The sequence below is a fragment of the Plutella xylostella genome, chromosome 24, assembly GCF_932276165.1.
Source record: "Plutella xylostella chromosome 24, ilPluXylo3.1, whole genome shotgun sequence".
In the NCBI taxonomy this organism is placed as follows: domain Eukaryota; kingdom Metazoa; phylum Arthropoda; class Insecta; order Lepidoptera; family Plutellidae; genus Plutella; species Plutella xylostella.
Genome location: NC_064004.1, coordinates 4,789,808 through 5,033,002, shown reverse-complemented (window position 1 = coordinate 5,033,002; position 243,195 = coordinate 4,789,808). Strand labels below are relative to the sequence as shown.

Below are 243,195 nucleotides of genomic sequence, written 5' to 3'. Positions count from 1 at the left end.
AAACTTTTTAAGGCGAAGCGAAGCTCGCGGATACAGCTAGTATATAATATATTCATGATTATGTTGGTCGATGGTTAAAAGGCCTGCAGAAAATAAATAAAGATTCACCTCGCTTCTAAATGCCGTTATCTAAAAGGCGCGAGGCGAACACCTCGTTAGTCGGGCGCCATTTTGTTACAAATTTAACCAATTTGTCGTCCCCCTGCGCCCTTCGCAGGTACGGTCAGCAAAACAGATGACCAAGAGTAGTACTTAAAACGCGTGTTGTAAACCTTTTTGCAGTTCAATAGTGTCAATAAATGATGATTATGAGTTCAGCTAACATAATTCCTGTGACATTCATAATTTTCCGAATTATGCACAAATAGCGAAATATTGTGTGTTATGTTAACCCGTCCCGCCCGGTGACCCATTGGTATCATCACGACCCATTACGTCCCCACTGCTGGGGCACGGGTCTCCTTCCAATGAAGGAAGGGATTAGGCCTAGTCCACCACGCTGGCCAAGTGCGGGTTGGTGGACCCCAACACAAGCAAGCTTGTGCTGAGAGAGTTATCGGGTAAGTGGGCAACCCGACTGTCAGATGTTTTCAAGCCGCCCGAAGGCCTCTGGACTAGGCTTAACGACTGCTGCCGAAGCAGCAACCGGGACCCACGGTTTAACGTGCCGTCCGAAGCACGGAAGCGTCCAGAAAAGCACCACTTGAAATTGGTCACCCATCCAATGGCTGACCGTGTCAGTTGTTGCTTAACCTCAGCGATCAGTTACGATCACTGAGGCCCGCTCGACTACGGACGCTTCATTTTTTTCCGACCCATTGGTAAAACAGACACAATAGATTTTTAACTGTCGCTGATTTCCCGGGATGTGAAAGGTTAATTATAATTTCATTAGATACGAGTTAATTACGACTGATAAACAAAATGTATAGAATATCCTTATAGGATATCTATACAGTGTGTTGTTTTTCGGACCCGACAAACTTGGGTGGTTTCTACGAGTAATTTTATCGAGAAAAAATCCCCATATGTGGGGGTCTAAGTAGCTTAAATTAGATTTTCTTCTTCTTTTAGAAAATCGTATCTCGAGATTTAAACGCCTTACGGACATGAAATAAAATGCTTTTATCCGCAAAAAGTCATTTCTATCCAATAAAAATATCCACAACATCATCATCATCATGTCATCTAACTCCATACCAAATTTAATTAAAATCGGTTCAGCCGTTTTGACGTGAAAAAGTAACAAACATACACACACACATACTCACAAACTTTCGACTTTATTATATGAGTAGGATATTTAGTTTCCTCGTATTCGTAATGAAAGCGCAGTGTTTAAGTTGGGTGAACTCCTTATTTACAGCGCCTTGGAGACTAAATAAAACGGTTTCATCCCTTGAGTAACACACACACGCACTCACGCCTTGTACTAATGTACTCCCTTGCGGGGTAGGCAGAGGTGCATTGCTGCACCCACTTTTCGCCAGAGTGTTATGTTAGTCCCAATGTAATAGGGGGCGGGCCTATTGCCATTTTTACGGGCACATCCAAGACCTGAGAACAAATATCTGTGTTTATACAAATATTTGCCCCAGCCGGGAATCGAACCCGGGACCATCGGCTCAGTAGTCAGGGTCACTAACCACTACGTAGGGAATACAATCCCGGCCTTTATTTGGGATCCCGGGATTTCGGGACTGGATGAAGACAATCCCGGGATCCCGGGATAGTCCCGGGATTAAGGTCACAAACAAAAACACGTCTAACGAATCAACGTTTTTAGGTTTATTGGAGACACAGTATTTATAATTTAACTTTGTCAGACCATACTTAGTTGAAAAAACCGGCCAAGTGCGAGTCGGGCTCGCGCACAAAGGGTTCCGTAGCAGCAAATATAATAAACTTATTATGTCATTACAGTTAAATCAACCTATCTCAAAAACTATAAGAGATACTTTGATCAAACCAAAAATCGTTGAAAGAGTTAATTAGCATGCATCACCTCTATTTTTTTTAGAATTTTATACCCCGTAGTTATAAAAATAGAGGGGGGGGGACATACTTTTTACGACTTTGAGAGCTGATATCTCAAAAACCGTTCACTTTAAGAAAAATGTTTTTTAGAAAACTTTATATCATTTTAAAAGACCTTTCCATTGATACCCCACACGGGTATGTACATCGAAAAAAAAAATTTCATCCCTCAGTTACATGTATGGGGGGCCCCACCCCCAATTCTTTTTTTTACTATTTAGTGTCATATTTTTGTAGCGGTTCATACAACACATATTCCCATCAAATTTCATCACTGTAGTACTTATAGTTTCCGAGTAAATCGGCTGTGACAGACGGACAGACGGACAGACGGACAGACGGACAGACGGATATGACGAAACTATAAGGGTTCCGTTTTTGCCATTTTGGCTACGGAACCCTAAAAACATATACTTCTTAAAAAAAGATAAACAATAGGCTACTTGACTCTTTAAAGTAGGTCTAATATGATTAATAATTGCTCTATTAGACCAAACAAAATAATCTATTATTTTTTTGGACCTTGCCAATTGCAAAACTTTAAATTAAAAGTTCTACTTTTCATAAACAGGCGAAAACGGTGTCAGCCATATTTGTTTATAAATTATCACATCTGTGACGTCACACGGGTAGAAAACAATCATTTCACATTTAACTAATGACAACAAAGCTACGAGAATACCCTTACATACAAATTTACCCTTTTTTGTCAATCCCGAAAATCCCGGGATTGGCAAATTTTAATCCCAAAAATTTCGGGACTGAAAAATGACCGGGATCCCGGGATCCCGGGGAGCGGGATCCCGGGCTTGTATTCCCTACCACTACGCCATTCGGTCGTCCCTTGAGTAACAAATAACAATCTAATATATTATGTTTCTGCCGACTGTACTTGGACTCTTGAGGGTGTATAATTAATGTTGTAGGTAGATCTAGGCATACCTAGGTCGCCCTGGGTAGTTGTTGCAAAATAAGTTTTAATTGTTTGTCATCACATGTAGGTTTTTTTAAACCCCTAAGGAATAAAGGGACTAATACGTTTGCCTTGTGTAGCAGGTTTAGGTATGTTACGTAACTACAGGTGTTGCAAAAAGGGTATAGGTACTAAGCCGACGGCGACGTGACTTTACTATGGAGAATGACTTTTTTTCGTGAATTTTGAAATTCCGATTTAATTTTTGGGCTTAGATATGCTTCACAGTGCACTTTAGAGATGCTTCACAGTGCACATGCGGGTTTCGGCTTAGTACTTATACCCATTTCACAACACCCTGTAGAAGTTAGCATTTTTTCAATTTGAAAGACGTAACGTAACGTACACCTACCTACCTACATTACTAATGTTCTTCCTCAAAGGGTAGGCAGGGGTGCACTGATACTACAGTAATTCGGTATGATAAGTAAAATTTTTTGATGCTAATTCCAAAACCGTTTCGAGATATTATCTTCTTAATAAGTGTCTCATTCTTATAAATTTAAAATATTCAAGGATTCCGATTATTTTAACAAAAATTAAAATATAATTTGTCCTTCAAGACGCTGCGCAAGGTTAAAGTTTCAACCAAAGAGAATAAAAATGTTTAATTGTTAAATGTCACTTCTGTCAATCTAAAGTGTAAATATTCACAGAGTTACGATCTTGATGACGTCAGCGGCTGCATGGTAGCGAATGACGTCATAAAATCGTCGAAGAGCCGATCTTTAATTATTTTTTATTAAATTAACGAGAGCAGTAAAATAAAAAATATTCAAATTAGTGTCTCAAATTCCAACATACTTCAATTTAAAATTATAAAAACAATCACCATAAAATTACTTAACATACCGAATAGTTTTTGACAATAACACAGAATAATATTAAGTATTTGACATAATTACGACTGGATTAAGTTATTGTTGCAAAGTTAGCTTGGTCGGACTCTAAGCAGTTACGGTCGTACGACTCTTCTGTAGCGTTCCCATTTTTCTTGCCGATGTTAATGTCGTGTATCTAATAATTAATTAAGGGGATCCCTAAAGCTAAAATGCTAAAGTCGGCTTGATATACTTGATTAGATTGGAAAAACGGTGGCTTCTATCACATTGATAAAAATATATTTTGTAGCAGAGGGTATACTGAACATGTTGGTTGCTTATAAATTGGTGCAGGATTATAATAAGTATGTTAAAAAAAATTGCAAACACACCATGTCTTTTGCCATTTTTTGACTTATTATGAAAAAACCCTCGAAATCAGAGGGCCCATTTTCATGGAATCTTATATGTATGTGTAGGTAATTAAATTCTTAACAAAGTTACCTTAAAGAGTTGGATTTAATGGACCAGAAGTCAACTTTTTTTGCAAAAAACTAATAAATTCCGGTTTAAAAATGATGACACCGTGACAGATTTTAGATTTCTTCAGTCGTCGCCCTGGTGGCGGCCTGTTAGGAGCGATACCCACGCCATTTTATTTTTTATCAAATATTTCACAAAAACTGATTAAATCAACAAATTATGACTACAAGTATTATAATACATATGCATTTGCTATGGAAAGTTAATTTTCTAATCATTTTAGATGCAGAAAAGCCGAAAATTCTTAGAAAATATTTCGCCTTTTCGATTTGTTTACATTTTTTACTATAGAGTTACAGATGCATAGATAAAGGTAAACATTGCACATAATGACACTTATTAGATTCTCCGAATAAGAACTATACGGTCAATGCAGTATGCCAAAGCGCGAGCCTGTTTATATTCTGAGGGGTAATTTATTTTATTTTAACGGTTGTGTATGGTAGGTAAGCTACACAATATACAGGGTGTTGAAAAGTAAGTTCATAATTTGTTTTATTTGAAACCAAAAACCGTAGTTAATTAAAAATATATATATTTTAAGATGTGGTAGTCTGTACACTACAGGTTGTTAAAAATAAGTAAGTATTTTTAAAAATTTAAGATCTAAAATTTACATAATTTTTTAAATCTATTTAACAAGCTTTGCAAAAAAGCGGTTAAGTGCGACTGTATCTCGCCATGAAAAAAATGAAATGTTTACTGTAGCTATGAATTTTATGCGTTACAAGTGGAATAAAATACCGCATAATATTATGTACAACTATGTAAGAGCCTAGTTTAAAAAAAAAAACTCATAAGAAAATATTAAATACACAGGTTTTTTAACCCCTGAAGGAAATAGAGGGGTGTTATAAGTTTAAAGTAAGGGCTGAATTTTTTTTTTAAATTAGGGTGATAGGTAACGTATATTTTTAATGATTTTTTCAAATAGATAAATGTTATACCATTTTTAAATTGCCATAAAATTACCTATAGTTATAGTTATAGAAAAGGGCAGGGCTACCAGTGCCCATTCGCCACTGCAACCTAAAAGATCTATAAATTATGACTCCCCATGCCGAGTCTCACTCTACAGGCCCAGGTCTTTTATAAACCTGATATTACCTATACCTATACAGGATGTTGCAAAAAGGGTATACTGTGCCGAAAGGGTTTGACTCAGGGGTTATTCTGAACAACTTTTGTTCTCCAAGTATGGAAATTCTCGAAAAATAAATTCGGTCTCTATAGTAAAAAGTCACGTGATCGAATAAGTTTCTATGTAAAAGGTTTTGTTACGTGAATTTTCAAAATTGTAGAAGAAAAGTGGATCAGAATGGCACCTAAATCCACTTTTGGCTAAGCTTTATACCCTTTTTTCAATACCTTGTATAAAATATCGTCAGCGTCACCTTAGATCGTAATCATCGTAACTCCTCGTGACCAAATTTTAGAGGAGACAAAAATACTGTTTTATTTGTAGTTCTAGTTGGCATACTACCCACCTAAAGTTTTTTTTAACTAGCCTAAAAATGATTTGTTTAGACAGTCTATCTTCCTGTTCAACCGCAGCCTGAGTGCCAGTGACTCAATGACCGAAAGGAGGCCATTAGTGCTCCTAAATAAATAAAGCAGGCCTGTAGATTATCTTTCAGTGTACCGACACATCTGATTGCTGTAAGAGCCTGATAAGCTCTTCGAACGAGTCATACCTCTGTGGTGGTACGGTTTCGACCTTTCGGACAGTCAGTTTGGCATCCGAAATGCGGATTCGAATAGTGGGTACAATACTTTGCGTTCGTTCACTGTCGGAGCAGGATAAGAACCACGGGCGAGTTGTTGCGCTGGCTGTTTGCTTAAAAATAGTAACCGCGTTCAACTCTATCCCCTAGAGGGCGAACCTTTAGGGCGGCTCTTGTATACCATCACTTGTCTTCTTATCTGCAGAAAATTGACAGAGGTCATACGTGTCTAACAAGTACCTACATTAAGGATGCGAAAAGAGAGGGTTTGTTTTCACAGAAGAAGTTCAGTTGCGGAGTTCCACAGCGGTAGGTCTTGGACCCCTCTGCTGTGGAACTTGGCATACAACGCGGTCCTGCAAATCAAGCTCGCAAACGGCGTTAGCACAGTGCATTTTTCTAATGTCACACAGGTCGTGAGGTAGGCTGAGAGCCTCCTTCGGGGATGACATCCCAATGATTCATTACGAAAAAATTGCTGCAGCTGTGCTCGCCATGCAGTGCATGGGCTACTTCCGAATCTGGGGGGCTGTTGCAAAGGAGTCCGTTGCCTCTATACGGTACGGGTTCCGTGTGATCTATGATCCTTCCGGGAGCACCTGTCTTGTCAAGTCGAAGAGAAAGGCTCGTATTCGACGCAACCTGCAGTACTGGTGGGATTGGTTGGAGGGCAGGACAGCAGGAAGCTGCAGCAGCCGTCATGCTGTGATTCGACGCATAGATGCAAAAAAAATTGAAAGTAACTTCATGTTAATAAAATATTAGATCTTAATTTAACAACATAACATTGCAAAAAAAAATTAACATTGTTGAGTATGTTATTGTAATTTACTAAAGTAGTAATAAAAACAAAGGCTTATTGCATAGTTTTCGTTCACGTTCGCCTACATCGCACGTTGTATATGAGAATAAAGGGTAATTACTAAGTTTTCTTGTTTAAAAATCACGGTTTGGGGTTTAGAGGAAAACAAATGGTAAAATGCGGAATACAGTTTTTTTTTTCGAATAAAGAGGAAAACATGTGAATTCAAAAAACGTTTCTATTGACACCAAAGAGTACTTTTCGCCGAGAAAAGCGGAGTTACAATGTTTGCGATCTAAAGTGATGATAGAACTAGAACTTATTTTTTCAGTTCACCTGCTGTTGAGTGAAATCGTAATTAGGTAAATGACTCCTTGACATGAAAATAACCTTTTTTTTATAATCGTTATTACAAAACCGTTTTTTTTAATACAGCAATATTTGTAGGTGTACTTACAGTGAGCAAAAGAGCGCAGCAAGGTGTAAATTTTTTGGTTTTTAAGAAACAAAAATATTATTTCTATCATATCCCAAATACACATAAGTACTTAAAAAAAAACACACACACACTCACGCCTTGTACTAATGTACTCCCTTGCGGGTTATTATTTTTCTGGTGACCTCCCCATATCCCTTTGCCAGCACCTTTTGTGACACCCTGTATATGCAGAGTTCGGCAAACTACTGTTCTGCTTTTGAAACACCAAAAAAAACAGGTCGGCTAACTAAAAGGTCACGTGACCAAAAAAAAATTATATGAAGAAGCGTTTTTTTCACGAATATAAAAAATTACGTAGGATAAAAGTTTTTCAGAGTGACGCCTGAGTAACGCCCTTTCGGCTAACTATACTTTTTTTATTTAATATTCTTATACCTCACACGGGGGCAGAGTTTAATACAACACCCTGAACTATTAAACTCTGATAATATTTTCGCGATTTTTTTACATTCTGATTTCATTTCCTGTCTTAGAAATAACATCAATAACATGCTGCACACGTAGGTTTCGGCATAGTATTAAACCCTTTTTGCAACAACCTGTATAAATATCGGCACGGGTACGACTTTATATATAATTAATTATTAAATATTAAAAATACTTTCAAATAAAAATAAATATTTTCGTATCACAAAACAATATTACTTACTTAGTATATTTTTAACAAAGTGGCATGTCTTCACTTTTATGTTTTCGAGTACTATGTTAAAATTTCATGTCATTGTCCGGAGAACGCCCCGCATACCTCAACCCCCCCTCACTAGATTTGACAGATTCTGATTTTCTTCCAGCTTTAGTGACAGCCTTAAGTAATTAAATTAATAATGTAATGACTAACAAAATAATTTATCAAGTCAATATCGAACCCGGAAAATACATGTTTACTGATAGTGGAAACCTATTTCGGCCTCCAACTCACAGACCGTGTGGCCTAATGGATAAGGCGTCGGACTTCGGATCCGAAGATTGCAGGTTCGAGTCCTGTCACGGTCGAATCCATATCTCTTTTTGGTTTTTTTATATTTTTTTTACTGCCCATCTGCATGTTGAGTGCAAGTTTTTACAACGTTCGAAGAGCGCTAAGTAAACGTTAATTTGTATGGCGCAGGAGAGTCGCCACCTAGCGGTAATCGCGTACTAACTCCGCGCCATACAATTTTGGGTTTCACTACTCAATCGATTACGAAAAACCTACACTAATCCCTCTGAAAGATATACGAGTACATACTTCATAAACGAGCGATAAGTGACATAAAAAATAAGTAATCTTCATCATCATCAGCTCGCAGTTGTCCACTGCTGGACATAGGCCTCTCCCAAGCAGCGCCACAAGCCACACCACACACTGTCCTTGCAGCCTCCTATTCGAAGTAGGTTCTGCCTAGCCGAATAGTATTTCAGGTAATGACCTATAGAGGTGGTTAAATAAGTGTAAATACTTGCACCAACATATTAAATCTAGATTTAGGTCCTGTTCCACAATGTCTGGTTAGTGGCTACTTGTCAGATAAAATACATGCTGTCACTGTCAAAAAAATAATAACAGAGGGTGACAGCATGTGTTTTATCTGACAAGTAGCCACTAACCAGACATTGTGGAACAGGGCCTTAGTGTCAAATTTTATATGGATTGACGTTTCTTAAATCGAGATTTGACACTTAAGTCTAGATTGAATATGTTTCTGAAAGTGGCCCTAAGTAAAGTTATGGTGGCAATGCAATGTAGAGAAGTGACTGAAAATTGTTTTGGTATAATACCTACTTTTAACAACGCACCTACCTACCAAAATCGAAGCCAAAGCAGTAGCCCTTGTTAAGAAAAAAGCAATTAAGGCACTAGCACACTGGGCTCGTTAGAGCGACACGTGCGGCGCGCGTGCGGTCAGCGCGCAATGTGCACCCGCCTTTATGTTCCTAATTTGAACGTTTGACGTTTTTAACAGCTTTTTAAAATAATTATGATCCGGTTTTATTTATATACTCAATAAGGTTGTGTATTGCATAATCTAATATCTACCCAACATATCTTACTTACTTACTTATCTAGTTAAGTACTTACTTATTTTTCGTTTTCATGACGTCGCGTTTCGGCAGGTAGGTACTTCAACTTATAGGTGGTAAAGTACTTTTTAGTTTGACGCTTATATGCTTTAGTTTCTTTAGAACTCGCTTCGCCTCGAAACTCAACTAAAGTTACTGCTAGCGCCACCTAGTGACGAGTAGCAAAACTACATTTCTCTACTAACTTTGTAAGAAAACCTAGACCACAAAAACTAGACGTTGGGAGTTGAGGGATGACTCTTACAAGATGAATTAGGTCTCGGCTCTCATACGTGAGGCTGCGGGTTCAAACCCTGCCATGTATATGCCTGCGATTAATACCACATACTCTTGCGGTGAAGGAAAACCTCGTGAGGAAACCTGCATAACTAGATCTAGCACATCTAGATATGTGAACCCATAGTGGACCAGCGTGGTGGTAAATGGCCCAAGCTTAGGCATACGCACAAAGGTTCCATTCGAGAGAGCCAGGTGCAGGTACTGACACCCCCACAGAGAATAGAATAGAATACATACCACTTTAATCGCACCACTGAGCTTGATAGTTTCAATACAAGTATTGAAACTATCATCTTCACCCTGCAAATCATGGAGATGTTATCAACTTAAATCTTAAATGCATAAAAAAAAACAACAAATTAAAAATACCTTTTTATTCTTATACCTTAACTTAACTAACCTAAATGTAAAATTAAAATGCAAGTTTCTTCATTAACAAATACATGTGTTGGTCCACTTCAAATCCGTGTAAATTGTTAGCATCTCCTTGCAGTCTCATAAGGAGGCCTCCAAAGGAGACATATGCAGCTAATCTCGAAGCTGGCTCCATTGTAGCTTCGTCCCCTTCTATCCTGTAATAAAAGATAGATATTTTGATGTTAATTTAGAGGTTGTGACTACTGTCATGAATCATGGGATCCTGGGTTTAAAACTTATTATTGTACTACTAATAGTTAATTTACGTTTGGATTTTTGGCCGAAAAATGGCAAACATTTTATATATTTATGATGGTGGATCATCTTGTGAATCCTGCGTAGATAACTTATCTGACAAAATCTTTTCATTTCGGAGGCAAACCCTAGTGCAGCCTTATTGTTCGTCACCGAAACGCTAAAAAGTTCATGTAATGTTCAAAAACTTATCGATAATCGTAAAAAACAACCAAAAACATGTCAATGTTGTGACAAAGCTAACCTATAAACTTTGCCGGACATCACGTATTCGAAGCTGTCGGCGCGGTTCCCCTCCGTCTCCAGCGGGTTCCATTCACCTCCATCAGGGTACCCGTTCTCTCTCAGAGTCGTAGCAAGCACCAGACGGAACTTATCACCCAGCTCCATAGGGTAAATCCACGAATTTATGTCCAAAATTAAGTCCATTTTGAAAGACTCTGATTCACAATGTAATCGACTGACACGGTCGAATTTCTTGCCTTCAGGGTCCATGTCTTTCACATTGAATATATCCTCGAATAATACACCAGCCATGGTGTTTGTTTTTATTGGAAATTAATGAAAAATAATTTCAAACTGCTCGGAAGCAAGCACAACACAAGTTTTAACACCACAGATTATCTGACTTAATTTGACAGATAAATTTGTGTTTTCTATTCTGTAGACGCCACGCCATCGTGCATTCTTGCCCGAGCATTATTATTTATTAAACCAACCCATGTTTTACCTTGCGAAAAATATATTATTATATATAAAAATATATTTACTGCAGTTGGGAATCAAACCCCATCTCCAGTCATAAAGCTGTATCCATAACTAATTTATAATTATTCCAAGAAATGAAATGTAATCTGTGCGCATCTGACCACAATGTGCGATGCTTGTCAAAAAGCGACATCTGACGGACTAAAAAAAGTTTTGCTAACCTCAAACAACAACGTTGCGCATCCCGCACGTGTTGCTTCTGCCGCATTCAAAAAATCATAATTTACAAACAGTGGACCTAAATAGGTCATTGAATTACTTATTAAAGTCCGCTCCGCCAGCGGCAGTGACTTGACAACAGACGCGCGATCACAAACAGAAATGACGGACGTTTTAGCACCCGGCAACGACGTGCTGTCTGAGAAGAAGAAGAAGAAAAACAAGGATGGCGTGTCCCTGGGCGCCTTCCAGAAGATCGGAGACTTCAAGATCGAGCCCTCCGAGAGCGTGGGCAAGCTGGACACGGCGTACTGGCCGCTTCTGCTGAAGAACTTCGACCGACTCAATGTGCGCACTAACCACTACACCCCGCTGCCCTTCGGACACTCGCCCCTCAAGCGGCCCATCGCCGACTACGTCAAGTCCGGCTTCATCAACGTGGACAAGCCGAGCAACCCGAGCTCCCACGAGGTCGTCTCCTGGATCAAACGCATCCTGAAGGCGGAGAAGACTGGCCATTCTGGCACCCTCGACCCCAAGGTCACTGGGTGCCTCATCGTGTGCATAGACAAGGCCACCAGGCTCGTCAAGTCTCAGCAGAATGCGGGGAAGGAGTATGTGGCGGTGTTCAGCCTTCACTCTGCTGTTGAGAGCATCAAGAAGGTCACTCAAGGGTTGGAGAAGCTTCGGGGAGCTCTGTTTCAGCGTCCTCCATTGATATCAGCTGTGAAACGACAACTGCGTGTGCGGTCTGTGTATGACAGTAAACTGCTTGATTTTGATGCGGAGAGAAACATTGGAGTATTCTGGGTGAGCTGCGAGGCTGGCTCATACATCCGTACCATGTGTGTGCATCTCGGTCTTTTCCTCGGTGTTGGTGGGCAGATGATTGAGCTGCGACGAGTCAGGTCCGGCATCCAGGGAGAAGGGGAGGGCATGGTCACCATGCATGACATCTTGGATGCTCAGTGGGCTTATGAAAACCACAAAGATGAGACCTACCTCAGAAGAGTCATCAAGCCTCTAGAAGGACTATTAATCGCTCACAAAAGAATATTCATCAAAGACAGTGCAGTTAACGCTGTCTGCTACGGTGCTAAAGTCCTGCTGCCTGGTATTTTAAGGTACGAGGATGGTATTGAAGTTGACCAGGAGATTGTAATAGTAACAACCAAGGGAGAGGCTGTTGCTTTAGCTATTGCATTGATGACCACATCCACAATGGCATCCTGTGACCACGGAGTGGCAGCCAAGCTGAAGCGAGTCATCATGGAACGAGACACCTATCCCAGGAAGTGGGGACTCGGACCAAAGGCTTCTAAGAAGAAGCAGCTCATCCAGGAAGGAAAATTAGACAAATTTGGCAAGCCCAATGAGAACACACCCTCCCAATGGCTGAACAGCTACGTTGACTACAAAGTTAAGAATGAAACTGAAAACGGTAATGGTAACGCAGATGAGGAAGGCGAGACAAGCAGGAAGAGAACAGCGAGCACTGCCAACACGGATGATCCCAACAACTCCGTAGAAGTTAAATCCGAAAAGAAAAAAAAGAAGAAGAAGAAGGATTTAGATGAGACAGCAGAGGGTGACACCACGATGGAAGCCGGGGATGTGACGCAAGACGGAGACGACTCAGTACGCAAAGAAAAGAAGAAGAAGAAAAAGAAAGACAAAGAGCAGGAAAGAGAGGAAGAATGAATGAGTACAGTGATATTTTTAGATGATATAATGTTACACAACATTCACAAGTTAAATTTTAAACCATAAATATTGTTGACTGTGGATTTTAGAGTTTAACTTGTGGATCAGCCTCTCATACGAACTTAAACTAAATTTATGTTTTGCATAAATGTCTATTTTGTTAAGCTGTTTTCTTAAATGCAAAGGATTGATTCCTTATGTTTTCTTAATTACATTTGACTAATGGTTGCCTTATCAGATTGTTGTCTTGCTATTTTTAATTGTTGAAACAACTTTAAACTAATATTTGTATATTTACGGGTATGAAGCATTTTTAAGTACCTATAATTACCATGTTTTCACAGTGCTATAGAGTATATTCTCTACTGTGTATTTGCCTTATAAGTGAGTTTTAATTATTCAAACAGCTTATACCAATAGCTTATGGCTTCTGGACATACCTAATAGTTTATAAGAGGAATACAGTCAAATGTAGATAGTTTTAAGTGAAAAATGTTTTATTAACTCGATGGAGACCTTGGTCTTGAATAAAGTTAAGATATGAATTAGAATTTTGTTTTTATTTTCACACAAATAGGATAAGTTTTGGATAGGTACTAAAAACAGTACAGTCAGCTTTATATGTAAGAAGAAAAAATACTACGAAAGGCGTTATTCACTTCAAAGTTATAGCACCTAACGTAGCATAAAGCCCTTGATGGATAAAAATACATGGCATTATTTAGTCTCGCTACTCGATACGAGATGGCGCTGTAAGTCACATAAAATTTACAAGTTTTATTATGTCGTACCATACGAAGTAAATAGGATAAAAAAATAAAACTAACAAATAAAAGATAATCCATTGAAGTTGTGAAACTAATAGAATCATTGATGACGTTTTTTACATTTTAAAATAAAAAAATGTAATAAGATATCTCTCACGCAACACGCAACCAATAATGTCTTTCTAATCTAATGTCAAAAATATTTTCTTTGATGTTATGTACACAAAACAAAATACTGTTTAGTGATTAAATTTTCTTGAGTTTAAATAATGAATTTGTAGTAAAACATTAATACAATGAACGTGTTTGAAACCTTAATAAATGAAGAGTTATTTTCAATTGAATATTTACAGCAAAATGACGTGTGTAGACTTTGCTGGTGCAAATCTGCGGAAAGAGAAATCGCTGAAAACATTACAGAAACTGAAGAAAACAATAGCGAACGGCTAGCGGACAAAATTAGTTACTGCTTGGACATTTTCATAGCACCAGATAGCGGTCCCAGCAAGGTCTGCCAGCCCTGTGTAGATAAACTCGAAATTTTCCACAAGTTCAAAATCCTATGTAAACAAATAGACTTTAAATTAAATGAACTGTTACAAAGCATAGACGATAAAACCTGCATATCGAAATCAGTAAAAAATACAATTCTGAAGGATGAAATTCATGATGAATGGAATGAAATAGATGCTGAACCTAAGACGGAATCCATTGACGAATTTTTGGAGCTCCTCTGCCCTTCTGACCCTGTCAGCGACGACGAGATACCTCTCAAACAGATAAAGAAAAAGAAAACAAACAAAAAGGTTAAATTAAAAAAGAAACTAAAGTCTTCTAGCTCCATCAAATGCTACATTTGCCTTATAGAGTTTGACACCGAAGAAGATTTCGTTTCTCATAATGCAATGTCCCACGGGATAGAAAAAAATGGTTTTAAGTGTTTTGGCTGTGAGAAAAGGTTCAAGTCTAGGCAAAGTAGAGTCGGCCATGAAACACATGTCTGTAAGTACCTTAAAGATGGGTACAAGTGTGCGAAATGTGATATATTCCTGCCTTCCCGCAGCTCTTACGAAAGACATTTAAACAGTCACAGAAGGAGTTCAACTGGTGCCCTAGATGTCGTTATAAAATGTACAAAGTGCTCAGAAAGTTTTAAAACAATTGAAGCATTGAAAATACACAAGGAAACTCACCAGCCGGTGAAGAAGAAATATGTTTGTGAGGTGAGAGGCAGCCTCTTTATTCTGTATTCATAAGGTACTTGTCCACCTATCGGTATTGTATGTATCGCACACATCACATCAAATGTTTTGTACTATGGATCCACTGTATTGGCACCATTGGAATTTTCTGATGCAACCTCTGCAGATTGGTGGTCAATTTTGTATGACATTCTAACCAATACCAATATGTGGATGCTTACCTTTACTCATTTGTTTCCGTAACTGATTATTAGATAAACTTACTAAAAATAGCCATTTGCTATACAGCTATTTACTGTGCTGTCCTGTAAAAATAGCAAAGTACTTATTCTGTTTTTATGAAAAAAAAAATACAAATTAAAAACATTTCTTCAAGAAACTATTATTTTATCTTTGTTCATAATATTTATAGCAACATCTTTTTATTTATGGATTATGTTTATGGATAACAATATTTTTCAATATGTCCTTACTGTTGAAGTAATTGGCACCAAATTTACATTAAATCATTTAAGTATATTAAATAGTCTAGCTGTTCCCGCCAGCTTCGCTTCGCCTTAAAAAGTTTTCCCGTGGGAATTCCGGGATAAAAAATAGCATATTTTCTTTCTCAGGGTCTAGACCATATATGTATACCAAATTTCATTCAAATCTGTTCAGTACTTTTGGCGTGAAAGAGTAACAGACAGACAGACTGACAGACAGACAAAGTTTCTTTCGCATTTATAATATTAGTTAGGATATCTCTTCCATCTAAAGGTTGTCTGGTAGAAATTGCTTAAGACATAAGGCCACCTTATTGTGTGAGTAATTTTATAAAGACTGAGTATTGTAATAGCTTTTTTATTTAGATTTTGCAAACATGCTATCAGTATGTGTACTATGAGCAGTTATGTTGAGAGACTTTGGCTTGGTAAGGTAGCCCTCCCAGTGTCAGGCACCGTTTATTATTTGCTTCTCCTTTGATAGGTTATACCATGTGTGCAGCCTCTTCAGACATCTGTGCCTCAAGTGCGAGTTTTTTCACCTATCGAGAAGTGAAATCGAAAACGCAGATTTGTATGGCACGGAGCGAGTACAGCTACTTACCGCTAGGTGGCGTCTCGCGCCATACAAATTTGCGTTTTGATTTCACTTCTGGATGGGCGAAAAAACTCGCACTCGAGGCTCTGGTCTTAGGTGGATTGTAATAGTAATCTAAAATCTATCTATCTATCATGGCAAGCAGATTGTCCGCTTTTAGCCTCTAAGGTGGGCTATTATGCGTGAAACACCTATGGCGTGACTAGCTATTAAGCCACCCAAGCTCACGCCAGAAAGCCAGTAGACAACCTAGGTTGCTTATGACTTCCCAGAGGGACCCCAGAGATCTGGAGGGTTGTTGATCGTAGTGTGGAATAGTAAAGGTAGACTGGAAGAAATCGCGTTAAAGCGATAAGTCCGCCTTTGTGTACATAGACTGTCAACCTGTAATGATCTGTACCTACTTTGTATGTTTCTATGTGTATGCAATAAAGAGTTTAAATAAATAAATATTTCCATTAACATTTCCAGAGTTGCGGCAAAGTGTTCACCCGCCACGACTACCTGTCCAAGCACAAGCTCACGCACTCCGGCGCGAAGCAGCACGTGTGCGCGCAGTGCGGCTTCCGCACCTCGCAGCGCTCCTCCCTCACTATACACATCAGGTACTTTACAGTGTTCTATCAGGGTAGCCTTAAGGTGATGTGTAAGGTTAACTAGACCAACAATTGAAAAAAAAATCACAACTTACACTTCATCATTTCATTTAAACAGCAATGCAATCTGAAATAACTTGTATCGGAGTATCTAGAGCTAAACTAGGATGTGCCACGCGCAGAAAGGACTGGCCAGTCAATCAATATACTTATACCAATTTTAGCAGTGTAGCTACTCAAGCCAATAGACCACCACTGTGCTCTGGACTAGATAAGGAACCAGATAAATGTCACTCAGGGAGGGTAATTTCATGCATACCACCATGAGTTAACTCATCTCTATACTTAGCAAAAGCCCAATTTAGATACCTTACTTATCCAATCACCGCTGGGAGCAAAGGGCCAAAGTACAATGCCTCCACTCCATAAATATATGACCTTCATTTAGTCCTACTTAGATCATCATCATCATCACGACCCATAAGATCCCGACTGCTGGGGCACAGGCCATGGCCTAGTCCACCACGCTGGCCCAGTGCAGGTTGGTGGACTTTCCTATTTAGATACTTAATACTTATTGATCTGTTTCCCCTGCCCCCGCAGGAAGCACACCGGAGAGCGTCCGTTCAGCTGTGACCTGTGCCCGCAGCGCTGCGTGTCCAGCTCCAACCTGCTGGCGCACCGCCGCCGCCACGGGGGGCTCAAGAACTTCGAGGTAACTCCGTCTATACTGCATTATTTATACTTGGCATAACAGGTAAACAGGGGGCTCAAGAACTTCGAGGTAACTATACTGCATTCATTGATATTTGGCATACAAGGTAAACAAGCTTAATGTGTCTGCGGATTCAAGAACATTGAGGTAACTCCATCTATACTGCATTATTTATACTTGGCATAACAGATAAACAAGCCAGCGCCACGGGGGCCTCAAGAATTTTGAGGTAAGGTTGACCTAGAAGCTGAATCTAGAAGTTTTAATCTAATAATCGCTAATGACGGCCGTTTCTGGCGGTATCTTCGGCAAACTTCTACATTCGAGATACCAGGGATTAGGAAGTAGGTCCTAAAAATTAGAATTAGCATGACGAGGTGGCCTTGGCAGTTTTTGAAAAAACGCTTTCAAACGGAAGTTATGATATTTATCGACTGGCGGCGCTAGTTTGCGTATAATAAGCACCTTAAGCTATAGTCAGGACAGATTTTAAGATATAATTTATGATTATTCACTGGAGGAAATTAAATTTAACAAAAAAGAAATAGGTAATAAAATCTTTATTTTTCCAGTGCACAATATGCAACAAAAAGTTCGGCTACAAAGCGAGCCTGGACGAGCATTTTGCGTCAACACACGACCGCTCGTCGACGCACGCGTGCCAGCTCTGTGGCGCCAACTACTCGCGCGTGCGCGGCCTCAAGCGCCATCTAGCGGCCAAACACAGAGTACACGACAAGAAGGAAGACAAAATAGGTGAAAAACTGCCTGAAAACACGGAGGGGAGTGTAGATGTTTTTAAAGACTGTGGAAAAGTAACGGAAAATACAGAGGTGTATAAAAATGTAGAAGAAGATTTCTTTGTGAAGCTACGGGCGGAGGAGTTTGTGAAAGTGACTGAGAACAGTGATGTGAAGGGTTTGCTGTGTAAATAAGAAAATCGGTGTAAATATGTAAGTTATTCTATCATCATTTTGTATTGTGGCAATAGAAAACTTAGGTAAACATGTAGGTATGTTATTATTTTGAAACCTTTCGCCCTTATGAGTCATTTAAATAAAATTACCATCATCAGCCTATAAACTTCCTCGTAGTCTTCCAAGGAGCATTACAACATTCTGGATGTAGGTATACATACATCACATCACATCTTATCACTGACCATAACAAACATGTAGTTGTAAGTGGCGCCATCTAGTGTCGAGTAGTAAAACTACCTCGTTGTTTTTTCTCGTACCTTTTTGTATCGTAGATACATCATAAGTATTCTTACTGCCGCTACACGGATTCCTTACCGACGTAGATAAACGTCACTATATCGTGATTTGCCATAAATACGGCGCTGTGATTTGTGGAATGCGCATTAAACGTGTTTATCGACGTCGATAGTACCTACAACTGGGATTTAAAAGCTAAATAGGACAAATTGAAACACAGACTTAATTTATTTACATTGATTTTATTATTTTAATACTTGTCTCAGATAAAAATAAAAACTTCGGGAATTTCATTCACTATACACAATCATTAAATGGTAAAATATAAATCGTCACCTAAGTTATTCAGTTAAATTAACTCATTTAAATCTTAGTAGGTAAATATGGATACATAAATAATACACACCCCCTCATTCATAGAATAGTTACAATACGTTTTAACTAATAAACTGTTTTGTCCCTCTCTGTCAAAGAACAAATTATTCTTTGTCGGAGAGGGACAAAACAGATTATAAGTTAAAACGTTCTGTAACTTCTGTATGAATAAGGGGGACAATATCGTTATCGCTCACAGCAAAATAGAGAGGTATGGTTTACCTATGATAGAAATAATTCAGACACAAATTGAATACATAATGCAGGGTGTCCCAGCTTAAGAGCACATCAGAAAGGTAACTCAAGTCGTTATTCTGTGGCCTTAGGGTGATTTATACCAAATAATCTCTCTTAGTCTAGCTCTGATTCTATCATGTCAAAGCAAGGGATCAATAGAATTAAATACGTTTAAATTTTTGGTGCAACCCAAAATGTAGGTTTATCATTACTGATCGGGTAGTGAAACCTTACGCAAAATTTTATGGCGCGAAGCTAGTGCAGCTACTAACCGCTAGATGGCGACTCTTCCACACCATCCAAATTCACGTTTACTCGCCGATTCTCATACGGTGTAAACTCACACTCACCATAACAAATTTAGTTCTATGGCTTTTAGAAATTTTTGAGACGAGTTGTGTCACTGACGACCGAAGGACGTAGTGTTTAGTGTCCCTGACTTCTGAGCCGAAGGTCCCGGGTTCGATTCCCGGCTGGGGCAGATATTTGTTTAAACACAAATATTTGTTCTCGGGTCTTCGATGTGCCCGTAAAATGGCAATAGGCTCGCCCTCTATTACATTGGGACTAAACATAACACTGGCGAAAAGTGGGTGCAGCAATGCACCTCTGCCTACCCCGCAAAGGAGTACATTAGTACAAGGCGTGAGTGTGTGTGTGTTGTGTCACTATCTTTTACATGTACCCTTAAACTGGGACCCCCTGTATATGTTTTTTATTGGCAGGCCGATTGCTTATTCATACATTATCAAATTCACTATTATTTATACCTAATCTACACATGAAAAGGAAAAGGATGGATGTATCTATCACTGACAATTTATAAACTAGTTAGCTACGTTAAGGTAAGACCCTTACACATTTAGATATTTTCCTAACATGTAATGAATGGTATAGTACCTACTTAATCAAAATTTTGACCAAAATCCTACCATCTTTAGAAGATTCAAACAATTACTAACCTTAGGGATAGTATCTACGGAATTGTAGTTTTTTTGTAATTTTAACATCAATTCGAAAAAAAAACTACTTTGCAAAACATGTTTGGAGGCAAAGACATGATAATTTTGGCACAGGTTTAAAAATTTTACACTTTTTTGGATTAAAAAAAACTATTACCTCTTTTAGATAGACTTTTGACTTTATGACCATTGATATTTACTAAAGTTATTTGCTTTACCTGAAAAACGAACTTTATATACTTACTTACTAAACTCTGTTTTTTAATCTCGACTGTCCCGCCAATAGAACGATACGTCACTTAGTCGCGAGACAATCGAATGTTGATAAACCTTTCTGAATCTGTCAATTTAGTATCTGAAATGAGGGATTTGCAATCTGTAAAACATTATGGAAGTATTTTTTACCCGGTGAAATAGTTTTTTTACAAATATTAATTGAAAAATATTTTACAAATTAATAAGTACTTAAATCTATTTACTTACCTACATATATACTTAATTTATTTTAAATTTACTTAGTTAAAATTATGTATTTTATAAATAAACTAAACATATTGTCAAATAGAGGAACTTCACTCGATTTATAGCTAAGTATGATTTTATATATTATTTACATTTTCAAAATATATTTTGACTAGTCAACTTTAAAAAACATAATATCGATTATCTACAAATAAAAAAGTTTTCTTTTAAAGATTTACTAGTCAAGAAACAGCAAAGTGATCACGAAAATAAAAAAAATAAAAAAAACGATTTCAGCTCCCCTAGTGGTCACTAGCGAAACTAAATGTAATGACTTTATGTAGTCTCGCTACTGCACGCTAGTAGAGCTGGGATCGTCTATTTCTTATAAGGAATCGAATTGAAATGCCTAAGAGCTATGTTTATTTAATTTAATATTAAGTATAGAATTTGTTCAAACTACTTCTAAACAAACTTATAGAAATTATAATTTATTACATTGTTTTAACTTAAATGCTTAATAAAAACAAAATACGACGAATTATTACTCATTAAAAAATTATTCAATATTTTCACACAATCTTTCATCTCATCTATGAGAACCAGAATATAATTATTCTGAGAAACCCGAACAACATAATTATACTTACAGTCCAACTGTAAAAGTCGTGACAACGGAAGTGGATCCTAACTAATTGTAAGATCGTATTTAATCGATCTGTTATATTTATTAAAGGAGAAATCCGTTAAACATCCATAATCAATCGGTATTTTATTTTTAATATGTATGTAAAAGTAAGTAAATAACCGATGATCATAAAAAGTGTTAGCAAAATAACACTCTTTGATGTCAGGACTTTATAGTTTGACTGCAGCTACTTTGTAAAATACAGCATGAGCCCTATGATAGCTGTCAATACATGCAATTTTATTGGCATTTTTAGGTAATATTCAAGATAAAACTTGAGTTATTCACCAGCCATAAGCATCTGTCAAGGAAATGTCATAAGATTCATGCTGTATTTAACCAAAAAAGTATTAACAAAAAAAAAAACTTTCAAATCATCGCTTCCGTCCGTTCGGAAATGCAGCGATCACAGGATTCGATACTATTTTCGAATCTACACAAACATATGGAAAAAACACATGTCACTTTTGGAACTGACAAATTTGCCTTACACTTTGACAATGACAGTTGACGATACTGTTCTTTTCCCATATGTTTGTGTAGATTCGAAAATAGTATCGAATCCTGTGATCGCTGCTCAGTAGGGCAGATCAATCTTCGTGAATTCTCCGTTCAGAAATCAGTAGGGCAGATTCTCTCGCAGAAAAGCCTGCTTCCTGTACCCGCGCTGCAGACACTTGCCCCACCACGAGCGCTTGGTGCAGATCTTGGTGGGCTTCAGCACGAAGCACTTGGTCTGCACCACGTTGAAGAACAGCTTGCCCACCATGTTGGACACGGAGGTGTCGGCCAGCTTGAGGCACGCTCGGAATCTGTGGAGGTTGTTTTTATAATGTTAAAAAAATTCAGAAGGTTAAGCGCCTAGTTTCACCAATAGTCTGTTAGAGCATAACCAGTAGTGGTTGACTTTTGACACATCTGTCATGAATTTTATATGGAGATGGCGTTTAATTTATAAATCAATCCCTGTCGGTCAACCAATAATGCCTGGTTATGGTCTAATGTAGTATGGTGAAATTGGCACTAAGTGGAGGTTTGTTTTAACCGAGGAAAGAACCGTAGTGAAAATCGAATCAAATAATTAAATTTAATCGAATCAAATAAGAACCGTAGTGAAAATCGAATTAAAATTGATGACCAAAAAAGATAAGTATTAATATGGAAAAAAAAATCGCTAAAGTTCAAAATTCTTAGAACAAAGGTTCTTTCCCCCCTGAATCATCCCCTTTCTACTTTCGGCTTATTATACACTTTTTGCAACACCCTGTATAAGCGCATTAGATATAAATGCTAGCTACCTAGTTTCCCCAATAGTCTGTTAGATCATTAACACCCTGTTATATAATAGCAAAGGATTAGTTCTTGAATTTTGGCAAGAAGGACTATTCTATTCTATTCTATTCTCTGTGGGGGTGTAAGTACCTGCACCTGGCTCTCTCGAGTGGAACCTTTGTGCATATCCCCAAGGTCTAAACTGCCTTCCTAAGCTTGGACCATTTCCCACCACGCTGGTCCACTGCGGGTTGGTGGGTTCACATATCTAGATGTGCTAAATCTAGATATGCAGGTTTCCTCACGATGTTTTCCTTCACCGTAAGAGCGATGGTATACATTGTACTTAAGTTAAAAGAACTCATTGGTACATGTCAGCGCCGGGATTCGAACCCGCATCTCTTGCTTGAGAAGCGGGCGCTTACCCGACTGAGCTACCACCGCTCTTCGGCAAGAAGGACATGGCGTATAATTTGTTTTAGATGACACTTACAATGACTATTGGGGAAACTAGGCCTAAGTGTAGGTTTTTATTATCCGGAGTGGAAATCGACTCAAATGAGCTCGTATACCTCTAGGTGCGGAGTAAAAACTCGCACTTCCCATGCTGTGAGTTTTATTTTCTGACCCCTTAGCATGAATTTTCATCGTGAACGTGAAGTAGAATTCATCCATATCCGTGAAAATTCATACGTCGTCAGTTGGGAAACTGGCAGTTAAACCTTAAATAAAATAGTCACCTTTCTTTATATTAGCGACATTTGCGTGTCATTTTATTTCTATAAGCGCAATAACAGGTGGGACCGTTCGACATAAAAGTCCAAGTATTTTTTACGTAGCCACGTCAACACGTTTGCAATAGTATTGGTCGTAAATTTGCGCCTAACCGCGGTATGGAATAAAATTTTTAATATGGGTGTTTGTTAAAGTGGTATGTTTAGCCGAAAGAGGGTGATTCTTTTTTATATTCGTGAAAAAATATTGATGACCAAAAAAGATAAGTATGTAGGTAATATGCAGAATTTTTTTTTTCGCTTAAGTTCAAAGTTCTTAGAACAAAGGTTGTTTCCCCTCTGAATCACCCCTTCCTACTTTCGGCTTACTATACACTTTTTGCAACACCCTGTATAAGCGCATTAGATATATAAACGCTAGCAAAATAAGCACCGACCTCCTTACAGAGGGAAACCTCGGAGCTCTTAATAAATTTCGTGCAGTGTGCAGTCGATAAATTGCATCCACATAAAATCGCCATTAAAGGCACTCGAGATGCGATTTCTGGACGAGACGGCAGCTGACAGCTGGCTGTGGACGCCAGCACTTTCACTCCAAGTGGTGGCGCCACTGATGCGTGTCTGATATTCTACATTCTGCGGCCGCTACACGGGCTCGTTATCGACGTCGATAAACTCGTTTAATGCGTGTTCAATTAAAGGGACTTATTTTTTTTTTCCCGAATTTGGAAATTTTCCCAGGAACAAAATTTGCTTAGAATGATGATATCTTTAGCTTTCCGCATCCAATCATAACCAGCCACCTTTCGCAAGTCGTCACTCCATCTAGCCGGAGGGCGTCCCACTACGTTTGCCTAGTCGCGGCCTCCACTCTTGTCGTGCTTTGGGAGAGGCCTACGTCCAGCAGTGGACTGCTATAGGCTGATGATGATGATGATGATGGTTTATATTACCTCATGCCGGCTTGACGTTAACTACGGGACACCCTGTATATTCCTTATTTTAACAGTTTCTCACACATACCCGCCGTACAGTTTTCAGAAACGACCGCTAGATGTCCCCTCAAACCGCTCTTTTTTTTATTTCCCCGAATTCCCGCAGTCAAATAAGTTCTCGTCCATCTGTACGTCTTTTACGGAAGTCGTTTCGCGCCATTGGTATTTTTTTTATATTATCATAACCATTTATCCCGTTTTTCGGCGGTAAAACCAACAGCAGATTTTATATTTTAACCCCACCGAAAATAGTGGATTATAATTCCACTATTTTCGGTGGGTACCGTGTACGTGTGTATCTGTCCGTGATAAAGTTGCTCTTGAGTCTTGACCTAGAACTAATGTAGAGATCTAATAATAAAAGACGATTTTTCATCAAAATCGGTGCATCAAAAGCAGTCTTCGTTGTCGTAAGAAGTTGGCAGATTTATTTATAACTAGCTGTTCCCCCGCGCTTCGCTTCGCCTTCAAAAGTTTTCCCGTGGGAATTCCGGGATAAAAGATAGCCTATGTTCTTTCCCAGGGTTTAGACCATATGTATACCAACTTTCATTCAAATCCGTTCAGTTCGTCAGTTTCATTCAAAATCCGTTCAGTAGTTTTTGCGTGAAATAGAACAGACAGACAGGCACAGTTACTTTCGCATTTATAATATTAGTTAGGATAATAATTTATCTTTGCCTGTATTTAAGACACGATATTTCATATACGTTTCACGTGTTTCACATACGAATATGAATTACCAATTTTTCTATGGTAGCGATTTTATTGGGGGAATTTGGCATACTTTTTTTATGAAGTGGTAAACTTAATCTGGGTCCCGGTTTTGCGTTATCCGCAGGTTAAGAAATTTCAATCGTAAAAAATGATCCAATATCTATTACAGTTACCGCACCTGTGTCGTTATATTATGGAAATCGCAGTTAAAATGAACATAATGAAAAAACCTTTGTAAAGAATGATTGACTGTGTTTTTATCCGGTTTAACAAAAACGAGGTTATAAATCTGTCTGTATGTTTGTTTCTGAACATTTGTAATTATAATAAAATTTTACTTTAACCCAAAAACTTAACTTTAGCCTGCAAATTTAATTTTCCTAGACTTATGTAGCATTATAAACTCACGGGCAATGAAAAAGATCCAGAGAGAAAATCACCAAATTACTCCTAAATGGAAAAGACGATCTGTGCTACCACAAAAAACTTTAAGCACTGTTTAACGAGTGTTTAAAACGAAATTTGACAGATTTTGTAGGCGTTTGACAGCTCTAAATATCTGCTAAACACTGTCTAAGTTTCTGTGGTAAGGTCCTATATAGCTTAATAATCTAAATAGGAAATAAAGAAAACGCGAATAAATAAATAAGTAAATTAATTATTAACAAGGCACAGAAAGCAGATCCGATGAAGTATGAACCAGCATTTCGTGTATATCAAAAGGGCGTCTATTTCATTGGTTAGTTTTTTCAGTTGTAGCCGTGTGAGCGTGTGAGTGGTCAGTGGAACTGAGCTGTTTCGGGATTACTGTAAAAAGCTGACAAAGCCGACTTGTTCTGTACTTATTGGGCGCTTAACGAGGTCTTTCGCAATTCTTTGTATGCACTTATGTTGGGCCGCACAGGGTAGGTTATTGTAGAGGGTACGGTAGAAAAAAAAGAAGAAAGACAAAAAAAAATGGAAAATAAAAATCTAATTTAAAAAAGTATTTTTTTCCTTTTTTTAGGCAAATTAAACAAGGTTACAATTTGAGTATCACTTGGAATAAATGTGTCAAAAATTAAGCTCTTACTCAGTTTTCGTTATGTAATAATTCCTAAACTGAAGTCACATTTATACACGGTGTTTAGAACGGATTTTGACATATTTATTAACTAAGCGTTTTTCAGTCTCTTGACAGCATTTACCTTAAAGGAAATGTCAGGATTTGATGGGATGGCTTTCAGTTTTTGTAATCCAAATTAGATCGTCATTTTACGAATTCTGTATAGCATTCAGGCACAAATAAAAAAAATAGCAGATACCTATTGTTAAAACTTAAATTTGGAATATAACAAATGACAAATGATATAATGACAAATGATATAAAACGGGGAATTATAAAACGAGCGACCAAAAAATTACTTTGCGACTGATGATGAAATACTGTTTTAATAACTTGAGCGGTATGAATTTGAGTAAGCGAAAAAATTACTAAACTGACGACGAATATTGATGTATAATAAAATCCAGAACGAACTTACAAAAAGTGGATTGTGATAAATCCATTTCAGATATTAAAATTTTATCCGAGCGACTTAATTACTAAGTGAGCGACTGGAAATACAGAGAGGGCAACTTCAATATTAAGATAGATTCGATTTTTCTAAGTGAGGTTATACTTAGCGAACTACTAAAAAGTTCACTTTGAGCAAAGTTTTGAATGCTGCTTTATTAATGATTATTGGTTACTGATATTCTATTTGAGGGCTTATGTTTTTTATTTTGATTGGACAAAAAAGAAAACGAGGCCGGCCCACTAAGTCCAAGCCCGCACTTATTTACCAGTGACGATGAGTAGTAGGGCTCCTCATACCTATCAATGTTTCTTAGTATTAATAAGAAGTTTTTTTTTAAGTTGACTAAAGCATCTTATTTTATTTTTTGTTCATTTGATTGAAATAAATGCATGCATATTACTTTTTTTACGGAGTAATTTAAAATTAATAACTATAATTTAATTATAATTTAAAATTAATAACAGGAGTTGTTTTATTTAATTACCCTTATATTTCAATAATAAAATTTCTCAACTAATAGAATAGTGTTTCTTCAAATAGTAATTTCCAAGGACTTTGTATACATATATAGCTATATATACAAAGTCCTTGGTTATTTCATATTATTTTTATTTTTTAAATGTGAGCTCATTATACTCATGCGCATTAGTGTATTTTTCAAAGTGGTTATTGTATTCGAAACACTTCATTTCAGATAAAATGCCGCTCAGTATAAAAAATACATTTGCCAAATATTGAAATAAATGCAGGACGTAACGTTGACACTCAAACAAATATTAGGTCGCTCAAATATTATGAAGCTGCTCATTTTGTATTTCAAGTAACTCAAATTAATGTTTTTAAGTTGCTGTTCTGTTGATTTCCCGTCACTCGCAGTCAGTCGCTCACTTAGTAATTCTATAACCCAAATTAATTAATTTTGACACTTAGAACTGTAATTTACAGTCACTCGTTTTATTGCTACCCATATAAAACTATCATATTACTAAACTAGATACCTATTTGAAATGAAATATCGTTTATTTGCCGTAGAATTTTACAATTACCTACTTGTCAATAGTTATATTTGTGCCTTTATTTATTTATTTACACTTTATTGTACAAAAAATTAATTTTTACTTGGAAACATTTAAAAATATAGCTAATAATTACTAATAACTAGCCTTTGTAGGTAAATGTTTTTTTTTTACATCATAAGTGGAATTGCTGTTCCCACTATAATATGTACGATTTTCAGGGTACTCTGTGCTTGTTCGCTTCATTTACTCGTTGTTAAGACCGCGCGGTTTAGTGTTGGGATTTCATCGACAAGTGGCGTGCACGATAGTACCCTAACTGTGTGGTTCCCACCACCGAAAATTAATACTCGCTCGTCAAATCAGACGTAACTTGTTGATACAATCACGGGAAATGAAAAGGTTCCAATGAGAAAAGCATCAAATTACTCCTCGCCTTCTGCAATATTGAAGTACATTTAACAGAGCATCAGGATATTATCAACTAAAAACATCATCAAACATATTTTGATCTGATTTTAAATTAAATGTTTGAAAAAATTGGGGTCGTTTGGTGACGGAATTTTGTGAGTGGAACCATTTCATTGCCCGTGACCCGTGAGTGTATTATGATTGTTAATTATTGGTATTGCTAATGTCGGTCTTGGTCGCTACCGTAGTAGCTGCTCCCCATATAGGTACGTACGTACCTATATGGGGAGCAGCTACTTCGGGCAGTAGGCGACTGACGCTAATCTCACTGGCCATTCTGGCAAATCTTCTTATTACGGTGACAAAGCCTAGTAGCCTTAAATTTATCATATCGCATTACTCATCAACATCATTATTCGACGAATAATAGAATAAGAAATACGTAGCGCGCAACTGTCGATAGCTATAATATCGACTGTTTTTCTCATCCCTATAACTCCTTACCCCGCAAAGCCATAAGTGGCTTAGTTACACTACAGCAGCCGTCAAACAACGAATCAATGCGGGTAGAGAGAAACAAAAGAAGGATTAGTTGCTATTACACGAAAAAAACAAAAATTGCCACGGGTGCAAATTGGGCACTATTTTTATTATGTTGAGACGGTCAAATGTGAGGAAATATGTTAATATTTTTATTTAAATAAAGAATTCTTTATTAACATGTTTATAGATATCAAACCTGAATGCACAAAATTTTATTTTGGCGATGTCTACTTAGGTATAATATAAACTATAAACTTTGCCAGTAGAAAATGATATTTACGGAAATCTTTATATTTAAGGTTTTTACAGCACTAAAACTAGAATCTGTGCCTTCAGAATCGGCATCTATGTCCGCATAAACCTACTAGCATGTTTCTCTAGAACATTTTCGATAATTTGTAAGCTATGTAGGTACCTAATAGCGTAACTAATAGCCTATTTATTCTTATATTCTAAGGTCCCTACATAATAATGATCATGATTTACCTAAACTTCTCTTTATAAACACATGAGCTTAAGCATGATCGTAGTGGGATGATAAAAGCATAGATTCCTACACCTACCCGCCAACTTTGCATGTCAAAGCGCGTTTTAACAATCAGATTATCAATTTAATATTCCGAGCACCAGTCATAGATAAACTAGACAACTGTCAGCTGTCAAAAGTTGCACTAATTTAATGGTGTCTAACATTAACGCCCACACCATATAACAGCATCGCAAAGAATATCATTTTAGAGCCTATCTCTCCAGAGATTACTGTACATACATTTAAGTATTTAGGTACTTTTTAATGATTTAAAAATAAACTGTCTGTTACTTGAAGAAATTGGAAGATAGATAAGAATTTATGAAAAGAGCCTAAAAATACATACAGCCTCCTAGTCATTTCTTAGCTACGTAAGTACGTACTAACGAACGACATACACCCAGATTTAACTTAATAAGAAGAATTATGTATTTCTATTGGCATAAAAAACACCCTCCCGTATTTTTAAAAACTCTATAATATTTCCTTTTCTTTTCGAGATATGACAGCTCGACAACAATGGCGTCGTTTCGCGCCAAACTTTTGAATTTCGAAACGATCCACGTCACTGGCCGCGCGATGACGTGGAAACCATAGACATTGTCACTGAGTTCTTATGCTGTTTTTGCCATAAATACCAACGAATAACAAGTTGTGATCGATAAATACAAGCAGGCAGGCTTCGCTTTCTATGAAAAAAGTATGTACTTACTTATACCTAAGCCAAAATAGATGGTAGAGTTCTAGAATCAGATAGATCATGCATTGTCCAGATGTCCAGTGCCTACCCAAACTTAATGAAACTTGGATAACTGAAAACAATTTAATAATCTTAGGTAGGTTTCTTATCTTAATCTTGGGTATTTTTTTGAATCAATAATGTTATTGATTCAAAAAAATAATTCTAGATCCAACAAAAAACGGCATAGGTATAAAAAGTATGGAAAGTCCAAATATTTTTTTGATTTTCATTGAGTTATGCACATAAAATTATGACTATCACTCTACATAACAGTAGTAAGCTATTAAGAATAGAAACTGTATTTAATAACAGCAAAAACTTATTTTTTCTACTATTTATGCGCCCTTCCCGCCAATTTGGAGCAACTGTCAAATGTGACCGCCATCTTTCTTTGCGTTCCGTTATCGCAAACTCGCTTGGCAGGATTTATAATGTGTAAGTAATGGTGCATTGTGCGCGGTTAAATACAGCGGTGACAATACATAAATTATGATCGGCAGAGACGGCCCAATAAGGGTGGAAGGTGAGGTTTTTCTTTGTAAGATAACTATTTTCTTGTTAATCGGAGCGGAAGGGATTTTTGTTGGTACGTTGGTATTGCCGGATTGTGTTGGCTGTAATGGCTTGGTAACTTTGTTGCGTACGTAAGTGTTGTGTATAGGTGATGATTATTGCAAAAAGTACATTGATATGTCTGAAAATTCAGGGTTACTTCTGTTATGCACTTTAGATTCACCACTCAACTTTAAATTAAATATATGATGCCCAAAAATGATTAAGACCTCTTTTGTCGACTGCATTTAACTTATTTTGTAAAATATAGCAACAGTCCTATGACGTTATGACAGATGCTTATACCTAGTGAATGAAGTTCAGTTTCACTTGAAAACCACCAAATGTCTGATGAAATGTATGGATTTGACAGCTGTCATAGGGTTATTCTATATATTATAAAGTACTAGCTGTTCCCGCGAACTTCGCTTCGCCTTTAAAAGTTTTCCCGTGGGAATTTCGGGATAACAAGACAGTAGCCTATCTATGTTCTTTTCAGGGTCTAGACCATATGTATACCAAATTTCATTCAAATCTGTTCAGTAGTTTTGGCGTGAAAGAGTAACAGACAGACAGACAGACACAGTTACTTTCGCATTTATAATATTAGTTAGGATTAGGATAGTGGTTACTGTTCTCACGCACATAGGTACAGTGGGACAAAAATACACAAATAATATGAAGTTGTGTGCGCCGGCGCGGGAGTGTGTTATAATTTATGGGCACCAATTAGGAGCTTAGATAGTATCGGAGGCCGTCCCGAGATTTTTTAATTGTCTCTTCATCTCTGGCTTGAGATGGTGTGGAGTGTACTTTTACATATATATTTTTTAAATGTTTTGATTCCATATTATGTCACGATATTTAAAAGTACTTATTAAACAAGATTATAAGGATTATTTAATAGAATATAGAATATCGCAAAAAATCTAATTTCAAGATTCTAGTAGTTTTGAAAGCACTTATTAAATTACAGTCTGTGTTCATCTATTCTATTCTATTCTGAGGGACGGGGGGGTAGAATCTCATGTACGTGGATCTCTCGAGTGGAACCTTTGTACATAAGGTAGAGTAAAATGGAGCAGCAAGCCTGGATGTTGCAGAAACGGAAATTGGCGCACTATGTACTATCAAAAATGGTTTGTCATAGCTGCCGGCTCCATACCTTTTCTTGTTCGTCTCCGTATCACCTATCTTGTATCCCGTCAGGGAGGTGATAGTCTTTATTTCTACTTATTTTATTTCATTTATAAACCATTTATTTTTATTCGTATTCTTTTACGTTCCTTTTGGAATGTGTACGGCTGTTGTCGGAGAAATGGCTCTATTAATAAGAGGGTGACATGTTTTTGATGATATTTAATTGAAGGTATAATTTACTTGTTCTGGAGTGGAGGCCGCGACTAGGCAAACGTAGTGTGGGACGCCCTCCGCCTAGATGGGGTGACAACTTGCGAAAGGTGGCTGGTTATGATTGGATGCGGAAAGCTAAAGATCGCGTCCAGTGGCGTGCTTTGGGAGAGGCCACGTCCAGCAGTGGACTGCTATAGGCTGATGATTATGATGATAATTTACTTACTTATATTATTTGACACACAGCAAAAAAATCAAAAACTCGAATCATGAGGCACATATTGTGTGGTTTTGATCTGGAAAATTCTTGACTACTATTATACTCATCTCATTCCTCAATCCAGTTCTTACAAAGTTTCCCTGGAATGAGGAGGCCATGGACAAGGATTGTGGAAGACCCAGGGAGAGCCCTTTGCCCAGCAATGAGACACAGGAGGTTAAAATAAAACTATAATACTATTTACATGATAAATTACTTTGTTAAGAAAGAGTGACCTCTTCTGGCACAGGTGCTTATGTACTTAAAAGAAGGGGTCAAGCTTAGTTTACTGAAACTTTTTAGCAAATGGATAAACGTTTTTGTAATTTTTGTATTTGTATGCTCTTGTCTTGATCAATGAAACTAGGTACCTAGATGAACTCTGGTCGAACTAAACCACTTTTCTCGAGAATATAGCCACTGAAATGTTTTTTATTTTTCATCCCCTCATGCAAAGTGACCTAACTGTGAACTTTTGTAGTTATGGAAGGTCGAAAAAAACTTATTTTTTGGTAAATTTGTTCTGTTGCACTCGTTGAATTACATTATTCAATTTTAATTCGCGACATACGTATATACATACTATTAGTGTGAAAGGCACACACATTTTATTACGTAATTGTATATACCATACTATTTTGTATTTACATATTCGATTTACGTACGTAGGTACTAAAATTTACTGCCTCTGAAATATTATAGGCTTCTACACAAGTTCAAAGCTATTTTAGAATAAGAATTACTTTCTCATAATAAAGTGCGGCTTACCGCACATAGAGTCGTTAAATCATCTATTGTTACAATGTTATAGGCACTAGCACATAAAAAGCAACAAACTATAAAATAGGTTTTACTAATTATGCAAAAAGTACAATACACGACACTTAAATAAAATTCAAACACACAGTATACAATCAAACATAAAAAACGAAAACAGCCCATGCAATACAAATATACAAAATTGCGTTTTTTACATCATAATTTATTTTTAAATATCTATTTTTTATTACTTCAGCATTTTTATATTTTTTCGCTCGAAAAACTAAAAAAAGCAACGACATCGATCTAAACAGCCAACGCACCTTTCGTCGCATCGGCAGTGCATCAGAGTGTTCACTCGCCAGTTATAGATTCCATACTTCTTCTCCATCCCTCCGATCCAGAATGGGCATCGAAGGTCGTGGACCCTGCAGCAGCGGTCTGTCCTGGCGTACCCCCCGAGCTGAGAGTACCTGGTCGCCGAGTATCCTTTGCCGCACCATTTCGTGCCTGGCACTCTGAGTATGTCCATTGCATCTCGTTTCGTTCTGTCAAGTTTTTTTTTTTTTTAATTTGACGTTGACGTTTGACGTTCAATGTAATGACCTCTTCCGGATTTACGTTTTTTAAAGTTTTAAATTTCGAAACCGTATTGTAAAGCGAGCCTACACGTCGTAAAAGAAAGTGGTTTGGACCTCCGAGAGTCGCCTGATTTCTTATGAATTACTGCAATAATAATGGATAGTTGGCGCTGCCATAAATCTGTTATGGATCCGGAGTGCGCTATAAACTTAGATTGACTATATACGGACAAGATGGAGTGTCTGTGCAAAAGAAAAGTCTCAACAATAACACTGCACTTCTACTACACTCACGGGCAATGAAAAAGTTCCATTGAGAAAATCACCAAATTACCTACTCCTAAACGGAAAAAAGTTACTTAATGACGCCTTCTGCAATATTTAACTACATTTAACGATGCATCAGAGTATAAGTAGTATATAACTAAAAACGTTAATATTTTTTTCAAATTTCAAGATACTTAAATACATAATAATAAAAATTGGTGTCATTTGGTGTCTGCATTTTGAAGTGGAACTGTTTCTTTGCCCGTGAGTGTATTTTAATTAGTTCGGATAGAAGATTAGTGACTTTATTCATTGTTACAATGGTTGTCATTAGGTTTGGCAGCAAACAAAATGCGGCCTTTTGCGGTTTTTTGTTTTGCTTTTGTATTTGACACACCATCTTGTCATATATTGTTAATCTAAGACCATAAAGCTAACGCCGATAGCTGGCGACTCGCAGCTGTGAATTGATCCATAGATCACCGCCACTTTATAGTTTTATTTGGATCGTAATTTTAGGGAAGAATGCGGCAATTAAATTATATGGCATGTGCATTTGTCCGTGTTACTGCCGCGTCATTTGTTCTGCGTTTGTTTACCGCCATATCTGCCACGTCGGTCTACAGGGTGTTGCAAATGCAAAAGTGGTATACTAAGCACTGGGTACTCAGGGGGTCATGCTAAACAACTTTTGTTCAACGACTTTTGGAAAAAAAAAATCTGCTGCATAGTAAAGTCACGTGATAAGTTTTTATGGAGAAGCATTTTTTAAGCGAATATCCAAAATGTGTTGTTCAAAACTTGTAAAAAACACCCCCTCGGTAACCCCATTTCGGCTTAGTATAGCAATTAGGCAACACCCTGTAGAGTCGCGCCACAATGGTGGCAGATCGATAGATATGTGGTATATAATACCTACGGCTCATACGTAAGGAATCAAGTTAATTAACCTTTGAGCATTGTATAATGGTATAGTCTAAGACTATTTACTGCAGTGTTTATCCTTAGAATGTGTATTTATGATACCCGTTTGCTATGTTTTTACAAATATATATTTTGTGCATTTTTTTAAATATGATGGTTAAAAAACCCTTCCACCAAAAAAAAAGTTAACACGAATTGTATCCGAACACAAACCAAAAGCAAAAAACCACAACCCAATTTTATTCACATTTATTAACCAAGTAAAAAATTTACACGTCCATGGTGCGTTCTTAATGATGGTGATAAAATAAAATGAAAAAAAAAAACTGTAAAAAAACCAATTTATCTACATTTTATTAAATCACCGCCAACCCTGGCCACCGTGACAAAATAATAAAAAAAAAACACCCCGCCTCACAGTCACGACCAGAAAAACTATCCAAGCAGTCGTGATGATTCCCTTGCTCAAAAAAAAAATAACCAAAAAAAAAACTGACCTCCTATCGCACCGACAGTGCGACACGGTGAAAGGTCTCATGTTGAAATATCCGAATCTTCTTCTAAACGCGCCGATGTTGAGGCGACAGTTGTCGTGGGCCCTACAGCAGCGGTCCTCGTCCCTGTCCGGGCCGAGCTCGTCATACCTCTCGGCCAGCTGGCCGGCGCCGCACCATTTTGTCCCGGGCAGTATAAAGTTCTCCCGGATCGACCTGGGCGACCTGTCATGTGGCTGGTTAGTCCAGTGTCGCGGCTTGAGACCTTCCCGGGAATGTAACATACGTTTTTTTTTAAGTACGCTTTTCATAGACTATAGAATAGAAAAAATAAGTTTTTTGGTTTAAAGAAACAGGTGCGTTGTATGCTAAAATATGTAAGGTAAGTTGTAAAATTTGTTAAAAAATTAAAAGGCAAGTGCAAAAAAACGTATGTTACATTTTTATTGATAGCAGGAAAGAAGAAGGTTTTCAATGTTTTGTGTTATAAGGTCAAGAGTGGTATTAAATATGTTAAGGTATCAAGTGTGTGTGTGAGAAATTAATTTAGAAATTTTAAAGCGTAATTAAATTTTGAATAAGTTATTAGATATTAATCCGAAAATTTTAGTACCACAAACAGGAAAAATATCAATAATTATCGCTATTCGTGTTGTGATTAGTAGAATTATGTCCATATTAAAATTTTATGATTTTTTTGCAATATAAGTCGTGTAATTTTAAAAATATAGTAATGTTTTTCTACTTTTGTTGATCGATTTAGTTTAAATTAGTCTGTTATTTTGTTTACAGTGGTTATAAATATACATGTATAAATGTACCTAATGAGTACTCTGATATAGTGAATTCTAATGTAATCTAAAGAAGATTAGAAATGGTGTTTACATAAATACTGAAGATGACGTGCTGTGTCGGTTGTTGTTGATAATGTTGTTTATTCCCATTAGCCTATTCTTAGAATAAATCATCATTGAACGGAAATTGTTGTGCTCGGAAGAAGTCATTGCATTGAAATGGTCATGGATATTTGGAAGTGGAGAAAAAAAGTTGTTGAGTTAAAAATATCGACGCTGAAAAGGCAGAATATTATGTGTAATTTTTTATTGATTATTTTAATGTAAGTAAAACCGATTTTAAAGTTGGTTCCATAATGAATATTAACTTATAAAATGTACTGTACATTTACCTTAGTATAGATAGAATCAAAAAATTAATTAGCAATGCATTCTGCCTATTCAGCGTCCAGTGACATAAAAAGTACAATAAGTACCAGCTGTCTTACGACCACTGACACAGCAATATACAATCCCTAAGCAGCATCGTTTATCTGTCAAACAGCTGTCAGATCCATACAAATTATGACAGATTTGACAAAGCACTGCTGCTAAGATTGTTGATTGCTAATGTGCGGTGGTGGTACGGTAGCAGCATGTTGCAGCGGCTGCTGCACGGGTTCGTTATCACCTAAATAAACTTTTTTTTTTTTTGTATACATTTTGGTTCCTGGCTCCCAAACTAGGATACCCTGTGCTATGGGTAGCCAGACATATTTCGTGTAACTGGTTTAATGCGCGTTCCACCAACCACAGCGCCGTATTTATGGCGAATCGCGATATAGGAACGTGTATCTATGTCGATAACGAACCCGTGTAGCGGCCGCTGCTTGGATGAATCGCTCAATGAGAGATAAAGTCCACACCAAAAGATCTTGTGGCACCATTGACAAGGCGTTTAAGGGTATTTGGTGAAAACTCAAAATAACTACCTGCTCAACTCTTGTGCGCCAATTTTGTTTTTATTTTCAAGCATATACTTTAATTCTTCATGTCGCTTTAAACACTCCACTTTCAGTTTGTCATAATTAAACCAACCGGCCACATCCGGCGGAAGTCGTTCACCATTTTTTAAGATGCGAAACGTGACGTTTCCAAAATGGCGGTAAAACTTCTCGTCTGACTCAGTAGCCGTGTCACCGCGCAATATTTTCGAGTTTTCCTCGTCCAGAGCTAATTTTAGTTCTTTCCTGAGATTTTTGAGGAAATTTCTGGCGGATTTCCTCTCGGTTATGTATTCGCAGTCTTGGATGTCGCCATGTTGGGAGTAGATTATTTGGACAAGATGGCGCCCGTCCGTCAGCTGTCGGAGTCTTAGCCCGGCTCTGTAACAAATAAAAGAACATTATTAGTCAAAATATTATTATAAATTTAGTTGTAGGTACAGGTGACCGTTAAAACTTTAATTGGTTATTTATTGTCATAAATATTTTAACCGTTACAACGTATTATTGATTAATTAAAATTAAGGGTCAAGTACCACGTCTGTAGCCAAGTCTACAGTGTAATTATTGAACTTTCTCAACGCAATAATAAATTTAACAAATAATAATAATAAAAGATGTAAGACGAGTCACTTCAGAATCTCAAACACGCCCAAACCATGTCACGCTTTCCAAGTGCTTGGTGTAATTCTTTAAACGAATTTTTGTAGCCTAAGTTATTAATATAGTCGTTACCAGTACGATAATGAAGGATTATTTTAAATCTTAATAATTACATACGTATGGATAAGTTTAAATTCAAATGTTGTAATCAGAATGACCCCTGGAAGAAATTAAGCTCTAATAGGATTTCAACAAAATTTTGTCACCTCTTAAGGTTAGGTAACTTATAACTTAAATTCATTAAGTATGACTAGTTTATACCTATTATTTTACGGGCTACTGAAATCTGAGATTTAAAAAATACGAATTTATAAGATGGTGTGTCTCATACAAAGCAAAAAACTGTCGCATTTTCTTTACAGTCAAACCATTTTAAGTTCAACCTTGTGATACTAGTTGTAACAATGAATAAAGTCACAAATCTTCTGACCGAACCAATCCTAATCCTAACTAATCCTAACTAATATTATAAATGCGAAAGTAACTGTGTCTGTCTGTCTGTCTGTCTGTTACTCTTTCACACCAAAACTACTGAACGGATTTGAATGAAATTTGGTATGCATACGGTCTAGACCCTGGGAAAGAACATAGGCTACTTTTTATCCCGGAATTCCCACGGGAAAACTTTTTAAGGCGAAGCGAAGCGCGCGGGAACAGCTAGTTCAAAATAAGAGCTCAGTGGCGGAAGTGGGGTGTTATTTTTTGAAACGTTTCTTTTGCAAATTTGCATCGGACACTTCTAGTTGTTATTAAAATATCATTGACCGAAATATAATTTTGATTTTATACTAAGGCCCTGTTTTACAATGTCTGGTTAGTGGCTCATGGCTCTGTTATTAATTTTTTGACAGTGACAGCATGTATTTTATCTCAAAGGTAGCCACTAACCATACATTGTGAAACAGGGGCTAAGTAAAATTGGAAACTACCCTACAAATGTGTCATTTGGTGGCAACATTTCGACGGAACGGTTGACCGAACAAACAGAGTAACTAGGAGGATTACGTACTCTTTGATAAAAAAAACAACAAACGAACGAGAGCTGCCGTGCAATCGGTACTTTTAATACACCGAGATAGAGTCGAGGTTAGCTCGGTAGGGCTATGAAACATAGTTCTTCGGGAGCTGGAGTCACCCCGGAATGCGTTTTATTATGCACTGTTCTGCCCCAGGGGATGTTTTGTACCCTCAGGATTGGTAGAAATATTTTGTAGGTACGGTCAGCTTCAAAATTATCTTGAACACTTCTGTGCCTAGTGTAAATACAGCGAGCAATGAAAGTACCTACGCCTCGGGTTTTAAAATTAACGAAAATGGAAAAACTTTAGGGTTTCTTCTGTAATCTACATGCAGTATCTGTAAAAGTTTCATGATAGTTTCCGCTAGAGGCGCCACTTTGTATGCGAGAAAACGAAAACTTTTATAGTTTTCTACAAACTATCAATCCTGCACTAGACGTACAGCTCTGGTGTTGGTCACCAATATGCTAAAAATAACCTCCTGATAATTTATGACTTCTTCTTCTTCTTGTCGTGTCGATGGCAACTGTCACTATAATGTACCTAACTACTAATACTAAAAATAATATGTACCTACTTTAATTTTTTTGCTGACGGTACCTACAAAGATAAGTCAGTAAATATCAGAATAAGTTGAAACAGATATCGTAACGATGCACAAATTGATTAAATGAAGCGTGGCGATGTGCGGGGGGGGGCGCCGCCAAACAAATGTACATGTGGCTCTCAAACTTTACATTTTAATGGTATACCTAGGCCTAGTCATCAAAATAACATGACAGACAAAAAATACTTTTATACCTACCTACTAGAAACTATTAAGGTGGCCTTATCTAGCGATCTTGTACAGGCAACCGTTAGTTGTAGAAAAAAAATACGTATTAACGTTTGCGTTGTACGAATGTTGAAAATTACGCTTTTTTATCACGTAACTTTTTACATCAATTCTTTTCACGAATTAAAAAAAAAGTTGCATGAGATTTGATTAATAACTCTATTACTACTCTTCTGGTATTTCTGTATTTTATTGAAGTTTGACCGAAGATTGAGAACCTCTCGTCAGAGTGCAGGATTCTACCCTGTCTATTTGTTAATGGCACTTTCGTCGATCTGCTACAGAAGTAGCTAACTAAGCGAATACTATTAATACCATTGGTATCAAGTTACTAACATAACACTCTGGCGAAAAGTGGGTGCAGCAATGCACCTCTGCCTACCCCGCAAGGGAGTACATTAGTACAAGGCGTGAGTGCATGTGTGTGTGTGTGTGTGTATCAAGTTACAAGTGCACAAACAAAAAATCAAATTAGCAAACTAATTTAAATTAAAATTGACACAATGTAACTAATCAAAATGTAAATAGATAAAAAAATATGCCTATTCTTTATTGTACAAAGGGTGAACTTAGTGCTAAAAGCATTTTCTGCCAGTATTTTTAGATTATTGTCCTGTCAGATTTTCGCGAAAATATATTTCACTTTATTTAGATGTAGGTAATGTAGGTATGTAGGGCACAGACTACTAATAGGAAACTTTTTTTTTACCTGGAACTGTCTGCACAGATTTTAACTCTTTCCAGCATCCATCCGGAAATTTGTAAAAACCCCGTATTTTTCCGAATAAAATTAAAACTATTTGTCTTTCACACCGTCTGTTGTTTAAACCGAAAAGTGTCGGTGAGAGCTTAGCCCGAAAGCGTCTAAGTGGGGTTTTTTCGAGAGCCAACCCCAACCCCGTCTGAGTGTTTAATCTTTATTGCAAGCACTCTCGGGGGATCGGCGACGTTTTGTGGACACCCTGTGTTCGCTGCGGTACCAGCGTTCCTGAGACGTTTTGTTTTCTCAACTGCTGCCTTATCGCCACTGACTGATGCATTAGCAATGCTTATTTTATTTATTTTATTTTACTATATTAGGAAAACTTAACTAATTTATTTAGTAGATAACAATAACATGGTAGCTTATGTTGCACAAGTTTCCACCTCTAGTAACCTTACTTATTATTGCCATTATTGTCCACAGCACGTAGGTGCAGCGTTGTTGCTTTTTTGACGGTCTTGAAAAAGGCTTATGGCTCTGCCTAGCTTGGGGTCGGATGGCTGTGTGTCAGATGTCCCCCACATATATTATTATTATATTATATTATTATGAAAATATTTGGTAAATATTTCTGGGGGCATCGAAGAATTAACACTATCTTGTATTTAAGACATTCAATATTCACTATATTTATATGGTCACTACTAGACAGTGTTAAGGAATTATGTTATTATTTAGGATTGGAGAACCCTTACGCATATAGAGACTGAATAATTTAACAGATTCAGTATTTCGTGTACCTCACAACTTTTTACGGTTGAGTTGCAGCTTTGCGAGACTTGGCTTATTTACAAGTTCGGTTTTTGATCGCCTTTCATTTTTCCATATCCCTCACACGTTAGGCGGTTTACACACTTCCGCGCGGATTGTGGATTTCTCATAGTAAATTTCCGCGCGGTGAGGCGGCGGCGGTGTGTACCTACGGTTTTCCTATATAAACTGTAATTTTTTCATACTATGATAAACCACCAACCGCGGCGGTGTGTGAATCGCATTAAGCTGCGTACATACCGGCCAAACGAACGCCAACGAACGGGCTTCGTTGACCTTCGTTGCTGCAATCTGCCCTGTATTATGTATGATAAATATCCATCGTTGGGCGTTCGTTGGGCGTTCGTTGGGCCGGTCTGTTTAGTAACGGAGGTCCATGGTACCGCAGTCAGCGGCCGGGGCCCGCGGTCAGGCGAGCGGCTCGCGGTGGGACAGTGTAGATTTACATCGCGCTGCCGCTGTCTCGTCAGACACGTCGCCGGTTCGACGCCCGACTTGGACACTGACTGTTCCTCGATACATACATACATACATATACAGGTGTTGCAAAAAGGGTATACTAAGCCAATTTTGCAACACCCTGTATATGCTCACGATTGTAATCCCCGAAGGGGTAGTCAGCTTTTCGCTGTACATTTGTACTCACGTGATAGGTCGCGAGCCGTATCGCCGTTTTTGAATGAGTACAATGCACTGAAGTTGTCGGGTAAGTGGGCAACGCGACGTCAAATTTTTTCAAGCGATACAAATAATCTTTTTAATCAACGTTAAAAACCTCCAAATTCAACACTCAAAGTAGCATACATTTTTAACGGGTATGGATAAAATATTAGGGGGAATAGTACCTACCTATGACCCAAAAAAAACAAATTGAAAATCGGTTCAGCTGTTCGGGAGGTACACTACCATAGACAGATACCTACACAGAGTACACAGACACGTTAAACTTATAGCACCTCTTTTCCGTCGGGGTTTAAAATATGCTATGTTATCCGTGTGTTCTTATTTTTCGAGTTTAATTTGCTTATTAAAAATAAACAATGAAATATTTCGCTCTTAGCGATAAGGCCGCCTAATTGTACATTGTTTCTATAGTGTAGATGAGCCCTTATGGTCGAAAGATTGATTATGAAATTCATTTATCTAACGTTGTCCGGATCGATACGTCATTAATTTATCTTATTTCAAATGTCTACCGCCGACTTCGTTTGTTTTTTGTTTGTTATTTATGGTATTGTATCAGAGATACTGATTGTTTTTTTTCTAGGTTCATAATACTCATAACTGTATTTATTTGAATCAGAAATTAATTTCGGTTTGCGCAATCGCCAGTGGCCCATAGACAAGAAACATTGTTTTAAAAAAAACGGCTTCCTCGCACCGTGTACTTACATGACTCACTCATATAATATTCGTGCAAAAACACTTTATGTCTGTAGTTGGTCTGAATCGGAAACTATAATGTGATCACCTGATGACAGGGTGACCATAAAAATGATTTTTGGAAACTGTTGGGCCATAAAAACTGTGTTGTGGTTGTGGCATAAAAATGTTAAAGTAAAGAAATTACATGATGCTTTTTCAAGTTTGTCATCCATTATCTAATAAATAAATTAACAATTATAGGCCCTGAAAAATATACTTACCTGTGTTTTTTTTTACTTGGTGCAAATAATCAAAAGTCCATCAAAAGAACATAATATAAATATACTTAATGTTCTTTTTTTTTATTAAATAACTACTATAGATATTGTCCCATGGTCGTGCAATACTGAATACAAAACATGGTTACCCTACTTTAAAGTTCAAAGCTCTGAGTTTTTGTAACATTTTTTTATTGTGTCCAGCAGATGGTCAGATCAATTGCCCATATTTGTGAGTTCACTTAAAACGTGAGGAATTTTTGAGGACATTTTGTATGGTTTTATTGGTCAAATTATACTTTGTCAAACATAATGAGCCCTATGACGTTTGGTTGACAGATTCATAAGCCTAGTAAAATAAGTTGGGTTTCCTTTGCAAAACTAACAAATGTAAAATAAAATGTATGGATTTGACAGCTGGATTTGCAGCAGTTGATGATTTGACACATTGGGCTCATGCTATAATAATTAACACATTGAATGCCGACTACGCAATATTGCGTAGTACGTACCATGTGGTACCTAGTGACATTAGGTACCTTCGGCACTCAATGGGTTAACAAAGTTTAGTAAGTAAGGTATATAAATTTGGTAAATAAAATGCTTATTATATAATTCTAAAATACCTAGTAACTATACCTGTGACTCATGCATCCCGCGGTAAAAAAAAGTTTGATGAATTATATTAGCTGGGAATCATCAGCGTTACCGGTGGTAGACTATGTCAATTTTGATAATAAGTATGAGTCCAATTTATAATTATTATTGTTTCCCACTTCTACGTGCCTACTTCCTTCGCCTCCCCAAGTATCTATTTACTCGCGACCACAAAACTGAGCATTTGCTAATTCCCGCCGGAGCTGGGAATCCATTTTGAAAGTTTGACGTTTAATTCAAAATGGCGGCGGCCGGCGACTAATCTTGTTTGGGAGTTCACACCGCACGCCGCGCCGCGACAAACGACATCACCCAGATTTGGGACGTCAATGTTCGACGGCTGCCTACATTTAAATGAATACCTAGAAATTGTGAAGACAATTATATTTTAAGCCTAAAACGGTTGGGGTAGGTCGGGTAAGGGTGTACCGCGCTACGCTTGCCTGTAGTTGGAGGGATCAGGAACCAAGTTTACCGGTTTTTCTTACCGGTTATCGGATTCAGCATTATTTTATGGTCCTTCAAAGAGTACATCATCATCATCATCATCAGCCAATAATCATCCACTGCTGGACATAGGCCTCTCCCAAGGAGCGCCACAATACTCGATCCTCGGCCTTCCTCATCCAACCACTACCGAATTAAACTACTTTTTATTTTGCACTCAAAGAATACAGCTGTTTTTATTAATTGTCTTTAGATGCGACTTTAATTGCGTTAGACCAGTCTATTATTTGACTTATCAGTTGCATAAAATAAAGGTAAACATCCACATATTATCATTATCGGAAAAACGGCGTCGGCAATGCCACGAAGTGGACGCAATTCGTGAGTATTTCTATACAAAGTTTACGGAATGCGATGCGTCCGTTGCGTGCGATACCGACAGGTGGACGCTTTAAAGTACTCTGCCAGTACATACATTTCTAAGAAATATTGTAAATTGTAATTACCTAACCAATGCGCTGGCTTAAACTTATTAAGGCCCAGTATACACTCCGGATACGGTTAGCAATCTACCGAGCCAGTTTGTGTGAATACGCCCTAATTGCTGCACTAATGACAGGTCAGATTGTGTACTTAGCTTTATTAAACTTACTGGAGTTAAAAAGGATGTGCATTCAATTAAGTATCGTGCGATGAAAGGTAAAGACACAGACCAGGTGCCTTCATATTTTTTGGTTTCATTGAGAGTTCTAAGTTGCTTTTCTGCAGATGCCCACAAATGAATGAGTTCGCTGATGAATGTATGTAATGGAATGTTATATAGAGAGAAGTATGAAAGTGAGTGTTATATACGTTAAATTATTATTGTAACGATTTGGGTTTTGTGTTCCTGTGATTTGGGTGTGTGTAGTTAAATAAATGCCATGACGAGCGTTAATTTATTTAACTCCGCTAAGGCCCGGGTCTCCTATTTACTCCGTAGGTCGCGTCAAGTGTCACCGCCGTGGGCCGCGTCACAATGTTCATTATGTCTACGCGCCAACGTCGGCGTGTGAGGGAGACCGCATCAGTACATTTCTATAGTGAGCATCGTGACGCGGCCTACGGCGTGACGCTGGACTCGACCTACGGCGTAAATAGGAGACCAAGGCCTAACATTTGTAAATAAAACAACAAAATTAGTATTTGACAGCGGTTTTCCCGCCCGCACATGACATATCGACTGTCAATCTATTCGAATTAGGAACATTGCTGTTTGAAGTGACGTTTCCGGTGCCGCGCTTTTCAACTTTCTTTTTTAAATTAGACTCTATGGTTTGGCTTCAAATTTGAAGTAACCTCTATGGTCTAATAACTGCACTCAAAATTTGCTATCCGCCCGCAAAAAAATTATGACCGAGATTGCTACACCTACCTACTATTGTTAATAACAGATACCGTAGCGCAAAAAAATTAACAACTATTATTATTTTGCATCATCATTGCTTTCTCTGTCTGTAGCCAGCCAGTGTGTAGGTGTGAAAAAGCGGCTCTCGATTGTCTATGCTTGATCGCTCCGTATAAATAGTTTCATTAGCTGAGCGGGAATGAATTGACACGTTTTAATGGAACATATCAATTTCTAAATCTTTTTTTAATTAATCTAGAAGCGTGTTCTATTTAATTCCTTCCGATTGAGCCGTTTCGGTGGAGCTTTGATCTTTTGGTTTAAAGAAAAGGACCGGTAATGTTTTTTTTGCTTTACGCAAAACTTACTTTACTTCCGTGTGATTATGTCGCGTAAATAAATATCCTAAATTTCAGATTTATAAATTATGTATGTAAACCTGATTATATTGTCCGTATTATTATTCCCATTAATTTAAAAGAATTTCGCCATATTAAATGGCCTGATTATAAAAAAACACCCGCCAATTTCCATTAGACTTTTCCCGCCTCCAGCGACTGTCACCTTCGCCCGATAGCGCATTGTTTAGCAAATGTCAAAAAGCGCGCTCGACTGTCAAACGTGCTTGTTCTCTTTTCAAATTGTCCGACTCGATGGGCATAGACAATGAGGTGTAGATTAAGAACACTGGCAGGCGAGGGAAAGATCGGAGACGCTCGCGTTCGAATCATAAATTTTAAAGGCCATGTTTGTTTTTTAACACAGATTTTGATATTATAGTTAGTGTATAGTATATTAATGAATCTACATTTCCTTTTAACATGTGTACACTACACCCAATCTTAATCTCTTATTCCTTCAATCCAAAAGTTGTCTGGCAGAGATCGCTTTTAGTGATAAGACCGCATTATTAAGTTGCAATTTGTTAATCTTATTAGGTATTCTTTGTTGGTGTACAAATAAAGTGTATTCTATCTATCTATTTTGATTTGATACTAATGCGTTGTAATTTAGGTCTTTAATTTAATTTACCCGTAACTTGCTTCAGACGTTCAAATGTTTTATATATTTTATACGCTTTTTCCGAGCGCTTCGCTTTGTTGTATAAAGTTCACGGGACTGTGGGAATTCCGGGATAAAAAGTATGTCTGGGTTAAAAGGACTATGTGCGTATGTGTTAATTCAGGATGTCCTAGGTAAGGTTGTAGGTATATGGCAAAATTTTTAAAAATTGGAAAAGTTGATTTTCCGTGAATCCATCCATCCATCTCATACAAACTTTCACGTTTACTACATTAGTTACCGGCAGCAGTCGTAAAGCTTAGTCAGAGGCCTTCGGGCGGCTTGAAAACATCTGACAGTCGGGTTGCCCACTTACCCGACAACTCTCTCTGCACAAGCTTGCTTGTGTTGGGGTCCACCAACCCGCACTAGGCTAGCGTGGTGGACTAGGCCTAAAAACCGTTCCCTGCAAGGAGACCCGTGTCCCAGCAGTGGGGTGATGGTTTGTGATGATGATGAACATACACTCACGGGCAATGAAATAGTTCCACTCAGAAAATTCCGGCATCAAACAACCCCAATTTTATCAAACATTTCATTAAACATTTGAACAAAATATGACCGTTTTTAGTTGGTCATATCCTGATGGTCTGTTAAATGTACTTCAATGGTGCAGAAGGCGTCATTAAGCTAGCCTTTTACGTTTAGGAGTAATTTGGTGCTTTTCTCAGTGGAACCTTTTCATTGCCCGTGAGTGTAGTAGGATGCTACCAACATGATGAAATCGTCTCTACACATGCGCCTACTCCGCACTCTCACTTAAGGTATCACATCTTTAGCCCTACACTTTTAAATGACCGCCTCCAGAGGGCGCGCATTGTAATAGAAAGAATAGCATAGATGCGACAATGCAGTCCATATAAGTAATAGAATAATAGCTTTATAGAAAACCAAGCGTCCGTAGTCGAGCTGGCTTCAGTGATCATATCTGATCACTGAGGTTAAGCAACAACTGGCACGGTGAGCCATTGGATGGGTGACCGTTTTCAAGTGGTTCTTTTTTAACGCTTCCGTGCTTCGGACGGCACGTTAAGAGGCCTTCGGGCAGCCTGATAACATCTGACAGTCACCTCTGACTACCCCTTCGTGGATTACAGTCGTTAGCATATGTATGTATAATGAATGTATGTAGAAAACGATGAAGGGGATAGAAAAAAAAGTGTCAAAAGATTAACCTTACTGCGTGAGCAAGTAAAACGGCACTCTACATTTTTTTAACCCGTCGAAAAAGAGGGGTGTTGCAAGTTTAACATGTCTGTGTATCTGTATACGTGTGATTCTGACTGTGGTCGTGTAGCTCCCAAACGACAGAACGTTACTTCGAGTGTTGTTAGCCATAATATACCAAAATCAGCTGAGCCGTTCAAAACTTATCGGACTTTAAAAGATGAATGTCGGGGATTTTTCAACGTAGGTTTATGTTGTGCAAAAAATATACTAGCAAAAGTTGAGAGTAATTAACTAATTATGCACAAACAATAGACATATCCATACTGCCCTCTCGCTCTGCACCACTCATTGTGTTGTGACAGAATCTGAGCGTGCATGCGAAATGACAATATTTCGCGACTGTACATGTACACTTGTACAGTCAGCAACAGAAATATGAGTTGAAGTTGAGTGCCACTCAAGCGCACACAAATTCATGAGATTCATGGTAAGACTCATGAGTTGACGATAGTTGAATCTAGAAATATTTCATCGATACATTAATTAGGTACCCGATGTCTATAAGTAGTAAGTAGAGTATTTTTCATATCACGTATCTATTCTATTCTCTGTGGGGGTGTAAGGTACCTGGCTCTCTCGAGTGGAACCGTTGTGCATATCCCCAATGTCTAAACTGCCTGCCTAAGCTTGGACCATTTCCCACCACGCTGGTCCACTGCGGGTTGGTGGGTTCACAATTCACATAGATGTGCTAAATCTAGACATGCAGGTTTCCTCACGATGTTTTCCTTCACCGTAAGAGCGATGGTATACATTGTACTTAAGTTAATAATAAAAATAATAAATAAATTCATTTATTTCAAGTAACCACGGACTCATAATATAAAACATTAAAAATTACATTTACACATTAAAAATACAATTTACACATAGAACACAAACAAAATCGGAGGAACAAATTAACAGAAAATTTTAAAACATTCATTAGGTACAAAAATATTATGCAGTAAAATTTAAAATAAATTATCAATAAGTAAAATAATATAAATAGAAAACAAAGATACTTTTCGAATAATATTGTCAACGTAAATAAAATTTATACAAAAACAAACATACAAAAAATCATAATAATTAAAATTATATATATTTTAATTAAAATTTAATAATATTATATCTGCCACTGTTCGTTGTGACATGTTTTTGACAGCAGTGGCGGATATAAGGACACTCCTCTTTGTTCGCAATCATCGCAAGGACAGTGTTGGGGCTGGCCCGCACCCTCCGCACCAAGGACGCGCAGCGCTTCCGCACGGTCGCGTTAAAAGAACTCATTGGTACATGTAAGCGCCGGGATTCGAACCCGCATCTCTTGCGTGAGAAACGGGCGCTTACCCGACTGAGCTACCACCGCTCCATATCGCGTATTAATCGTCAGTAAATAATAAAATTTAACTGTTTGCGCTGGGGTGTCCAATGTAGTTCTTTTGCTGACTGTACTTTGACATGAGATTCTGTGCTTTCACTAGGTACAGTCAGATAAAGCCATACATAAAACAACCAGCGCAAAATCTCAATATTTATTACTTTTCTGTAATGTATACTATTTTTAATGTACGTAACCTACCTATATTTTCTGCATAACATCAATCCAGACCAATTTTACTATCGTGACCTATTTTTTTAACTGGTCTAGCATTTGTAGGTCAGGTTTATGTTAAACACTAACATCTGGTTTCAGATGAAATATAATTAGGTACTAACAATGCGATACGTCCGTTGCGTACGATGCCGAAAAGTGGACTCTTACGTATAGGGAGATGATCATCAATCTGTGGACAATAACCGTCTCATCATCATCAGCCAATAATCATCCACTGCTGGACATATGCCTCTCCCAAGGAGCGCCATAGCACTCGGTCCTCGGCCTTCCTCATCCAACCACTACCGGCTACCCGCCGAAGGTCGTCAGTCCAGCGGGCAGGAGGGCGTCCCACGCTGCGTTTGCCTGTTCGTGGTCTCAACTCGTGAACTCGTCTACCCCAACGGTTATCGGTTCTTCGGCAGATATGAACAGATTGACCAGCCCACTGCCACTTCAGCTTGCATATTTTGAATACTGTCTAATAATGATTATAAAAAACGTCCTTCAGGCATATCACATGAAACCCGGCACTGTAACAATTCGCTAATAGACCAACAGAAAAATATTGACAACTATACTCCTTACGCCTGCCGCCTCCTTCCTCTCTTAGCAACAAGGTGCATTTCTGCGTGACCCGCACGCACAGAGGCGGAAGACTAAAAATAAATGAAAGAGACACGCACGGGTGTTGCCAAGTCGGTGGAGTGGTGTGATGTGAGGAGCATTTTTTTGGTAGCACCACGGTCAAGATGTCAATTTCACTTCAAACTTAAGAGTCCGCCAAAGTGTATTATTATTATTAAATTCTTTATTCCACATAAAAAAACATTGTACAAAGGCAAACTTAATGCTAGTAGCATTCTCTACCAGTTAACCTTTGGTCATGTCGAGAAAGTGGTTGGTAGTGCGATAGGCTGAGAGGAGAGAAGTTTATGTACTTAAATCGAGACACAGAGATATACTTACTTGTGATGTGAGGAGCATTTTTTTTGGTAGCATCACGGTCAATATGTCAATTTTACTTTAAACTTAAGAGTCCGCGAAAGAATAAATTCGTACTCTGAACTATCCTTAACGAATGGTATCTAGATACTTCTTCTTTCGTGTCAACACACGAATTTTTAAATTTGTCCAGACCAAAAAGAGGCAACTTTGATAGCATTCTGGTTGGCTGGAGTAAGTCTTCTCGAGTGCAGGTGGAAGGGCACAGGGGACAGGAGAGTAAGTGCTCCATAGTCTGGGGGGCGGTACCACAGTCGCCTAGGTTGATACCAACGGTATAGCCTCACTTGCAGAGATTGTCCTTACCTAGATACTAGGCAGACGATAGACCTGCAGATTCTGATATCACGCTTGCGAGTCACCTTTGACTATTCCTTCGCGGATTACAGTCCATGTATTGTATGTATGTACATACAAAACACATTCTTTACTCATTATGTACATCATCATCACGACCCATTACGTCCCCACTGCTGGGGCACGGGTCTCCTTCCAATGAAGGAAGGGTTTAGGCCTAGTCCACCACGCTGCCAAGTGCGGGTTGGTGGACCCCAACACAAGCAAACTTGTGCTGAGAGAGTTGTCGGGTAAGTGGGCAACCCGACTGTCAGATGTTTTCAAGCCGCCCGAAGGCCTCTAGGACTAGGCTTAACGACTGCTACCGAAGCAGCAACCGGGACCCACGGCTTAACGTGCCGTCCGAAGCACGGAAGCGTCCAGAAAAGCACCACTTGAAATTGGTCACCCATCCAATGGCTGACCGTGTCAGTTTTTGCTTAACCTCAGCGATCAGTTACGATCACTGAGGCCCGCTCGACTACGGACGCTTCACATTATGTACATACGAGGGGAGGTCCAAAAGTTCGCGGAAAAAGTATGTTACAAATAAATTTTCAAAATAATTTTATTTTTCTTTTTCTACATTAAGTTCAATAAACTCAAACTCAAACTCAAACTCAAAATTTTTTATTCATCGTACAAATATAAAATTTTCTGATGAACGTCAATTTTTACAAATTACTCTCCGTTCGGATAAGGGGGGGCTCTTTCTGTCTAAGGAGAAGAACGGAGGCAAGAAACTCCTGAGCCATCTTTTCAAAAAAAGACTTAAAACTAGTTGGTATACAATACATATAAGCTTAATAATTATTATTATAATAATATGAGCAGAGCTAACTACTTATCACAGCCATGCATTAACGTCCTCTAAGTAATCATCAATTTTATAATAAGCTTTTTTACTGAGTTTCTCTTTAATGTAACACTTAAACTTATTCTCTGGCATTTGAGCAACTTCTGCTGGAAGCTTATTATAAAATCTAATACAGTACCCTAAAAACGATTTATTAACTTTCGCCAGACGCATCGCTGGAAAAGCCAGCTTATGCTTGTTCCTAGTATTAATGTCATGATTACTGCCAATTGTATCAAAAGTTGAAATATTCTTTCGTACATACATTAAATTGGAAAAAATGAACTGACATGGAACTGTAAGGATGTTAATTTCTTTAAATAGTTCTCTCAATGAATCCCTGGAACCAAGTTTGTATATAGAGCGGATGGCTCTTTTCTGTAATACAAATATAGTTTCAATATCAGCTGCTCTACCCCAAAGCAAAATGCCATACGATAATAAGCTGTGGAAATAACTAAAGTAAACTAATCTGGCGGTTTCAACGTCGGTCAGCTGTCTAATTTTCCGTACAGCAAAAGCTGCGGAGCTCAACCTTCCAGACAATTTTTCAATGTGAGGTCCCCACTGTAACTTTGAATCTATAGTCATCCCAAGAAAGACAGTATCATTAACTAGGTCCAATTTATTCCCATCTAGAATAATGTTAGTATCGCATTGTCTAACATTCGGCAGTGTAAATTTAATACATTTCGTTTTCTTAGAATTCAATAGAAGATTATTAACGGTAAACCAATCGTGTATGTCAGATAGAATTGAATTAATTTCATTAAAATTATTTTCTCTTCTTTTAACTTTAAAAAGCAAAGAAGTATCGTCAGAATACATTTATTAGATCTTGCAATTAGCTTTTCTATACCCTCATAAAAATATTTTTTCGACTTCCCCTCAAAATGACTCGAAATTGCTTCCTTCAACTCTTCATCCACCGAAAATTTTCTACCCCTGAGCTCTTTTTTCAATTTTGGAAACAAATAATAATCGCTAGGGGCCAGGTCTGGACTGTAAGGTGGATGAATTAGCGATTCGTATCCACAATTGAATAAGGCAGCCGTCGCAGTGTGGCACTTGTGAACGGGCGCGTTGTCGTGCAGAAGAAGGACACCATGGGACCATTTTCCTCGTCTCTTTTCTTTGATAGCCTCCTTTAACTTTTGCAGGAGCGATGCGTAGTATGCTTCGGTTATGTTGACACCTTTTTCTTTGTAATCGATCAACAAAATTCCTGCAGTGTCCCAGAAAACCGTAGCCATAATCTTCCCGACCGATTCTGACACCTTGAACTTCTTGGGGGGTGGCGTACCTTTTTTATGCCATTGCATCGATTCTTGTTTCGACTCAGGTTCATAATGATGCACCCAAGTTTCGTCACCAGTAACAATTCGGTCCAAAACTGCAGCCGGTTCTTCACCACACAGCTCCAAAAAGTGCTTTGACGCGTCGACTCGCTGCTTCCTTTGAACGGGCGTGAGCATTCTCGGCACCCATCTTGCGCTTACTTTTGTCATGCCAAGATGGTCGTGTAATATTCTTAAAATGGTAGTTTCGGATACGCCAGTTAACGCAGATAATTGTTTCTTCTTTAATCTGGCATCCTCCACTACAAGTTTTTCGATTTTTTCGACGATATCCGACGTCGTGACCTCCACGGGGCGTCCGGAGCGGGGGTCATCTTCAATTGACTCTCTTCCATGTTTGAAAAGTCCATTCCACTTGTAGATCATTGTCTTCGAAGGACATTGAGTTCCGTAAACAGCTTCCATTTCTTCCATTATCATTTTTGGACTTTTTCCTTGTTTGGTGAGGAACTTGATGACGGCTCTTTGTTCAATTTGCTCCATTGTTGCAGTTTATTTCCGTTTAAGTTGTTGTCGGGGCGATAGTTCAGAGGTTAATGAATGTAAAGGGTTTAAATTTGGCTTATATACTCGTAATTAGTTGCTGATTAGTATGGTATATAATGAGCACAGTTACCCCCCTGCCTTCACTTCCATTCCGCGAACTTTTGGACCTCCCCTTACATACAAAAAAAACTTTCATCCTTCCTGTCGTTCCATGTAAGATTGCATTTTCCTGGTCTTCATTCGAGAGCCATCATGCTTGGATCGCCTTGTAGTATAGCAACTGCATTAGCAGACAACATGAATTAAAATAAAAACACGTTTCCAAACAGATTTAAATAAACAGTCGCATCTGACAAACGCCTTCTTTTTGATGTCGGCAGTCAACTCGGTACAAAATTCGCCTAATCAACGTCAGTGCAGCGATAATAGGGTCACTTTTACCAAACGCTAAATGTATTTAAAATTGTATTTAAGTCAAATTTTAAATACATTTTGTACCAACTGACACACGTTTGACAGGCTACTAAATACGTTTAGCGTTTGGTGAAATTCCACCTAAGATTCGACCTCCGTTTATTGCGTATCGTCAACTGTCACTGTCAAAATGTAAGGCAAATTTGTTAGTTCCAAAAGTGACATTTGTTTTTTCCATATGTTAGGTGGAATTTAACCAAACGCTAAACGTATTTAGTAGTTCGTAGTTCAGTTAGTACCTACAAAATTTATTTAAAATTTGATTTAAATAATATTTTATATAGGTACGGTCTACGTTTAGCGTTTGGTAAAAGTGACCCTTAGTTTAGTTTCGAAAATAGTATCGAATCCTGTGATCGCACCTCTGTACGGTTTGTTTTAATTTTACAAAACAACATGTGAATTACAGACAGACAACATGAAATTATAACAGACATAATACGTAATGCTACAGAGAGATGCGACTTTTTATGCATTTCTTTGAACACATGGAGGAGATATATAGGCCGTTCATTGTAGATTGTCGCTTTCTTTCCTCCAGGAGAATTTTAAAGAAAGTCATTACTTATTTGAGGTTACTACTACGCGACTAGGCAAACGTAGTGTGGGATGCCCTCCGGCTAGATGGGGTGACTACTTCCGAAAGGTGGCTGGTTATGATTGGATGCGGAAAGCTAAAGATCGCATCCAGTGGCGTGCTTTGGGAGAGGCCTACGTCCAGCAGTGGACTGCTATAGGCTAAAGATGATTTGAGGTTAGTTTGTCTGCTTCTCTATGAAACATTTGGATGTACCTATTTATATGAATCTGCCAACCTACTGTAAGTTATTCTAAAGGCACAATTTTTTTTTTATTATACTTAACATAATTTTTGGTTTTGACATTGCCAATTTTAATATTGGCGCCTTCAAAACTGTTACACTCGGTTATAATGTGACAAAGTTCCAGTGACATCAAATCCACTTCTAAACGGGGAAAAAACTAGCTTAGTGACGCCGTCTACAATATTGGAGTACATTTAACAGCGCATCATAAAAATACTACTAACTAAAAACGTGAATATTTTGTTAACATTTTAATTTAAATGAAAAAAAAAATGTTTTTTTTGGTGTCTCGATTTTGTGGGTGGAACTTTTTCAGTGACAAGCGTCACTGCCGGTACTGTAGCAGCGGGCATGCGCTTGCGCACGTAAAAACGAAATAAAAATATCTAGTTACAGCTCCGTCAGCCATCATTGAGCATATTTATACCAATTTTAATAATATTTCACATTACATAAACATAGCGAATTACTTAGGCCTTGTAAAGTTTGTATTTTAATCTCAGATAAGTACTAAATTGTCAGATTTGGAACGGTTTATCAACAGTGGATTGTCCCACCAATAGAACGTTACGTCACTTAATCGTGGGACAATCGACTGTTGATGAATCCTACAGAATCTGTCAATCTAGTACTTATCTGAGATTTAATGCACTGCTGCATCCACTATTCGCTTTCGTATTACAACAAACACTCACACCTTGTACGAGTACTAATGTACTCCCTTGCGGGGTCGGCAGAGGTGCATTGCTGCACCACTTTTCGCCAGAGTGTAGTATTAGTCCCAATGTAATAGGGTGCGGGCCTATGTCCATTTTACGGGCACATCCAAGACCTGACAACCAATATGTGTGTTTAAACAAATATCTGCCCCAGTCGGGAATTGAACCCGGGACCTTCGGCTCAGTAGTCAGGGTCACTAACCACTACGCCATTCGGTCGCCACTTTATAATTACTTACCAGAAAAGCTAGGAATAAGTTTAACAGATGTTTTGCGATGTCAAATGCCTTACTAGAGTCCGCCCTAGGCCCTAAAACACGAAGGGAAAATCGTGTCTGTCGTTTCGAATCTACGCTTCTACCGACAGACACACACATACCTATACAATAACTCTTTTTCCGTCGGGGGTTATATATGTGTGTTGTGATGTTATCCTCATGTTTAGGTAGACGTTTGATTATATGATTATTTCATTGTTTAACTTACAATATTTATGACGCTCGCCAGCCGCTAACCTAATTTCTTGCGGTTATAGTTTATCCGCAACATGCTGACATAGTGCAGCTGTGTCCATGTCTACTTGTCCACTATTGTCTACCTCTAGATTACAGAAGGTCGTATCAGGTGTCCTAAGTGCATTGTACTTATCCCAAAACGGCGATATGGTTCGCAACCTATCACGTGAGTACAAATGTGCTGGGAAAAGTGGGTGGCTCGCTTTGTGAGCCACCTCTGACTACCCCTTCGGGGATTACAGTCGTGAGTGCATATGTATGTATGTATATGTATCAGGTGTGTCGTTCGATTCACTGTACATTTGTACTTTCACGTGATAGGTCGTGAGCCGTATCGCCGTTTTTGAATGAGTGCAATGCACTTTGGTTGCACATCTAGAATCTAGATGTGCAGGTTTCCTCCTGATGTATTCCCTTACCGTAAGAGCAATGGTATACATTGTACTTAAATTCAAAATAAATAATTGGTACCTCTACATGTCAGCGCCAGGATTCGTACACACACACACACACACACACACACACACACACACACACACACACACACACACACACACACACAGGACACCGTTTTTTGCGTTGTCATTTGTTTCTGATTTAAAGTTTGCGTTGTTTCTACACTCACGGGCAATGAAAAACTTCCAGTGAGAAACGCAACAAATTACTACTAGACGGAAAAAAAATATTTAATAGCGCCGTCTGGAATATTTCCGTATATTTAACGGCGCATCAGAATATAACCAACTCATAACATAAAGATTTTAGTCAAATTTCCTATTACTTAAATGTTTAAATAAAATTTATTGAGGTCTATTCTATTCTATTCTATTCTCTGTGGGGGTGTAAGTACCTGCACCTGGCTCTCTCGAGTGGAACCTTTGTGCATATCCCCAAGGTCTAAACTGCCTTCCTAAGCTTGGACCATTTCCCACCACGCTGGTCCACTGCGGGTTGGTGGGTTCCATATCTAGATGTGCAGGTTTCCTCACGAGGTTTTCCTTCACCGTAAGAGCGATGGTATACATTGTACTTAAGTTAAAAGAACTCATTGGTACATGTCAGCGCCGGGATTCGAACCCGCATCTCTTGATTGAGAAGCGGGCGCTTACCCGACTGAGCTACCACCGCTCTACTTATTGAGGTCATTTGGTGTCAGTATTTTGTAAGTGGAACTGTTTCTTTGCCCGTGAGTGTACTACGGTGGTAGCAGAGGGCGTCCCACGCCTGGTTTCCGTGTGGTCATGTCGCGATGTCAGAGAACGCTTGTGCTTAAGCACTATAATATTTTGCAGCTCTTGTTTCCTGCTCAAGATTTACTCCCGTCGATGTTTCCAGGAATTGTTTAGCATAAAATATTTCCAGGTTATTTACGGCCGTGTGTTGGCTACAATGCGTCAAGCCATTTTATTTGGTTACAAAATATCGTACAATGCCACAAACTTGTATGTTCCGGTGACAGCTCACGTAAATGTGTAATATTTCTTCATTCTATAAGATTTTAAGCTTGTCAGTAGTGGTAATACGCTCTTGTGGTTTCAATAAACCCATCTAATCTATATCAATGTATAATTCATTAGTAATTAATGAGATATGGATCAATTTAGTTCGCTCTCACCGGAACAGATAAGTTTGTGGCACACTTATGCAGTCTCGCACATTTGAGTGTTAAATTTAAGTGAGTCAGCTATAACAGGGTGTTCCGACTGTACGTTAACACGGGTTCGTTATCGGCGTAGATAAACTTACTATATCGCGATTCGCCATAAACATGGCGCTATGATTGGTGGAACGAGCGTTAAATGAGTTTATCGATGTCGATAATGAACCAGGCAGCATGTACCTACTCGAAAAACACAGCTTTAATATGAACTAGCTGTTCCCGCGAGCTTCGCTTCGCCTTAAAAAGTTTTCCCGTGGGAATTTCTGGATAAAAAAGTAGCCTATGTTCTTTCCTAGGGTCTAGACCGTATGTATTATACCAAATTTCATTCAAATCCGTTTAGTAGTTTTGGCGTGAATGAGTAACAGACAGACACAGTTACTTTCGCATTTATAATATTAGTTAGGATTAGGATTAGGATAATTAGCTACTGAGCAGTTTATAACACAATTTTCTATTTATATACGGGCCGGGATTACATCTCTCAACAAGTGCGATGGTTTAATTACAAGTGACTAGTTTAGTAAACAGACTGTATGTCGGACGCTTTGCTAGGACTTTGACCTGTTTTCATAAAAATAGTAAGTAAAGTCCATACATACCCTGTATTTGTAGACTATTTACGTTGTAAAGAAATAATGTGACCAGCTTGCGCATAACAACTTTATTCAGAAACAGCTTATTAAATTAACCTATCCAGATAGGTAGGTATTTTCTGTTAATGAAACAGTTAATATGATATAATAATATTTATTATATGTATAGAACCAAATTACTCCTAAACGGAAAATGCTAGCTTATAACAATGACGCCGTACATTGAAGTACGCATCGTACGAACAGCGCATCAGAATAAAACCAACTAAATATTGTGTTTAAAAATTTTAAATTAAATATTTGTAAGACGACCGAATGGCGTAGTGGTTAGTGACCCTGACTACTGAGCCGAAGGTCCCGGGTTCGATTCCCGGCTGGGGCAGATATTTGTTTAAACACAGATATTTGTCCCCGGGTCTTGGATGTGCCCGTAAAATGGCAATAGGCCCGCCCCCTATTACATTGGGACTAACATAACACTCTGGCGAAAAGTGGGTGCAGCAATGCACCTCTGCCTACCCCGCAAGGGAGTACATTAGTACAAGGCGTGAGTGTGTGTGTGTGTGTGTGTGTTGTAAAATTGGGGCCGTTTTGTGGGTGTAACTTTTGCATTGCTTATTAGTGTAAAGCTGCGTACAGACCGGCCCAACGAACGCCAACGAACAGTTTACACAAATTACAGTTCGTTTTCAAAGAACATACTTAAAAAGGTTATCGTTTCAGAGTTTACATAGAATTATTTTTGCGTCATAACATAAATAAACACTGTGTTCATTATCATCCATTAATTAATTTATATCGTGAATGGTATCTTTGTATTTGTAGGTATTAAGTTAGTTGCCTAACCGACTATGCTATCGTTCTGAGTAACAGTAGGTGCCTAAACCTAGGGTCTATCTATGCTCATAATTATAATTATGTAGGTAAGTGCGATGTACTTAGGTATATTAGTTAAATGATAAGGAAAAATCATTCAACCCTGCTTTAACTGTATACCCCCGCCTTTTTTTTTAGAGATTTTCTTTACTTATACGATTATATGTAATTTATTATGTAGTGTGTTCGGAATGCTGATTTCGAATCGCAATGCAGTACCTACTTATCGCCTATCTGTCAAATATGACATTACTTGTATAGATCTGACAGATAAGCGATGCTGCTAAAAGATTGTTGATTGCTAATGTGTCGGTCCGGATACGGCAGCGGTACCAGTACTTATAATAAATAAATAAAAAAAAAACAAATGAATCCACAAGTAGGTAAAGATCTTACCCGTCAGCTCCGACGAAGGTCTCCTTGGCAGTAACACCGTTGTAATGTATCCGATTCTCCATCTCTCCGTCCACCAGTGAGTCAGTCATCACAAAATTCACTATTTCTTTATTCAAATGGCGCCTCAAAAACTTTATATCACTTAAAACTTCCCGCGCGGTGACGTTTCGCTCCCGCGCTGTCAAACTGACAGCCGCCTCTATGTGTCTATGCCGGTGTCTATGGGAGTCTGTGATGGTGTAGTTTTTATTCGCAGTGTATTCGGCCAGTTCGTCTTTGTCGTCGCAACTGGTCGAGCCAAGGAGGAAGAGAATGAATAGAGGCGTCCTCATCATTTTGCCCCACATTTTCACCTTGGAGTCGGCCTTTTTCTTCGCTTTTGGCGTTTTGAGTTCCATTTTGAATCTGGAAATTAGAGGTTCAATTAGTATCATTAGTAATTTTATCTTATTACCGTAATTTGTACCGTAGTTAGTTAATAATAAAGAATATTCTATCTATATTATATACATAATTAGTTTGAGGTACCTAAGTTATAACGTACTCCTATGTAAACTGTAATCAATGCATGTGGAACACATAATGTACATGTCAATGCTATAACATTACAAAGTATCCATAACAATTTTATTTTTTTAGAAATAAGACACCCTACTGCTTAATATGTGAAAAAATCGATTAATCATAAGAAATTCAATATGCAACCTTAATCCTATCCGTCCTTCTCACACTCATTAAACATGGCGAAGTCAAACAGAGAGCGTTGACTAATATTTATTTAACTATCCATTACAGGGCACGGTGGCCAAATTCTTAAGCGTTGTAATTATGTAAACAAGATGGAGATACCTACCTAAGTATTCTTCGGCAGATGCGACTAGCTTATTTGTCCAGACCGGGTTCCGTGGCGCAACTTGCGCCGGAGAACGTAAATAAATATTGAACCCGGGACCTTCGGCGTAGCAGTCAAGCTCAATAACCACTGCACCATCGGTCGTCTATAACGACGACGACATAGATAAACTCAAAGTTAGTAAGATCCTTATTTAAAATTTTACGCCTAATAAAGAACATTTCAATTTCTAATAAGTACTGTAAATTCCCGTAAAACACAGAGTGTATACCTGAATTATCACAAAAAAATTGAAACAACGATTAAGTCCGTCTTATAAATAAGACATTTGACAGCAAGGCTACGGCTCTGAGAGGAAAGCAGCCCCTAGATCCTTTCCTACCTCTTGAGAGATAGGATGCTGCAAAGACAATCTCTGCAAGTGGGGCTATACTATACCGTTGGTACCAACCTATGCAACTGTGGTACCGCCCCCCAGACTATGGAGCATTTACTCTCCTGTCCCCTGTGCCCTTCCACCTCCACTCGGGAAGACTAACTCCAGGCCAACCAGAATGCTATCAAAGTTGCTTCTTTTTGAACTAGACAAATTTAAAAAACCGGCCAAGTGCGAGTCGGGCTCGCGCACAAAGGGTTCCGTAGCAGCAAAATTACAGTTAAACCTACCTCAAAAACTATAAGAGATACTTTGATCAAACCAAAAATCGTTGAAAGAGTTAATTAGCATGCATCACCTCTATTTTTTTTAGAATTTTATACCCCGTAGTTATAAAAATAGAGGGGGGGGGGACATACTTTTTACGACTTTGAGAGCTGATATCTCAAAAACCGTTCACTTTAAGAAAAATGTTTTTTAGAAAACTTTATATCATTTTAAAAGACCTTTCCATTGATACCCCACACGGGTATGTACATCGAAAAAAAAAATTTCATCCCTCAGTTACATGTATGGGGGGCCCCACCCCCAATTCTTTTTTTTACTATTTAGTGTCATATTTTTGTAGCGGTTCATACAACACATATTCCCATCAAATTTCATCACTGTAGTACTTATAGTTTCCGAGTAAATCGGCTGTGACAGACGGACAGACGGACAGACGGACAGACGGACATGACGAAACTATAAGGGTTCCGTTTTTGCCATTTTGGCTACGGAACCCTAAAAATTTGCTTGTTCACTGACACGAAAGAAGAAGAAGTGCTAAGCTAAACATGTGTTAAACACTGTCTAAGTGTAAGGCCCACAGTTACATTGTACGAGACGCGACCTAGGCATTGACAAATATTTCGGTCGACAGTCTTGCGCACGCGCATCGCTGAACAAATGGAAATGGTACTGTCAGTTCCATTATACCAGGAGGAAGATCTACCTAGAGACGGGAAAAAATACTATGGTTTTAGGGTTCCTCTACTAAAGGTATAAACGTCTAACAGTCGGGTTGACCACTTAACTGACAACTCTCAGCAATAGCTTATGGCTTTTGTTGGGGTCCGCCAACCTGCACTAGGCCAGCGGCGTGGTGGACTAGGCCTAAACCTTTCATTCATTGAAAGGAGACCCGTGCCCCAGTAGTGTGATGTTAAACTGATATATAAGGTAACAAACACTTTACTCATTATTCAGTGTAAAAAATAGATAAAAATAATTGATAGTGAATGTGTATTGAGGAGCCGAGTGTATCGCAGCTGTTTCAATTGGCACTAGTTTTAGTATTTTTATTACTCTTACGGTATTATATAATGTGTGGCTTATTGTTAGTGTGTGTTGTGTTGTACTCTATCTCTACTAGACATTTATTGAAACTAAACTCAGAAATCAGTATATTTATTTTTAAACTCACCCGATTGTGATAATTAAGGTGTAGTTAGAAAGGAGAGAAAATTAGAAGCATTTCTGATGTTAAATTGTTATACCTATTACCTACCTATCTATTCTCATTTTACTACATTAAAACGAATAATCCGCTCTACTATTAGCCATATTTTATCAAAATCTGCTTAGCCGGTCAAAAGTTATGCGACTTTTTGTGCCAATTTCTCCATAGTCGAGTCGGTTAGAGCATAACCTGGGAGTAGCGGTTGACTTTTGACACATCTATCATGAATTTTATATGGAGATGACGTATAAATTATAAATCAATCCCTGTCGGTTGAACCGACTATGGAGAAATTGGCACTGAGATTCGTCGAAATATAATAGGTCCGTTTGGACAGCTCGAAAATGTATGGGATGACAGCTGGTGTAAACTAAATCATAAAAAATCTAAACAATAAGTAACTTTGGTGCTTCAAAGTTCTTTTTTCTTTCAACCGTTAAAAAATAAGCCAGATTATGTGTCTTTTTATGTATTTCATGAAGTAAATCAAGAGTAAATAGCAAATTTTTGTAGCTGTCCAAACGGGCCTATTATATTTCGACGACTGTAGTGTTGAATGTCGGGGTTTAGAACGTTAGTTAGGTTATTTACCGTACTGATGGAACAGACGACCGAATGGCGTAGTGGTTAGTGACCCTGACTACTGAGCCGATGGTCCCGGGTTCGATTCCCGGCTGGGGCAGATATTTGTTTAAACACAGATATTTGTTCTCGGGTCTTGGATGTGCCCGTAAAATGGCAATAGGCCCGCCCCCTATTACATTGGGACTAACATAACACTCTGGCGAAAAGTGGGTGCAGCAATGCACCTCTGCCTACCCCGCAAGGGAGTACATTAGTACAAGGCGTGAGTGCATGTTTTTTTTTTTTGATTGAACAGAAAATACTATGAAGATGACTCATATCTTCAGCATCACGGCTGTGATTGCGATACGGAATCTTTATCTAGGTATCGTCAGACCATCACGCCACTCGCGTCACACCACTAATCACTAGACAAATTACTGCGTTATGTATGACGAACTCAGTAATCAGGGATCCTTAGGGAAAACCTACCTTTAGTGCCAATTTCTCCATTCTCTCTCTCTCTGTCAGCCTTCTGTAGTCCACTGTTGGACATAGGCCTCTCCTAACGATCGCCACCCCAAACGGTCACCCGCCATCTGCATCCAGCGGCTTCCCGCTACCTTCCGCAGATCATCAGACCAACGGGTTTGGGGGCGACCGACACGCCGTTTGCCGACACGGGGTCTCCACTCCATTCTCGGTTAGAGCATAAGCAGTGGTTGACTTTTGACACATCTGTCATGAATTTTATATGGAGATGACGTATAATTGATGAATGATAACAGGTCGGTTAGAACGAGTGGTGATAAAGGTCCACGTTTCGGCAGCGTACGCAACGGACGCATCGCATTCAATATGCTTTGTGTAGAAATTCTCTTCATCGGCATCGCCAACGGTTCTACCTTTTTTGGCATAAGATTTATTTGCCTAATCTCGTATTGCATAGTAACGTTTGGTCAAAGTCTCGTTACGCCGAAAATCGTATGGCATAAATCTCGTTTAGTAAAAAGTTATTTCGCATAACATTGTTTAGCCTAATAATGGTATGGCCAAATCTTGAATAGCCTAATAATGCTATGGCATAGGTTTATACAAAGTAATAATATTCCTTTGGCTTTAACTTTGACGGAGCGTCTCCCTACATAGCGCAAACTGGTGCCTTGTATTGTTTCCGCTGTTTGGAAAACGCTCCGCTCCGCTTCGCTGCGCTCCGCTTTGGTTTTGATGAACAAGTGCACCTAACACGCTCCTCCTCGCTTTGCTCGTCGTCGCACCTATTTTTAGGTTTCGATCTCATGGGGTTTGTAATAATTATATTGGTGTTAAACTTTCGATTTTTTGATCACACTATATCGTGATTTTCGGGATGTAGGAGAAAAATACCACAATTTGTACATTTACTACATACTTAATATATTATTTATTAAGATAAAATTAGGAGAAACAAGATTATACATAGGTATAGACGAACATAAATTTGAGCAAACGAAACTTAGGTGTTTAAAGATTGTGCCTAAAGAGTTTTAGACGAAACGAGCCTTATGCCACATAAGTCTTGGCAAAGTGATGGTTGATGGAACAGGGCTTTAAATAAACAGGATTACTTTAGTAAATTAGTATTTATTCAAAAGTAATTTTGCACAAACATTACGTTACAAATTACAACCACAGAGAAGATAGATTACTATACAGTGGCGCCACCTGACGGGCGTGCGACTACAATAGAAATATAAATGTTTCGTTATACACAACAAACTTCAACACCTGCCCTTAAACTAAACATTTTATACCTAAACCAAGATCAGAAACACAATGTAAATGTTTATCTTTACTTAATGATTTTGTTAATACATCTGCAGGCATATTTTCAGTACACAAATATTCTAAGTTAACAATTTTATCTTTAACAACCTGTCTCACAAAATGATGCCTTATGTCTATATGTTTACTCCTACTATGATGAATTTGACTATTGCATAGTTTTTGTGCTGACTGACTATCATTGTACAGAGTAACTGGTAAATACATACCTATACATTCATTTAGAAAACTTCTAATAAACTTAGCTTCTTTAGCTCCCTCACATAAAGCCATGTACTCAGCTTCTGTGCTCGACAGTGCCACAGTTCGCTGCTTACGACTTTCCCACGACACTGTGGAAACACCAACTTTAAAAACATACCCTGTATAAGAGCGTCTGTCTAATTGATTTGACGCCCAGTCAGCATCAACATATCCTGTAACAGATAACACGGATTTTTCATATACAATATGATAGTCTAATGTACCCTTCAAATATCGCAGAATACGTTTTGCTGCTTTCCAGTGGGTGTCATTGTGGCAATTGTTGAATTGGCTTAACAAACTTGCCGCATGTGCTATGTCTGGCCGAGTACATACTGCTATGTACATGATGCATCCCATAAGACTTCTATAATTTGAATCAATATCATTCTTCTCTCCTTTTTCAAATTTCATGCCAATTTCTAATGGTGTGCCAACAGGCTTACAGTCTGACATATTAAATTGCTCCAATACTTTCATTATGTAATTTTTCTGATCAAGAGTAATCTTATTTTCTTCCTGTCTCAAGTTCATTCCCAATATATGATTAGCTCGACCAAGATCTCTCATTTCAAATGTCCTCATCAGTTCTTCCTTTAGTTTTTCTCTTTTTTTTTTTTTTTTTTTTTTTTTTAATTTTTTTGAGAAAATTAGTATTTATTCAAAAGTAATTTTGCACAAACATTACGTTACAAATTACAACCACAGAGAAGATAGATTACTATACAGTGGCGCCACCTGACGGGCGTGCGACTACAATAGAAATATAAATGTTTCGTTATACACAACAAACTTCAACAATGGTTCGGCCAAAAAAGTCTAGCTAGACCATACGAGTTATGCGAAATGAGTTTTGGTCAATAAAGATTATGTGAGATGAGCGGAACCCATCGCCAACACCCATACATTTATGACAATCCGATTGATGCGATACGTACGATACAGATAGGTGGACGATTTCATTTCATTTCATTTCTTAAGTACTTAAATTATTCATATGACCACAATTCCTCAAACAGGCAAAAACTACAACATATTTTTTTAAAGATTGAATAAAATATGGCGTTTATACAGCACATAAGGAGTATTATGTGGTTCTGTAAACTCAAACCCAAACTCAAATGTTTTTTTTCATCGCACAAATATAAATGAATACATGAACGTCATATTTTACAAACTATTCTCCAACGTAGTAAATCAAATGATTTGCAAATACGGAACCCTTAGTTCGCAAGTCCAACTCGAACTTTGCCGGTTTTTTTCACCGCGGCGTCACATATCAATCAAGATAACGGTTTTTACTGTTTTGGCATCAAGTTCGTTCCATGTTTAAATCGCAAAAAAACACCGTAACACATTGGCACACATAAGACTATGTAGGAATAGAAACGGCGTAGGCTATATAAGGACCTAGCTCATAAAATAGTAAAAAAACTTGGATAAAAAATTAAAAAAGTTTTTGATTGATTTTAAATATCGTAACAAACATACCCAGCTTTCAGAGAACGACAATATTTTGCTGCCAAAATAATAAATGAAAAATCACCATATTATGTTAGGGTATAGGTCAGTCATAAGTACCTAACGTTAATTAGGTAAAGAACATTTTTATGGATTTTCCTCACAATTTTATCGATTCTATAATTACTTTTCCTCATAGGATTTTCAATAATAATCGAATAATGCAGAATGGAGTACGGGATGGAGGGTCATCGTGTTGACATTGACATTCTGAATGTCCTCAAATTGGCGCGAAATAATTAAATTTAGAGGTTAAACAGCGAATTAAGGGCCAGCTATAGTGATAACACGAGTATTTTGAAGCCAAAAGTTTTCTGGTCGGAAATCAAAGCTTTTTAGCGAAATTTTGCATTTTTTTTAGTTTGTATAATTTTAAGAAACATAATATTATTCTTTAATAGGCCGAACACATTAATCAATAGGTATTTTTATTATCATGGGTAAACTTTTAATTTATGTTTTTAGATACAAGCCTAGTTATAAATAACATAAGGTATTTTGGTACGGTTAGGTTAAATACAACAGACTTTTTAATTGAAATATAATGATTTAAAAAAATATTCAATAATTAAATACATAAAGGAAAGGAATGGGAGATTTTCAACCATAGACAAACAACCATAGATTATAGATTACTTCATACTCAACAGCAGAGCATTTTTTTAGATGCCGGCTAAATAAAAAAATATATAAATTGAAAAACCTTAACAAAATATTAGTTAGACTGTAGTTATTTCCTGCTACCTGCTAGTCTACCTAAGAAAACTAATTGAACCTACCTTAACAAATAGAAATAACAAAGAGTATCGCGAAAAACAAAGTAGTTAATTATGCACTTAGCTAATTACTTTGTTTTTACTAATAATAAATAAGAATTTTTTTTTCAAAATAAACTCAATCTCTAATTAAGTTTTAAAATTATGTACCTGGTCAATCGCGCTCACTCGATATGAACAACTTTTGTTCTTTTTGTTCTATGAGTTTTGGAAATTTATGAAAAAAGGTCCTCCCATAATCCCTCCCTCCCTCCTATTTTTTAAAGTTACGAACTAAAAGATGACAATTAGTCAATTTATACGCGAATTTTCGAAAGTACTTAATAAAAAAAATTAAAGTTAACACTATGTCTGTATAGTTTACTAAAAAAACTACTCCAATTTTGAGACCAATATGACATTCAATATATATGACAGTCAAAAATCCAACACAATTATAAAAGTAAATAATAGAAAGTAGTACTTAAGTAATGAAATATATTTAAAATTTTAATTTAGAACATGATAGATGTAAGATAGAGCGCCATACCAAAAATTCGGCAGGTAAAATTTTATTAAGTTTTTTTAACTTATTATATTGTACCTCACGCTTAAATTTCAACTATATTTTTTTTATATACTATAGATGAACTACAAACGGTATCGAATAAAAAGGTGTTTGAACTTCCTATGGTTAAAAAACTACCTGCTTTAAATTCATCCGATCACTGAATATTTGTGGAATGAAAAAGTAAAAACTATACCTACGTTTTATACATGTACCTAGTAAATTGTATCTACTACGTGTTAATATAGGGCACGTACTAAAGTACCAAATGACCAACTGACCGAACTTTTTAAATACTTATTTGAAAAAGGAATAATTAAATGGTGCCAACTTACCGGCTCAGAATTAGGGCGATGACATTTCAAAACCGATTACACAACATCCATCATTGTTTCAGAACACAGCTAGTACTTTACACTGTCTTTACACACCAAATGTTTCACTTTTATCCCTCATTAATTCATTGTTTACAAGTTTTCACAAATTACTTTTCACTGGCAACAATTTGCGCACGCAAAAAGTTTGCACCCATTCGATCAAGTTTCACTCACTGGCCGGTCGGAAAAAAAAACTTGTATCGGTAATTCCGAAAAAGAAATAAATTATAAGTATGCGGCCTCTTTCGAAAGTCTGGACTCGTCGGTTTTTTGGCGGGATGTTTGACAGTTGCTAGTGTGGGCCGCGAGCGCGCGCGACCGGTAGCGGCGATACACTGGCCGTGTGTCGTGCGATGATGAATCGTGACTTCGCGGTGTGCGCTACGTGTGCAGGCAACGTGGGCTCCACGCTGGATGCTGCCCCCTTTATATGGATTACCGAATTCCTGAAGATTTGCATAGAGAAAATTCCGCAGGTCACTTAAAATTAACCCTACATTGGTACATAAAATTAAAACAAGGATTTTAAAAATATCTATTAATGATATGCCTGTTATGTAAACCTGTTTTATTTTGACAGGATGGTCCGGTTATTCAACTATATTTAGTATTTTTATTATCTGAATACTAGAATCGCAGAGAGAATGTTGTAAAAATCTGTGATGTAAGACGGTAGTTGTAGTTATTTATTAATAAAAGTGAAAACTCTAGACAAGTATTTAGTTTGTTGAGTTATTGATAACGTCATTTAAGATTGCTCTTGATTTTATCTTACAAAATGTGTGTAAATAATTGCATTTTTGTTTTTTACAATAGATAAGATTTAGCAGGAAACACGATGCGGCCTTCTTTACCATCTGGTTTGTAGTAGAGAAATTCATTTCATTTATTATATTGTTTTTTTTTATCACACAGACTTTCTTGGTAACTTCTCTACAAATAGTTCACGGATAAATTTTCAACTTAATGTGTAAGTATACCTACTTATTTAAGGTTATTTTCTATACTTTTTGTCATAAATCCGCCATAGTACAAAAAACTACTTATTGCATTATCAAATCCGAGTCTACAACCTCCTATACATATTTTTAAGGTGCATAAAATTATAGTACCTGTGTACGTGCTATACTATAATTGAACAACCTTAAATTTATTGAAAAGTTGAAAGTATTCTCAGAAACAATAACTGATTTGCTCTGTTAAAACTTTTGCATAACTTGATGGTAGTTTATTTATACAAAAATGCTACATAAATCTTTATTTAATTTTGGCCGTTGAACATGAACAGCCGATGCAAGATGGGGAAAAGATAAACAGACGTGCGGTGTTCCGAACTCAAATTTCGCAAAACTCTGACCAGAGACAATCGGATAAACTTTTTTTACAAAGTTAAAACCTTTTTGTATTGTCCAATACGGGTGCAGATCAACTCTATAGAGAATATAGAGATAGACACCCGACTAGAGATGAAGTTCTCTTAATGTTTTTAAATACTACGAACTAAGTTTAACATGATCTAATAATACACACACACACGAGCAATGAAAAAGTTCCAGTGATATAGCTAATAGCACCAAATTATTCCTAAACGGAAATAAAGAAGTTTAATGACCCCTTCTACAAACTACAGCCCCAGCATAGGTACTCTGTTAGATCATAACAAGGGATAAGTCGTTGACTTCTGGACATTTTTGTATTTTTGTATTTTGTAATTGATGACATTACAATGTGATGATGATGGTTAAATTAGGCAAGAAGTTAGTACATTTAACAGCGCATCAGAATATTCAGAATATGACCATCTAAAAATAAATGTAATTTAAGTGCATATAAACGCTCTGTAGGTCCCACTGCCGCCGCCGCCGCCGGGGCCGCCGCGAACACAATATGAAAGTAAAACTCTTATTCTTATAAGGCTGTATGATTTATATGCCCCTTGCCTTGACATCTTGTTCAAAAATAAGTCAGTAAATATGCAAGTACTTACGCTTTCCCAGACACCGCCTTGCCGCCATAATCGGTTGGAATTTAAGATGGACTCATAGGTGCTTTGTATCGCCTTAAAACGTTTTTACGTGGATAAACGTAAAAACAATCCTTTAAACTCGTCGAAATATATTTTCGCCAAACCCCGTAAGCTCCTACAAGCCGGAGCCCCGATGATGTGCTTTTTTATTGTAATTTAGAACACCTGCTAAAAATTCCAGCCAAAATATAAAAAATAGAGTTAAGTGCAGCTAATACCTACATAAGTTCAACTTAACAAAAATTAACTCAATTTTGGTATAGGTAGATCTATCTTAGCTACATACATATAAGTAAAATTCGATTGGACAAATCAAGAAAAAAATTAAAATTAACATTAAAATTTTACCTGGCTCTTCTTACAGACTACATTATTGTTACATTTGACTTTATTCACACACCGAATAAAAAAACGTCTATCTTCATAGAAAACGGTATCAATAGCATTCCACTTAACTGCACCCGCCAACCGCCATATTGTTTTTTTTTTCTTTTTAATATTATTTAAAGGCGGCGCTCTTTCAAAGTGGCCAGTGCGTTCTTTTATTGTAAAGAGTAAAGCCGTGCACACTTCTTTATATTGTGAAATTGACACCTCATTCTCACGTTGAGTGCTCACCTTATCTATGGTTGTATGAATGACATAGGATGATAGGAATACATTAGTTTAAATGTATGAGGGGTGGTTTTTAATTTTAATACCTGTTGAAGTTAACTGTTGCTTCAATAAAGCAGATGTACACTTGGGGACATTCGATTTGTAAGATGTTTTAATTACTTACACATTTGTCTATCGGTTGATAAGGGGCCTACACATTTTGTAAATATCATGTTCCGAAAAAAATACTTACTACCTACATGATCTTCTGGTCAAACTGAAAATAGGTACTCTCCCTAAGAAACATACCGTTTCTAACTAAGTAAGTAACGTATTTATATTTTTTCGGGAGCAGAACTTTTGAACCTCTATTTATACCTACATATATATATATATATATATACTAGCTGTTCTCGCGAGCTTCGCTTCGCCTTAAAAAGTTATCCCGTGGGAATTCCGGGATAAAAAGTAGCCTATGTTCTTTCTCAGGGCCTAGACCATACGTATACCAAATTTCATTCAAATCCGTTCAGTAGTTTTGGCGTGAAAGAGTAACAGACAGACAGACAGAAAGACAGACAGACACAGTTACTTTCGCATTTATAATATTAGTTAGGATATATATATATATATATATATATATACGCGATTATATATATATACTCGCGAGCAATGAAAAAGTTTTAGTGACAATAGCACCAAATTACTCCTAAACAGAAAAAGATAGCTTAGCGATGCGACGTCGTCTGCAAAATTAAACTACTTACATTTAACAGCGCTAACAATATTAACAACTAAAAACCTGTAAGTAAACCACATGTAAACACTAAGCAGTAACATCTAGTTCATGTGATTATTTTAATAAATAAATAAATAAAAAAAACTAAAAAGTTGACTTACACCGTTTACCTCTGAGGACAGAGTCGTAGGTACTTAAATATTTTCATAAAATTTTAAATTAAGGCCTTGTTCCACAATGTCTGGTTAGTGGCTACCTGTGAGATAAAATACATGCTGTCACTGTCAAAAAAATAATAACAGAAAGTGACAGCATGTATTTTATGTCACAGGTAGCCACTAACCAGACATTGTGGAACAGGGGCTTAATGTAAAAAATGGGTCTATTTGACGTCGCCATTTTGTGATTGGAACTTCATTGTTCTTTTCATTGCCTATGAGTGTATTAGTAACTTTTTTTGCAACCGATTTGTATCGATTTACATATATTTTAAAACACCCTGTATACAGGGTCCGGGGCCGCCCAGGCAGCTCTTCGACACCAGCCCAGTGCGTCCATGTTTGTCGACTCCTCCACTCTGGCGACGAAACTCAACAAACACATCAATAGTTATTAAAAGAAGTTCATCCTTCATTCTCAAGCTAAAAAAAAGGTTGGGTGAAAGAAAATGGTGTTGGCTATAGTTTAGCCGACGTCCTATGCTAAGTGCCAATTTCTCCATAGTCGGTTATCTAACCGTCCAGGGATGTTTATATCCCATTCCACGGGGAAAGACTTCTGATGCAAACAAAAACTACCATTATTCGAATGTAATAAGGGTCCTGTCAGATGTCTTTCCCCGTGGAATGTGATATAGTCAATTATACGCCATCTCCATATAAAATCTTGACAGATGTATCTAAAGTCAACCACTAATACCTGGTTATGCTCTATCTTACCGACTATGGAGAAATTGGCACTAAGAATTCTTGTTTTTAGCTGACATAAATTAAATTGCAATTAGATAGATAGAAGATAGGTATTTTTATACATACTACATAACCATGCCGAGAGCAGAAAGGAACATTAAGACAATGTCGGCGTTAAATCTACAACTATCTCTTTCTTGACGGTCGAATGGCGTAGTGGTTAGTGACCCTGACTGCTATGCCGAAGGTCCCGGGTTCGATTCCCGGCTGGGGCAGATATTTGTTTAAAGACGGATATTTGTACTCGGGTCTTGGGTGTTGATATTTATATTTAGTATCTATTTATCTATGTATTTGTGTAGATATATCAGCTGTCCGACACCCATAACACAGGTTCTGCCTAGCTTGGGGTCGGATGGCCGTGTGTGAGATATCCCCACATATTTATTATTTATTTCTGTGCATATAGTGTCAAAGCAAGGCATATACCATATAGTAGCTATACATTAACTTAGTACAGTATTTTATTTACCTACCAATAAGAAGTGTAGCTAATCCAGCTAGCTGTTTAGGTGTAAGCTGTTAGGGTTGACGTTATTTTTGTTTTTCACAAATGCACAGACACGTTCACTTATATCACCCCTCTTTTTTGTTGGGAGGTAAAAATCACCTCTAACCCATATATGCCCATAACTAGTTTTATTATCAAGTTGTTTTACTTTGGGATATGTTTAAGATTTAGATTCTAAGTGCAAATATGCAAAAAACTTAAGTGGATCGTTATTCGTTAATGACTCTCTGGGCATGGCATATATTATGTATGGGCTAGGGGGCCGTCCATTAATCACGTGAGGCTCAAAGGGAGTACGGAAAACCTCACGAAAAATCACGAGGGGGAGGGGGGGGTCTCGTTAGACATCACGTGTATTAATTTTTTGTCAGAATGCGCTAGGTATTTCTGAACCGAAATTTTGAACGGCGCAAAAATTTGAACGATTTGTTTGTCAAAAAATGAGAAAAATGACCTCACGTGATTAATGGACGGCCCCTAAGGTAATATTAAGTTGTCCGATTCTGATCATAACAACTCACTATTTTAATCACCTTTAGTTTAAACTACTTTAAACTATCAACTGGCAACCCTAAAGCTGAACTTTCATATGACGCGGCGGAACCCATTCATCCCTATTTGTCCGCCCGGTGTGGCCATGTGCGGACCACTTACCGCAATTATAGGGAAATCTGCGCTCGCCTGCCCTAGCGCCTTTTGTGGATGGCTGGGCTATTCCATCATTCAATAATATATTTAAAACTCGAAACAGGTTACTAAATTTTTAATAACTAAAGGAGAATGTTCATTTCCCTAAGGCGCCATGACCCAGAGCCAGAGCGGCCATTGATGAAACATAATATACTGATGTGTAGCCCATCACTACAGTACTTATATCCTGGTGAAAATTTTTATTATTATGAGGCATGGGAGAATGAAGATATGTTTTTTTTTAAACGTGGTTTAGATTTTTTTAAATATTTTTCCCTCATTAACAACACCTTTATTATTGAATAAAAATAGGTTTGGTTAATGGCTGCAAAGCGGGTCAGATTTGGCCATTCTCATTTAGGTTTAGGAGTGATACTTGTCTCAGCTTGTATCGCGGATCGCGGGCCTGTAGATTAAATTAATTCATTTTAGTTTGTATTTTATTTTATATTCCATTTGCCCGCGAGCTCCGCTTCGCCTTAACAAGACGTTTTACCGTGGGAATTCCGGGATGAAAAGTAGTCTAAGGGCCTGTTTCACAATGTCTGGATAATGGCTACCTATCGGTTAAAAGACATGCTGTCACTGTCTAAAAAATAATGACAGAGGGTGACAGCTTGTATTTTAACCGACAGGTAGCCATTATCCAGACATTGTGAAACAGGCCCTAAGTGTTAATTCAGGGTACCTGCTTCCTACAAGCCAAATTTCATGAAAAATATCCAGCCGTTTTCCCGTGATAAAATATATTATCCTAAACTTTCACATTTACATTATTAGTAGATTTGCTAGACAGGTGTACTTTTGTCAAGTGGGAGTAGACCCCCAGGAGGAGTACTAAAGGTGGAGTACGACGGTCGAATGGCGTAGTGGTTAGTGGCCCTGACTGCTATGCCGAAGGTCCCGGGTTCGATTCCCGGCTGGGGCAGATATTTGTTTAAAGACAGATATTTGTACTCGGGTCTTGGGTGTTGATATTTATATTTAGTATGTATATATCTATGTATTTGTGTAGATATATCAGCTGTCCGACACCCATAACACAGGTTCTGCCTAGCTTGGGGTCGGATGGCCGTGTGTGAGATGTCCCCACATATTTATTTATTTAAGTGACCCTAATGTTGTAGAGAATGTAGAGTTTGAATAACCCATCGGCGCGCGCTACAAATCTACGTTTGGAGTCGGTCGCTTCTTAGATGTTTAAATTAACTGTATTTTAATGGTTTTTATCCGATGTACTTATTATCGGTTTGTTATTTGAACTTTAGTATCGGTAGTTGATAATAATCTGTTCGCAGTAACTGAAACTTCTGTTTCACAATGTATGCATAAAGTTAAGTTAAAAAAACCGGCCAAGTGCGAGTCGGGCTCGCGCACAAAGGGTTCCGTAGCAGCAAAATTACAGTTAAATCAACCTATCTCAAAAACTATAAGAGATACTTTGATCAAACCAAAAATCGTTGAAAGAGTTAATTAGCATGCATCACCTCTATTTTTTTTAGAATTTTATACCCCGTAGTTATAAAAATAGAGGGGGGGGGGACATACTTTTTACGACTTTGAGAGCTGATATCTCAAAAACCGTTCACTTTAAGAAAAATGTTTTTTAGAAAACTTTACATCATTTTAAAAGACCTTTCCATTGATACCCCACACGGGTATGTACATCGAAAAAAAAAATTTCATCCCTCAGTTACATGTATGGGGGGCCCCACCCCCAATTCTTTTTTTTACTATTTAGTGTCATATTTTTGTAGCGGTTCATACAACACATATTCCCATCAAATTTCATCACTGTAGTACTTATAGTTTCCGAGTAAATCGGCTGTGACAGACGGACAGACGGACAGACGGACAGACGGACATGACGAAACTATAAGGGTTCCGTTTTTGCCATTTTGGCTACGGAACCCTAAAAAGTATTGGTGAAATAGGATTTTGATGGCAATCCAAACTAACTATGCAAACCAAATTATGTGTGACTCATAAGTCATCATTCCTAATAATCAAACTGAAAGATGATAATAACTTGTAGGTTCATCTTTTAATGACCTGTAAATTGAATATGAATAAACATAGTCATAACATTTTATATACTTACCATAATATTATGTATCACTCATTATTTACCAACAAACTCTTCTTTGTCATGTTCAATGTCATCCCAGAGATTAGCTTGTTATGTACGAGTTATGTTCTCGTAAGTAAATAGTAGATATACTTACTTTATTATTTGTTTTGTATATTACTAGCTGTTCCCGCGCGCTTCACTTCGCCTTAAAAAGTTTTCCCGTCGGTATTCCGGGATAAAAAGTAGCCTATGTTCTTTCCCAGGGTCTAGTCTAGACCATATGGATACCAAATTTCATTCAAATCCGTTCAGTAGTTTTGAGTGCGTGAAAGAGTAACAGACAGACAGACTCAGTTACTTTCGCATTTATGATATTAGTTAGGAAGGATTACTTACTTTACTTAAGGGCCCGTACAGGGTGACGTGCCGCGCCAATTTTGGGTTTTCAATGCTCTTCACACAGCACACGCAGTGACACGCACACATGTAAGTTTGCACAGTGGGTCGATAAACTTTTACTCGCCAACTTTATTGACAATTAGGTATGTTCAAGTACATTTTGGGTGATTTTAGGGTAAGTAGGTAAGTATAATTCTTACTTACACTGGTAGGCACCAGGAAAGGGTAGAAATTAATAGGGGTGCCACTTTACTCTATACTCGGAACCCGATTAGCTTTCTCAAACAAATGTGGTATTTACTTGTAGAAAGGTAACTACAAGTATTAAAGTGTAGATAATAAGTTTCGGGCATCCTCCAGCCAACTGAACCCCGACGACAAAGCAAAGTAAATACATAGTGTCGCAAAAGGGCTATACTAAGCCAAAAGGTGATGACTCAAGGGGTCATTCTTCTCTTCTTTTCTTCTCAACTTTTGTTCTAAGAGATTTGCAAATTCGCGAAAAAAAATCATTTTCCATGGTAAAAAGTCACATGTCCAACAAAGTTTCTAAAAAAATTCAAAATTCAAAATACAAAATATTTTATTTCGTAAACTTACATACTAGTTACAATAGTTGATGGGGTATCCTTTTAAGTATAAAGTACCTGTGCCAGGATACCCCGCTCTTCCATATACTAAGTACATTTTAAACAGTTTCTATGAAAAAGGTTTTTTTTTTGTTAATTTCCAAAACTCTTACTCCTTTTTACCCGACTGCCGAAGGAGGAGGGTAATGTTTTTTGATTGTATGTATGTATGTTTGTCTGTTTCTTTGTTCCCTCCTGTAGCCTAAACGGCTTGATAGATTTTGATGTATGAGGTATTGTTAGAAGCGTATTGATGGCGCGATGATTATAGGCTATGTGACGTTCCATTAAAATGTACATAGCGCCTATACTCTAGAGGACATAACGTGATGATCGAAAAAATAATAATTCAACTTTGCCGTGTAAGGTATCAAATGAAAGGGCTTGATTTTCACATTACAAAAATATGCATATTGAAGGTATTTAAATAACAACACCAAAATTATTGAAATTAAAAATGATCATGAACTACTAACGTAAAATTTCATAAAATAAAAACAACTAAAAAGTTACAAATAAAAAAATACAATTATAAACAAACGAAAAACCCGACTGTACGCTAAAAACATGAAAACAAGTCCCAATGTTAATGGAAAGTATCGCAGGCGGGGACCAACTTGACCGCCACTCAAGGCCGTTTTCTAAGTAACATTCAGCTAAATGGTGAACCCTCTGCTGGTCCCCACCTACGATACTTTCCATTAACATTGGGACTTGTTTTCATCTTTTTAGCGTGCAGTCGGGTTTTTTGTTTGTTTATAATTTGTTTAGTACACACGGCAACGTTAAATGGTTGGCAGGGCACACTAACGTAGGTAGTGTATGTGTGTGTCGGAGACGTCGACGTAATTATTTAGTTCTGGGCAACCCACACACGGATATTGTAAGCATGTAGTTGTGCCAGTGACAATGATTCATTGTTTTTATTATATGAAGCAAAATTTTGCATGGCATTGTAATTGATTGAATGGCTCAGTTGGTATGATACAAGACTTACGTTAATCGGTATGGTGGTTCAAATCCTACTGAACTTACAATATTCCTTTTTTGTTTTTTTTATAGATTTAATTTATTTTTTATTGATGGTTAATAATAGTATTGTAGTATATACGAATAAAAGCAACACAGAAAGTAAATGAAACAAGTTATTAAGTGTTAAAATTACCAAATTTATTCTTGCCGTAACATAAACATTAAGGATGTTACGTTTTTGTTGTTTTTCGTTTTAAAACATAGTTGTTGTTTATATTAATAAGGAAAATTTTCAATTAGCAGTTTAAAATCATAATAAACATCAGAAAAGGATGGACTGGCTGTTTTACTAAATTAAATAGGCAAGTCATTAGTTATATGAATCAACATGTTAATTAGCTAGAAATAAGATAACTTATTCTAACCTCAGTAACAATAACATCATTAACACATTGGCTTACCCATAATTGTAAATAATGATAAGTATTTAACAAAATAACTAAAATTTTATACAAATGGAAAAATAAAAATTACTGAGCTAACCCCAATAACTATAATTTTCACCACTTTTTCGCCATAATATCTTACGTCCATCCTTGTCTGACTTAAAGAACTTTTCATCACTAAATATCACCACATTGTTGCACCAATCAAAGTTTAAAATAGTCAGTCGCAAAACGCACTCTGTTTCGACGATGCTGATCGGCTAGATCAATTTTCTTCGCCGGCCTCCGACACCGCAACCCAGCAGCACGCAAGTGAACCCGTACGGTTTGTATAGATTATGTGTTGTGGCCGTAGAACGGGTGCTGCAGAACGGATCAGCGCTATGTGCAGCTACGATTTCTCGATGGCGTGGTGATGCATCCGTATAGACGACTACTGTCTACATGTCCCGAATCTGCGTATCGGTGAACCCATAATTGAACAGTTCTCCTCTGCAAACAAAAAAAACAAATACTTAGCTTATACAAATACAAATATTCTAACAGTCAAATAAAATATTTGCAATTCTATGTTACTTACCGTTAAACGTCTTGCGATTTCACTAATTGTAATGTTTTGTTCATATAAATACGATTATCTCCGCCTTTTTGAACGCCTATAGTAACTGCGAAGAGTAATTAATTAAATTGACAAATCACAAAGTGAATCACTTTGCAGACGCAGAGGTGAATTGTCACTAAAACTAAAAACAAATTTCGTTTATTCATATTGTATGAGGGTAGAATGGTTTTAATTCTCAAATGAAGAACGAATCATATATTTTTGGCGAAGAGAAATAGTCGACAGCTATGCAGCTTGTAGTCATTTGTCAGTTTCAAATATATTAATTTTATACTCAACAGCGTTTAAATTAACGCAAAATTTGAAATTAAGTTAAAAAAAGAATAACCATCCGTGGACTCGAACTCACGACCTATGTTTCATTAGTCTAACATTCTACCAATGAGCTACGAAGTGTATAGACACAGGCGGTGAAATTTTGCTTCACATCAATTTTATAACTATTTCACTAACACTACCGGTTCATATTTTTATGTCACAGCTGGTATACGGGCGTTTGTCTACGCGCAAACTCGTTTGTGCTGTTGTGTGTGTGTGTGGTTTGTTACTGGTGTGTAAACCGATTTCTGCGTTTATGCACACATAGACAACGTTAGTGTGCACACATACACTACGTTAGTGTGCCCTGCCAACCATTCGACGTTGCCGTGTGTACTATATACCGCTTTTTCAATACCTGTAAGTATTACAATATTTTTACTTAATTTTACTTAATATGAACGTCAACTGTCAAGTGCAAGCAACATCAGTGCTGCTTTTATTTGATTAAAAAAGTGTTAAATGGAACTGTAAAGTGATAAAAACAACTTAAATAGTTAAAGTTACCTGTGTAGTGCTATGGAAAGTGTTATCCCAACATAATATCCACAAATACTACAGATAAACAGTGATCAAAATAGACCAGTGACATTTACAAACTGACAATTATTTTTCTACCCTCAAAAATTTATAAGTTAGGGTTGCCAGCAATTAATAATTCCTACCAATCCAGTAGATTTACTGGGGGGTCCTGATCATGCCTCCACCCAAAGTACTTCTACAGACAGCAATAAAATGACCACTGAACCTCAAAAGAAGAAGATGATACAACAAATATTTCATCCCAGCCTATTTGTTAAAGAAAGTGTGAACTCTGAAATCATGGAAGATGAAATTAACGATGAATCATCTGAACATCCCCAGTGGCAAAGGGTACCCGTACTTAGGACCAATAAAAAGAGGAAGTTTGCGGAATCCCCATCCCCACCAGCAAATACAAGCAATAGATATTTAACTCTACCACTAGATGCCGCGGAAGGCGAACTACCAAAACGTGAGAATAAGCCACCTCCCTTGCTACTATATGGAGTGGAAGATGTCAATAAACTTGTCAGTACCATAGAAAGTGTTTTGAAAAAAACAGACTATGCAATAAAAATTGTATCAAAAAATCAACTGCGTGTCACCTGCAACTCTATTGATGCTTATAAAACATTGATGGTCCTTGTGAGAGAGCAGAATATGATTGGACATACTTTTACACCCAAAGCGGAGAGATGCTATCGCATAGTTATTAAAAATCTTCATCACACCACACCAATAGAAGCTATAAAAGAAGCAATAGAAAACACAGGAAATATAGTCAGGGGAGAGATCATCAATGCTCGGGTTGGTCCAAATAAAAGACCATCGACCACCTTCTTTGTTAACCTGGAACCCAGCACCAAGAACAAAGAAGTAAAGAATATTAAGTACATCTTTCACACCGCAGTCAAGATTGAAGACCCCATAAAACGCAGTACTGTGGTGCAATGCATGAGATGCCAGCAATATGGACACACAAAAAACAACTGCCTCAAGCCATACCGTTGCGTTAGATGTGCTGAATCCCACAAAACTAGTGACTGTCCAAATAAAGACAAGAATACTCCAGCAAAATGTGCTCTCTGTTTGGGAACTCATCCTGCAAACTACAAAGGCTGTGAGGTTTATCAACAAATCCACAAACGCAAGGCAACCCGAGCAAAAACTGTGCCAATTTACCAGCAAAGTACGAGTAATAATGACAAAAAAGTAGAGGAACAAGTACTAAATATTGAACTAAGTCCTAAACCGGGAAATACTAATACTAAAACATTCGCTGAAGCCACCAAAGGAAAAGAAACCAACACACCAAATGAGACTGAGCCAATAATAATCATGCAAAAACTTCTAATAGAGCAAACAAAGAAAATGGATATACTCCTGGAACAAATAACGTCCCTCGTTGGGCTTATGTCAACGCTAATAACTAAATTTATAAAATGAATACTCTCAAGATCGCCACCTGGAACATAGATGGTTTGTCTGCGAAGATCAAAGAAGCTGAAGTCCTAATAAATGAACACAAACTAGATATTCTTCTAATATCAGAAACGCACTTAACTAATAAAAATCAAATAAGAATTCCTAACTATAATATCTATACTACTAATCATCCAGATAGGACTGCTCATGGAGCAACAGCTGTGATCATAAGATCATCTATAAGTCATCATGAACTCCCACATTTTCGAAGCCATCATATTCAAGCCACTACTATTTCTGTACAGGATAAAAATGGAAACTTTAATGTATCATCTGTGTATTGCCAACCAAAGCCAAAAATCAACAAAGATATGTTCTCACAATTCTTCCAGACGCTTGGCAAGCGGTTCATAGCTGGGGGTGACTGGAACGCCAAATATATACACTGGGGCTCTAGATTAACTACCACACGAGGAAAAGAATTGAAAGCATGTCTAGATATGAAACATCTGGTTACACTTTCTACAGCTGAACCAACCCACTGGCCGGGAGATCCTAAAAAGCTGCCAGATACCATTGACTTCTTTATAACGGCAGGGCTATCGAGACTAAACTTTCAAATTGAATCATGCCTGGACGGCTCGTCAAATCATGTTCCAGTTATACTAACAATGAGTGCACTTGTCATGCATAGAGAAAACCGAAATTATATCTATAACAAACACACTGACTGGAACTCCTTTCGGGACTTAGTGGAAACAAAGCTCGACCTAAACATCTGTCTTAAAACACCTGACGACATTGAAGACGCCGCCTTGAATTTTTTCCATATAATTCAAGAAGCTTGCTGGATGTGTACACCATATCATGTAACGACACAGAAAAATAAACCTGTCCCACAAGAAATCAGAGCTAAGATTTTAGAAAAAAGAAAGCTGCGCCGTATTTGGCAAACAAGTCGCCATCCAGCAGACAAATCTAAATTAAATAAAGCTATTGTTGAATTAAAACAAATTATTCAGAACTGCTCAAATGAACTCCTACAAACTCAACTTGAAGGACTAAGTGCAACTAAATCCACTAACTATTCTCTCTGGAAAGTAACTAAACAACATGACCGCCCCCAAAAATCTAAACCGCCACTAAAACATTCTACACTTGGATGGGTGAGAAGTAGCCAAGAAAAAGCTGAAGCCTTTGCAAAGCACCTTGCTGTGGTCTTCACGCCAAATGCAGTATCTTCAGATTCAGAGGATAAAGATATAAACCTAGTGATGAGTCAAGACTTCCAGCTTGACATGCCGCTGAAACACACAAGCCCAAAGGAAATAGCTCAGCAAATATACAGACTGGAAAATGGAAAATCTCCTGGCTTTGACAAAATTGATAAGAAAATATTGACAGAACTACCCCGAAAAGGAATAATTTACCTTACAGCCCTGTTCAATGCTGTTATCCGAACTGGATATTTCCCATCTGTTTGGAAGATAGCTGAAATCACAATGATACACAAAGACGGCAAACCTCCAAATGAGATTACATCATACAGACCAATCAGTCTCCTACCAGTGGTATCAAAACTTTTTGAAAAAGTAATCCTGCGAAGGATAACTCCTGTCCTTACTGAACGATCAGTGATACCCAAGCACCAGTTTGGCTTCAGAAAGCAGCATGCTACTACTGAGCAAGTCCACAGAGTCTGTAGTACCATCAGATGTGCTCTTGAAGAAAAAGAATACTGTGCAGCAGCTTTTCTTGACGTCCAGCAGGCGTTTGATCGAGTATGGCACACTGGACTGCTGTGTAAGATAAAAATGCTCCTGCCGCACTCATTCTTCCACATTATAAAATCTTACATTGAGGATAGAATTTTCTACGTAAAGGAAGAAGACAGTATGTCCCAGTTTTATGAGATAAATGCGGGAGTTCCCCAAGGATCTGTGCTTGGCCCAATACTTTACTCAATATTTACATCAGATCTCCCTCAAAGTAAACGTGTTACGACAGCAACGTATGCGGATGATACGGCAATTCTGGCAAGTGATAAAATCCCTGAAAAGGCTTCACTTAATCTGCAAGAAAGTCTGAATGATATTCACAAGTGGCTTGAAAAGTGGCGAATTAGAGCTAGTGCAACAAAATCAGTGCAGATTACATTCACACTACGCAAGGGAAACTGTCCTCCTGTAAAACTTGGAGAAACGGAGCTACCACACCATGACACAGTTAAATATCTCGGTATGCATCTTGATCGTAGACTAACCTGGCAGAAACACCTGAAGACTAAGAGAGACGAAATCAATCTGAAATATAGGAATCTGAATTGGCTTCTTGGAAGAAACTCTAGGCTCTCAGTGGAAAACAAATTGCTTGTCTATAAAACAGTGCTAAAACCTGTATGGTCGTATGGAATCCAGCTCTGGGGTAGCGCAGCCATCTCCAATGTAAACATCATCCAGAGGGTACAGAATGCCATCTTGAGGGCAATTGGCAAGGCACCCTGGTTTATAAGGATCAGCGAACTTCATGAGCACTTGGGGATACCTACAGTAGCTGAAGAAATTCGCACTCAGGCTGGATCTTATAGAAACCGTCTCTGTAACCACCCGAACGAACTAGCTGCTCAGCTGACCACACCAAACTTCCAGCGTCGTTTGAAGAGAAGGGAACCTATGGAGCTAGCACACTCCTAGCGATGAAATAAAGAGGGGTCCCCACTGGGGGACTCTTTTCAATGCCACTAAACTTAGAAGAAATCTGCTCATAGTTCTGGGACTGATTGCAGATACAATGGAAAATGAAAAAAAAAAAAAAAAAACTTAATTTTAGGGTTTCGAACGTCAAAAGAAAAAAAGCAACCGTTATAGGATCTCTTTGTTGTCCGTCTGTCTGACTGACTGTCTGTCACCGCCCTTTTTCTCAGAAACGGGTAAAGATATCAAGCTGATATTTCGCATAGATGGGGAGTACCCCCAAAAAAATATTATGGTACTCCCTGTCCCACACAAGTAAATTGGGGCTTATATTTTTTCCAGTTATTTTGATGTGTATCCTTTTTTTTCTTTGTTGTATTGTATAAGTATATGTTTCTTTTCTTTAAATCTGTATTTTTTTTGTTGTTGCTGTCTATGTGTCGAATAAATGTATCTTTATCTTCAAATCACGCCATCTATCGTTTGTTTTTTTGTGGCTACTGTCTATAGAAGAAATTCCGTCATTGACAATTTTACGTTACGAATTTATTATATTTACATTTTCGTGGAGAACCAACAGCATTTTGTTAAAATAAATATAATAATAAAAAATATAAATAATTATTACTTATGAACACATAACAACTTGATGCCATTAACAGAATGAACTTAGTAAACCCAGTAAACCTAACACATCCAGAGGAAAAATAAAATCTCTTTCTCTCTCTCTGAAAAACATACTTAATAGCCCAAACTCGATGCTTTTAGCTATTAAATCTTTGAAATAAAATTCAGTCACCTCCGTGTTACTGCCCTCATCAGATCCTCACGACACCATGCCTCTCATGGTGAGACTGTGTTTTTGAATCCTAACCTAATCTTCCTACGTATTGTCATCACTTAGATCCATTCACTATATTCCTGCTCCTCATCCCAGGGCCGTGGGGACCGGAGGCACGTCAGCTTTTTAAAGACATCAGCAGCAGACTAATAGAAGTCTCAAGGGACCCTAGGGCTGGCACTTACCTATCACAAAGGCTAAGCATCGCTATATAGCGGGGTAACGCGGCCAGCGTCTTGGGTACCCTACCCGACAGTGGCAGCGATCTGGCCAGCATCTTCTTTTTAGTTTAATTTTATATTAGTTAGTTTTAGTTAGGCATTAATAATTATAATTTAATCAAGAAGTACCATGGACTTAACTAATAAAAAACATTATCATTTAATTTATTGAATATAGTATAAGAATTATGCGTCCTCAATTTCAAATCAAATTATGTTGGTGTCATAAAAGTTGAAAAAGTGCAATGACAACCAATGTGCAGTGATTTTGTGTCTGTACACAATTAGATCGCGAGCTGTCAGTGCTGCCTAAACCGACGTGACCCTTCTTTGGAGGCCATCGGCCGACTGAGTCAAACGTCGTCGCTTGTGTTTATGATTTTATAACACAGAAAGCTTGGGGGGCTTGTCGCTCACGTCCGTAGGTACAAACCCTAGTTACCCTACACGTGCCCCCTGGGTGGTGCTAACGAGTGACAACGCCGAATGTCGGGCGGCGGTAAATCGACCCGACCTCCTCTCCTAGCAGAGGCGGCGATCTCCCGCCGTAAAAAAGGAGAATCACCAACACGCCTGCCAAGCGCGGTGATTATGGCAAATACACCTCCTAATGATGGAAAAAACAAAGCCCCGGCCCCCAGTCCCCGGCAGCCCCGCTATCCCGGACTCCGGTAGCGGTCACGGTAACGGCGGGGCAGGGGGTGCGAAGAATCTCCGGCAGAGAGTCGGCTACCAGCCCAACCGACCCTTGCACCTGGCAACATATAACGCACGGACACTGAGGGAAGACGTGAAGATAGAGGAGCTGGAAGAGGAAATCAGCAAGTTAAAATGGGACATTATAGGGTTATCCGAAGTCCGACGAGAGGGAGAGGATACGGAAATTCTCCAGTCCGGAAACTTGCTGTACCACCGGGAGGGCGACCAACTGTCCCAAGGGGGTGTCGGGTTCATCGTCAACAAGTCCCTCGTCAACAACATCGTTGAAATCGGAAGTGTGTCGACACGGGTTGCGTACCTCATCCTGAGAATATCTAAACGATACTCAATGAAGGTCATACAGGTTTACGCACCCACATCTAAGCACACCGATGATGAGGTCGAACTTGCGTATGAAGACGTATCGTCTGCCCTGCGTAAGTTCACTACTCATTTCACGGTGGTGATGGGAGACTTTAACGCGAAACTCGGAAAACAAGAAGGCGGCGAGACGAAAGTGGGGTCACATGGATTTGGAGTCAGGAACCATCGTGGGCAAATGCTGGCTGACTTCTTGGAGAAGGAGGGCCTCTATATGATGAACTCCTTCTACAAGAAGAAGCCACAAAGGAAGTGGACGTGGATTAGCCCCGATGGGAAGACTAAAAACGAGATCGACTTCATATTGACGGATAAGAAGCACATATTCAATGATGTCTCAGTGATCAGTAGGGTTAAGACCGGCAGCGATCACCGACTCGTAAGAGGCACTTTGAATATAAACTGCAAAATAGAACGCTCCCGTCTAATGAAGTCCACGCTCCGTCCTACTCCTGCTCAAATCCAGGATCCCGAAAGCTTTCAGTCTGAGCTTTGCGACCGCCTGATATGTTTAGAGAATTGCGTTACAGTTGACGATTTAAACAATAGGTTTGTGGAAACTGTCCGAGAGGTAGGATCGAAATATTTTTCGTCCCGAACCAACCGAGGACCTCAAAAACTCTCAGATGAGACTCTGAGTCTCATAAGAGAACGGAGAGAAATGAGGTTGCAGTCTTCAGTTGATATGGTCGAATACAGACGTCTAAACAGACAGATCGCCAAAGCAAGACGTTGCGATATGAGACGCTACAATTGCAAGCGCATTCAAGACGCAATAGAGCAAAACAAGGGCTCCAAAGTCTTTGCTAGAGATCGATCTGTTCGGCAGACTCTGTTGACCCAACTGAAGACCGACACTGGCAACACCGTTTCATCAGTGCCCGAAATTCTGGGAGAAATTGAGAGATTCTACGGACAGTTATACACCACAACACAAAACCCTATTACCAGCGGTGCTCACGACAGCCGAGCGCCACTCACCCGACACTATACCGAAGATATTCCGGACGTCAGTCTAGACGAGATTAGTATAGCTCTCAAACAGCTAAAAAACAACAAAGCTCCGGGAGATGATGGAATAACGACAGAACTTCTGAAAGCCGGCGGTAGACCGATTTTAATAGCACTTCGGAGGCTGTTTAATTCCGTCATACTCGAAGGCACAAGCCCGGAGGCATGGAGCAGAAGTGTAGTGACTTTGTTCTTCAAGAAAGGCAACAAAGCCCTATTGAAGAATTATAGACCCATTGCACTTCTGAGCCATGTGTACAAGCTGTTTTCGAGAGTTATTACGAATCGTCTCGAGCAAAGACTCGACGACTTCCAGCCACCCGAACAAGCCGGGTTCCGAAAAGGCTATAGTACCATAGATCACATACACACGCTTCGGCAGGTTATACAGAAGACCGAGGAGTATAATCTACCTTTATGTCTAGCGTTTGTGGACTATGAGAAAGCCTTTGATTCTATTGAGCTCTGGGCGATGCTTCAATCCCTTCAGCGGTGCCATATAGACTATCGCTATATCGAGGTGTTGAGATGTATGTACAATGCTGCCACAATGTCAGTTCGATTACACGAACATAGCACAAAACCGATCCAGTTGCAAAGGGGCGTGAGACAGGGAGATGTTATTTCTCCGAAACTGTTCACCTGTGCACTGGAAGATGTTTTTAAGCTTGTAGAGTGGAAAAGACTGGGCATTAACGTCAATGGCGAATATATCTCTCATCTACGATTTGCTGATGACATAGTTATTATGGCGGAAACGCTGGAGGAGTTGGGCGAAATGCTCACAGACCTCAATGATGCCTCTAAACAAGTTGGGCTGAAAATGAACATGGACAAGACAAAGGTCATGTCGAACGAACATGTTTCATCATCGCCCGTAACTGTAGGAGGTGTCACCATCGAAGTTGTTGATCAGTATCCCTACCTAGGACAAGTGATCCGATTAGGTAAATCCAACTTCGATAAAGAGGTAGCTCGTAGAATCCAACTCGGATGGGCAGCGTTCGGGAAATTACGACACATCTTCACTGAAAACATACCTCAGTGTCTGAAAACAAAAGTTTTCAATCAGTGCGTGTTGCCAGTGATGACTTACGGAGCCGAGACGTGGTGCTTCACCAAAGGGCTTATCCACAAGCTCAGAGTTGCTCAGCGTGCTATGGAAAGGGCTATGTTAGGCGTGTCCCTGCGAGATAGGATTCGTAATGAAGAAATCCGCAGGAGAACTAAAGTTACCGACATAGCCAAAAGGATTAGCACGCTGAAATGGCAATGGGCTGGCCACGTAGCCCGCAGAGCCGACGACCGCTGGAGTAGAAAGGTTCTGGAGTGGAGACCCCGTGTCGGCAAACGGCGTGTCGGTCGCCCCCCAACCCGTTGGTCTGATGATCTGCGGAAGGTAGCGGGAAGCCGCTGGATGCAGATGGCGGGTGACCGTTTGGGGTGGCGATCGTTAGGAGAGGCCTACATATGTCCAACAGTGGACTACGGAAGGCTGAGAGAGAGAGAGAGAGAGAACACAGAAAGCCGCCATAGATATTTGTATGAAGATTTGAGGGAAAAAAATTGCTCAAGTTTGGGATTAATTTACACAAAATAGGTGTGTGTTTATTAAAAAACAAGGTATTTAGCGCCTAGTCCAAGCATTTATCTTTATAATTTGATAAGAATCATATGAAAATTCTTGATAATTACGACACAGTTGTTACAATACGGGAGTGTGATTTACTGGTTTTTCGTAATTAATTTACAGTTATCCATAAGCATTTACTTAAATTCGAATGATTCAGCACCTAGCTAGACTCTTCGGCTACCTGTGTGATTTTTTTCAAGGCTGTAGAGCATCATTTACTACATAATTCTATGACAATGCCAACCCTCGATTGCCTATTGCCGACCCTTAATATAAGAACTACGTAGGTAAGTATTATTGCGAAAAAGTTATTTGAATTTTGGTGTCCGAAGTCCACGACGACGATATAACTCCAGCAAACCGGAGGGCGTCCCACGTTTTGTTTCTTAGGTCTCTTCCTGAAGGTCTAGCACGGGGCGCAAGACGCGCACGTCAAGACGCGACAAAAGCTCTCTAGAGACTAGAGAGCGAGTGCGGCGGAAACAATTTGCGCGTCTTGCGCCCCGTTCTAGGCCTTCTAGATGCCACCCAGCTAGACTGGTGTGGGACGCCCTCCTGCTTCGCCTTCCCAGGAAAGAGTGTTGAGGAACAAAATATTGACTCATCATGATGAGGAAAAGTTATAGTAAAAATTCATAGATTCCATCGGGGAAATCCATGTAAAGTCTGTTTTTATACTCAGATACTATATAGATAGAATAGAACGATACGTCACTTTATCGCGGGACAATCGACTGTTGATGAACCGTTCAGAATCTGTCAATTTAGTATCTGAGATTAAAAAACTGACTTTTGGGGATCCTTAGACATAGATACAACCGATACGTGGTTTTTGTAGACTTAAAAACTCAAGTGTCATGTTTGATATCATGCATTATGCATTTTATTGACCTACATTCGACCTTTTTGTCTAATTTGACGACCGAATGGCGTAGTGGTTAGTGGCCCTGACTGCTATGCCGAAGGCCGAAGGTCCCGGGTTCGATTCCCGGCTGGGGCACATATTTGTTTAAAGACAGATATTTGTACTCGGGTCTTGGGTGTTGATATTTATATTTAGTATCTATCTATCTATGTATTTGTGTAGATATATCAGCTGTCCGACACCCATAACACAGGTTCTGCCTAGCTTGGGGTCGGATAGCCGTGTGTGAGATGTCCCCACATATTATTACATATTATTATTATAATTCGAATACCTAAGCAGACGTTTGGATTACCAAACAGTACGTATAGCGAACCTGAGACTCCACAGTCCACTGCGCAGTGTTTAACCAATACCTACACCAATAAAAAAAACAAACACTCACACCTTGTACTAATGCGGAGTAGGCAGAGGTGCATTGCTGCACCCACTTTTCGCCAGAGTGTTATGTTAGTCCCAATGTAATAGGGGGCGGGCCTATTGCCATTTTACGAGCACATCCAAGACCCGAGAACAAATATCTGTGTTTAAACAAATATCTGCCCCAGCCGGGAATCGAACCCGGGACCTTCGGCTCAGTAGTCAGGGTCACTAACCACTACGCCATTAAGTCGTCTGTACACCAATAATGTAAGTAAATAAAGAATCTATTATAGATAGATAGATAGATAGAATATTCTTTATTTGTACACATAAAAGAAACTTATAATCTATTATAATGTATAGGTATTTTATTTAGGTACACTAGGAACCACGTAACTTGACCGAAATGGTAGCTATTATGAATCACATGAACAGAAGAATGATTTTGAGCCAAAATAAACGATTAGCTCCATAGCGGCGCGAGGTTTTAACACAATCCTCCCCGCCTCATCCGGCACCTCCAAGGGGACCTGACAAGTAACTCCTTGGACATTGGTCAAGTTAAGTTGACCATACTGTACCTACGTAAGAAATAAAAAGTCCCGTACAGAGTCCACTTCGATGTCGTAACTCAAAATGTCTCTTATTATAAGATCGCTGTTCAGACGGATATGATTGATATTAATTGTAAGCGTCGATTGAAAGTCATAGGAATATTTTAAGTCGTTAGTATGAAACGTGAGGCCATCACGTGCCTGCTTAGGCCACTATTACTGGGAGGCAAAAAATATAAGTACTAAGTGCAAAGTACAGGCATATTAGTCTATGGTACAGGTGTATCTCTGACCAACGTAGGTATACTAGGTATAGATAGATAGATAGATAGAATATTCTTTATTTGTACACTAACACATAAAAGAAACTTACATAACTTAATGGCGGTGTTATCGCTTAAAGCGATTTTTTCAAGACAACCAATTCAAGGTATATTTGCATTGAATGACAGATTATTATGATACTCGCGATACAGGCTGTGCCTAGTGCGAGATTCCTTCTTACTGCTTCTATTTTACTCTGTAAACCAACTTACCTAACTAATTATATTATCTACTCCACTACTACCTACCTACTGTTCATTTCTTGTATACACGTGTATACAAGAAATGTTACATGGTGTCAAATGTCAATAAATGATTTTGATTTGATTTGATTATGATGATACACGATTAATTAATTATTCTTGTCCTTTCCGTGTCGGTGACAAGGGCTAGGGTTGGTTACCGACTGTTGTCGCACCATTAGCATAGCATTGTTTTTTTATAAATAAATAAAAATAAAATAGCACTCGACTACGAAATATGTAGCAGCATCGCCATTCTGTCAGTTCCATAAAAATTACGTCAGATTTGTCAGATAATGTCTGCTTAAGGTTTGTCGATTGCTAATGTGACGGTGGTGATAGCCCCTAAATCCAATCCCCGCCCCGTCATTTCAATGATTTTATTTCACTGTAGTTATTGTACCTTAAAAGAATTAATTACTATACTTACAGGGTATTGCAAGAAGGGTATACTAAGCCGAAACCTATATGTGCAGCATGATATATCTAAGCCCGAAACTGAATTCAGAATTTCAAAATTCGCGAAAAAATAAATCATTTTCCATAGAAACTTTGTTGATCACGTGACTTTTTTAATATGGAGAATGTTTTTTTTTCGCGAATTTTGAAATTCTGATTTCATTTCGCGGGCTTAGATATACCATGCTGCACATGTAGGTTTCGGCTTAGTATACCCTGTACTGCAATAAGTATAATTATTATACTGCAACTTGTGTGCCGTGCAGCCGACAGACAGACAGACAGAAATATTAAGCGTGCCGCTTTTAATTAACCAAAATATGTAGACACGTACAGTCGAGCAGAAAATGCGTTTGTAACTTTCAAAGACTGTATTTTTACTAGTTTTAGTCCAATTAGATTGTAGGTATCGGATTTATTTTTATTTTATTTTATTTTTTATTTTAGATTTCGGGGCTATTCAAATCCTATGTAACCGATATTACGTTAAGTTAAAAGAACACATTGGTAAGTACATATGTCAGCTCCGGGATTCGAACCCGCATCTCTGGCGTGAGAAGCGCTTACCCGGCTGAGCTACCACCGCTCTTAGAGCGGTGATTTCGGGGCTATTCAAATCCTATTTGACCGATATCATCTTCTCGATATACCCAATAAAATTGTAAAGGTTCAAATAAACATAATCAAAAATCAGAATCAAAGTTTTTCATTTAAAAAAAATGAGAGCCAAACAACATCGGATCACTTCTTTTGGTTAACCTTGTACATACCTACTTATGGCATTTTGTGGGTGGATTTTTTCAGTGTTGTAGTCGATGAGTGCTATATAGCTTCTTTAGACTGTAGGTACCTACCTACCTACTTAAATCTGTAGTAAGTAAGAGTATTTTCTCGGAAGCACTGCTGCGCTCGCCTGTACGTGCGCCGGCGCAGCGGCGAACCCGTTTTCGTCTCGATCACGCCACTATCGGACCACGCCGCGTCACGACTGGTGACGGGAGAGGCACTTCGTAAGACGTGTCGATAAAATTGCACGACATTAAGGCGATGTATATGCTTATAGATATACCTAACAAGAACTAGTGCCGCCGATTAAAAAAAATACACTGTTTCACAGTTTACACTTCCCAAAACTGTTTAAAAAACTTATTGCTAATTTTTAGAACCTACCGCTCATATCCTACCTAAAATGTCGATGTTCCGAAGTTGAAGCCAGTTACACGTCAGATTTGTCAGATAAGTAAGGTTGCGTAAGAATTTGTCGATTGGTAATGTTTGGTGGCGGTAAACCCACAGGTAATACGTCACTCAAGGACTCCGTTGGTGCACCCCTAGCACATCTGCATTATTGTGAATAAATTAATTCTATCCTATACTATTCTATCGATAACTCTACTATCAATAACTAAATAAATAATAATAAATATGTGCGGACATCTCACACACGGCCATCCAACCCCAAGCTAGGCTGAACCTGTGTTATGGGTGTCGGACAGCTGATATATTTACACAAATATATAGATAGATAGATACTAATTCTAAATATCAACAGCCAAGACCCGAGAACAAATATCTGTGTTTAAACAAATATCTGCCCCAGCCGGGAATCGAACCCGGGACCTTCGGCTCAGTAGTCAGGGTCACTAACCACTACGCCATTCGGCCGTCACTATTCTATCGATAACTCTACTATCAATAACTAAATAAATAATAATAAATATGTGCGGACATCTCACACACGGCCATCCGACCCCAAGCTAGGCAGAACCTATGTTATGGGTGTCGGACAGCTGATATATTTACACAAATACATAGATAGATACATAATAAATATTAATATCAACACCCAAGACCCGAGTACAAATATTTTGTTCTGTTCTGTATTTAAACAAATATCTGCCCCAGCCGGGAATCGAACCTGGGACCTACGGCATAGCAGTCAGAGTCACTAACCAATATGTATACCATTTAGTCGTCCATAACTCAACTATCGATAACTCTCCTATCGTACGCTACCCCATCACTACAAAACGACATTATTCTGTGTAAAATTGCACGTATAAAAAGCTCAATTTCCCAGCCGCGGGTCGCGGTATCATTGCTCTGTGATAACGAGGGGGTACACAGAGTATCGTGTGTAATTTATTCAACGATTTAACCACACAGATTAGGTATAAGGTGGACTGTGGAAATTCGCGAGTAGGGCTGCCAAAAATATCTACTTACCCACTAAACACCTATCTATGTGGTTGTCTGGAAGAGATTACTTTTAGTAATAAGGCCGCCGATTGTACTATTTCTTTTCTATGTTTGTAAAACTGTTTCTGTTTGTGTGCAATAAACTCTTTATTTTATCTTTATCTGAAACTATTATAAGGGATTTAGTGATGCTATTTTATTTCTTATGTTACTTTTGAACGGCTGAACCAATTTTAATGAGACAAACATCATTCGAAACCGTCGCAAATCAGCAATAGAGTAGTTGAACACGCATTGTTTGAATTTCACTATAAAATATATAGGTAACTATCGTTTTTCCTAGCCCTAGAGGAAAAAAACATTGTGATTTTAAAACCTGGCTAGGTGTCATGTCAACCCTAGCACAACCGTTAAACCTAGTTAAAGGTAAGATTGGATTAATAAAGATATAACCATATTTACCTTCTCACTTTAATTTAAATTAACATTTTAAAATGAGGTAAGTAAATAATAGTCCTCGTATCGTGGGTTTTTTAAAAATATCCTTCAGAATACTTCGGATCCAAGTCCACTATACATTATACTGTATATTATGAATCCCAGATAAAGTTTGGAATCCCGAAAAAAATTGACTTGCCCACAGCTTCTTATTAGCCTATTACACTGATAATGCTACCCAGAGTGGCCCAGGTCCCAGAGCTTCTAGTACAACAAACACAACACACGCACTCACGCCTTGTACTAATGTACTCCCTTGCGGGGTAGGCAGAGATGCATTGCTGCACCCACTTTTCGCCAGAGTGTTATTTTAGTCCCAATGTAATAGGGGGCGGGCCTATTGCCATTTTACGGGCACATCCAAGACCCGAGAACAAATATCTGTGTTTAAACAAATATCTGCCCCAGTCGGGAATCGAACCCGAACCGAACACTAACCACTACGCCATTCGGTCGTCTTGCAATTTACGAAAAGAAAAACTTTACGTGTTTTTCGGTCATCTAAAGTTCATGTTTCCGCTATAGGCACCACTTTGTATGATACGAGAAAATAAAATCTTTTATATAGTTTTCGACAAACTTGTATACCTAGGTACAGTAAGGGGCAGAGAAACCTGACCCCCCTCAGAAGCATTGCTACTATGAGAGGGGGTCAGGTTTCTCTGCACCTGACCTGGTGGTTTTACCCTACTGTAGTACCTAACGTAACGGCACCAGTAATGGACACCTTAAGGATTTTTTACAAATGATTTGGCTGTTACTCGCTCAATTTTTGAGTTAGAATATTGAAAGTTGGTATGAATCGTAGGAATATCATGCCGTTTAAGATGAATGTACACTAGCTCGATTTAAACTATTGGTTTTTCAGTAAATTGTATATTTGTAAAAAATACCTAAAACCACAGTGATGGACACCCAAACTCCAGTTATGGACACCCAATGTTGGACAGTGTTTTTTATTGAATTAAAGTATAAAATAATATTTTATACTTATATTATTATAATTGTATCGATTATGAGTAATCATAAACCGTAATTATGAGTAATCATAACCGTTTACACAAACAGGATTGGTTGCCAGTTACACTATTGGATCCATCAAAGATGGCTAATACAACTTTCTGAAAAAAAAGTTTTACATAAACACAAAAATTTCTAATTCATAACATTATAAATCCTGTCCTCCTGCATTTTATTCTTCTTCTTAGTATCATTATGTTCCCACAGTGGGGCAGAAGGTAAACACAACAGTTTTCTATCCAAGACTGTGGACAGCAGCCTTTGCATCGGACCACGTCATTCAAACTTCCCGCATCTCCGTCCGATCGAGCGCCGCCAGGTCTATTTAGGGCGGCTTTTCTTATGCTTGCCCTGCGGATACAATTCGAGAGCCTGTCTCAGGGTTTGGAATTTGTCTTTGTACGCAAGCTATGGCTATTCCAACTTCGTTTTATCTATGAACCAACAGGATCTTCATGGCAGCTTTTCCTCAGATCTTTGTTGGAAGGTTCCGCGAAGGACAGCGGTTAATGAAGACCTGCAGCTTCTGTGTACCTATTTGTCTTTGTGGTCTACGGTCTCGCAAGCGTATAACAGTACCGAGTTTAGTAACGTTGGTGTTAAATATCTTTCACTCTAATAGAGAGGTGTTTTGACCGCCTCATGGATCGCAGACACGCAAATGCACCTTTGAACGTATCAATACGGGCGCCCACATCTAGGTCAATGCCACCATCGCCTGCAACAACTAGGTAGCATTAGTAGATGAGCCAGGATACCGTCCCAACTTGTTCCGTTCCTACGACCCTCTCGTCATATAAGACAGACAGATATCATCTGGGTTATCCAGGTTTTGCATTTACACTAGCCAGAAAATCTAAGTTTTCTCTCACTTCCCTTTTATCTAGTAATTTTTTTCTCTTAATCTATTCTCCTCCAAAAGCCTCTTCTTTTCAAATCCTCTCTATTCATGGTATTCTCAACTTTTCTGGTCTATTTGTCACACTATCACTGTTTATTTCTCTATTTCTATTCTCTGTGGGGCTGTAAGTACCTGCACCTGGCTCTCTCGAATGGAACCTTTGTGAATATGCCCTAGGTCTAAACTGCCTTCCTATGTTTGGACCATTTCCCACCATGTTGGTCCACTGCGGGTTGATGGGTTCACATATCTAGACATGCTAAACTAAATTTAAATTAAATTCCGCTCCTGTGAAGGCTTGGATTTTCATGTGCAACTTTGATCAATACTTGTTCTGGAATACTTGAAATAGATGTAGGGGGAACATGTTTGTGTCTCCGTAACGCATGGCTGCAGTGGCCATCTTGTGCTTCCATAATAGCATATCCTATTTACTTGGGCGTATAAGTCTTTCTTGAACAAAATAAAAAATCCAGTTATGGACACCCAATTATGGACATGTGTCCATAACTGGATTTATTGAAAATTTACAAACCAGTAATGAACACCCCCTCTGAAATCATTTCCATAAACGTAAGCTCTCCTATTATTTTGAAAATATGTGCGTAATTCAGTATAGTTTCCATAAAATCACAGCATTTTAATATAACATAAAATAAAACGAAATAATCAACAAAAATCTACACCTAACCTCTTCGAAGATTTCCTTATTTCCTTATCAAATTTCGGTTGAATTGGTGAACCTCCGCCAAATGAACTTTTTTGCCTCACAATTTTTAATCTAAATGGATGACATAAGTCACTTGTCTATATAACAAAGGAGGGATGTATAGGCTTTGAAACTAAGGTGTTGTAATTTTCGTAAAACTATGCATACTCTTATTTTAGACACTATAAGTTTGTAGTGTCCATTACTGGTTCCATGTCCATTACTGGTGCCGTTACGTTACTAGTAAACCTAGTGTATACTAGTAGGTACGTTCTACTAAAGTCGGTCACCGATTACCGGTCCTGTGCGGACACCCTAAAGCTGTAAGTATCGTACCAATTGTTTAATAAGGCTAGTTACAAGTTACAAGAGCTTACGGCACATCTGGACTCAATGATAGTCTAGTTGTAAATAGTTGTTGTCTCGGGCCTCTTGCCCCCGTCTATAATTCGCGCTGTAGCGCTAGACGCAACCTCGACGGCAGCGCTCGAGCGCTATATTTTTGTTCTCGATCGGTTTTGGCTGTCAAATGCAAGGACGATGCACAATTGATGACGTCACTGCTCTTTGTAGTGGGCTAGGGGTGGCACAAGGGTTGGAGCTAAAATAAAAATGAAATACTTAGTACTCTGAATGAACGTTCGCCATTATTTATTTAACTCTTTATTGTACACATCGCGCGGCATCGAGAGCGAGTGCGACGGAGTTGTCACGTCTTGCCGTGAGCTTCTTGGACCCCGTGCTAGGCCTTCGACATAATACTTATGCCTCTCCCAGTCAGCTGCCAGGACCAGGCAGACCCGTATAGAGCTGGAGAAGAGAATGTCCGTGGAGGCGGAAATGAAGAGAACAGCTCTATCGTGGGCCCAAGTCTGGAGAAGAATAACTATAGCCCTTAGTTCTGCACAGGGTAACAGAACTATAAATAAGTAGTAGTAATGTAGTTTTTGTAAATAGCCCTTCAAGTGGCAACCCTAGTCGTTCGGATGTGCGTTTTTTTGACAATTTGGCACCGCGGCGCGCGCGTGAGATATGCCCTGTCCGCGCCGAGTGGGGTAGGTTAGGGTATTCCGCCGTATTGGCTTTCTTCAAGAAGTTCCCCAACTATAATACTACTTAGGTATGGGTAAACTTCTCTCTTCTCGATAAGTACCTAGGTAGTAGGTATATAGCAACTTGTATCTTTGGGATAAGAAATAATATTATTTTTGTAAATTACCCTATGTTAACTGTAAACTGCTTTGCTCAGCTTAGACCTAGTTTTACCATAGTCTGTTAGATCATTGACACCCCTTAAGGTGGGTCTACGTCTACGCTAGACGAACCGAGCACGAGCGGAGCCATTCAGGTTTCGTCGTTCACGGTGTCAAGTGTGGACGTACAACGAACCTACAACGATCACAGCGCGAAGCAAAACCCATTGTGTTCGTCAAAAAACCGACAACAGGTGGAACGCAGCCGAGCACGAACGAAACGTTCGCAGCGCGCTCGTTCGAGGCTTGTAGGTCGGTCCACACTATACGAATTGTGTTCGGCTCGTGCTCCGCTCGTGCACGGTTCGTCTAGCGTAGACCCACCTTTACATTGTAAGTGTTATAAAATCAAATTTCTTGACAGATGTGTCAAAAGTCACTAACGAATCCCTTGTTATAATGTTACAGAGGTGTTAATGATCTAACATAGAAAACATCTAACAGTCGGGTTGACCACTACAACTCTCTCAGCATCAGCACTAGCTTGCTTGTGTTGGGGTCCACCAACCCGCACTTTGCCAGCGTGGTGGACTAGGCCTAAAACCCTTCCTTCATTGGAAGGAGACCCGTGCCCCAGTAGTGGGGATGTAATGGGTCGTGATGATGACCATTATATTATTGTTCTTTGATAGAATAGAAATCCAATTTTAAGGCGTTTTAAGTACAAGTAACGCCATCTAGATTTAAATGTCAATATTTATTAGCGACATCTAGTGTTGAGTAGCTGGAAAAGTAATTAAAAATGTTTATTACACCAAAAATTTTCATGAATGTTTCTTAAAATCTTATAATACGGAATGAGTAGCTGAAAAATACTATTATACCTACATATAATTAGGTACAAAAGCATAGTTAAAACAGATTAAACTCTTGTCAAGTCACTATTCCAACAACATCAAAAAGATACCATCTATTATAACACCTACCTAAAAAGATAACATACGTAACTAGGTGTATCTAGGTATTTATTTACAGTTTAATGTACACAAATAGACCGATTACACAAGACAGGTTTACAAAAAGACCTACGATATTCGCATACAAAGGCGGGCTTATTGATATAAAGCAATTCTTTCTGCCAACCTTCTTGCCGAGTTACAGAAAGGAAAATTAAGCTATTGTCGGCATTAAATCTATATCTGTCTCTTACTGTCAAAGCAAGGCAGCAATTTATTTATAATTTCCAGATGGCGTATAGGTAGGTATTTCTTTAGAAACCAATTAATATCAAAGTTTTTTGTTACGCGGTAACCGGTACTGCTATTTATATGTAGGTATTTAATAAGTTATCCTGTCTTGTCTTAACGTAGGAGTACCTACGTAAGAATTCAAGTTGAGGCCTCTTTCTCTCTCTTATCCCTGAAGGTGTATGGTATTGGTATGGTGGGGTAGCCACAGGTGACTCGCAAGCGAGCCACCCGCTTTTCGCTGTCAGTACACTACCAAAAATGTAATAAAATAAAAATAAAGAGTAGAAATTTATAGGGGCCCCTAGCCATATTAGCCATTGTATAGGCCACCCAAACTAAGTAGGTTTTCCATACTCCATTATAATAATAACAATAACTACTTAATAACAATAATAACTAATAAATAATGACAATAGTAGGAAAGTTCAAAGTACCTATTAAAACTTAAATGAAGTCGATCTAAATAGTTTAACATAATTATTATACTTAGGTACATAATATACTTACAACGCTGGACAGGCAAACATGAGTAAGCAACTTTTTTTATCGCCAATAAGTTCTACATTCCCGGAATCACATATTTTCGCAAGTTTTTCATCGTATAAAACTGAGTTTTGAAAAAAGGCGTTTAGTCATTTTTGTTTTTTCGGCGTCGATAGGTAAGCATTTTATATTAATTTAAAGAACCTAAGATAAATTAATATAATACTACTACTAATATTTGCATAAATACCATAGGTAGACCATTTGTCTGTGGGGGACTCCGGTATACCCTTAGATGAACAATATACGATATAGATAGAGTGTCAGTGTAAAAGAAATGTTTCGACAAATAACAAGTCTCTTCTACCACTGAGCATTTATTTTGAATTAGGTACTTCGTTTAGAAGATTTGTGACTTAAAACGGTTTGACAGTACCAATCAAAATGCGGACAGTATTTTACGTTGTTTTTATGTGTGACATGCCATCTTGTGCATATATCGTTAATCTAAGCCCATCATTGAGAGGACCTTGTGTGATGTAAGCGGCACTCAACAACTCAACTCAGTAACAAAACAGTCAAGGCTACACAGCCCGCTGTGATAGCCGTGTTTTTATCTCACTCCCAAGTTTATACTGTGATAAATGTTATTAATTTTAGTTAGTTAGGTAGATTAATAAGTGTAGTGTGACATAAAGTTAAGGAATTATCCATGTGAGTATTCATTCTTACGTACTTAAACTGAAATTGGGGGGTATAACACGTTATAGTCATATTTTTACCGGTGTTTCTTTAATTTTAATAAGCGTAGATACTGCGCAGGACCGTTAATTTGTCTACCTAAGATAATTTATTCCGCCTCCTCATTTTAACTTTAAGGTAGGTAAGCAAAGTTTCTTCTAAGTAGTCAACAGGATTTTTAGAGCAACATTTAGGAAAGGGTCTGATCGGAAAGATAGGAAAAATAGGCCAATGTTCATCGAAATATCCTTCCACCCAAAGGTTGTCTGGAAGGAATCGCTTTAAGCCGCCATTTGTACATATGTGTTAGATTTTTCTTGTTGTCCATGTTTTTGTGTACAAATAAAGAATATCTATCTATCCATTTTGCGTGGTCTAACTAGGACTAGGTAGGTTGCAGTAGGTGTATTATATTACCTACTTAGTTATCCTAACTAGTCCTAATCCTAACTAATATTATAAATGCGAAAGTAACTGTGTCTGTCTGTCTGTCTGTCTGTCTGTTACTCTTTCACGCCAAAACTACTGAACGGATTTGGATGAAATTTGGTATACATACGGTCTAGACCCTGGGAAAGAACATAGGCTACTTTTTATCCCGGAACTCCCACGGGAAAACTTTTTAAGGCGAAGCGAAGCGCGCGGGAACAGCTAGTACATAATAAACATTATAAGGTTTGCACTTTAAAGCATAATAACAACAAATACCTATCCACAAACAAATGAATAAAAATCAAGTATGTTGGTAAGTGTCAGAGACCTAAAATTCAGATTTACTTATTTATACAGCCGTTTTTAGTTAAATTCAGCTAGGCGTCGCGTAACTACGGTAGTTAACTATGAGAGGTTGTTAAAAAGGATGTGCAGTAGGTACTTACCAAAGCCAAAAGTTGGAAACCTCAGCAATTTTTATTTTTTTTATACTTATGGGTTAAAATAATAATAAAAAATTGTGACACTCACGTGGTATCTCTATTAATTTGTCAAAAAATACTCTCAGATTTTACCCGTTACAAAGTTAGCGTTGTCGTACCTAATTCTCTGATAGATAACAATATATGAACAAAATGGTATGTCAACAACAAAACATACAGAAACAAAGCAGAAAACTGTCCGCATTTTTACTTGTACTGTCAAACTTTTCTAATCGAACTAACTAAAGTAAGTCAGTATAAGAGCTCAGTTATGGAAGGCCGGTGTTATTTGTCGAAACGTTTATAAAGGAAAAAAATACACACCAAATAAATAAAAAATACAAAAAAAAAACCTAAACCTATATATATAATAGCTGGCCAGTCTTTGTTGGTGATGCACCAGTGCAGCACCAAAAAGGCCCCGAGCTCAGCATATGCTACACGTACAGAAATGAACATGCAGCGCTGATTTTCAGCAGGGACCCTTTACGTGACTCTCTTCGCTGACACTCCATCTTGTTCGAATATCGTTAATCTAAGGATTGATCTATTGTCATACTCGTCATTGCATCGAGACGGTTTGACGTAGGAAAGTTCATTCACTTTTAGTGACAATCGAAGATTATGGTGCAAGACATTGAAAGTCAAACATTGCACAGTAGATAAGTAAATAGATAATAATACCTAAGATAAATGAAGTACTTACGTAGTTATATGTCTCGTACGTAGCAGGAAAAATAAATACCTTGGTTGCTTGTTGGTCTATTGACACCTCAAAGTACAGTCAGCTAAAAAGTATGAAGATGCCCCCAGAAAGATGAATTAAATACCTAATAGCATAGGTACTTACATCTATGTTTTCGAAAGATACCAAAAAGTTCTATTGATAAGGTATTTTTACGTCATAATCACACGTCAAGTGTAACATAAAATTGAAGTGTATGGAGTGTTATACTTGTACCTTTGGCTGACTGTAAACATCATCATCATCAGCTCGTAATCGCCGCTATGCAACATAGGCCTCTTCCATCTTTTATTTTAATACATATTTTTCAATTTATGTTTTCTTATCATTAAAAGATTAGTTTTAAGTTATTCTTGTAAAAATTATCGTCTAAAATCTAAATAAACTATTTACTGTTTCACATATTGTTGGTAGTTAAATAGAATATAATAATAGTTACAATATAACAATTTAACAGAACACAATAATAACAATATATACTAGTATTACTCAATAGGCGGCCTTGTCGCTAAAAGCGATCTCTTCCAGGCCCCAACCTAACGAGCTAGGAGAAATATAACTTTCTTACCATTTCCAGCCCCCCGCGCTGCAATGCCGTCCCCTCCCCTGCTCCTGCTGGCATGCTGCCTCCTGCTCGGCTGTTCAGCAGTGTCGTGCTACCGCGTGCTGGCGGTGTTCCCGGTGGCGTCCCGCAGCCACGCCACGCTCGGCCGCGGCGTCGTGGAGGCTCTGCTGGCTGATGGGCATGAGGTGAGGAGCTTGTTATTACCTCCACGACCTATGAGCGGCCAGACAATGGCACACCCTATCCTCTGGGGCCCTGGCTGTTGGCAGCTAGATGATGAGGACTTGAGGTGATGGGGTTCTTAAAGATAAAGAAACGGTTGTTAGACAGGTAGGCAGCAATAACAATTTTTTTTTTGGAATATACAGGCAAAATACCAAAACAGTAACACAACGGGTTGCTGTCCAGAGTGTCATATTATGCTGTGTTCTTCTTACTCATACGTCATAAAGCGGACGGACATGAGGTGAAGGGCTTCTACTTCTTACATCCACCACTTCGCCCTGACCGGCCATAAACAATAGCAGACCCTATCCTCCCTTGCTCGTGCTATGCTGCCTCCTGATTGGCGGTTCCTCGGTGGAGTCCTACCGGGTGCTGGCGGTGTTCCCGGTGGCGTCCCGCAGCCACGCCACGCTCGGCCGCGGCGTCGTGGACGCGCTGCTGGCTGATGGGCATGAGGTGAGGGGCTCCTTCTTCTTACCTCCACGACCAGCCAGACTATGGCAGGCTATATCATCGGGAGCCCTGGCTGTTGGCAGCTAGCTGATGAGAGGGGCTCCCTCTGAGTCTATGGACACGTGCACGAAAGGAGCCTCCTCGAGTGACGTAAGTTCCAGCGGGGTTACCACCACCGAAGATTAGCATTCCATAAGCAGTGTTGTTCGCTTATAAAATCTGACGTAATTGGGTTGGATCTTACATAATATGTTTGACATTATGAGTGAAGCTGCTTTTGATTTTTTAATTGATAATTTGTCGGTGGTGGCACGGTAGCTGTTCCTTATACCTTTGCCAGTATGCGATTGATGCTGATTTGACTGGTCAATCCCTTCACAACAAGTGGACACCCAACTAAAACTCTTGAAAACTGTGTTTTTTTTAGATTGATATAAATATAATTTGCAGACAACGATAGTTGTTAGTTTATGTGTTTACGAGTTATACTTGTCTACTTAACTACTTATTCTATTTAGTTATGCTAGGTCTAATTATTTAAATATTTTCAGGTGACATTCATCACGCCATACCCTGAGAACAAGAATGTGAAGAACTTGAAGGAAATTGATGTCAGTGTTACGCAAAAGGTTATTAAAGGTAAAGTTAAATAATATTTTTTACTAAATTTTATTACATTGCCGCCTTATTAAGCCTGTAGCAAATGGACAGTACGAAATGGTTCCACTACCTAACTACTTTCTTATTATTAGATACCTATGCACTTCTTATTTCCTATTACCTAGAATCTGTATAAAACGTATGGAATATGGACTGTCTCAGGTTAAAGTGCACATCCAAAAGATAACAACTCGTCATTCTAAACAACTTTTTGGAAATTCATTTACTTACTGAGGTACTTACTTAGTTACATTTTTAATTGTGATAAAAACTGACCATTCATGATGATTTTCCGCATCATCATGACTTAACATTTTTGTCACGTCATGCTGAATAGTAAACTAAACATCTATCGATCTCTTCCTAATTGCTACGGTGAACCACCTTATCGACAAATCCCTTTTACAATGGTAAATTTTTCTTGATTTATGGCCACTGCAGGACTTATATTTTTAACCTCCGAAAAGAAGAGGGGTGTTAAGTATAAGTTTAATATATTTATTCATGCAAGACCAAATTAAAATTAACAATTCCATATAAAAAAATCCACCACAGGTTTCGTCATTAAAATATAAAATTATATAATTTCATCCGCGACATGCTTCGTCCATTTACAAAATAAAGAAGTCAGCAAACATCCTTCGTCAAGTTAAATAATTAAAATAGCCCGCCCCAGGACGCACCCGACCCAAAGGTTCCCATGACGCTGGCAGCATTGCCACGCTGCACTGCGAGGGAGATCCTCTGCATCAAGTAAGCCCCAGAGCGCTTGTCATGGCCTCGATCCCTAAGACGACGCCCTAACTCTTTTATGAATGCCCTGCCCTGTGTTCCCCAGACCCCAGTCGTCTCCAACGCTAGAGGAACGAATATGTATGAGGTCATGAGTGCGCGGTATTTAGCGCATTTCTGCCTTGCTGCTGCCTCCGCTGCGGCACCGGCTGTTGCTGCAGTGAAAGCTACGTGCGACTGCGCAAAAGTGCAGACACATGTTGCGTCCCACAACAGACATCGCCCTCTTTCCCACGGCACCAGCGTTAGTTAAGTTTAATTAACGTTGTCTGTAATTTATAGTAGCGTAACGCCCAAATGGCTGAATTGATTTTTGATAGGTATTCTTTGTTTAAGTATAATGTTACCCCCAGTGTTCTTGCTATTTTATCAAAATCGGCTTAGCCGTTATAAAATACATTTCATTTCCCGCAGCCATAAACATGATGGACGAAGCCAACCGCCACGGCGGCCCTGACTTCGTGAAGGCGATGTCCCTCAACGTGTCTCGAGCCATGATGGCGACCCCGGCCGTGCAGGGGGAGCTCCGCACCGGCCGCTTCGACGCGGTGGTCACCGAGTGGTTCTTTAACGAGTACTTGGCTGGGTGAGTAAGGCTTGCTGTTTTATTCAACAGAAGATGAACGTTGATGTCACCTACCTACTCGATTGATGTCACATTCGCATATCTTCTTATCGAAGAAGACACGCGAATGTGACATTAAACGAGTATTTCTCTGGAAGATAATGACCCCTTAAGTCACTTTCAATCGTTTCAATTCAATGTACTTATTAGGTAGGTATGTACTGAATGTTTAAATAATGTTAGTCCAAGATAGTCAACAGTTTTGTTGATAACAGGTACTTACAGGAGTTACAGGTGTAAGTACCTTGGCGTCATCGTAGATAACAGATTTAAGTAATTGGAATTATTATCATAATGTTCTAGGCTAGATTCCACTTTTGTAATAACACCCTTGAACGATATCATGACCCATATCGGTAAAATCGGAAATTCAAGTTCATTGGATGATGGGTCGTGATTATTAAGTAGGTATATCTAAAAGAACCTCCGTCTATTCTCGGTCCAGTAAAATGGAGTAAAGCTACTTTGTGAACGAAATTTTCGTCGGACTTCTCTGACCTTTGGAATAGAATAGAATAGAATACTCTTTATTTTGCCCCATTAAAGAGAACATTACAATTTCACAACTTATCTATAAAATAGTACAAAAAAGGCGGTCTTATTGCTTAAAGCAATCTCTTCCAGACAACCTTTGGAAGGACGAGACAATTTTAACATAATTAATCAAATATAAACCGTTAACCCCGCAGTTTCGCGGCGACCCTGCAGGTGCCCTGGGTGCTGCTGAACGGCATGGTGTACCACCCCTACCTCGAGCAGCTGGTGGACGCCCCCCAGTCCCCGGCGATCCTGCCCATGATGGCCAATGACTACCCGGTGAGTTTAGCAATCAAAGATAAAAGACAAAGATAGATTTGGCAATCGAAGATGACGAGACGAGATAAAGAGACATTTTATTTGACACTTACTGACAACATCAACAAGAAACAAATAAAAAACTCACAACCTTACAAGTTCATTTTATAGTGTAGCGAACTTGTCGATTCGCGAAGATTCGACTGGAAAACGATACCAGCGCCCCTAGCGTTCAGTAGCGAAACTAAACTATTTACTTAAGCTTTTTTTGTCGTTTAAAATATACCAAAATTATTTTTTATGGCTTTAGTGATGGTAAGCCTAAGTATTGTTTTTTTTTTAAATATTTATACCTATTATATTTATTTTTTACAGGTGCCAATGAGTTTCATTGAGAGAGTGAAGAATACTTTCATAGTCGGAATGATGCTTGGGACATACGCGTGAGTTGCTTTTTAAACTTAAATTTTTGTTTATCACTTACAGTAGAATACTGGGCGTGATATTCCGATTTAGTATCCTAGCAGAAAGAATATGATAGCGCCATCTAATAGTGGTCATCATGATATTTTATTTCGACCTCGAACGACCAAATATTTAAATTTATTTACCTACTTTTTGTTGCATAAATATTATAAAATTTAAGTACAAATCGTGGACTTAATGCTAAAAGCATTTTCAGACAGTAAATAATTTTACAATATTTTTTACAGCATAATTTAAGGAAAGCTTAACTTATAAACTACAACTTAACTTAAATATTATAATAAACAGGTTTCAATCCTTTATAATAAATTAATTAATAACCTACCTAAACCCCTTTCCTCAGTTTCAAAGACAAATATGAGTTCGCGGAAGTCTATGAGGAACTCTTCGCGCCACTAGCGAAATCTCGCGGCGTGGAGCTGCGGCCGTTCGACGAGGCGTCGGCAGATGTCGCTGTGGTGCTGTTGAACTCGCACCCGGCGCTCGCGCACGTGCAGTCTGTCCCGCCCAATGTCATTGATGTGGCCGGGTATCATTTGGATGAGAGTCCTAAACCGCTGCCTCAGGTTAGTGACGAGAATGGTGAAGATGTCTTCCAAGCTATATTATGCTTAGTCCTGGCTAACATTTATTTAGGTATACACACTTTATTGTATACAAAATCATACACAGATAAAATACTAAGTAATATAAAATAAGTACAAAAAGGCGGGCTTATTGCAAAAAAGTAATATCTTACAGAACGAACATCTTACTAAAACCAATCCGCGCCACCTAGCATCATAGTGAAGCCAATTTTTATGTTGTCAATTCTATGTGTGTGTATCGTCTATCTGCCGCGACGTATAGGCTCGTGATGGCTGACGAACCTATAACACATTCTGATGTACTTACCTACAAACAAGTCTGGGGGCTTACCTAAATGGCGTCACTTCGTTCTTAGCAAGGAACATACCTAATTACTTACCTACTTCTCTAACTAGAAGGTTCTTTGGCAGCAAGTCATTATTTTTGTCAGTCGTAACTAGTCACATCAAAAGCAAAAATTATATCACTGTTTCACTAACACAACCTCTCCACACAGGACCTCCAAACCCTGCTGGACAATTCGAAGCAAGGCTTCGTCTACTTCAGCATGGGATCAGTGCTGAAGTCCGCCAACTTCCCCGCTCATACGCGTCAGGCGCTACTCAAGGTAATAATTATAATATTTGTGGACATCTCACACACAGCCATCCGACCCGAGGCTAGGCACCGCCTACTGTAATATGGGTATCAGACAGCTGATAATTATATTACAACGACGGTGGAATGTCAAAAATGAAAAAGCGAGCTTTTTAGTTATATACCTTGCCGTAGACTAATATTAGTCTATGACCTTGCTGAAAATGCAGCTGATTCCAGCAATGTCCAGAACTCATCGTGGAAAAAAAATGACGCTTAGTCATTTTTGCCTTTCCACCGTATTAACACCCAAGACCCGAGTACAAGTATCTGTCTTAAACCAAACACCCGCCCCGGCCGGGAACCAAACCCTTCAACATCAGTCACTAACCACTCCACCATCGCCACCAGGTATTCGAGAAGCTGCCCTACACGGTGCTGTGGAAGTTTGAGGAGGCGATGGACGGGCTGCCCAAGAATGTCCACGTCAGGGCCTGGATGCCGCAGCAGAGCATCTTGGGTGAGTTGCTTTTGAGACCTATTAGATGTTCAAGTTTTTTACTAACTAGGTAGGTACTAATAAAATGGAAAAGTCAAAAGATCTACGTGTGCAAGAAAAAGGAATTGTGATTTTCCACAGTGTTAGCTTTGTGTTAGCAAACTAACGGATCAATCAATTCTTTTTAAAAATACTGAATTTAGGTATTTGGAGTACTTAGGCAAAGCCGCGATGGATAAATTGTTGTAACTTTCATGTAAAATTGTGCAAAAATTGCCATCGTATATAGTGTCTTTCTAAGGCTATGTTCTTGTTCTCTCACCTTTAGCACTCGACTTTAGTTACCATTGCTACCCCTTCAATATTTAACCAATAACCATTCACCCTCTCCCAGCACACCCCAACATAAAGCTCTTCATCACCCACGGAGGCATGCTGAGCTCGGTGGAGGCGATCCACTACGGGGTGCCCCTACTAGCCATCCCCATGTTCGGGGACCAGCCCAGCAACGCGCAGCGAGCGGCGCGCCGGGGCTACGCCATCAGTGTGCCGTTCTCGCCTGATATGACGCCGCAGGTTGAAGACGCGTTGGGGAAGCTGCTGAGTGATGATACGTGAGTGACTTGAGGTTTTTCATCATAACTTAACGTACTTGAAGTCGCTACGCTTTGTAAAATATAGCATGAACCCTATGACAGCTGTCAAATATAGATATTTCATTTGTCACTTGCTCGTTTTGAATGGACAACCAACTTTATTTACCAGGCATAAGTATCTGTCAATCAAACGGGCTCAAGCTATATTTTTACGTCGTGTACTTCAACATAATATCGCTTGCCGTCAATTTTCACCTTTAGGGTGAGGCCTCATTGGTGGGTTGCGCTGTGTCTACCAGTGGTGGAAGCCATGACCAAATATATGGCAGCCACGAAGCTGCGACTCGACGTCGCAACGTGCCAATGCGACCCCGACCTTACATATGTCACTCGTGTAGGCTCCTTCTCCTGTAGTCATAATAATCAGCCTATAGCAATCCACTGCTGGCCTCTCCAAAAGCACGGCACTGGATGTGACCCATAGCCTTCCGCATCCAACCACTACCAGCCACTATTCGCAAGTCGTCACCCCATCTAGCCGGAGGGCTTCCTACACTACGTTTACCTAATCATAGTATTCATTGAATGATACCTCTCTCAGCACAAGCTTGCTTGTGTTGGGGTCCACCACCCCGCACTAGGCCAGCATGGTGGCAAAGGCCTAAAAACCCTTCCTTCATTGGAAGGAATCCTGTGCCACAGCAGTGGGGACGTGATAGGTCGTGATGTAGCCTCCTTCTCCTGGTAATAATAGTATTAAATTTAATGATACGTTGGTTCCAGTTACTACAAGACGGCGAAGACCCTATCAGCCGTGTTCCGCGCGCGTCCCACCACGCCGCGGAAACTCATCGCGCACTACGTCAGACTCGCTATTGAGAGCAAAGGTAAACCTGCAGACCTGCTAGCCTAGCATGGGGTGCAAGACGCGCTCTCCAAGACGTGTCAAAAGTTATCAGCGCTCGCTCTCGAGGCCGCACGATGTGCATGAGCGCGATGCAAAACTTCTTAATTTGCGCGTCTTGCGCCCCGTGCTTGCCCTCTTGATAGTAACCGAGCAATACATATCCAAATTTACAAAATTTCAGTTCAGTTTCAATGTATTTGTATTAAACATAAAAAACACAGTACAATTATTAATGACCCACAAAACCAGTTTACTGGTTTGTCTGTGGATTCAGAAACTTCTCCACAATGACCACATTTTTTAAATTGCTATATTTTATCCACAGGCGCCCACCATCTTCGGACGAAGACCCACCTCTACCCGTGGTACCAACGACTGCTGCTGGATCAACTGCTAGTGCTTCTGCTAATCATCCTGTTTGTTATTAGAATGATAGAGAAATTGTTTATAAAGCTGTTTTTGAGTGCCGCAAGCAAAAAAGACGCGGGAAAGAAGAAAGTGAAGAAGAATTGAATTTGTATCTAAGTCCTTAGTATTAACTAATGGCAATAAGGGAAAATGAAGAGATCGTATTATAAGATTTATAAGTTTACACTATGAACAAAACGCCTAGTTGTATTGTTTAGTATTTTTTTACTGAAGGTGCTGAAATTAAATTACACTTAAACCAAAAACTGTTTTAACTCTCTGTGGCCTGTCCCAAGTTACCTAACTCAAAACTCAAACTCAAAATTTTTTATTCATCGTACAAATATAAAATTTTCTGATGAACGTCAATTTTTACAAATTACTCTCCGTTCGGATAAGGGGGGGCTCTTTCTGTCTAAGGAGAAGAACGGAGGCAAGAAACTCCTGAGCCATCTTTTCAAAAAAAGACTTAAAACTAGTTGGTATACAATACATATAAGCTTAATAATTATTATTATAATAATATGAGCAGAGCTAACTACTTATCACAGCCATGCATTAACGTCCTCTAAGTAATCATCAATTTTATAATAAGCTTTTTTACTGAGTTTCTCTTTAATGTAACACTTAAACTTATTCTCTGGCATTTGAGCAACTTCTGCTGGAAGCTTATTATAAAATCTAATACAGTACCCTAAAAACGATTTATTAACTTTCGCCAGACGCATCGCTGGAAAAGCCAGCTTATGCTTGTTCCTAGTATTAATGTCATGATTACTGCCAATTGTATCAAAAGTTGAAATATTCTTTCGTACATACATTAAATTGGAAAAAATGAACTGACATGGAACTGTAAGGATGTTAATTTCTTTAAATAGTTCTCTCAATGAATCCCTGGAACCAAGTTTGTATATAGAGCGGATGGCTCTTTTCTGTAATACAAATATAGTTTCAATATCAGCTGCTCTACCCCAAAGCAAAATGCCATACGATAATAAGCTGTGGAAATAACTAAAGTAAACTAATCTGGCGGTTTCAACGTCGGTCAGCTGTCTAATTTTCCGTACAGCAAAAGCTGCGGAGCTCAACCTTCCAGACAATTTTTCAATGTGAGGTCCCCACTGTAACTTTGAATCTATAGTCATCCCAAGAAAGACAGTATCATTAACTAGGTCCAATTTATTCCCATCTAGAATAATGTTAGTATCGCATTGTCTAACATTCGGCAGTGTAAATTTAATACATTTCGTTTTCTTAGAATTCAATAGAAGATTATTAACGGTAAACCAATCGTGTTGTCGCGAATGCATAATAGCATTGCGATTAAAATCGTAGGGTTCACATAACTACAAATGTAAATAAAGTACCTATTTAGTAGGTAGGTATATAATTATGTTCTTACCTTCCAATGAACATGTCTGGCTCTATCTGCTTCGCATACCTATATCAAATCTTACATACATAAAATCATTTCTTAAGAGGTTCGAATGTAGAACCTTATCTTTCTGGTGGGACCTCTGTGTCCCGGTAATGGCCTCCAAACCACCCCTTTCTGAGCCATTCCTCTGCCACCTAGTTCTCAGGTTTCTATAATAACATAATGATAAGAACTCACCGATGTTATCGTCCTTATACGGCTTGTAACTCACCACATCTCCTCCAAGAACCTCTTCTTTTTCTTTTCTTTCACCAGTAACAATCACCATTTTTTCCCTCCTATAACTTCTCTCTATTTATTTTTTCTTAAACAGTGTTACCAACCTTACCAACTACTTATCCCTCACGTTTCGTTTCTGCAAACTTATTTTAACTGGAATCGCGTTTCGCGACACTCCCAAAGGAACAGGGAAGAAACTATTATGTATTGTTATTGTTTAAAAAAGGTTTGATTATATTAAAATAGTTAATATTATTATTAGTAAGTTATTGAAATAAATTATTTATCTTTGACTAAATTCTTATTAATTTATTACCTACCTAAAGTTAATGAAAGGCCAAGAAATGTAATTCAATAACAACAAAAACATAGAATCATACGTGACATTTATTGATCAAGAATAAGAAAGTATACTATTCAATTACATATTATATACTTCTAATTATACTTAAAGTATACGATACATCGATACCTTTAAATAACTATAGTTGAATACAATTCACACATATTAAATTTACTAATTCCTTGGTCCATTGAGCAATCTTTTCTTTAGCTCGTCTTGCGGCGGCACGACTATTACTTCTCTGATCAGTAGTAGGCTCTACTGTTTCTATTTCGGTGGGCATGTCAACGCTTCTCCCTTCCATCTCTGTTTCTTGAGTAGTTTTCAATGTTTCTTTTTCTTCCCTACAGTCTGATTCTGTCCTAGTAGATACATGTTCCTTTTCTATGTGTTCATGTTCTTCTATCTCCAATGGGAAAAGATGGGCAATGGATCTTATATATTCCTTGTCACCAACCTTAACTGTTGCTACTCTCACTTCATTGTCTCTTCCTCTATGAAGCAATATTATTTTACCTATCTTCCAAGTAGAACGGTTATTGTTATCACCTTTGATCTGTACGACATCCCCAACCTTAGGTTTGGACTGGCTGACCACTCTGGGCTGTTTATGTCGTATTTGTGTTCTTTCCTTCAAAGCATTAAGATATTGGTTGATGAACATTTTTCTGAATTCATCTACAAGTTTGTGGCTTCTCTTCCATCCCTTTATTAGTAGTTCCTTTGTAATAGTATCTTCTCTGTATTCATATGGTACTTCAGAAGTTTGCATCAAACAGTCATTCATTCGAAGGAAGTCCAGGGGTTTCAATATATGTTCATGTTCAGCCCCAACATAGGTCAACGGTCTTGTGTTAAGTACCAACTCAATTTCTTTCACAATAGTTGACAGTTCGTTGTCTCTCAGCAAACGGGTATCTAACGATCTCTTCATACAATGTTTAACCAAGCCAACTAAGCGTTCATAGAAGCCACCATGCCAAGGTGCTAACTCTGGGATGAACTTCCACTGTAAGTTGTTGTCAATACAGTATGGTCCGGTCATGACTTCTGCTGTAAGCTTGAACTGAGCTGCATTGTCAGATATTATGAGACGTGGCAATCCTCGTTCTGCTATGAACCTTCTGAGTGCCAAGGTACACTGTTCCGCTGTAAGATCCTTCACTATTTCAAGATGAATTGCTCTCACAGCTAAACAGGTGTATAGGCATATCCATCTTTTTTCTGTTTGTCCTTTATCCGTGGTAACTAGAAGAGGTCCAAGATAGTCCAGGCCGATGAACGAAAACGCTGAAGTGAAGTTTACTCTTTCTTCTGGTAAGTCAGGCATCTGAGGTAGTCTGTAAGGACCTCCACCATATTTCCTGCACTGTAAACATCTCTTCAGTGCTTTTTGTACTTTACATCTCCCTTGTGGGATCCAATACTTTTCACGAATTAAAGAAAGAGTATGTGTTACTCCAACGTGATAGTTGTCCTTATGAATATTGGATATGATTTCTTCTGTCAGACTGGAATCTTTCGGTAGGAGGATGGGATATTTGCGGTCATAAGGCAGGTCAGTTAAGACTATCCTTCCTCTGCATCGGAGTAAGCCATTTTCATCTTTGAATACACCAAGGCTACGACTTAAATCAGTACTTTTTCCTGCACATTCCTGTGGGTAGTGTAATTTCTGTTCTCTCTTGATTTTAGCAGTAATATTGATAACCGTTTCTTCACTTTGTTGCAATTGCAATGATTCTGGGTTTACATTTGCTTCATTTAACGTAGGTCCATCTTCATTTTCAGTAGACTCATTTTCAGGATATCCTTCTGACTGGGTCAGACCCTCCAAAGCACACAGGTTTTGTGTCATTGCCCAGTTATTCTTGTATTCTTTTTCATTCTTCAAAAATTGGGGTCCTTCAAACCATAGTTCTCTTTTTGCAGGTGTAAAGTCTGCAACTCTGGTTGCAATATCTGCTGGATTATCCGCTGATTTCACATACAGAACTTGCGTGTCTTGTTTATTTATTTCAGTAACTCTTCTTGAGATAAAAGGAGGTAATAGCTTTTCCGAGCGTAACCAGCTTATAACAACTTGACTATCAGTCCAAAGGTATTGTTTAGATATCGGTACTTCAGAGTGTTGTCTCACATATCTTAAAAGTCTGCTGCCAATAAGAGTACCCAATAGTTCCAACCTCGGAATTTGTAGATTATCTTGGTCTTTGAGTGGAGTCAGTTTTGACTTGGACATAAGCAGTCTTACTATCACTTTATCCTGTGATTCTGTTTTGATGTAGACAGCTGCCGCGTAGGCATCCTTGGATGCATCCGTAAAACAGTGTAACTCATGTACTGCGTTATCTTGTGTAGCGCCTATGTATCTTGGAATCTCAATATCTTGAGTTTGGTGTAGACTGCTTGCAATCCTATTCCACTCGTCTCTTAAGTCTTCTGGCAGTTTGGTGTCCCATTTAAGTTTTAATTTCCAAAGTCTCTGTAGATATTCCTTAGCTGGTAAAAGAAGAGGACTGCTAAATCCACAAGGATCGTAGATTGAGGCTATTTCTTGAAGAACATACCTTTTAGTCATATCTCTATCACAGTTACTTATCTGTGTTTTAAGCTTTAATGTATCTTCTAGTGTGTCCCACACAAGTCCTAACACCTTTGTGACTTCTTTGCCTTCAAGTAGATGTTCAGGTATTTCTTTTAGAAATTCTTTGTTATTTGAGTTCCATTGTCTCACGTTCATCGAGATTGTTTGAAGGGAAGCATGTATTTTTTGATACAATCCTGTAGCTTCATCTTGTTGTTTCGCTCCTAGTACAAGATTATCAACATATATCTTTTCTGCTACGTTCTTAAGTGTTTCATCTCCACATTTCAGAAAATGACTCTTTATTGTTGCATTTAGTAGGAATGGACTGGATACTATTCCAAAGGGAACTCGACAAAATCGGTAGCATTGTAAGTTGTCTTCTGTTACTTCCTTTGTAGTATCTTTTACCCACAGGAATCTAGTGACGTCACGATCTTCGTTCTGAAGTCCTAGTTGTAGGAAGGCCTTCTCAATGTCTGCTAGGATTCCTATTTCATGTTGACGAAACCTCAAGATAAGTCCAGTTAAGTCTTCAAGCATCAATGGTCCTTTGTACATACATTCATTCAGGCTAGATTGTGTACTTTTAGACTTAGCTGATGCATCATAGACAATTCTCAGTTGAGTAGAGCTATCTTTCTTGACCACGCAGTGATGTGATAAGTAATGTATTGGATGTTGCACATTTTCAAAAGCATTCTTCACCTTTTCTATCACTCCAGATGACTCCTGTTCTTGAATGGTGTCATCATAAATGGCTAAAGTATTCTTATCCAATCTTCTTAATAGGCTGGTCAGTCTTCCTACAGCTAGACCATAGTTTGATGGTAGGTTTGGTGGATACTGGACCCACGGCCATTTGACATGATATCTGTTCTCTTCAAACGTAACTGTACTGTTGAAATTTCTTAAAGCTTCTTCTTCATTTGTAGTCTTTGGAGAATCCCTAATACCGATGGATTCCAACTCCCAAAGTTGTTTAATCTCTCCTTCCTTGATAGGTAAGTCCGGCTGAACAAAACCTAAGTTATCTGGCAGGTTAGTTTGCATGTAAGTTGCTACACTAAGAACATGTTCTTGATGAAAGGGAGATCTGCCACTGAAGACCCAACCGAAATCTGTTTCAATTAAATAAAGGTTTTCTTCAATGCTAAGTTTTCCATTTTTGATGAATGTGAAGTAATAGTTGTTGCCAATGAGAAGATTTATCTCACCGCCCATGGATCCATCATCTGAAGGAATTATTTCTTGACCAAATTGGTACTGTCTGAAATCAAAACATGATATCTGTTGAGTTATAAAGTTTACAACATTAACTATTACATATCTTGAGTGTCCGGAGTCACAAACTAATTCTATCTTAACTCTAGGACTCTCTAGCTTCTTAGGTTGCTCCAGACCAAAGGTGTAAATCATTAAGTGATCTGTTTCAATGATTTCTGGCATTATAATCTTAGTTAGGTTTTTAGTGATGTACGACCTTTGGCTACCAGAATCTAGTAAAATTCTACATTTATGTAAAGTACCATCTTTACTTCTTACTTGAGCTATAGCAGTCTGTAGTACAGTACCTTTATTCTTCTCGCTGCGAGTCTGCAGTGTTGTACTTTTCTGGGCCATATTGCACAGTGCTCTATTATGTTTTCCGATTTCACCACAGTAGAAGCATCTTCTTCTTTCTTTGCAATCTCTTGCTGTGTGATCCTTTTTAAAGCAAACAAAACAACGTCCAATTAACTTCTTTTTCCTGTCTTCTACTGACACCACTTGCTTACAGTTGTCATTAAAATGTTCTCCATCACAGAAGATACAAGGTAAGCTTCTCTTCTTTCTCTTTGCAGGTGTGACTTTGGGTGTAGGGAATTTCCTCTTCACTGGATATTGTCTCTTCTCAGTAGTGTTTGTAAACGATAGTGTACTCAGCAAAGGTTTTGTTGTAGTGACACGAGCAGTAATCTGTTGTTCCAATAATTTTCTTATAGTATCAACACTTTGTTCTTCTACTTTTACTTTCATTTTCAATTCATAGATAATATCTTCAGGGTACTTGTTTAATATAATTCTTCTTAAATTATTGTGGTTAGTATCTTCTCCCAAAGCTTTTAAAATCCTGAGGTGTTTCTCTATTTCATTAAATACATTCATGCATTCATTTGGTGAATGAGCACTTTTGAGGTTAAGAAGCGCCTCGTAATGAGCATCAATGACCATCCCAGGCTTACCAAAACGATCTTTTAATATATCGACTGCAATCTCATAGTTTTCATGAGTTATGTCTAAGCCTTCAATGGCCGCTAATGCCTCTTGGTCCAGTGATGCCATCAAATAACTGAACTTGTCAGCTTTGGTAAGTTTTTGGGTATCTACGCTGGATTTAAAACGGTCCCAGAATTCATTCCACTTCAGAGTGTCTCCATTGAAACGTGGTAACTCTAATTTTGGTAGTTTGGATGTCAATTGATCAACGTGTTGTACTGGTGGGTCACCATTGTTTTTGTTATCGAGGAGCTTTGCTTCTATTTGTATTTCTGTGTAAGTTCTGGATTCTTCTACTGTCAACTTATCCATATAAATATGGGTCTCCTTCATAAAAAGTTCATTGAGCAACTTGAGGTTGTAATAATCCACTGGTTCAGTCTCTCCTTTTTTTATTTTTGTAAGAATAGTCTCTACCTTACCTTTGACTATCTCTATTCGAGTTTTCCATGCTTCCGTCATCTTTGAGCCAATTTTTACCATCGGCAACTTGTCCTTGACAGTGCTGAAGTGTCACGACAGTAGCCTCTGTCTTCTCTGTCCTGGATACAAACAGGATCAGTCTGAAAGGTGATTGATAATGATCGAGTAAGTTCTCATAAAGATATCACATTTATCTAGCCTTAAATGTCTTCATTCCAACAATTTGCGTCTCAAGTTTGTTGTTATAACTTAAAGTTACAACATGGATGTGATTACTGTTACTGTTCAATGAGGTATACAGTATACATCGACAACATCCAAATAAAATTCTTTAAGTAAAAAAGGCAAGTACAAATTTGAGATAACCCACTAAACCTTTCAAATTTTATCATCATCACAGACCTCTTGAGTTGCGTACATGCTGCGTATAGGTATCATCTAAATTCAAAATAGGAATCGCTAAAATCATTTTATGGGCAATGGCTACCATGTTCGATTATTATCAGGAATAAACTTAAAATCCACTCACCGATCGTATGTCCACAACCAATAACAATAACGTAATTCACAAATACTCTTTAATCGCATTGAAACATGGAAATGGCCTTCCTGACGTTTAAATTTATTGATTTTATCGATAAAACGAAGACGCTCAAACGCCATTGATCAAGTTGAGTTTGAGAAAAAAGTTTGTTTTGTAAGGTTGGTAATGGTAAAACCTTTTCAATAGTGATGTGCCACAAAATGTTCATAATCGAAAATTGATTTGAATCGAAATCTATTGTTTTGAGATTCATTATTCTGGTGATGGTCCTTGGTAAATTTTCTATCTTGGATTAATATCTCTAAAATATTAATACCGGTCGGTAGTTACAATAAACCGAATTCTTACTCTGACATGACCACATTCTAAGGCTGTCTTCTCTGTTATTCTTTAGGATTCTACTCTACTCAGTTCATACTCTAAATAAACAGAGTGTAGAAACCTCTTGCATGCAAGTTAAATATACATATTTATTCTTTCTAATAATTGTCAGATAACATGCACTTAACATTTTCTTGAAGTGAATGTTATAATCTGACTGCTCTCTTCTCTCTTTTGTGTTTGGCCTGACAACTAAACAGTCGTCTCTAGGTGAAGTAAGTAGGTAACACAAAAAAAAACAAAGTTTCGAAACCAACTCTATTTATTTAAGTTATTTAGTTTGCAAAATTGACGTTCATCAGAAAAATATATATTTATACGATGAATAAAATCATTTTGACTTTGACTTATTTGTCTTTTACAACTCAATATCTTAATCATAATCGAATCGTTACTGAAAAATAGTAGGAACAACTCTATTCCTCGCTTCTCTGTTTCGTAGATGGATCAGGCGGAACCGGATACAATGCGAACAGTTTGTAAAAATAAACTGTGTACTCGATGGTCTATGGTATATATATATATATACCATACCTAAGCTTAAGTTGTTTAGGAATGAAAATTACAAATCATTCACGCTTTACAAAAAAGTAAAAAGCTTATGAGAATATCCCAGCTCCTCCACCATGTCGCGAATGCATAATAGCATTGCGATTAAAATCGTAGGGTTCACATAACTACAAATGTAAATAAAGTACCTATTTAGTAGGTAGGTATATAATTATGTTCTTACCTTCCAATGAACATGTCTGGCTCTATCTGCTTCGCATACCTATATCAAATCTTACATACATAAAATCATTTCTTAAGAGGTTCGAATGTAGAACCTTATCTTTCTGGTGGGACCTCTGTGTCCCGGTAATGGCCTCCAAACCACCCCTTTCTGAGCCATTCCTCTGCCACCTAGTTCTCAGGTTTCTATAATAACATAATGATAAGAACTCACCGATGTTATCGTCCTTATACGGCTTGTAACTCACCACATCTCCTCCAAGAACCTCTTCTTTTTCTTTTCTTTCACCAGTAACAATCACCATTTTTTCCCTCCTATAACTTCTCTCTATTTATTTTTTCTTAAACAGTGTTACCAACCTTACCAACTACTTATCCCTCACGTTTCGTTTCTGCAAACTTATTTTAACTGGAATCGCGTTTCGCGACACGTGTATGTCAGATAGAATTGAATTAATTTCATTAAAATTATTTTCTCTTCTTTTAACTTTAAAAAGCAAAGAAGTATCGTCAGCAAATAAAACTATATTAGTCAATTTTTCAACCATAAAAGGCAAGTCATTAATATAAATGAGGAATAAAAATGGTCCTAGAATAGATCCTTGAGGGACGCCTATTTTTACATGAGCCCCCTGTGATTTAGTATTGTTAATATCGACCCTTTGTTGTCTCTTGTCTAAATATGAAGATATCAAATCTAAAGCCTTTCCTCCTATTCCATAGTATCTAAGTTTCGAAATTAAAGTCTGATGGTCTACACAATCAAACGCCTTCGACAGATCACAGAAGACTCCAATAGCATCGTGATGGTCTTCCCAGGCGTCAAATATGTGCTTAATCAACGCAGTACCGGCATCGGCTGTTGATTTGCCTTTTGTAAAACCATACTGCTGGCTATGAAACAATCGAGCATCATTGAAATGCAAAAGCATCTGACTGAGTACCTAAGCTAGTACCTACTAAGCTACCTACCTACCAACAGCATATTAAATAAGTAGTTTTTATTATAATAGAAGAATAGAATATAATTATTGTGAGACTGAAAAATCAAGTGGGGTGGTAGCATTATAAAGATACTATAGTAATGCTACTCACCGCTAGAGAGCGCTGCTAAGGTAAAATTTTAACGTAAAATTAATGTGTTAAACGAAACGCAAAATTGCAAAAGTTTAATCGGTTATTTTTAGGTAGCAATTAAATACTTTATAAAATACATTTATCTATCCGATTAAATTTTCAACTAATATTTTACCTAAGACATCCACATAAAAAATACTGAAATATAAACCTGAAAATAGATTCTGCATGCAACGAAACGCGATTCGTCATACTTCCTTCGATTTTGACAGCTCACCAACCTTGGGGCGAAATCGGCTTCTGAAATCGAAAATAAATGTAGATCTTGGGGCCCCAACACCTGAAAACTATACTCGCAGCTCGTGAAACTAAAGTGAGATATCAGTTTATTTCATTACGTGCACTGTTTGGCTATTTGCTTTTGAGTACGCTTGCAAAATGTGCTATGTCTTGGTCACGATTATACTGTCATAAGACTTCGTCTTATGTAACATATCTGTCTGTGAAATAACAATTTTGTGCTGTGATAACGCTTGTTTATATCATCCCGAGGGTAAGTTATGTTTGTTGTCTCTAACTGGGCCGGTGCAAACTATGTTCACTTCATTCATAACCTATAAGGCTTGGGAAATCTTTGGAAAATCATTAGCCGACAGAGAAGTCTTGCAGTGATATTAAGTTACACTATCATTTGTTTATTTTACATCATATCCGTTGCTATTATTTTAATATAATTATAATTTTGGACTAATAAAGTAATAAAGTACAAACTTAAAAATTAATATTTTTTCTATGTTGTTTTCTCATGTATCTAAAATTATAGGAAGAGTTTTCTCTGCCTACACTTAGATTATGCTTAATGTAATATAAACTTCTATTTCATAATGTTTTTTTCACAGCCAGCAATAAAGTAAAATATAATTGCAAAAGAACAGCATTTATTGTGCTAAAAGCGAGCACCTGTATTTCTTTTTTTGCATTGTCAAGGTTAAAGATAATTTTAAACACTATCTTCATTTGTTTACAAAGAAGAAAATGATAACTAAATTGTTAAGCTACTGATTTATTTGATTTTTATATTAGTTATGGTTTTGTCCTGATTTCAAGCTTGCAATTCTAATAATTTTAAGTGGTTGGGGATCTATTTTCTCTATTTTATTCACACTAAACTGTTACATTGGCACTTTGTGAATTTTTTTATATACCTATTTAATAATTTTTCAAATGGGGCGATCCCCTTCTTTCAGTATAGCATATGTAGGAAAGGCTAAAATTACCAAGGAACAATTTGATTGGACCATAAGTTCTATACTTTGCTGGAATCAGCTATTTTTGTTGTCTTTGCAAAATATCACATTTGAAAAACATGTTATTTGGTAATTTTTGCCTTTGCAGCATCTAAGAATATTTATTTATTTAGTTATTGTCAAAAAGTTGCATGTGTATGTATTTTTTGTGGTGTGGGGTGCATCTTGTTCACAGTTTTAATGCAAAGTTTGTTTTTATTTAATCATTTTGTATGGGCAATGTTGTTGTGAAATGAATAAATATGTTTTGCTAATCACTCATAGGTATTATAAATGTTATCTCTTGATAATTATAATTACTTGCACTAATAATGTTAACCCTATAATCTGAAATTCCTATGACTCATCAAGCATTGTTTTGTTGCTAAGCTAAAGAAATGGTTCATATCTGTGTATATTCTGATTTAACATTCACTGGATTAAGTACTTTGTACTTTGGAATACCTATTGATCTTTATTTTTCTCTCTGCATGGAAAAAACAGATAAGATTTTATTTTTATTTTATTACTTATACACTAATACATTTGTGAAATAAACATTTTCAATGTATTCTCTAACTTACTAGAACTTTTCTTCTTTTTCAGAACCCCTACAGCTCCACTAAGACAAAACAGCCAGGATGTTACGACGCTGCTCCAAACACCTGCAGACCATATACCGGAGACAAGGCCAGGGTCTCCGGTTCCGGTCCACCGAAACCCCCAAACTGTGCACCCTGCCCCGAGTGTCCGTCAAACTAAACCAGGCCAAGACCCTCGCTGCCCACAACCAAACTGCCTCAATCCACTTCACCAGCCCACTCTTCGAGGAGCAAGATGTCACCACCCCAGCTTTCCCTGACTCCGTCTCTGAAGGAGACGTCAAGCTTGACAAGAAAGTGGGAGACGCAGTTGCAGCCGATGAAGTCGTCCTAGAGATTGAGACTGACAAGACGGCCATCCCGGTGATGTCCCCAAGCCACGGTATCATCAAGGAGCTCTACGTGAAGGATGGAGACACGGTCAAGGCTGGTCAGAAGCTGTTCAGACTGGAGATCACTAGCGAGGCTCCGAAGAAGGCTGCCGCTGCTCCTGCAGCTGAGGCGCCTAAGGCAGCCGCTGCGCCGCCGCCGCCGCCCCCGCCCCAGGCCGCTGCTGCCCCCGCCGCCGCCGCGCCGCCTCCTCCCCCTCCCGCGGCCCGCCCCCCTCCCTCCGCCGCGCCCATCTCCTCCATCCCCGTGGCCGCCATCCGCCACGCGCAGGCCATCGAGACCGCCACCGTGAAGGTCCCTCCCGCGGACTACAGCAAGGAGATCGCCGGCACGCGCTCCGAGCAGCGCGTCAAGATGAACCGCATGCGCCTGCGCATCGCCCAGCGGCTCAAGGACGCGCAGAACACCAACGCCATGCTGACCACCTTCAACGAGATCGACATGTCGCACATCATGGCCTTCCGTAAGAAGTACCTCGACACTTTCACGAAGAAACACGGCATCAAACTTGGCCTAATGTCTCCCTTCGTTAAGGCCGCCGCCAACGCTTTGCTCGACCAGCCTGTGGTCAACGCTGTCATTGAAGAAAACGAAATAATTTACCGTGACTACGTTGACATCTCTGTAGCCGTCGCCACACCGAAAGGCCTTGTCGTCCCGGTGTTGCGCAACGTGCAACACATGACGTACGCTGACATCGAGCTGACAGTCGCCGGCCTAGCCGACAAAGCTAAACAAGGGAAGCTAACCATCGAAGAAATGGACGGAGGAACCTTCACTATCAGCAACGGAGGGGTTTTCGGGTCTCTCATGGGAACCCCAATCATCAACCCACCGCAATCAGCCATCCTCGGCATGCATGGTATCTTCGAGCGGCCGGTGGCTCAGAACGGCCAAGTGGTGATACGCCCCATGATGTATGTAGCGCTGACCTACGACCATAGACTAATCGACGGTCGCGAAGCCGTCATGTTCCTCAGAAAGATCAAGGAGGGAGTCGAAGAGCCCGCTTCGATCGTCGCTGGATTGTAAAGAGCTGATAATTGTCGCGAGTACGTAAGATTACGTATGTAAGTTACCACATAGTAAATCGACGCCGAATTGTGAACGGGCCTTTAAGGTGATATACTATCGGATGTGTCCGCTAACATAATAATATTAATACAGTTTTAAAAAATACATAGATTTTCGATGTCCGATAGTATGTCGTCTAAAAAAGGGCCAAGTTTTGAAATTATTTATTGATCGACCTCGAGTAGTGTGTCTAGGTGCGGCGGAAGACGCTAAAATTGTATTTATTTGTAAATGTACGATCGGTCGTATTGTGTGTTGTATTATTTTTATTGTTTTTAAGTAAAACTTAAATATTTAATAAAATAATCCGTACATTTCCTCTAAGACGAGCTTATTTGTTGTTTTATTGTAGTTGTTGACCTGAAAAAAAAACTTGTACCTACAACTTTTAAAATCTGATTAAGTAGAAACTTAACCCTTTATAAATACAAACAAAAAAGTATTTCCACCCATAGAGTAGCTATATTTCAGCCACTGCCTATAACTAAAGATACTATAATCATTATCAGTACCAAGTGGGAGTTTTTTTTCAGTTGTTAAGAGGGAAGTACACTACTTGCTCGTCCATACAAAAAGAGAAAACGTTTTACTATCCAATCTCCATGATTTTTTTAGTAAGTAAGTACCTATGTTATTGACACAAGGAATTACTAGTTTTATAGCTTTTTCTTTTTACTAAATTTTCTATAGATTCAAACTTATAGGCACCTTAAATAACGTAAATAGAAAATGTTTTCCTAAATATCGATTTCGCTAAAGGTATACTCATACTCTCCTCTTAACTGTTTGTAGGGAGAGGCGCCACCTAGCGGTACGCGCGCTGTACTACCTTGCGCGTTTAGTTTTAACTGCTGAAACGGTAAAACTCTTGCTCTAAACCATCCGATCCCGCTTATCATCATAATATCAAACTCGAGCCCACGAAGATATTAAAAGGGAAGATGTTTCCATAGACAAGTCATTGTTAGTAAACTTTCATCATCAGTCAATCATCATCCACTGCTGGACATAGGCCTCTCCCAAGGAGCGCCACAACACTTGGTCCTTGGCCTTCCTCATCCAACCACTACCGGCTACCCGTCTAAGGCCATCAGTTCAGTCTAGTAAACTTTACCGCCCTTTTAACTAGGTACTACTCGAAACTTTAACCCTTTATAAGGCAAATACCTAACAAGGGCGTACCCAGGATTTCAGCTAGGGAGGGGCAGCTCATACCTATTTCGAGATGATGGTGGGTCGGGTATATTGTAACAAAAAAATCATGAAAATTAAATTTAATTAAGTTTCAAAACAAAATATTAATTTAACAGTCATTTAGTTTCTAATAGTATTTAATTTTAGATTTAATATTTTAGCTTCGCGGGAGCATTATATAGTGCGTAGCTAACAGAATACCTACCTACTATAACGAATGTTGTACAATATTTAATTTTAACGTAAACGCAGGTATTACCGCCATCCTTAAGCCATTTTTTGACTTTGAAGATCGAAAAGAAAGGGTTTTGGTTGATCATTAAATATAATTGGCGCTGGTGCGCCTCAGGCGTCACAGTAAGTTAGGAGTCGATGGCAGTCGCCATGGCCGAAATCGGTCGGAAGGTCATCAAATATAATATTTTTGTATAGGTACAATAATTATACAGTGTGTTGTTTTTCGGATCCAACAAACTTTAAGGGTTAATTCTACGAGTAATTTCATCGAGAAAACACCCCCATGTGTGGGGTCAAATCTAAATATTCTAGAAATGGCGGCCATTTTAAAGTTTTAGATTAGTTTTTTCTTCTTTGTCATAAAAAATCATATGTCGAGATTTAATTAAACGCCTTACGGACATGAAATAAAATGATTTTATCCGAGATTTAATTAAACGCCTTACGGACATGAAATAAAATGATTTTATCCGTAAATAGTAATTTCTATCAAATAAAAATATCCACAACTGCTAAAAAGGTACATAAAATAAGATAAAAGCACCTAATCTAATTTTTTGACGTAAAAAAACCAATAAAAAATCTAGATTTACTTGATTTACTTTCAAAGTAGCCCCTTTGATGATATTTAAAACTATTTGAAATAAGCTAAACAATGATACCAAAACCGTATATGTACGTCGAGGCAGTCAAGAATGATTGAAAGTTCAACACACACCTAACGGAGCGCCGCAGCTCAGGTAGCAATCGTCACGTGGTGGGGGCCGGTAATACCATCAACTGCTTCTATCAGTGAGGGCATTACCGTTTATTTTAAATGTAAATTTTATTGTATTTAAATATATAAAAACTTGCAAAAACCTTCAAAAATACTTAGTAAAAACGTTGAATAAGTTATTTTAGAATTAAAGTCAAGAAAATTATCAATAATTTTATACAAAATCTCTTTCGTATTAAACCAATGTTCTTACGGGTCCGATCTTGAAACTCTGTCAAAAAACCTGGTAATAACCCGAGAAACTATTGAAATCTTTCTTTTTCTAAAAAAAGCTACGCATACCAATTAATGTCTTATTAGATGCATATCACACAAACGCAGGTAATTTGAATACATTATATGTCTAAAACCGACTAGTTAGCTCAGTAAATTGATCTTTCTTGAAGGTGGCGGTGATATCTTCACTTTTTTTTGGATGGCGTTGATCGCTGCGTTTACCTTAGATAAAAGAATATGAAATCAAAATATCTGACTGGAAATAAAATATATTTTGTTTTTCTAACACTTGTCTTCATTTTGAGCAGAGTAGGTAACAAGTTTTTAATTCCCACTTGGCCGGAAAATTTATTTTATTTTATCTTCTAGGGGGGGGGGCAGCTGCCCCCCCCTGCCCCTACCTGGGTACGCCCATGATACCTAAGTTAAACATTGTAACAATTTCCACCTTAAGTGCCAATTTCTCCATAGTCGGTTATTTAACCGACACGGATTGATTTATAAATTAAACGTCATCTCCATATAAAATTCATGACAGATGTGTCAAAAGTCATCCACTACTCCCTGGTTATGCCCTAACTGTAACGGAGGTGAAATTGGCACTAACTCCATGGCATAGAATTCAAAATAGTGTGGAAAACAGCCAACGTTGTTCCCGTTTATAAAAATGGTAGCAAACACAGTGTAGAAAACTACCGTCCCATCTCATTGTTGTCTACCTTGTCAAAAGTTCTAGAAAGGCTTGTTCATGATGCCATTTATCCAATTTTGCATCCTATCATCATACCTGAGCAACATGGCTTCGTTAAAAACAGGTCAACGATTAGTAATCTTATTGTTTATACTAACTTTTTATTCGAAAGCATGGATAATCGAGTTCAAGTAGACGCAGTGTATACAGACTTCTGCAAGGCTTTTGACAAGGTGGACCATGTTTTGCTCATGCGTAAGATTGCTTATAATGGTATACGGGGCAATTTGCTGCGTTGGTTCTATTCTTATATTACCAATAGAACTCAAAAGGTTATTATAAATGGTTTCACCTCTTCCATCATTACTGTCTCGTCCGGAGTCCCCCAGGGGTCTATTCTGGGTCCACTTCTCTTCACTATATTTATTAACGATATAGGCAAGTGTTTTACGCATTGTAAGTTCCTTCTTTATGCCGACGATCTCAAAATGTACCGCCAAGTTTTTTCATCTAAGGACTCACTATTGTTGCAACAAGATTTGGACCGTTTGTCTGTGTATTGTACGGAGAACAAATTGCAGTTGAGCATACCCAAATGCAAAAGTATAACCTTCACAAAGAAAATAAATGTCGTAGAATTCACCTATAACCTCCAAAACACACCACTTGATAAGGTTGCAGAAATAAGAGATCTCGGTATAATTCTCGACGATAAATTAAACCTAGATACACACATAAATACTATTACCAACAAGGCCTTCCAGCTTTACGGTTTTGTAATGCGCACATGTAATAATTTTAAACGCCCAGAAACTTATCTATTGTTATTTAAATCCTTAATAAGGTCACAACTAGAATATGCCACTCCCATCTGGAACCCCCACTATAATAAGTATAGTGAATGTGTTGAATCGGTGCAGCGTAAGTTTGTTCGATCGGTGAATTACAGATGTCTACGATCTAAACTATCTTACCAAAAATCACTAGTTAAGTACAGTTTACTTTCTCTAAGTGACAGAAGGATACTTTTGGATACCATGCTACTGTATAACATTGTGCATAACAGGTTTGACTGTAGTTCGATTACAAATAATATTTGCTACAGAATACCGAGTGGTTCTCAGCGTATCAGAGATACATATCCTCATCGACTGTTCCTTACCAAACTATGCAGAACAAATGCAGGCCAAAGAGCACCCTTGTGGAGATTGATGCACAGTTACAATAATTTGTTCCTGGAAGTAGACATATTTACCTTGTCTGCAGCTAGATATAGAACCTCATGTCTCAATATTATATGTGATCTAAGTGTGCGTTCATAGTTATTTATTTGTAACTACAAATCCTTATATATATATTTTTTGTTTTTTGGTATTCTTGTGAAAGCAGCCTAAAACCAATTTAATTTAACTGTTAACTTGTGGAAAGCGGTGCTGGTTGTACAATTACCATATATTTTAATAAGTTCTTTGTTTCTTTAGTATTAAACATTGTACAATTGTTTGTTTTCCCGAATAAAATAAAATAAAATAAAATAAAATAAGGTTGCAATATTTCAGCCACTGCCTGTAAAAGGATTAAGTACGATAGTTCATACAACCTACTAGTAGTAAGGTAACTATGGCGCTCCTTGGGAGGCAGAGGCCTATATCCAGCAGTAGTGGGAGTGCTAGCACAGGACGCAAGACGTGACAAAAGTTTTCCGTCGCACTCGTGCTCGAGGCCGCGCGATGTGAGTGAGCGCGATGGAAAACTTTGGTCGCGTCTTGCGCCCCGTGCTAGGCCGTCTGATGATTGATAAAATATGACGCAAGACAAGAATGACCGACTTGGTGACGATTTTCTATGTTTGCTATAGTCCGTTTCCATGGCAACCAGAAATAATGCCAGTCAGTTGTCATCGTAGATTAAAAACACGTCACGTTTCTACTTAGATTATGAACAAAATATTGTGAATTAAACGTAATAACGAGAGGAAATGTAGTTAATAGACACAAAAAGTGTAGATAGAAATGTTAAGGTAAATTCAGTTGCTTTTATACGATGATTTTTAGTGACCTACATTGATGGTTACAACTGATATGCCCTGGTTGTGTCTCAGGGTAAGAATAATTACTTATAATTATTTCAATAATATATTAGGAAAGCCTTTTGTAATTTATTTTAATATAACTTTATTTACTTTAGTTGTGCTTAACTTATATTTACTTAGATAGAATACTTTTTATTGCACATCTACTTATTTTAATAAATATTTTTTCAGTTTATCAATAAATTGATTTAAAATAATAAATATATACCTATCAGTGATATTAAATTATGCAAGCATCTATAAGGAAAACTGGGGTAAAGACGACTAAAGTTAAAGAGAAATCTAGTAAAGAAGAAACACCTACCTCGTCAAAAAAGGCTGAAGATGATAAACTCAAGAAAACGTCTCACAGCAGTCTTACAACGCCAAGAAATTTCACCCAGAAATCATCCGCTTCTGATATCTACTCACAGGCTAAGAAGACACCAGCGTCTATGACTAGAGCTCCAAAAAAGGCGCCAAGTTCCACTATTAACTCAAATACAGGAAAAACCCCTCTTAAATCTTCGACAACCCTGAAATCGACATCATCTACCACTTTAGTAAGTTCGAAAACAAATGATAGAAAGCCTAAAGTACCATCAAGTTCAAAAGCAACAAAAAATAGAGAAGAAGAAAAGACATTGCCAGTATCGTCGTATCGTAGGAAAAACCCCCCAAAAACGGGTAAAGACTTGCCCTTTCTAAACGTAACTGTCAACTCGCCACCTGTGAAAAAAAAGTTGATTGACCATTATGAAGAAAAAGTTAATCCAAAGGAGGTTAAAGAAAAAAGTAAAATCTCTAAACATGAAAGAGAAAATTCGAAGGAGGTTAAAGACAAAAGTAAGATTACCAAAGAGGTTGCTGATAGACAGCGGAAAAACACAAGGACATTGCAAGATGATGAAGTCAAGGTTCTGACGTCAGAGGCTGTAGATAACAATGCTGCCATGAAGAACTTAAATCATAAGTTGACAGCTAAACCGAAAGCTTTTTATGTCGATTTGGATGATGATAAGAAGCCACAGGTAAGACAAGCCAAAACTTAAGTTATGTTAATTTTTAAACTTTGTAATATTCAAGTAAGCTAAGTCATATCTCTTAAAAAAATCATAAATAGTAAACTCGTTCCAAGATTTCAATGACGTCATTAAACAATCATGTTTCCCAGACTTTATATAGTTTTCTATTTTTAGAATAGTTTTTCGTTCAAAAGTCAAAACACGGACTTTGTCACGTTTACTTTTCCAGTTACTATAGTTACGTGAGATAACTAACACTTTTCTCACTGATGCTTGATACTTTTTCGTATGTTTCCTGTGAAGTGTCCTTTGTCCATGGATGATGAGGATTATGATAAATCCAATTCTCCTACCTCTCCTACCAGAGTGGCATAACCTTCACCCAATAGTAGACTGCTGTTGGGTATGAGCTTTGATGATGTTCTGCATTTCCAGCCGAAGTCATCTGCCAAATCACCTTCAGGCTCCGAATTGAGTTACGAAGATGACTTCGAGAGTTACGAGTCGGATTTCGAGTCGTATCAGTCGGGCAGCAGTTCTGCACATCACGACGCGTCTGATCCGTCTGACGATCCATCCGAGGATTCGTCTGATGGAAGCGTGAAGGGATCCAGCAAAGAGTGCCAAAGAGACGAGAAGGATGGGAAGGATGAAGAGAGTATGCTGGATTCTGGTAGGATTTATCGGCATTCTATAATTTTGGCATTCTTTCTACTCTGAAATAATAATATCTAGGTGTAGGTGTCACTATCACTTACGTACTTTAGATGCAAACGGCAATCGTAAAAAATAAACCTATGTTTAACTCTGACCAGCTTATTGAATAATATTGACTCGGAAAAGACCTATTGTTCAATAGTCAATAGAGATCGAAATTCGCACTCACGCCTTGTACTAATGTACTCCCTTGCGGGGTAGGCAGAGGTGCATTGCTGCACCCACTTTTCGCCAGAGTGTTAAGTTAGTCCCAATGTAATAGGGGGCGGGCCTATTGCCATTTTACGGGCACATCCAAGACCCGAGAACAAATATCTGTGATTAAACAAATATCTGCCCCAGCCGGGAATCGAACCCGGGACCATCGGCTCAGTAGTCAGGGTCACTAACCACTACGCCATTCGGTCGTCTAATAAATTCGCCCTGCGAATATTAGCTGATTGCGTGACGATTATTTCGTGACAAGTACATTTACCCGGCAGGTAATTTCGAACTCCGCGAAGCTCAGAAGTCGGCCAATAAGAGCCGACCTACAGCGGCCATCTTGGATTTCATAGAGGAAGGATCTGAAGACGTTGACAAGAAAACCTCTTTGACGGATGAAGGGTTTCAAGATATGTCTCAGTCCAGCGCAGTGTCGAGTATGAAGACTGTTTCGCATGTTGATGTGCTTGATAGGTGAGGTACTTCTCTATTTGAAAAGATTTAGGGCAGATTTTTTCTTTCAATAGTCAGATAAAAGTTATCTGAAGAATAATTCTGATGCTTTCGCATGTGAAGTTTGGTATCAGGCAGTGACAGCAACAATTTTATTCCTCAGATAGCATTTATCTGACCATTGAGAAATCAGCCCTTAGGTAAAAAATAACGGTCATATTTTATCGTTTGCATGATGTTATGACTAAAGTTCGTTATAACTTTTCAGGCCTCTTTTTATAGACTTCAAAAAGTCCAAAGAGAACAAACAAAAACGTCGCAATAGCGAAAGATTACAGCAAAGAGCTAAAGACTTGTTAGGAATGATCAAACTACACACAATGTCATACTCACTGTTCGAGCTAAAACCCATACCTTACGACCTGTACATGGCAACATTTGGAAGAACTAATCATACACAGATTGCAATACAGACGTTTGATGATGGTATCTCTGAAGAGGTGCAAACTGACGAAATATTTCAAAGCAATAAATGGACGCAGTTTCCGGTAGATTTTTCAAAAAAGGAAATGCATTTGACAGATAATCCTGTCGAGAAAAGACAGAAAACTGACGAGGATTACTTGAAAAAGTTCACGTTTTTACTAAACAACAAAGAAGTGGATGTCAAAGAACAGAAAAACGTTGATAATCAATACAAGAACAATCCGTTGAGAATATACTTTGAACAAAAAGATGGCGCTGGTTCCGATCAAATGTTGCCATTGGAAAAATATGAGACCAAATTAAAAAATACCGAACACAACGGTGATAGACTAAGAAAGTTCCTCAAAAGAGTTGAAGGGAGAATTAGCAATATCTTGACTATAAATAGCGGGAAAGCTGCACTTTCAGATTTAACAAAACAATCTAAACTACCGTTTAGCGAAGGTTATGTCCAGTTAGACTACAAAAACTTGGAACAATATAAGTTTTTGAAGTACCGAAAAGTCTCAGAACTGCTATTCTCAGACACAAAACCCAACATACTGTTAACTATACACATGAAAAACACAAAGAGTATTTCAATGGAGCAGTGTCTAGTTTGTCTATGGGACATTAGTGTTGCCAGTAGCACGCCTTTAAAAATCCTCGTTGCTATTGATAATTTGTCAATTTCCCGGTTCAGAGGAAGCTCAGACGGTCTTTTTGTTAGTGCTTTAGATGATGGGTAAGTATACATTTAAATTGTAAATAGGTAATACTTATAGCAATATGCTTTTGCCGTCATCATCGTCAATAGTTTTTCAACTGATCATTGAGTCACCTCCCAAGGTCAATACATTTTTAACTACCTAACCACCTACCAATCTAAGCTTGTATAGTAGGATGGAGATCCCTCCACGCTACTATTGCTTGTGTTAAAGTTATTTTTAAAAAATCATCCTATTTTAGGTCAATACATCTTTGGGACTTATCGGAAGAGGCGACGATATTGAAAAGCATTGCCAGTGACAGGAAACCTCCGGCGCTGCAAGAGATCCGGACCGAAGGACGGACTCAAACGGAGATCGACAGGGAATGGAATCTGAGGAATAGCACTGTCGATTATGATACTGAGGTTGGTATAGTTAATCACAATATTGACAATAGTTCCATTTAATTTAATAGTTAAAACATCATATTCATCAGTCAGTAATCTTCCACTGCTGGACTATAGACAAAGGCCTATCGCAAAGAGTTCAACAATACTCTGTATTCTGCCTTCTTTATTCATTCACTACCGACTGCCATATAAGGTCGTGGGTCCAGCGGGCTGGAGGGTGTCCAACGCGACGACGCTTGCCTGTTCGTGGTCTCCACTCAGGAACTCGTTTGGGGAGTAAACGAGTTCCTGAGTGGAGACCACGAATCGGAAACGGTTGTCGGTTCTTCGGCATATTTAAACGTATCAAGAAGTCATCTATAATTTTGTTTCCCAGGAAATACCTCATTTCTTACAAGCATGCGCGTACACATCCAGCGCTTTGAACGTAACCGCCGCTAGTACCATAGACTCGATAGTCGGCCTAGAGCTACTGGGCAACGAACACACGTCATACAGCCAAGATGGCGGCAGAAAACTTATTGGACAGGTAAGCCAAAAAAATTAGCTTTTGTGGTCACTTAAAGATGTTTTTTTTTTCAAGTAAGTAGGTATAAATGGAGATTATTTTCGCAGGTGTGCTCTCTCCAAAGGATAGGAATTTTAACAATATGGTTGATAATACAAGAGAAGACAAAACACCAAGAGATTGACATCGGAAGAGCGTTCTGGTCAAAGATGAAACTCGAGAAAAAACAAACAATTAATCTTTTACAACACATAGACATTCAAATAAGCGATAATTCAGAAAAGGAAATTAACTATTTTAACTTAACAGCAGCAAAAAGGCGTTTGAGCTTTAGAAAACGCGACAGAATCGCGCGAAAAGACGTTTCCCGCCAAAACTCATCTGTCAATTCTGACAGGCCAGTCAGTGCTGCCAGATTAAAAATCAAAAAGGCTGAATCGATGTTGCCAGAAAATTGGGAATGTGGAATTTTATGTACGGATTTAAAAGTACTGCGTTGTAATAAGATAGATAATTACTTGGTTGCCAAAAATTGCGGGGAAGTGTTGTGTTGTACAAGGATCGCCGGTGCTGTTAAAGTTAATAAATTTTGTGTTACACGTAAGTATTAACTTTTATTAATTTGTCGTCACTATAACTTCAATCGAATCCACCAACTCCTAATAAATGTTTTTGAACTATTTTTAACCCTTTGGTCCTTACAAATAAACACTGCTTCTACTACCAGCGATCTGAGTAGCAGAGGCTACCATGCCTTTTAATGGTCCTTCGAGCCGGATTTTTCCACTCAAAAATCTGCTATAGTACACTATTTATACATTATAGCATTCAACAATCTTCTAGCAGCGCTGCATACATATTGCTGCTGTGATATTGCTATTGCAGCCTTAGATTAACAATAAACGAAATAGATGCAGCAGCAGTAGTTTGACCGACCTAAACAATACCTTTACCCCCTCAACAGCAGACAAGTCGACAATAACAAGTCTGCAGTCCTCACCCGAGGGGTTGCCGTATTTCCTGGCCGGTACCGACTCTGGGACCGTGCATCTGTGCTGTTTGCGAGAGGCGAGGGTGCTGCTTACACTGGACAGCAGGTTAGCTGAGGTTTTTGTTCAGGGAGTTGTAGATGGCGCCACCGCTGCTGTGACTTGTTAGCTCTCTTGGGGGAAAACACACAAGTGGCCGATTCTCAACTGAGTACCTTTCGACTCTAGTGATAAAATTCCTTTGAACATACAAAATAATTATCGAGAATCATGAATATTATATGAATCTACTACAGATAAATGTACAGTCCCTAACGGGATCTGGCGTTATTTTAGTCCCGATCTAATACGTAGGAATTATGTTTTAAATATGAGCTTTAATTCTGCACTAGCAACTTAATTTACCCCTAGGCACGATACATGCATAGTGAAATAAACAACTTGTAGGCATTTTAGACCTTAGGGATATACACAAAGGTTCCATTCGAGAGAGCTTGGTGTTGGTACCCAGTTACACCCCCATAAAGAATAGAATAGAAACAACTTGTATATTCGTTTTCACAGAAACCTGCCCCCGTCAGCTAATGCAGAGAGGTGTCAGAGTGACTCCAAGGGGCGCTACGTGGGGACTGTGGCGACCAAACCAGGCGCCTTGGACACACATGGGGAGTTTGATCAGGTAGTTTGAACAACAATAAGCCTTTCGCGTGGATTTGTTATTATAAATCTGGGGTTGGGTTACTGTGGCAAAATAAAATAAGAACTTACTGGACTTCATCGCCAGTAAATCAATCGTTCTCTGCTAGACTTCACTCTGTGCTCGGATCATGCCTACGAAAGGTTGCTGGCTGCCCTAGGTTCTGCTACTTCCGGTCGTCTTGTATGGTACACCAAGACGCCAGGACTGGAAGAAACCAGGATGGTTTTAACTCAGCCCGATTTTTTGCTATTGCCGGGTGAAACCGTCCTTGTTTCTGGTGCGTTTTGTAGGCATGGGTCTTTAGGGTTGTGTCCAGTTAAAACTCCGTAACTACGTTTGCCACCCACGCACATCCGATCCCAATAGTAACTGTATTTCAGCAAATATAACACAAACCACCTCTATAGCAATATGTCTTCCTCCAGGTGTCCATACTCCGCTGCTTCTGGCGTCTTCTCCGCGTATACGCGCAACGCTCAGACTGCACCCTACGCGCGTGGGACCTCGCTACTAGTGACATACACTGCGCGGGCGCGGGGGCGGCCGCGGCGGCGGGGGGAGGAGGCGTCATGGTACGTAGCTATGTATAACTAACATACTAAATAGTTACCTACTACTAAGTAAGACGGATCAGATACATACAGGTAAATAGCCTACACCGAACGTGAGTAAGAAAAACGACACTGCATGAAATTAGCTGCCGCTACACGGGTTCTTTATCGACGTAGATAAAGGTCACTATATTGCGATTCGCCATAAATACGGCGCTGTGATTGTCGTAACATTTGTTTATCGACATCGATAACGAACCCGTGTAGCGACCGCAGGCGTGACAGACTGTAGGAAGTTATAACGCGCTAGTACGTAGAGTGATCCTGGCGTTTACTACGCGTAAACGCGCAACGCTCAGACTGTTCCCTACGCGCGTGGGACCTCGCTACTAGTGACATACACTGCGCGGGCGCGGGGGCGGCCGCGGCGGCCGCGGCGGCCGTGCAAGGGGGCGTCATGGTACGTATCTATGTATAAATAAGGACTATACTTTGTAAATTATAGCATGAGCCCTATGACGTTTGATTGACAGATGTCTGCGTGTAAGTTTTCCCTTGAAAACAAACAAATGTCAAAAAAAATAAACAAAAAACCCGACCGGGGATCAGCAGAGGGTTCACCATTTAGCTGAATGTTACTTAGAAAATGGCCTTGTGTGGCGGTCAAGTTGGTACCTGCGATACTTTCCATTAACATTAGGACTTGTTTTCATCTTTTTAGCGTGCAGTCGTGTTTTTTTGTTTGTTTATAATTATATTTTTTTATTTGTAACTTTTTAGATGTTTTTATTTTTTTAAAATTTTACGTCAGTAGTCGGATTTTAGTTCATGAACATTTTTTATTTCAATAATTTTGGTGTTGTTATTTAAATACCTACAATATGCATATTTTTGTAATGTGCAAATCAAGCCCTTTCATTTGATACCCCACACGGCATAGTTGGAAAAAAAACATACTCCTTCGGCAGTCGGGTAACAAAAGCTCACTCATATCGCGCGGTTTCGGAAGCGAGTGCGACGCAAAACTTTTGACACTCTTGCGTCCCATGCTAGGCTAGCTGTGTTTACTATACCATTAAACCCTGTGTAAATTTTAGGCAATACTGACGCCTGAAGGCGAGGTGCAGCTACACCGACTGAAGAACGATCACAGAACTCACGATAACATCAGCCTGTTCAACAAATATGTGGCGAGACTGTAATGACATAAAATTATGTACCTAAACCTGACTATTCAGGGTGTTAGTAATGGGTACCGTAAGCCGTAAGGGGGTTGTGGGAGTCTTGTGAACAATTTCACGTGACTTTTTACTTAAATTTAATTGAGTAGAGAACGATGTCGATTCTGAAGGCAGAAATTCTTATTTTAGAGCTGTCAATACCTTCATTTCTTCAATTAAAATTCGACTCTGTGCGTGTTCCCGTAAACAAAAATTTTAGCTAGCAAAATTTCTACTTTGACAGCGTTAAAACAAGATTTCCTGCCTTCAGAATACCTACCATTATTTTATTACAAAACGTCTCGCGGTACAATAAAATTAAAGATATTTACCTACAATAACGAGCAGAGTGTAATACCCTTTAGGCTTACTGTACTTACCACCCCGTATATCTTTATTATGTACCTATCGTTAGTTGTAAGTCCCGTGTAGAAACGGAATTTTGAGCAATAGTTAAGTGCCTTAATAATGAGAAATAAGCTTTAGTAGTGAATTATTGGGAAGTCTATCCCACTCTGCGTTCGCTCCGCCGCCGCGCGCTTCGCGCGTCGTCGTCGCTCACTTGAGTGTGATAGCCTTCCCAATAATTCATTCCAGATTTTTGTAGATAACATAAAAAGTTGAGTTTTTATTTTTTTGTCGCACTTCTTCAATGACGAAGGGCGCGAAGCGCGCGGCGGCGGAGCGAACGCAGAGTGGGATAGACTTCCCAATAATTCACTACTAGCTTTTTATATCATAGTTAGTATGTATTTGATGTTACTTACCAAAGGTTACCATTTTAACATACGTTAAGTAACATCAAACAACTTATACAAGTACCTATTAGTTTTTTTTTCACAAAGTTCACACAAGGGGTCGACCATTAATCACGGGAGGTCGTTTTTTTCATATTCGATTGAGAAATAGCGCTTTTTGACAAAAAATTATACACGTGATGTCTAACGAGACATCCTCCCTCCCCCCTCGTGATGTTTCGTGATGTTCTCCGTACCCCCTCCCCCCTTTTGAGCCTCACGTGATTAATGGAGGGCCCCCTAATGTACCTACTTAAGCTATAAGTACATACATTATATTTCAGTGGTATCGGTTAGTACTTTTATATTCATATATACTAAAGTTTGTATGCACACATAATATTTTTTACACCTTGAAAATTAATTATTTATTAATATAGAATACTTACAACTGACAACTGTTTTTATTAATTATAAATTCAAATCGATTACGCTCCTGATATCAAAGTTAAAAGTATATCCTGATATCAATTGCAAAAAAATACAAGTTTACAAAATATTGTAAAAGTTTATTGCGGTCAATAAATAAGGTACAGACAGGACATTGCATATAAATAATACTAAAATAACGGCCTGTTTCACGATGTCTAATAATGGATGGCTACCTGTGGTATAATAACATGGTGTCACTGTCTAAAACATAAATATATTTTGTAATAGAGAGTGAGAGCATGTCTTTTATCCCACCCACTGGTAGTCATTCATCACGACCCATCACATCCACACTGCTGGGGCACGGGTCTCCTTCCAATGAAGGAAGGGTTTAGGCCTAGTCCACCACGCTGGCCTAGTGCGGGTTGGTGGACATTATCCAGACATTGTGAAACAGGCCCTAACTGTAGTTGTACATTATAGTACACAATATTAGTAAGTATGACAAGAATTTGTGCTTAAATTATAATGTGAAAATATTTGGTAAAAATAATACTTTTAACTAACCTACATTTTAAATTTACATTGGTTTGGTACATCAACAGTAAATAAATCTATTAAATTAATAAAGAACATTAAAAAAAAACTAAGAAATAAACATTAAATTCAACTAAAAATATAGTTCTATCTAATATTGCTTTCGTAGGTAACCAACCTAATAAATAAGAATAATTGTGAAGGTAAAAACGGCATTAATTTTTTGTTTCATTAAATTAGGTATAACGAGCGCAGATAAAGAATAAATAAAAAAATGGCGGCCCATTAATCAAACTACGGTGAAAAACTCAACCAAACAAAGCAGAATCACTTATAAGTATGCTCGCTAAGATTATTGTTAGGCATAAGTGCAGCCGCCATCTTGATATCCTTTCTTTATCTGCGAGTGTTATAGCAGATACAGTAAGAACTCACAAATCTAGCTGTTCACGACGAAAATACCTAGGCTAAGAAGATTAGATTAAGTTTAGCTTAGAAATAACATGTACATAATAGTTTCGTAATCATAGTTTGTAAGATGTAAATACTTTGATTTCATTGGTAGGTAAATTAGAGTTAGGTATCTCACTCAGACAGGTATCGCTTGCGTGACTAATTCTGACTATATATATAGGCCCAATTTGTATGAAAATTTGTCATTCAGAAAACAGAAGCGGAACAATAAACAACTAAGAAAACTGAAGAAGACTTTCAAATACAGTCCACCCCTAACATTGGACCTTCGAGGAGCCGGATCAGAAGAAAGAAAATTGGCAGACCTACTGAACAGTGGTCTATCGAAGAGCCGAAAAGGGAATAAAGAAGAACGACCATGCCGGTTACTAGAAGCCACAGTAGCCGGAAGGAAGAGTCCAGTACCGCCGAATCAAGCACGGTCTGCACAAGCAACACCGCGACGACGACTACGACTACGGGAAGCGGTGCGACTGAGACATCCGCCACGACCACGTCGGCAGCGAACGCAAGCGCTACCGGATCAGAGCGCCCTGCGACGCCGCCACCTCAGGAAACGAGCGTGGTCACTGTGGTGCGTCAAGTCACATCGCAGCCAGCTACCTTACGGCCCCGGTCACATCACTCCAAAGCCTCCCGCAAGAGATTCCTCGCGGAATTGGAGGCTAAGGAGCGGTTGGCCGAGGCGCAACAGAAGGAAGCACAAGCCGCCGCCGAATTAGCGAAGGTGAAGCTCATGCGGATACAAGCGGAGGACTCGTCCGACGAGGAAGACGAAGACATCGTCGACAAGAGCGAGCGCATCGAGCAGTGGGTGCAGGAGCAATCCTCTAAGCCCCCGCCCCCTGCTCTCGCTCTCACAGCGGGCCATGCAAGAGGCTCGTCCCCCGTGAGGGGCCAGACACAGGCCCCTCCCACCCCGTGGATACCTACGGAACCACCACGGGTCGTCGAGGCGCCGCAGCATGAAGAGCGCGCGCCTCCCGAGCGCCAACAAGAAAAGTCGTCGAGTGAAGACGTCACGCAGCTCGCCGCACTATTCAAGAGTGTGCTGAGCGGTGGCGGCTACAGAGAGCCGCCACGGTACATTCAAGATCTACCTACGTTCAACGGAAACAGCAGCGAGTGGCTACCGTTTCGTGCGGCCTATCATGAAACCGAGAAGTACTTCACGAAGATAGAAAACGTCGCCCGCCTGAGAAAAAGCCTGCGTGGGGCCGCCCTCGACGCCGTCAGCTGTCTACTTATCAGCGATCCGAACCCTGTCGTCATTATACAGGGCTTGGAACGACGGTTCGGGCGGCCAGAAGCACTCATACTCAACGAGCTCGACAAACTTAACTTTTAACTTTTATTTTTTGTTAAACTAAGTTAAAGTAGTTAAGTAAATTGGAAATGTAATAGTTTTTTGTACCTACTTTACCGGTAGTCCTTACTACAGGTTTTAAAAAAACCTATTTAGGACACCACTGACCCCAGATATACAACTAACATGTACTTACGCTCTAGTGCCTACTTTAAGAATACTGTAAACATATTCAGAAATAAATAATTTTTAATTTTTTTTTTTTTTTTTTTTTTAAAGTGAAGAAACTACCGAAGCTAGCTGAGAGCCCACGTGACCTGTGCATCTTCGCAAGCAAGCTGGCCAACATCGTAGCTACGATCGAAGCACTGAAGAAACCGCACTTCCTCTACAACCCGGAGATCGAGCGCACTGCAATAGAGAAGCTCACACCGATTCTTCGTGACAAATGGTACGAGTACAACTTCACGCAACATGGAGAAGAAGCGAACTTGAAGAAGCTGTCCACCTACCTGAACCACGAAGCGGACAAGTGCGGCCCATACGCCGCGCTCGAGCAGATCAACAACAGCGCACCTACACCCGTGAGTGCGAGGGAGAAAGCTGCGAAAAAGAAGACGGAACGTACCTACGCCGCCGAGAACACACACAAGGAAGAAGAGGACGGCTGCCCTATGTGCAAACAGGCTCACAAGTTACCTGAATGCACGAAGTTCAACGAGAAGACGACTGACGAGCGCTGGGAAATAGCGAAGCAGAACAAGATGTGCTTCCGCTGCCTACGTAGCACACATCGCCGCTTCACGTGCAAAGCGAAGCCCTGCGGTGTCTCCGGCTGCAACCTGCGCCACCACAAGCTCCTACATCATGAAGCCGCGAAGAAAGAAGAGAAGCACGAAGAGGTCACCGCGTCCACGACAGAGAAGCCGACCGTCGCAGCAAACAAGAGCGAACGCCGCCGCGCTTACTTGAAAATAGCGCCCGTGGTACTTACTGGCCCTCACTCCAGTATAGAAACCTACGCACTGTTCGACGAGGGAAGCACCATCACGATCATCGACGCAGACGTGGCCAACACTCTCGGCCTCGACGGACCCACTGATCCGATGTGGGTGCAAGGAGTCAGCGGCAAAGAAGTTCGACACTCGAAGAGCAAGAAAGTCGACTTCACCATACGGGGCAAGCACGCACAAGAAGAGTTCAAGCTTGAAGACGCACGCACAGTCGAGAAGCTCGACTTCATCACTCAGACGGTGAAGAAAGAAGAAGTCGACGACTGCAGCCACCTGAGCGACATCCAAGAAGAACTCGCCTACGAGGGGGCATCGCCGAAGCTGCTCATCGGCCAGGACAACTGGGACTTAATTGTCTCGAGGGAAGTCCGAGACGGCCGCCGCGACCAGCCTGTGGCATCTCGCACACAGCTCGGCTGGGTACTGCACGGCTGCCGCACCACACAGAGCAAACCAATCAACTTCTGCGGACACGTCACGAGCGCTGAAGAATCAATGGAGAAAATGATGAAGCACTACTTCGAGCTGGAGTCCCTGGGCATCGAAGCAAGAAAACCGACGACAGATCCAGAAGAGCAAGCCACGAGAAAACTGGAAGAGGAAAGTCGCCGGCTGCCCGATGGTCGCTTCGAAACTCGGTTGCTATGGAAACAAGAAAATGAGAAAATACCTAACAACCGTCAAGACGCACTGAAACGACTCTGCAGCCTCGAACGCAAGCTCGACCGTGACCCAGAACTCAAGAAGAAGTATGAAGAGCGCATGGAGAATATGCTGAAGTCCGGATACGCCGAGCCCGCCACCACACTCCCGACGCAAGACAGAACGTGGTACCTGCCGCACTTCGCCGTCTGCAACCCCGAGAAGAAGAAGATACGACTGGTGCACGACGCCGCAGCGAAGTCACATGGACGCAGCTTGAACGACATGCTGCTGACCGGCCCCGACCTGCTTCAGTCACTCCCTGGGGTGGTCATGCGGTTCAGGCAGCACCCCTACGCAGTCAGCGCGGACATCAAAGAGATGTTCATGCAGATACGCATCAAGGAGTGCGACCGAGACGCGCTGCGCTTCCTCTGGCGCGGCAACCGGCGGGAGGGTACACCAGACGAGTACCGCATGACGTCCGTCATCTTCGGCGCATCATCATCACCGTGCACAGCACTCTTCATCAAGAACAGAAACGCCAGAGACTTCGCCGACACGCACCCCGAGGCCGTCCGAGCAATCGAGAAGAACCACTACATGGACGACTACCTGCAAAGCTTCACGTCGGTGGAGGAGGCCCAGCACGTCACGAAGACAGTCGACGAGATACATCGACAAGCGGGCTTCGAACTACGCGGATGGGCATCGAACGAGCGACGAGTACTACGCGATCTCGTCACCGACGCCGAGACAGCTACGATCGACATCGGCGGGAGCGAAATAGAGAAGACACTCGGCCTCATGTGGCACGTACACGAAGACAATCTCGGCTTTCGTCTTAACACTCATAAGACGCCGGCTGAGGTGCTACGAGGGGACCGTCCGCCGTCGAAGAGAGAAGCACTCAGCGTGATCATGTCGCTCTACGACCCGCTCGGCTGGATCTCGCCCGTGACTACGCCGGCCAAGAGAATAATGCAAGACTCATGGCGCTACGGGACCGGCTGGGACGACCCTATTCCCGAGGAACTGCAAGGCAGATGGCACAACTGGCTGTCCAACCTACAAGCGCTACGAGAGCTACGAATTCCGAGGTGCTACGACTACGAGCCGACTGCTACGCGAGAACTACACACATTCGTCGATGCAAGTGAAGAGGCATATGTCGCAGCCGCCTACTGGAGAATACAACGAGCAGACGGCAGCGTGAAGATCACACTAGCCATGGCGAAGAGCAGAGTGGCACCAATCAAGCCTACGTCGATACCGCGGCTGGAACTACAGGCTGCGGTACTCGGGACTCGCATCTCGAACACAACTCGATCAGAACACGATTATGAAGACATCACGAGAAGAGTGTTCTGGAGCGACTCACGGACGGTGCTGGCGTGGATACGTGCTGAGCCACGCACATTCAAGACCTTCGTCGCTCACAGGCTCGCTGAAATAGAAGAGTCAACGAAGAAAAGCGAGTGGAGATGGGTACCTACCGCTGAAAATGTCGCCGACGACGCAACTCGAGCCACGCCGCACGACTTCGACGCGCAACACCGCTGGTTCAACGGGCCCGAGTTCCTGCGGCACGCTGAAGAACACTGGCCCACGGAGAACAGGGAAGAAGTACCCAAGACCGGCGAGGAGAAGGAGAGCTGCGCCGTCGTGTCGCTCGGACACGCCCACCTGCCGGACATCGAGCGATTCTCGAGGTGGACACGACTCATACGTGTTACCGCTCGAGTACTACAGTTCGTCAGCCTGTGTCGGGCCAACAAGCACGCCACTCACGCCGCACGACGCAAGAGAACAAGAGAAAATGCACCTCAAGACGGCGAGTGGAAGAACACAGCAAGAGCACCGACAACGAACACGAAAAAGAAGCACGAAAACATTCCACGAAGAAAGTACAAGACAGTCGCGGCGGAACACCTAATTCACGCCGAGCGACTATGGATCGAGTTTTCACAACGAGAATGCTTCGACTTCGCGCACACTGGTACTGAAAAGCTGAAAAGCTTAAGTACCTACACCGATGACTACGGGATACTTCGCCTGAAGGGACGCATCGCTGCCACCGACGCCATCAATGAAGAGACGGCGAACCCAGCTGTGCTAGATGGAAAGCACAGATACACGAGGCTGTACATTCATCATGTACACGAACAGCTGCACCACGGCGGGACTGAAATAGTCGTGAATGAATTACGACAACGGCTGTGGATAATCAAGATAAGACCGACTGTGAAGAATGTCGTGAAGTCGTGTCTCACCTGCAGAATGAAGAAAGCGAAGCCGTCCAGCCCCGCCACCGGAGACCTGCCTGCAGCACGCCTGGCCCACCATGTCAGACCGTTCACCTACACGGGTCTAGACTACTTTGGCCCGCTCGAGGTGACTGTGGGCCGACACCGAGAGAAGAGATACGTCGCACTCTACACCTGCATGACTACGAGGGCTGTGCACCTGGAGGTAGCGGCCTCACTCAGCGCGGACTCCACCATCGCTACGCTGCGCCGCCTGATAGCCAGGCGCGGCTGTCCGACCGAGCTGTGGAGCGACAACGCAACGGGCTTCAAGGCTGCCGACAAGGAGCTCACCGAGGCCGCCACGGAGGCCCTGCAGGAGGAAGCTGCGCGCCGACACATCATGTGGCGCTTCATACCGCCCGCCTCACCATTCATGGGCGGGGCGTGGGAGCGGATGGTGCGCACGGTGAAGGATGCCCTGCGAGCGACGCTGCACGAGAAGTACCCCAGCGACGAGACACTCAGCACCCTGCTGGCTGAGGTGGAGAGCACCGTGAACTCCCGCCCACTCACTCATGTGGCGGTGAGTCCGGACGACCCCGTGGCTCTCACACCGAACCTGCTGCTCATCGGGCCCAACTGCCACGTGCCGACGCCGGGGACCTTCAGTGAAGAGGACGACCACGCACGACAGCACTGGAGACGAGCTCAACGGCTGGCAGACGTCTTCTGGCAGAGGTGGATGCAGGAGTACCTACCGCTACTCCAACACCGGCGGGAGCCTCACAGCACCGGCAGCCAACCGAAGATCGGCGACCTGGTCATCGTGTGCGACTCCAACAACCCGCGCAACACGTGGCCCCGAGGACGAGTCACAGCTGTCCATCCAGGGAAGGACAACATCGTGCGAGTCGTCGACATCACTACGAGCAACGGGCACGTGCTGCGTCGACCAACGAAGAGGATCGTCGTGCTGCCAATAGAATCGCAAGATAGCGACGGCGGGAGAATGTTCACGACGAAAATACCTAGGCTAAGAAGATTAGATTAAGTTTAGCTTAGAAATAACATGTACATAATAGTTTCGTAATCATAGTTTGTAAGATGTAAATACTTTGATTTCATTGGTAGGTAAATTAGAGTTAGGTATCTCACTCAGACAGGTATCGCTTGCGTGACTAATTCTGACTATATATATAGGCCCAATTTGTATGAAAATTTGTCATTCAGAAAACACAAGCGGAACAATAAACAACTAAGAAAACTGAAGAAGACTTTCAAATACAGTCCACCCCTAACACTAGCCTTGCACGGGGAAAGCCTTTCTGAGCAGTTTGTGACTGTCATAAAAAGTTTCTTAAGTTAGCGTTCAGATAATAATAAAGCTCACCGTACCTTTATTTAGGTACCATAATAAATTTAAAAAGAGTATTGAAAATCCTCTAATAAATAAAATAATTTGTTACTGCTTTGATTACATAATGACTAGGAAAATGGTAAAACATTTAAAAATATGAACAATAGGTTTAATGAAAACCTAAAAATGGGTTTGGAATGTGTAGGTACATTTAAATAATTTACTTAACTTAGGTATTATGCTGCCATAAAGTAGGAAGGTTTTGGTTTCTAGGCAGAAGGTCACAGCACACATAAACGTAGCGTAAACGGATCGTCACCGTATCGCCTTTCACCCAAGCTTGTCCCGGGGTGAGGTTTAGGGAGTTTCATACAAAGAATAGAGGTTATACTGTCACGATCCCTTTCCGAGTTGATATGTGTGACCTTAAAAAGGCTGAAATCAAGGATTTATCACACTGCCAGCACCTTATCAAATTATACATGGTGTTCAATAAAAAGTGGTATAAAAAATTCGTATAAAAAATTTGTTCTCGATGACCATACCACTTTTGCAAAGGTAGGTGACACATAAATAATTATGGGTTTACAAATTGTCTATTCTTATCATTTGTGTATAAGAAATTTTAGAAAATAAAAAAACTTGCAAACTTTTTGGGCCAATCATGAATTTGGCCATTTACGCATCACAATATAAAATAAAATACTTACAATCGTTGTCAGGCAAAAATAAAATCACTCCCTTTTACTTCCAACTCACTGATGCCTAGAGGCGAGTTGAGGAAAGCCGAGGGCAGAGTGACGTCGAGGCCTTTGTCAGATGCTTACCTGCTACCGTACCACCACCGACACGTTACGAATTCACAGTCCATAAGCAGCGTCGCGCACCTGTCAAACATATGTCAGATCCATACAAGTTACGTCAGATTCGACAAGCCAGCGAAGCTGCTTAAGGATTGTTAATTTATGATGTTCGGTGGTGGTAACCCCACTGTCTATTTTAGTTTTTCTCTTCGCTAAGTTCTCTTTCCGATGACTCCCTAGATTTCTTCTCCTTCAGTGACTGAAATAAAATAAGTGAAACCTACAGTAACATTCAGTAGAAAAACAGCGCGATATTAGAAAAATAGTATAATCTGGAAATATTCTGGATTTTACAGTCACTCTTAAATTAAATTTAAGAGGATAAATGTAAATAAGAAATTTTAAATCTAATGGTATTTTAAACTTTTGTTATCAATCACATAACAGAATCACGAAAAATATTTTTTACAGGTGGTTGCAAAAGTGGTAATGTATCCATTAGTAAACCGAAAAGAGTTGACTTAGGCAGTCACTGTTTTGTTTTTCGATTTTTTTATTTTGGTTGACCTCTTACTATACAATTTTTGCAACACCCTGTATAAGAAGCTAATAGGACAGTCTTCGAGCTTGTTTTGGTATGATTGTCTTTAACTCTTCGGCACACTGGTACGATTTCATTTCTATGTCTGTGTCATCTTGCTCCTGAAGGGAATGTTATTTATATCAGCTTTTAACTACGTACTAGGTATTTGTATTCTATTGGGATGTAAGTACCTGCATCTGGCTCTCTCGAGTGGAACTTTTGTGCATATACCCAAGGTCTAAACTGCCTTCCTAAGCTTGGACCATTTTCCACCACGCTGGCCCACTGCGGGTTGGTGGGTTCACATCTCTAGATGTGCTAGATCTAGATATGCAGGTTTCCTCACGACGATGTTTTCCTGTATTAGTCTATGGTACATGTCATCCGGTATATATATGGTACGCCGGGATTCGAACCCGCATATCTGGCGTGAGAAGCGGGCGGTAACCCGACTGAGCTGCCACCGCTCTAAACAACTTTTGTTATAACCGAAAAAATATCTCCATAGAAACTGTGTAAGTCACGTGACTTGTTCGTGAAAAAAATATTGTAGTACAGAACTGTTTTTGTTTTTCGAGAATTTGTAATAATCCCAGAACAAAAGTTGTTCAGAATGACCCCATGAATCACTCCCTTTTGTCTTAACAGCCTGTATACGTACAAGCGGGGCGGGCTCGCGCACGAGCGTGTTGGCCAGGTAGGGGGCTCGCATCACTCCTCGCCAGTACAGCTTCTCTAAAGGGCGGTTCACACTCCAGCCGACCACGCGGACTGAGCGCGCGCGCCAGTAGGCTATCTCCGCACTGTAGGGGGGAAATAGAAATAAAGAATATTAAATTGTACAAGCATTTTGTACACCTTCCCCATTTATTCTTTAAGTCTCTCCTCCACCCAAAGGTTGCCTGGAAGAGAACGCTTTTAGCGATAAGGCCGCCTATTGCATTGTATCCACTGTATTAAAAATTGTTATTTATGTCCTGCTTAGTCCATAAAGCAGTATTCTATTCTAAAAACAATTGGGAAGGGGGCTGTCGTGTTTTTTTACAATGAAGAGTTTTAAAAAAAAACCAAAATAACTTCCTGACTTTCGGTTTGCTAGGTAATATCACCTGTAGAAAAATTCATATACCTAGAAAAACACTAATTGTAAGAATTATTTGATGTTGAATAAAAATATAATTTGATATCGTCAAACAAAGCTTTAAATAGCTAAGAACAAGTGCTACAGACCTGTTAACAATATCCTTATGCAGCAACACCGCGCCGACGCCACAGCCACTGGCCGCGACACGCCACAGCGCCGCGTGCGCCGCGTCGGCTAACAGCGCCAGCCAGTGCAGGGGGCGGTTGTCCGGGAACCTGGGGGTGCATCCAAAACGGTTCAGCAATTTGGAAAAAGGGGTTAGAGGTCGCGTTTGCAGGGGAAAATGGTGGTGCATCAAAAACGGCTCAGAAATTTAGGAAATTTGGGTTAGGGGTCAAGATTGTTGGTGAATCTGGTGGTGCATCCAAAACGGTTTAGCAATAGGGAAATAGATTATATTATTATAGCTCACGATGGCTCCTAGTCTGTAAGTTTTATTAAAGTGGTGTTCAATGAAGTAATATTCTATTGTATAGACAACGCCGCGTCCGCCGCCAGCGCCAGTCAGTGCAGGGGGCGGTTGTCCGGGAACCTGGGGTGCATCCAAAATGGTTTAGCAATTGCGAAAATAGCTTAGCTAGGGTTTGCTGGTGGGGAGTCTACATTGGTTTATTCGTTTGAAAACTATTGGCAAGGCAGATTTTCTGGGTGAATTTTCTGTGAAACGCATGTAGGTACGGTGGCCTGCGCCTAAAAGTATACAGGCGGAGTTTTTACAATAGTGATCCCTGATGATGAAGGGACCAGCTACATCTGTTATAAATCCGGGTACGTGTTGTGTGTGATGTGTGTAGCAGTGGTGTTTATGTGGATGTGCTTGAGCACCATGTGAGCTTGATACGTAGGTATATGCGGTATATGCCACACTTTTTTCCACCAGGCAATTTTTTTTTTTTTTTTTTTTTTAAGTACAAAAACAGTAAGTATAAAGCTAGTACAAAGAGATTTATTGATTGGTACAAGGGTTGTTTAGGTATTAGTTTAAACTTATAACATTTATCTCTGTTTGACAGTATACAAATGTAACTGTGTAAGTATACATATATTTGTGTTTGTCTGGTTGTTTCAGGTTTTAACTGTACATATAGTCTAAAATAACCGTAACGACTGCTTTTCAATACCGCGAGCATTGGTCACGTGACTCTGGCCCAGTTAGCCGTGTTAGTCACACACGGCATAGAGCCATTCATCCAAAATTGATTGAAGTACATATATTCAATTATGCATGCGGACAGTGTTTAGCTTTGTTTTTATACCTATATGACACTCTATCTTGTTCCTTTATAAAAAAATTAAAGGAACAAATCATTCTGATTCCCCCTATTTCGCCTCACCTGGGGTTAGTAGGTCCGCTCTCCGCGTCATAATCTTGTGCGCTGAAGCACGCGGGCCGGTAGCTCAGGCACCCCACGATGTCGGGGTCTCGGCGGCGGATCTACAGGGGGCGTGGGCCTCTCGTAGCACACCACTGGATGCGATCCAAAGCTTACCGCGTCCAATCATTACCAGCCTACTTTCGCAAGTCGTATTTTTAGGGTGATATGTAATAGCCAGTGTTCATAGCCATATTTTATCTAAAATCGGTTCAGCCGTTCAATAGTTTTGCTTTTAGGGCTTTATCATTAAAGCTTAGACACAGGCATGTCAATTTGTTAGCTAACACCTTATTTATGAGTCAAATTTTGATTTAAACACTCATAAAACAATGCTTAATTTTTCTAATGGTAATACAGTTTGGGCTTAATTTCGGGGGTTTTAAACCGGGTTATGTTGTTCTCACCTGGGGTTGTTGGATATCGGGGGATTTTATAGTTGTTGTATTCCGGGGGTTATTCTCACCTGGGGTTAGTAGGTCCGCTCTCCGCGTCATAATCTTGTGCGCTGAAGCACGCGGGCCGGTAGCTGAGACACCCCACTATTTCAGCATCTCTGCGGCGGATCTACATGGGAGTTGTACAGGGTGTTAATATTATGGTCAAAGCACATCATCGGTAGTAGTTCAGTTCAGTTCTTTATTGCCTTAAATATGTAAATAAATAGGTTTTGTTTTAATCATGTATTTATTTTAGCCCAGCATTAAAAGTAGCGTGGATTTATGAATAGGACTTTGACTTATTGATGATCCGAAATTTTGCTAATTTGCTACTGATCGCGATGGCGCAGCGGCAGCGGTTAGTGGTGATGACTAAATGATGTGTAATAATGACTGATGATGTGAATTGATCACAGAGTAGAGAGAGAGACCCCAGATAGGCTGTCATATTGGTCATCTCCCATGATTTTTACTGTACCTACTACTGATGATGATGATGTCGATGATGATCAGTACATACCTGGTACAGTATATACGGGTTGAAGCAAGTGACGGCGGCGTGCTTGTGCAGTTCCGGTCTTCGAGCAAATGTGTCCACAATGGCGGTCACTATCTGAAATGTGTAAGGAACGTAGATAAAGAAATAGTATGAAAAAGGTGGCTTTTACATAAATGTTGTTACAATGTACAAATGAATGAAAGCATCATGGGGAAATCTAGATTGTATGAACGAACCAACCCGCAGTGGTCTTTGGTGGGAACTGATCCATGGTCCAAGCTTAGGAAGGCACATTAGATCTTAAGAGGTATGCAGGTGTTGGAAAAGTTGTATAGTAAGCTAAATATGATCAAGGTGACTTTAAAATTTTGTTTTATTGATCTGCAGGAAATAATCCCCTTCAAACCATACAGTACAGTGCATACCTCCATGTGATCCCCCTTGACGTCTATGATCATGCGCACGTTGTTCTCCAGCAGGTAGTCCAGCGCCGCGTCCAGGCGGCAGAGTCGCACCTCCTTGAACTGACTCCTGGAGACATGATATATTTGGGTATTAGAGATTATGATAGCATACTAGATGATTACCTGATTGTAACAATACCAAAACGAGTGAATTTTTGGGAATTCTGGGATAGACAGTAGTCCTGCATGACAGCTGTCCAAATCTGTGTTTTTTTAAATATGGGTAGCCTTCCTGTCACTGTGAGAGAAGCGCTACAAGACGCATGGCAGAGGCATAATGGCCCACCTTAGAGGCTAAATGCGGAAAATCAGCTCACCATAATAGAGATAGAGGCATGGCATTTTTCACCACCATCACCATAGAGGTGCATTTTATGTAAGACATATTAACTTTAGTAAAATATGAAAACCTACACTAGAGGTGCTATTTGCTTTCATAATATCATGTGGCTTACCTATTAGGATGTGTAGCGCCCACATCAATATCCTTGATCATGTCCCAGTCCATAGCACTCACGTCACTCATGTCAGACAGATCACAGTCAGCAAGGCGGGCCAGCCCTTTGTCATGGAGTAACACCAGCTGTCCATCTCGGGACATTCGCACGTCAAACTCTACAAAGCGGCATTGGTTCTCTACACACTGAAATTTAATAGAAATTGTTTTTAGTGAGATTTTACATACTTTCTTCTCTACATTCAGGCCACAAATAGCACCCTAAATAGTCACTATACTGTAATCCAGCACCTAATGCTAATTTTAAAGAAGAAGCAGTGAATATAATGGCGTTATTTTATTAGCCTCTACATGTGTGCTTATACTTTTTACCCGACTGCCGAAGGAGGAGGGTAAAGTTTTTCTCATTCAGCCACCTCTATACTCACTTCTCTAGTAATTTTATTTATTTGTCCACACACCCAGAATTCATCTCACTCTATCTATTCTCCAGTAACCCTAAGGCTTCCCAACTACACCTGATACTTTTAAAAACCCATCAATACAGAAACTCATCATCACAACCCATCACATAAATAAATAAATAAATAAATAATTTATCTATCTATCTATCACATCCCCTCTGCTGGGGCACAGGTCTCCTTCAAATGAATCACTACCACTGGCCTAGTGCAGGTTGGTGCAAGCTTGTGCTGAGAGAGTTGTCGCGTAAGTGGGCAACCCGACTGTAAGATGTTTTCAACAGAAACTCACATATTTAAAAGCCTCCAAAGTGTTCTCCGGAGCATCCAACCCCGCGCCTCTATGCGCTATACACTGGACCAGGGCCTCAGGCTGCTGCTGCCCCTCCTTGCTCCAGGGATCCGGGCCGAAGATCCTCTTCACACTGTCCGGGCTTGGCGGCCGGAGCCTCAAAAACATATAGGCGGCAGCGCCCGCAATACCAACGTCCAGGCCCAAAGGTAAAACTGTGTGGGCAACATGACTTAGAAAGATGATAAAGTCGAAACTGTGTAGTAGTAAGGTGTAAATGAAGTTGATTATGGCTAGGAACATGGTCGGAGGTCGTTCGGTGGTGGGTTTTTGTTAGTTTTGGTTATTTTGTTAGTAAAAATAGAATAGAAAAGCTGCCCGGGGTAAGGGTGAGTGTGGCGGGGGGCGGGGTTTGTTGACATTTTCATTACTATAGGAATAGGGATGGGCTATTATTCGATTCAGTTTTAATAATCGATTCAGTTTCCGCTTTCGTGTTTTTGTCTTCTGTAGAGCTATTTTCTTTAAGTTTCTGCTTTATTTATTCTCAAACTTACCACAAAATTTAAAAATAATGATGAAAAACTGTGATTTGTATGGAAATTGTGTTGGATGACTTAATAGTCAATTTCATGTCAGCGGCGTTTTGTTACTGCTTGGTTTGATTGACTACCTACGTTTTCTCTAGCTGTTTCCCGCGAAAGCCGCTTTGAAAACAAACTTAATGGTCTTGGAAAAATCTACAAACAAATATGAAAAAATAAATAAGTACCTATTAAATAAAACTATGATTTCGTCTTTCAAATCGTCTTTATTTGTTTAGCTTTCAACAGTAAATAAGTACCTATTAATTAGGGCAGAAATTTAAATTCTTTCGGCCTTCGAGCAGCTCCCGTAGGGTTGAATAAGAGCCGGAATACAAACAGCACAGTCTCAACCACCGTCAGCACGCTGGCACCCACGAACAGAGCCGTAGTGCCGCCTAGAGAGGCTGCAAGTAATGGAAAATTGCATTTGTGGGCTTAGAATAAGGAGTGGGCTATTTTATTGAATAAATAACTAAGTAGTTAACTATAAAATCCAAACACAAACAAAAAAATATAGTTTGTAAGGTAGTTACTTACTTGTGAATATATTCATTTAACAAAATCGTGCAGCACACAACATTACAAAGACAAACTGAAATAAACATCTATGTAGGTAGGCGGTGCATTTTAGCAGATTTTGTATTATAATCGCTCTCAAAGAACTGACCAAACAAATCTTCCAGTGTGAAGATGACGTCTCGTTGCAGCCGAAATTTCGGTGGCATCAAGTTGAAGCGAATCGTTGCCACCGGCCCTTCGTCCGAGTCCGTTTCCGTGCCATTAATGCATTTAAAAAAAACAAAGAGTTCAAATTTCAAATTATGGCGGGGCGGGAAATTAATCGTGGATTTAGGAGGAGACCGGAAGCAGTAAGAAAGAAAGTTAAAGGGTTGCAGGTAGTGTAGGTACAGGTAGGAACCTAATTATTATTTACACAATCGTTTATGTTGCAAGATTGCATTAATTAAGTCCAGTGCAGATGGAAAGCACATCACAGGTACGTAAGTACTTATGACTCTGTAGAAATCGATACCTATGCCTCTTCCGCTGAGTCGCCAAAAGCGTGTAGGTACCTTACCTACTAACTAAAAATAAATATTCTAGATAGCGATTTAAAAGTTTTCGTGCTCTGTATTTAGGTCAACAGACTTGCTTATCACCGCGTCATGTCGCAACAACCAAAAATATACAAAATACTATGAAAATCATACCGAATAACGATCTTCTTTGTGTGAGAATAGTAGTTGAGCTCGGCACACTGAGGCAGGCAGGAGCATTTGGCCAGGTTCTTGGGCAGATTGATGAGGATCTCCACGTTGCGACCGATGCACGCCATGCCGGCTGTGTCGCACACCTTGCCATCTTGAGAAAGCGCGGGAAAGTGACAAAATGGCCGCTGATTTATAGCTGTTATCTGACACAATAAAAATAACTAGTCGGTAGACTCGGTAGGTGCTCTATTAATATGATTTTTATATTTATTGTTGTTCAAATAAAAGGAAATTAAAGTATAAGAAGATTACAACAAAATAACAACAAAACACAACAAAATAATCAGTGAATGTCAAAATTGACAAAAGATTATTAATTTTTCTTCGTTGAAAGCTCGATGGAAGTTATGTGAGAGTCCTTATTATACGGGATTAGAAGTCTGAGGTCGTTATTATTCTGAGTTAGACCCGATCATTGGCCAGAAACAGACACATTGGTCGGTTCACGAAAGATGACATATCCATTAACACAGCTGAGCCGCGAGCACAGGATTCGATACTACAATACAATACAATACAATATAACTTTATTGGACAAAACACACAACATACATTAAATAACAAAAGGAGTAAGCACAATAGGCGGCCTTGTCGCTAAAAGCGATCTCTTCCAGGCAACCTTTGGGTGAATGAGAGACTTATTAAGTAGAATAGGAAGGTGATACTATTTTCGAATCTACACAAACCACAAACATATGGAATAACAAATGCCACTTTTGGAATAAACCAATTTTCCTTACATTTTGACAGTGACATTTGACGATACGCAACGTAAACGGAGGCTTCGAATCCTGTGCTGGCGGCTCAGAATGCTTAGAGCAATCGAGCTACTCACCACCCTTTATGTAGAAGTAGGGTCGACATCCACAGAACATTAGAGCCATACGATTACGGCAGTGCATCTGACACAGCCCAAAACTGTACGCCTGAAATAAAACAGCCGAATAATTAAAGATAGACCTTCCAGGGCTGACTTTTTATGCTCCGGCTCCAAACGTTGGCCCCAAGTGCCCCCAATATAGGTCCCCACGCTGCTCTTCCAACGTGTCGATGTAGAAAATATCATTGGTCACATCCAACGCGCAACGCCAGACAATGCTTTTTCTAGATCCATACGTTGGGCGAATATCGTTGGGGCCCGGTTTGGGGAGAACGTGTGGAGCCAGCCCTAGCCTTTGCAATATCCTGCCTCTTTGAACACTAAAAAAGCAACGTCATGTAAGAGTTTAGTTATCGACGTAGATAAAGGTCACTATATCGCGGTTCATCATAGCGCTCTGATTGGTTCAACTCGCATTAAACGAGTTTATCGACGTCTATAACGAACCCGTGTAGCGGCTGCAGATCGAAAACGTGGTGGATCTCACCCTAATGCTGTCAGACAGGCGTTCGTCAGGGTATTTGCAGCGACGCTGCTCTGGAGTCAGGTGTCTGACGCCTTCAGACGCCCGGATCTCTACCACCTGAAATTTGGTTTATATTTCTTTAAGGTAGGTACGGTCAGAGGCAGAGAAACCGGACCTCTCTCTCATAGTAACAATGCTTCTGAGTAGGATCATCAAGTTTCTCTTAGCTGTCCCGTGCCAGTTCAAGAAAGATAAGCAAGATTTATCTGTTGCTGCGTGACTATATTCCGAAGAGCCGATGACCGATGGAGTAGACGAAATATCTGCAGACGAGGCAACCGTAGCGTGGTCCATCCACCCCACTGACCGATGACATTTGGTAGTGTTGTGGTGCTCCTTGGGAGAGACCTCTATCATCAATCTGTTCTCTCTATTAATGCTGATGGAGATGATATCTGTGAGGTTCGGTGTGGTGTGATTTTTGATTATGGATAGGTTGATATACCTTGAAGTCCATGACCAGTTCCTCACCAGGGTTCACCTCCCCTGTCGGGTTGGAGATCGCTGATGGCACGTCGAACGGGGAGTGGATGAAATACTGTTAAGAAAAAAATACAAGTAAAACTGTGAGGATGTACTTAGTAAATAAATATTCATCAACATCAACAATAGATTCATTACCGCAGTTTATGGATGAATCCACTGAATGGTTCGTTCAATTTATGCCATAAAGTACCTATGTACCTACTTATAACTGAAAAATTCTTATGGTAAAAGACATTTACAAAGTTCGAGGCAACGCATGTATCTTATTAACTAATTAGTTACCAATAAAAATGTAGAACTACTTTTACATAGGATAATAAATACCTACTTAACTATATTTCATTAAAAGGAAATCTGGTCAAGAGGTTCTTCTTAGCCAACAATAAAGAGCTGAACCACCGTTAAAATTATCACTGATTAACTAGTTAGGTCCATTTATTAGCTTCTTGACTCGAATTAACGGCCTCTCACCCTAACAGGATTATTAACGGAATCCACCCGGACATAGCACTGGCCGCTGTGGTAGTGACACCGCAGCAGGTCCTCCTCCGTCCAGTCCACGTTCTGCATCAGGAACTGGAACTCCGAGTACTCCGAGTTGAACGTCATGCATATGCCCATCTCTGTCATTACGGGCACCCATTGGACCTGTGGGAAAGAGACCAGAGTATAGGACTTTTTCTACTTATAGATTATAGGACTTATAGGTATCTGAACCTGTAGATGGCCTTGGCAGGTGCAAAGGTTCAGTAGCCAGCACAGAAACTTAAGTGATACTGCTACTGAGCGTGGGTCAGATTTTTTGTAGCTCACCTTACCACACCAGTGGAAAGTGGAATGTGTTCAAACCGCGCGATGCCATTTGGTGCTAGCTCTTGCTAGCTATGCCGCTCAGCCGCTTTTCGTCGTATTGCGGCCCTAGTGTAGCAAACACCCTAGTGTGCTCAAATCCTCTCAGATATTAATATTATACTTACTTAACTGCAAAACCGTACAAAGATAAGCGGCGTCATTTTGGTCTAGTAACGTGGTTGCTAGTGTGCCGGAAAACAATAAAATATTAAAACCGTATCGTCTCTTGGAAGGATCCTCGCTTAGGCAGCTCCTAAAATATACCGTATGTTTTTTCTAAGAATTCTCTCTTAGACAGCTCTTGTAACATCATAACTCATAAAACCCCTAACTCTGACAGCAAAACCCTCACCTCCTTATCAATCTTAGAGACCATGACATTGAGCGGGAAGGTGGGGTGCACGCTCAGAGCCAGCTTCAGCAGGTCCAGGCTGGCCAGCGTCTCGTCGTCCTGGTACTTCCAGAACTGCTGCAAGTTGGTCCGGAACGACACGTCGGCTATGAGCTCGATGAAGGTCAGGTAATACTGGTACTTGTCCGGGTTGGACTCTTCGGTTATGTTCCAGTTTCTGTGAATAGGTTGAAGTTCACAGACCGATAAAAATGATTGGTGGATATCAAACACTACCATAGTAACGTAGTATAACATAAAAGCTCCCTAAAGTGTAGGTACGTAACTATGTATATGTCGCAGGCAACTGGTTTAATCTACTGTTTGATTGAACCACTAGCCCGTTCATTGGATGGCGCTGTTCAGTTGTATGACTAGGCCGAACGTTGATTGTACAAGCGTCACAAAACGTCCAACTAGTTAGCTGACTTAAAATCAGTCAGGTGGTGAATAAAACAAATATGGCGTCTAACAGCTAACAGCTGACACAAAAAGCACCTATATTGTTAGTTTTTTGCAAATAAATTAGCTTTAAAGTGCGTTATTTGTGTTAAAATAGTGTGACAACCTGGATTTACCTATTATTACGCCGCGGGCGGATAGTTTCAAAGAAAAAAAGTGGCGAAACTGGATAATTATGAACAACAATATGAAGGTACGTTTATTGTTATTGTTTAGTTAATTTGTGAGATAAGAGCTTTGTAACATAGTCTTTTTGTTGACTCTTGTCTGGTGATGTTCACCCTAACCAGACATTACAAAGTTGCTATACTATATCCCATTCAACGACTTCGCTGAATGACGTTCAGTCAAGACGTCGAACGTTACAATCAACGACTTGACGAGTTGTCCTTTAGTCATACAACTGAATAGCGCCATCCAATGAACGGGCTAGTGGTTCAATCAAACAGGAGATTAAACCAGTTGCCTGCGACATATATATACCTACCTACTAGTCCTATTACTTACCAGTATCACACACATCACACATGTGTGTTGTGCAAACTGCTGGTGTTCCATATTTGATAAATAAATAAATAAATTATCAGTAGACATTATTGTATCGTTGTATTTAATCTGACAGAGTAACCATAATGTTACTTAAAACGGGTCAGCTTTCTTTGCCGACACTGTACCTTAAATCATTAGTTACCTACCTAGTGTTTTACTTCCTCTATGCATTTTTATAGCTCGAGAGACCCACTCGAGACACCCGTGATGTCTATTGAGAGACCTTTTAAATGCATTTTTCCCATTTTATGGGATGGTTTTCCTTTAACATAAGTACCTACTTACTTTTAGGTACCTCTACTACCTACAAACTTACTCCTCAATGACCTCCTTCGCCTTGTCCACCTCCAGCCTATCCATGAAGCAGGCGGTAACGGCCGGGAAGGTGGTCCACCAGCTCCGGAAGTCCCTCTGCATGGAGACCACGACTGGCTCCTTGGTGTAGCGAGACAGCTGCGCCAGACCGCAGTAGACCGCGCCATAGAACGCGCCGGCTGTCAGCGCGAACCAGAGGCATCTGGAGGCATGTGAAGTCATCATCATCAGCCAATAATAAGCCACTGCTGGACATAGGCCTCTCCCTAGGAGCGTGATACAACATTGGGTTCTTAGCAGTCCTCATCCAGCCACTACCGTCTACCCGCCTAAGGTCGTCGGTTCAGCGGGCATGAGGGTGACCCACTCTGCGTTTGCCTGTTCGTGGTCTCCACTCCAGAACTCCTTGTGAAGTCATGGTCTAGCCATCGTAGACGACTCTAGAAGACCTAGCACGGGGCGCAAGACGCGAAAAAGTGACAAAAGTTTTCCGTCGCACTCGCTCTCGAAGCCGCGCGCTGTGAGTGAGAGCGACGCAAAACTTGGCAGGATCTTCCTGCTTTCATTGCATTCAGGATAATAATAATTAACCATAGATCATCGAGAAATTCATAAAAAGAACTTCAAAATTAACTGTCAAACCTGGCGACAGCCCAAGTGCCATACAAAACAAGAATTGACTAACTTGAATAATGAAATAATGGGAAACCCCTAGTGCTATCAACAAAATACTAACAAACCTTTCGGTCCAGTGCAAATTTTCAGCCACAGTATGTTTTAGTCCATGGATACTGGTCTCATTGCAGAACCTGACGTAGACTTCCTTCACGGAAACCATGGCATCCCTCATGAAAAATATCTTTGACTTCATCCAGGCTCGCTTACTTAACTTGGCGGTAGGTGTAGCTTCGGATACATTTTGAGGTTTTTTCTGTTTGCTTTGGTTTGGTCGGGGCTTATTTACTTTCTTTTTCACCATGATTTTAAAGATCGATGGTAGCTTCACCAATCTACGGCAATCGAAGTCTACGGCTAGGTTCGTACCGTGCGTAACAAAAGAGTAGACCACGACTGGAGGCATAATAATTGGTCACTAATGGAATCCATTTAGATGGTTATCTTTGTAACTCTTAACTTTTTAGCCTTAAAACTTATTATGCTACATTAGCATCAGGGTAAAAGTACCTATTAAGATTAGTTAGAGATTATATTACATATATCTTTTAATCACACTTGTCCTTTAAAATACCTTTTTCTATGTTCCCCATTGTATACTTATAAGAATAAGCCATAACTTATGACTAAACTAAACTTAGCGTTATTAGTTAGTAGCTACGTAAAGACTGGAGAGCAAAATATTGGCCTTGCCGGTCATGGTTAGCATTGATGTCTAAAAAAAAACTAAAATATCTATTCCTCCCAGGTCGTAGCGGTTCTATCAGGCTGTTACCTCGCCTACGAATATCGGGACCGCATATTCAAACAAAAGAAACCATTAACAGCCGTGGAGAGTGAAGACAGTGAGGACACGCTGGCCCGGGGCGGCGGCAGGTCCAGGCCTCGGTCTAGATCCAGGTCTTTCGAAGCAAACACTAAACGCAGGGGCGGCCAAAAAAAGTGCAGGCGCTGTCCAGAGTGTGGTCTGTGCAATGAGGCATAAAAGAGTTGAAAAATAATGACAGATTGAGAAAAAACTTAAAAAAAGTGAAACTGGATGTGATTATTAAACTGAAAAATAAATAAAAATCCAAAGTGAATTCACAAACACTTTTTATTTTATTTCCAAATTGTATTCATAAGTACCTTTCATATTCCTAAATTAAGTTTTTAAATATAAAATATAACTACCTACTAACTACCTAGTCTACCTACACTAGCTTATATTTATCATGTAAGTAACTAGGTAAATACCTACTTTCCTAAATAAAACCCTTTGGTAAGTCATAGACAGTCAAATAATGGTGTGAATAGACTGTTTTACTGAGTCAGAGCATGCTGACTTGGCATGGCCGAGGTGGAGGCAGACCGGAAATCCGGTTCCCCAACCAATAACTTTTTTTGCATCAATAGTTACCTACAGCATGTAGGTAAATGTGGTTTTAGGTACAAAATAAGGTCTAGGTCACTAAATTACATCACATTTGAACTTAAAACCCGGGTATGCAGATAAATGTTATCACCAAATCATCAGACATTATTATCCTCAACTGGACATAGGTCTTTCGTAAGGGGTTCTGTCTGTTACGCAACGCGATATATTTTTAGAAAGTATAGTCGCCCTTATCAGGGCTGGTTCGTCAATCTGCGTACTCTCTGTACCTACGTCTAATAGTTACAAGTTTGATCGTTTGTCGCGTGTAAAGTGGCGCCTCTGATGGATACTATCATGAAACTTTTATCGTTTTCGTGAATTGTATAACCCGTAACTTCTAGAGACTCTCCCCCTTATTCATAGAAAAGTTATAACTAGAACGTTTTTCGAAGAACTAGTTGTTCTTTGAGAGAGGGACAGAACAGTTGATTAGTTAAAATGTTCTAAAACTTTTCTATGAACAAGGGGGTCTCTATATACGCCCTTAGACTAGTCTTCATCGAAGTTGACTTCCTGGCTCGGAGCCGGATCCTTGGCCTCGCTGATGTACTGCAGCGGGCAGCAGGTGAACCCCGGCTGGCATGGTCTGGGGAAGGAATATTCATCATGAGGATTCATCGTTCATCATTTATTTTTATGCATTACTATTCTTTTGGTATGTTACTTAACTATTATTATTATTTATTATTTAACTCTTTATTGTACAAATATTACAAATAAAAGTTCAAAGGGTGGACTTAACGCTAAAAGCATTTTCTGCCAGTCAACCCGCAGGAGGTACAGGAAAAATAGGTAATAAGGTGTACAAAAAAAGAATTAAAAAAAAAGGAAGAATTAAAAAAAAGGGAAAGAATAGTAAACCTAAGTCACTTAGGGCGGATTCGGCCAACGTCGAGTAACTTTTTACTCGAGAGTAAACTACCAGTTACTCGCGAGTAAGCAGATTTTGCATTCTACCAAACCTGAAACCAAGATAAGTAGCTTATCCCAAGAATAAAATGTTATACCGCCAAAATTCACCGTGTAACGAGCTTATGCGAGAATAATTTTGTAATGGCGGCAGCACATCAGCTGATTAGAAAACCGTCATAATGACATATAAACACATCTGTCAAATCATAAACAAAAGTACGTTCAAAGGCAAATTCTCAGAATAACAACAGCGAATAAAATATTAAAACAAACAATTTCCTACTTCTATTGCATGCTTTGAAAACGCTGCTATTTTTATTTTAGTTGCAGTATAGTTTCGTTCCTCGTTCATTCAATTAATCATGGTATAACTTGGTAGAATGCAAATGTACTTATCCCAGATATTTACTCGCGTATAAATTTTATTCCGGTATAGTTATTCTCGTGTAACGAGATGTTTGGACGAATCCACCCTTAATATTATACCTAATTAACCTATATAAATATATATACAAATATACCGATACATACAATTTATTTTACATAATATATATACATAAGTATATCTAATACATACATAATATATATATACCTATAAAATATACCTAAGCGGTTCAGGAGAAGCGGTCTATTTATCTAACTTGCTAAGGTAGTAAGCACTGTTAACTGTGTGTGTTTACCTAGTTATGTTAAGCCATCCTGTTTATTCTAAAATATAAATTAAGTATTATAATTTTTTACACTGCACCGAGCACGACTCGCGGCCACCTGATGAAAATCAGCGTCACAGGCTTCTGTGACATCATGTTGATGTTGAGACGGTGACCATTTTGTTTGAGACACTATGTAACCTAGTGTATTTTTATTTGTTTTATTTATATGTTTTGTGTCTTGGACAAAATAAATGCCTTTTTCTTTCTTTCTTTCATCGAGTCACAGGGTGCTTACATAGAGAATCGGGTTCCCTGTATCTACCTGTACCGGTAACCGGATTATGCGAAAGCGCTCATGACATTTAAAATCCGGGAAATGCTCCGTGAGTGAGCGCTTTCGCATAGTCAGGTTACCGGGACAAGTAGATACAGGGAACCCGATTCTCCATGTAAGCACCCATACGAATTCATGCCTATTTCGTTATACTTAGTGGTGCTGACGTTTTTTGATAGAGAGCGTTTCATCAAATAAAAAATCAAGGTTTGTTTGTTTCAAACAAAGACTGAGACTGAGACTTATGCAATGTAATGAGGGTTTTTACAGGATATATTATTTTGTAAAACGGTCTCTATATGTCTGGGGGGGATTACCTCCGCATTGAGGGCATTACATTTTTTATAATGATAGGTATGGAATAAGAAATGTTAAAAAATTAAAAACATTTGGTAAGTACTTAAACAATAACATTTATTTACTTAGCGTGACATGCACCAAATATTTATTCTCATTCAAAATCATTCACATCACATCGCGCCAGATTACAAAGTCTTGAACAAGTCCACAAGTCTTCCAGTCTTATTCATTAATGACACAGTATAAAAATCAACACCTAAGGCTCATAATGTAACGTAATTTGTTTCACTCATACCTAGTTGCATAATTTTAACAAAAGTGACTCCACTTGTGGCCACACAAATTTGGGAACGTGAACTTTTTCCCGCACTGCGCACAGTTGTAGTCCGGTTCACTGTTGTGGTTTTCCAGGAAGTGCTGCTGCATCAGAGTCAGCTCCGACGGCCCGCTGAAGGTGACGTCACAACTGCCGCACTTTAGCTTCAACCAGCTCTCCGTCGGCTTGGCCACGACGCCCACACCGCGCCCCTTGCACCATGACAGGCTGAAGCTCACGCACGGAGACACATACTCTTGCAAATCTAAGTTCAACTTCTGATCCACCGAGGAACTGGCGTCCGAAACCAGTTTAGTTGACAAATACCTCACGTAAGGAAACTTGTTGAGGTAGTACATGTAGTCGTGGGCCAGAAGTTCGGAATCGCTCTTTAAATGCTGCATATCGGACGCGATCAGCGAATATATGCGGTCGGCCATTTGTTCATGTTGTGTGGGAGAACTTTTGAATTGACTGTGCCATTCGTTCAAGTATACCATCAGCTCACCTCTGCTGATTGTCTGTAAGATTCGAGTCTTGTACTTATTCTTGGCAAGCACATCTTTGCATATTTCTGGTGGTGGTGGCTTGAAGCCTAGGTCGTGGTTGATAAGAGTGTGCTTGTAGTGGAATTCGTTTCTTCGTATGTATTCAAACTTTCCAGTATCCACCCAAATTGTGACCGATGGCCAGTTGAGGATCTCATAGAAGGTAATGGTTGAGGTGGATATCTTTGATGGGCCAGAGTTGCTCTGGAAACAGAATATTGTGTTGTTTTCGGGGTGCGGACTCTGGTAAAAGAGGTTGTTTAATTGATTCCGTGAACAGGATATTGTTACGACACCATCTCTATTTGGTTTGTTGTCCAAGTTTTTCAATTCATTGCGCATTTTCTCCATAACAGCTGCAGCTGGTTCTTTGCTAAGTTCGAGCATTTCCTTCAGATAATCTCTGAGGCTCACGTAATACTTTTTCTCCAAGAATTCGTCTGTGTCTTTATCATTCTTGTAGTAATGGTCGATGCTGTCCCAATTGGGCCAAAGTTTCAGGAACTTTTTGAGGACATTCATGTAGATTTGCACTTCCAGACTGTGCAGGTTCCATGTGTCAATGTCAAACTCTCGGTACAGGATTTCCATGAGCTCGGAGTTGGTGAGGATGGTTTTCTCCTCCTGATCTACATAGTTTAGCAGCTTCTTGATCAGCTTTAAAAGAGGTTTGGCACCTGAAAGCAGATACAACAGACAATACAGATTAGTCACTTGATAATTAATTTAACATGAGTATGTAATACATAGTAATAATAGGACTAGGCCTAAACCCTTTCTTCATTGGAAGGAGACCTGTGCCCCAGCAGTGAGGATGTGATGGGTTTTGATGATGTAATAGTAATCATATTAACTACCGGTAGCAATACAACATTTGTCTACTAAGGTTTGTTGCAGTGGTGCATGGATTGATCAGTCAGTTAATGGTATCATTTATGTACACACTACACCACTGAAACTCACTGGTTCTGGCAGAATTTTCAGCTCTGCATAAATTTCTATACTTCTTCTATTTGCCATGTCATAGCTATTTTGCTGGCACAATACACACCACAATCAAATAATTTGACAAAGCCAATGATTTCAAAAGGAAGGATATGCCCATCAGAACGTTTTGTCAAAATAAAATGACACCCGTTGCCCTAATTCATACATGAATTATGACAGATTTATGAGATTTTAGGGCCAACGCGAGGGTGTCATTTTCTAGGGAGCGGTCGGGCATGTCCTTACGCTAGTAATATATAAGTCAATGGACAAAGCTTATTTGTTACCTTATTGTTTTGAACTATGACTGTATTGATGCTTATATGCAATTTGTGAGCAAATAAATGTGTCTACATCTCCCATACCGAACATATGGAACAGGTGACATGTCACTCGAGGAGGCACCTTTCAGAGCAACTCTAATTCATCTTTATTTCAGAACATAGCACACTCCATTCATGGGGCGCAAGTGCGCGACATTTTGGTTAGGTCTTGTGTGCGCGTCTTGCGTACCGTGCTAGGTATGCGGGTCAGTAATAGTCTACAATACTAATAGTTAGTGTTAATAACAGTACAGTGTGACCCGGTAACAAATCTACAGCAACATTACTTTAAATGAGTGTTGATAAAAATAGTACTCACATTTTTCTTGGTTTTGTGCAGGCTTACTCGTTGAAGGGCGGGGCGCGTTCAAGTCACTTTCCAGTCTTTTCTTTAAAATATTTGACTTAGCCATTACACACCCAAAAACACGGATTAAAATCAAAAATCTTCAAATTTATTGAGATCGGGAACCTCGGGAAGTAAACAATAAACATGAAATACGGAGGAAATACGACTCTGAATGACTGTCAGTCTGACAGTGACAGTGACACTTGTGTAATGAGTGTTTATATACTCTTTGATGTGTTGTCGAAAAAGTGTCAAGTCACGCTCAGAATAGTAACGTGATTTGATTCAACATATTTTCCCCGGTTAGTTCTCAGTTCAACAGTACAACTATCATTATCTGCTAGGAAGAACACCTGTACTATTTTTGTTCTATCTACATAGAACAAAAATAGCATGCAAGTCATCTTCTCACCTCACATAGCCGTGTGGCTCGTACAAAGTGAAGTCTATAGCGAACGTGCTGTATTCACAGGATGCTCTCTGCACGCACGCACCGGCCACCGCACGTGCTGTCGTGCAATTATTTGACTCCCCTGTAGTACTGCTGCTTGCCGTTGGCACTGAAATAGAGAGAACGTACAGTCAGCAAAATATATGTTGGTGTACTTATCTATTATATGTAAGTAACTATGAAGTTTACGTAGTTAAGCTCTCACCGGAAAGGATAAGTTTGTGGCACTGTAGAACAGTTACACTCATGTGCAATAAATAATATGGGTTCCTTAGACAAGTAGGTACCCTGTATCGGTATCCCTGCGGCCGCTATATACACGTGTTCGCTTTCGATGTCCATAAGCTCGTTTAATTCGTCATCTTAAAAGGCGCAATCCACAAATCACAGCGCCGTATTTAAGTTTATGTACGTCGATAACGAATCCGTGTTGCGGCAGCTGGTGCGCTCATTCTTTCTTGTTTTTTTATGAGCCACAAGTAAGAGTTAAGAACTCACTACCGCTCTCCGTGGTGGTCTGCTCGCTGTCCTGCGCCTCGACCTCGGAGGACGTGGTCTCCGCCACCATCTGGCACGACAGGTCTGCCACCAGCAGCAGGCACGCTATGCACACCCTGGAACAGGCAGGTTTCATCATAATGAGTTATTATTCTGGGGAAATTTTGTCTTTGGTTAAAACCATAGAGTTGTTTAAGTTATTAAAGTCCGACAACGTTAACTGTGCAACACTAACAAGTTTCGACACCAAAAAACTGTACTTAATAAACTATTTTTTGTTCATACGCCTACCTAACGTTATCAGATAAAACAAAAGTAATAGTTAAGTACCTACTTATCTTATTTTACCCTTTGATAAGTAAGTATGGTTAGTCTCTGTACGCCAGTCCCGGGAAAAGAACCTGGGGTTTTTCGCACTCTATTCAGAAGTGTAGTTGAGGTAGATACCGCTAATGTGGCAATATGATTTCCTAGTGTCTGCACTACACTATAGTAAACATGTGCTTAACTAGTCAGTTAGGTTTGTAGTTCATGGTCATTAACAAATATTGTATGTGTTTATTGTACAATGCTCTTGAACTTTTTTAAATGATTACTTAATATATTTCTGCGTAAGTGAGTACCTAACACAGGTAATCTGACTTACTCATTTGATCATGGACACGCAATATTAAACAGAGGCAAACAACCTAAGGTAATTAGTTTAAGCTTTTGTTAAAGCATGGCGGGACACCTTTGGGATACTCTTTTAACCCTAACAGTAACAGCCCGTTTCATAATGTACTTAACAGGGGTGTTAAATATAACTATAACAAAGTACCTAATGTGAAACTAGGCAGCTGAGTAGATTACCTTACGATCAGTTAATCTATCTTGTAGGTATAAATGGTATAATCTAGTAAAAACTTTACATCTAACTAAGCACAATACAAAATGAATGAGTATCTAGTTAATTGAGTACTCTACAGCCAACATTACTTACTTCCCAGAAGATAGTCAAGATAGTGGAGCTATGGTCGTACAATGAAAATTACCATTACAATTAATAATTATGTATAGGTATATATGTACCTAGGTACCTACTTACTCAAGACTCTCCTACTTATAGTTACGAGAGACAAAGTGCATCACTTATCTTAATGCACGTAAATAAACATTAACGTAAAATAGCTCTATTACCCTACTCGTGCAGACAGTACCTAACTACTACCTACACAACACAGTCTTCTGTATAGTTATACCTATATCAGATTAAGAAACACAATCCAAGTTTATACCAACTTAACTAGGTTATTTATAACTTTTAAACTTAATAACAGTCCTGATATTGAATGAATTAGCATATTTTCACATCCAAAATGATAAATAACACAACACACAACCTCCACCACACGACACAACAAACTAAATCACGTATCCAACAAAAACATTATTGGCATACAAACAACTGAACCGTTGGCTTTTAGACAAAATAATAAAAAAAAAAAAACAAAACGCTCTACATACGCGGGAAACGACGCGTGCATTTTCTTTGAAATCCAAATCAAAACTGAGGCTAATATTATTATTTATTATTCGCTCGCGACATGACTCATGCAATGTGCATGATAATTATGTCATCAGAACTATTAAGATTGAATTGTACCATCTTAAATTAGGTATTTTGATAGTTTACTGTTAATTTACAAACGACCGAAAGGTACCTAACTGAACCGAGTCGTTACTTGACTGACTGTGACGGACAATGCCAAGCTAACCTCGCGCCAACTAAGGTCCCTGGTTCGATTCCCAACTGGAGCAGATTTAGCATTTTAAGATGTTTTAGTAAGTATACCTAAATAAACTAATACTCATCTAATACCTATAAGTAGCTATTTTTTTTTCAGCTGGGCCAACGAGTGCAACAATACAACTATACCGCAACGGAGAAAAGAACAAAGATAAGTAGGTAAGTTTAATTTTTATTTTTATTGATGTTACTAAGTATTTATTTTTAAGCAACGGCAACGAGTTAAATAAAATATTTCGCCTCGAATACGGGCGAAATGATAGGTGGAATAGTTACTTAAGTATTAGTACCATGTAGAATAAATATTACCCAGGGATTTTAAAAATGTAGACCACGTCCGTCACATTAATCAATCTAGCATTATATTTTAATTTTAAATCGGTCTGAAGATACCTACCTACTTGGTTAAGTGTAATTAAGTTATTTATGGTGGGTATTATGGATCGATAGATCATACATTATTCAATAATTAGTTATGTCTTCGACGTTAGCTTCTAAAGCAGTAAGTTTGTGTTTAAAATGAATTACTTAATTAAGTACATAGGTAGGCACACCCTTACTAGATCTCATAGGCGTCGACTATAATATACTTACTTACATATAAGTACCTACCTAAGTAGTGCCGAGTGTCCTGGGTTCGATACTGCCCGGGGCAGGATTTAGACAGATATTCCTTCTCCGACCAGTCTTGGATTTCCAATGTTCTCGTAACTATGAAAACGTGTTCTTTATTACGTTCCAAGATTGTGAAAAACGCATTATCTTTTTAAGTAACTAAGTACATACCTACCCAACTAACTCCCTACCTACTATATTATTATTATAATACCCATCATACTTATTATGAGACAAGACAAACAGGTGCCATACCTAACGTGACCATTTATTTTTTTTGTCAGAGCGGGACACCTGCGGATTTACGTTGTAAAAAAACTTATTGGTACCTATACCTATTTATTACAATTTTTATGTAGTCTATGTAGGGAATAAAATCTCGTACGAGATTTCCACCTAGCGAGATCTCGCGAGACCTGGCAAATTACGGGATCTCGCGAGATTGGAAGAATCGCTATTAAAACATAAATGCAAATGCTTATTTTTTGTTGGTACTAGTAACTGACATAATGTTGCTTAGTTATAAAAATAAAGTGACTTTTATTAAAAAAAAAAATTAAAATGTTATTTTGTCTCTTACTCCAATAAATAAAATGTTTATGTCTATAATTAATACACCTATTAAGGCTAATCAGATCAAATTTATGCAATATTGGTAAAAAAACAATTATCTATATTTAGTATTTTGTAACAATCATGAGTAATAGCAACATTAGTTATTGTAAATAAAAACAAAAACTTAACTTCACAAGTTCTTAAATAAATGTTGTGAGATCGTATTAATCGAAGAAATAAAGAAGTTTTAAAGAGAAGTCAAATCAGGTTATGAAGGTAAGGAAAGGCAAGTTAATTTTTCTGAAAATTATTTCGATTCTGAAGACATAACTAAATTCTAATTTTAGAGCTGTCAAAACCTTATTGTATTTGTTTAAAATTCGACTCTATCGCTGAGTTGCAGAAAGGGACTTTAAGCTAATATCGACCTTAAATGTATAGCTGCCTTGCTTTGACAGTATACGGACAGAAAGAGACGTGCATAGATTTAATGCCGACATTAGCTTAATGTTCCTTTCTGCAACTCAGCGTATGTGTGTTTCCGTAATTGTCATTTTTTTCTGCTTTCTAGCAAAAATTATAGTTTAACAGCGTTAAAATAGATTAGTATTAAATAGAATTTCTGCCTTTCGAATCCACATCATTGGCTTCTCAAAAAACTCATCATATCGAGAGAATCATCTGATAGACGACTTCTGATTTTGCATGAAATACACGTCGCCACGCTGCATTGTCGATCTCGTTATCTCGCGAGATCTCGTACGAAATTTAACGAGTTTCAATCTCGTCAAATATGGCCGCGATCTCGCGAGTTCGGGATCTCGGCGGGACGAGATTGCATTCCCTAAGTCTATGTGAGAGGTAAGAAGATAATAGCTGTCTCAAGTGATTAATGAAAAATGTAGGTAATTTAAATTATCGTTTGGCCTGTTTATGAAAGCGGGACATTTTTGCCCTCGCGGGGGACAGCGGGACGGACAGCTTGAAAGCGGGACTGCGTATGGTCACCTTAGCCATACCCTACCAACCTTCCTCAGAACATAAGTAATTACGTGGACGTCGCGAGCTAACCTTGAAAATGCTTTCGTAGTTTCGTACTACGAAATGGCTAAGAACCAAGGTTTAATTTCGAAACCATGTTGCACATGGCAGAGGCGCTGGCGATGACGTAATGCCTCCTAGGCTCTGATACAGATTGTAAATTGTAATAGGCGTATCTAAAACACACTTGGATACACTTAGATTAACAATATACGAAGAAGCTAGTGTCACACAAAAACAAAGAAATAAACTGACCGTACAACCACTGTAGTTACCAATGAATAAGGTCACAAATCTTCAAACTTCAAACCGATCTAACTAATCCAAAATAAGAGCTCAATGCTAGATGTGGGGTGTTATTCATAAAGACTTTTTTTGCACTGACACATACTCCATCTTGTCCGTATATATTGTTAATCTAAGTAGGCGTATCTACAACACAACAAACATACGGGTATCATCGGGGAAAACCATGCTGGTGTAAGTAAGATTGCAAAACAAAAGTTATTCCATATCTGACGTTTAGTGGTTAGTGACCCTGACTGATATGCCGAAGCTCCTGGGTTCCATTCCCGGCTGGGGCAGATATGCTGTTCGGTTGTGGACCTCTATTAAAAGCTAATACGTATAAGTGGTAATGATTGGATGCGGAGAGCTACAGATCGCATCCAGTGGCTTTGGGAGAGGTCTACGTCCAGCAGTGGGCTGCTAATAGACTGTTGATGATGTAGTAACTAGGTATACATTTTATAAGCTGATACCTTAGACAAGTAAACCACGAAACATCCAGTTATTAATATGGTCGCAAATGACCTAAGTAGAAATAAAGGATGAAATATTTACTCTCGGAATTCGACTTAGTCATAAAGTCACAAATCGATTAAACACACACTAACTAACGGCAGGCTAATCGCTTTTTAAATCAGGTCAGGTCATAAGCCTTGAAATAGATCATTAACTAGTAGCCTAACCTATTTATTGCAAATATTTTAGAGTACATAAGTAGGTAGACGACCGAATGGCGTAGGTAGTGGTTAGTGACCCTGACTACTGAGCCAATGGTCCCGGGTTCGATTCCCGGCTGGGGCAGATATTTGTTTAAACACAGATATTTGTTCTCGGGTCTTGCATGTGCCCGTAAAATGGCAATAGGCCCGCCCCCTATTACATTGGGACTAACATACACTCTGGCGAAAAGTGAGTGCAGCAATGTACCTCTGCCTACCCCGCAAGGGAGTACATTAGTACAAGGCGTGAGTGCGTGTTTTTTTTTTATAAGTAGGTTGGTACCTTCATACCTACAGTCCAACTATAAAGTAGTGAAAACGGAAGTGGATAGTAACTAATTGTTTAAGATCGTATTTAATCGATCTTGTGATATATTTATTAAAGGACAAATCCGATAAAACCCATAATCAATCGGTATTTTATTTTTAAAATGTATGTAAAAGTAAGTAAATAACAACTGATGATCATAAAAAGTCTTAGCAAAATCGCACTCTTTGATGTCAGGACTTTATAATACGGGTTTAGGAAGTAGGTAAGTACTGCGTTCTATGTACTTTGAACTTGTATGAAATAAACTGGTCTTTAGGTATTTAACTACATTGTTATAATAATATGAGGATAAAGATAATGTTACCTTACAATTAATCCAGATCCAGTGGGGCAATTCTCGACCATCCGTCTTTAAATTCACCTGTCAGTGGCGCGACGTAACACCTTACAAATAGTAACCAATTTGCAATGAATTCTAACACTAGACTCGAAAGGCGAGTGGTTGAGAATCGGCGGCCAGTTCAAAACAATTATTTGTACTTAATTAAAATTAAATATTCCTAGAACTCATCTGTTAATTAACCGATACTTAAGTACCTACTTTATTCCACTTAAGATTCCACTGAAGTAAATCTTACAGAACTGTCAGATCGTGATGTGGTGTGGTGACAGACGATGGGTGTGGTAGACTTGGGTAGACATCATTCAGTCCAGTTTATCTGTGAGTCTATGACCTATGAACGGTTTATGAACTACCTACATACCCGATCGCACATCTTTCCATTATCATAAGCAGGATAACATAAAATATCTACTTACATTCATCTTAGACAATAGTTAAGGAAAAGGAAAACCATGATGGTATAATCATCGTTTAATTACTATGTTATTATTGTACATTGAATTGATCGTTGGAAAACAAGATGATTGGTGTTTTTACTATAGGTATAATGTCCTACTTACGTTGTAAAATCCACATACATACCTATTTACAATAAGTAGGTAAAGTCTGTTTTTTAATCTAAGATACTACATACATACATATACTCACGCCTGTCTCCCAGAGGCGTGGGCAGAGACTATGGATCTTCATGTGCTACGATCCTGACATACTTCTTTCGCTTCCTCCACATACAGGATGTCCCAAAAGTCAACGTCATCCCTTAAAGGGCTGATAGGTCAGCTCATGAGAGGCCAGAATATCACAATATGACCTTAGTAAAAACTCGATAATTTTCGAGATATTGACACTTTTATAAATTTGCTGAAAATCGACACCTTGGATCAGTTTTTTGTGTGCCGCCGGTACAAAAATCCATATTGTTAGAATTTGTTTGATGTTGCATCACCCTGTATAGCCCTGCTATTGATCGCAGTCAAAAAAAATATCGAGAAATGCTGTATGTTTAAAAAAAACACGGTTTTCAAAGTCATAAAAGGTAATCGTATTTTTTTATAAACAACTTTGACTCTACATACTGTAAAAAAAATATACCACGCAAACGTGGCACCTTATTTGAAAAGATTGCTCATTTAATGCAGTTTCCAAAATGGTATAAAACATTGCTATTGTTTTAATTAACAAAAAAGTTATTGCTATTTTAGTACAAAACAACCTCGATGTAAAATTGTTTGAAGGAAATTTATCTGACTAAATTTATGAAGGGTAAGTCATGTTGGAATGAGTAAAAGTAAAATAGGTGGTGGGGTCAGCCGTGGAAACATAGATGACGCAAAAATAGCTAAGAAAAAACTTACCAAACTCTTATAAAACATATTTTGCGTTTTTTACACCTTATTTTAAAAAAAACAAACATTTATTGACTTTTATTTTTATTTCTCAAAATTATAACACCACATTATTATATTAAGTACATAATCATCAAAAAATTATACTCATTAATGGTCATAATCATAATTTTGAGAGTTTGGTTTTGTTTAACAAAAACTTTAAAATAAATAACAAGTACCTAATTAGAGGTAATGTTAATGACAAACTGATCTGTCTCTTTTTTGGATACTGTGGGTGTACAATGTACATGTGTAAGCGTTTTACTTGTACAATATCACACATTAGCACTACTCAGTCCACTTTTTTCGAGAAAGATACTCAAAATGCGTTATTTTATTAACTGTGACAACGTTGACTCTTTTCCCACTCCCGGCCACACCACCTATTTTACTTTTACTCATTCCAACATGACTTACCCTTAATAAATTCAGTCAGATAAATTTCCTTCAAACAATTTTACATCGAGGTCGTTTTGTACTAAAATAGCAATAACTTTTTTGTTAATTAAAACAATAGCAACGTTTTATACCATTTTGGAAACTGCATTAAATGAGCAATGTTTTCAAATAAGGTGCCAGGTTTGCGTGGTATATTTTTTTTACAGTATGTAGAGTCAAAGTTGTTTATAAAAAAATACGATTACCTTTTATGACTTTGAAAACCGTGTTTTTTTTAAACATACAGCATTGCTCGATATTTTTTTTGACTGCGATCAATAGCAGGGCTATACAGGGTGATGCAACATCAAACAAATTCTAACAATATGGATTTTTGTACTGGCGGCACGCAAAAAACTGATCCAAGGTGTCGATTTTCAGCAAATTTATAAAAGTGTCAATATCTCGAAAATTATCGAGTTTTTACTTAGGTCATATTGTGATATTCTGGCCTCTTATGAGCTGACCTATCAGCCTTTTAAGGGATGACGTTGACTTTTGGGACACCCTGTATACTAAATTGACAGATTCTGAACGGTTTATCAGTAGTCGATTGTCCCACCAATAGAATGATACGTCTCTTAATCGCGGGACAATCGACTATTGATGAACCGTTCAGAATCTGTCAATTTAGTATATGTGGAGGAAGCGAAAGAAGTATGTCAGGATCGTAGCACGTGGAGATCCATAGTCTCTGCCTACGCCTCTGGGAGACAGGCGTGAGTATATGTATGTATGTAGTATCTTAGATTAAAAAACAGACTTTAAGATACCTATAGCCTAGGCCTAGGCTATCTGTATAAAGAGCGGAATTTTAACAGTGATATTTTCGTCATTCACATAATTAATTATTTAAAATAACTTAGTATAGTAACAAATTAGTTACAAAGTGATAGTTCGATTACAATGAAAGAGTGATGCAGCATGTAATAATACATATAAGATGTCTGTCACATAGGTAATAATTTAAGTAGTGATATCTAATAGTTTATTCGATATAATTTTTGACTAGACTAACACCCAGTTGCAGAAACGTCCTTTAAGTTTTTAAAACGTCCTTTAACTTTAAAGTCCAATTAAATCGTTGCAGAAAAGCACTTTAAAGTGACGTTTCATGAGACTTTAAAATTTATCTAATGGAATGTCAAATTTACCCTAATGAAATGTCAATGTCGTTTTTTCTTCATTTTTACGTTGCACAAAGCCACATTAGTCACTAAAGTGACTTTATTTTGACGTTTGGTCCCTTCAAATATACTTCAAATCTAATGAGCCAAAAAGCATCCATTAAAACTGATTTTAAATTTATTTTCGGTTATAATTTGTGTATTTGAACCTATTTCAAACAGTGTAGTGACTTAAACAGATTTGTCATCGTTATTATAGCAGAGTAAAATATTTTTGTGCTTGAATTGGAACCAATAACACAAATACTCACTAGCAAAATCTTGCCCATGAGCTCAGCTCGGTCGCAGGACCGAGGCTGGATATACCTAAATCCTCGAAAGAGTCCAGCCACAGCCAAAGATTTAAGATCGAACATGAAATCCTTGTGAATTCTATATTCTATTAGAACCTATCTATCTATGCAGTGTTAAGTATCTCTTTATAAATAAAAAACAGTATTTTAAAATGGTATTTTTAATATTGTATCTAAGTAGGTAATTCATGTTTATAATTATGATTGTTGAATAAAAGTTACTCGACTTGGTGGGGGCACGGCATATAGATCTATTAAATTATCTGCGTGTTGTTAGTGCCTGCACCCCTGGTTCTCTCTGATGATGCATCTGCATATCCACAAAGCGACTTTTCTGTACTTCTATAATACGTAAGGCAATGGTCTCAGGTCAGAAGGTACCCGCTTCGCAGCCTTCCAGTGACTCTGGTCGTAGTAGCATCTAACCTGCCAGTTAAACAGTAACGAATAACGCCTTTTCTTCCCCAGTATATTTGAGGCCACACGTGCGTTGACTAAGTATTTGTTTATCTTCCAATATCGGTATACATTTTAATTACAAAGAGAAACGGTTCTGTAAAAATGGTATTGTTTGTTGATTGTTGTTGTGTTGTGTGTGACATTTCATATTAGCGTTTCGTTATTGCTTAATCAAATCTCAGAATAATGAAGAAATTCTTTGTTTAAAGTCCATTTATGTCAAAGTTTACTATTTTTGCATGATCAAAACGCATTCCTTCACTCACTTCTACTCCTTAGTTCATTCATTTCCTAATGAGCACAGAGTAGATATTTTTAACTGGTCATTACTTAAAGAAGAATTTTCTATGTCTAAAAAAGTTTTGTGCAACAACTTTAAAATAATGGAATCATTAGTCGTAATGACACTTTAGCAAAAGTGACATTTTAATGAAGCTTTCTGCAACTGGGTGTATGTTATTATTAAAATTACTTACTTTATCTTCTTCTGATAAATGCAAACATAACAGCAAAAATCTAAAACTATTAAAGCACAAATATAAACTTATTTTAAATAATTGATAGATACAATTTTATTCTCTTCATGTTTTTCGATTAAAAATCAAATAAAATAATTATATTTTTCAAATGCAGTTAAAAGGCTAAGTACGTTATTGTCTGAAAATATCTTTAAGCTGAAGCAATTTATAATTATGTAAGTACATATATTATTTCCAGATAATATGTGCTATGCTACGACCATTTGCATTCCCATCAGTGCTATTCTATGTGGACCAATAAATACGATTGGTGGATAATCAAACGCATCCATAGCAACGTAGCATTACATATCTCTGCGGTCGCTACACGGTTTCATTATCGTCGTCGATAAACGCGCGTCACGCGTCCCACCAATCATTGCGCCGTATTTATAGCGAATCGCGAAATAGTGGCGTTTATCTACGTCGATAACGAACCCGTGTAGCGGCAGTTGATGGAAAGCACCGTTATTATCACAAAACTATGCATCCTCATCATTCCCGCTATCCTCAGACACTTGTCCATCGCCTATAAACAACTCTTCTGCCGCCATAGTAGGTATTTTAGCCTTATTATTAATCTGTAACACTGAAGCCATAGCCATGCCCGTCCCAAAACTATATACCATAGGTTTTAGACTCTCATCTTCATCTGCCTTGTCTATGGACACGCTATTTCTTTTAGCGGGAAAGTTCTTCTTTCTAGCTACTCTATGGCGTCTGACATCTTTGAGAAGCGACACTTGTTCGTTGTGAAAGTTCTCGAAATCACTGTCGCTGTCTGAAGGAGTCAGCTCCAGATCTTTTTTGCTGAATTTGAAATTTATAGCTTCATTCGTTTGTTTTGCGTCTCCATTCGCGAGATTCACCGCTTGGTGTACTACTTTGTTGACGGTAACCGCTTCTACGTCGCTCAGACCTTCAGACATGCCGCTAGAGTCAAAGTCGGCTTTTTTTGCTGTCTGTACATTGTGCCATTTGTTGACTACGATCACGCCATCTTTCTTAGCTGTCACTGAGATCATGATTTTGCGTTTTCTGTTACCAGTTTTGGCTTCGAAAGTCACATTGAAGACGTCGTTTTCCAGATTTATTTTACTGATTTTTAAAGTTTGTAAAAGTACTTTCTTGTTGAATCTTTTCGATCGTGTCCAAGATTTGATTTTGTAGTCTCTAAAGAGCTTTTTCGGCGGCTTCTTTTTGATAAATTTACTTATGCAACCTTTTTTGTTGGCAGCCTCAACCGTTATCTGTCTGGGAAACTCAGGCATGTGGTTTTTGTATTGTGGCATCGTGTTAACCAATGCTTGCCTCTCCCTTTCTCTCATCAAGTCTTCTCTTTTTACCAATTTCCTTTTCAATTCATTCAGAACTACTTTCGTTGTCTCTCTTTCCTTCTTGCCAGGTGCAGTGGTCACATCGCTGGCTGGTTCGGCTTTCTCATCGTCCTCCGTGCGGACAAAATAAAAAACTTCGTCCTTACTCTCTGGTTCTTTGTCTTCTATTTTCAAAATCACTTCGTTGTCTTCCAAAACCGTTGCTTTTTCTTCGTTATTATTTTGAGCTTTAATTCCATTTTTGATCCCAAATTTCGACTTCAACTTTTTAAGCTTTAACTGCGCGCTTTGCGTCGTATTCAAACTCTTAGTTATACCCTCGATTAGCGCATCAATATCTTTATTCAACACTTCCAAATCTATATCATGTTTATTCAACGCGCAACTATCCAAAAACATATCTAGACTGGAGCATTTGTTCAACGCGATTTTAAGTTCCAAATTAGCTTTAGCTACACCACAATGCACTTCGGAATACATCCAGCTATCATTAATCGCCACACCGGGTTTCTTAACCACATTCACATCCTTGTTACCATAATTCTTAACCAATCTATACATCCTATCTAAAGCTTCATAATTCTCCCTAAATTCGTCAATAATGACGGGTAGTAGCGTGTTGTGTATCCAGAAGACTCGTTCGTTGTGGTTTCTGTAGGTTGCTCTCGCGTGGGGCGGTATGACGTAGTGAGCTGCCGCCAGGTGTTTGAGGAATGTGGACTGCATCACTAGGAAGGCGTGGTGGATTTGCTGTAACAAAATTATGAACATTAGTAAGTATCGCGTATATCCATCTCATGCAGCTTAATACATCATGTATTCGTATGTATACCAAATTGTACATAGTCCATTCAGAGCATTTTGTGTCAAACATAACATACTTACGTTCAGATTTACCTTGGGAATTCTGAGATGAAACATAATAACAAAAGAAGCCTATGCATTAATCCGGGACTTCAGCTCCAGTACGACAACACTGGAGTTCTGGGTTCTAATCCGAGTGGCCCCCTAGTGTCTAATATAGGAGCACAACTCAAACACCAAAGCCATCCGGGCAGATTCGCTTCGCCTTAATAAGAATTCATGTCAGAATTCCGGGATTAAAACTAGCCTATGCGTTAATCCAGGGTCTCAGCTTATAGAATATCGAATTTCATCAAAATCGATCCAGTAGCTTTCCCGTGGAAGTGCAGCAGATACACTCACATATACCTACTTTCCCGTTTATACCTATAACATGTTTCACTACTAACCAGCAACTGCCCCGTATCGCCTTGCTCAGGCAGCTGGCCGTGTAGCCACGGACAGTTGCCGAGCAGCGCGCAGCAGCCGAGGGGAGTGTGACGATACTGGGGTCATGGGTTGTAACACCAGTGCCCCCCTCAGTGTCTAATACCGAGTGGCCCCCTTAGTGTCTAATATACCTACCTATAGGAGAATAACTCGAAAACTAGCATTAAGCTACGTTAATCCAGGGTCCCAGCTTCCTACATACTAAATTACATCAAAATCCGTCCATCCGTTTTCCCATGAAAGAGTAGCATAGCATACACCTCACATAACTTAATGCAGCGTCCCAGGGTCCCAGCTGTCAACTTACACACTGAATTTTATCAAAATCCATCCAACCGTTTTTCCGTAGCATACACCTCACATACATTCATAATTACATAGTTCACTACTAACCAGTAACTGCCCCGTATCCCCACCCTCCGGCAGCTGGCCGCGCAGCCACGGACAGTTGCCAAGCAGCGCGCAGCAGCCGCGCCCGAGCAGCGCCGCCAGCTGCCGCTGCTGCGAGCAGAGCAGCGAGTGGGAGAGGGGAGTGTGATGACATAGGTCCTGGGTTCTAACCCGAGTGGCCTCTTAGTGTCTAATACCGAGTGGCCCCCTTAGTGTCTAATATACCAACCTATAGGAGCATAACTTGAAAACTAGCATTTAGGTACGTTAATCCAGGGTTTAGCTACCTACATAATGAATTTTATCAAAATCGCTGCATCCGTTTTCTTGTCAAAAAGTAGCACACACTTCACATACTTAATCCAGGCTCTCAGCTTCCTACATACAGAATTTCATCAAAATCGATGCATCCATACACCTCACATACCTAATCCATGATCTATCCTTCCTACATACTTACCGAATCCCATGAAAGAGTAGCATACATCTCACATACATTCACAATGAGATTGTTTCAATACTAACCAGCAACTGTCCCGTATCGCCTTGCTCAGGCAGCTGGCCGTGCAGCCACGGACAGTTGCCGAGCAGCGCGCAGCAGCCGCGCCCGAGCAGCGCCGCCAGCTGCCGCTGCTGCGAGCAGAGCGTGATAATACTAGTCCTGGGTTCTAACCCGACTGGCCCCTTAGTGCCTATCTAATACCGAGTAGCCCCCTTAGTGTCTAATAGTACTTATAGGAGCATAACTCGAAAACTAGCATTACGTACGTTAATCCAGGGTTTCAGCTTCCTACATGATGAATTTCATCAAAATCGCTGCATCCGTTTTCTTGTCAAAGAGTAGCACACACGTCACATACTTAATCCAGGGTCTCGGCTTCCTATACAATATATAATGAATTTTATCAAAATCCATCCAGCCGTTTTCTTGTGAGAGAGTAGCATAGGTACACCTCACATACATTCACAATGAGATGTTTCTCTACTAACCAGCAACTGCCCCGTATCGCCTTGTTCAGGCAGCTGGCCGTGCAGCCACGGACAGTTGCCGAGCAGCGCGCAGCAGCCGCGCCCGAGCAGCGCCGCCAGCTGCCGCTGCTGCGAGCAGAGCAGCGCGTGGGTTGAGGACAGGACCTCGGTTAGCGAGTCTCTGTGGGCGTGGAGATTGTGGTGTTATGAATAGGATTGAAAGCGGTTAAGGTTTGCGGGTAAAGAAATAGTATGAAAATAGTGGCCAAAAATTGCATGATTTTGATTTGAATTTTGAATTAACAAAAAACTTGTAGTTCTGGGATAATATAAGGTAGAATCCGCAAAGCTAACTATGCAACAGCAAGAATTAAGTGTGAAAATCAAAAAAGTTTAATAGGGTCCCAGGTAGCACACTGGCTGATTAGATGTCGAATCTGCCTCTTATTTAAGTGTAAAAACGTCATATAAGATGTTTAATGGTTTTCGTACCTTCCATAGGCTGTTATAACGCTTTGAAATAAGTTAGTTAAAAAATGGTTGGTAAAAGGTACATCTAAAATACGTAATTAAGCTATGGGCTGTATACGAGTTCATATTTAGTGTTTTATAACGTTTTTTGCTGTTGAATGGCTGAAAAATATTATTTTATAACGCCAGCTGGTTAACAGTACGGACCAGTGGTGTTCTAACGCTAAAAGCTGGTGTATCATCTTGAATGCATCTTCTATCAAGCCTTTACACTACTTGTGGTTTATTTTAAAACCAATAGCCAGACGGCTGGTTAAAACTGTAAAAGAAATACTTTAAACAACCTGCAGCTGCTTAAAATACGTCAAAGTATAATCTTATTACTCTTGAAGCTGTAAACGTGTATCGAATCGTTTATTTTAACAGCTTGGGTTGCAAAGCTGTTTTGTGTAATTTTACAAGTGTCTTATAATTCTTATAGAAACTTAGTGTCATTTATGCGTACTATTATAAAGATTATCACATCCCGGTAAACCCCCATGAAACTTGTTGCTCTTGATGACTCCCTTTTACAGCTTTTATTCCCAACATTACTATAATCTTTTTTTAAGACTGTATATTAGGTCAAGCGCGAGCAGAAAATATTAATAACGGGTGTTCCGTAGAAATAGTTTTAAAAGCTCCTCTTTTACCTCTTCTCCATACCTACCTACCTATTTAAATTAAATTATTTTAAAATAAAACCAAATTATACTTTGATGAACACTTTTATTATTTATTAACTACATTTCAAAAATGATGTAATTAGGGTACTTAATCGGTAATTATTCAAAGCATATCACAGGATATTTTAAAATTCCTTTGTTCTCTCACTGGTTGGGGACAGTACACAGTTTAGCTTTACTATCTTCAAAAGCTTTCAGAATTTTGATCGGCATCGCATGAGTGAGCTGAAAAAAATAGGCAATTAGTAAGGTAATGTATTATTCCGTTAACGTCATACTAAGCATGAAAGTTACACTTATTTAAATAATAATAAAAATAGTTAATTAATTTGTATTATTTTTACGAGTACATCATTATCACTGCTTTATAGAAATTAAAAAAGTTTTATTTAAAATACGAGTTAAGCTTTTTGTTATAAGTAACACTATTCTTAATTAAAATTAAGGCGGTTTCTGGTTCAATCAAACATTTCTTTATAGGTTATATTTTAGCAATGCTAGTATTTTCTATATTTAATGATACCGGGTAAACGGATTTCATTATTTGCCAGAGGAGCCCCAATATGCTGCATAAAGTAATTGCTGAAATACGATATACCTCCTTAGTCATAAGAACTGCGTATCCCAAAACCTTGTAAAAACTAAAAGTGTAAATGAAAGTATCTTATGCAGAACATAAGCAACCTGTGGCTGATTATTGGTATTCTTTTCGGCAAATAGAATCACAAGATCTTTTTTCAACGAATTAAGCTGAAAACCTTATGGACGCCATAACTAACCTAAAAAATATAGTTTATATCAAATTTTAAAGCCTAAATTCTGCAAAAATATACATTTATTTCAAATAATAACTATGTCTCAACTTAAAATAAGTTCGTAAAAGGGTATTTTATATGATTAAAAGTAAAAAAATACCAAATGATTTTTCAGTCGAAATTTATTTACACATTTCTTTCAATATAATTAAATAATTCTAAAGGCGCATCAATTATTTGTTATTAATTCATATAAACTACACGATAAAGTTGCACTCGCAATCTGAATCCGAACTTATTATTATATTCACTGGTTCAACTTACCGTAACTCCAAAAACAATATTTTATTCAAAATGGATGCACTGTTAAATAATATCAACTTCTTTCTTTTTCTTGTTATGACGTGACGTCTTTGGAAATATTTTAAAAATAATAAATATTTTCATATGGAAAGCTGCAAAATAAGTTGTAATTGGATACCGCGTACGTCAAAAGCTGCACAAGGGCTGGATATGATAATCTTAAGCAGAATGAAACGTTTAGGAAGAGTTTATTGCAGCTTTAATTAAGCCTTTTTTAACGTAAACCACAGCCAATTTTCAGCCATTATAATACCGCAGGCTGGTTAATTTGGGGCCCTTTTTGGCTGAAACAGAGCCACTACAGCTATAATACAGCCAATTTTAATACTATATTGCAGCATTGGTATTCTTATACAGCACTTGTTCAGCGCTTAAGCAGCAATTTTGTGCTACCTGGGGTAACATCTTTATTCATTGTAATTATTATTTCTGACACAAACATGATACGTCTTATTATTTTTCATTCATTTAGGGCCCCACCAAGCACTACATAAGCTGTAGTTTTGAGATAAGAGAAGGTATGTATTCTGTAACCTTTTGTTAATGCTACAGACAAATATACACAAACACAGAGCCACGTAAAACTTATAACACCATTCTTTAGAATCTAAATCTAAAGTTTAGATAAAAAAAATGGTTTAAGTAACCAAAACTCCGAACAAAGCATTCTATTCTATCTATGTATAACACATCTCCTTTGCATCAACTTAAAATAAATGTAAACAAAAAGTCTGTAACACAAATACTCACAGCTCCTTACAAAGCACACTCAGCTCCTTCAGACAGGCCTGTCCCCGTCGGGCCAGCGCGCAGTAGTCCCTCATCACTCCCAGTAGGACCCGGAGAGTGGACCCTCGCGAGATGGAGCGGTGGGCGAGGCGCAGGGCCACTGGGACCGTGGCGAGGGTGAGCAGGTAGAGCAGGGTCGAACGCTGCAGGCTGGATGGGGAATGGTTTGGTTTAAGTAACCGTCTAGTACAGGTTCATTACAGATTTGAAGATGAAAGAAAATAAATAAAAAAATATTTAGTGCTGCACAAATATACACACAAGCAACAATACAATTTAAATACAGAACAATAGAAGTTTGATAGTTTGTGGAAAACTTAAAAGTTAACTTTTTCTCGCATACAAAGTGGCGCCACTAGCGGAAACTATCTAATACAATATATGAAACTTTTGAAAGATAATGTATGCAGATAATAAAAGAAAACCAAACCTTATTTCGTTTTTGTAAATTATAAAACCCTTACAAGAGGCTCTGGAATAATGATAATAATCTCTACCAAGACTGGAGGATTTGATGTAATTACCATGCTTTGCAACGCTTTGTCTAATCATATAGCCGTATTTATAACCAATCGCGATAGTGAAGTTTATCTACGTCAATAACAAACCCGTGAAACAGCAGCGTGTGCCAGCCCCCGTGCGCGCCGCCCGCCCCCCGCCACACCTCCTCAGAAGACGGGGCTTCCTGTTACGAGTAGTGTCTAATATAGGAGCACTAATCACAAACCAAAGCTAGCTGAGTAGATGTATCGGCTTAAAAGGTGTTCCGCAATTAAAAGTAGCCTATGGGTTAATACAGAGTCTCAGCTACTTAACCCTCTACTGCATGAATTATGAAGGGATTGAGATAAAAATTATTTTTTACTTGAATATCGTTTAATAAGGGATAATAACAACATTTTTAAGTAAAAAAAAAATTTAGCTTCTTTATTTTAGAAAAAAAAATTAGGAGCCAGAAATGGCTTCGTATGCACTGGTACTTGGTATATCTATGCCATTTATGGCTTCCCATGCACTACATAGACAGATATCAGTTTTTGTGAAAATATTTCATATAATTAATTTTCTGATTAGACATACCAAAACTATAAACTTTTCATAATTGGATTGAAAAATGGTTAATTCTGTTTGTTTCTATCAAATTCAAACACAGCTAAAGCAGGTCCTCATCTCTACAGGTACAGTTTAACGTTTTTTTGGGATGGTCCAGGAGATTCGTGTCTACCTGTAAGATTGTCTGTTCTGCTAGCATTTGATAACATCCAGGAGTCTCCCTTGCCATCTATCCTGGCATATGGTAGCTGGACTACTGCAGGAGGCAAATAAATACTATCACAATTCCTGAATTGCTTTATTACAGCTCTTTTTTCGGATCAGCAATTTATCAGTGACAAATTATTATTAAATCAGAACATATATGTATATTTAAATAATACAAGTAAATTTAGTTAATTAGTAAATTTTAAAATTTGTACAATAAGTCATTAGTGAAATTACGTAAGGAGTCAACATCAGGTATTGTATTTTTTCAGGTATAAATAAGCGAAGAATTTGTTCTGAAAAGATAGGTTAAAAATCTAGTTAGTATGTACGAGTGCATAGGAAGCCATTTCTGGCATACATATTATAGCCTCAACGCATAGGAAGCCAGAAATGGCTTTCTCAGATAATTGAGAAAATAAGATATATAAAACTAATAATAATTAATTAATTGACAAGTTCCAGAAAATATAAGGTATGCACAAAAGGAAAACATTTTTTTTACTACCAACAACGTACTTTTTATATTTTTTGCAGAATTTCAAAGTTTCAGAAAAATCACATTCACAGAAAGCAATCATTGCACCTGGGATAAGTTGCGATTATATTCGCTGATGACACATACCATGGACAAAAAAAATATGTTTATATACAAAGAAGTGACTAAAAGTATAGCGATATCATTTTTTAAATATTTTTTTTTGTTTGGGTAGAATAAAATATTAAATTCCAAGAGCCATTTATGGCTTCGTATGAAGTAAAGGGTTAAATACTGAATTTCATCAAAATCGCTCCAGTCGTTTTGCCGGAAACCTTAAAAGGGTCTTAGCTTCCTATATACTGAAATCCATCAAAACAAGACCTTAGGCATAGCGCGAAATTGCCAAGCGGAGCTCGCAGCATACAGCTTATTTATTTATTAATGAAGCTTATGAGTATACACCACCAGCTTATGACTATATAACACTAACCTCCTAGGACACCCGGCGAGGCCGGCGGCGACGGCGCCCGCGCAGGCCGCGCGCTCCCCCCGCGTGAGCCAGCCCCCGCGCGCGCCGCCCGCCCCCCGCCACACCTCTTCAGGAGACGGGGCTTCTTGTTCCACCTGGGAGATTAAATGGCGGTCAGTGTCTTGAGGCTAATGGTATTAGCGTGAAGTTGAAATCAGGATTTCCAGAGTCATGCAGGTATTTGACAGATGTATAAGGATTTGGATAGTTTTTATCGGGAACAGTTCAGTAATAATCCTACCTTAGGTTAGGCTAACAAAATCTCTTAACAATGGCCTGGTCCTTTTTGAAATTAGACATTGACAAAACCTATAATTAATCATATTTTTATTTATAATATACATATTCAACTTAGTGTGATAGTTTATAACTAGGAGTGATAAAATTGTGCACAATCTTACCTCTATGCTATCTTCTCTGAAGAGTAGACCACTTTCCAAGATGTCCACAATGTGCTGTGTACTGTGAAGTAGCTGAAATATTCAAAAATATACTTTTGTTATATTTGACAGTAGGCCAATAATGTACTTAATTAACTTGGGCAAGAAACAGTCATGTATATGTCGCAGGCAACTGGTTTAATCTCCTGTTTGATTGAACCACTAGCCCGTTCATTGGATGGCGCTGTTCAGTTGTATGACTAGGCCGAACGTTGATTGTACAAGCGTCACAAAACGTCCAACTAGTTAGCTGACTTAAAATCAGTAAGGTGGTGAATAAAACAAATATGGCGTCTAACAGCTAACAGCTGACACAAAAAGCACCTATATTGTTAGTTTTTTGCAAATAAATATGCTTTAAAGTGCGTTATTTGTGTTAAAATAGTGTGACAACATGGATTTACCTATTATTACGCCGCGAACGGATAGTTTCAAAGAAAAAAAAGTGGCGAAACTGGATAATTATGAACAACAATATGAAGGTACGTTTATTGTTATTGTTTAGTTAATTTGTGAGATAAGAGCTTTGTAACATAGTCTTTATGTTGACTCTTCCCTGGTGATGTTCACCCTAACCAGACATTACAAAGTTGCTATACTATATCCCATTCAACGACTTCGCTGAATGACGTTCAGTCAAGACGTCGAACGTTACAATCAACGACTTGACGAGTTGTCCTTTAGTCATACAACTGAATAGCGCCATCCAATGAACGGGCTAGTGGTTCAATCAAACAGGAGATTAAACTAGTTGCCTGCGACATATACAAATAAATTTTACATATAGATAGTGATATTATTATAGACCTATAGTGCTGACAAACTTATCTATCATCGGTCAATTAAACCTCATAGAACTCTTGCTATATTTTACAAAGTATAAAACTAATTTCTCACCACATTAGGCCTAAGTTTAATGGCTATCCATTTTCTTGAAAGGATTGGGGGCGAGAAGTCCTGTTTCATAAACAACGCCATCTGGAAAGTAAAAAAAAGAATACTGCATTTCTACATTTAGGTTCAATAAGTTGTTTTTGTGCTAATTCCAAGTTTTAGAACCTACCTCCTAATACCTTGAATGTAAAATTTCATTTCCAATAGACAGAGCGCTTTTTGGTGTTTCGTAGTGGTTAATGACCCTGACTACTGAGCCGAAGGTCCCGGGTTCGATTCCCGGCTGGGGCAGATATTTGTTTAAACACAGATATTTGTTCTCAGGTCTTGGATGTGTCTGTGAAATGGCAATAGGCCCGCCCCCTATTACATTGGGACTAACATAAACACTGGCGAAAAGTGGGTGCAGTAATGCACCTCTGCCTACCCCGCAAAGGAGTACATTAGTACAAGGTTAGAGTGTTTATATTTATATTATTTATTAAATTAACTCTAGTTTCATCAAGTTCCATGAAGCAATTGCTCTCCTTTTCTTCTTTGTTTTCATGTGTCGTGGGGGTCTTCGCAACTATATTTACCGCCCGGTATGACTAATACGGACCAACATTTGATAAATTCATGAAAATATTGAATGGCATTCCTAAGTGAATATTTACTAACCTCTGCCGCCGGTGTCGATTGCGAAATCTTCTATAAAAAGGTGTTATTTTTACTGCTTATTAACTGGGTGTTTCAGGGCCAAGCATTGGCATAAACACTTCTTATTAGTTTTATCAAAACTCTCAATGATTAGTTAGTCATTTTAATAGTTCATATATTTTGTGTTGTGTACTTCGTCTACTATTGATAAAGTAGGTAAAAAGGCAGTTCAACCGTAACTTTTCGTACTCGATTCATTTACTTACCACATTTATTTTAATCACAATCAGATTCTATTTAATTAAAATTAAAAATAACTTTTCCGACTTTTTGTTCAATTTTGGTTGAATGGCTCTTTGCCGTGTGTGACTAACACGGCTAACTGGGCCAGAGTCACGTGACCAATGCTCACAGTATTGGAAAGCAGTCGTTACGGTTATTTTAGACTATTTACACAGTTAAAACCTGAAACAGACTTTTTGTTTTCATTTCACATGACGATGACAACTTACATAATGACATTGACATATGAGTGAAAAGTGACATGTGATTGATATTATTCTGTGGTAAAGTTATGTACGGCCGTGTTGCTTAGGAGATGATTTGAAGTTATGTAAGTGGTCATAATCATCATCATAGTAGAATGTATAGTCCTACAAAAAAAGTACTAGGCGGCAAGGCGTTTCTTACGGCATCGGTTGCAGACCAAAGTGAGTCCGTTGCAGTTAGATCACAACGGATGATTTTCTACTTCGTGTTTACATTCGCTATTCAGATATAATCTCAGCACGCTCTTCCGTGGCAGGGAACATTCATTTATATTTACCTATGGTAATGGTATGGCAATTTTCTCTGTAGGTATTTACCTAATGAAGAGGCATAGTTTGCATATTAGGTATGCACTGTTTACAAAGAAGTGGGTTCAAACGAAAAAAGGATGAAAATAAAAGAAATTTTTTGGTAACAGTAATAAAAATTTATTAAAAAATTAAGTACCTGCACAATAACCTAACTAACTACCTACTTAATTCACCAGCACCAAAAGTCACATTTATCTTCATAATTCATAATACCTAGTGTACTACCTACCTAAACAAACCATCAGCCTATGGGTTCCTTGTTCAAAACTTTGGAACTTAGAGTTATTATAACATAACTTAGTGAGATACTTAAATGCAAATATAAACAATTATCTATAGTAAGCGTCCTTCTACATATAGACATCGCATTAAGTATTCACACAAAGTGCGTCCACGTCATCAGCATAACCGACGCCGTTTCTCCATAAATTTATGACAATGCGGTTGGTGCGATGCATACGATACCGATAGGTTGACGCTTACCTCTAGTATGAATCTACAAACAATCTTCAATCACAAACCTTCTGCAGTAGAAAATGAAATTTACGTCATATTTAAGGTCACAGCACATATAAGCGTAACGTAAACGGATCGCCTCTTTTTCTTCTATCAACCAGTAGAACTCAAGCTCGTGAACGACGATCCGTTTACGTTACGCTTATGTATCTGTATGTGCTCTTGAACGTGACATACATTTCATTTCATACTGCAGAAATTTCTCCTGCAGAAGTTTTGTCCTTTGAAACGCGTGGCGCATCATAATTTAGCCTTGTTATCGAGTCCGTCCAGCCCGTACAGCAGGAACTGGTGCACGTACGTGGCGAGCCGCTCCGGGTACGACACGTGCACGTCGTGGTTGCCCGCCACCTTGCGTACCCTGGGAGATACAATAGAATATTAATATTTCTTTATTGAACGTCACGTAATTAATCAGACTAAAAACATACGCAGTGAATAGCTTCTCCATCTAGTCGTCTTTTCACGGAGTGGATTTCAAGTATTGAAATATATCAGCTGCTAAACCGAGATAAACGTTTTTCGTCACTGGAAATTAACCTAGATAGCTTGTGGTCTAATGTGTCTTAAAATGGTGGCACGAATTCAAAATGGCGGCGCAACCAAAATGGCGGGATAGTTACCTACTTTATAATAAGCCGTAATTAAACGCCTTGCTAAGTTAAATTCACTATTTCCTCTCTATCTCTAAAAAATAAATAAAAATAGAGTTTTCACCTGTAGTTTTTAGCGGGATACGCGGCTTCATCCAGCGCAAACGGGGTCTTATCATAATAACCATATTGAAGCGAGGTTTCTGCTACTATAGTGAGTGTCGGCGTCGGCATCGCAGTGAAGAGTTTTTCTTTCTGTTCGACTTTATACATCGGATCTGGAGGTACGGAGATTACCTCAAGTATTCAGATGTATCTGCCCTCTAAATTACTTGAAATAAATGTTATCTCAGCACTGGGAATTATATCTGTGCCTCCAGAATCTAACTTGTGGTTTCTTAATTCTGAATCCTGCATGGCGGGATAGCAGAGGTGGTGCCTCCAAGATGGCGGCCAATTAAATACGTTTAACTTTTATACCCACCTGTAATTTTTAGCGGGATATGCGGCTTCATCCAGCGCAAACGGAGTCTTGTCATAATAACCATATTGAAGCGAGGTCTCCGCTACTATAGTGAGGGTAGGCGTCGGGAGCGCGGTGAAGAGTTTCTCTTTCTGTTCGGCTGACAGTGGCGGTGTTGTGCTCATCTTGATGCGCTGGTCGAATGTGTATCTGGTAAATATAAATAAATATAAATATAAATATGTGGGGACATCTCACACACGGCCATCCGACCCCAAGCTAGGCAGAACCTGTGTTATGGGTGTCGGACAGCTGATATATCTACACAAATACATAGATAGATAGATACTAAATATAAATATCAACACCCAAGACCCGAGAACAAATATCTGTGTTTAAACAAATATCTGCCCCAGCCGGGAATCGAACCCGGGACCTTCGGCTCAGTAGTCAGGGTCACTAACCACTACGCCATTCGGTCGTCATAGGTATCATCTGGTAGGGGACGGAGTATTCATTAGCAAAATAGTAAATATGTAGTATTTACACTGTACAGTTCGGTCCAAACAACTACAATGTTCCTGAATTTGGCTGCGATTACACTTATGTACTTTGTCAAAGTAACCAACTGTAATTTTTTTAAAGAATCAATAGGCGATATGTTGGTTTGACAAAGTACAAAAGTTTTATCACAGCCAACTTCATAAATATTCAAGTTGTTTAGACCGAACTGTACAATGAAGGGTGTTGCAAACTTATTATAATATGCGTCTGTGTGACTGTACATGTACAGATGGCGCAGTGGCTCAGACTGCTATGCCAAGGGTTCTGAATTTGAGCCGATATTTTTTACATAAATATTTTGTTCTCGGCTTCGCTATAGAAGAGTAATCATTGCTTTTTTGTCATAATTATCAGCCAATCGAAGCGATCAATAATCGAAGGCTGCTGAACAAGGGCCTCTCTCATAGTGCAACACAATTCTATCCTGGTCCTTCCTCTGCAGTCGGTCGGTGGGAAGCCCCCCAGCCCACCACTCACCTGATCATCCCACCCCCCGCGGGCTCCGAGATCCTCTCCAGCACCACGTGCGCCGCCTCGTCCGTCAGACCCCGAGTGGTTTTCAACATGTCTATGGCCTGGAATAACATATTTATTTTTTAGTGAGCATAAATATATTAATATATGTATTTATCCTCCCCATTGTACAAAAACATAAATTAAATAGTTTATGCTCATTGTTCACGATTGTATTTGTATCTATCCGTCGAAGGCGTAGTCAGATTTGATTCGCAGTTCACAAGCACTTTAAGCAACTGCTAAGCTATGAGTTAGCTGACACCCTGGATTAACGCATAGGCTACTTTTTATCACGGAATTCCCATGGATAAACTTTTTAAGGTGTACGTACATAAATTAAACTAACCTTCTCTTTAGTGTAGAGTGGTGCCGTTTCCTTTGGCGCGTTGAACTTGTCGTATTTGTTGTAAAACTTGGTAAAGTATTCGTGGTACCTGAAATTTTTATAAATACGAGTTTAGCTTATTATAATAGGTATCTCTGCCGCTCTGCAAAATCGAGGTCTAAATCGGTCATAAATACAACCTGAGTAGAGGGACGCCATTTTCTGACTTTCTTTACAGTGTACAGTCTGAGTCAAAGAAAACTGATATCTCTTAGAATCATAATAATACACTACTGGCCTCACGCTGAAATGAGTAGGTTCCTGTGGTGATGTACCGACGACGTACTGATGCCACGCTTCATAGTAAGTATCAATTAATTCAGTTCAGTTAGTCCAGCTAGCCTAACACGGGGCGCAAGACGCCCACTACAAAACGTGACAAAAGTTTTCCGTCGCGCTCGTTCTCGACGCCGCGCGTCGCAAAACTTTTGTGACGTCACAAGGTCTAGTAATGAGGTGCATACCAGCTGGCGAACTGGTCGGGCGCCACGCTGAACAGCATGGGAGTCGGGTCCAGCTCCACCACTTGCGTCATCTCGTCCGGGTACGACAGGTTGTAGATCTTACCTGGAACATTACATTTACAGATATGTTTACTTTTACATATCACGCTAGTTTTTCTAAGTAGGTTGTCATTCAAGATAAAAGTAGCCTATATTATGTTATTTGCTGCCTATGTGTTATTCGGGGGTGTCAGCTTACTACATGCCAATTTATTTTCCCGTGAAAGAGTAACTAAAGTCCATCTATCCATATAAGTATACTTACAAATGTTACAAACTAAAACGTTTAAATAATACAATGAAAAAGATCCATTGAGAAAATAACCAAACTACTCCTTATCAAAAATAACTGACTTAATTACGCCTTCTGCAATATTTTAGTAGGTACATGGAATGGAGCACCAGAATATTACCAACTAGAAACGTAAATATTTTATTAAAATTTTCCATTAAATGTTTAAAAAAATTGGGGCTATTTGGTGTCTGCATTTTGTAAGAGGAACTGTTTCTTTGCACGTGAGTGTATTAGGAAGTGTGGAAATTTCGCTAAATACCCAATTAATAGTGATATAGTGAAGTCCGCGGGGAAGCACTGGATGCGGGCCGCCTCCGATCGGACAAGGTGGAAATAATTGGGGGAGGCCTATGTCCAGCAGTGGACGTCCTATGGCTGAGATGATGATGATGACCCAATTAAAGTATCGGTTGCAAATTTATTAAATTTGCAACCGATACTACACCGTCACTAAAAGACATGCATCCAAGAATCCTTACATGGCCAAGAAAGATAGGTCAAGCTAGAGTTAATAAGCTAGTAATTCTGGCTATAAACACACACTTACCAAGCAGAGTCCCCAGCGAGTGCCCCACATACACAAACTTCTCCCACCGGAAGTGCTTGACAACTACCCGCAGCGAGTAGACCAAGTCGTAGGCGTTCAGCATGAGGCCGGGCGGGAACGGGTCCGAGCGACCGTTGCCGGGGAGCTCTAGGCCTGCGAATAATGATTTAAAATGTTAAGGGCTTGTTTCACAATGTCTGGGTACTGGCTACCTGTGGGATAAAAGACATGTTGTCACTGTCTAAAACATGAATACAGCGAGTGACAGCATGTCTTTTATCCGAGAGGTAGCCATTATCCAGACATTGTGAAACAGACCCTAAGTCAGCCCTGAAGATATCGACTAAACTAAATGGATAAGCCCCTGGCGAGAATGGCATAACCTCCGACCTCCTTAAAGCTGGAGACCTGCTCTCAAGAAAATCAAGCCAGGAATCAGTACTAACTGCATATCATGCTTACGTTGTATCCACACTAAGATATGGGATTATATTTTGGGGCAACTCAACAGACAAAGGGAGTGCATTTAAAGCTCAAGAAAGATGTGTCCGAGCAATTTTTAGACTAAAGCAAACTGATACATGCAAACCACATTTCACAAAACTTAAATTGTTGACATTACCAAGCTTATATATTTATGAAGTTGCAGTATTCGTCAAATCGAATTTAAATAGATTTACAATGTTAAAGAGTAGAAGGCATGAACATAAACTATGTGCATTCTCGAGGAGGACAGCTCTCTTACATAATAGTATATTTGGAATGTCTACAAAAATCTTTAACCACTTACCGCAAGATATAAGAGAGACGAATAATATGATACAGTTTAAAAATCAATTTAAAAAACTTTTAGTAGAAAAGACATATTATAATGTACTTACGTGAATTTTTTGCTGACTAGCTTTGTATTTTGTAATTTTATTATTAATAATTTTATTATTAATGGTATGCATGCACCAAATACTCATGTAATAGGTTCTACCTTTTTTGGCATAAGATTTATTTGCCTAATCTTGTAATGCATAGTAACGTTTGGTCAAAGTCTCGTTACGCCGAAAATCGTATGGCATAAATCTCGTTTAGTAAAAAGTTTTTTCGCATAACATTGTTTAGCCTAATAATGGTATTGCCAAATCTTGAATAGCCTAATAATGCTATGGCATAGGTTTATACAAAGTAATAATATTCGTTTGGCTTTAACTTTGACGGAGCGTCTCCCTACATAGCGCAAACTGGTGCCTTGTATTGTTTCCGCTGTTTGGAAAACGCTCCGCTCCGCTTCGCTGCGCTCCGCTTTGGTTTTGATGAACATGTGCACCTAACACGCTCCTCCTCGCTTTGCTCGTCATCGCACCTATTTTTAGGTTTCGATCTCATGGGGTTTGTAATAATTATATTGGTCGTTAACTTTCGATTTTTTGATCATACAATATCGTGATTTTCGGGATGTAGGAGAAAAATACCACAATTTGTACATTTACTACATACTTAATATATTATTTATTAAGAAAACATTAGGATAAACAATATTATACATAGGTATAGACGAACATAAATTTGAGCAAACGAAACTTAGGTGTTTAAAGATTGTGCCTAAAGAGTTTTAGACGAAACGAGCCTTATGCCACATAAGACTTGGCAAAGTGATGGTTCGGCCAAAAAAGTTTAGACCATACGAGTTATGCGAAATGAGTTTTGGTCAATAAAGATTATGCGAGATGAGCGGAACCCCATGTAATAATATTTGTACGCCCCCAAAGGGCAGGATGTAGCTGTGCTTATAATTTGTAATAACTTGCCATTTACCTACATTCATGCAAATAAAAATATTCTATTCTATTCTATTCTATTCTGGTAGTAGACCACTGCTGGAGGAACTATGGGGGATGTTTGATAAAGCTATCCATGAACCATAACCCTCCAGTCTTGGAGGAGGCCCATGTTCTACAGTGGGTTGTGCGTTTGCATCTTATAATTGGACGTAGTTACGCAGAAAGGACTCAACCCACACAAACCTAGTTCTGAGATATAGACGTTTAAAGTTCTAATCGGTATTCTTCAGCAATGAAAAGCATCTTATATGTGGAAATTATCTTAAATTATGCATATTTATTGTTATTTTACTATTGCAAATCATGGTGTAGCTATAACGAATATTTATTGAGTTATTAATGAAAATATGCACTTGGATCCTTTCTCCTAAATTGCTTTTTCTATGCAAGCAGGGAAATTCAAAGTTTCGCAGAAAGGATCCAACCAAATATTTATTTTTGTAAAATATTTTTTTTAATAACAATATGGTTTTTAAAGTAAAATATTTATATTGTAGACACAAGACATTACTTTTTTACACAAAATAAAAATTATATATCAAAAGTAAACCTATTATTAAATATTTTATATTGAAATGTAATCAGAAATAACATTTCACATCTATATAAAAATTTAACCGGAACTATATTCTCAAGCGCAAAACTCTGGATCAACTTAACCGATTTTGATATTTTTTTTACAAAATAGAAGCCTACGTTTTCAGTGAGTATCTACGACCCGTTTGTATCCCATAATTTTCAGGATAAAGCATTTTGACGGGAAGCAAACCTCATAGAAAAAAGTTGGGCATGAATAAAATTCTAACCGGAAATGTGTTCCCAAGAGCAAAACTCTGGAACAACTTAACCGATTTTGATATATTTTTTTACGAAATGGAAGCCCACTTTTTTAGTATGTGTCTACGTCCCGTATTTATCCCATAATTTTCTGGATAAAGCAATATGAACATAAGCAAACCTCAAAGGATAAAGTTGGACATAAATAAAATTCTCTTTTACTCTAACTTCACTTCATCATCCTCGGTATATTGCAATCCTATCCTCCTTTTTATGCCTCCGTAGGATATCCGTCGTTCCTTGTGCTTACCATACGATCGCTGAAAAGTGGGATTTCAGCGATCGTATGGTCCGTATCACTTCGACTTTACTTTTGGGTTGGATATTAAAATTTATGTCTAGATGCAGAATAATTATAAATCTCATAATCATTAACCATCATCACGACCCGTCACATCTCCACTGCCGGGGCATGGGTCTCCTTCCAATGAAGGAAGGGGTTAGGCCTAGTCCACTAATCTGTCCCAGTGTGGGTTAGTGGACCCCAACACAAGCAAGCTTGTGCTGACAGAGTTGACGGGTAATTGGGCAACCCGACTGTCAGATGTTTTCAAGCCGCTCGAAGGTCTCTGACTAGGCTTAACGACAGCTATCGATTTTATTATGATCATAATGATTACGATTATGCTTCTTGACATACATCAAGATCTGGATAATAATATACAAGATGCTCCTGGTTTATTGAATCTGCATCCAACTCCTCAGATGCAGACTGGTTTAGAGATCTTTAAAAACTTCGGCAATGTGGTCATACAATCTTACAAGTCAGTCTTCCATAGTAACAAGAAGATTTCCTGGGGTTTGTTGCAAAGTATATTTGATTCTTTCTATAGATCCTTCATGGCAGCCGCTGTTTGTTTTCTCCAAGATATAAATAATAAATAAATAAATAAATAAATATGTGGGGACATCTCACACACGGCCATCCGACCCCAAGCTAGGCAGAACCTGTGTTATGGGTGTCGGACAGCTGATATATCTACACAAATACATAGATAGATAGATACTAAATATAAATACCAACACCCAAGACCCGAGTACAAATATCTGTGTTTAAACAAATATCTGCCCCAGCCGGGAATCGAACCCGGGACCTTCAGCTCAGTAGTCAGGGTCACTAACCACTACGCCATTCGGTCGTCGTATATAGAATCAGACTAACAGCGTTGGTCCTTTTTTTAAATTACGTTTGATATTTTGTTCACAAAGAAAATACTCGTACGCAACTCGTGCTTCTTTAGTCTAGTTAGTTCGATGTTAAGTCTTCCTTGGAGAGTTGATCATATGCCATGTTCCTTTAGACATCCATTCTTTCTTTAAGTGTTCCTTGTGCATTATTATTTCTTCGCAACTTTTTTAAAACATGTCTTTAATGCCAGTGCAGTTATCTTTGATTGAGGCGCGTCGCCCACACTTAGTAGGTTGATGGTATTTGTTGTGGATCTGGATAGGTACTAAGTTGTCTTCTGACTTCTGGGTCCTGCAGCTTATTTACAGCGACATCTTTGGCAGATCTTGTGGCCTGCTTCTGAGCTCCCGCTATCGTCAAGCAGATTTTTCCAACGACTAAGTGGTGATCACTCTTGACTTTAGCAACCCTTCTTAAGTATTTCTAACATCTAGAAGTGAATGTCTTCATTTTCGAATAATCAAAATGTGGTCGATTTGGTTCCCGGTCCGACAGTCGTGTGAGGATCAAGTCACCTTGTGACATTCCTTTGGAGTTACCACCACCGAAAAATTGCCATTAACAATCCTTAGGCATCGTCGCTCGCTTATCAAATCGGGCGTAACTTGTATGAATCTGATAGATGTTTGAGAGTCAAGCGACGCTGCTTATGGATTGTTAATTGCTAATGTGACTTGCCCACACTAACATACGGTGCCGATACATGGACGATGACCAACGAAACTGTGCACCGAATCAGAGTTCCACAAAGAGCTATAGAGAGAGCCATGTTAAGTATTTCGCTTAGACGTATTCCCAACGTGGTGATCCGTCAAAAGAAGAAAGTGTTCAACGTCGGTATGCGGAACTGAAATGGGAGTGGCAGGATACTTGGCTCGTGGGGGGACGGAAGGTGGAAAAATGCGGTGACAGAATAGTGGCCAAGAGACGGAACAAAAACAGTTTGAATCCTTTCTGCCAAATAAAATATGAATTGTTTTATTAAAAACTTATCTCTTTACTCAACTCAGACAGTTTGAGTCCTTTCTGCTAAATACAAATTGACTTCTTTCAATCAATAAGTATTTCGCTAAAACGACTCAAGACGGTTTGAGTCCTTTCTGCTAAATACAAATTGTCTTTTTTCAATGAATAAGTATTTCTCTAAAACGACTCAGACGGGTTGAGTCCTTTCTGCTAAATACAAATCGTCTTTTTTTAATGAATACGTATTTCTCTAAAACGACTCAGAGCGTTTGAGTCTTTTATGAAAAACTAAATTTTTCATGGTTTCATAGGAAATGCGTTTCTGTAAAAGGACTCAAACAGTTTGAGTCCTTTATGTGAAACAAAAAAATGTGTGTTTCATACAATGTGGGTTGGTCCCCCACATCAAAAAAGTATGTTGTAGTTGGTTTTTTACTGTGTTTGTTTTCTTGACAGGTAGACCCTACATTAAATAGCATGTTCTAGTATATAACTCAATTTTGACCAAGTTGTGGATTGAGGCCTTTCTGCGTAACTACGTCCAATTAAGGAAATTAGATATCAGTTAAATAGACAAAGGCTGTCAGCCTCAAAAGATTAGTGTATAATACTTAAACTAGTATTTCATAGGTTGCTGGTGCAATCTGGCTCAAAGGACCATTTTTTAAGGTCCTACTCAATGAATAAATTCTGATCGGTATAATACAAATAGAAAGAAGATTTTAACATGAATAATTTATGTAAATCCAAATTGGATTTAGTTCAATACCTATTGCAATCAGGATAAAGATAGAACAATCTTATCATACAAAATTGCTATCACCAAACCATATTGATAATTCCGTCGGCTGATTTTTGCTCCACTAAAATTATAATCGAATCAAGATCAATGTTCAAGGAGCAGACACAGTGTTATCTGAAGTTATTTGTTTGTGTATAAAATTTTACTACTAATGCACACTTGCAAAAAAGCGAGTTAATGTTACTGTTGCCTATAGGAAATCTCTATCTATCTGCTATCAAAGGACAATAAATTAGATCTTAAATTGACTTTATTCTAAAACTCCTTTATGTGTCAAGAAGTCATGTATGAGGTTTTCTACTTTTCTTTTACTTTTCATTTTTCTACTTTAGCTCAAACGAAATGATATATGACACTGGAATCATCCAAAATCGAACTCTTTATGATCATAAAGACTACTACAACCTGCTACAACTAACCAATGTAAATTTTTTTATGAGCATTCTGCAATTAAAATTCATCTTCTCTTTATGATAATTCTTTTCATATATTTTTTCTGTTTTGGATGTTGCACCAATGAACAACATCTCTTTCATTTCATGGTTAACCTGACTAAAACTGACCAATATAATAGAACTTCCTGGGCAGCAGCTTCAGCAGTGGCCGGAAGGTGGCGGCGGAGTCCACGCGGCCGTGCACCAGCAGCACCGGCGGGTCGAAGCAGTCGCCCCATGCTACTACTGCAAACATAACATTGACATGACAAGACTGACTAAGGGTATCTAGAATCTAGCTGTACAGGTTTCCTCACAATGTTTTCAAAGTTTTTGACAAAGCCAATGGTAAATTTTGAGCGGTGGTAGCTCAGTCGGGTAAGCACCCGCTTCTCAAGCAAGAGATGCTAGATATGTGAACCCGCAGTGGACCAGTGTGGTGGGAAATGGTCCAAGCTTAGGAAGGCAGTTTAGACCCTGGGGATATGCACAAAGGTTTCACTCGAGAGAGCCAGGTGCAGGTACTTACACCTCCATAGAGAATAGAATAGAATGGTAAATTTAATACTATCAATTCCCTTCAGTATAAATAATAGTTTTTTCATGCAAATATTTTACACAAATTAACTAATTTATCTTCATTCAATACTCTCAGATACCATAGATAATTTGTCGCTTGGTGATGTAGGAATAAGTACCTATTAGACAATTTGGTGAATGAATTATTTCGATCTTGATATTTTTATTATTATTCTTTCTTGCAGCTTGCTAGAATTTTAGGTTATGCTTATGGAAACAGGTACAAAGTTCGATAAGGTCAAAGACCTAGCGCAAACTTTAAAAACATAGGATGTGAGTAAATATAAGGACTTACTTGATAATCTTCCCCACGGTGCTTCGATAAACCACTCTTTCTCATTTAAAGACATGTTTCCTATTGTTTTACTTACTAAAAATGTACTTTAACAACGTCCAAGTAATGATAAACCTAATAATAATCACGATTCACCATTTCACGGAAAGATTACTTAAAAAATAAAGTTTTAATGAGTTCCGAATCCATTCCATAACTTTTTTGACACTTTTGTTGTCTGACAGATTCAGATTAATACAAAACGTCAGAAACAGCTGCTGATTCGACATGCACTAGTGATGTGAATCATTGATTTGTGTAGCCACAAAATTATGGCTGTATTATACAAAGCTTCATTGAAATTTACGTAATAATATATTATAATTACCTAGGTATAATAGTGGCATAGCATGATAGATATTCCACTGTAGATACCTACTTGAAAAGTGTAAATAAATTTTAACAGGGCATTCAACTAGGTACTTACATACTTACCTACATCGTTTAGAATTTGGGAAGTAGAATTTTTAAGACTCAATAGAAATAAGGATTTATTTAATAAGATTATGAATATATAACTAATACAATTTAACACAAAACTTATAACTAGATAAAATTAAATAAGCACTAATAACTAACTAAATTATTAAACTAACCCCCTTATTCATAGAAAAGTTACAAGACGTTTTAACTAATAAACTGTTTTGTCCCTCTCTGTCAAAGAACAAATTGTTCTTTGTCGGAGAGGGACAAAACAGTTTATTAGTTAAAACGTCTTGTAACTTCTCTATGAATAAGGGGGTAAGTATTTAAGTACTTACCTATTCTATTTAGGTTCATATTAACGGCGGCGGTTCAGTGCTTTTATGAAAAGTACCTAAAAATACATAGGTTATAAATAATAATAATATACATGTACGTAGGTACCTAGTTAGGTACATAATATCAGAAACCATAAATTGGTAAAAAATTTACGGCAACGATAGGTACATAGAGGTATACCTACTTACATAGATACTTTTGAACCTTTCAGCAAAGTGAGAACGAAATAAAACTACTATTTTCATCATTTGTATTATGATTATATTTATCAGGTTCTTTAAAGGTTTTTAAGATAGGTAATTTTACTAACTAATTCCTGTCACCAAACTCTTAATAAGCTAATAATAGCGATATAGGTACTTACTTAGTAAGTTTAAAATACTTTGAAGATATTTTAATTATGGTCGGTACCTACTACTCGGTGCCTACACACCTATCCTAATAATAATACCTAAATGTTTGGGTGCTTTACATAACTATGTACATTATTTTATGCTTTATTTTGTAGGAAAGGTCCAATCAGGACACATTGTTTAAGTACTGCTATTGTACCTAACTTGTTCTTAAATACTTACATAATTATCATAACTTAGACTTATAATCATGGTCATAGTTTGTCTCTAGAAACTCGCAGATTTCTTTAGAAATTCTGAATGGATGAGTGATGTGTACATCATGACCTCCAGGTACGGTAACTAACTGAAAATAATCCACTTTAGCTCGTAACTTTTCGAAAAATCCATCCATTCTCTCACTGACTTTTGGATCGAAATAATTAAGACTCTCCGCGGCTGATACGATGAACAATGGCGGACAGTTCCTAGAAAACAACTCTAAATAGTAATCTTCTGGTTCGTACCATGTCATTAGGACTTTCAATCGTTTATCCCAGGATAGCCTGAAAGAAAATGTTAATAAAAGTAAGCGACGTATATTTATTTTATATAAGTAACATTATGTATGCTGTTCGTTAAATCGTCATAGTAATTATATTGCATTAAAAAGCTCAAAAGTATATCACCTATACTGGTCCGGACCTATTTCCTGTAGATTCCTAGACAAAATAAGCTCGGCCTGCTCCTCAGTAAGACCTCTGGCTCTTTTCACAGCGTCAATTGCTTTTCGTTTACTGTAAACCCTTGTGTCTTTTACATAATCATCGTAATTGGTGTAGTATTCGTCATATTTTTTGTAAAAGTCCGTAAAATTATTGTATAGGTATTTCATTAGTCTCACAAGAGATAATCCTGGATCTAGAAGTATGAACTTTCGGACTCTGTTTGGATAAATTGCGTTGTAGAAAAGACCTGAAAAAATATATTTGATAAGTAGGTACCTAGTTAGTTTTATTTTATAGGATGAGGTTAATATTACATATTTTTATTGTGGGAACCTACCTAGTTCAGATGCCATGGAATGTGCTAAATACATGAACTTGTCCCAACCTAAGTGGTCCACTACCATTGATATAGCAGCAACATAGTGAAATCTTTGCAGCATTATACCTGAAGAAAATATAAGAAGGTGATTACTGAATAGTCTACTATCATACATAAAAATGTTCAATAAGTTATCATTAGGTAGGTACTTAAAGATAATTTGTAAAGTTTACAGTATAGGTATGGCGTTAATATATTTACGATACTTTAAATTATGATAAAACCATGCCCAAACAGTCGCTACAGGCACTTACCAATAGGAAAAGGGTCCGACTTGCCATGGCCAGGCAGGTCCAGAGCCACATAGTAGTAGTTGTCAGGCAGCAGCTCCAGCAGAGGAATGAATCCGGCTGAGCTGTCCTGTCTCCCGTGCACCAGCAGTATTGGGGAACCCTTTGGGTCACCCCAGGATATAACTGGAACGGAAATAAACAGTTTATATAAATACATATATACTTATGTGAAAAAAATAAGTATTTAAAGTAAAACACTCTAAAAAAATACTTTCCAGTGGGGATGTTCCTGAATTTCGTTATTAAAATGATGTCATTTACCTTTTTTTAAATAAAAAACCCTTTCTGGTCTCTACATAAATATAATACTAAGTACATACCTAGTATACTATGCAGTAGGATTCTGTACATATTTTTAGTACACACACACACACATACTTAACTAACTAAAGCTGTATTCAATTACTATGCCGTTTGTAATTAAAATTAAGCTCTACTTAATTATGTAAGTACTAAGTAGGTACTATACTTTACTTCATTTACTCAGCATATTTTAATGAAGTTCCTAGCTTTACTTATTAAATTAAATAAGTACCTATTCGTAATATTACCTAATTGTCAATCAGTTTAGGTGTAAAGGTTATTTACCTTTATTACAGTAGGTATAAAATACTCACGAGCAATTTCACCCCATGGTGCATTGATACACCACTCATTTAAAACTTTTTTCATTTTACTAACGCTGATATCACTCGATTACAAAATAAACTTTAGACTCGTCAAATGCAACAACCCAAACCTGATAGCTTCAAACTACAACTAGGAAATATTTGTTACATTTACATATTGTCATATTATTGTAATGCATGTGTCCGTATTCGGAACTACAGTTTTTTCTGTCAAACAAATCCCTAAATATTGCTTATGGACATTAGCGCCCTCACTGACGTTCATTTGGTTAAACTGTAGTGTAGAATAATAAACAGCTGTTTTTGACAGACCACTTTTGGGCTGCGCACGCGCATATAGGGATGTGTGTAGATGGATTGATTGAGTTAAATATTTATGATTCATTGAGTTTAATATCTGAATCATATTTACTTATAATCTTTTTTTAAATACGTATATTTTTTACTATCACCGTTTCACACCATTGCTTATGTGTTAATTAATACAAATCCATAAAAATAATATAGTAGATGCTTGTCATGAGCTTATAACTAAATATCTATTTCATAGTTTTGACTTAAAAGGTACATTGAATTCCCTTTTTAAAAATTCATTTATATGCGAAGCGACTTCGTCAGGATTTGTAATATGCACATCATGGCTTCCTTCAGCAAAAACAGTGAAATGATTCGGGCACTGATCTTGAATGGCACGCATTACGTCTATGCCAAATTGTTTTGACGGCCCCAATGAGGTGTTTTCTGTCGCAGATACACACAAAGTCGGAGGTGTGTTAGTTGTAAATATTTTTATCAGGGTCTCTTTTGGTATGGTGGCGTAAGTAATTTTCTTCATTTTAGGATCCCAAGAGAATCTGTAATGAAAATTATAATTTAATTAAGTAATTTAACTTTCGTTGTTTTATGCATTTTATCACAATGAGTAAACTGCCTATTTGCCTCACTTGAATTTTCCATCTTTAGCTGGAATCAGACATCGCGACAAAATGATTTCAGCTTGCTCCTCCGACACATTCCTATTCCGAACAATAGTATTTATTGCTTGTTCATGGGTTATTAGTCTATTGTCTGGCGTGTTGAATCTGAAAAATTACAACATGACAAGTTCGGTGAATATAAATCGAAAAACGACAAAGTTTAAACGACATAGTTTAGCAAATCATTGTTTGATATACCTCCGATAATTTTTGTAATATTCTTCATACAGATATGGGTACCAGAATGAAAATAAACTGGTGCCTAAATAGGTAGAAATTGCAGGCGGCAGGTCTAGATTGATTACTTTAGTCATCCGATGAGGAAATATTGCGTTGTAGAATGCACCTATAAACAAGTAAATATTTATTAATAAATCTAACAATGTCCAACTGTTAATGGCTACCGCAGAAATAAACCACTAATACCATAATTATTACTATATGATTATAGCAATTATATCTAAGAAAAGGAAGTACTTACCAAATACACATGCCATAGAGTGACTCATGTAAATAAAACGCTCCCAATTCATTCGCTCCACGACAATGCGTATAACTTCAATCATGTGCATTTGACTAGGCAGCATGCCAGCAGGAAATGGATCTGATAATCCGTGACCTAAAAAATATAAGTATATTTTTAATTTTGAAAAGCTGAAATGAAAGTTCTGGGTTCTCGAATGAAGACTACTACAAAAAAGATCAAGTATTCTACTGTTAAATTCCTACAGTAGACGCATATATCATTTTATTTTATTTTTTACCTACTGTTTAAATATAAATATTTAGATACCTGGTAAATCGACCCCAACATAATAATAAGTGTCAGGTAGTTTTTCAACTAAAGGTATGAAGGTGGCAGCACTGTCCATATATCCGTGACATAATAGTACTGGCGGGTTTGAGCGTTGTCCCCATGAAACAACTAGAATATAAAAATAAAGTCGATCAAAAACATAATATTTTTTTATTTCAGTATGAAAATATTTATTAAAAAAAACTTAATTAATAATATCGCGAACTGAAAACAATGTTACATAATTATTTGCAAAGTACTTTGTGTCAAATTCAATACAATTTGTATTCGAAAATCGTGGGTAAAACAAGATGACGATCGTGACCCAACTCACATTAACATTATAGACATCACTAGTCGACTTTAGCTCTCTTGACGTAACTGTTTTAGTTCGGAAATTTTAACATTTTGTTAACTATGGGTTTCCTTCTTTAACTTTTAAGTTAGTAGGTACATACATATATCAGTAGGTATATTATCTCATTTATAAAGATTTGATTGTTTACATAAATAAACAGATAATTAATAAATAAATGAACTTATTTAAAATAAAATACAATTTATATTTATTTTATGAGTAGATACAAATCTAAATACCTAATCATTTCCGAACGATAACTTAAATGTTTCCGTAAACACGAACCTTTTGCACTTAATTTTCTATTTAATGCACATAAATTACACTTATTTTGTTATTTATTTACGAATTTTAAATACTTACGTGCTAGTCGTCCCCAAGGAGCGTCGAAAAACCATTGCTTTGTCTTTTTATTTGCCATTTTTCTAACAAAACATGCAGTAGAGCTCACACTTAGCTGCTGCTATAGAATGACGAATCATGATAGAGTTTGCCTTGAGCTTCGGCTATCTCGTAAAAAAATCTCGCTGTCATTCGTCATAAACATAACGTATTTTATGCCTCCTGGATGCATTCACCTAGGTACGGTACCTATGGATAATCCAGTGATGTATTAGTTGCAATTTAGTTAAGTAACTAACGTTAGTTTAGGTTAGGTTTAAGTTAGGTTCTATATTAGGGATCCATGAACCTAGACCTACCTAGTTACTTAGTTAAGTAAGTCGGTACTTACCGACTAAGTAAGCATTTCTAGGATTCTACGTAGGTTCTTCAGCATTCAGGTAGGTATTTCAGTAAGAAAGCAAATTAAATATTCCGCTATGGACTTGGACTATTTTGATAACCTACCCCATTCCATTGTTTCGAGTTCATAGCAGCTGTATAGTGCATAGGGCAGATTGCTGCTTACCTACTAAGTACCTACATACTCAATTTAACCAAACCAGCTGGGTGTCGGAAGGTAAACTCAGGCCCCCTTATTATAAAACGAAGACTATAGAAGTTCCGAATTAAAACCGTCAGACAAATGATTTTTATGAAATCTCTGGACCATAATAAACGAGTTTTAAACAACTGATGAAGTATTTTTAGTGTAGGTAAGTAAGTACCTACGTTTTAGAATAAGATGGTAAGTCTGTACCTAGGCCTATAACCAGCCTATAACCTATAACCAAAGCACCGTATGATATGTAAGTGCTTATGATCACCTCTGCAAACTGTTAGAGGCGGCGAAGGAAGTGTATTTACCATGGTCACTATAATGTTTGATATTAAGCATATTTAATGTCACTAGTAAGAACTAACCTACCTACAGTAATAACTTTAATTGCATTTAATGCTTTAAGAAGCTACAATTAAGTATGCTTATCTGCCTATGTAGGTACTCGTAGGTATTGTTACAGTCTAATGTACCTATTCTTTTCCCTGTGTTGTATTGTACCATTTACCTATCTACCTATACAAACTTATTTAAGTATGAGGTAGGTAATACGGATTATAGAATAACTTAAATTACTTATAGTTAGTTAGTTAGGTAAGTCTTATACTTAAGTACTTAAATAATAAAAAAATGAAATACGCAAGTTAACTTTATTCACATGCACCTCTTTACCAAAGGCCTAAATCTAATCACAATTTCGACAAACAAGCGTTAAACGGCCGGTCCAAAAACTCAACAACATAAGGCGCCACCTCTCTCGCGTTAGTCACATGTAAATCATGACCACCTTTTACAAACACAGTTTCATGATTCGCAGCTGTCTCCTGAATGACTCTCATCATATCAACACTAAACTGGGTAAAGGGATCTTCGGGTTTCAGCTCTGAAGAGGTCACGTTGAGGGTCGGTGGTGTGTGTCTTGTGAATATGTGGGTGAGGGTTTCTCTTGACAGGGTTATGTTGGTGATTTTCTTCATTTTCGGGTCCCAGGAGTAGCTGAAAGGGGAATAATTTAAGGAAATTTCAGGATACTGCATGGAGATTTAAAACGTTACAGCATTTTATTGCCTTATGGGGTAAATAGGTTTGCCATTACGCTGACCAAGAGCGGGTTGGTGGACCCCAACACAAGCAACCTTGTGCTGAAAGAGCTGTCGGGTAAGTGGGCAACCCGACTGTCAGATGTTTTCAAGCTGCCTGAAGGCCTCTGACTGTAGGCTTAACGACTACTGCCGAAGCTGCAACCGGGACGCACGGCTTAACGTGCCGTCCGAAGGACAACACTGTAGGTACCTTTCTAAGAATTCAAATGTGTGCGTTTTATTCTTTGCAATAGTATACTTGTATATCTCTTTGCTTAGCTACACCACAGAATAATAACTAGCACTCTTACTGAAATTTGCCATCGCCAGCTGGTATAAGGCTACGGGACAGTAGAATAGCAGCCTGTTCTTTCGTAACTTTTCTGTTGCGCGCTACCGAGGACACCGCTTCCTCATACGTAACTAGCCGGGGATCAGGGGTATTGTACCTGAGAAGGATAGGTAGGTTATCTTACTTTTTTTCTTTGTTGTGAAATCAAAGCAGATTAACGAAATAAACATAAATATAGAGGAGCTAGCACGGGGAGCAAGACGCACATCAAGACGTGACACAAGTTTTGCGTCGCGCTCACTCACATCGCGCGGTTTCGAGAGCGAGCTTGTCGGAGAACTTTTGTCACGTCTTGTCGTGCGTCAGTCTTGCGCCCCGTGCTAGGCCAGCAGGTTCAGTTATATATTTTTTTAGTTATAATATTTACCTCTTATAGTTCCCATAATACTCGTCGTACAGATACAGGTACCAGGAGCTCAGCTCCGCCGCGCCGGTGGTGGAGGCGGTCAGGAACGACCCCAGTGCCGTGCTGATGTCCAGGTTTATTATCTTGTTTATTGTATTCGGGTATATTGCGTTGTAGAATGCACCTGAAATTAAATAGAATAAGAATATAATAAAATAAAAATACATGCATATTCCCTATTAAGGCCTGTTTCACATTGTTTGGTTAATGACATGCGGTGAGATATAATAGACATGCTGTGACTGTCTACAACATAATAATTAATAGCGAGACAGCATGTCTTTTATATCTCACAGCGAGCCATTATCCAGGCATTGTGAAACAAGTGCTTACAGTTTTATCAAGCGGCCAAAGAACCACACTATACTAGCACCGAGTACCCTGGCACATCCTGGGAAAAAAGTGATATAACTAGCATTGTTTCACTGAGTCAGGTTTCTTAGGTTTCTTCACCTCAGACTGTACCTACCTTATATTAACTGGCTATTGGATGTATAGCTAAGTATTAAACAGTTTGGACAGTTTAACCAACCCGTATCCCTTGAAAAGATGGCAATTAAAACTTAATAACCTAAGTAAGTACTCAATCATTCTATGGCTTAAGAAACGTACCAACTAACCCGCCCATAGAGTGGCTGAGAAAGTTGAACCGCTCCCAGGTCATGTGGTCCACGACGCGTCGCGTGACCCCCAGCAGGTGGGTCAGGCTGGGCAGCATGCCCGCCGGGTACGGGTCAGATAGGCCGTGACCTGCGGGGTTACCACCACCGAACATTAGCAATGGAAGAGTTTTCTGACAGGAAATTTAAATAAAAAAAAGTTCTGCATTTGTCCGATAGATGGCCAACGCTGCTGTGTGTTTTTTAGGAAATGACGGTTTTTATCGTTCTTAACATATTGGGTAAATGGGTGATAGGTTCTAAAAATATTAACATAAAGAGGGCGGGAAAAAACGCTTTCAAAAATGATGTTATGTTTTTTCAATAGGAGGTTTTCTGATTGTTGATTAAAAATATAATAGTTCCAAAATTGTCCGATAGATGGTAGCCGGTGCTGTGTTTTATCGTTTGCTGTTAGGATGAAGTTTTCACTAGCGCCATCTATAGTCGGTATTTTTAAGTAGCTGTTATCTATGGTTGAAATTTCCTAATATTATGGGCTTACTTTTACAATTTCAACCAAAATTCACCTGGAAAGTCGAAGGCGACGTAGTAATAACTATCGGGCAGTAGTTCCAGTAGGGGGATGAAGGTGGCAGCACTGTCCATGAAGCCGTGACACATCAGCACCGCTGGGTTGGCCGGGTGACCCCATGATACCACTGCAAGAAACATGATGCTGTACTGGTTTTGCAATTTACGAAAAAGACATAGGCACCTACAAGTTTACGTTTTCTTCTGTCTGCATAGTACCTACTTACATTATTAAATTTTTCAAAAGTTTCATGATACTTTCCGCTAGAGGCGCCACTTTGTATGTGATTAAACGAAACTTAATAGTTTATAGTAGTAGTATGGTATTAACTACCTATCAAACAATTTTATAATTCATACTGAAGTACTGCATAAAAAAACTATCATCTGTTGTTACCCGTTGCCAAGCTAGTGTTAGTCGGAGTTTTTCAATATTTTTTTAATAACAAAGGTTTGAGTCAGTTAAAGTTCTACAATTTACTGGACAAGTTGCTAATTCAGTAGGTACTTACATGCAATCTTCCCCCAAGGCGCGGGCAGAAACCATTGTTTTGTTGGTTTATTTGGCATTTCACTAAATGTTTGTTTCAGTACAAAACACGGCAAAACAAGCCGTGGAGTTTATCAAACTAATGTCTTAACGCTATCTTAAAAAATCGTCTTCGTCACGATAAATGGTTTTATACCTACCTACGTAGGTATTATCGAATGTTTTTTTGATATACTTAGGTATTTGGTTGATTGAGAAAGATTATAATTTATATCCACAGATACATACTTATATTACATTGCATTGGTGATACTCTACGTCGCAATTTATCCTAATCCTAATCCTAACTAATATTATAAATGCGAAAGTAACTGTGTCTGTCTGTCTGTCTGTTACTCTTTCACGCCAAAACTACTGAACGGATTTGAATGAAATTTGGTATACATATGGTATAGACCCTGGGAAAGAACATAGGCTAATTTTTATCCCGGAATTCCCACGGGAAAACTTTTTAAGGCGAAGCGAAGCGCGCGGGAACAGCTAGTCTATCTATAATTTGCTCCTTCCATTGAAATTTTGATTTAAATTTCTCTACTACAGTGCCAATTTCTCCATTGTCGGTTATCTATCCGACAGGGATTGATTTATAAATTAAACGTCATATCCATATAAAATTCATGACAGATGTGTCAAAAGTTAACCACTACTCCCTGATTATTATGCTCTAACTGAGAATGGAGAAATTGGCTCTAAGTATTTTAAGAACTGTATTAGGTATTATCCTGTTAGTAATTTTTACTTTTAAGTTTTCGGGTCAATTAAAACTCAAAAGTTACAGCTTAGATTTAGTATATTTGATCAAAATTCTTCTAATTCCATTTTCAGTATTAAGTTTTAACAAAACGTAGTCGGAGTAAGCGCGCGACGCATCTAACGTTGTATTTAACCGTTGACAGTCTAGTGTTATGCGTTGTGCGTTGTTAACGTCGTTGTCACGTTGATATGCGATAAGTCTGACGGGAGAAGCAGTTTCTTGATCTTTTCTGGTGTCTGCCTTCTCGTGGTGAAGCCTGAAAAAGAAAGGCAAAGATTGAGCTTGAAAGCCGTATGAGTACCGGTAAATAAAATGTAGACATTTACTAAACCTCGTTTCAGCTAAACGATTCCTGTGACGTTATGGAGACGTTTTGAGTTTTGCGGTTTTTGAGATATATCGCATAAATCCTAATCCTAACTAATATTATAAATGCGAAAGTAACTGTGTCTGTCTGTCTGTCTGTCTGTCTGTCTGTTACTCTTTCACGCAAAAACTACTGAACGGATTTGAATGAAATTTGGTATACATATGGTATAGACCCTGGGAAAGAACATAGGCTACTTTTTATCCCGGAATTCCCACGGGAAAACTTTTTAAGGCGAAGCGAAGCGCGCGGGGACAGCTAGTAAATTATACATTTGTAATAATTTGTATACATTTTGTCCATCGTTTTAATGTAGGTATATGCGTAGTATCCAATGAAACTAAGTGAAACATTTATTATTTCCGAATAGCATTGCTACGTACAGTATAATCATCTTAGCTAAAAAACAAGGTATTTATTTATTAAAGTATTCTTTTATTGCACAATAATATATGTCATTCTAAAATAGTTTAAAACTTATATACTTAAGTATATATTTCAAAAGATATATAAATATAAACCAAACCGATGTGAAGTGATTAATGAATTAAGTATCATTATCACGACCCATTAAGTACGTCCCCACTGCTAGGGTCTCCTTCACGGGTCTCCTTCCCATGAAGGAAGGGTTTAGGCCTAGTCCACCACGCTGGCCAAGTGCGGGTTGGTGGACAAAGTTAGGAATTAAGTATAAAATATATAAGTAATATACAAATTTACCTTCTGAGGTTAAATTTTCCCTGAAATTTCAGCACCCATTGGTCGAAGTCTACAAACAAGTCTTGTAAACCGGAGCTCGCCTTACACTCCACAGACACACGATAATCTGTAAGAAAGAATGCTTTTTTATATCATCGACAGTACACCACCAATCACCTGGGGCACGGGTCTCCTTCCAATGATTGAAGGGTTTTAGGCCTAGTCCACCACGCTGGCCTAGTGCGGGTTGGTTGGCCCCAACCAACCCATTAGGGTGCTTACATAGAGAATCGTATCGTAATAGGCGTAGTAGGCGACTGCCTACTGCCTAGGTAATTAATATAAATTATAACGAGAACTTAAATAATATTGCATTGTTATTTTTTTCTCAGAACATAATTAAGTAAGTAACATGACTGAGTGTTACCGTAAATACCATTTAATTGCGTAAGATGGTACCTACTTCTAGTTTTTTTACTAAGGGAAGTAAAAAATCCTCTTTAGGTTTTTCCCGTGGATATAATTTTGACAAGATGACCATGAGGTCATGACCATGAGTATGAAACTTGGACCTTTGAACCTGTATGTATTTATGTAACCTATCTAAGTAACTACTTATGACTTGTAGATGAAACATATACATAATATAGTAAATCGCATTCAGAGAAATGCACTTGGCCAGAGACAAAAAGTTATTTCCAGAATACCTATCTAGCGGCAACCTACGACAAGACGCGGCAAAAGATTTTTTTATCACCCCTTGTCGTGTGCGTCTTGCGCTCCGTGCAGACTGTCAAGTCAAGTTTGTTTTATTGTACTGAAAATCGGGTTAGTTTTAATTATAAATTAGTAGGTAGGTACTTATATTACAAAGGTTTGTAAGCGAGGTGATCGACCGAACCAACCTTGTAAAGTTCATAAAAATAAATGAATGTCGTCGGACGAACGCAAGGTACTTGCAATAATCTACCTACCTCTACCTATCTCTATACATAATAAGTAAAGAATATTAAAGCTATCGATTCCTTATCATTAAATTATTTCTTAATTTGAAAGCCCATCAGTGTCGTCCCTATCGTAAACAAAGAAAAAAAATACCGAAAATACGTCCAAAATCCCGGACATTGAACACTAGAAGCAGCATAACTTATGAACTGCTTAACTGATTTTAATGAAACATGGCTAAGGACACTTGGGGTAACATAACCTACGACGGCTACGACCAACGAAAAATCAAAACGAAAAACGGATCAGCCGTTTGGAAGTTACGCTACTACAGAAAGATATGCACGCACTAGGTCATGCAATACCGCAATACCGGTATTGCCTAATACCGGGATCCCGGACAAAATCCAAGCTTTTTTCAATACCGGTATTGAAAGTTAATACCGGTATTGAAGTAATACCGGAATCGGACATTTTTTAGGCTATAAATCAAGCGATTGATTGAGATATAGTTAGCCTTGTGCTCCTATATACTATGAAAGTACACTTGATTTCAACCGTTACATGCGGTTTTTGGCCTTTGGAAACCTACTTGTTGTCCATGCGTTCTAAAATTTTAACTCTAATACTCAATTCTCGTAAAAAATATTACATAATACAGGATTTGATTGCTTTTTCTTGTTGTATTTTGCCCGATACGACCTTTATTAATATCGGTATTAATACCGGGATCCCGGTATTAGAACTCAATACCGGTATTGAAAATATTACCGGTATTGCATGCCCTAGTACGCACACAGACACGTTAAACTTATGACACCCCTATTTTTCCGTCGGGGGTTAACAATCAAACCTTATTCTACTTGCTCCACAGTCTGACCCACAGCGATTGCATATAATAAGAACAATATGTGTGGAGTTGTGGACATCTAACACACGGCTATTCAACCCCAAGCTAGGTAGAGCCTATAATATCGTTATCGGACAGCTGATATTTCTATACAGATACCTACATAGACAGACACTTATGTATTATATGTATGTATAAATATTAACACCCAAGACCCGGGTTCAAATATCTGCCCTGGCCGGGGATCGAACCCGGGACCTTCGGTATAGCAGTCACGGTCACTATAACCACTACACCATTCGGTCGTACACGAAAAACTTAATTACTTAACGTAATTACCACAAAAACTTAGCCAGTATTTAACAGATGTTTAGCGCTGTCAAACGCTTACAAAATCTGTCAAATTTCGTTTTAAAGTTTTAAACACTTGTTAAACAGTGTTTGAAGTTTTTTTGTGGTAGTACAGTAAAGATTTAAGTACAAAAAAACTTACCATCGTCCTGATTCCAAACAGCCATTATTATTTTTCACTTCCACACTCACAATAAAATGTACCAATAAAAATATTTTTTATTGTAAATTTTATATTATTTTTTTATTACTATGTCTTTGTACACGAGTTATAAAAACAAATGCTGCACAATGTTTTGTTTTTAAATAACAATTATTGTTATTCTTGTGTGGCTCACTCTGTTTGTAAATAAACACTGCGTCACATTGATAGCAGGGTTCAATGGATGCCTGCTAGTGCTGTATATTATTTCGATTAAAAGTTATCGATCATTTGTAAATGATAAGGGCCTTACTATCGAAACTTAAACACATGATAAACGCTGTCAGTGCCGTATGAATGTGTCAAAGTTTGATGTAAACAAACACCCAATAATCAATGTTTTTTTTACTAGATAGATCTACTTTTTGGATCAACATCAACAGGGCGAAATTTCATCAATGATCAAGGAATCTCTGGACTGAACAATGGGCTGCAAAAATAGGAATTTACTATCCTTTGAAATTTATCTTTTAATTAGAATATCTCCTTGTATTTTATTTTAGATGCGAACTAGACCCTACAAAATAATAATTCCGATCACTACCTATTACTTACTAAGTATATTTATTTTTAAATAGTATTAGACAAAGGTCAAACTAATACTGACACTTTCCTCTCGTAGCTATTCTATTGGTCCATTAAAATTATGTTCACTATTGGTCGTCATACCATAGGTCTAATGCTGTTTGGAATTAAGTGTAGGAAGTATTTATATTATCGATACATCTTCGTTAACCCATCACTAGCAAATACGCGGAAACTGCAGGCCTATTCTGAAACCGGTCGTTTGTGATTTCACTTTTACTTCGCACAGTCATATACTAACAATATGCGAACAAGATGGAGTGTCATATGTGTCAGTGCAAAAAAAAACGTCACGACAAATAACACTCCACTTCTACCTTTGAGATACATAGTTCGGTTAGAATATTTTTGACTTTATTCATTGGTTGTTCTATTCTAATCTATTCTCTGTGTGGTGGGTCTGAGTGGAACCTTTGTGCATATCCCCAAGGTCAAAACAGCCTTCCTAAGCTTGGACCATTTCCCACCACGCTGGTCCACTGCGGGTTGGTGGGTTCTCATATCTAGATGTGCTAAATCTAGATATGCAGGTTTCCTCACGATGCTTTCTGACTGAGCTACCTCCGCTTTGGTTGTTATTAGGTTGAACTTAAAACGGTTTAACAGTTAACAAAATGCCCACACTTTTTCGCTTTGTTTTGCATGTGTATCTCTCTATCTGGTGTATATCTCTATATTGTTAATCTAAGCACTGGGCACCTCTAGCGATTGTGTATAACTACTTGGCTTTATCGGGTAACTAGGCTAGGAGGTTTAAATGTGGCTCTGGCGTTAGCTAACACTGGTCATTGCCTATAAGCTATGCCATAAGCATATAAGACGAATTTTACTGTTAGTTGCTTGATCTGTTTATATTTTTTGATGTTTGTTAGGTACACTGATCCAAAAAAGGGGTCGGATAATTTTTGTAATGTACCTACCCCATAAAGAAAGAAGGAAATACTGCCTATATAGATAGTTAAAACATAAAAAAAGAAAAAAAAAAATATTGCACAATATAAAACAGGAAATGCACGAAGGCTGGCAAGTTGTCAACCTCAGGTTACAGGCAAGTGTAGGTAATAATTAGTTACTTATTTAAAAATGTAAATAAATAATTGTCGCCGTACATATAGGAAGGATGTAAGTAGGTAATTAATTACCTTAACGAAATATTCTTATTCTTACTAAGTAGGTATACCTACCATCAATGATTTCAAAAGGAAGGATAGGCCCTTCAGAACATTTTTACTCAAACCTTCTTCATACAAGCAAAATAACTGTTATCTGTCATAATTTGTTTGAACTATGTCAGTGCCTAGCAACTATCTCGACGACGTAACCTTGTACATGCGTTAATAATTTACCATCCCGGACATTGTTTTATTATTTGCAGGCGCCATATCAATAATTTAAGACAAATCCGACTACTAAAATTAAAGCTGTTTTGGGCTGTAGACCTGTAGAGCGTCCCGTACAAATGGACTAAAAATCACGCTCCAAAACGTAAGTGTGTGCAACAAGAAAATGTTCTCGGAGGATAGTCAACAAAAAATGACGTCCGCACAAGGTTACAGCGCGCGGCCATTGTAGACTTTGGTAGTAAAATAATTATCACTTTATAATGTGTTTATTACTTAATTTAATGGTAATTACCGATGATACGATATTCGATGTTTCTTTTTGACCTTCGTATAATGGTTTTTGCAGCCTTTCACAACACAACTACATATTTATCACAAGATTCACAAGACCATCTCTCGGCCACAGACAACTGTCGACTGAGGAGCGTTGGCCCTAAAATTACGATTTTAGGGCCAACGCGCGGGTGCCATTTTTTTGAGTGGGAGGCCCTGTCCTTACGCTAGTAATATATATGTCAATGCCTACCATAAATGCCCATTCGATATGATTAATTTCGCAATTCGGTAGGTAATTAGGTCTCATTACCATTGTAAGTAATTAATGCCTAAGGTTATTTCTCGTAGGTACCTTGTACTTAGTTGTAGAGCATTAAGTTAGTAATAAAAACAATTTTTTGTATTTAAGTAGATAATTTCTATATTTATTACACAGCAAGTCTCATTGCCATTGTTTCCAATAATTGTAAGTTTTATACAATAATGACTAGAATAGCTACATTACTTCATAGAAAATACTTAGGTACTAAGTCAGATACAATTACTCATACCTCATACATAATACTTACATGAGACTAGATTTTACAGCAAATGTAAAGATTGTTTCAAATTATAACTTAGGTATTTTTATTTTACTGTCCTTTCAAAATCTTCATAAATCGTGCAGTCATAGTTATTGGGTATTTTACAATTTTATTGGTATTACCTACCAATCTTGATTTAAGCATCTGAAATATTTACAACTTACCTACATTTTTCATACACGAAATACGAGGGTTAGGTACATTCATTTAGTACCTATAAGTACAGGGTGATTGCTAAGTCGATGTAAGTTTATCCTTACAATAAGTTGTAAGAAATTAGGTGATTCACTTAAATTAATAAATAGATATAAGTACATTAAGTAAGTACTCAGATATGTATAGTTGTCCTTTAGTCATACAATTGAATAGCGCCATTCAATGAACGTGCTAGCGATTCAGTCAAAAAGGAGATTCAACCAGATGCCTGCGACATATACACAATTACATAGAGATATGTACTATTATAATATGGTCAAACCGTTAACATTGTCCCGGATAAAGTCTTTACCGATCCTACACCACTTCTCAACACCAAATCACTATTAGAACATCTTTCCCTTTCATTCTTTGACAACATGTAAGTACTACAGGTACGTTAACCTACACCAGACACCTGAAATGAACATACCTAGTAACATCCGATCACTTTCACTTCATCCCCCTTTCTGTGTCCATTTCCCGGGCAAAGTTCGCATAGCAAAATTTACGTCTTCTTGTGTGGAAAGACGACCAAACATCGACACTTAACAGTCGAAGCACAGTCAAATCTTCTCCGTCCTTTATTGTACAAAAAATATTACAAATTATTGTTTATATTATTTTGAAACGACCAAAACTCGGCTTCACTTATCATCACTTTCACTTCACCGTAATATTTCCCGGGCAGACTTCACACTATAGGAATATTAGACCCCAATCATTATGGATTTTTCCCTGGCAAAGTTCGCATAACATTACCCAACTTCACAGTCAAACCAAATCTTCTTTCTTTTCCGGGCTATAATCGGCTTTTTCCAACGGACCTTGGCATTTTTTTAACCAACAAAACCTTCTTCACATATCGTCACTTTAACTTCACCCTTCTGCATAATTCCCTTGGCAGAGTTCACACTGCAGATCTATTAGACCCCTTGTGAATTACTTCCCGGGCAAAGTTCTCACAGTATATCAGACGTCTTCGTCCCGGTTTTTAGACGTTTTTGTCCCGGTTACTAGACGTATTCGTCCCGGTTACTAGACATCTTCATCTCTTTCTTCTGGCCTGTGTCGGTGCAGCACAGCGAGTCGCTGCTGCGTGACCTCCAGGTGGTGCTTCCGCCATTTTATACGCCGGTTCTGGAACCAGACTTTCACCTGGAAAGATATATATTTGTGAGGAAAGAGGTAAGTAAGTATAAGCCGATTTGAACTGCGTGAAGCCTTTGATATAATAATGAGTGCATGGCTTTTGAACGGGTGATCAGGCTGAAGAAATATGGATGACCATGGCGTCTAACGAATTCATCAGTATCTTACCTTTCGCGCACCCCTACGTCTGCCGGCCAGCCCATGCGCCAACGCATATATTACATATAAAGAACAGGTGAAACATTACCTCTCGCTAGTTCGTACCGCAACCAGGACAACCAGGTGGATCACTCTATATGACGAAAAGCGAACTCTCGGAGCACTACTGCGCGAGCCACCACTCTATCTCGCTGTATTAAACATGCCGATTATATGACAGCTGCCGTTCTTTCGTTTCTCGTAAGTCTATCCCTCCTAAGTATTAGCACGGGGCGCATTTAAGACGTGATAAAAGTTTTGCATCGCATAGCCTCAAGAGCGAGCGCGACGGAGAACTTTTGTCACCTCTTAAATGCTAACCCTCGTCGACCCCTACCTGCGCCTCGGTGAGCTGAAGCGCGTGCGCGAGGTACAGGCGCTCGGGGCCCACCATGTACTGCTGCCGCTCGAACTCCGCCTCCAGCCGCTCCAGCTGTTCTGGGGTGAAGATCGTGCGGATACGCTTGCTGCGGCCTGAGCTGGAATGAGGAGTGTGGTCAGAGATGGAGGGCTTGAATACTTAAGGTAGCTACTACTCGTGCGAATAAACTTGGGACCTGACCAGCAGTCAGCCGTCGGGTACACGCCCAGTCGGGCGTCCCAGGTAACGATGGCGTGACGTGGTGCTAGCCGACTGGCAGGACACATCACAGGACCATAGACTAAGGGTGGGTTGCACCATTTAACTTTAACTATTACAAACGTCAAATCCCTTGGCGAGAGAGATCAATCTTCAAGGGATTTGACGTTTGTGATAGTTAAAGTTAAATGGTGCAACACACCCTAAGGGCGTCTTGCACAACAAAGTTAAATAAAATTAAATAGTTTGTCTCTTGCTCTGACAGTATAATGTCAGAGCAAGAGGTCATAGATTTAATTTTGTTTAACTTTGTTATGCAAGACACCCTTAAGTGTATTAGTCTATGACAGGACCGAGGAAAATGGCAAATTCTAGTATCGGAGGCAAGAACCGGGGGTCACGCCGGGTACGCCAAAGCTAGTTAATATGACCTCAGGTGCTCAGTTAATTAGCACGAGTAGAATTTATGTTCCAGACAAAGCACTAAAGACAGCGACAATAGCTCACAAAGTTGGAAGCTTAAGTGGCAGTGGACTGGTCACATCTGCCGAAGTACCGACGGTAGGGTTAAACGTGTTGGGGTGATGACTTGCGAAAGGAGGCTGCCGGCTTGTAATGATTGGATGCGGAAAACTATAGACCGCATCCATTGGCGTGATTTGGTAGAGGCCTACGACCAGCAGTGAGCCTGATGATGATGATAATGATTTATGTTCGTGTACTCTTCGGGGGCTGTAGATTTCAACTGTTTATGATTACATATTCTGATGCCGTCCGTGATATTTCAAGTTCAAATTTCCAACAGCAAATGTGCCAGGCTATGTTTTACAGAAGCATCCATTACTTACGTGGACTGCTATAGGCTGATGATGATGACTTATGTTCGTGTTATTACTGTTTTTTCTTCGAGGGCTGTAGATTTCAATTGTTTAGGATTACTGATACTACTCAAAGGTCCAACAGCAAAAGTGTGTTTTCCAGATCGATTACTTACCTACTTGAGCAGGTGATGGAGTGTGTCCGAGGCTTCAGCTGTCCCGTGGGAGGCCGCTCCGGCCGCGGACTGTCTGTTGGGAGTCAAATAGTTTTTTAAGATGGTGTCATATAGGGGTGTAACACATAAATACGATACGACGCCGACGCGTCGTGCCACGAATATTCTAACATATTCTGTGCGTGAAGCTCCTTTAAGTGGCTCTCTTGAGTGGAATCTTTGTATCCAGCCTAGCTCCCGTGTAAATTGTGTTGCAAAAGCTGAGATAGGCGCTCTGTAGGCCCAAGAATACGTAATTTCGTTTCTGTAGTAGATGGACATGCTAGAAGACTGTGTTCAACTGTCTCATCCACATCCTTACATGTCCTACATAAGGGACTAGTTATGAAACTTGTTACGACTCTCGCGCTCTCTTTCGTTAAATACCTGCGAGTGGGAAGGAGACGTTTTTACGACGTGATGTCGTATCGTGTTTATGTGTGGGATCGTTTATAGTTATAATTTGGGTAAGTAATGTAAAAACATATTTTATTGAATTTCTGTACCAAAATATATAGCGCGGACGTTCGCGACGGATGATAAAAATTAAATGTGTGAAACCCTAGAGCGCGTACAGCGACGCGGAGCTGTTCTATTCTACCGTATCGCCTTTTTACCAATAATTTTAAACAAATGACAAATCTCCACGAAATGGACACTAACTAGTAAAGACTTCAAAGGTTACCTAATTATTACCTATGTATCGAGGCCAATGTGCGTTACGTCATTCAGAACTAGACCTAAAACCTAGATATTTAAATACGTTTGTAGCATCGGAGTGACCGAGCGTGTGAATGTGAATAATGTTGAAGATGTTGGTGAAAGTCATTATTTGAATATGCTAGCGCCTGAACGTTAGGATATGGCTAAACTATCCGAAATGAAAATTATGCATATTGCATAAAGTAGGCGCTGATAAAGCTTGTTTCCAGTTTCAGTCTAATAATAACATCCCGTTGGCAATTTTTAACTTACTTATATCCTTACATTCATACAAAGTTAATACCGTTTATTTATCAGTTAATAATCTTTGGAGATATCAACATAAAGAAAACATAAATTACAAAAAAATACAAACTAGTAGAGAGCCTATTCAAAAATTACACAACCCTCCGTCTTTTCATTATTATGGGACATGGACCCCGTTCCACGTTGGGCGCCAAATAATGGATTTTGATAAGGTTTTTGATAAAAAAATATTTTTTTAGCGAAAATCGCAGGACTAGCACGGCGAGTCGATAAAAAATCAGAACTTCCGCTTGTAAGCATTTTAACAAAAACTGCCAAGGTCATCTCGTCATGCTAATTACATTTTTTAGAACCTACCTCCTAATCCCTGGTGCTTGCCCGGAATGTAGAAGTTGCAGAAAATACCGCCAGAAATTATTCACCGTCATTAGTGATTTTTAGATTAACTTCTAGATTCCAGGCACCAGGGATTGGGAGGTAGGTTCTAAAAAATTGATTTAGCATGACGAGGGGGAGGGCCTTGGCAGTTTTTGGAAAAACCGCTTTCAAACGGAAGGACTAATTTTTTATCGACTGGCGGCGCTAGTTCTTCTGCGTGGGTGGATTTCAACAAGTCCTAAAAAATCTTCATTTCCGTGGACTTTTTTATCTTTAGGTTTTTTATATTGAAAAAGCGCTTTTATTAAAGTTTTTGTTAATGTTAGTGTTCTTACTTAATGCCTAGCAGATAAGTTAAAAACTTAACGAGATACAGATGATCAAAAATTTCGTGCCACGGCGATGAAACATGCGTTCACGGCAATGAAATAAGCGTCCACGGCAATGAAAAAAACATCCACGGCAATGAAACTAACGTCCACGGTAATGAAAGAACTGTGCTATGGATATAAAAGAATCAATCTTTAAAAAAATCTGTGAGGGAAACGCAAACTTAGACAGATTATGTATGGTAAAAATATTTGGATAGATATTGGAACGAAAGAAAGAACGACAGTATGTATAAAATAATAAAGAATGTAGTGAGATAAAGATAAAGATAAAATACTCTTTATTTCACACAAACAGTAACAGTATTACAAACATGAAAAGAAAATAAATAGCACAATCGGCGGCCTTATTACTAAAAGTAATCTCTTCCAGACAACCAATTTGATAGGAAATAGATAGATAGAAAATGGGTATCGTGAGAAAACAAAAGATATTATGGAATTCTTTAAGTAGTATTATGGGGTACGTATTGCGACTTATAAAAACGAAATGTTTAATTTCACATTAATATCGTTCACAACAAATATAATTAACCTTACCTATTATAACATCTATATTTTCATAAAGTATAATATTATACATGTTGCCAGTGATGACCTACGGTGCCGAGACGTGGTCTTTAGGCCTCTTAAATAGGCTTGGAGTCACCCAGCGAGCTATGGAAAGGGCTATGCTCGGCGTATCTCTACGTGATCGAATCAGAAATGAAGAGATCCGTAGAAGAACCAAAGTAGCCGACATGGCCTATCGAGTCAGTAAGCTGAAATGGCAGTGGGCCGGACACATTGCTCGAAGGACTGATGGTCGGTGGAGCAGAAGAGTCCTCGAGTGGAGACCACGTACCGGCAAGCGCAGCGTTGGGCGGCCCCCCGCGAGGTGGACGGACGATATAGTCAAGTCAAGGGAAGCACTAGATGCGAGCTGCCTCCGATCGTACAAGGTGGAAATCATGGCCTATGTTCAGCAGTGGACGTCCTATGGCTGAGATGATGATGATGATAATATTATACAGCATACGAACTGTTAATTTTATGTAAAGTACATAAAATATATTATGATATGACATGATCTGTGCTGAATTACAAATCACCGAACAAACCACCAAAAGCACCAAAACCTAAAGATAGGTGCAGTTAGGTGCACATGTTTGTCAACAGCGAAGTGGGGCGCAGCATGTGCACTTAACCGCTCCTCCTCGCTTTCCTCGTCATCGCACCTATCTTAAGGTTTTGGTGCTAGGGGTTTTGATGTTGTGTAATTTTACACAGATTACGTGCTATGATATAATATTTTATGAGCTCTATGCTAAATGAAAGTATATTTTAATTGATATAATATATAATATGAAATGCAGTTTATCATCATCAACCTATAATCATCCACTGCTGGACATAGGTCTCTCCCAAGGAGCGCCACAACACTCAGTCCTCGGCCTTCCTAATCCAGCTACTACCGGCTACCTACCTAAGTTTGCACATTTTGACAGCTATGTCGGTAAGCTTAGTCCTGTGACGGATAACCTCTTTTCTGATACGATCCTTTGGAGAAACCCCAAGCGTAGCTCTCTCCATAGCACGCTGAGTGATTTTAAATCGGTGGACCAGTCCCACTGTCAGTGTCTACGTCTCTGCACCATACGTCATCACTGGCAGGGTGCACTGGTTGAAGACCTTTGTCTTCAGGCTCTGAGGAAAGGCCGAGGAGCATATATGTGACGATGATTCCCGAATGCAGCCCAACCCAGTTAGATGCGCTTTTCAGCCTCTTTGTCGAAATTTCTTCTGCCTAGCCGAATAGTCTGCTTGAGGTAGACATATAGTTGTCTCACCAACGATCACCCGCTCCCGTTTTATGTGAAAATTCTACATGACTTTCGTCTTGCCCAAGTTCATACCGAGGCCTACACGTTTTCAAGCAGCATTTAGGCCACTTAGCATCCAGCTGAGTTCCTGCGGAGATGTATATTCTATGCTATTCTATTATCAGCTAGGGGTGTTACCTGCACCTGGCTCTCTCGAATGGAACCTTTGGGCATATACTTTTTTTTCATTGCCATAGCAAATTTTGGCCACGGAAACCACGGAAATGAAACCATGGCGATGAAAATCAAGCTATTAAATATAAATAACAAAAAAAGTATTAACTATTCGAAGAAACAAACACTTTATAAGATGAATATTTTCAAAATGATTTCATTTGAATGCTTCCTCAAGAAGACAAACTTAATTTTATAGAAGTTATATCTATCCACGGCAATGAAAGAAAAAATGTCCAGTGACCAAAAACAAATAAAACTTTCACTATAACGCGAAAACGTGGGCACCTGTGTACCCCTTTCCGCGTCGAGTAGTTAGGCAACACTTGTAAAAAATGATTAGCGCACCGAGGGGGGGACCCAAGTTCATAGATAAAACAATATCCCTGATCATATTTAGGACACGGCGATGAAATGTAGTTCTGGGACACATGAATTTTCACTTACCGTTCGTTATATTCTTTATTTATTTGAATAAATGTATTTCGTAACAATACTTTAACTATTAATGTATCAAATGAAACTAAGTTTAAATCTAAACACTCAATATTTTTTCATCAATGAAGAATAATACAAAACGAGATGACCTGGGGACAAACACGGCAATGAAAGATTTGGAGGTTTAATATTTTTTTGTAAAGTATCCATTAATCCTATTGATAAAATATTTAGTGCTTCATATAGATTACTATTCCACATAACTGGAAAAAAATATTAGAAAATTAGAACTTTGTTTTTAGTACCGATTTCATTGATGCCACGCAAATTTTGGCCGCGGGAAATTCACCCGCGTATAACTTGAGCGCCTTAACTTGAGTGCCTTAACAATACAGTGGTGTCTCAACGTAATTATTGCTGATTCTTAACTAGGTACATCCAACAGGGCTTAATGATGGCTAGTTTTCATTTGATATTCACTTCCACTTACCTTGTCGTATCCCCGGCGGCAAACCCACCGCGCTGCGACAAAAACCGTTGTTATTCAACCGCTGCATGTCGTGATTCGCGTAAAAATAGCTCTGCAAATGTCTCTGGTTCTGATGCAACCGTTCTTGCACACTTAAATTGATCACATCGTCCTCACTGTTCGTTAAACCTAAGATGGCGGCTATGGTGAACGATTTTCCCGCCAAATTCGTCCCTTTTCCGGTGAGGTCCACGCCGAAGGCTGATTGGCTGCTGTCGCCGTCGTCGAGCGTGGATGTCGGCGAAGCGGATCTGTCGGCGAAGTCGCCGTTGTAGACCGAATGTCGGTCTTCGCCGTCGGCATTCTGCTGGTAGGAGACGGCCAGAAGGTCGGTCAGGTTCGAAGGATATAGCGCGGTGTTCTGTTGCCTTGGCTCCATCATCGTGGCGTTTTTATTTTATTTTTAATTCACTTCGTAAAACATGATTTTTAAATACAGCATATTTTTTGAAAATATCACTGTTTACGAAATTATTTAAAAGAAATTAATGGATTTTTAGTGCATTTAGTTGTTAGTTACTTTAATTAAGACGTAAGATTTAGTTAGTTAATTAGAAGGCCTTATTAAGCCCTAAATGAGGTGGTTAATTTAGCTTTAAATTGGCACGAATGAAGCGACCGCGCTAACTGGCTGGCCGGGAACGATTGCCCTGCGGTTTTATGATTAAAAAGCGAATTTAAAATTGGAGCGAGGGCGGAGCTAGACGTCAAACGATCGGTTTTGGCGCGAAAAAAATGACATCGCATAAAGCGGTCAATTGAGGGTGCATGATTGCCCGAGGTACCCCCTTCTATCAGGGGATGATGGGGGCGTCTGATTGGCTGGCCCTGCGCATGCGGGGAAAGAGGCGTGGTCAGATTTAAGGGGTGTGGTTCAACAGAGATTTGCGGTCGCAAGACCTCTGATTGAGACAGGCCCGGTGCAGGGAATATTAAAACTAATTATGCTAGTAAACTTCAGTCATATTTTATACCCGTTTTGGGTCAGGCTTTCTTGGAAAATCGCCAAAAGCGCTGTGCTATCTAAGATGAAAAATACCACGTTGGGCGCCAATACCTCATGTTTGGCGCCCAACGTGGGCTAACATAATAAAATGTAATATCCAAACCTACTTCATCTTCTTGAAATACGAGTTGGTGTGTGTCTTTAATAATGTCATAATAAGATTTCATCGTATCTACTAAAAATTTAAACGTCGAATAAAATAACGAATCTCAGTCTTACCTTCATATTACACGAATAACGACAGTCAAACACGAGTACGGTGGCCTGCGCCTAAAAGTATACAGGCGGAGTTTTTAAAATAGCGATCCCTGATGATGAAGGGACCAGCTACATCTGTTATAAATCCGGGGACGTGTTGTGTGTGATGTGTGTAGCAGTGGTTTTTATGTGGATGTGCTTGAGCAGCATGTGAGCTTGAGATCGCTATTTTAAAAACTCCGCCTGTATACTTTTAGGCGCAGGCCACCGTACGTACTACGCACCCAAAGTTCGACGACGGTAGGTATCATTTTATTGATCTCAAGGGTCAGACCGATTGAATTCTTGATGACTCGCAGTGTCACATACTTACCTTTAAAACTTAAATACTTAAGTACTTAACTATTATGTTCCAATTTTTAATTAAATTTTGCAAAATTGGGGTAATTTGGTGTTGACATTTTGAAAGGGGAACTTTTTCATTGCTCGCGAGTGTAATGTTGTGATTCAAAGCTCCAAATCAGGCTCTGCCCAGCCTCCCCCCTCGGTCCCCGCCCCGCCCCGCGCCCCGCGCCCCTCCCCTTGAATCGTGAAACAATTTAATATCATAATCTCGGGGCTCGACACTTGGCTGAATATTCGCTGAAACAGGGAATGGTGTGGAGCTTTTCATGATTTTATAGGTAGGATGTTCTTGTAAGTAGTTTATTTACCCACGAGTTACGAACCATAGCCATTTAGGCATAGAGTTATAATAATGTAACTACTTACATATGTTGAAATAGTAGGTTAATTTTATGTACATAAGGTGGTTTATTCCGAATTTCGGGTAATTCCGATTTTTGCCGATTTCTTCCAAACGCAGCCATACTTTGAACCGTGAAACCATTCACCTTGATGGCAACTTAATCTTCTACCTCGCTTGGGTTGACTCAGGGCGCTAGGACCAAGCGTGCGTGTTAAAACGTAAAATTAGTTAAAAAGTTCAAATGATGATGGGCACCAATATATGGAAGCTGGGACCAGCACCAATAGAAATGAGTAATACGTCGTTGAAAAGGTATTTTTTTGCAGAATATGAATAACGGAAGCGCTAGTCATGATTTACTGTCCAATTAGAATAATCGTACCTTGAAAGTTTTTATATTTTATTTCTGTAATTTTAATGTTTTTGTTAGTTTTTCACATTCATTTTTAATTTTTATAACAAAATGCTCATATTTCATATAATATAATATTTGTTTATTATCTCAGTAAATAAAACCAGTTGAAAGTAATTTCTCCAATTTCAATAATACGTGTTTACGTGTATTACCCCCTAACTGTCATCAGGAGAGAGAGTGCAATGCCAAAGAAAAATACTTCCTTCCGACGAATATATTTCAAAATGGACAACTTATACGGATTTGTCGCCATAATACTTTTTTGCTCACTTGAAAAGAGCTATCCAACGATGTATGTCTCATCTTTATTGGACATAGGTCCCAAAACGCCCATTGTCATTTCCGCATTTTTGAATTTTCGGAATTACCCGCACATCGGTAATTAAGAAATCAGTTAAGTTATTTTAACTGATTGTTTTTTTTTATCCAAAAGATTGTCGTTTTTTATCACTACTTTCGTAGTTTAAAAACCCTAGCTCTCATTTTTTTGTAAATTGTTTTAAAAAATGTCTTGGGACATTCCGAATGTTGGAATATTTTACTATGAAATTCTGTGGATCGGGTAATTCCAAATTATAAAATAAATATCACATAAATGTGTATAAGTGCTTCTGGGCAGTTCTAGGCAATATTTCGAATTGACGCTTATACAAAGCGTCTTTACATGAATCAAAAAGACCCAACCAGTCCTCATAAATTGACAAAATACGAACATGTATCCAACTCACCCAAAAACCTTTCGGAATAACCCACCTGCACCTTACTTAATTATCGTAATGAGCAAGCTTGCTTGTGTTGGGGTCCACCAACACGCACTAGGCCAGCGTGATGGACTAGGACGTCAGGGTTTTAATTTAACCCTTCCTTCACTGGAAGGAGACCAGTGCCCCAGCAGTGGGGACGTGATGGGTCGTGATGGTGATGATATACCTACTGATTACATGTTTAATTACTTACGTTCTATCTTGTTCGTCATCGTTTCTAAATCTTAGTTAGAATAACCCTCAGATACTTAGTCCTAAAGTCTACCATTGCATTGTTGAGGTTTCGAAAAACAAACCTGTGTTCAGCTAAAACATACACTTACTACATTCCTCTCCAAGCCACCTCTGTTCCGTGCGCACGATGTATCGCAGGCAACGTTATTAATTCAGGAGCTGGAGACACCTGGACCTGTGGTGCTGAGCAGCAGGGCAGCAATAAGTTCTGCACCCGTGCCATCATCTGGTGGAGTTTTATCAGTGTGCTAGCTGTTGCGAGCTTCGTTTCCCCCTATATTTTTTTCTCGTGAATGTCGCTCCGGGCTGGGTTACTAAGTATAGTTTTTAATGGTTCCTATTGCTTTCTAGTTGTTCAGTTGTCAAATAGGTATCAATAGATGTCACTATGCCGGAATCTGTACCTCGGTATTAAGATTTCTTACATGTTAATAACCTTTCTTCTTATAAGTACAAATAAACATTGCTTCTACTACCAGCGATCCGATCATAAGGGTACCAAGCCTTTTCACTAAAGTAATGATAGAAAAACAGACTTTCCTATCGAATTCGTATCGACTTAAGTCGACAACATTCGTGATCACATCACACTACAGTAGTTAGGTATATTGATGTCGATTCTGAAGACACAAAATAGTTTTTTTTAGCTAGATAAAGATAAAGATAAAAATTCTTTATTCGGTGTCCAGCACCAGCACACACCAAAAATACACAAGAAAAAAAAATACACAAAAACAAAAAACAAAAAAAAAGAAAGTAAAATAACAAATAGCTAAAACAAAGCAAACAGAAAAAAAAGAAAACCCTTATATAAGGTCAACCGGGGCCATTGCGCCACAATACTTTGACTTTCATATTCATTTGAACATAACAAACAGACTATACGCCCTATTAAGCTATAACTTGTGATACATATTAGGAAATTTTATCTAGTTTAGCTATGTCAAAGGTACTTAAAAGAGATTTACGTTTGACGTAAACACACAGTCTCATTTTTACAACTTACCTTACTCTTATTAAGTTTTTGTTTGCTTTGATTTACATTATAATTCACTCAACTCTCACTAAGTTGCAGAAAGGATATTTAAGTTAATGTCGGCATTAAATGTATTGTTGCCTTGCTTTGACAGTATACGGACAGAAAGAGACAGACATAGATTTAATGTCGACATTAGCTTAAAGTCCCTTTCTGCAACTCGGCATATATCTTCGGCCAACTACCTACTACCCGCTATTTGTCTAAGGTCCTCTGGTTGTGGTCTCCACTCGAGGATTCGCCTATTCCTAGAATTCCGTACGTAATTTGGCAATAAATATTATATGACCACTAACCAGCCCATTCAGCTTGCAGATTTCATAAATTTAAAATTAAGTTTATCAGTAACGTATCCGAAATACCGAGCAACTCTAATATTATGGAACAACTCAGAATTTCCATCCTTACTAATATTATAAATGCGAAGGTAACTGTGTCTTTCTGTCTGTTACTCTTTCACGCCAAAACTACTGAACGGATTTGAATAAAATTTGGTATACATATGGTCTAGACCCTGAGAAAGAACATAGGCTACTTTTTATCTCGAAATTCCCACGGGGAAACTTTTTAAGGCGAAGCGAAGCTCGCGGGAACAGCTAGTAGGTAATAAAAGTATGTTAGTATGAAAGTCCACAGTATGCTATGTCCGGTCCCGACGCGCGTCGCGATGGTAAATTTGCCGATAAAATCCGTCGGTATTTCGAAATACGCAAGTAGGCTTTTGACCCATAATTACATTTACCTACTTATTTATTTATTTATTATTTATTTATTGAAAACCAACAGATACATATAAAAAATAAATTTGGACAGCAAATAATAACTTAAACCAAAATCAGTTTCCACTTATAATATTACTTAGTTAGTTAAGACAGTAAAAAATATAATTAAGTAAGTAGTATTTTTATTTAAATTGAACTACGATATACTAACAAAATAATAATAATAAGCCCCTGTTCCACAATGTCTGGTTAGTCGCTACCTATCGGATAAAATACATGCTGTCACTGTCTAAAAAAAAATAACAGAAAGTGACAGTATGTATTTTATCCGTCAGGTAGCCACTAACCAGACATTGTGGAACAGACCCTAAGAATGACTTAAGTACCTAATTAAGGTATGTCAGTCAGTATGTAAGTTATTTAATCTATTTTTGAGAACATTGCTCATACTTGACTGATAAAGTATGTATTTATGTAGGTATCTAGTAAGTACCTATGTTTCAACATTCAGTATCCCATACCCTAAAGGTAAGCGCCCACCTTTCGGCATCTTACGCAACGGACGCATCACATTCAGTAAGTATTCTTTGTATAAAAATTCACACAAGTGTGTCCACTACATCGGCATTGCCGAAGCCGCCGCGCCGTTTGTTCATATATTTAAGTATAAAAATCCATTTGGTCCGATACGTATGATACCTAGGTGGACGCTTATCTAAACCTATTTTACAAGCAAAGCAAACAAAAAGTATTAAGTAAGTATAATGCGACTTCCCGTCAACCTGTCAACCCTCACGAAACGAACCGCGTGACCCCCCAAAACTTATTCATAAACATCGCATCAAGCACAAAGTGTAATGAAAAGATGTACCCCTATAACAAGTGCACGTTGGACGTGAAATGTGCAAAATTGAAAACGCGAGGGTCGAGGGACCCGCAATCGGATGATGCGCTTTTGATGCTTTTTTTGGGCAGGGTTGTCGCTTAAATAAAAATAAAAAAATTAGGGTGAGGTTACACGAGCGTAATTTTGTGAGTTGTGAGTCGCGTAGTTTTGGTCGCAGAAATTCTGCCGCATTCGGTTTCATAGAAAAGTCCTATTTGATTCACACGGCGACGCAAAATGAGTTGTGAGAATAAATTAACAATCATTTCAGTAAATCCAGATCTATACCACATATTGCTCCTCACAACCTCCCAAATTTTTTCCTATGTATTAGCGTATACATAAATGCAGTAGGAAGGTATATTTTTGTTTTTGACAACCCTAGGCTATCCCTACCATAATTAAAATTCCTCGGACTAAACCATTAAGTGCCCTAATCGGCGTAACTGACAACCCTGAACACATCTAGTTTTATTAGTCAGCTAAGGACAGCTTACATTGAATATTGTGCAATGAAGAATAAATAAATAAATAACTATTAAAATTAGTTAAAATAAGAGAAGGAAAATTATTATTAGTATTAAATATTACTTACGTAACTATACGTAATCAATTGTTAGTACGTAGGTACTCGTATCAAGAGATAAATATTGGATTTAAATAGTAAAATTAATTGTTACTGTCGTACGTAACTTTCTAGAAACAATTTTACGGTAGTTATGTACTGCAGCTTTGTAATTTAAGTGTCTACTCTAAAGTACTTACTTATAACTATTTAAAGAATAATAGCATTGGTGTTTGTTGGTAAAGGCATTTCTTTTGTGTAAAAGAATGAATAATGTTGTTTTCATACTCTTAAAGTAGGAATTTGAATTAGATATTAGAAAATTGACTTTTCCTATAAGTGACATTGTTTCGTCGTTAAGACGGCCGAATGGCGTAGTGGTTAGTGACCCTGACTACTGAGCCGAAGGTCCCGGGTTCGATTCCCGGCTGGGGCAGATATTTGTTCTCAGGTCTTGGATGTGCCCGTAAAATGGCAATAGGCCCGCCGCCTATTACATTGGGACTACATAACACTCTGGCGAAAAGTGGGTGCAGCAATTCACCTCTGCCTACCCCGCAAGGGAGTACATTAGTACAGGGCGTGAGTGCGTGTTTTTTTTTTTTGGCATTGTTTCGTGAAAAAATAAGAATCATAAACTAGTAAAAACCTTCTTAAATGCTAGTCGAGTGTTCCACGTTGGGCGCCAATTTTATTAACTTCTTATGATGTTTTTCAGTCTTGTCTGCTAGATACACAGATCATATCACATCAGTTTATATATTTATATAGGAATACTACGGAGCCACCTATGTAGATAGATAGATAGATAGATAGATAAATCATTTATTTGTTCCACTAAAACATAACACATGAGTAGGTACCTAGTTAACAAATTAGATAGGTACAGCTAAATTATGGGAAATGTGTGTTGAAGCAGACCAAAAATACTAGTAGCAAGGTAAAGTATTCAGTTATTATAACGTAGCAAACAAAAGCCCATACCTATTACCTCTACAAAGGCTTCCGGCTCCAAAATGGCGGCGAACAACATAATTTAACTCAACATAACTAAGGTATTCATTAATAGTTAATACATAGTGGAGGTATATGCAATATCACATGATTTAATACCGCGGGATGGCTCTCTCATTTCATAATGTCAGCCTCTGAATAACAGCGGCACAGCGGGTGCGGTGGAGACTGTTCAGCTACGGATATGGGTTATTATACACTCACGGGCAATGAAAAAGTTCCAGTGAGAAAATTGCCAATTTACTCCTTAACGGATAAAACTAACTTAATTACGCTTTCTGCAATATTTAAGTACATATAACGGTGCATCAGAATATTACCAACAAAAAACATGAATATTTTGTTCAAATATCTCATGAAATGTTTAAAAAAAATGGGGGCAATTGTTGTCAGAATTTTGTAAGTGGGACTGTTTCTTTGCACGTGAGTGTATTTGCGATACTTATAAGTAGGTACCTACAAAAGGTTTCGAACTCAATGGAAAGCGTTCACCTTTCGGTATCTTACGCAAGGGGCGCATCGCATTCAGTATTCTTTGTAGGTAGGTAGTAGTACAGTGCCACAAACTTATCTGTTCCGGTGACAGCTCAAATAAATCTCTAATATTTCTTAATTCTATAAGATTTTAAGTTTGCTCCTATTGTTTTTTCGCTCTTGCGGTGTTAATAAACCCATCTAATGTTTTAAAATATACAATTCATTAGTAAGTAATGAGATATGGATCAATTTAGTTCGCTGTCACCGGAACAGATAAGTTTGTGGCACTATAGGTACCTACTTAAGTAATTCACACAGTGCCTAAACTTCATCGGCAATGACAATGAAATAGTTCCACTTAATGTCAATCAATACCAAACGACCCCAATTTTTAAAACCTTTAATTTGAATTTGATCACAATATAAAATTTACGTTATTATTTGATATATTCTGATGCGCCGTTAAATGTACTTCAATATTGCAGACCGCGTCATAAGCTAGTCTTGAGTGTATAATAGGTATTATGGTAACCTATATATAATTTATAAAGCGATCCATGCTGTAAAGTAACTCCACAGATTTCCCTGTTACGCAAACTCTCTTAGTACCCTCATAACATTACCCAATAAACCTTATGGCTTTGTCAACGAACAATTTGTCATCTATTGTAGCCGTGCGCCGTTTATTCGACTACCCTCATTTATGTTGGCATAATGGCGCGAGCGTGTGCCTCAAGTGGCGACACGCGGCCGAAAAAACAAATTAAGCTATTGTCTATGGTCCCCGGAATTCGTTTGACAACTTTTAAATTTGAATTTTTGGAATGTTATTGCTCATGTGATGTGTTTTGTTCTTTATTTGTTGTTTTTTATTGCGTATGTTCTGTATTTTGTGTTATACTTACGTTACGATAGTCAAAGATGATTTAGCTGATCTTTATTAGCTGACAAATTATTATCGTTTAGTGGCTCTCCCTTTTCCAAGGAACAAAACTTTATTGTCAGCCTTCCTGGATCCAACCGGTCGGTTATGTCTGCAAAGGTCGGTTGGCTAGAGAGCTGGCTCCCGATCGCGAACCTGTTTAGATAACGATTTTTGGATTTCGTTAATGTCTACTTCGTTTTGACTAGGCAATACCGCTCATGATGTACCTACTGAACATTACCAAAAATTTACGTTAGCCCCAATTTCGCTATACTCGGTTAGATCATAACCAGGGATTGCTTCATCAATTATACGTCATCTCCATGTTAAATTCTTGACAGATGTATCAAAAGTCAACCACTAATCCCTGGTTATGATCTAACCGAGAATGGCGAAATCTAACCTAACAAAATGAATTTCGCTTCTGAAAAATTACATCAAATATCTTTTACATCTCTAAAATGATCAAAAAACAAACGTACTTATAATAAATCAAATCAAATGGTGTCAACAGCTACGAATCATTAAATTGATTAATAAAAGCGGTTTCTAAACGGATTCCAAAATGGCGGCTCATTGCGGCGGCCCGTTCCGTTATTAATTCGTAACAACATTATAATTAATCAAAGCTGACAAATTGGCTGGAACATTAACCAGGAGTCAATGAGTATTACGGAGCTAAGAACTCAGGTCGATTCCTGACAGGGCATATGCCTTCAGTACGTTCATCGGTTTATAGACAGATGTAGCTACAGCCAGGCTTGTGTATTTTAGTTATTTTCATAGTGTTATGTCTTACGGAATTCTATTGTGGGGACGAGCGGCTGATATTAATCAAATTTTTGTTCTGCAAAAACGAGCAATTAGAGCCATATATGTATTAGGATCTAGAATTTAATTAAGAGACAGGTTTAAGGAAATAGGTATACTAACCGTTCCATGTCAATATGAAAATATGAATGAAAATATTATGTATGTTCGTAAAAACTTAAATTCATTTAGTAAGGTAGGAGCCAATCACGGTATTGAGACCAGAAACAAAAATAAGTTGCTCTTCCCCACTCTCATTCATGGGGAACTGTATACGCTTTTATAATAAATTATCAAATGAAACACTAAACCTTAGTGAGACTAAATTTAAGAATTTTGTAAAAACGACATTATGTAGTAAAGCTTATTATAGTGTAAATGATTATCTAAACGACAAAAACGCGTGGTCTTGTCCACCTCAGCTAAGGCATTTGGAAAAATGAAATGGATATGCTTGAGTAAAATTGTATTAACTATACATAAGTAAAATTGTATTAGTTTTAAGCAAAAAGTTGAAAAGATGCTCGAGGAGTTTCTTTCGCCATTTCTTTCCTCCTTAAGGGTCTGCAATAGGGAATCGAGGGTTGGCATTGTCATAGAATTATGTAGTAAATGATGCTCTACAGCCTTGAAAAAAACCACACAGGTAGTTGAAGAGTCTAGCTAGGTGCTGAATCATTCGAATTTAAGTAAATGATTATGGATAACTGTAAATTAATTTCAGAATATCAAGAAAAACCAGTCAATCACACTCCCGTATTGTAACAACTGTGTCGTAATTATTAAGAATTTTCATATGATTTTTATCATATTATAAAGTTAAAGGCTTGGACTAGGCGCTAAATACCTTGTTTTTTAATAAACACACACTTATTTTGTGTAAATTAATCCCAAACTTGAGCAATTTTTTTCCCTCAAATCTTCATACAAATATCTATGGCGGCTTTCTGTGTTATAAAATCATATAGTGCCACAAACTTATCTGTTCCGGTGAGAGCGAACTAAATTGGTCCATATAATCTATGTCATGTCAATATGAAATTCATTAGTAAGTAATGAGGTATGGACCAATTTAGTTCGCTCTCACCGGAACAGATAAGTTTGTGGCACTATAAACACAAGTGACGTTTGACTCAGTTGGCCGCTGGCCTCCAAAGAAGGGTCACGTCGGTTTAGGCAGCACTGACAGCTCGCGATCTTATCGTGTACAGATACAAAATCACTGCACATTGGTTGTCATTGCACTTTTTCAACTTTTATGACACCAACATAATTTGATTTGAAATTGAGGAAGCATAATTCTTCCAGTATATTCAATACATTAAATTAAATTAGATAGTGTGCAATATTCTCGTGATATTACAGTCTCGTAAAGGTCTGATGAGGAGCAGGAATATAGCGAATGGATCTAAGTGATGACAATACGCACGAACATTAGGTTAGGGATCAAAAATACAGTCTCTTGGTGCTGGTTGAGGTATGGTCTCGTGAGGATCTGATGAGGGCAGTAACACGGTGGTGGCTCAATTTTATTTCAAAGATGTTAATAGCTAAAAGCATCGAGTTTGGGCTATTAAGTATGTTTTTCAGAGAGAGAGAAAGAGATTTTGTTTTTCCTCTGGATGTGTTAGGTTTACTGGGTTTACTAAGTTCATTCTGTTAATGGCATCAAGTTGTTATGTGTTCATAAGTAATAATTATTTATTAACAAAATGCTGTTGATTCTCCACGAAAATGTAAAAATAAAAATAAAATAAATAAAAATAAATTCGTAACGTAAAATTGTCAATGACGGAATTTCTTCTATAGACAGTAGCCACAAAAAAAACAAACGATAGATGGCGTGATTTGAAGATAAAGATACATTTTTTTCGACACATAGACAGCAACAACAAAAAAAATACAGATTTAAAGAAAAGAAACACATACTTATACAAAACAACAAAGAAAAAAAAGGATACACATCAAAATAACTGGAAAAAATATAAGCCCCAATTTACTTGTGTGGGACAGGGAGTACCATAATATTTTTTTTGGGGTACTCCCCATCTATGCGAAATATAAGCTTGATATCTTTACCCGTTTCTGAGAAAAAGGGCGGTGACAGACAGTCAGTCAGACAGACGGACAACAAAGAGATCCTATAACGGTTGCTTTTTTTCTTTTGACGTTCGAAACCCTAAAATTAAGTAAAAATATTATGCTGCCAAAAAATGTACTTACAGGTATTGAAAAAGCGGTATATAAACAAATTATACCAGCAGAGGGTTCACCATTTAGCTGAATGTTACTTAGAAAACGGCCTTGAGTGGCGGTCAAGTTGGTCCCCGCCTGCGATTCCTTCCATTAACATTGGGACTCGTTTTCATGTTTTTAGCGTACAGTCAGGTTTTTAGTTTTTTATAATTGTATTTTTTTATTTGTAACTTTTTAGTTGTTTTTATTTTATGAAATTTTACGTCGGTAGGTAGTTCGTGATCATTTTTTATTTCAATAATTTTGGTGTTGTTATTTAAATACCTTCAATATGCATATTTTTGTAATGTGAAAATCAAGTCCTTTCATTTGATACCTTACACGGCAAAGTTGAATTATTATTTTTTCGATCATCACGTTATGTCCTCAAGAGGGCGCTATGTACATTTTAATGGAACGTCACATAGCCTATAGCCATCGCACCATCAATACGCTTCTAACAATACCTCATACATCAAAATCTATCAAGCCGTTTAGGCTACAGGAGGGAACAAAGAAACAGACAAACATACATATATACATACATACAATCAAAAAACATTACCCTCCTCCTTCGGCAGTCGGGTAAAAAGGAGTAAGACAGGGGGTCATTTTGAACTTTTGCTCTACGAGTTTTGGAAATTAACAAAAAAAAACCTTTTTCATAGAAACTTTGTTGGACATGTGACTTTTTACCATGCAAAACGAATATTTTTTTTCGCGAATTTGCAAATCTCGTAGAACAAAAGTTGTTCAGAATGACCCCTTGAGTCATCCCCTTTTGGCTTAGTATAGCCCTTTTGCGACACTATGTATTTACTTTGCTTTGTCGTCGGGGTTCAGTTGGCTGGAGGATGCCCGAAACTTATTATCTACACTTTAATACTTTTAGTTACCTTTCTACAAGTAAATACCACATTTGTTTGAGAAAGCTAATCGGGTTCCGAGTATAGAGTAAAGTGGCACCCCTATTAATTTCTACTCTATTTCCTGGTGCCTACCAGTGTAAGTAAGAATTATACTTACTTACCCTAAAATCACCCAAAATGTACTTGAACATAATTGTCAATAAAGTTGGCGAGTAAAAGTTTATCGACCCACTGTGCAAACTTACATGTGTGCGTGTCACTGCGTGTGCTGTGTGAAGAGCATTGAAAACCCAAAATTGGCGCGGCACGTCACCCTGTACGGGCCCTTAATGACGGGGCCTTTGTGAAATGGTGGTAGATTATGACTTTTGACAAGTAATTCTAACATTCTACGTCAAAAAAATAAACGATTTTATTTCATTTCATATTATTAGCCAATACATTAAATTAAGTTTTTAAACGCTCCTCCGATTTCCTTGAAAGGTGAAAGAGGTATACCTACCGTTCATTCACAGAAAGAAAGCTGAAATGAAAACTTAGAAGCGCTTAACTACTTTTCCCTACTTTTATGAATCAGCGCTGAAATGAATATCCAGAGTAAAGTAAGCGCTTGTAAGTTTCCAGCTTTCTTTCTGTCTATACGGCCTTAGGGTGCTTACATAGAGAATCGGGCTCGCTCCACCCACCCACACCGGTAACCCGATTATGTAAAAGCGCTCACTCACGGAGCATTGCCTGCATTTTTAAATGTCATGAGCTCTTTCGCATAATCAGGCTATCGGCACAGGTAAGTAGGCACCGGTAACCCGACTCTCTGTGTAAGCAGCGTTAGTTTAAAATAGTACAGACAGACCCAGAAATAAAACAATATTTCGTAGCTCCGTGGAATCCACGTACCGCAAGAAATCATATTTTTGTCAGTGAGCACGGCTTTGTGCGCCGCGGAATGTAATAATTACCACCAGCAGACACCGCCAGGCGCGGGGTGGCCAGCTCTCGGAGTCACCGATTTCTAGGGGAAAATGGGAGGAATTTTTATAGGTCCGATGCAGCCTGGGCAGCCAGTGACTGACGCTATTTTAATGACTGGCTAAATACCGGGATAAGCGGGCGCTCGCCTGGGTGAGCTACCACTACCACCGCTCATAGATCAATCCTTTGATAACCCATTTTAAACAACAAAGTTAGGGTCCATTTCACGAATTTTCATGAACACTTACTGTTTACTTTAGTTTCAAATCGCTGATAATATTAGAATAGAATAGAATAGAATAGAATACTCTTTATTTTGCACCATTAAAGACACATTACAATTCACAACTTATATACATAAAATAGTAGAAAAAAGGCGGCCTTATTGCTTAAAGCAATCTCTACCATATTATTTGATAATTTCGTGTTCGCCTAAGTATATTATAGTTTTTACGACACAATTTTACCCATATTAGGTAAGTAAGTTCCTGTAAAAATTTCTGTCTGTTGTGTCAACTGCTGGTGTTTCATATTTAATAAATAAAAAAATGATCTCGAAGTTTCCCAAACTGGCAACACCAAACCCTCCGCCGTCGGTAGGTATGCTTTGCTTCTCGTCCCGCGCAATGTTATTGAATATTTTTATTATTAAAAGCCCAAACATCAAAGGCATCACTTTATGAAATTATTCTGTGGCATAAACTTTGGGTTTTAACTTTTCGAATAACTATTTCATGATTTTAATCAACGATGTTTGAGAACTCAAAGGGTGGATATTTTCATTTGTTTTAGCTTTGTGGGGGAGAAAGTAGATAGGTAAGTACTTACCTATTTCTACCTATTTACTTAATAATGCAAGGTATCGTCTCGTATCCTTCGTTGAGATAGAAAGATAGGCACTTAGAATGTTGTAAGCACAAACAGGCATACTTAGGTATTTTGTAAAATATAGGATACTTAAGCAAGTATAACATACATTTATAAGATAGATACTTAAGTATTTTACAATTTTTTTAAAACCGATTTTTTTTTATTTTTCTTAAACCACCCAGTAACCACCCTATTAATTATGCACTTTGACTTAACTCATTAATAATTATTAAACATTGACCCACCGCGCACCGTGACACATTTGGGGCAGAAATGACAATAAATATTGACAAACTGGCAACACAAGTGGTGTGTCGCGGTCTTAGATTAACAATATACTTACGAACTAGATGGTGTGTCACATAACTACAAAATCAAAGCAAAAAACTGTCCGCATTTTGTTTTCTGTCAAATCGTTTTAAGTTCAATCAAACTAATGAAAACCATTGTACTTACAAATTAATAAAGTCACAAGTCTTCTAACCGAACTTATCCAAAATACACTCAGTCTTAGAAGTGGGGTAAGTATTAAGTATTATTTTTCTAGACGCTTCTTTTGCACTAACGCTCCATCTAGTTCGTATTAAAACATAATTGTTGAGCAGAAATGACAATAAATATTGTGAAACTGGTAACACAAGTGTGGCGACCACCCTATGCGCTATGCAGGTGGCTGGTCCATTGTCACCCATGCTCCCCTAGTTATTGTGATTACGAGTGATTCTATGACCTTTACATTTTTATTACTGACACTTGTTAGTGTATTCATCACGACCTATTACGATTACGTCCCCACTTTAGGGGTACGGGTCTCTTTCCAATGAATGAAGGGTTTAGGCCTAGTCCAACACGCGGGCCTAGTGCGGGTTGGTGGACATAGTGTACTAAGTGTGATAAAATGATAAATCTACTTCTTATAAAATTATTTGATAGATTGGCATTTCCGGCTGAAAATCTGTGGTAAACAGGCCTATAGGGGTGTCGGACAGCTGTTCCTCTCTTCTCTTCTTCTTCCTAGCCTTATCCTTATTTAGGGTCGGCTTTGTGCGTCATGTCACGCCATTTTACCCTATCCTCTGTCACATCCTTATTCACTCCACACTCTCTCATATCTTCTTTCTCACAATCAAGCTACGTCTTTCTGTATACTAATTTCGTATTCTATATTTTCTTTTCTTGGACAGCTGTTATATCTACCTACACAAATACATACCTACAAGTATCTACCCGATTCTACCCAATTACAAGTAGGTATTTAACTACTTACTATGTAGTCATAGAAACACTCCCGCTTCATTAGAAAGCTAATAAAGTGCCTGATAATTCACTGGACACTATTAAATCTCCGTGTTTTAAATAGGCTTATGAGTCTTATGACTTTTAATCCACTCATCAACAAAACAAGGCTCTTTGATGGAGCCTTTGATTGGGATTACAGTTTTAGAATTGCCCCCATTTCTAGTGTATCAAATCTGATCAAAATACAGTGTTTTCGGCACAAACTTGTTAGTGATAGAAAGGGCCAGCTGAAAACCAGAGCTGTGGCCTTATTATCCACAGCATATGCTGAGCTGGTGCCATTTTGACTGACCTTTGTTTGTTTTGTTTGTTCTATATAAAATATGTACTATTCTCTTTATTTCGTTGTTGTTTATTTTTCTGTATTTATTGTTCTGTTTCATAAATGTTTCTTTCTTTCTTTCATTCTAATCAACTTTTGTCCTTCGGCAACTTAGGAAATACGCGGAAATATTTAGTTCCGTTGTGTAACTAAAATAGCAACTTTATTTTAGGTTACACTAGATTATCAACATCTAAAACAGCCCTCTACTAATAATTCTGGCTGTTAACAAGTAGGAAGGAACTATTACAAACTCCCCTCATTTCGAGAGCTTATTATAGAAGCGGCGATGTTTATCTGTGATCGTTAATCTGTTACAGTTTTAATCTGTGAGCGGATGGACCCTTCGCGAGCCCCCAGTCCGTGTTCCGAGGCCCCTGCAGCGTGCAAGATTACGACTGCTATAAATCTGCTCTGTCGCTTTCCACAGGGACGGATTTAGAGGAAAGGTTGTTTATTTATAATTTAAGACGACCAAATGGCGTAGTGGTTAGTGACCCTGACTACTGAGCCGAAGGTCCGGGTTCGATTCCCGGCTGGGACAGATATTTGTTTAAACACAGATATTTTGTTCTCGGGTCTTGGATGTGCCCGTAAAATGGCAATAGGCCCGCCCCCTATTACATTGGGACTAACATAGTTAACACTGGCGAAAAGTGGGTGCAGCAATGCACCTCTGCCTACCCCGCAAGGGAGTATACATTAGTACAAGGTGTGAGTGTTTATATTTTTTATGTTTTTTTTGTTTTTTTTGACACCATTTAGATTTTTATTTGACAGTGAGCCCCATCTGTAAAGGTGGTGTCAAGTTCCTCAGGGAGGGCCAAAATGCCGGACAACACACGACTCCTCCTAAGTTGATACCCGACTTTATGAAATGTGTCGCAATGGGAGTACTGTATGGCGACAAAACATGTCCCATTCAAACCCATTTGCGCCGGTGACATCTGTCTGAGGGCCTAGAAATGACTTGACTTGGGCGATCTGAAGGCCTAGCACGGGGCGCAAGACGCGCACATCAAGACGCTAGACGTGACAAAAGTTTTCCGACGCACTCTCACTCGAGGTGGCGCGACACAAAAATTTTAACACGTCTTGAAATACGCGTCTTGCACCCTATGCTAGGTACGTGAATCTTTAAAGCGACTTCGAACACAACTAACGTACCTACCACCACCGGCGAAATTATCGATTTTTTATTCAACATCATCACGACCCATTACGTCCCCACTGCTGGGGCACGGGTATCCTTCCAAAGAAGGAAGGGTTTAATGCCTAGTCCACCACGCTGGCCAAGTGCGGGTTGGTGGACCTCAACACAAGCAAGCTTGTGCTGAGAGAGTTGTCGGGTAAGTGGGCAACCCGACTGTCAGATGTTTTCAAGCCGCCTGAAGGCCTCGCCTCTGACTAGGCTTAACGATTTTTAATTGAGGGTAATAAAATACTAACCATTACGAGCGCCCAAGTGCGTCCCTGCAGAATGGAATGTTCGGTATTTAAATTGATCTCGTCTGTGTCGCGCGCGGCGGCGGCGGCCATGTTGGATGCTAACGATTTCCCGCCAAAAGACAGATTTCCCGCTCCATTTGACTGCGCTCTCCTTCCGTTATTGACATCGTGACTGCTGGTGAAAAAAATGAGGGTTCTAAGTTTTCTTTTTGCTGTTAGTTTCGCAAATATTGTAAGTAGCGGTTTGAATTATTTATTTTACTTACCACATTAAATTAAAATAAGTCAGAAGAACAGTAAATACCTAGTATTAAGTACCTGCCCAGGTCTAGTGCATTCTGTACAACTGATGATTGTGCTATTATTGTTACAGTTGAAATAAAAATAGTAAAAGCTATAATACTTTAATAGGTTTACAACCAGAATTAAAAAAATGTCGATGAAAATACCTAATTTAAGTATACTTACTTATTAGGTACTATACTCGCGCCCCACCCGGTTTTTAGTTTTGTGTCAAGCAGTGACAATAAAATAATCATTCATTTTGAAAAAATACTTACAGGACACTTACTATTCTTCACTGCACTCTTCGTCTGCTTGGGACGGCCACGCTTTCTCTTTTAAATCAGATTATTTCTTTGTTTCATGCTGTTCGTTGGCGTTCGTTTGGCCGGTCTGTACGCAGCTTCAAAGTGTACTTTTAACACTAGAATTTCTTCGGAAAAGGTGACTTAACAATAAAACCAACACATTCAATAAATAATAAGCATATATTTCTTTAACATAATGTAAGTACAATAATCAAATCTTAGTCACTAGGCTCATAACAAATTGTAATGGTCTCAAGAAAAATATTATTTGAAACCATTTTGCATGTACTTTAAGTATAAATAAATAATAATTACATATACGTACTTAATATACTTATATAATATTTGCATATAAAGAAGACACATATTTTGGTCAAAAAGAAAAATTGTAAGCGAAGATACATTTTGAAACATAAATATAAAAATCTCGAGGACTAAGGTCTGTATTTTAATCTCAGATACTAAATTGACTACTGAGCCGATGGTCCCGGGTTCGATTCCCGGCTGGGGCAGATATTTGTTTAAACACAGATATTTGTTCTCGGGTCTTGGATGTGCCCGTAAAATGGCAATAGGCCCGCCCCCTATTACATTGGGACTAACATAACACTCTGGCGAAAAGTGGGTGCAGCAATGCACCTCTGCCAACCCCGCAAGGGAGTACATTAGTACAAGGCGTGAGTGCGTGTTTTTTTTTTTTTTTTTTTATACTAAATTGACTGACTCTGAACGGTTAATCACCAGTCGATTGTCACTTAATCGCGGGACAGTTCCGAATCTGTCAATTTAGTAAGTACTTATCTGAGATAAAAAAACAGACTTTACAATAAATACAATGTGCATCAAATGGATTAGCACCTAAACATAGTTAAATAATGATTCCATCTAACACTAAACTATTTTAGAATAGGTGAGGTCAGAAGGGTTAGCACGGGGCGCACTTAAAACGTGACAAAAGTTCTCCGTCGCGCTCGCTTTTGAGGCGAGATGTGAGTGTGCGCGATGCAAAACTTTTCACGTCTTCATTGCGCCCCGTGCTAGCCCTTCTAGTGGGATAAGAAGAAACGGGAAGAGAAAATAAGGATAATAACATTAATAACCAATAAACTACAGAGTCTTAATTCTGAT

At 38.7% G+C, this 243,195-nt stretch overlaps 20 protein-coding genes, 1 long non-coding RNA gene and 1 other non-coding gene across 32 annotated transcripts; 8 read left to right on the top strand and 14 right to left on the bottom strand.

The window, feature by feature from the left end:
• The first annotated feature begins 8,319 nt into the window (after window positions 1-8,319).
• On the top strand, window positions 8,320-8,392 carry Trnar-ucg. Its single transcript has one exon. It is a non-coding gene; the product is annotated as a tRNA-Arg (tRNA).
• Window positions 8,393-10,098: 1,706 nt separating this feature from the next.
• LOC105391936 (DNA-directed RNA polymerases I, II, and III subunit RPABC3) lies at window positions 10,099-11,045 on the bottom strand. Its single transcript, XM_011563506.3, has 2 exons — window positions 10,656-11,045; window positions 10,099-10,311 (listed from the first exon to the last, which is right to left on the bottom strand). Exons 1-2 carry the CDS (start codon window positions 10,946-10,948, stop codon window positions 10,152-10,154), a joined length of 453 nt encoding a protein of 150 aa, XP_011561808.1. The 5' UTR covers window positions 10,949-11,045; the 3' UTR covers window positions 10,099-10,151.
• Window positions 11,046-11,318: 273 nt separating this feature from the next.
• Window positions 11,319-13,593, top strand: LOC105394736 (H/ACA ribonucleoprotein complex subunit 4). Its single transcript, XM_011566647.3, has one exon. It carries the CDS (start codon window positions 11,501-11,503, stop codon window positions 13,037-13,039), a length of 1,539 nt encoding a protein of 512 aa, XP_011564949.1. The 5' UTR covers window positions 11,319-11,500; the 3' UTR covers window positions 13,040-13,593.
• Window positions 13,594-14,007: 414 nt separating this feature from the next.
• Window positions 14,008-18,416, top strand: LOC105391938 (zinc finger protein 62). The gene is made up of 4 exons (XM_011563508.3): window positions 14,008-15,032; window positions 16,566-16,699; window positions 17,294-17,405; window positions 17,978-18,416. Exons 1-4 carry the CDS (start codon window positions 14,106-14,108, stop codon window positions 18,338-18,340), a joined length of 1,536 nt encoding a protein of 511 aa, XP_011561810.3. The 5' UTR covers window positions 14,008-14,105; the 3' UTR covers window positions 18,341-18,416.
• Window positions 18,417-21,792: 3,376 nt separating this feature from the next.
• Window positions 21,793-68,021, bottom strand: LOC105391939. 3 transcript variants are annotated; one of them, XM_038110726.2, is made up of 6 exons: window positions 67,528-68,021; window positions 58,988-59,392; window positions 36,819-37,211; window positions 35,057-35,278; window positions 33,111-33,335; window positions 21,793-22,158 (listed from the first exon to the last, which is right to left on the bottom strand). In XM_038110726.2, exons 2-6 carry the CDS (start codon window positions 59,383-59,385, stop codon window positions 21,966-21,968), a joined length of 1,431 nt encoding a protein of 476 aa, XP_037966654.2. In that variant the 5' UTR covers window positions 59,386-59,392; window positions 67,528-68,021; the 3' UTR covers window positions 21,793-21,965. The 3 variants fall into 3 exon arrangements, with proteins under 3 accessions (XP_037966654.2, XP_011561812.3, XP_011561813.3); XM_011563510.3 differs by lacking the exon at window positions 35,057-35,278 and having other exon boundaries at window positions 21,795-22,158; window positions 67,528-68,010; XM_011563511.3 differs by lacking the exon at window positions 33,111-33,335 and having other exon boundaries at window positions 21,795-22,158; window positions 67,528-68,007.
• A 31,663-nt stretch (window positions 68,022-99,684) lies between these two features.
• Window positions 99,685-109,944, top strand: LOC105391951 (UDP-glucosyltransferase 2). Of its 3 annotated transcripts, none has more exons than XM_048630053.1 (13): window positions 99,685-99,817; window positions 100,634-100,635; window positions 102,081-102,253; window positions 103,298-103,385; window positions 104,613-104,784; window positions 105,513-105,639; window positions 105,994-106,061; window positions 106,448-106,670; window positions 107,189-107,299; window positions 107,680-107,788; window positions 108,162-108,381; window positions 109,147-109,250; window positions 109,596-109,944. In XM_048630053.1, the coding sequence occupies exons 3-13, from the start codon at window positions 102,095-102,097 to the stop codon at window positions 109,781-109,783; spliced, it is 1,569 nt and encodes a 522-aa protein (XP_048486010.1). In that variant the 5' UTR covers window positions 99,685-99,817; window positions 100,634-100,635; window positions 102,081-102,094; the 3' UTR covers window positions 109,784-109,944. The 3 variants fall into 3 exon arrangements, with proteins under 3 accessions (XP_048486010.1, XP_048486011.1, XP_048486009.1); XM_048630054.1 differs by lacking the exon at window positions 100,634-100,635 and adding an exon at window positions 102,663-102,749 and having other exon boundaries at window positions 99,724-99,817; window positions 102,081-102,166; XM_048630052.1 differs by lacking the exon at window positions 100,634-100,635 and having other exon boundaries at window positions 99,724-99,817.
• Window positions 109,945-111,704: 1,760 nt separating this feature from the next.
• On the bottom strand, window positions 111,705-117,599 carry LOC105393467. The gene is made up of 3 exons (XM_048629993.1): window positions 117,477-117,599; window positions 115,840-117,087; window positions 111,705-115,535 (listed from the first exon to the last, which is right to left on the bottom strand). The coding sequence occupies exon 3, from the start codon at window positions 115,487-115,489 to the stop codon at window positions 111,818-111,820; it is 3,672 nt and encodes a 1,223-aa protein (XP_048485950.1). The 5' UTR covers window positions 115,490-115,535; window positions 115,840-117,087; window positions 117,477-117,599; the 3' UTR covers window positions 111,705-111,817.
• Window positions 117,600-119,896: 2,297 nt separating this feature from the next.
• LOC119691956 (dihydrolipoyllysine-residue succinyltransferase component of 2-oxoglutarate dehydrogenase complex, mitochondrial) lies at window positions 119,897-123,367 on the top strand. Of its 2 annotated transcripts, none has more exons than XM_038110742.2 (2): window positions 119,897-120,054; window positions 121,574-123,367. In XM_038110742.2, exon 2 carries the CDS (start codon window positions 121,609-121,611, stop codon window positions 122,989-122,991), a length of 1,383 nt encoding a protein of 460 aa, XP_037966670.2. In that variant the 5' UTR covers window positions 119,897-120,054; window positions 121,574-121,608; the 3' UTR covers window positions 122,992-123,367. The 2 variants fall into 2 exon arrangements, with proteins under 2 accessions (XP_037966670.2, XP_037966671.2); XM_038110743.2 differs by lacking the exon at window positions 119,897-120,054 and adding an exon at window positions 120,076-120,234.
• A 4,548-nt stretch (window positions 123,368-127,915) lies between these two features.
• On the top strand, window positions 127,916-136,650 carry LOC105395082. The gene is made up of 13 exons (XM_048629761.1): window positions 127,916-128,251; window positions 128,413-129,251; window positions 129,681-129,918; window positions 130,445-130,640; window positions 130,888-131,829; window positions 132,054-132,219; window positions 132,581-132,733; window positions 132,820-133,312; window positions 133,677-133,809; window positions 134,266-134,380; window positions 134,827-134,977; window positions 135,312-135,412; window positions 136,050-136,650. Exons 2-13 carry the CDS (start codon window positions 128,469-128,471, stop codon window positions 136,152-136,154), a joined length of 3,576 nt encoding a protein of 1,191 aa, XP_048485718.1. The 5' UTR covers window positions 127,916-128,251; window positions 128,413-128,468; the 3' UTR covers window positions 136,155-136,650.
• Window positions 136,651-138,710: 2,060 nt separating this feature from the next.
• Window positions 138,711-144,613, top strand: LOC105387251. The gene is made up of 2 exons (XM_048629760.1): window positions 138,711-139,563; window positions 139,938-144,613. The coding sequence occupies exons 1-2, from the start codon at window positions 138,711-138,713 to the stop codon at window positions 144,611-144,613; spliced, it is 5,529 nt and encodes a 1,842-aa protein (XP_048485717.1).
• Window positions 144,614-144,868: 255 nt separating this feature from the next.
• Window positions 144,869-154,230, bottom strand: LOC105391942 (glycerophosphodiester phosphodiesterase 1). 4 transcript variants are annotated; one of them, XM_048629995.1, is made up of 10 exons: window positions 154,129-154,230; window positions 153,234-153,384; window positions 151,436-151,650; window positions 150,681-150,868; window positions 150,187-150,292; window positions 149,783-149,875; window positions 148,784-148,884; window positions 147,536-147,664; window positions 146,967-147,108; window positions 146,291-146,424 (listed from the first exon to the last, which is right to left on the bottom strand). In XM_048629995.1, the coding sequence occupies exons 2-10, from the start codon at window positions 153,382-153,384 to the stop codon at window positions 146,329-146,331; spliced, it is 1,221 nt and encodes a 406-aa protein (XP_048485952.1). In that variant the 5' UTR covers window positions 154,129-154,230; the 3' UTR covers window positions 146,291-146,328. The 4 variants fall into 4 exon arrangements, with proteins under 4 accessions (XP_048485954.1, XP_048485952.1, XP_048485953.1 ...); XM_048629997.1 differs by lacking the exons at window positions 146,291-146,424; window positions 154,129-154,230 and adding an exon at window positions 144,869-145,981 and having other exon boundaries at window positions 153,234-153,580; XM_048629996.1 differs by lacking the exons at window positions 148,784-148,884; window positions 154,129-154,230 and adding an exon at window positions 149,289-149,389 and having other exon boundaries at window positions 153,234-153,581.
• Window positions 154,231-155,641: 1,411 nt separating this feature from the next.
• On the bottom strand, window positions 155,642-158,139 carry LOC105391953. Its single transcript, XM_048629759.1, has 3 exons — window positions 157,756-158,139; window positions 156,390-156,606; window positions 155,642-155,833 (listed from the first exon to the last, which is right to left on the bottom strand). The coding sequence occupies exons 1-3, from the start codon at window positions 157,980-157,982 to the stop codon at window positions 155,642-155,644; spliced, it is 636 nt and encodes a 211-aa protein (XP_048485716.1). The 5' UTR covers window positions 157,983-158,139.
• An 83-nt stretch (window positions 158,140-158,222) lies between these two features.
• LOC125490489 lies at window positions 158,223-159,521 on the top strand. Its single transcript, XR_007267694.1, has 2 exons — window positions 158,223-158,650; window positions 159,178-159,521. It is a non-coding gene; the product is annotated as an uncharacterized LOC125490489 (long non-coding RNA).
• A 764-nt stretch (window positions 159,522-160,285) lies between these two features.
• Window positions 160,286-166,875, bottom strand: LOC105395075. The gene is made up of 4 exons (XM_048629843.1): window positions 166,799-166,875; window positions 165,518-165,633; window positions 164,981-165,128; window positions 160,286-160,432 (listed from the first exon to the last, which is right to left on the bottom strand). Exons 1-4 carry the CDS (start codon window positions 166,858-166,860, stop codon window positions 160,336-160,338), a joined length of 423 nt encoding a protein of 140 aa, XP_048485800.1. The 5' UTR covers window positions 166,861-166,875; the 3' UTR covers window positions 160,286-160,335.
• LOC105395074 lies at window positions 162,139-164,911 on the bottom strand. The gene is made up of 2 exons (XM_011566996.3): window positions 164,539-164,911; window positions 162,139-163,586 (listed from the first exon to the last, which is right to left on the bottom strand). Exons 1-2 carry the CDS (start codon window positions 164,630-164,632, stop codon window positions 162,355-162,357), a joined length of 1,326 nt encoding a protein of 441 aa, XP_011565298.3. The 5' UTR covers window positions 164,633-164,911; the 3' UTR covers window positions 162,139-162,354.
• Window positions 166,876-175,421: 8,546 nt separating the features above from the next.
• LOC119691960 lies at window positions 175,422-187,151 on the bottom strand. 2 transcript variants are annotated; one of them, XM_048629841.1, is made up of 7 exons: window positions 186,838-187,151; window positions 186,181-186,261; window positions 185,245-185,316; window positions 184,805-184,938; window positions 182,535-182,723; window positions 179,492-179,651; window positions 175,422-177,568 (listed from the first exon to the last, which is right to left on the bottom strand). In XM_048629841.1, exons 2-7 carry the CDS (start codon window positions 186,259-186,261, stop codon window positions 175,964-175,966), a joined length of 2,241 nt encoding a protein of 746 aa, XP_048485798.1. In that variant the 5' UTR covers window positions 186,838-187,151; the 3' UTR covers window positions 175,422-175,963. The 2 variants fall into 2 exon arrangements, with proteins under 2 accessions (XP_048485798.1, XP_048485799.1); XM_048629842.1 differs by having other exon boundaries at window positions 187,083-187,135.
• A 618-nt stretch (window positions 187,152-187,769) lies between these two features.
• Window positions 187,770-199,241, bottom strand: LOC105389621 (serine hydrolase-like protein 2). The gene is made up of 8 exons (XM_048629956.1): window positions 198,993-199,241; window positions 198,248-198,364; window positions 192,059-192,211; window positions 191,178-191,280; window positions 190,675-190,762; window positions 190,290-190,387; window positions 189,270-189,458; window positions 187,770-188,553 (listed from the first exon to the last, which is right to left on the bottom strand). Exons 1-8 carry the CDS (start codon window positions 199,045-199,047, stop codon window positions 188,433-188,435), a joined length of 924 nt encoding a protein of 307 aa, XP_048485913.1. The 5' UTR covers window positions 199,048-199,241; the 3' UTR covers window positions 187,770-188,432.
• An 801-nt stretch (window positions 199,242-200,042) lies between these two features.
• On the bottom strand, window positions 200,043-202,421 carry LOC105386261 (serine hydrolase-like protein). Its single transcript, XM_011556780.3, has 5 exons — window positions 202,143-202,421; window positions 201,487-201,648; window positions 201,191-201,298; window positions 200,815-201,100; window positions 200,043-200,691 (listed from the first exon to the last, which is right to left on the bottom strand). The coding sequence occupies exons 1-5, from the start codon at window positions 202,195-202,197 to the stop codon at window positions 200,376-200,378; spliced, it is 927 nt and encodes a 308-aa protein (XP_011555082.3). The 5' UTR covers window positions 202,198-202,421; the 3' UTR covers window positions 200,043-200,375.
• A 253-nt stretch (window positions 202,422-202,674) lies between these two features.
• Window positions 202,675-204,862, bottom strand: LOC105386264 (serine hydrolase-like protein). The gene is made up of 6 exons (XM_011556782.3): window positions 204,649-204,862; window positions 203,925-204,056; window positions 203,613-203,750; window positions 203,330-203,477; window positions 203,099-203,236; window positions 202,675-203,008 (listed from the first exon to the last, which is right to left on the bottom strand). The coding sequence occupies exons 1-6, from the start codon at window positions 204,704-204,706 to the stop codon at window positions 202,699-202,701; spliced, it is 924 nt and encodes a 307-aa protein (XP_011555084.2). The 5' UTR covers window positions 204,707-204,862; the 3' UTR covers window positions 202,675-202,698.
• Window positions 204,863-205,854: 992 nt separating this feature from the next.
• On the bottom strand, window positions 205,855-208,930 carry LOC105386263 (serine hydrolase-like protein). Of its 2 annotated transcripts, XM_048629921.1 has the most exons (6): window positions 208,771-208,929; window positions 208,255-208,386; window positions 207,678-207,815; window positions 207,027-207,189; window positions 206,619-206,756; window positions 205,855-206,221 (listed from the first exon to the last, which is right to left on the bottom strand). In XM_048629921.1, exons 1-6 carry the CDS (start codon window positions 208,826-208,828, stop codon window positions 205,915-205,917), a joined length of 936 nt encoding a protein of 311 aa, XP_048485878.1. In that variant the 5' UTR covers window positions 208,829-208,929; the 3' UTR covers window positions 205,855-205,914. The 2 variants fall into 2 exon arrangements, with proteins under 2 accessions (XP_048485878.1, XP_037966673.2); XM_038110745.2 differs by lacking the exon at window positions 207,678-207,815 and having other exon boundaries at window positions 208,771-208,930.
• Window positions 208,931-209,562: 632 nt separating this feature from the next.
• Window positions 209,563-213,112, bottom strand: LOC119691908. Its single transcript, XM_048629943.1, has 3 exons — window positions 212,917-213,112; window positions 210,650-210,755; window positions 209,563-209,818 (listed from the first exon to the last, which is right to left on the bottom strand). The coding sequence occupies exons 1-3, from the start codon at window positions 212,939-212,941 to the stop codon at window positions 209,581-209,583; spliced, it is 369 nt and encodes a 122-aa protein (XP_048485900.1). The 5' UTR covers window positions 212,942-213,112; the 3' UTR covers window positions 209,563-209,580.
• A 3,840-nt stretch (window positions 213,113-216,952) lies between these two features.
• On the bottom strand, window positions 216,953-224,043 carry LOC105386280 (homeobox protein engrailed-2a). Its single transcript, XM_048629927.1, has 4 exons — window positions 223,623-224,043; window positions 218,884-218,956; window positions 217,647-217,788; window positions 216,953-217,117 (listed from the first exon to the last, which is right to left on the bottom strand). The coding sequence occupies exons 1-4, from the start codon at window positions 224,041-224,043 to the stop codon at window positions 216,998-217,000; spliced, it is 756 nt and encodes a 251-aa protein (XP_048485884.1). The 3' UTR covers window positions 216,953-216,997.
• Window positions 224,044-243,195: the final 19,152 nt, after the last annotated feature.

What these genes read in the sequence shown, in the direction of transcription:
- LOC105386263 (XM_048629921.1), bottom strand. Translation starts at nt 208,828, where the DNA reads ATGCCAAATAAACCAACAAAACAATGGTTTCTGCCCGCGCCTTGGGGG. An exon ending in CGTCGCCTTCGACTTTCCAG is followed by an intron (nt 207,816 to 208,254) that starts GTGAATTTTGGT and finishes GTAACCCCGCAG; the next exon opens with GTCACGGCCTATCTGACCCG. An exon ending in TATTATGGGAACTATAAGAG is followed by an intron (nt 206,757 to 207,026) that starts GTAAATATTATA and finishes TATCCTTCTCAG; the next exon opens with GTACAATACCCCTGATCCCC.
- LOC105391939 (XM_038110726.2), bottom strand. Translation starts at nt 59,385, where the DNA reads ATGGAACTCAAAACGCCAAAAGCGAAGAAAAAGGCCGACTCCAAGGTG. An exon ending in CACTGTCGGTGCGATAGGAG is followed by an intron (nt 33,336 to 35,056) that starts GTCAGTTTTTTT and finishes AAAACTTGACAG; the next exon opens with AACGAAACGAGATGCAATGG. An exon ending in CACTGCCGATGCGACGAAAG is followed by an intron (nt 22,159 to 33,110) that starts GTGCGTTGGCTG and finishes CAACCTCCACAG; the next exon opens with ATTCCGAGCGTGCCTCAAGC.
- LOC105386261 (XM_011556780.3), bottom strand. Translation starts at nt 202,197, where the DNA reads ATGAAAAAAGTTTTAAATGAGTGGTGTATCAATGCACCATGGGGTGAA. An exon ending in GTCGGACCCTTTTCCTATTG is followed by an intron (nt 201,299 to 201,486) that starts GTAAGTGCCTGT and finishes TATTTTCTTCAG; the next exon opens with GTATAATGCTGCAAAGATTT. An exon ending in TTCCATGGCATCTGAACTAG is followed by an intron (nt 201,101 to 201,190) that starts GTAGGTTCCCAC and finishes ATATTTTTTCAG; the next exon opens with GTCTTTTCTACAACGCAATT.
- LOC119691908 (XM_048629943.1), bottom strand. Translation starts at nt 212,941, where the DNA reads ATGGCTGTTTGGAATCAGGACGATG. An exon ending in TGTTTGGAATCAGGACGATG is followed by an intron (nt 210,756 to 212,916) that starts GTAAGTTTTTTT and finishes TCTTTCTTACAG; the next exon opens with ATTATCGTGTGTCTGTGGAG. An exon ending in GGAAAATTTAACCTCAGAAG is followed by an intron (nt 209,819 to 210,649) that starts GTAAATTTGTAT and finishes TTTCTTTTTCAG; the next exon opens with GCTTCACCACGAGAAGGCAG.
- LOC105391951 (XM_048630053.1), top strand. Translation starts at nt 102,095, where the DNA reads ATGCCGTCCCCTCCCCTGCTCCTGCTGGCATGCTGCCTCCTGCTCGGC. An exon ending in TTTAACGAGTACTTGGCTGG is followed by an intron (nt 104,785 to 105,512) that starts GTGAGTAAGGCT and finishes TTAACCCCGCAG; the next exon opens with TTTCGCGGCGACCCTGCAGG. An exon ending in ATGATGCTTGGGACATACGC is followed by an intron (nt 106,062 to 106,447) that starts GTGAGTTGCTTT and finishes CCCTTTCCTCAG; the next exon opens with TTTCAAAGACAAATATGAGT.
- LOC105395082 (XM_048629761.1), top strand. Translation starts at nt 128,469, where the DNA reads ATGCAAGCATCTATAAGGAAAACTGGGGTAAAGACGACTAAAGTTAAA. An exon ending in GTTAGTGCTTTAGATGATGG is followed by an intron (nt 131,830 to 132,053) that starts GTAAGTATACAT and finishes ATCCTATTTTAG; the next exon opens with GTCAATACATCTTTGGGACT. An exon ending in CACATGGGGAGTTTGATCAG is followed by an intron (nt 134,381 to 134,826) that starts GTAGTTTGAACA and finishes GTCTTCCTCCAG; the next exon opens with GTGTCCATACTCCGCTGCTT.
- LOC105394736 (XM_011566647.3), top strand. Translation starts at nt 11,501, where the DNA reads ATGACGGACGTTTTAGCACCCGGCAACGACGTGCTGTCTGAGAAGAAG.
- LOC105389621 (XM_048629956.1), bottom strand. Translation starts at nt 199,047, where the DNA reads ATGTCTTTAAATGAGAAAGAGTGGTTTATCGAAGCACCGTGGGGAAGA. An exon ending in CTCGCTGGGGACTCTGCTTG is followed by an intron (nt 191,281 to 192,058) that starts GTAAGTGTGTGT and finishes GTAATGTTCCAG; the next exon opens with GTAAGATCTACAACCTGTCG. An exon ending in CCCGACCAGTTCGCCAGCTG is followed by an intron (nt 190,763 to 191,177) that starts GTATGCACCTCA and finishes TAAAAATTTCAG; the next exon opens with GTACCACGAATACTTTACCA.
- LOC105391936 (XM_011563506.3), bottom strand. Translation starts at nt 10,948, where the DNA reads ATGGCTGGTGTATTATTCGAGGATATATTCAATGTGAAAGACATGGAC. An exon ending in ATGTCCGGCAAAGTTTATAG is followed by an intron (nt 10,312 to 10,655) that starts GTTAGCTTTGTC and finishes CTTTTATTACAG; the next exon opens with GATAGAAGGGGACGAAGCTA.
- LOC119691956 (XM_038110742.2), top strand. Translation starts at nt 121,609, where the DNA reads ATGTTACGACGCTGCTCCAAACACCTGCAGACCATATACCGGAGACAA.
- LOC105393467 (XM_048629993.1), bottom strand. Translation starts at nt 115,489, where the DNA reads ATGGGCGGTGAGATAAATCTTCTCATTGGCAACAACTATTACTTCACA.
- LOC119691960 (XM_048629841.1), bottom strand. Translation starts at nt 186,261, where the DNA reads ATGGCGTTGTTTATGAAACAGGACTTCTCGCCCCCAATCCTTTCAAGA. An exon ending in TCAGAGAAGATAGCATAGAG is followed by an intron (nt 184,939 to 185,244) that starts GTAAGATTGTGC and finishes TTAATCTCCCAG; the next exon opens with GTGGAACAAGAAGCCCCGTC. An exon ending in GCGATACGGGGCAGTTGCTG is followed by an intron (nt 177,569 to 179,491) that starts GTTAGTAGAGAA and finishes ATTTTGTTACAG; the next exon opens with CAAATCCACCACGCCTTCCT.
- LOC105386264 (XM_011556782.3), bottom strand. Translation starts at nt 204,706, where the DNA reads ATGGCAAATAAAAAGACAAAGCAATGGTTTTTCGACGCTCCTTGGGGA. An exon ending in TGTTGGGGTCGATTTACCAG is followed by an intron (nt 203,751 to 203,924) that starts GTATCTAAATAT and finishes TATATTTTTTAG; the next exon opens with GTCACGGATTATCAGATCCA. An exon ending in CTCTATGGCATGTGTATTTG is followed by an intron (nt 203,478 to 203,612) that starts GTAAGTACTTCC and finishes ACTTGTTTATAG; the next exon opens with GTGCATTCTACAACGCAATA.
- LOC105391953 (XM_048629759.1), bottom strand. Translation starts at nt 157,982, where the DNA reads ATGATGATGACTTCACATGCCTCCAGATGCCTCTGGTTCGCGCTGACA. An exon ending in GCGAAGGAGGTCATTGAGGA is followed by an intron (nt 156,607 to 157,755) that starts GTAAGTTTGTAG and finishes ACCTATTCACAG; the next exon opens with AAACTGGAACATAACCGAAG. An exon ending in TCTCTAAGATTGATAAGGAG is followed by an intron (nt 155,834 to 156,389) that starts GTGAGGGTTTTG and finishes TCTTTCCCACAG; the next exon opens with GTCCAATGGGTGCCCGTAAT.
- LOC105395074 (XM_011566996.3), bottom strand. Translation starts at nt 164,632, where the DNA reads ATGGCTAAGTCAAATATTTTAAAGAAAAGACTGGAAAGTGACTTGAAC. An exon ending in TGCACAAAACCAAGAAAAAT is followed by an intron (nt 163,587 to 164,538) that starts GTGAGTACTATT and finishes ATCTGCTTTCAG; the next exon opens with GTGCCAAACCTCTTTTAAAG.
- LOC105387251 (XM_048629760.1), top strand. Translation starts at nt 138,711, where the DNA reads ATGCCGGTTACTAGAAGCCACAGTAGCCGGAAGGAAGAGTCCAGTACC. An exon ending in CCGCCTGAGAAAAAGCCTGC is followed by an intron (nt 139,564 to 139,937) that starts GTGGGGCCGCCC and finishes TTTTTTTTAAAG; the next exon opens with TGAAGAAACTACCGAAGCTA.
- LOC105395075 (XM_048629843.1), bottom strand. Translation starts at nt 166,860, where the DNA reads ATGCTAATTCATTCAATATCAGGACTGTTATTAAGTTTAAAAGTTATA. An exon ending in GTTATAAATAACCTAGTTAA is followed by an intron (nt 165,634 to 166,798) that starts GTTGGTATAAAC and finishes TGCCTGTTCCAG; the next exon opens with GGTGTGCATAGCGTGCCTGC. An exon ending in GAGCCACACGGCTATGTGAG is followed by an intron (nt 160,433 to 164,980) that starts GTGAGAAGATGA and finishes TTCCTTCCCCAG; the next exon opens with ACCATGCCAGCCGGGGTTCA.
- LOC105391938 (XM_011563508.3), top strand. Translation starts at nt 14,106, where the DNA reads ATGAACGTGTTTGAAACCTTAATAAATGAAGAGTTATTTTCAATTGAA. An exon ending in TCCCTCACTATACACATCAG is followed by an intron (nt 16,700 to 17,293) that starts GTACTTTACAGT and finishes CTGCCCCCGCAG; the next exon opens with GAAGCACACCGGAGAGCGTC. An exon ending in GGGGGCTCAAGAACTTCGAG is followed by an intron (nt 17,406 to 17,977) that starts GTAACTCCGTCT and finishes TTATTTTTCCAG; the next exon opens with TGCACAATATGCAACAAAAA.
- LOC105386280 (XM_048629927.1), bottom strand. Translation starts at nt 224,043, where the DNA reads ATGATGGAGCCAAGGCAACAGAACACCGCGCTATATCCTTCGAACCTG. An exon ending in GCCGCCGGGGATACGACAAG is followed by an intron (nt 218,957 to 223,622) that starts GTAAGTGGAAGT and finishes GACTCCCAACAG; the next exon opens with ACAGTCCGCGGCCGGAGCGG. An exon ending in TCCATCACCTGCTCAAGTAG is followed by an intron (nt 217,789 to 218,883) that starts GTAAGTAATCGA and finishes TCCTCATTCCAG; the next exon opens with CTCAGGCCGCAGCAAGCGTA.
- LOC105391942 (XM_048629995.1), bottom strand. Translation starts at nt 153,384, where the DNA reads ATGGCAAGGTGTGCGACACAGCCGGCATGGCGTGCATCGGTCGCAACG. An exon ending in AGCGGACCTACTAACCCCAG is followed by an intron (nt 147,665 to 148,783) that starts GTGAGGCGAAAT and finishes ATGCACCCCCAG; the next exon opens with GTTCCCGGACAACCGCCCCC. An exon ending in CATAAGGATATTGTTAACAG is followed by an intron (nt 147,109 to 147,535) that starts GTCTGTAGCACT and finishes TCCCCCCTACAG; the next exon opens with TGCGGAGATAGCCTACTGGC.